The sequence below is a fragment of the Nilaparvata lugens genome, chromosome 11 (assembly GCF_014356525.2).
Source record: "Nilaparvata lugens isolate BPH chromosome 11, ASM1435652v1, whole genome shotgun sequence".
In the NCBI taxonomy this organism is placed as follows: domain Eukaryota; kingdom Metazoa; phylum Arthropoda; class Insecta; order Hemiptera; family Delphacidae; genus Nilaparvata; species Nilaparvata lugens.
In genome coordinates, this window is record NC_052514.1 from 25,170,874 (window position 1) to 25,459,231 (window position 288,358).

Sequence of the window (288,358 nt, forward strand, 5' to 3'; positions counted from 1 at the left end):
ACTGAAGTATTTCTACTACTTACATACTATTTGTTCCTTTCTCCTCTCTTACATTAGTTATTCTTTCAACTACAAATCTTCATTATCAGTTTTATGTTTAGATGTAAAATCACATCAAATTCTAACCTCATTTGAAACTGTAGCCGGATTTGAGAGTTTAATGGTTTACTGTTCATTGATTCTTCCTCTCTTAATCATTAAATTCACAAGAGCCTGCGAATTGATAAGTAGATGAACAACGGAAGAAAAATTAAACACAAGAAACATCAACAATAAAATCAGTCACAATTCAATTAGTCAATTTCTCTTTCAGAATAACAAATGCTACATTGAGATCGAAGACTTGTGATAATAGTTATTATAAAAGGTATCAAACAGAACCGACTCAGCTCGAATAATTGGCAATTTTAATTAGAACGCTCATAAAGAATTTGGAGCAGAATATGAGTGATATAATATAACAGAATAGCCTGGGTACATGTTTTTCATTATGGTGTGACACTTTTCAAACAAAATATCTATTCGAGGCTCAAGAAATCGAAGTTAGAATGCCAATTTAGTAGAAATAAATAAATGTAGGGATATTCATGAGATGTGGAAGGGGGGGAAGTGTGAGAGAGAAAGTGGATGTTGGAGATTGACTAAGGATGAGTAGCAGAGTGAGAGGGTGTGGCTGAAGAGAGCGAGATTGCCATGTGCAAAAGAATGTAAGGATGAATATTCCAAGGAAAGCCTCAATGAGGCAGAAAGGAGAAAGCATTTAGTGATGGGAGATTAAAGTGATACAGTAACAAAAGATGAGGAAATAGAGTATGAATATTAGAATAGAGTAGTCGTGAAAAATAATTACTAATAGCAGTGATGGAAATTAAAAAAATCAAAGTCCTCCTTTTAAAAACTCAATTTCATAACTCACGACATGTTTTGACATTTTAATGCCATTTTCAAGTCAAAATTCCACATGAATACGACTAGCCCTGACCGAAATAGTTAGAACTGTATGAAGAACAGTATAGTCTATTATGAAGTAGAGGAGGAAAGAGGCCAATGGAATGAGATGGAAACATAAAGATAAAGGAAAGTGTGATGAAGACATGGAGAGAAGAGATGAGATGAATGAGAGGATGGATTGAGGAAGAAAAATGAGAACAACTTGAGGATGAGAAAAGGTGCGTCAGAGAAGTCTAATAATGAGTAATTGATTACTGTTCCCAAAAACATTAGTAATATTCAATGAATTGACCGAAATTTGAAAAAGAGAAGATAAAGAAGAGTCTGGAGTGAGGAGATAGAGGTGAAGTAGTACTGCGATTGAAAATACTCACCGCTCAAATTGAGATATTCGATTTATTTTTTTAGTGCGATGATGAATATGATTTATTCTTGATAACGTTGCGGAGTTCGGGCAGCAATGTCCACTCAATCATGCCTATCACAGGTTCATGGAGTTTGAAGGAAGGAGGGAAATGGAAAAGAATAGTTAGGATAAATTAATATTATGATGGAAGAATATATCAGTTTGGAAACAATTGCAAAAGCAACAGGTAGTGGAACAATAGATTATAGAGTGTGAAGAGGGAGAAGAAGGGAGGTGTGAATGAATATAGAAGAGAGGAAATAGGAAGAGAATGAGACAAAAATTATTCCAGTAGTATAAAGACCTCTTACCTCGCCATACATAGTAATTCTCTCACTTTATACGCTACATTCAAAGCTGGCTAATAAATACTAAGGCTTCAAATAACTTGGTTTCAGAATGGTCCTATAGTAAAACTTTCAACAGGTTATCCCATTCATAAAAAAGATTCCATTCATAAATATTGTCCAGCAGTCGAATCAGTTGTTATATTTTTCAGGCGTCCGCTTTCAATTTGACTGTTACCAGCCAATAAAAATGTTTCGATTTGCATTGGAAGAAGTAGCAAAAAAACAAATAACATGATTTGGATGAGTAGAAGTAGAGAAGTGGATGATGATAGAATGGAAGAAGGAAGAGAAGAAATCAAAAGGGTAGAGAGGAAGATAATTTTTGCGGGAGGGCGAGGAAGAGGTGGAGTAAGAGAAGACGACGACGGAAAAGTGAGAGAGATCCTAATCATAAATAATGTTCGCGAATTTTCAGAAGGTTATTGTTGGAGGAGGGGGTTTAGTTATTTGAAATCCTCTAATGTGCATTGAATCTAGAGCATTCTATTGATATCCGGGTGATGAGCTATAAGTATGTTGTAAAACTGACCATGCAGGATCAACCTATAATAATTTTATAAGCTCAATAGCATTCAATCAAATACAATATAAAAATATTGGAATACAGGTATATCATTAGGATCAAACTGATAATTATGCAAACTTTACATTGATAGAATGGTATCAGTCGAAATATTTATGTTGTGTCAACAAAATCTCCATTGGAATACGATCAGAATAATTGGAGATGATCTGAGAAGAGTGATTGATTCAAATCAGTGGGACTAGAATTCATGATTGTTTTATTATAGAATTCTTGCTTCAAACAGGATTCATTGAAGCGATATTTGTTGAAAGTACTCCCAAATTCTCCCCTGCTCAATTCAAGAGTTATGTTCAATTTCATAATATTATTGTTTGATTTAGGTGTGTGTAGACTACTCTGATACCTACTTATCTTGAGGATTATATTTTTAATTATTCTCTCACCCTTTTTCCCATCCGCATGACACTCCTACCTCTGGATCCGCCATCTTAGAAAATTTACAACCTTGGAATAGCCAAGTCCAGTTCAATCGTTCCTTTCCAATCATCAAGAACCTCCAACTTCCAAAGCACTGTCTCTCCAACGTCTAACGGATAACCACTAAATACCATAGAAAAACGGTTGTCATTACTCGGCTGACCCTAATATATACAGGATACCTCGAAAAGCACTAAACATAACTGGAACCCATAAATACCTGCTGGATACAATGCCATTTCGATTCCTCTATTGAGTACTTAATTTCTCTGTGGTATTGGAACGATTTCACGGATATAATTGCGGGGAATTTATGAATATTCTTCTCCAACTGGAGGATAGTTCTTAACTGTTGGTGCATCTCTCATTTGCCGTGAAAGTTGTTCTGTTTTATGACCGCGGGGATCTTTCCATGTACGTATTGGGGCTCAGATATTCAGAACATAGTTTGAAGCATGTGCTTGCTGAAATGCTACTCATACTTTGTAGATCTGATATTATTAATAAATTAAATTCGTGAACTACAATGTGTTAAATTTTTGCATATGAACGATCTTGAAGTGAGAAGAGTTCCTTCGTTTCTTATGCAGAGGATTGTGATGAGCACTTTTCTCTGGTATAATTGGTAGAGAGGCAGTATTACAAAAACTTGATGGTCATATTCAGTTCTTGCAGTGGCGCTCAATAATATAATATATTGCATGTAACACGAGCCTTTTTAGAATACCGTTGAGTAAATTACGGAACAATGAAGGGTGCAAGTCCTACAAGAATTTATTATAACTAAAATTTTCACTTCTTTGCATATAAAATTTACTAAACCAAAACTATTGGCACATATTAATTTATAGTGGACAGATTCTCTCAATTTAGCAAATTGATTTATTCTTTGTATTTCAGTATTACTTTGTAATCAATTGAAGCTTTATGTTCTTTGTTATCAAAAATTATATTCTGGACAATCTACTCTGGTTCTGTTGTACCCACAACCAGACAAATTAGTATTATTATCATGAATTCTATTATATAATCATCTTAATAATATTTCAGGTAAAAAAATCACCATACATCAGTTTTGATGCATGATTTTCTTCTGTTATAAATTCACGGTAACGGTATATTCCGATATACATTATTTGTGGACATTTAAAGTCTCATTCAACGTTCATTGGTATGGAAATACAATTTTGATATTCAAATTGTACCTAGACTACATCAGATTATATTGATCATTATATATCGTCATATCTATTTATAACTCTCAATAAACCAAATTCTTAACTGCGTGAATTTACAACCAACATATTGTAAAATCACATTTCCAACTTCATACTCATTTTTGAACTCAAATCATCTGAAACTCGCGGAAATCAGTGGAAAATTCATGTAATTATTTTTAAAAGCGATTCGGATAGTCGGAGTTCACAACCCACTAATCTTAAAATTACATTTCCAACTTCATAGAAGCGTACGATACAGTTAGCTGAGAAGAAGTGCTGATTTTGTTTCTCTCGTCAGAGGTAGAGTGAAGGTTCTAATAATTGAAAAAGATAATCAAGAAGCCTCCTTTCTGTGGAGTACTCAGCAGGTGCTACCCACTATTGGTAGAATTTGGTATTACAAGCATTACAGCTTCTTGGCCAATCCGAAAGAGTGGGCGTAGTTGAGATATTATAGTCCATACAAAATTACTTTTTACTTGGAGGGATTTGCGCAGCAGAGAAAAGTAGGGATACAGCGGCGCGATGTTACCGATTTGAATCGGCCAGCGTTCTCTAATTTCTAGTGAGTGTTCAAGTGCTCATGATATGAAGTTTCTTCTCTGAAAGCACCGAGTCGACTGAGTCTAATCGATAAATTGGCAAGTGCGCTTCTACCTATGACTCTATTCATCACTATTATAGGCTTATCTCCCTATATTTCTCTGCTCCGCATATTCCTCCAAGGGTACAAACACACTGAAAGCGGAAAGGTAGCGTGGCGTTGAAGAGTGTCATGAATTCTATAACATTAAGCGAGCAATTAATGTATATCTGTATATATTTGGTTATTTATATTATTTTTTATATTTGGTTATTTATATTTATTTATGGTTATTAGTAGGTTTATGATATAAAAACTCGATTACACTAGGTCTCATACTTGGGAAAACTCGCTGAACGACATCAAAAGGATAATTCATCCTTGGAAAAACAGCTGAGACTTTCGTCGTCTGTGTATAGTAAAAGAGTGAGTGAGACGCACTCGGTCTGGAAAATTTTCAATTTCAATTTATTAAAACACACGAAACAAAATGACAAAGAATTACAAAACAAATTAAATACAATAAAATGTTACAAATATAAAAAAACCATGGGCTTTGTTGTTGGGTGTGTTGGAGAAGAGAAAAAAGAGAGGAAGATACCCAGCCAACTATGGTTTCCCATGTAATAGGCAGGCAAAGAAGAGAAGAGAGAAGTGATGAGCAGAAAAGGGAGGGGAGAAATGGGGGGAAGGAAGAGAAACAGAGGAATAGGTACGCAAAATAAAAGTAAGCGAGTCCACTGAAAAATGGGAAAAAAACTAATGAAAAAAAAATACTGGAGCAGAAATCTTGAGTCTTATCAAAATGGAAGAAGAAATTACAGTATGTCCAGTTTTTTATATCCAGTTTAACTTTTCCGTTGATCTTATTGTCCATGAGAAAGTGATTTGGAATAAGGTTTATTATTTTAGTACCTATGTAAATTAACTGCCTCCTTATGCATTCAATATTAGTGTTATAGGTTACATATTTGTTAGCAGTGGCCCTGCTAGGTGCTCTACCACGATACGCTCCCCTCTAGAACGCCACGCTACGCTCCGCTTTCAGTGTGTTTGTACCCCACGTCAAAAGTAATTTTGCATAGGCTATAGTGATCCAACAAGTGCTGCCTGTTCAAATTTGAACCTTCAATGGAATTCCTCGATATCATCAAGGTTTGTTGATTAATTAAGTTATGCCTTCATTAACAAATTCTTCTTATCAAGTCGTTAAATTATTATTCAACCGCCGTGAAAAGTCATTGTTCACACATAATCCTATTGGAAAGCATGACCTGAATTGAATCTGCCCTCCAAAGAACTATGAGAAATACCATATCCATATTATTTCAAACAACTTGTGATGTAGTAGAGTAGCAGAGCATCAAATTCCCAGACATCGGTTATCTGGATGACCGGTATACAGACATCTGTTGGGTAATCAAGGTGCATTGAAATACTTCAATAAATAAAATATTTGAGGTACTGCACCTGATAATTTCACCACACAACATAATGTGTATTTAAACTAGAACGTGAATAAAATACGAGTAGTGAATACGATTCACATAGAATTCAACACATACTACTAAAATAATACTCTAGGCCTGAAAGCAAAAAGTTGTAATTACCAAGAAATTAAAATCCAAGTACCTTTTCTTAATTTGAAAAAGGGTCCCTAGATTTAAATTACTTGATATTTTTAAAGTGGCCCTAACAAGAAAAGTGAATAAAAATGTACTGTAAATCCAATATTACGTCTACAGGTCATAACTAGGGTAAAATTGAGTTGAAATGGGTTATCCGAGCACCGTCATACATCAATAATATTATTTCAGTCCGGTTGATGGATGATGTACCCCTACTATTTGATTGTGCATTCTCAATTCGTTACCAGACTTAAAATATTTACAGCGTGTAAATTTTGATTGCAAGGAAATTGAAAATACTGAAGCGTATCTCACTGGAGCACGTACCGTAACGTACATTAATGAACCACATTTGAGCATGCATGAGCTCAGTCAGGAATCAGATTTGAATTGCAATTGGATTAGTGGATTATTCAAGTCAATAATTATTGATCAAGGTATACTGCAGCAGTTTCTGGAGAGGAGAACCGTGTATTCCAATGTTGCCCTTTCACATAATATCCAAGGATCATCTACAACTGTATAGGCTTATTCTAGCCATCAACTCTACTGTACATCATATATTACCAGCACAAGTCAAGAAAGTTAGAGTCCAGGGCTGGAAACATAATAAATAATCATGAATTTCTGAAATTCTCCATAAACAAGCTCTCAAATGCTCATAGAACATTAAACAAACCCTATGTATATTTTTCATGTACAACACTCCAAATGACTTCATATTGCACCGTTACTTCATTTAATCTGTATTTTACCACTAAAAAGTAATTCTAGTTCAAAAGATGTAAATCTTGGATTCAAAACTACAAATCAACTCATATCGCACCGTTTCTCTGGAATCCTCTATTATTTTCTCGAGTATCACTCAAAATAATAGTACTTCTTAACGACTAGTGATATGAGAGTGACAACAAAGTATTTCTAAATAATATGAAAATATCCATGTTTTACACCTTATACAGCATACTGTAGCTTCAAGTTCATATAAGGTACTACATCATCCAAAGGAAGCTGCATATTCAAACAAGTGTATGAGTTTTATGCGTTCAAGTACATAGATATAGCTTCATTACAGAGGATTACATAGTGAAGTCGATGAAAAGCGTGGATGTTGATAGTTTTATAGATTATCCTCAGGGTGAATACTGCAATGAGCAATGCTTCTCAAGGGTAGAACACAGGTTACTATGCTTGGCTCCTAGTTACTTCTGCTCCTAGCGGAACTCAACTACTCCTAGTTGCTTCAGTGAGCTCCAGTTGCTCTTAACTGCTTCTACTTGCTTCAAAAGAGATGATTGATAGTTGATTCATCGGAGCTCATCTTGTCAGCAGTGTGGTGTGTGCTAAAGGTCACTGCTGACCGGAGACTCTCAACAAACAAGCTGATGTGCTTGCTATCTTCTATACTTGCTGTCTTGCGTTGAATGGGATCAATTTTAATTCTGGTTCAGTATAATACTGGAAAATGATGATCAGCTGATTCAAAATAGCTGATCCCGGTTTTAAATGTAAACACTTATTGTTTGGTACATCATTTTGAAGGCCTTTTTAAAACAAGAAAGATGACATCAATAAAAATGTTCTATGATACTTTTATCCAAAATGGCGGCTGATTGAAGTTTTAGTTTCTAAATAAATAACGAAAATTTATTTATTTATTTATTCATGGAGATAACAGGTGAAAACCCTATTTTGCCTCCTTCACACTATACAATAATTTCCAACATAATACAATTTTCAATAAAAAGAGGATAGAAAATATGAGAAAATAATAAATTATAAAAATGGCTAATTATAAAATTATGAGAATGAAATAAAACGAAAAATAAGAGAAATATACAGTTATTTATATGTTAATTTTAGAAAGCAGGTAGGAATAATCGATTCTATTATTTAACAGATTGTATAGAAAAACAAGTAATTTAACATCAAGTCTTACTTTCAGTGATTTAATATTGAACATACTTCTGAGGGAGTTGGTTGGGTAATCATAGGGACATGCTTTTCATAATACATACATATCAAAAATTTGTTTTGCAAGCGTTCTAGGAGGTGAATCTGTTCATTATGATTAGGATTCCATACTTCGCATGCATACTCTGATAGACTCCTCACAATTGATTTGTATGAGTAGCAGAGGTACTACATCAGTAAAGGGCGAGCATGTCCTCAAAATGAAACCCATCTGTTGATTGGCTCTATGTAATCAATATGTGAATTGAAAGAAAGGTCAGGGCTGAATAATACTCCAAGGTCCTTGAACGACTCCACCTTTTCCAATGGAATGCGATTTATATAGTATACACCTGCATGAGTGGAGGAATGCCGAGTGAAACTCATGAATTTACATTTATTCACAATAATTTTTAGTCCATTTTCATCACACCATCCAGACAGACTATCAATATCCCTCTGCAAATCATAGCAATCTCCTTGATAGATGATTTCTTTATATAATTTTACGTCATCTGCATACAGAAGGCATGGAGATTCACCGATAGTAGATGGTAGATCATTAATAAACAAAAGAAATAGAAGTGGACCAAGGTTAGGGTTTTAGACCAAGTCTATGATTTATGGTGTCAAACGCCTTTGATAGATCTGTAAAGATACCGCAACATCTGTACGACCCCCATCATCCAAAATTTGTGAAAATTCACTACTGAAAACTATGAGATTGGACACAGTTGAGCGACCAGGCAGAAATCCATGTTGCTCAGATGCAATAATCCTCTGACCCTGCTTATAAATAATCGAATACAGGAGCTTCTCAAAAACTTTCGAAAAACAATTCAAAATGGATATTGGTCTGTAGTTTTTAATATCATTCCTATTTCCAGACTTGAAAACAGGAGTAACTCTTGCAATCTCCCATTTTGAAGGAAATCCACCCGACCTTATAGCCAAGTTGAAAATGAATTTTAATGGCTCTAAAAGGACTGCAGCATAGCCCTTGACAATAAAGGTTGGAATCGCATCAGGACCCTCGGAGCAGCCCAATCTCAGCCCATTGATAGCTGACAGAATATCATTGGAAGAAACCATTCCAACTCCCCCATCCAATAATGAGCACCCAGACATCTCCGGAATCCCCATTGGCACATCAGGTGTATCAGCCTCATACACAGATTGAAATTATTTAGAAAAACCATCAACTATATCATCCCCAGAGTAAGACTCTCTGTCCAGTGTCATGGTTGACTCCACAAAAGAAGTTTTTCTTTTTGAATTAACGTATTTCCAGAAATCTTTTACATTATGTCGTATTCCATTTTGAACTCCAATCAAATATGCCTCATAAGATAGTGTAATTCTATTTTCAGGGATGCGCATAAATTTTTAAATTTATTATCATGATAAGGCGAAGTTTTTCTCTTTCTTGAGCACTTACTTTTTATTTACAAATCTGATATGATATCAGATGTAAACCAAGGAGGATATTTACTATTTGATATATTCAACCTCCTTCTTGGAATAAATTCATCAAAATTTTTGTGAAGTACTTCATAAAAATTATCTACAGCAGAGTTAACATCACTGCAACAAAAACCAGAGTCCCAACTGCAATCGCGGAGTCCGCAATAGAGACCGAGATAGTCCCCCTTGGAATAGTCATACGAATATTCGGGTGAACGATTTAAGTCGAGCTCTGACACTTTCACCGCATATGAGGCTTCCACACATAATGCAGGGTGATAACAGTCTTGAGGAAGGAGTAGATCATCGCATCTCACTACATCAACTGGGAAGTTGCTCAAAACAATATCCAGTGTTCTACCGAGCTCATTTTGCACTGAATTATAAGAAATTAGATCATAGAATGACATTAAACGACAAAGAAATTTTGCTTTGCATGAGCCAGAAGAGAGATCATAAGTATGAAGGCTAATTTCGGGTAAATTGAAATCACCAATAATCATCAAATTTCCATTGAGTAAGCTATTCAAGGATTCAATGTATTCACAGTAACCAAGAAAAACATTTGAAGGAGTGGAAGGTGGCGTATTAACATAATTTATATGATAATCGGTTGAGTTTGATTTAAGTTTAACCACTACGGAATCATAACAATAATAATCATTTACAGATAGCTCACTACAGAGCTCCGATTGTAATGATCTTCTCACTGCGATAAGTACTCCACCCCCCCCCCCTGCGACTGTCATCACCCCCTCCTCTATCACTCCGATAGACAGAGTGCGGTCATCAAAAATTTTTCAACTGATTATGCCGTCGTGCAGCCAGGTCTCAGTCAATACTATCAAATCGTAATTTGCACTTAGAAGAGATTCATACAGATTTGAGGTTTTTGTACGTAATCCTCTAACATTTTGATAGTACACAGACAAAGAACAAATAAATGACATATATAAAGAAGAGAAAAAATGAAATAATATTATAAATACAAATAAATGACAAGAAGTGAAAAAAAGATGAACAAAATAAACTATAAGTCGATCATCTCAGCCCAACGGTAACAATCTGTTTCCAATATTGTAAAATATTAAAGACAGGAGAAAAAATTACTCTCCTTCGTTATTAAACTTATCTCAGCAAACTGTTTCCCATATTATGAGTTATTAGAGAAGAATAGAATTATTTAAAAAAAAATTACTCTCTTACGTTCAGGTTATCGTTCATATTACCTAAATCAGATTCTCATCCTTAATCAACAAATAACTTGTGTCATCATCACTATTCTCCCCCCATTTACATTTCAAGAATTATAATAATTAAAGGAAAAAATAAATTATAAATAGCAAAACCTTTAATGAATAAAATACTAGATATTTGGTTTTTAGTATGGATAACCACCTTAGTACTACCATAACTACTCAGAAAGAATCTATAATAATGAAAACATCCAGTGTAGAAAAAAACAGAGTGACTGCAATCTGCAATAAGATTAGAAGCAAGTACGAGAAATGTTATCTGAAGACCTAGAGATACTGTAGATAGGAATGAGATAAAAATATTCGATAGTTCTGTTGATATACCGTAGAATAAGTTACAGAAAGAAAAACATACAGTTAGAGCAGTTAGTGAATTGATAAGAGTATCCCACGCATTATTAAATAGTAAACGAATTTTAATATTTTTGTATTGATATGATATAGCCTTATAATCCATTACCAGGAACAACTAGAGCAATCCCTAGTACATTTATTTCGTTATTATTTGCTGTTCTATTGAAAGGTTCCTTACCAATTTCTTTAAGATTAAACATTCATTAAATTATAAATTGTTTATCAATTTCCGGAACTCCAGATAGGAGAAGCAGTTATTTTAAATCACAAAAGCAAGCCTCATAGAAAACATTCATTCGGTTGAGTTGATTATAACTATTTAGTTAAGTTAATAGCTGATAGAACAATGATAATAATGGATTAACAGTTGTATAATTCTGATTGATTATTGATTAATGAATAGAAACAGATACGTGAAATCGAATAATAATACACTCTAGATTTGACACAATTCATTCCCGAAAAACAATATATATTATATGAGACCTAAAATATAGGGGAAATGAAATTAAATCTTTAACAATTGACTGTAGTTGGTACAGCTTTCAAGTCCTTCTCACATTGTACGGTATAGATTCTACCGTTCTCAACAATTCTTATCTTTATTGTACCAGTCTTGTCCACCCAAACATATTTGAAGCCAAATTCCTTTTGAAGTTTACTAGCTTTGGAGAGAAGAATTTTTCGTAGAGCCGTTAAAGAAAAGTTATAAAGTTAAAGAAATAATTGATAAAGTTCAATCAGCCGTCATTTTGGATAAAAGTATTATAGAACATTTTTATTGATGTCACCTTTCCCGTTTTGAAAAGGTCTTTGAAATGATGTGTCGCAGAATGGGTGTTTACATTCAAAATATTTTAGTTACAACCCCTCATTTCTTTAAAAACTAAAACTTTAATCAGCCGCCATTTCGGATACAAGTTAGTATCATAGAACATTTTTATCGATGCCATCTTTCTTATTTTGAATAGGTCTTGAAATGATGCACCACACGATGGGTGTTTATATTTAAAGTATTCAAGTTACAACATCTAAGTCGCCCCCTTATTAGGGGTTGAAATTCAGTTGTACATCAAAAGGTAGAGTATTTGACCAATAACTTATCCTGAAAGTTACAGTATTATATCTACAACAGTCTCCAACTTATTGAAGGGCTCCCATACATATGACTCACTCTGTATAATCTTCTTTGATAATAGTTTTAGAGCAGAAGGATATTGAAGACGATGTTGGACGGTGTTCGTGAAAACTTCGAACTCTTTGTAAGTTTAGCATTATGGTCAGAATTTGAATAAGTCAATTGAACATTTAGCATTATGGTCAGAATTTGAATAAGTCAATTGAACATATTGTATGATACCACGGACAATTCAGATCACTAGAGATTAACAATAATTGTATGACTAGTGAAACTAGTATATCGATATATCTTATAAATTTGTGGTTGTGACAGCTTCGAATCTCATTCAATATGAACAGAAAGAGGAGGGTACTCTCTGTACTGAGAATACAGAGAATACTGAGAATACAGGGGGGAAAGAACTCTCAAAAATTTCGCTTCACTAAAAGTAATTTATGAATTGATAAACTGTATTTTAATCATTGATGAGCTTGGATTCAATAATACACTTTTGGGCCCAGCGCAAACGGTGTGTCTGTTTTACGACTACAGTTGCAAACCAGTTGCATGTGCAACAGTTTTGCAACCGTGGCAATGTATTCAAGTGGAGAGGCGCAGATGACGCAACTATTGTTTTTGACCAGTTTTTCATATTTTCTATATATTTTTTAAATATGTTTTTCATTTTCATATTTTGGTTATATTTTTCATAGTTTTTGACCAGTATATCAAAAACTACAACCACTGTGGGCCACTACATGCAACCGTGGGTCGTCGTTTCAGTTGCGTTGCAGAATTCAGTTGCAAGAGATCAAATAGAGGTTATTGAGGCAAATGATTCACAACCAGCATTTCACAAATTAAAACCCGTGTGCGGACTGCAGCTTTGTTTTAGTTGAAAATTGGCTCCAGATGCGACTGGTCCGCAGCTGTAGTCGCAAAACAGTTACCGTAAAACGTGTGCGCTGGGCCTGAGAAGCGACTTGGATGCCTTTGATATATGAGAAAGTATATGAAAATCAGATGTATCCGCAATAGTATTACTCTCTCCACAATAAACGATTGCATCAGAAACCGGATATTAAAAACCAGAAATCTTGCCACAGTACTACAAATCCTACTAATTATTCCAATTTATTTCTAATAATTTCTATCCTCGACGTCTATTTCGAAAGTCAATATTCATATTGTTGGGCTAATTTGGTGAAAAAGATTTTTCCCATGCTACGTTCAAACACCTGCAATACTCAAAATACGAATAAATTCGTTGGAAATTGAATACGATTATGGCTCATTTAACAACAAATTGCTGGTAACTGAGAGCCATCATTATCCATAAGAAACTTGTCGACCAATATTCTATTGAGGAAGTTTATGGACATATTGTGAGTGTCTCCAGTCATGTATGAAACGATTCTAAGCATAATAATTACTATCAAGTCATACACAACTTATCATAGTATAGGTACATCTACAACTCACAGTATGGGTTGGCATTGCAGTATACTGTCATTATCATAGTATATAGGCTGCTAGCTCACCGTATATAGAAGGATTATAGTACACTGTAAAAGGTATAGTATAGGCGATAGTTTCCTAGTAAGTGAACGGTATTTCTGTATTTCTTCCGTGGCAAAATGTATCTGTTTTAATTCTGAAAGTGGTCGACCAGAAAATTGTGAATGGGGATTATACCAGAGTCTAGTGTGTTGGGTTGAGTCGTAAATTTGATGGTAAGAAGTGGGATTCCGTTCTTTCAGTATCTGCGATTACAGTATTGCCAAGTAAGAACTGGTGTGCTCCTAAAAATATTTTCTAGGGTTTTCTGCATATTTCACTTGAATTTTATTGCTGAAAAGATCGATTTTTCTGGGTGTTCAATGTATTCAGGAGTGGAATGAGTGAATGAAGCGAAGTGTAGTGAATTCACTACCAACACATATCCGAATAAGATACTGAGGAGACATGAATCAGTTCTTTGTCTTTGTGACAACACAGTGGGTAAATCACAATCATTTGAAATATCGTATTAATATAGACAAAATAATCAAAGAATGTCAATGATTTGCTACTGAGATAAAGGTTCAATACCATGAGTGAACGGAAACAATACCATGAGAGAGATTACCTTTCCAGTAAATTCAGTAAGTAACTATAACATTCTGATAATTTTCATCAAATTTATACTCAAGTACAATAGAGGCATTACATTAAAATACATACATTGATATAAATGTAAGTTAATCAATTATTAATTTTCCGTGATGAATACTGTTCTTTACATTCTATCTCCCCATTGAGAAGAAATTGATTCCTTGATTAGGACATATTAATCCAAAAGTGTAGACAATAATTGTTTTACGACTGTTCTAGACCTGCAAATGAATTCAAGTTACTTAGAACATGTACATACTCTTCCCAACATGCCTTGAGCTTCTAATAAGACCCAATATAACATACGGTGCAATCAATTGAGCATTGAATAATTGCGTTATTTAATGAGATCCATAACTCTACACTCGAATAATTATTTGCGAATACATTAGTATAAAACTACTAATAAACTAATGAAACTACCCAAGAATATTAACTACTTCATTAAATACTTCATAAATGTAGCTTGCAATTAGTGTAAGAGTCCTTAAAAACAAGTGCTTAATACAGTGATTTATTCCTAGACCTCTGTTATAACTAGAATGGAAACATTACTTACTACATGTATAAAAAGTAATGTTGTAGGAAGTATCTAGTGGCTATGAAGATATAAAGAGTGGAATTGAAAAATCACCTGGAATGATGCCGAAAGAGAAGAGGAAAGGAATGGAAGAATAGTTAAAAAGAGAAAAGGAGGAGAGAAGAAAAGAAAATGTTCTTACGATTCGGGAAGAACGAAGAAGAGAGGTACATGTGAGGAAAGCTGCTGAGTAAATAGCAAACTGAAGTTCAAGGAGGTAGTAGAGGGGTTAAGCAAGCTAGAAATATTATGTAAGGTGAGAATTTGAATAGAATGAATACATGTAATTGTGAGGGAAGATAGATGTTTGATAACGAAGGGAAGGATTCGAATGAGAAAATCAGGAAAGAAGGGAGGAGAAAGTAGGGAAGAGGAAGGAGGGGGAAAAATACATGACAGAAAAAGAAAAGCTGTAAAAACAAAATAATGATAACAATAATTATCATTATAGGTGATAATTATTATCTGGCTGTAATGAAGATGAAGTTGAAGTTGTTGATAGAAAGCAATAAGAAGAAGAAGAAGTAGAAAAAGAAGAACCTAGTCAACTTTCTCTAGCCTAGTACCTAGATTTACTAGGTATTTCAAGTTATTTATTCCCTATCTAGTGGAATGCTATACCCCAATCAAGAGCAATCAAGACAATATAGGCCTAAGCATACTGTTGAACAAATTAATCGTATGTAACAAACTTATTCATGACTAGAGTTTTCTACATAATTTGAACACTACACTCTCTTGCAATTGGATTGCTCTTGGATTGCTAACATCCAACAATCTAGCTCTGAACGCCCTGCCCTTCCCCTCACCTAGATGCCACCCAAGTTTTTCTTAGATCGTTATAATTTGTCACAACCTTATTTGTAATCCGGTTTGGCTGTTTACATGATAAACCAATTAGAAAACAGTATTGTTTGTATCTTAATGTTATATTGTAATTAATGTCTTCAAAATTGAATGAATATTCATCACGTGTTTCGTTATTGTTAGGTCGTTACATGCTTCGCAAGCTACATATTTGGTTGAGTCAAAATTCGGTGAACAAGTATTCTGTTACAAGCCATAACTGGAGAAGTTATGCTTTTTAAGAATGAACTTGTACATTGATTTGATCTATTTAGATTATTTATTCCATTCTACTAGTGGAAAGTATGCTAGAGAAGTATGTGGTTCGAGAATATTCATTTGTCAAAAAATGTATGTTATACAATTGATATGACAATTCGTGTATTATTAAATGACGAAAATAATTTATGGCAGAAGATAAATGTCGAATCTAAGCAATTAACCAACGGTATTTGGACTACATGTTCTAAGCTCTATATAAATACGTCACTCATGCAAAGAATTTAGTATGAGTTACATACATTGGAAAACGTATAAAATTACTATAATTCTTAATGAATTAAACTATTTCGGAATCTAATAATAAATCACTCTATCTTACAAGCTCTCACACAAGCCAAAACTCGAACCAAATATTTTCTGTATGTATTATTTCATAGATAAATTTCAAAACAAACATGAAATAAATAGGAACGTTAATTATTATGTTCAATTTTACTAGTCTCAAAGCACATACCATTAGTATTGCTGACTTTCATCGCTATATACGTCCAGCAAGGCAATAAATATCCGCGAAATTGAGATATTCAGATTGAAACTCTTGATTAGAGAATTGAAGTATGGGTTTGTGATTCACTTAGCTGTTCAAATGAAATAATAATTCATGAACATCCTGTACATTTCAATTGATCTCAGGCAATAAATCATTTCCCATTCCCCTCCCGTGATAAAGGATAGGATCCGCCCAACTATTATAAATCATACAGCCTTGGTGTTGACTCACATATGCATAGATATATTATTTGAATATATTCAAACATATATTATTCCCATACATATATCTACTTTGAATACATACTATGATTTTAAAATATAATATTACAAGGATGTGAAGATGTTTCAAGAGAAGTAGTCATGAATCATATATTCGTAGAATTCCGGTAATGCAAATGTTCATATCCTAGTCTCATATTTTAAAATTCACCATGTAATTATTCTGTGATGAAGCTCAGATTTGAAGAGCTAATAGCAAGTTCCCAGAACTTTCGAGAGGAGAAACTACAAGATTTCTTTGAATAAATTCATATGAGGCATGATCGCACAATGAATATCATACACCTATGAGTTGATTATATCTATAAAAAATAATTGCGGATTCAAGACTATTGATCTCAATGAGTTGAGACTGAATCAATTCACAAAACGAATGTGTAAGTTTGGTATTTTCAAAATTCACTTTTGGTTATAAATATGCGGCTGGTGTGAGATATCAGAAAGGGATGTTTTGGGTTGTAGTTGTAGAGCGCCTAGGGCTTGTAAAACAATGAGTCCAGTGCCCTAGTACCTTCCCAGCTATTGGGAGTGAATGAGTGAGTTGAGTTTTTATTGTGATTCATTCTCCAGTAGTATTTGTAAACTGAATTTTAATTCTATGAGTTCTATATATTTGAAATTTCAATTTTTCATTAATATTTCATTTGATCAGTTTTCATTACTATATTCGTTAGGATGAACTATTCCTTAGTTTTATTTGAATCATATTGTTCATAATGTTGGTGAAAAAGATTTTACAAGTAACTGGATGCATGAGGTATGCATGTTCTGCGAACCACATTTCTACATAACCTTTACGACAAATTCCTTATTATTTAAACTATCCAATACCTTTGAAATAATTTATTTATGCTAAAATTGAATTTAATAATGATATTGTGTAAAGTGATCTGTATAGATTACCACGTGTAATATGTGATAATAAAAATAGGCACATGTATGGGTGAGTACAGACTTATACGCCACGAGCACGCGCATTTCGCTCTTCATCAGCTGATGCTATGCCTAATACATCTATATTCAATACAGATCAAATACAGTACTGTACAAATACAGTATGATAAGAATAGAATCAGCAGGTGTAAAGTGAAATACGCGTGTTCGTGGCGCATAAGTCTGCGTACGCACCCTTGATGGGTGAGGGTTGAATCGATTAAATATAATGCTATTGAATGCGTACCGAAATAAAAACTGACTCTTTGAAATTATTTATTATTGGTGAATAATATGACTGGATTATGTGACTGTATTCCGATAATATATCAATGATTGGAAATTAATCTATTGATAACATATATGCTCCAATTATATTATAATCTTTTTTTTCACATTATTCTTATATATCTTCTCTTCTCCCACCTTCTCATAATGCTTCAACTAACTCTGCTCCTTTTGTGAAAAGCAAAAGCAAAAAAAAAGGAAAATTTATTATTTTGTAGAAAGTTAGAAAAATCAAAGTGCACTTTTATTAACTATAATTTTATTACTCCAGTTCGATTCCATTTGAGTGATAAAATAAAGTTGAATATTACATGAATACGAGTAGCCCTTACCAAAATATTCAAAATGCATTCTAGTCTAATCCTCAATTCTGCAGTCCTCCATGGATGACTGTTTCTCCTCCTACATCTGCTACGCATTCTTCTCCTTTCTTCTAATCATCATCCTTCTCACACGATCTTCTCCTTCCACTTGTATCGCTTTCGTCATCTTATAATCCTCCTTCCTTCTCCTCCTCCTCCTACTCCTCCTCCCCCTCCTCCTCCTCCTCTTTTTTCTCTTCCTTCCTCTCGTATTTTCCTCTTAATCCACATTCTCCACTCCTTCATCTATTCCATCTTCCCAATCATTGTTATCTCTTGTAATCTCTTGAAACAATCCACACTCAACTTATTCAAGTAGAGTGCCGTACCGTTATAGCTTTCCTACCTTCATTCCTTCACAGCCATCAGAAGCTAGTCTGCTATAACCTTTAAATGTCAATATAAAAATCCTATGATATCGACTAACATCGTAGATGATACCTTGCCATATTTGTAGCAATTTAATTACTGATTGGGAATTGAACACTCAACGTACACATTCTACACATCCACACTCAGACTTCACATTAATAGAAATCTATCGAATTGATCCTATAATAATATTGATGGCGCTTTATTGGGAATCCAATAGGTTGCTGAATAATGTTCGTAAATGTTCTATATTTTTCTTTATTGATTGAGATTTTATTTTGTCCACTGGAGGGATTTTGCTAATTAACCAGTTAAAATTTCATTTAATTTGTGATACAATGTTAAAGGAAGATAAAAGCCCAATTAAATAGTTTTTCTATTTTGAATACAGTTGCTGATAATACTTCTAATATTAGCATGGAACTATAAAATTGAATTTAATCTATTTGTGCTTTCAACAGACCCTTGCGGAGCACGGGCTACCTGCTAGTATTCTCATAATTTCCCTTCTTTGTCTCAGAATAGCCTATTCAAGTTTGGATACAATGGAATCCATCAGGGAGCAGAATACAGATGAAAACGTCAAAGATTCCAGATATAATTTTTGATACCACACAGTGAACAGAACGTAATACCATCATCAAGTTATGAAAAAAAACTTAAATAATCAAGATGAAGATTATTTAAAGGTTACTACCTCAAATGGTACAAGTCACAGATTAACCATTACTCGCTTCTAAGAATGCGGATATTCATTAATGTAGCAACCAAACAACCATAAAAACACATTCATCGCAATTCAGTGATATTCACGTGAATCTGTCAGCATGGGTTGGATGGCAAGTATTGATGTTAGCCATTGGGGATGCTCACAATTCAAAGTGAATCTCACCAAAGGTTGGTAGCTGGCCGATTAAACCAGTCACTGGAATATTATCAGCATTTTATGACCGACAAACCATTAAAATTATTCTTAATCCTCTTAATGATTCCTGAATCGCTTAAGGTGATTCATGAAGTAATTCTAGTAGCAGTCACTTTATGACAACATTAAGTTTGTTGAAGTACTTTTACGAGACGTGAAAAAAGGGAAAAGGATTAAAACCAAAAAAGTATAGACCACAGGAATTTATTGAAGTAAGCAAAGCGATCATAAAGTTGTCTATCAGAAAATTGGTACAATTAATCGACAGGTTTCCATTCTAATAATTGCATTCTGTCTTTATTGATAATGAAAATGTTAGAACTCTAGCTCTATTTCATGCTATGAGTATCGTGAAATATTATACTAACTATTTCGTTTATTTTCAAATTTTAATGTCTGGAATCTGTGATGAAGAAAACCAAGTGAAGGATCACGAGTTTCATGTAGTACTAGCTTACCCGGCGAACCTCGTACCGCCAAAAAGTCAATGTATCTCATGTCACACTTGACTTTATTAGGTAAATCATTAAATTTATCTGACAATCAATATTTCCATTTACATCTCAATACGGACTTTTTTATGTGTTCCTATGTGCTTAGTCATGCAGCATTTATTATTCCGAAAACATATTCTTCTCATTCAATTGGTAGTAATATCTATCAGTAAAGTGTTGAATTAAAAAAAAGTATGTGCTTAGTCATGCAGCATTTATTATTCCGAAAACATAATTATTCTTCTCAATCAATTGGTGGTAATATCTATCATTAAAGTGTTGAATTAAAAAAAAATAGATAGGTTAAATCATTGTTTCGAAGATGAATTTAATGTTCTCATAGTTGTTGATTGTCAATATATGGTCCAGGAAATATGCTATGTACGATGAATTACACAGAATTCCAAATTCTTTCCATCTTTCATTTTAAGCCGCTCTCCTGGTGACAATCAATGATTTTGTCGGAGAAGGCTTAGTTGTTGAAATTGTGTTAGGCCCTGAGGCCTGCCGATTTGAATCTGGTCGATAATTTGATCCTAATTCTAGTCCTCTATTTGAGGGTCTTGGAAATAAGAACATAGATAAGCGGTTGACTGACTGCTCTTATAATAATGAAAATAATATCGAAAATATTACAAAACACATCTTTACATGAATAATCAAATAATGATAAATCTGTCTTTAAGAGACTAACACAACATGTCTTTAAGAGTCCAACACATGTCTTTAAGAGATCAAATTTACGGGGGCACTTCTGATATTGTAATGGGGGTATCAAGTACTTATATATGATCTATTGTCCTCGAGTCCGGTGTCCAAAGGATGAGGGTAAAGGGTGATGGCCTCCAGGTGGCTATGCCTCCAGGCATCGGGCTAGTGGCGTCAGATCGAAGATCGCCTTTCTAACCCCGCACGGCAAGGTCAGATATCCGATATCACCGGCCATCTCAGTCGGCGAATTCGTCAGTCCTCGTTCGACAGCTCAATTTTCGAATGAGTATTCGAGAATACACAAACACAAAACAAACCTGCAACACAAGTCACAACTACTTAGTAATGCTAGAATAAATATCTTACTTATTATTGTATTCAATAAATGATTTCTCATGAAATCATCTAATGAATACAATACTTACATACAATTTACATCAAAAATAAAAATGTCAGGATTTCAAAGTTTTCATATCAAATAATCTGATGAAATAAATAGTCAATGGTGTTTAATCATTGAACTTACAATATAGTTAAATAGGATTTACTTTTTTGAATGATGAACAATATAGAATCAATCTTGATGATACAATATAAAATTCGTTTTACAAAATTATTGATCAATCCATTAAACAATAAAAGAAAACTAAAAAATTGTTATCACATGATACAAACAAGTAAAATTATCAAAATGAAGACAATACAACAACACTTGTCACGTGGTAAATTAATTTTTGAAGTGTTGAGTTTAACGACGACGGATGACGGCGTGATGGATAAAGAGGTTTCCTCTGAAGAAATGTTTGAAAAATTATTGGATAGGATAAACTGTTATGCTGAATGGGATTTAGATACAAAAAACAGTGTCGTGAAGGTTTTCATTGAAAATAGAGATGTCTTCTCAGAACAGCCACGACTAGCTAAAGATTTTGAATGCCGACTCAAAGTCAAACCTCATGAAGCCTATTACCGAAAATCTTATCCAATACCATTACATACCGCCCGGCAGCTATAGCAGAGATAGACAGAATGTTAGAATTGGGGATTATTGAACCATCAAGCCCTCAATATAGCTTACCATTGTTTGTGTTGCTAAGAAAGACGGTACCGTGAGATTATGTCTGGACGCGCGAGCGCTTAACAGCATTTTGGAAGATGACCGTGAGAGCCCAGACCAGATAGAACAAGTACTTCAAACCTTTAGTGGGAAGAATGTATACTCTACAGTTGACCTAAGCGCCGGTTATTGGCAGATCCAGATAGCAGCAGAATCAAGAGATTACCTATCATTCTTATTCAACGGAAGAAATTACCGCTTCACTCGTCTAGCTTTTGGATTGAGGAACGCCATGGCCATATTTATTCGTTGCCTTCGTCAAGCCGTAGGAGAAGATGTCACGGATTTCTGTACACTCTACGTGGATGATGGAATTATTTCTTCAACAGATATTCAGGACCATTGTCAACACCTAGATATAGTATTTCGTCGCCTCATCAGATGTGGACTCAAATTGAAATTATCAAAATGCGAATTTTTTGCACAACAAGTCAAATATTTGGGACATATCATCACCCCGGATGGCATCTCCCAAGATAGCAGTAAATTAGAAGCCATCAGAAAATTCCCTTCACCAACCAACCGAAAGCAACTACAGAAATTCATTGGATTTCTTCAATTCTATAGACGTTTCAACAGCCGTATGTCACACTATACTGCCCAATTAAGTCACGTACTATCTACCAACAAAGCATGGAAGTGGACAGAAGCAGAAGAGAAGATATTTCGAGAATTAAAAGAAGCTTTCCTTGAAATAGTTGTACTAAGTCATCCCGATATGAGCCAGCCATTTTACATAAACGTAGACGCCTCAGATTACGCCATAGGAGCAGAAATATTTCAGAAAAGTGCCGAAGGAGACAAAGGAGTACTAGCTTTTTTCAGTAAAACACTAAATCCAGCACAAAGACGCTATTCGATTACAGAAAAAGAGTTATTAAGTATAGTAGAAGTCTGTAAAAAATACCGCACGCTACTGTTGGGAAATAAAATTTATATCAATACCGACCATAAAGCCCTCACATTTTTTAAAACAGCTAAATTAAACCACAACAGACTGTCACGATGGTTTCTCGCTCTTCAAGAGTTTGACCTCGATCTCACACACTTACCAGGAAAGCAAAATCAAACAGCCGATTTTCTATCCCGAGAATTAGATGCCACATACTGTAACGACACAAACCTGAAATGCTATGCAATGGAAATGGACGAAAGCATACCATATCCCGAAAATATCAAACCTCAAGTCTACAAGAATACACTAACACCCAGAAGGATTCAGAATGCGCAAAAAGAAGACCCCAAGCTATCCCAAATTTTAGAAATACTGGAGGAAGGACCATCTGAACTGCCCCACTACCTGCGACAGTACACGCGATACCGTGGATTCCTATTTCACCGCACCACACCACAAGATTATAACTGGAGAATCATAATAACTAAGGAAATAGCGGAAGAAGTGATTAAGGAAACACATGAGAGAATTGGCCACTTTGGAGTAAGAAAAACGATATGTACACTAAAAGAAGCCTGTTATCTGAAAGGTATGCACAAAAAGGTAGTCAAAGTGTTAAGAGCATGCGACCTATGTCAGAAAACAAAACATTTAAAATATCAAGTCAGGGGAGCAATGATACCTATATTGCCGACCGCCCCATTGGAGTTAGTATCAGCCGACATTTATGGTCCTCTACCCCTAGCACAACATGGGAAGAAATATATATTCGTATTAACATGCACATTCTCTAAATACACCATGTTCTTTCCCATCGGTAAGCTAACAGGAGAAGTCCTAGCAAATTGCATAGTGAATAAGTGGACTCCGCAAGTAGGAAAACCTAAGCGCATTCTATCGGATAATGCATCATATTTTTGTAGCAAACCATGGAAAAGAATACTTGACCTGGCTGATATAAAAATATCTCGAACTTCCACATATTCTCCTAGCTCGAACCCCGTGGAGCGCCGCATGGCAGAAATCTCACAATTCATGAGGGCATACTGCGCTGAAAAACATCAAAGTTGGGTTAGATATCTACCATTCCTAGAAGAATGTTTCAACAATTGTATCAATGAGAATACAGGGTATACACCAGTAGAGGTTATTTTCGGAGAAAGAAATAAAATGTTTATTGAAAAGTTAATAGATTTCCCACCGTCGAATGCTTTAACTCATCCTAACCTAGACATCTGTCACATTGTACAACAGAGATTAGAAAGGTCAGCGACCTCACGAAAACATTATCATGATAATAAATCCAAACAGTTTAAATACAGTGTCGGAGATGAAATACTTTTAAAAAGCCATAGGTTATCCAATGCGCTTGAAAAAACTACCAGAAAATTCTTTCATATTTATACTGGACCATACAAAATTGCAGCCGTAACTGAACGTAATACAGTTCAGTTGTATGAAGAAAACAAGCCAAATTTAACTTGGTGGGAAAATATTTCTAATCTCAAACCGTATTATCAAGACACTAAGTGATAAGGATATAAACAATAATATTTTGATGAAACGTCATTGGCCTACCTGACAAGATATACGTACCAGACGAACGCCAACAATATACTTAATTAGCAGACGAGTATCCACTTCGAATAACAACACCTGAAAATAAAGAAATAAAACATTTAGAAACCACCCTTTAATATCATCGTCACTAATGAAGCAAGAGAATAAATAACTTCTAATGTTAAAAGCCAACTTACCGTTGTATAGCAGGAAGAGACATCAAGATGGCGACAAGTGATGAACCGAAGCCAATGGAAACCAGCTGTCCACTACGAAAACCAGAGTAGTCAATGCCTATTGAATCATCCAAGCTGATACCCCGAATAAGAAGATCAAGTGTCATATAAATGTGAATTGCATGTAGAGATATTATAAAAATATTATATTATTATTATTTATGTATAAACTAATTAAGAAAATCACTAAAATTATCCGCCAAATGATCAAACCGCATAGTTACCACCAAAAGCATTAAGCCAAAGTCTCAATGTATTAGATGAATAAGAAGTTCTTGTTGATAAAACCTACCAAAGATTATCCTTTAAAATATCCATTATATGAAAGCAAAGCCCAAATTCTGCAAGAGAATGAAATGAAAATGTACAAGTCACTGTTCTATGTTGAGGGAGAAAAATATTATATTCTGCAAGTCAGAGAATTACCAGTTTGTTAGGTTGGCAATGATTTTGCACCAACGTTCAAATGTGCTTCTGGCCTGAGGGCGGAGCGTGGATTAGAAAAAAAGATCTATATTGTGTATGGAGGAGGAGATAGTTTTATTTGTGTATTGTGTGTAGAAGGAGATTGGCCAATGTAAGGCGTATGTATTTGAATTGAATTTATTTATTGTGTATATGTTGTTGAATTGTTAGGAGGTAGAATTCTCAGTAGATTTATTAACAGACTTTGTAACATGTATGATTTCTGATCCAAAACCAACTGGATCATAAAATTTATATTATATTCTCGAATTGTCGTTTTAAATCAGAAATCAGAGGGCGTATTGTGTCACGTGGTAAATTAATACCACCAAATATTTTAAAATGAACCAATGAAATATAATAGAACTATAAAATTGGAAAGAAGGTTAGACCTAGTCAAAGGATAAATCAACTCAAATCAAGTATTATTAGCGATTAGGAGTAATAGCATTATCAACAATGATAAGAAAACATGTATAATTGTGATTTAATAATTATGAGAACCCATTGGTAAGATCAAAAATTATAAAGCGGCTTACTTATTATTGGCGGATTATAAAAAATAAAATGCATGAACATTGAGGTTAGAGTTACTTGTTTACATTTTGAAAAGAATTAGTCGATCTTGGATAAATCGATAATTATTAGAATCAATACTGAGCGAATCAGCTGATTATTCGATCAACCCATATGACAGGTTGAATTATATAAAATTTACTCATAAAGGATACGTTATGCATACTAAAGGAAGTCGATGTGTAGAAATACAGACACCCATTATTTTTGTATAAATATTTATTATAATCTAAAAAAGCATGATAAATCAAGAGTATACAAAACTCATATAAAGACTGAATATATTAACATCGCATGTTAGGATTTATTTATGAAATCAATTTAAGATAAACACTCCATACATTTGTATAAGAATTCTTTTTTATTTAATTTTTTCTATTATAAAGCCGAGGAAGCCCTGATTCCCAAGGCAACCAATTGTATTGAGTCTATTAAATTGAAGGCTAATCAGAGAGTAGCTTACAGAATTATTCATGGAAGAGACAAATTTTTCTGAAAACCTCCTTCTTCTGGCTTAAGATCCCGACCTGAGAGGATGCACATGGAGTTTAGGGTTTTTTCTTCTTCCTTTTAAAAATTTTAATGAACTATTAAGCCAAATCCTTTTTTAAATGTAATGTATTTGTACTGAATGTTAATTATCTGTGAACTCAGTGCTGTCAAGGAGTTCGTAATTTGTAAAGATTCCCATAAAAATAGCTTTAATTCGAAAGAAACTTATAAAAATCTGGATCACGCGTTAGCCCAGCAGTGACGAAAAGGAGCCTACCTAATTAATTATTGGAAATAATTAATTCAATCCACGAGAACGTCTAGAACTTCAATTCAGTGAGTGATAATTCAACGAGCTCGTTTTTTCTACGTTCAGTGGGGTAATTAATAAAAAGCACTATTCCAATTAATTTGAATTAAAATAAAAAGTCACCACATGTTGAACAATATCACATAGTCCATAAGAACATTTATGAATTTATTTAATATATGTAGGAAGCTTACTTCCATGCACAGCCCGAATTCATATAAATCCCTGAGATCTCATGTTTGAATATTAATTTATTAATTATAATTTTGTTAATTGAACAAAGTACATCATATCAAACTTATAGACCGAACAGGTTTTTATTTGCAGAATTTTATATTGATTGGAAGTATAAGTACCAGTATTAAATATAATATATTTATGAATTGGAAACTCATTATTGGGAGTATTAGCAAAGCCTGTGATAATTATTCAGATTTTAGAAATAGATTATTTAAGTGATTTATAGATATATAGAATATTTTATGCATATCTTTTTTATGGGAATATATCTTGTGTTTTTAGTCAGCATACAAATCGTAGAAATTTATTTTATCCTAGTTCATCTCGTGATATACAGTTTGAGCTGTTTTAATATCAACAAATATTTAGCAACACTTAAAATTATTGAATCGAGTGATATTAATCTTATTCAGAGCACTCAATATTTATCATCCTTTGATGATATTCATCTCATATACCAGAATAAGTATATTAAGAAATTATATTAATAAGGTTCCAGTTATATCATATAAGGATCCAGAGAGCTTCCAGAACTGGCGTTGTAAGTTCTAAGGAATTTTGGAAGGGTATATTGGTGAATACTTGTATTCACGACGAGCGTTTTAAGAATCAACTAGAAACAACTATAGTTGGTCCTTATTATTCTCTAGTGGTACATGGTTACTGATAATCAGTCATCAAATATTCTTTTATTTTCCGTATTGGTATTCTTCAAGAACTTCATAGAAGCAGCGGTAAGAATTACCAATCACCGGTCACTGAACCTTATGGTGATTATTTGTATTTATAAAATTCATGTTTCTACCACTGAGCTAGAGCTGAGGTTTGAACCCAGTAACTTTGCGAGCCGGACGGCCTTAATTTTTTGTGAATTTATTCGCAAAAGAGGGAATTTAGAGACTGCTCTTATAAATATCAGAAACATCGTATTATCTGTGAAGGATTTACAATTAACAACTTCACACACTATAATTTTTCTAAATTCTCTTTTCAAGATATTTTTTGTAACCTCTCGTCCCATCTTTTTTGTAACTCCCGTCTTCATTCCTCCTCTCTCCTATTTCCCATTTTGTTATTTTCAATCTTCGCCCCCTGGAGATCAAATTGTGATGAAAGTAAATTTCACATACCTTTATCTCTGTATTTCCGTAATTTATGTTCCTCTCCTCCCATTTCTTTTCCTCGCATCTTTTCTCTTCATCCATTCTCTTTCCTCCACTTTTTCCTTCCTTCCATCTCCTTCGTTGTTTTTCCTCTTCCACCATTACTCTCTATTCCCACATCCAACTATCTCAATTACATTTTCTCTCTCCTGAGTTTTCTCCTCCTCACTCTCTCGCTCTCTCTCTTTCCCTCTCTTTCTTGCTCTTCGTCCTCATCACCCCTTCTCTTATCAAAATGAGAGTATGACAGTAGGTCATTGAGAAATCAGTGTGTTATAAGTTACTGTAGATTTTATTGCTCTTAAAACGATAGTTGATAGTAATCAAGTCCTGCCTTGTTAACCTGCCAACTGTACATGCTTAAACTTTCCCACACAGGAGAATAATAATATATAAATTCACTATATGCGTTACCATTACCAATAGAATTATTACTGTATACATTCCTCTATATATAGTAATAGTTATTATATTAAATGACAAATGAGGTGATGAATCTTATCCCCACATCCTTCATTACTACATATTCCAATATTATAGATATAGACGATAAAGTTCCAATAAGCACTAGATCTATAACTATATAGATACCTCATACAGTGATAGTACATTAGGTACTAGGTGGGCAATAAACGAGTTTTACTACATAGTGATAGTCTCTGAACACAATCATATATGAAGTAGAAAACGTATTGCTACAACCTTTGTTTATTCATTTTTATAACAATGTATCATAGAATTTCAGTAGAATTATTGTGGTGAGAGTATAGGTAGAGTGTGCGTCCAATGTTGATGAGCGAGCCTACATTATATGCAATAGAAGATAATTTTATAAATAATATGCCAAGTTGAATAACACGTGGTGGAGCTTATATCTAACTCATATCATCATGCATAGTATTTGTTCTATAGTGTTTATTATAGCTCACATGTGCAGTAGAATGAAACGTTATGAACTATATTGTTTCTATAAAAATTTGTATACATAATATATTAATACTCAGTATAGTACCTACACATTCCAACTATCATTGTGTATTAGTGTTCAACTTGTTTAATAGTTTTCCAAGTAGGTAAAGCAAGTAGGATGGATCTGTCTAGTGATGTCACATATATAATAGAGATATACATAGATATAAGAGTGAACAGGAAAAGGTTACTTAATCAAGCCTATCCTGACACCAGACTATCAATCAGTGTCATACTGCTCTGTGATTGGTGGAATTAATCTAAATTCCTAATAACTTGTTAAACTCTCCACAGTCCACTAAAGAGCATTCACTTCATATATCAAAATTTGTCTTGCAATCTAGTCGCGGACATCTGTTATGTTTTCTGCATTGTTTGGTAATTAATTCACAAGTTGTATAATTGCTAAAGTTGATAAATTTATTATTCCTCAAGAATTATTCCTATGATCGATTGGATATTTGAATACTATTAAATAACAATACTAAGAAATTGTCAAAAACTTATAAATAATTACAATAATGGCTCCAATGCACACTCCAATTATCATTTAATATTAATAATTACCACAATATCAACTTCTCAACTACACAAAAAGACAAAAAGTGATATTTGAATACTGTGATCCAAAATTTTTATTATTACAGGGAAATATTCTACGATAATAACTATTTGACTAAAATTAGTGAGAATGGGTCAAAAACTTTTCAATTTCAGATTTTAGTGGAAGGTCACTTCAAAATCTTGAGAAATACATAATCTGGTCCAGACAGAGATACTATACTGTATCAAAATATAAGATAATAGACTTTTATGTGATTCTAGAATTTTTATCAGGGTCCAAATCAGAAGCTTCACCGAACTTTGATATAGAGTTGTAATATTATCAGAGATCATTACAAATGACTCCAATTATCATCTAATATCCCCTGTAATATCATGTAAAATCAACAACTTCTTGTACTAATAGGCTACTCAACGGAAAGGACCATAAATAAACTGTAGATGAAGGCTTGAAGGGGAGTTATGAATGATAGTTTCCTGTGATCGTGAATTGCTTCCGGCTGAATTCCCAACAGCAACTCTTGGTACTCTGACGTGATAACATGCTTCAAATAAGGTGAAAGTAGAATGGAAGAAAGGAAGAGAATTAAAGGAAGAAGCAGGAATCAGATGAAATAATGATGAGAAACAATCAGATAAAGAGAAGAAATGCAGAAAATAGTGGTGGATAAGGAAGGGGAGAAACGTGCATGAAGAGAAAAATAACTACAAGAGGATGGAAAAGAGTGAAAAGTAGAGTGCGGAAAAGGAAAAAACCTAAAAGGAAATACGAATAAAATTAATTTTAGGGGAAAGGATGAGAGCAAAAATAGCAATGAAAATAAGTAAAACATTTTTGAAAAGAGAAACATGAGAATAGATTATCAGAATCGTGGATCTGTCTGATTTTTGGTTGTAAAAAATAAGAGTACAGTATTCTGTGTTATTCTCTACCATATTGGACCCTGATATCTGTATTTTTGCACATTCATCACTAGTCCACTATCATTCCAGTTCAGCATTAAATTTTGAGGGAAAAAAAGTTGGTTGAAGCTTATATGAATTGAGAGCAGTAGGTATTATAAGTAGGGCAAGCATGTTAAACTATTCATTTAAGGTAGTTATTAAACAAATGATCAATATAATGTACTATAATATCTTATTGTAACTTGAACAGTGTCAATAATTATAAATTGAAGTTTTGTGAGGTAATAAAACACCTAAATGTAGTTTTCACCTGTACTAGATTTAATGAACGATTATACAAAAATTGGAAAATGCAAATGAAAGAGTACCTACTCAACCAGAGTGATGCGCTGCATCTTATATTTCCGAATAGAATGTAGAGATTGAATATCTAAGATACCTTAATATAACACCCACATTGAAGATGGAAAGTAAAGAATACACAACGCCTGCCCTTACAAACTGGATACTAAGCGATTATGTTCAATTTGGCATTCAAAACCTGTCAGAAAATCTGCATAAATTGGCAATCATTCTCGCTCAGAAAATGTTTGATAGATTATCATTATTCCATTATTCTTTGGGCGATGTTTATTCAGATAGGAGGCGTTTGAAACAATAGCCGTGCAACTTGCAATTTCGATTTGAGATAATCAAATAATAATTGTACATGCTTCTCAATTCTCAAGACTGACCTTTACCAAAATGCCTGCAGCGTTTTATACTAACAATATGATACTGTATAACAGATGAGTGTGATAATTCATTATTGTTTTAAGGTTGTAGTTTGTGTTAGTAATAGGGACAGTAAACTCTATACTACGTATCGTACAACTTAGTGAATGGGAATGGATGAAGCTTCAGGGAAGCTCAGTTTCCTTAACTTGAATGGGTAGTAAGTAAAGTTTCAAAGCGATCGAACCAACGGTTGAGTCATATCTAATCACATGGAGATAAGATGAATGTCATGCTGTCTCAGTCTTCATGACTGTAATACAAGTTGTTGATAGTTAAAGATTTCTATTATCTGTACTGTAAAATACAGTGATCCCTTACTCCAGTGGGGAGGTTCTCTTTCATCATTATTCCTACTGATATCTTCTGATGAAAGAAGAACAATTTCGTTAATCTACAATGACACTATTCGTGAGGTCCAAAACTACTTCCTTTCATTATTCAAAATTCAAATTTTGAGTAAAACTTGTAATATGCAACTCTGGTTTGCGCACAGGCATTTTTGGCCTATGCAGACCATTTTCTAAAGATTTCTTTGGCTTACGGTTTTAATGAGGTTGTTTTTATTTTTTCTTGTTGTTTTGTATTGAAAATGAGCAAATTAGATTTTTACTTTGTAAATTGCATTTTTTTTATAAATATCTTTTGTCTGTCTGTCAAAAAAAATCAATTCGAAATTATCCTTTGGATTGTAAGCTTGGTGGCATTATCTTTAAAGAAAACTACTCTAAAAGAAAACAACATCCGATCTGTTTGTATTGTGGTCCAACATCCAGTTTCAGTTACAAAATCGAACCATGAATGGGGTTGTTGGAAGTCTATTCGGATGAGTTGGATTAATCAGAGATTCAAATTGAAGGTCCGACACCCGACTAATTCAATTGTTTTCCATTGACTAGACCAAAGTTGAAGAACAAGTCGGAGCGTAGTTGAAACGATCCGACCAGTAACCGAGTCCCACTAGTGGTCCAACAAGTTGGACAACGAATCGGATATGGAATGGCCTGCATCATTATATGAACAATTCAAAGCAAAGATTATCCCATTTTTCCAATTACTGGTTTTATAATCAATATGAATATTTTTAGTTGTACTCTTTGAAATCAAGCGTGAGGAAACTCAAAACATAATAAATTAGTATTGAATTGCCACCTCCGACTTGAGGATTATGTGGGCGCACTAATGTTCACAAATTGCAACTAAATTGAGAGTCTTGAAATTTATTCAGATTTTTCTCCTCAAGTGCGCTATGGTTCATTGTTCCATCAAAGAATGAGTCCGTGGGTGCGAATGAATCGCGGGAAAAGATGGTTGCTAAACAGTTCCGTTCAACAAAAGAGGACCAACAATCTTTTCTTCTTCTTCTTCTTCTTCTTCTTATCCTCGTTGTTGAACATCCGGCTTTAGGTCCTCACAAAGCAATGTCAAGATGGAGATGGAATTCCTAGAACGAGGTGTAATCAATTGAAAAAGCTAGAAAAAGAGATAAATGGAGGAGAAAAATGAAGAGAAGTAGAAGAGAATTTAAAGAAATAAAGACGAATGAATAGAGAGAAACAAAATATGTATAAAAACAGTGGAGAAGGATCTTCCAATGGTGAATAGAAAAGAACAAGAAAGAGAAAGTAGAAGAGAAGAATCATCAAATGAAAAAGACAAAAGAAAATAAAATTATAGTAATTACAGTAACTACATAAACAGATTATATAGTTATTGTAATATGAATAGGCATGGTTATCTAAAATGTTAAACCTTTATCGATCAATCACTGAACTCAGAAGTCTCTCAATTGTAATATCCCATTCAATACTATCAATTACTTTTCAATTCCAGCATATTATGTACTGCTGGAAAAAATTGAAAGTTTTCACCAAATTCCTTGCTAAGATTACATTTCTCATACTTTCTCACAGACTCCTCATGAGAATGTAGATATGTGGGTGAACAAGAAACAAATAGAAAACAATTATTTTGGTGGGTTGACGAATAATAGAAGTGTCACCAAATAAGAATCACAGAATAAGCCCCACTTCCCTCGACGTTTTGTTATTGAAATAAGATTTTCCACAGTGTTGTTGAATGAGTTTGTCTGTCATCCAGCCTCCTTTATGCACCATTTTTGGTGAGCCTAGTCTCTTTTTCAGTTGTTCATTCGTCATCTTCTCATCAAAATTCTGATGGAGTGTTTGAAATTAATTCGCCTTTTCGACAAAACAATGCTTCGTGCATTTTTTAATGACGGACTGGTTTGAACTTGAGGCTAGAATTCAGTGTATGACCCATTTATGGGTGAGCGGAGTATTACCACTTATCATATCCATTCACTCAAGACCCGTTGGTTCATCTTCTTGTTCTTATATATTCCTCTTTATCCTTCTTCTATCACTAGTTATCGTCTTTCTTCTACTATTCACTGTATCTTGCTCTTGTCACCCCTTGTTTATCACCAACTTTCTCCTTCTTTTCATTTTTCTGATATTACTTCTTCTCATGCGCACGAAGAATTTATTTTTGTCTTGATGATGGAATTCAATCTCCAAAATTTCATCAACAGTTTTCATTTTTATTTGTTTATTTTAACGATAGAAATATATATCCATATGAAAAGTAATTTCCCAAGTACAAATAGTTCATTTCTTGTATAACTATGGTTACCTAATATTTTTTTTCACTAATAAATTGGGACCATTTCAACTCTCTGAGTTGATTTCAAGACTCTCCTTGAAGTTTGAAGTCTTCAATGTAGAGATTACAAGTGAGATACAATGATCTTGATATATATATATATATATATATTATATATATATATATATATATATATATATATATATATATATATATATATACATTTCGTATTTATATTCCATGAATTATTCACTCAATATAAATATTGCAACATATTTGGAGTTGATTGTGGCTAATATCAATTACACTTGAAGAAACTACGTCGTATTCTTGAAATTTTCTGTTAAAAATATGTAGTTAGGGTTCAAGACCTCTACGCTAAGTGGCTGTTATTTTTCAAGGTTGTGTCATGATAACATTGGATAAAACAAGGATTTATAGCTGGAATGTCCTTCCATGTTACTTGTGAATGTTGGTCATGTACAGAAGTACAGAAACTATCTTGTCTGAAGTGAGTAATGCTTGCTTATGCAAGTACGGCATCAATGATGTTATTTTAGGATCCTCTTTGAAGCTTTAAAGAGGAAAAATATTCTAGGACGATCGGTGACAATATTCAATTCTGAATGAACTGGAAAATTTGAATAAGTTCGGTATAAAACTCATTGTAATGAATTTTCAAATTGATTCATTCTTATACAAATTATAATGTAACAATAATAGTCAACTATTAAATATCATCAGTCAATGTGACAGCAAAATGGAAAAATGATTTTCTCATAATATGATAAATATTGTAATTTTTCGCTCCATTTCCATCTATTCATAGAACTTTTCTCTTCATGAAATGCGATTCGCATGTTCTATGGGTTGATTAATTGATTGACTTTCATTAAAATATATCTCTTTACTGGAATCGATTATACTCCAGAGCTCTATAATGAGTTCTCTGATGGAACAGACCAAAACTTTTTCCAATATCAGATAAAATTCAAATTACCACATCCTTACTGAAAATTAATTCATGAGTTAATTATGAATTTCTATAAATATGATCTAATACAATGACATGAGATCATCTCATGAATATAATAGACAAACTTACGTAGCATGTACAGTTAATTTTCCAATGACTAGTAAACTGTTGAAATATTTCTTGGATTGGTAGTAATTTGAGAATAAATTGATGAGACTTTTAGAATATTGTTGTGAAGAATACTTCTCCATTCATTTACAAATTCTCTCTGTTGACTCACAATGAAAATCAATATATTTACATGAGGTTAATCATAGTCATTTCAAGAATTTATGGGAAGTTATTCAACATGGCATCGACAATATATTACAGAACACGATTTCCTGTATTCTGTGCAATATAGATGCACAACCGTTCAGTATTTATTGCTGTTTGAGTGTCTAGCATAGCTGAATATCAAAGGATTTCAGGTATTAGACAAGCTTAATCAGAGACTTGGATGGTAGTGAATGGAACACCCAGCATTAGGCCTACTAGCTATTCCAGCTGGTTTCGGTTTAGCAATTCATTATTGTTAGCTGCAGTTCTGTCTTCACTGAACAAAGCAAAAGAAGAGAGTGAAGGAGAATTATAAAATCGAGGTGGCGGAGGATTAGGAATGGAGGAGCAGCAGGAAGAGTAGTAGGAGGAGGAGTGGAAGTAGAAGAAGTGTGAAAAATTGGATGATAAAAGGAGAATAATGAGGTAGATAAAAGAAGAGTATGAGGAGGCTGAGAAGATGGGGTATTAGGATGTTGAGAAATAGATTAGAAGGAGTTAGGAGAGCTCGATTGGATTACGTTAAAGGAGAGAAATGATAATAGGATGGAAAGAGGAAAGGAGAATGACGAATAGAGGAAGATGGATTGAGAGAAAGAGAATGAGAAAAATGAATAGGAGTACATGCTCTTCTGAATCGATAGTGAAGGTTTCGGAATATTCATGTCATTTTAATCTAGCAAGACGGCGTTTCATTTGCTCCCAACTTGGAATTGTCATAAAATATTGTATTGCCATTACAGCAGTGCCTTTGGGTCTGAGACGGCTTTCAAGACACCTAACCTTCAAGTGAATGTTTCCATCTGTTTGATATCCTATCCATATTTGAAATGGTGTTCAAAACAAAATTGTGTACATCAATTATTGATATTTGTTTTGTTTGAAGTGAGTTTAGATGAACATGGCTAATTTGTTTTATTTATCCTACACTCTCAGTTCTCGTTTACATTATAATCATAGAAAAATGTTGTTCATATTATTAAATGAATGGAGCAATGGATTATTGAGATGCGGTTAATGAGTTGAATTTGACAGATGGGTTATGCAATCTATATTGATAATTCTTACAGTTATAAATTTGGAAATTTATAAACTGTTTGAAGACAGCTTTCAATGAATTCTTGTGATATGGAGTATCATAATTTTTCTAGTTCCAAATCGTAGTGTATTATAATAATTATCAGAATTGAAGATATTGGATTATATAGATAGATAGATAGAATGACTTCATTTTAACTCTGGAATTCAGAGAAAGGAAAGAGTGTCAGTAAAGTATACTGATTTGCCACTGCTTGTATTGGTCCGGCCTGAAAATGATATAAAGTATTATAAGTTTCAGCCAATAAGAGTGCGTTTTTCAAATTGAAGTTTGGTACAACAAAATGGCAGCTTGCAGCTTATACAGTGGTGTATATGACAGTCTCCATACGTATATAAGTATATATAATGGAGATGATTGTCATTAACCAGGGACAAATAAATTGATTGAGAAGATTTTGTTATTATCAGAAATTTTCAGTGTTAATCTTTGGTGTTAATTTCTGTACAGTCCAGTCGAGTGGTCTGGAGTGTTCATACTTTGAAATATATTATGTCTTCTATATCAGGGGTGTTTGAGTGAAGCATACCCTCATTGCACTATTTATATAGTTTCTCCATGATACAACTTATAATGCTCTCACTGAGCCTTTTTCTAGGCTCATTTATCTCTACCAGGGCATGATTTTATGTTCAATACATCATATTACACATACTAAGGAAAGGTTTCGAGGATCAATCCTTGAAATATTTTCAATTTTTGAGAAGTGAATTTTTCCTCTCTTGACTATTGCGTAGGGTGTTGTATTCAGACAGAAGCGGATAACGTTATTCCAGGTAACTTCCGAACCATATAAGATAGTATTTCCAGGAGCGGAAAGCTCTTTCAAAGTACCTGGCTAACAAGAAGAAAATCTACAAAATTCTTGAATGATCCTTTGTTAAACTTCTGAACCATACGATAGTATTTCCAGGAGCGAAAACTTCTTTCAAAGTGTTTGCCTAACAAGAAAAACAATCTAGAAAATTCCTGAGATGATCCCTTGTTAATAATGCTATGTGAAAGGTGACTATTGCACAGTGATGTGCCATTAAAGGTAATGGTACATCATAGAAGAAGCCAATAACTTATATCAGCGAATTCGAGTCTCGTTAAAAGCTTTACGATAGTGAGATCCTCAGATCCACCAACTGCCAGAATTCCTCATAAATAACTTCAATGCTCATCGCTTGATTAATGCTGGAAGTTTCCAGTGAATCTCATTGTAGGCGACAATGTTGAAACTACGAGTTTGAGGTTAAAGTGCGTCGGGTTAAAAAGGTTAACCTCACAGGCAACACGCAAATACTTCGCAACCGCAAGTGCTGTACATAATTGTTGGATTCACTTAAAACTGTCAGCATTACATATTGGGAATGTACCATGCATCTCATTCAATCAGTGCTGACAGTTAGAAGTGATGGGATACGTACTTCAAAAAGTCAGCATCACTTAGGAATAAAATCAATACATGCCGGCCAACCACTGCTGAAAGTAAGCAGTGAATCTCACTAGAAGTGGTCTTTGCGGTCACCAAGAATGAATTGCGTTGTGGGTGAAGACAGCACAGATGGAAAGAAGATAAATTTGTGAAAAGAACGTAAGAATGATTGGGTTTTTGTTACTAGGACTTGAAACCCACTCAGGCAAATGATGCGATCGCCTAGAATATGGCGATTCCCATGGGGTTGATGGGGGGAAGGTACTATGAGAATACAATAATTTTTGTTTCTATTACAATAAAATTGATTTTATCCATTGCTAATAAATTCAAGTGTACACACCAATTTGAGAAAAACGACTTGTGTACATAATGTATCTATGGCTCAATAAATTTAAAACACTTCGGTATGAATAAGTTCGAAGATCAATGTGAAAGATTAATGTACATTGTAATCGGAACTTGAAATTCTCTTTGGTCAACCGAATTATTGCATTTCTGCTGTATGGAGCTGACAACTGAGAATACTTAAAATTCTATAGCATGCTATCTCCAAAAACAGAGGCTTCTTTCTAGTATTTTTGTTTCCTATATTAGGGCATATGAGTGCGCTCTCTCTATGAAGTATCTCTTTCTACAATTCATAATGCTTGTGTAAACATATTATCAGAGGCAACTGATACAAGTAAAACTGGTATAAGTAAGTTAAACAGTATTTATTTATTCTTTGGTATTATTCCAAAATTTTTGTATTCATATTATTAGAAATGTAAGGACTTATACTTATATCATAGGTCTTTGATCTATGGTTTTACATCTACTGAACGTTTTCATTCTATTGATATCCATTACTGGCTCCGATGTCGGTTTTGGAGGAGTATGTAGAGTTACAAAAACTGTGCTCTCATGAATTTTCTTTGCTGAGCATCACTTTTCAACATGTATAATAATTATATCATGTAGTTTTTGGTTTCTCACGAACATACATGTGGAAAATTACATTTTCAAGTGTACTACCTATTTATATTGATCACTTTATTTTTTGCCGTTTATTTGATGAAATCTATTGAGTGGTTAATCAATTATTTATTGCAACTTTATCAATAATTTTCAGTATGAAAACACAAATTTAAATTTAAAAACACAACTGTAAGGCTAATTTGCAGTATGTATTCTATCCTAATGAGTGTATTTGACTGAAAATGAATGAATAGAAGAATAATGCATTTTATTGGTAAGTAAATTGATTGTAATACATGAAAATTTATTGTATATATGAAAATCAGAATGAGCTCTGTGTGCACGAGATTTTTCCATATGAGAAAAATAGAATTTGCAGCAGAAATTATGATAGTAGTCTACCAATGTTGTATACCATTTTCGTACTTTTCACTCCAATACTAATTACCGAAAGTATAGCGATATGATCATCAGGTACGTTACGAGTTCATACCGAGGAACTTTACTGGTTCTCACGGGTACTGTAGTATACTTTGTATACTGTACTCCACAACAAATACAGGTATACAGGTTGAGTAGTGGGAGATGATAGGCGGTGTGCTTATAGCCAGGTCCTAACCCCAATTATAAGACAGTAACCTCAATTATAAAGACGGAAGCCTGTCGGCGAGACATAAGGAGATGACGGTAAAAAGAGGAATTCAGAGAAGAACAGGTGAGGCAGAATAGGAAGAGATTGGACAAGGATGGCTGGGAGAGAGAGGATACGAGATAGTAGAAAATAAGAGGACAAAACACCTATTGCCGACAAACATACTGAAAAAATATAGAAATTCAAATGGAAGATGGAGAAGGAGAATATAAATAATGATGATACAAAGAATGAAATGAGAGAGAAGGTTGGAAAGGGGATGGAAGAAAGAAGAGATAAAAGAGAGCTTGAAAATGAGAATTGTGGAGAATGATTTGAGAAGGTTTGATGGATCATGCTAGGAAGGAGGAACTGAAACAAAAGCTGGTGATGACTATCAAACGATTTGATAATATTAAAATGATGAGGATCACATTAGAATGATAAGGATACAGGAAAAAAAGTTGAATATGAATGAAAAGAGCAGGACTGTAGAACAAGGACAGAAAAGGTACAAGAAACCAGAGGAGGGAGATTCATGCTGAGAAACGAGGCAAATTAAAGATGAAGAGACGAGATAATGTATAAAAGAGAGCAAAAGTGAGAATCAAAAAGGATTATTGTAAAAAAGTAGAGAAACATGTAGGAAAAGGGACCGAAGGAAAGATTTAAAGAAATTCGAACAAAATAAGAGGAGATTGATTGATTGATCCATTGAGTACTTTATTCATGTAGATTACAATATATACTGGCTTATACACTTATATACAATAGCTTACAATACAGCAAAATTATAGATGAATTTACATAATATAGACTAAGAAAATAATTATTGAACTGTATATGATATGAAAAAGCAATTTGTAATATAATAACTATAGATAATAATTATGTTGTTATGCATCTACATAAATTGGCGGAGCTTTGGACATATCAATGTCCATTCTTCGGAAAGAATATTAAAAATATCCTCCCCACTAACTCTCTACCAGAAAATGGGAGAATGGGATGAGTTGAGAAGGAGTTGAAGTAGATAGAGAATTCGGATAAGGATTACCAGAAAACGGATAATGAAGAAAGGCAAAAGTTGAGGGGTAAAGGATTAGAAGGACAAGAAAGAGAAGAATGATGGGAAGGAGGATGTCAGATCGGACATAAAAGAGATGGGTGAGCGAAAAAGGTGGCCTTTGGAGAAGGATGTTGAAGAAGTGGCAAGAGAAAACGAGACCAAAGAGGAAACAAGAAGAAAGATGAAGACTGAAGCAAACAAGGAGGAGATGCTGGAATCATGAAACAAATAGAATAGTACCTAAGAAACAATATTAAAACGGGAAAAGTAATTGAAGATTATGGAGAAATTGAAAAAGGAATAGGAGGAGAGGAGAATAAGGAAAAAAGAAAACAGTGCTTAAAAACATGTTGAAGATACAACTGAAGAAGTACAAGGATGAAGAGAGAGACGTAGACTGTAGACAGAAAAGTAAGAAAACAAAGAAGTGGCGGTATGTTAAAAGAAGAAGAGATGACGATCGTCAACTGTTTAGCGGATGTATTGGTGTGAGAAGCGATGGAGAGTGAAAAGGGAAGGAATGGTGTGGAAAGAATAAGAAAAGAGAAGAAAATGGAGGAAAGTAGATGAACGGGAAGGAAAGTATGGGGAAGGAGTGGAAAAGAGATGAAATGAGAGGAAAGGAGCGAACAGATTTAGAATAGTTAAGTAAAGGAAGGAGTGAAAAGGCTACGTGAGAAACGGTTGAGAGTCACGTGACAACTTTTGTACGGCGGCGTTGGCTATAGCTGGTAGGTGAGAGGTCAACGTTGACGCTCAATTAGCGCCGTGCGCCGTGCCGCGGCTGCTTGCAAGCTCACAAGAAAAATGAGTGGGTGGAGTATAGCTGCAAGCTGCAACCTGCAAGTGAAGGAAAGGAGTACAAGTACACAAAAAAGTAGAAAGAAAACCAGCATAAGTCGAAGAAAGAATAACAGACGGTGGTGTACTACATTATACAGGTGTACTAAGGTTCATCTGGGAATGGGCAAGATTCATCCATCCTCAAATTCCCCTTGATTGAACACTGTAATGGAAGATCAGATTCGTTCCGAAATTAACTAATTCTCTACTTATGATAACTTTTCTCTCTACTAATCGCTAATTCTCTCCACATGCTAGTATTATACTTCGATTAGTAGTTTTGTTCCATAGCATTACTTTGATGTCAACCATGAAAAGACTGTATAGTATATAATCTGTATACCATTACCTCTGTGTTTTGTAGATTGTAGTTATGGAAGGTCAGTTTTGTTCCGAATTAAATTAACATAACTTACAACACGTGCTAATTTGATTTGTAGTTTTGTTCCATACCATTACACTTCGATGTTAGCCATGGAACTTGCAAAATTTGAACTATGAGATCATTCAAGTAGTAGAATAAGACAAAATATTGTCAAGTATCAATTTATCCCATTCAGATGATAACCATAAACTTACAGAAAAGTACAACTGTATAACAAACATTATTCGTCTGTGTTCTTGTGTAGATTGACAGATATTTTTTGTATTGAAAATAAATCAAATAATTATACAGATTGTTTATTCTATGATCATAGATAGTGAATTGGATGCTATTTCATGAATATTGAACTTCACTTGGGATCTTGTTTCACTAAAATAATGAATGAAGTTTTTTCCTGTCAGTTGCAGGCTCGCTCTACTAACAGCCTTCAAAAATCACACAACAAAATAACTTCTTGGTGGTCTGGAGCTCACCTGAAACTATAAGTATTATTACATTTTTCTCCCATCACTATCTCATCCGTCAACGACAAACAAGCTCACAAGGTGGTTTGCTCTCACAGCCAGGTGGATCTAAGACCATGGTCTGCAAGAAAAATAAATGTTGAAAGATAATATTATCGTTTTTCCAGAAAAATGCAAACGCCTTCCTTTATTGATGGTGCTGAACCACTTGAACCATGGTCTAATAAAAACTCGAATCTCTTACTCAAATCGCAATGGAAACATCTGTCGATGCCTTCTAGATTCAAGTTTACTTGACATTTAACAATTGAGCAGCTGTATTAGTATGCATATCAAGTAATCAAAGCTCTGAAGCGCTCCTTCCAAGAAATTCTGCACGCCCGAGTCCATTGACCATTGCATCTGTTTCAAGCATTTTAAAAATTGATTAAATAGCTCCACAATGTTGCAATGCGGGCAACTTTGCTTTTTTATTTATTTTATGAATACGATTTATATTGGCGGTGCTTTCCAACATTTCCAAAACATGCACATTGCACATGCAATTGCACCTTGCAATTGTTGCATAATCGGCTACGAAAGTAAAAAAATCGTCTGCTGAATTGTTACATAATTATTGTGGAAGCAGTACTTCAATCTGTGAAATTATTCTGATTCACAAGCAGTTTCCACATTCAAAATCGCCCTATCGTGGAAAATTAGGTAAAAATTTCTTGAAAAATATTATATAGATCACAGTAGTGAGTTGATGGCATTTCCAAGATTTCGTAAATCAAATTCTCATACGCTGCTTATCAGAATAATAGCAAGTGCTCAGCTACCTAATCAAGTACCTTAAGATCTGAAGTTTATTAATTAATTAGTGGAATGAGAAAAGTCGAAAATCCTCCACCCAGTTGCTGCTGCCATCGGAATCGGATACAGTTTATAATATTGTTTAATCTATGCTCCAGATTGGCTGCTATGTTCGAGTTTGGTCCCATATTTTCTCTTCTACATCATTGCATAATATCATAAATTTATTGAGTCAATCGCTCTATCATCTATTCCACACTCATATATTACTTGCCTTCAGCTTCTTATTACAACCATTTATTCTCCTTTGACGTATGTTGTTCATACTCATCATAATTGAGCTTTAATTTAATAAGATTATCAATAATCACGCTTGTTCACCTCCAAATGGTGCACATTGGTCATCAAAACAATCTACTAGCAAATAAACAGACACTATACATCTCACAGGAATTGAAAATATACAGTGTATTGTAAGCATTTGAGACTCAGCTTCTTATTATGTGTTGTGTATCAACTATTTATTATGCTAATTGAATATCATAATGTTATTCAATCAATTTAGTCCTTCGAGCGACAATACATGGAGATCGGAATAGATTTTTTTAAATAGTCGAATTCCACTTATCAAACATATTAATAACTTACACACTGGATTTTCCTCGAAGTACTCGATTCAACGATTTATTCCATTCAATTTCAACCATTGATGAAGTCAATAAATATCGTTCAAGAATTATAAGAAATTGAGTTCATCCTCTTTTCATACCCATGTCCATTCATACTCTTATAAGAAATCACTGTATCCTTGGCATCTAATTTCTTAACACCGATGAATAGATTATAATAAATGAAACAAGGGATAGAAAATGTTTACATCAAAACCTCTTGACTAGTGAGATTCACTTGTTACTGTCAGTATTCCTTATTATTAACATCAATTCTCCTCATTGTACCAATGCTGACAGGCTAAATTAACACTCACTTGGATTGCAATTGGTTGTTTGTTGAGGGAAGGTTCGGGAGGATTCTTTGAAAGCTATTCTACGCCTGATAATTTATTGAGAAATACCTGTAAGGTCTTCAATGACTCAATTCTTTAAGATAGTGTATGGTCATTTGACATGGAACAATGTACTATTCTCACCTTTATAACACTATTCCAATTCTATATTCTCAGTTAAGCTAAGTTAGCTGAGTGATTAAATAGTGACATTAAAAAAATTGACATGATAACTGTGGTTAAGAGCAAGTATAACTTCATTTCTTCATCGAAACTACAACTAAATTTGAGAGGAAACTCTTCACTAGCTATTTATTTTTCCTTACGATTCGTAACGACAGTGTGAACAAAAACCATCCATAAATCATGTCACTGTTGATTGATATTGACCATTCAGGTTATAGAGTAGCTTCTTAGTATCTAATAGAAACATTCTGATATACTCACTTTGGAATGAATTTATTTTTCACTTTCTCACATTCCAGAGAATGAAATTCTTTCTTGGCATCAAATTTTTCCCGCCTCCAATTCCAGACTACTAGTTGATGAAGCTCGAATGATAAAAACCAGATCAGCGAGCCAAAACAGAGCCTGTTACGTATACGATTTTTGTCACATAATCTGCTTCACAACGATGCAAGGAAAAACAGGCGATAATTTATGCATCAACTGCCATATTTGGGACAAATTCAGCGTTGAAAGGAAAAGTTTTCGTCGATCACTGCTTTAGAGCATTGACAACACCTTCGAAATATCTATGGATATCTGGTAAATTTTCACAACTATATTCACTTGGTTATTGGTTGTGGATGTTTTTCATGAGCAGCGGATGCTCTCAGGCATAAAATAAACTTCAAAAAACATAAAATAGAGTAGTATGCTCTCAGACCCACAGGAAATGAGTTTGTTATGTAACAGGATAAGTTTGATAACCATAGATAGCAAAAATGTGACACCTGAAAACTCACGTTTTTATCAAGGTCATTGAGAATATTGTCACCAACGTAAATAGACAGAACAAATTAATTAAATTTAATTAATTTTCCTTATAACTATGAATAATAACTGGATCTTTCGAGCAAAATACGTTTTATTAAGAGCTGGATTCTAGGAAAAAGTTTTTCTAATTTGGTTCTGGTACACAACAGGAAACATAAATTTCGGGTTTATACTGTATTTCTGCTTGCTAATACAGCGAGCATATGTTTCACACTATTCAGTAGCCTACATACGAATCGATGTATGTGATACTTTAAAAAAATCAACCCCATACTGCAACACCTTGGTCAATTTGTTAGTTTTGACATTTCTGATATCTTACCTCTCGTTAATTGTATTGGTCCAATATTGTGTTGGTATTGAACCGTTTTCAGCCTCCAATGAAAAATTGAAGATTGTTCATCAAACTCGGCGGCTAATGTGACTTCATGTGTTGTATACATGAATACTTTATATTTTTGGTATTTCTGAGCATCATTATTCGTACTCGCATATTACCTCCCAAAAATAATAACCTATGAATAAAAAGAACGAGATAAAATTAAACAACATTTTGACATTCCAGTCCAAAGTTCAAATCAAGTCACTTAGTACCATGGTGAGATTCATTTTGAACTGTCAGCATCGATTGAATAGGAAGTAATAATGTTATTCATCAGAAATGCTGACAGAATCTCGCTAAATCTGCAACTGCAAGATTCAACTTGTCTGACAGTGCTCACTCAGCTCAGATCAGAGTTGACAGGCCAATACCAAATAGGAAGGCGCTGCTATTGTTGGAAACAATAAGCTACACAGCATTCTACAAACTTGAACAAGTTCAACTGAGAAACCAGTTCAAGTCCCTTGTGCTAGTGTGCCTAGTTTTACAGCCGGGACAAAGCCTACAACTAAGTGTAAAGAAACAATATTGTTATGTTTCTGCCAAAATTTCCAAGTTCTATTGGGGCGTTCTTACTATTGAGTTTTTCAAATGCTCCAAGGAGATTAGATAGAATCATCTTACTGAGATTCCTATCAGAGGAGCCCCCTTTAATTTTGTAAGCGACATCATTTTATTCTTAAATTTAAGAATCATGATTCCAGTCTATAAGTGTTTAATGGATATCATTTCAGAGTTACATTGATGTAAATATGAATGCTGGCTTTATTCCCATACACCAAAACATTCAACAAGAATATTTTGTTTGTGACTAATAAAAGCCTACATAAATAAATATTCCTAGAAAACACTTTTATATACTCGCATATCAAGAAACATTCTATTAGGCTATAGTATATTCTATCAATTCTTGTGTAAAGAAAATTTTTAACCTTGATATTCTATCAATTCTTGTGTAATGAAAAATTTTAACCTTCTTAGAGATCATTGGAACCTTTGATATACGGTATAACATGTTATTAAGAAACTCGCAACAAAATAAATCACGTCACTTCTATTCTAATCAATTGCCCAATACTGAAAAGTTGAGATGACGAAAACATTTGTGTGTTTTGAGGAGGTGTTGCGCAAATAAAAGCGGCCTCCAATGGAATTTTTATGCGTCAACTGTTACAGACAGTGGGTGCTGGATATGCAACTTGTTTTACAATCGAATGATACATAATAGAAGCCAATGATTGTCGAGAATCAGTCATGAATGACGTCGAGACGTCAAGACTGTGTGACGTCGAGTTGTGTGATAAGGAATAGCGCTCTGAGTTCTATGAAGGAAGTATTTTCTTTTAACTAGAATGAACAAGGAAAAATGTATTCTTCGAAAGACAATATCGTATTTCAAACTTCACAAATTGGAATGATTGAGTGGAAGAACTTGAAATTAGCACAAAAGAAAAAAAATTTTTTTATTCATTTATTGTATTAAACAATATAATCATAATACAATTATGACATTGGAGGAAAAACTAGGTTGAGCCTGTAATATCTCTCTCCAAAAATTTTGATAAAATGTTAAGTTGTCCAAAAGTTAAGGTTATGTAATCACACACTGCTTTGTCACTTGATTTTCGGTCCAGGAATTTTGATTTGAAAACTTTGAATTTTGAAGGTTGATGTTATACTCTGAATGAATCACAAAATAATATTAATACAAACATATATTTTTGATTCAATTTAATGTTTTCTTGTTACTCATTGGCTTAGTGCTGCCAAATGCCGAAACTGTCAATCGACTCATAAAAGTTGATCCCAGAGTTCAAATTTTGTATTAATGGAATGGTTACTATCTCCCTTTGACAAAAATCGAGTTTTTAGTTCCAATCCATGTTGTTTTCTGTTGCATGAATTCCGTGAATGAATGGATGAATAAATAACGAGAAACTAGTTTTGTTTGTTACTTCGTCATTAAAAATCTTCAAGAGATTGAAAGAGATTTCTAGTTGCCCACTGGAGATTGATATTTGAACTTATAGTAGGAGATTCAATAAATTATATTTCTTATTAACAACTGAATTTCAGACGATAGCTACAATATCAATCTCTTATAGTTTACTGGAAAACTCACTCCAGTCTATAACTACCGGTAACAGCATCATAAAGGCGTAATAAAAGAAACATGTTTGTCATTACCGACAATGTGGTTGTGAAAATTACAAGTATTTTCATATATGATATCAATATTACTCTCTACTATTAGTAATTCGGAGAATGTTATAAAATACATGCAATGTTATAGAATAGGAACACAGAAGAAGGATGTTTTATCTGATGGTAAATATAAAGTCGGCTCAATAAAAATCTTTGAGAGGTGAGCCATCGATACTTGCTTTAGATAGTCATTCATTCGTTTTTGCTAGCCTGTCAATCAAACTTAGACCTTCCTATTTCATTCAGTGCATTTCTCTATGGATCTCGCCTCAACTTCAATTCAGCTGACGTCAGACTTCTTACCGCCAATCAAATGCTAATCAACAATCATCATTCGTATTCAAGTGTTTGATAAAGATAAAAGTTGATGCCAATCAAGAGAACATGAATAGTATATTGACGTTTGGCATTTCCTTTGATACTGTAACCAAAGAGTTTGTATGTTTTATTCGAGTAGGCTCTTATATTCTGCACGTTTGATACTATTAGCAATATTTGACCGAACGTAGTGAGCAATCAACTCGATTTTCTTTTGTCTGTCTGTATGTAACGCGATTACGGCCAAACGCTTCGATAGAATTCGATGAAATTTGGCAGGAATATTCCTTTTTCAACTGCGCTTCGATGTGTAAACAAGGTTTTTTGAAATTTTGCATTTTAAGGATAATATGAAAAGAAAAGGAATTCCTCTATACTCTGATATCACTATATACATCATCTACAATTTTTAAAGATTCGTATCAATATTCTCACATTTGAAAAACAAATTCAATAGGTGATTGAAAATAAAATAAGAAATGATTAAATGAACTGAATAACGCAGAAGAAATTATAATATTCTTGATTGAAAAAAATTGAGAAATATTTTCATCACTAAACTTGATAAATCATCATTATGAGATACGAATTCAAACGAAATAACAGTTTTTAAGACTAAATTATGTTTCTACAACTGTGAATTGTGATTCAACTGAATCAACTAGAACAGGTGAAATCAGATACTTGTGGATGAGAAAACTGCGTAAGGTCTACTGTTCACAGAACTACTAGTCAGACCTGAAAAGAACTCAGGATTACGGATGATAAGAATGAGGTTTGTGCACGCAGAGAGAGGTTTAGCAATCTAGGTTCCAGCGGTATTAGAAGAGAATACATATTAATTAAATTAATTTCATAAAAGAAGCAGACAATTCAATAATAAAAAACATGTTTTTGCCAAAAACTTTTATTTTTTAAGTTGCCTCTAATAATAGTCCAAATATCTTATGTCCATATTATTTATTTTTCATCTTTGAAATTCTATATTATAAGGAGTGTAATATGGCAAATAAATATTCTGTACATGTAGGAGTCTAGGTACCCGTTCCTATGTTATAGAGTTCTGCTAGAAACTGGGTTTGCGGAACGGAACTGGGCTACAAGTGAAATCCCAGCTTCGCTCATCGAACTTCAGTCATGTTTGAGGAAATGATGTATTTTGTAGGGCTGATGTTACAAACAGCATAGAAGTTCATCAAATAATTAAAAGTGACATTATTGAGAATGATGATGACCACCATGCGTTCGCATCGCAGAGCTGTGAACGCAAATTCTGATAGCTCAGATATGGTTTCATTCAGGATCCCGATTGATGATAGACTAATGAAACATAGGTCCGAAAAGGACTGTGCTCTCCTTAGATCATACTTTCATCAAAATATAGTATGGTCATTAGAAGTATGATTAGGAGATTGGAAGAAGACTAGCAGGTGAAAAAGAATTTTTTTATATTTAAAATGAGTAAGGAGTGAGTAAACAATTTCATCCCATCCAAAATAGGGATTCCATCCCATCCCATCCTAACTAAAAGTTAATTATTCAATTTACTATCAATCACTGAATGAATGTGATTTGAATGTTTTGAATTTTCAGTCAATGGAAGTGGTGCGTGCATTCATTCCAAATAAGGCTTGTAAGAGAGACAGAAATAATCCTTGTGAAGTCTCAAGGACCTTGATCGTCATCATTACACCACTACCACGGCCGAAAAATATTAATTCAATCAGTTTCATTCCAACTCAATACACGTAAAAACAATTTCAATTCTATAAAAGAATCATTTACAGAGATCTAATCACTGAAGATCTTCTAAGTAATGAGATCTTCAAATTCCGCCAGGTGATTACGAATCAACGTCTGGAATGTAGATTACAAATTTATTCGTTTGAAGTCTGTGATTGTCACATAAAATGTCTGAAAACAGTGTTACAGCTCGTCTGTATTCACACTCTAAGTTGGCTGTGGGCTTTCAAAGCAGACTTCTTCGTTTTCTTAGCGCTTATCGCCCGGCTGAATCCATTAATTAGTGCTCAAGTTGCTCTTTTAAACATGTTTCAAGATTCTGCACGTTCTTCCACGCTGTGTTAATTGCTTTTCAAACTGTTTTTGGAGTTGGAATTGTGAGCCGTACCTATATGGCACAATATTATCGGAAAGTGAAAACAATGCTATTAGGTTCCTGATCATTTGCATTTGATTATGTTGTTACAGAATATAGTATCAAGGCCAAAATGTTCTTGGCTTGTCCTCCAGTGACTCGGAACCCACCTAGAACTCACTGCAGTTTGTTCTCATTCAGCTCAATTATGCGCTAAGTTTGTTATACAGTCCTATATAGCGAATAGGAAGCCAGCAATTTAATGACGTCACAATCTTCAATCATAGAGGTTTCTGAATTTCATTATGTTAAATGTTAGCATCGTCACCTGCTTATTGGATATTGAACAGTTGGCTATTGTTGATTAATCTGCTATTAGCTATTAAGATGTTATCTCTCGAATTCTCTGGAATCTGTTACATCTCGTCCTGCCAAGTTATGCTCTCTACAATGTATTCCATCTCAATCCAAGCTCTAGTGTTTTCTCGCCTACAAACAAAATGATTATTCATTAATTATTAGCATTTCAGTACCGGGTTCGATTCCCGGGCTGTCAGATATTTTTGGATAGTAGCTCTCATAGAAATTCCATCTAGCTGTTAACCCTGTTGTCAATATTGCAGTAGCAGAAGTCGTCAGGTGCTTTACAGCATTTAATTTGGATTTTCGTTTAATAATATTGTTACCGCCAACCAGTTGCGGTAAGTAACCGCTACGAGCGCTGCCGCGAGATCCTGCAGAGCTTTGTGAACTGTCGTTCACCAAGGAACCGTTCTTATGAAGGAGTCGTCCTCGAGTCATCGTTCACTCAGTAGTCAGTACAGTACCCAGGGTCGTTCCTACTTTCCCGCAACGTGTCGTTTCCCGCTCCAAGTTAGATGTGTGTTGATTTTCTACAAGATCCAAGTGTTTTACTCCTGTGTGATATCACTTCAACATGACTCTGAAGCTTTTGTTTGTCAGTTTGTATGATTCATAAAGACAGTATAGAACCAAGCAAGTTGTTCTCGCTTCCCAATGGTATTGAGACTCCCACCTTTGTATGAAAGACTAACTTATTTGTTTTCCACACCTGTTTTACACCGCCTTGTTGTATTGAACATGATTTGAGTGTTTAAATACTTAATTTGATCAACTAATAGTTGGTCTGGTCCTCCGATTATTAATAAAAGTGTATTTGCCTCAACTTGTGTTCACTCAGTCTAGCCTGGCTCAACCATTTACAATCTACCAAGTAATTTGTTATTGCGCTCACCTCAGTGGCCTTAACAATAATAATACAAAAATATAATGCGTACTATTTCCCCAAGTTAAATCTTCAAGCAACTTTCCCAAGCTGCTTTCATTTGCTTTAGATACAGATTGTACTAGAATTATATTGAAAAAGTTCTTTCATGATACATATCCCATAATCTGAACTTCATAATGTGTGTTGTAAACTATATTATGTCAAAGTACACATATCTGTGTATTATATCAAAGTGCGAATCTAGGGTATGCCTGAATGCATGCCTCTTTCTCAAGCATTGAACGATTGAAGAGTACTTGTTCCACTTGATACATTCTCATGTAGTATCATCACCACGTCCTCCACACGAAATAAACCAACATTAATTGAACAGAAACGCTGTTAATGATTTGAAGATAAAATTAATTACTAGTATTCAACTAAGCGCTTCAGATTTATAACTCACGCATTCTACCTTCAAGAACGTGCTATTTGAAACATACATTCCATTAACATTTTGGTAATCATATAGATAGATATGTTTCTGCTATTGAACTGTGTGTATCACGTGGGTATATTATATAGTTTTTATTGGTATATATGCTTTAAAGTACTATAAAGGTTCAAAATTGAGGCTAGATATGTCGTATGAGTATATATGAGTTAATCCATAGTATTATAACAGATGAAGTATTTGAGTCCTTTGAATGTGTTGGTTTTTATGATAATTGGATTGTTTGTTGTTCAATGATCCACTCAGAACTTTATACTTCTGGGATGAATATCCATCCATAATATTATATTTTCATAAACTTTTGTTCAATAATCTACTATACGACTATAAACTATTGGACTGAATCTCCTTTCATATGATTGTACATACTAGAGATGGGATCTAGTGACTTGAAACGTATCCGGGATTCATGAATCATCAAAGTAGGCCTTCTGTTCAAAATGTGAAAATATGTTACCAATATTATTTCAGTAAGATTGGAATAATGCAACAATGAACAGAATGATGAGTTTGTAAAATCAAGCAAAATAGGTGCATCTCAACATCTCAACACCTGACTGTTGACAAATATTTTAAAGTATTGAAGTATCAAGTTATTCTTACAGAGCAAAGAGTGATAGTATAATAAAATATGCATTTCTTTCAACTTTATAAACGCAGTATGCCAATGTATTACTTGGACAAGTTTACATTTAATATCCCTGCGGAAACTAGTCCCTCATGAGAAGTACTCATATACATGAAGATTGTATAAAAACCATGAGACTCCTTGAATTTAATTTAGTATTGATACAGCCATAGTTTCTCTCCAGCTAATAAGAAGGAACATATTATTCCTCTCGTTCCCCATGAGTGTGATAAACAGCATACAAGTTCTGAGCCTAATCTATCACGGAGCATCTTGAGTTTGTATGTTATATGACATGTTTACGAGCTAATAATCTATTGCCGAAATAAGTTGAGAACTATACCCACTTCAAACTCTCAGCATTAGTCAAACAGAGAAAATCGATGCTACTATGAAGGAATGCTGACAGTATGAAGTGAATCTCACTATGGCAGGTTAGTGAATTGGAACCTCCTCTTTTAAAAAGTGTTTCCAAATCAACAATCCCGTTCAAGTTGTAATGAGTTTCCATTCCGATCAGTGTTTCGATCTGACAACCTTCTAGAGTTCACTATCAGTTTTCATAAGCTCATTTCAATTGATTAATTTTGAATTGAGCGTTCTACATTAACTGTATCAATTTGTGATATTTAGTTCAATTAAAATATAATTTATGTAGGGGTTTAGAATTGGAGTAGCAGAAGAAAATGGTTTATTATTTCTGAATACCACTATTTCTCAATACTACAAGGTGCGGCAGAAAGGATGAACGGTTTTCAAAAAAGTAATATGTCGTTACCTATGCATAAAAAAAACATTTATTTACAGAACAATATTCACATTATTTTACAATTTTAGAAAATTAATGTTTGAAAACAATATCTGACAGGTGACGGCCGTTTTCAGCAATGCACTTTACAAGCCGCTCTCGGAAGTTGGATTGTACTCTTTCTAACATTGCCCTGCCAATTTGTTCGACTTCCTCACGAATTGTTCCCTTTAGTTCTTGAAGTGTACGTGATTTATGCTGGTAAACACGTGACTTCAGGAAACCCCACAAGAAGTAGTCGCACATGGACAGGTCTTGGAGAACGAGGAGGCCAATCAATGTCACCAAACCGAGAAATGATGCGACCACGAAAAACAGCCCGAATTGCTTCCATTGAATTTCTTGCTGTGTGAGCTGTCGCCCCGTCCTGCTGAAACCATACTTGCCGGATAGGAATACGTTTCCTTCTTAATTCAGGAAGGAAGAATTCAGTGAACATCTGTCTATAACGTTCTGAGGTTACAGTTACAGTGGTCCCGTTGTCGTCTACAAAAAAGTATGGACCAATAACAAATATACTGCTCACAGCACACCAAACTGTCACCTTGGGACTGTGTAATGGTCTCTCATGCATTAATTTTGGATTTTCATCTGACCAATAACGATAGTTCTGCTGATTAACGGTACCATTCAAATGAAAATGTGCTTCATCTGTCGTAAACAAAATGATGTTTTCATTTTGGTCAAATATGGCCTCCATTTCTCGAGCAAAATTCAGCCGCTTTACGTAATCGCCAGGATTCAATTGTTGAACCATGGCCAGTTTGTATAACTTGCATCTTTCCATTTGTGTTCAAAATGCCAAAATTCGTACGCGCTCTGTTTTTGATTCTAGAAGGGCTGACAATTCATCACTTTATGTGATGTTGCGAGATGTAGATTGGAGTGGTTTGTATCTGCTGAGCAATGTTGATGATGCTGTCAACTTTTTTATGGTGAGATATTCAGGTGTTTTGAGGCCACTATACCTAGGAAGACACTAACAAATGAAGCAACCAAATAACCCAGATGGTTTACTGCAGAGATTATTTAAAAGCTTAGAAGAAAGAACATCATGGACATTGCCTTCTGCACTGAAGTTTCATGGTAGCTGTGCGAGTGATGACTGTGACTGTGAGGTGGTTGGTCAAACTGACTCATTGAAATATTTGGGTGTGATTGTTGATGAAAAGCTCACTTGGTCTCATCATATTACTAATATAAAAAGCCATCTCCTGTTAATACTGAGGAAGTTCTACTTTTTGAATAAATTTCTCCCTATGAGTGTCCTGAGGCAGCTATATTTTGCACTTGTCGATTCAAAAATCAGCTACGGTATAAATTGTTGGGGCTCCACTTACATTAGTCACTTGAAGCCCTTAATAACTATACAAAAATCCATAGTTCGTGCCATCAAGAAGGAGGGTAGATATGAACATTCTTTTCCTATTTTTCAGAGTCTCAGATGCTTGCCTCTCAGATATATCTTTGTTTTCAAGGTATTGTATATGTTTTATGTTATGTCTGGAAACTGTGGTCATGCGTTTTTCAGGGATGTTACCAGTTATCAAACTAGGAGAGTGACATCTGATTTACTAAGACTTCCTAAATCGTATACCACTTGTTTCCAGAAATCGTTTGTATTTCTCGGCCCTAAGTTTTTCAACAATATTCCTCTTGAAATTAAGAGAACACAAAATCGACTTGTTTTTAAAACAAAAGTTCTTGGATGGCTTAGAGGTCTTATGCCTGACTATCTAGAGACCTTATTCAATGTGGTTTCTTAGTTGAAATACTCTGATAATGGTGGCTATGCATTGGCTAAATGAGCTGGAATTGGAGAGTGAGCATGGTTAGTGTGAATGTGTGAGTGATTGGTTGCTAATTTTTCTTTCTTTCTTCTTTTTATATTTTTCTACTTCTCTATAAATTCATAAATTATCAGATATTCATTCCTGCTCGCAGACGTAGAGTTTTGTACTCTCAGCAAGCAGTATTTTTCTATCCAAATTCACAAATTAGTCCTGGTTTAGCATGTTATACTAATGTTCGAAATCTTGTCTGATGTTATTGTTTAATAAATTAGACTTTTATGTATTTTATAAATTATCAACTTATTACTCTAATATTGTTAAGCTGTATTATTTTTTCTCATAATTTGTAAATATTGTGAATTGGATTGAATAAAATTTGAATTTGAATAAGTGCGCTTGAAAGAAGAATAATCACTCCAATTTCCATAATAATCAATAATTATGTCACCTGGCGTAGAGAACTAAAAATTTTAATTTCAACAGCTCACAAGAGTTATGTTGATAGAGTCCAGTCCATTTGTCCAGTCCATAATGTCAGTCAAGATTCCAAAGAATTCTGGAAATCTATTATTAATAATAAGCGAGGCCCGGGAGACTTTTGTGAGACCATGGTTTTCAAAGATGAAGAATTTACTGGATCGGAAATTCCTTCTGGTTTTGCAAAGTTTTTCAAGTCTTTCTATACCCCAATTACGGCTTGTTACAATATGGATGAGGACAATGGACTTTATGGTGAGGGCTCCAATAGTATCATAAATATTTCTTCAGTCTCTGAGACTGAAGCAATTCAAGCAATCAAGAACCTCAAGCCAAGAGTAGCTCCGGGTCCTGATGGAATACCAGCTTTCATTATCAAGGTTTGCAGCGAGCTCTTGATGCCCCTCCCCAACGCAAGTATCTGCTTGATCTGTTTCTTTGTAAGGGTGTTTTCCCCAGTAAATGGAAAATCTCCAAGACTATCACTATTTTCAAATCTGGGAAAAGAAATCTAATAGAGAATTATCGTCCGATCTGTTTAGCCATATATCTGCTGAATCAAATCATAATATTGGTACGGTATTTATTGGTATTCTCTACTTCCGTGATTCTTTACATACAAGTGAGCTTTGTTATAGCTATAGCTGGAGCTTTACTCCAAATATAGCATAGAATAAAGTAATCAAAGTAAAAAAATTGTAATGTGAAATTTTCAGTTCAATATTATCATCAAAATGTTATATATTTGTTTGCTTTTTACTTTTCTTGCCCTATTACCATAGGTAAGGAAAGTATTGCTTTCCGTAAAAAATTAAGGTACCCCAATTTCTAAACTTCTATACGTTTCAAGTTCCCCTGAGTACAAAAAAGTGGTTTTTGGGTATTGGTCTGTTTGTGTTTGAGTGTGTGTGTGTGTGTGTGTGTGTGTGTGTGTGTGTGTGTGTGTGTGTGTGTGTGTGTGTGTGTGTGTGGTGTGTGTGTGTGTGTGTGTGTGTGTGTGTGTGTGTGTGTATGAGTGTATGTGCGTCTGTGTACATGATATCTCATCTCCCAATTAACGAAATGACTTGAAATTTAGAACGTAAGGTCCTTACAATATAAGGATCCGACACGAACAATTTCGATCAAATGCGATTCAAGATGGCGGCTGAAATGGCGAAAATGTTGTCAAAAACAGGGTTTTCCGCGATTTTCTCGAAAACGGCTCCAACGATTTTGATTAAAGTTATACCTGAAATAGTCATCGATAGGCTCTATCAACTGCCACAAGTCCCATATCTGTAAAAATTTCAGGAGCCCCATTTATGCAAAGTTTGATTTTAGATTCTCAATTATCAGGCTTCAGAAACAATTTAAACAAAAAAATTTTAGTGGAATAGATTAAGCATGAGAATCTCTAAAATTGATGTTCAGTAACATTTTTACCGAAAATTAGAAATAAGCTCGAAATTTGAGAAAATGTGATTATCCAATTGCAAACTGTTGGCAACTGTTGATCTATTAAATGATTCACTATGAAGAGATAGCAGACCTCGTGTGTCTCCAGCGTTATTGCCCTGTCACCAGCTGGCTCAAATTTATGAATAGTAGACTTGAGATGCGAGGGAACACTAGCGTCAGGTGATCAATTTTCATAACGGCAAGGAAAGTTGTGTGAGAGGGCCACACCAGATTTTTAAATGTGAATTTGTGTTTGAAAATAGTTTTCTTGTTTTTAAACTTCACAAAATAAAAACTCAGGAAGTTAAAGTGCAATTTCTAGTGAGAAAACATGAAGAACCGAATACATAACCTATATTAACTTGATTGTTGATACGGCAAGGGTAATACGGCAAGGCAGAACATCCAAAAGGATCTCTCTGCCGATAAAAGCCATAGGAATGAATAAATAAATAAAATCAAAATATAAGTTCTCTCTGACTATAGCTAGCTGTAGCTTAGGAGAGACGCATCCAAAAATACAGTTGATTGAAGAATGCAGTTCATTCAACATATAATGGGATAGATAAGAATGGAAATAAAAATGGTTTCATTAAGAAAAAGATAATTATAATTCATAATTTTCGCATCTATTTGTGAAGTGATATAAAAAAATTACAAAAATGCCGGCAATATTCAAATAATATGCTATTCAATTTTTAGGATAGGCCGCGATTGAATTCGCCCCCAAAATAAATAGAAAATGATTATTTATAGAACTTTGTTCAAAATAATTTGACATGTATTATTTCAAATGTTAACTTGTTGAAGAGGCTCAATAATATAGTTCTTCAATTGGGTTCAACAAATTCACGTTCCTGATACATGGATTTCATTCAGTACATACGTTGGTTATGAAGGTTAGCTTCATACTTGAAATGTCTTATGTTAAAAAAAAGTTGTCAATATTTTACCGGTTTAGGAATTTGTCTGCAAAACAATATTGTATGTTGGATGATTGGATTTATCATTGTATTGATTTCATTTGACATAAAAAATTTTACATACTTTTATAACATAATATTTAACTCACGGCTCGTACCGGCGCCGGTAAAGTGTTGTATGGTAAGTTAAATGATTTTCAGTGTTTAATATCGTATTTAAGATGACAAAAACAATTTTTCGAAAATTTGAAAGATTGAGAATCAATAGGTTGTTAGTGAAAATAAGAGACCACTTACAATAATATAATATCACAATCGCTATAATTGCTACAGCAATATTATTATGCTGCTTTGGCCTGTGATCTGTATAATGTGTAGCAATATGTTCTGTAACTGTAACATCTTATCATTGTCATTGATACATGAGCTACCAGCATTTGAATAAAAACTCCTGTACCGAAACATGAGCTTCCTGTATCGAAACACATATTGCTACACATTGCCATAGAAAACTACCATGATGTGTATTCTGTATGCTGTATGCTGTATTCTGTAGCATTGCGTATACCAGCGTATCAATTTCTCTATAAGCTTCCTTCATACAAACACATTTTACAACCATGTATGCCGTATGACATTTCATGTTCCATGATTGATATTTGAACATTAATTCTGAAAAATCTAGAAGGAAAATTGAAATTTGGGCTTCGAGGTGCACCAGATTGATATTTTTAGAAACTATGTGCAAAATTTGGAGTTCTTAATCATTATTTTTTCCGGTATGCAATCCACAAGTTGACATGCTTTTATGCGAACAAACGAACAACACAACTCTACTCTCTCTTATTATATTATATGGATTATTTCCGATGAGCTATTTTTTTGTATTTCAAACACGTTTGTATATTAATTTCCCTCTAAGCCCCTTCTTCCCACTCAATATGTCCCAATCTACTCTAGATTTATCCTACAAAGATAGTAATTCAGATCTATTAAATCCACGAGCTGGTTGATCTGTACAATATATCACTGTCTCCAACAACTGTGATCTGAAAAAGCAGTCGTAATAATTATTAACAATCTCAAAGAAATATTTTAATTGAGCCACAGCTCAGAAGAGAAACCTTCTTCTTAGGCTAGGCGTCTGCTGGATTCTCAGGGAGAAGACTCATGCCAGTTAATAGAGCTAAATAATAACTAAACAGGGTATGAATTTGAAAAAATCGGTCGTCATTTTTGAGAAAATCTTGATAGAAATTTTACAAAATTCATTCTTTTCAAGAATATTACGGAGCTCCTGCAATTTTCCTAGAAATGAGACTCATGTCAGTTGATAGGGTTTATAAATATCAATCTAGGGTATTTATTTGACGAAAATCGTTAGAGCCGTTTTCGAGAAAACCGTGAAAAACATGAATTTTTAGCCATTATCCACCATTTTTTTCGTCATTTTGAATTGAATTTTATTGAGTCTCTTATTGTCGGATCCTCATGATCTAAGGACCTTGAGTTTAGAATTTCAAGTCAATCGGTAAATTAGGAATGGAGCTATCATGTTCACACACACACACACAGACCAACACCTTAAAATCATATTTTTGGACTCGGGGGACTTTGAAACGTATAGAAAACATTAAATTAGGGTACCTTAGATTGTTTTGGAAAGCAATACTTTCCTTACCTATAGTAATAGGGCAAGGGAAGTATAAAAAGGATGTAATGATGGTAATGTCAGCGATCTCTCTACACTAATTCTTGGTGCTGATCACTTCTGTATCTTGCAAAATACAGAGGATCTATATCTGATAAGCTAATTTATGATTGATTATTTGATAAGGATATGAGACAGACATTTACAAAGTAAATTTCTCAAAGATGGGGTGGACCCCCTGTGAGTTTCTCAGGGAGAAGACTCATGCCAGTTAATAGAGCTAAATAATAACTAAACAGGGTATGAATTTGAAAAAATCGGTCGTCATTTTTGAGAAAATCTTGATAGAAATTTTACAAAATTCATTCTTTTCAAGAATATTACGGAGCTCCTGCAATTTTCCCAGAAATGAGACTCATGTCAGTTGATAGGGCTTATAAATATCAATCTAGGGTATTTATTTGACGAAAATCGTTAGAGCCGTTTTCGAGAAAACCGTGAAAAACATGAATTTTTAGCCATTATCCACCATTTTTTTCGTCATTTTGAATTGAATTTTATTGAGTCTCTTATTGTCGGATCCTCATGATCTAAGGACCTTGAGTTTAGAATTTCAAGTCAATCGGTAAATTAGGAATGGAGCTATCATGTTCACACACACACACACAGACCAACACCTTAAAATCATATTTTTGGACTCGGGGGACTTTGAAACGTATAGAAAACATTAAATTAGGGTACCTTAGATTGTTTTGGAAAGCAATACTTTCCTTACCTATAGTAATAGGGCAAGGAAAGTATAAAAAGGATGTAATGATGGTAATGTCAGCGATCTCTCTACACTAATTCTTGGTGCTGATCACTTCTGTATCTTGCAAAATACAGAGGATCTATATCTGATAAGCTAATTTATGATTGATTATTTGATAAGGATATGAGACAGACATTTACAAAGTAAATTTCTCAAAGATGGGGTGGACCCCCTGTGAGTTTCTCAGGGAGAAGACTCATGCCAGTTAATAGAGCTAAATAATAACTAAACAGGGTATGAATTTGAAAAAATCGGTCGTCATTTTTGAGAAAATCTTGATAGAAATTTTACAAAATTCATTCTTTTCAAGAATATTACGGAGCTCCTGCAATTTTCCCAGAAATGAGACTCATGTCAGTTGATAGGGTTTATAAATATCAATCTAGGGTATTTATTTGACGAAAATCGTTAGAGCCGTTTTCGAGAAAACCGTGAAAAACATGAATTTTTAGCCATTATCCACCATTTTTTTCGTCATTTTGAATTGAATTTTATTGAGTCCTCATGATATAAGGACCTTGAGTTTAGAATTTCAAGTCAATCGGTAAATTAGGAATGGAGCTATCATGTTCACACACACACACACAGACCAACACCTTAAAATCATATTTTTGGACTCGGGGGACTTTGAAACGTATAGAAAACATTAAATTAGGGTACCTTAGATTGTTTTGGAAAGCAATACTTTCCTTACCTATAGTAATAGGGCAAGGAAAGTATAAAAAGGATGTAATGATGGTAATGTCAGCGATCTCTCTACACTAATTCTTGGTGCTGATCACTTCTGTATCTTGCAAAATACAGAGGATCTATATCTGATAAGCTAATTTATGATTGATTATTTGATAAGGATATGAGACAGACATTTACAAAGTAAATTTCTCAAAGATGGGGTGGACCCCCTGTGAGTTTCTCAGGGAGAAGACTCATGCCAGTTAATAGAGCTAAATAATAACTAAACAGGGTATGAATTTGGAAAAATCGGTCGTCATTTTTGAGAAAATCTTGATAGAAATTTTACAAAATTCATTCTTTTCAAGAATATTACGGAGCTCCTGCAATTTTCCTAGAAATGAGACTCATGTCAGTTGATAGGGCTTATAAATATCAATCTAGGGTATTTATTTGACGAAAATCGTTAGAGCCGTTTTCGAGAAAACCGTGAAAAACATGAATTTTTAGCCATTATCCACCATTTTTTTCGTCATTTTGAATTGAATTTTATTGAGTCTCTTATTGTCGGATCCTCATGATATAAGGACCTTGAGTTTAGAATTTCAAGTCAATCGGTAAATTAGGAATGGAGCTATCATGTTCACACACACACACACAGACCAACACCTTAAAATCATATTTTTGGACTCGGGGGACTTTGAAACGTATAGAAAACATTAAATTAGGGTACCTTAAATTGTTTTGGAAAGCAATACTTTCCTTACCTATGGTAATAGGGCAAGGAAAGTATAAAAAGGATGTAATGATGGTAATGTCAGCGATCTCTCTACACTAATTCTTGGTGCTGATCACTTCTGTATCTTGCAAAATACAGAGGATCTATATCTGATAAGCTAATATGATTGATTATTTGATAAGGATATGAGACAGACATTTACAAAGTAAATTTCTCAAAGATGGGGTGGACCCCCTGTGAGTTTCTCAGGGAGAAGACTCATGCCAGTTAATAGAGCTAAATAATAACTAAACAGGGTATGAATTTGGAAAAATCGGTCGTCATTTTTGAGAAAATCTTGATAGAAATTTTACAAAATTCATTCTTTTCAAGAATATTACGGAGCTCCTGCAATTTTCCCAGAAATGAGACTCATGTCAGTTGATAAGGCTTATAAATATCAATCTAGGGTATTTATTTGACGAAAATCGTTAGAGCCGTTTTCGAGAAAACCGTGAAAAACATGAATTTTTAGCCATTATCCACCATTTTTTTCGTCATTTTGAATTGAATTTTATTGAGTCCTCATGATATAAGGACCTTGAGTTTAGAATTTCAAGTCAATCGGTAAATTAGGAATGGAGCTATCATGTTCACAAACACACACACACACACACACACACACAGACCAACACCCAAAAATCATGTTTTTGGACTCAGGGGACTTTGAAACGTATAGAAAACATTAAATTAGGGTACCTTAAATTGTTTTGGAAAGCAATACTTTCCTTACCTATGGTAATAGGGCAAGGAAAGTATAAAAAGAATGTAATGATGGTATTGTCAGCGATCTCTCTACACTAATTCTTGGTGCTGATCACTTCTGTATCTTGCAAAATACAGAGGATCTATATCTGATAAGCTAATATGATTGATTATTTGATAAGGATATGAGACAGACATTTACCACATTCTAAATACCACAAACAAGTACAAATGCAACAAATTCATTCCAACGTTCAATTGTAATAATTTCTCAAAGATATTCTACTGAAATATATTTTTGGATTCAACATGATAATCACCTGCATTAAATGTCTTATCTTGACAGATAGTCGGCTAGAGCTAGAAGCGGTCCGATGGTCATATTACTGTCGAGGGGTACCAAGGAAATTAAGACAAGAATTTGGTTCATTGAAAGGAAGACGATATCAGTTTCTGGGATCTGGAGTTGAGTTATTACTGGGGTACAATCTTCCGCCATCTTGAATTACGGCTTTCCATTGAGAGATTCTCTGTAAACTTCCAACAATGGTCGAATTAGAAGCGTTGGTGTTATAAGGTATGCTGACAGTTGAGAATGAATCTCACTATATGAGTTGAAGATAAAGTCTCACACTCATTACTATTCGATGGCAGTAACGGTGTTACATTCTACATTGACTGTAAGCGAGTTTGAAATGTGGACTCTAATAATTATGCAACAGTCGTGTTACATTGGAACATGTACCGTGCTTACTTTTATTGCTTGTGAGTATCTAAGAACGTCCATTTTGCTTCGATTCCAGAACAAACACATTTAGAACACAGAACAATCTTCATTGCTTGTTCAGAAACTTCAATCTTCATTGCTAGTTCAGGCTTTGAAGTTTAATAGGTTTGAGGTTTCAAATAAGGCTACAAATGAGGCATAAGATAGAACCTGGCATACACATACAGTGATATGAGAATACTTCCAACGTAATTTGAGAGATGCGTTTCAACAATATCACAGATATGCCTTGTGATATTCATTCATTCAACACAGAGTGGGACTTGGACACAGACTGCGTCTTTGAAATTCTTGATGGGGCTAAAAATCAAATCAATTCCTAATTCGAGCTGATCATTTTCTGAATTTATTGGGCACCCCTTCTCTCATCAACAGAGCTACAAATCATGAAATAATAAAATGTATGACGGTGATGGGATGGGTAGAATTGAAGAAAAATTATGCAGTTAATTATCAAGAATATAAGGGCTGGTTTCCGAGCTCAGGATTTAGCTAAGTTCCAGACTTTAACCGGATTTAAACTCTGGAGTCAGAAAATTGGCTTTCCGAGTCAGGGCGTAAACGTAATCGAGGACTAAAATAGACCCTGGAGTTTAGAGATGACTTTAGACCCTGGAGTTTATAATTTCACTTTCTGAGTGAAGGTTTTATAAGACCAGGACTTGAAATCGATTCTTGCCTCTTTCCTAGTTAAGGATTTATCAAAAATTGTAGAGTCCAGAACTTAAAATAGCTGATTTTAAACTCTCGACTAGGGTAGGATTTAAAATTGAGTTTTAGACTTAACTAGGCAAACATATCTCAGTTATTGTTTTGGAGTACATGAATAGAGTCATGAGTACATGAAATAGATGTCATGGAATACCTAATTATTTGCATTAGTCAGCCTGAATTTATAATATTTTTATAGTTTGCAAGTTTATTTTGGAATAAAGTTCCATCAAACTCATGCGTGGAAAACAAAACTTATTCTACGACTTTGACATAGCCCAAAAATTTCCAAGAAAATAATACAAGGATTGCCATCGAATATCTCCCAATGTGAATGTTATTAATCAATGTCATCCTCAACATATTGATGATTAATAGTAGCATAACGTAAAATGAATAATGTTTATTTATTCATGTTCCAAAAGTTAAGGTTTTGCTTTGAATCTATAGACTTACACAATAGAAAGAAATCGAAACGTATTTTCACAAAATAATATTGTTACAAAATAGTTTGGAGAGCATGCTCATTCAAATTATCCCGCTGCAATCAGCTGTTTTGCTATAATGCCAACTATACAACAGCAAAATATTGAGATTTTCCCCGATTTCTTCATGTCCTGGACTCAAATTAGTCGAGGACTTGATAGATCCCGGAGTTTAGAAGAAAAACTCGTGACTCAGAAAGATGATTTAGACCGCTCATTTTAGTCCTGGACTCTGTGAGTCCAGATCATATAGAGCCAGAGCCCTCCAGATCCCGAGCTTCGAAACCGACCCGATTAATAATTATTTTGAATGGATGAAATTGTCACCTCTCCGTCATGCGAATCGCAGTCATGAACTTAATGTGTCAACACTGAACAAATGTTCGACAAACATGTTTGTAGAAAAAGTTTGGGCAAATTTTATTATGTTTGACAAACAATGTTTGCCCGTGGCAAGTGTGGACGCGTCACCAATGTTTGTACGTGGGAAGAACAGGTTTTATGTTTTACAGCTGTCAAAACTGAAAATTTTTGGGAAAACAGTAATTTTTAATTTGACAAACAATGATTGTCCAAACTTTTTAAAATGGTTGTCCCTGAGCTCCTCAACAAACATATTTGCCGAACATGTATGTCGAATATTTGTTCAGTGTGGACACGGTTTTAGAGACATTATTTGTAATCTCATCGAAAATAACAACTAATTATATCGAATCATTGATGATAATAAATAATAATGATTTGATGATGAGAAACAATTTTTCATCGCTCAAGCTGAGAAATGTGTTATACAAAGGCTTCATTAAGGCTTCATCATGTCTGTACCCAGACGATTCCACAACTATCATCTTATGTCTCATAAGAGACCGTATTCTACAAAGTTCAATGATAAAATGTGAATGAAAATTCATTCCAGTTCTTGATGCTACAATATTGACTGTAATGTTGGAAATTCGGTCTCACTATTATTATGATTATTATTATTATATGGATCCCATTGGCGGAGGAATCGTTTTGGAAGTTCTGGCTCGCCGTGATATTATAATACACAATCCACTTTCTTATTACCATTGCTTTCAAAATGTAATAAATAATATGTTAAATACAAACTAATAAGTGCATTCACTAGCTGTATAACCTAATCATATAATTTCAAACATCATTATATTTATAGAACAGAATCTCCAATCTGAAATAATATCGGTCTCACTTTTGATCTATAGCACGTTATACACATGCATGCAATACTTTCAAGTCATAACCATTCATCTGACCATTCAGATCTTAGGAAGATAACGTATTCTATTTTATATTCTTCTGAGCAGAAATTACGTCAATAGGATATCCTTTCTCTTTTACAAATCACAGATGCTCAAGCTACTACATTTAAATATTAACAGCAAGAGACTCTGATGTTCAATAAACGGTAGAGTTGAAATGTAGAGCAGAGGATTGAATAATATAGTTGAGTTACGAAGATTACTGCGATATTATAGTCTATGCAGATGTATATACATCAGTACTGAGCATACTATAGTCCTACAAACTGTAACATTCAAATGTCCAGTTTATCATAAAATATAGTTATATTGTGTACTCGATAAAAGCTTGCGTCCTCAATGCAGTATGGTGACGAAATTAACGACAGTAATATTTCAAGTAAAGTGAATGTGTATGACTTCAATGAATTCAATTAATAATAATTGAACAGTGTTGTGATTTAGGCAAGGTAATAACCGGATAGCACAGGTAGGTACCTGTTTTGCCAGATGAAAACGACATTCTCAATAACTTCAGTTGCCTAATATGATTGGGTAGTTGCTAAGATGATATTTTAGTAAACTTTTATTTACTCTTTGCACACACGAATCAGTTAATTTCGACTATTCTATGTTATTATATAGAGTAATTGATTTGTAACTTTTATGGTACTTTATTGCAAAGTGGTGGGCCTATCTCTGGAAATTTTTGAATTATCATTAAGAATGTGCTTACAATTTCATCGTTATTTGATAATGTTCTCAAATCTGAAGAAGAATTTAGATGAGATGAAATAACGTGATGAAGATTCAAGACTTTCAGGAGATTTGGGGATTTGATTGAAAACTATACTCTGTCCAATTTCGCATGAGCTCTGAAGGATTAGGCCGACCCTCGCTCCCCCACGCGCAGGCCTACCTGCGTCATTGATATACTATGTATACTAGTAGAAAAAAAATGAAACTAGCATGATATAAAATCTCTCAGATTGGTGATGTGTTCACGGTATTTCCGTTGTGTGAATGACTAATTAAGGCAGATTCCTACTGCCTGTCAGTATCAGAAACTATTTTTTTTAAATGAAAAAACTATTTTTTCTAAGAATGAAAAAAATACTAGAAACAAAATACAAAAAAGCTTCAGAAAAAAAACATTAGCTACTGCACTAAAACAAGATTACATACACGAAAATTCAGAAACTGCTGATTTATTCAATTAGAAATAATCACGAGAATAAATCTTTATTCATAATATTAGAGATAGTAGCTATTGAATTGAGACTTAATTATCCTACTAACAACTTAACTATTATAATATGATAGTAACGGTTATGATAGATCTATAAATCGTAATTTTACCTGCAAATATTTTTGGACACGAATTTGTAATGATAAGTGAAGAGTGAAATTTAGTTCTAAGGTGTTAATTTATTAGTATGAATTTAGCAAAGATGTTCGCATGTTTTTCCATCTCCCAACCATTTTGATAATTAATTCCTGCTGTGGAAATGGATAAATGAATGATTTTTTACATTTCAAGAATAGGGTTCTAATAGACAATATATATGGGGGAAAAGAATACGAGAAAATGAACGTACTAACTGATGAATCTCTTTTTTTTTATTTAGAATACACAGCACTTCTACAATCACAACATAAAGATAAGTTCTACACCTCACAGTGCATACATAGAAAAAAACTTTGAATGTTATGACGAAATTAATTGTTGGGAGACTTTTACGTACTTATTTGCGTAATTGATTTTCTGCATAAACTGGCTTACTCGAAATTCCGGGTTCCGTGTTGATGAGGTTCTTCTGTAGGCCTACCTTGTCATATTTATGCTCTTTCTAAACAACAGCATCCACAGTGACCACTGCATCCACTTAGACATTTGTTATCAATCCCCATGAATGAGTCTATATCATAAATGAGTCTCATTCAGTCATTGCTGGCAGATTGTAATGAATCTCATACTCTCACTTTAACACCATAGTTTTCGAGCTTTGCCACCAAATTTTAGGTCATTCATTCCTCCCTATCAACAAATCCTCTTTCTCATCATTCTATCTTCCTCTTTCACATTCTCGTTCCTTACTCACTCATTCTTTCTCTCTGTCTGCATTTTTTCATTCTCTCCGGCTATTCCACAAAAAATGCAGTGCTCACAAGTTAGTCACTCATAAACAATTCTCAAAATCTGATAGTTGACTAGACAGGCTCTAATTTTCGTCCGATCATGACGCATAATTTAAATCAATCTTACAGTTTTTACACTCCACTTCCTTCTACCTCTAACACTACTACCTGCTCTTCACCTCTTTCCGTTTTCTTATGTTTCTCCTTCTATCGCAAACAAGGTGCACAAAGGCAAAAAAATCATACGTGATGATACGAATGCCCACCACTTTTTCTACACGTTATTTAGCAGTTCATTATCCGGGCCTAATTATGCGCCACTCTTTTCCTGATCGACCCTAAAATTTACGAACAACTAGACAAGACAACAATAATAATTCGGATTCATTTTCCCGAAAACAAAATTGCCTGTTGCTTTAGTTAATCGGCCGCATACTTGCTTGCGGTGTGTGGCCGACCTCTCCAAAACCGGGGGTCATAAATTTGTTACTCCTCCTTCCTTCTTCTCGTTCCCATCATCTCCTTCCTCATCATCAACTCTTTCGTCTTCCGTCCTTCTCACCCCAAAGGGTTCCAATCAGCTTGTAATACAAGTGGGAGCACACAGCTCATAATATTAGCGTATCTGCTACTAGAACCCACAGCCCGTGAGGAATATTACCAGCTCGTGTGAATTGAGAAGGTATTCAACGCTGTACAACTCCAATATCTTATTAACTTAACAGGTTTCTGTATATAATATGATCGAGGAACATTCTAATCTACATCATCGTAATGTTATACAGAACCTGACAGACACTCCTAATAAATCCGTTTCAATTATTACATTGATATAGAATTGTATTGATTTGTACGACCTACAGCGATGTGGTACGTAGTCTACACTCAATTGAGGAAAACCGCACATCAAAATAATCACCCAGATTTACAATTTTTCTCTGATTTGTATATAATGACATTTCCTCTCAATTTTGTCGATCCAATAATGCAGTCAGCAAATTGGAGCGGATGAAGCTTAATAGAAAAAATAAACTAAAAGACATTGCTAAGTTCTAGGTATTAAGTCGCAGACATAATCAATCACGAATTAGACTGATTTATTGCAGTTCGTGTGGCAATTTAAAAGCACATCAACCTAATCAAAAATGGCTGGGATCGGATGGAAAATTATTATTCTGATCGGTAAGCAAGTAGTAATAAAGTAGATCAGGTTCATTCGGTTCTGAAAAGAGGGCAGAAATACATGTGTTATGATAGAACTTATTTTCAATATAATTTAAATTGGAAAAAATCTTGGGACTTGATGAGATTGTCCGAGAGAGCAGACCAGTTTCATTTCAATGCAGAATTTCAACCAACATATAAATTAGTGAGTAAATTACATTATTTTACAATACGATTGATTGAAGCTACTCTGTTGCATGTGACTGAGAAACTGGTATGGTTGCTGGTATCATTTTTTATAAGATTGCAACACGCGTGGGACTTCTATTCGATTAATTTGTTGGGGAAAAGAAATGTGTAAATCATATTAATACTAGTGAATTTTCTCGGTACAGATTATTTGCAGTCTACGGGGGAGGAAATCACACAAGGGAGTCTGTAAGTAATAAACACCCTCAACATCCGGTTTCGGAAGTTGATAACCTCTTATTAAAATGCATCACACTGCAAGCGTTTGTTGGAATGCAGAACAAATGTATGATATCTTGCACTTAATTTTATGCAGGTGTCATGGAGATTGATAGGTAGTTGAAACCAGATAACAAAGTAGCATCTGCAAATTTGAAAGGGGTCACTAATTTTAATTTCAAACTACTCATGTAAAAAGAAAATGTAAACTCATGAGTTGAAGTTTACACTATCATTTACATTATCATGAATTTATTTCTACTCCTCTCATATTCCAATTCGGTAGGAATTCAAGTTTTCCAATTTTGAAATTCCTTCAACTTTTGAGAATTTCTCACACTAAGCTGGACTATTTCTTATGATTTACAAGAAAAGCGTAAGAACCTTGTTTAGGTGCGAACGTCATTATTTGAACCGACTCATTTGTATTACTCATATTATCTAAATTTAATATGATTGAATCATGATATATTTCAATAAATATTATATCTTTTCAAAACTGATATAAGATAAGTTGAGGATAGAAAGGATTGCGTTAGATCGTTTAATATAATAATATCGGGGGACCGAGCTTTGCTCTGGAGTGTTAAAGCATAGAAAATGTGTAACGAAAGATTGAATTTATAGTTTATATTTATTTATTCATTCTCTCAGTCGTACATTTATTTTTACTGCTATATGAGGAGGCACAACAGGCTTATGCCCAAAACTGTCCCTCTTCAAATTTATACTACAGTCCAAATCAAAATCTAGGTAAAGCTGCTATCACTCATCAAAATAACAATTTATTCACACTTCAAAAAACAAACACATCATCAATTACAAATAGATATACTATGAATTCGATTTAGAATGATATACTATGTTTGCTACAATATTTGTTAATATACTATGTATCACTAACAGCATCCAGTTACTATTAATTTCCTAAAATTGTAAGATAATGTGAATATTGTTCTGTAAATAATTTTTTTTTATGCACAGGTAACGACATATTACTTTTTTGAAAACCGTTCATCCTTTCTGCCGCACTTTGTATAACAGTATTTTCTTCTTTCTCGTAAAATTCAATAAATCATACGCAAAATAATAATAATAATCATCATCATCATAATCTACATAATTCTCTTCATATCCTTCTTATTTCTCTTCTTCTCCTTCTCCTTCTTCTGCTTCTTCTTTTTCTCCTACTTCTTCATTTCCTACGTATGAAATGTTCAAAAGTTAAAAAAATCTAAGGTTAAAAATCAAAGCTCAAAACAGCCTTGAGTAAATTTGTTATTGATACCTGAAAATAGCTTTGTACGCTTTGCAATGTGCAAATGTCATATAACCTGTGGGTCACAAATGGCGATCAATGAGTATTATTCCAAGTGATTTCTTTCTTGTTCAATCTTATCGTGCGTGTTTCAACATCCAATTGCAATAAAATACCCATAAATCTCAAATAATTGGTAACAGCTAAGACAATCAAAGTGCTTCTTATAAAATTATAAGAAGAAGCGAAAAATCTACGAATAGAATGTTTCAACTTGATAAACTGATTGAATGAATAGTAAAATTGATGTAAGTTTGATATTCAAAAAAATGTGTATATTGAGTTATTCTCCCATCATAATCTTTAGATACTTTCTTGAAATGCCAAATAGTGGTCAAACCCTTTTCTAGAACTTGTTTCATCTATTCAAGTACTCAACTAGAAAAAGGGTTGATTAACTTCGCATCAGTGGAAACAAGATGCTCTCTTTATTTATAGAGGAGAAGATACTTCAACTCCTATTTTCCAATCTCTTTAGAAATTCACAATTTCCCTTTTTTATGTATCTCAAGCTCAAGAGATACATATATATAAAGCAAAGAGTATTTCTCTCATAACCCAGATTTAAGATACCGTATTGATTTATATATCATTGAATATGAATGAATAATAAATTGATAATAATCATATCACTTATTGTTGTTAAAATAGATCGCATGAATCTATAATTATTCAAACATATAGGGGTTAAAGTGCAACTTATATTTTTGGAAGCATAGTTTTTTCACACATTCTGACTTCACAAGAATGCACTACGGCTTTGTTTACGGAGGTAGTTTACGTGTCGCTTCTCACAGAATATATCCAACTCACCTTGAGTACTTATTGCTTAGGACTCTGCTCATTCTATAAATATATTGTTCGGGTATACTGTAATTGTATGACTTATTGATCCACATTCATCTGAATGATTGATTTGCGGTAAGCTGTAGTTAGATTGTTGACCTTGTTAGTCCTTGACGAATTATCGCTCCATGTAACCATAGTTTATAATATTACTATAGGCCTAGTGATATTCATTCTAAACGGTCAGCATCGGTTGAATAGGAAACATTGATGATACGTCGAGGAATACTGACTGTTTGGAGAGAATATGTTTGTGAAGTATCGCTTAACATGTTACCGAATGAAAGCGATATTACTTTAACTATTGATGTGATTTGTGAACTCAGCTAATATAACTTAATATTATACAGTATAGCGAACGCTATTGCAAGAAATATGAAGTAATGCCACAGTTAATTTCTATAACGTGTTTGCTGGTAAGAATGACAGACTCTATCAGTCATTATTGTAGTGTGTTATTGTGAGGCTGTGAGTGTGTCTCGCTGTTATTGAATATTATTAAACTATTGCTTTCAGTTTGAAGCGTAAGTGAATGCTGGCATTGAGGCTGGTTCTACTAAATCGGGCCATTCACTCAGCAGATTCTTGACCAACTTGAGGTCCAAGATTCAATGTTGCATGTTGGAGATTCGACTTCGGACCGTGTTGATGATGGGTCGAGTGTTGGATGTCTAGCTGGACGAGTTGGACCAACACATCCAACATTCTATAGTCAGAGACGATTGGTGAAAGATCCGACTAGGTAGTCCAAACAGTCATATAACTGGTCCAACATTGTTGACTAGCAGCCGGATAGGGAATGGCTTGCTTACCTGTAGTGAGCTTCATCTATTATACAGCATTCCTTCTAGATAGTTCCAATGCTTCCCTGAGCTGACAATTCAAAATGAATATAAGACTAGTTGAAATTTGAATAGTATTGTTTCAAGCTTATTTTTGTTTCAAGCTTGTCATGTGATGAATGAAATGATAATAATAATAATAATAATAATAATAATCATCATCATCATCATAATCTACATAATTCTCTTCATATTATCCTTCTTATTTCTCTTCTTCTCCTTCTTCTTTTTCTTCTACTTCTTCATTTCCTACGAATGAAATGTTCAAAAGTTAAAAAAAATCAAAAGTTAAAAACCAAAGTTCAAAACAGCCTTGAGTAAATTTGTTATTGATACCTGAAAATAGCCTTGTACGCTTTGCAATGTGCAAATGTCATAACCTGTGGGCCACAAATGGCGATCAATAGGTAATGTTCCAAGTGATTTCTTTCTTGCTCAATCTTATCGCGTTTCAACATCCAATTGCAATAAAATACCTATAAATCTCAATTAATTGGTAACAGCTAAGACAATCAAAGTGACTCTTATTGACCGAGCGAAGTGAGGTCTAAGATTCAAGTCGACGGTTTTGCATTTCTCTTAATGTTTAAATGTTTGAATGTTTATGTTTGTATGTTGCGCATTTACGGCGAAACGCGATAATAGATTTTCATGAAATTTGACAGGTATGTTCCTTTTTTAATTGCACGTCGACCTATATACTTGGTTTTTGGAAATTTTGCATTTCAAGGATAATAAAAGAGGGAAAAGGAGCCTCCTTCATACGCCAATATTAGAGTAAAAATCAGTCTATATAATTATTATTCATCATAAATCAGCTGACAAGTGATTACACAGATGTGTGGAGAAGCCAGTCTATTGCTGTATTTCCATAAGGTCTATAGTTTGCATCGGTAAAAAAAAGTAAATCGTATAGCTTTTTGTTGGTGGAGTCCCTTGTGGGAAGGTCCCACCGCCTCAATATATAATTTAAACCGTCAATGGGCCTTACGACTGTCATACTTCAGCCGGGACCGACAGTTTAACGTGCCATCCGATAACACGGGAGTGACCTGGTTAAAAAACTTTTGGTATTGAGAGGGCTTGAACCCGGGATCTCTATGCTGCTACGCAAGCACTCTATCCACTAGACCACGGATCACGCCTTTGAATCAGGTACTTGTGGATGAGAATATTGCGTGAGGTCTACTGTTCACAGAACTACTAGTAAAATTATAAGAAGCGAAAAATCTACGAATAGAATGTTTCAACTTGATGAAATTGATAAACTGATTGAATGAATAGTAAAATTGATGTAGGCTAAGTTTGATACTCAAAAAAATGTGTATATTGAGTTGTTCTCCCATCATAATCTTAAGATACTTTCTTGAAATGCCAAATAGTGGTCAAACCCTTTTTCCAGAACTTGTTTCATCTATTCAAGTTCTCAACTAGGAAAATCTGGTGTGGCGCACTCACAAGACTTCCCTTGCCGTTATGAAAATTGATCACTTGACGCTAGTGTTCCCGCGCATCTCAAGTCTACTATTCAAAGATTTGAGCCAGCTGGTGACAGGGCAATAACGCTGGAGACACACGAGGTCTGCTATCTCTTCATAGTGGATCATTCAATAGAATCCAGTTGCCAATAGTTTGCAATTGGATAATAACATTTTCTCGAATTTCGAGCTTATTTTTAATTTAAGATGAAAATGTTACTGAACATTAATTGTAGAGATTCTCATGCTCAATCTTTTCCAATCAAAATTTTTTGTTTAATTGTATCTGAAGCCTGATAATTGAGAATCTAAAATCAAACTTTGCATAGATGGGGCGGAGCTCTTGAAATTTTTACAGAATGAGACTTGTGGCAGTTGATAGAGCTTATCGATGACTATTTTAGGTATAACTTTAATCAAAATCGTTTGGAGCCGTTTCGAGGAAATCGCGAAAAGCCCTGTTTTTGACAACATTTTCGCCATTTTTGCCGCCATCTTGAATCGCATTTGATCGAAATTGTTCGTGTCGGATCCTTATATTGAAAGGATCTCACGTTCCAAATTTTAAGTCATGCTGGCAGATTGTAATGAATCTCATACTCTCACTTAACACCATAGTTTTCGAGCTTTGCCACCAATTTTAGGTCATTCATTCCTCCCTATCAACAAATCCTCTTTCTCATCATTCTATCTTCCTCTTTCACATTCTCGTTCCTTACTCATTCATTCTTTCTCTCTGTCTGCATTTTTTCATTCTCTCCGGCTATTCCACAAAAAATGCAGTGCTCACAAGTTAGTCACTCATAAACAATTCTCAAAATCTGATAGTTGACTAGACAGGCTCTAATTTTCGTCCGATCATGACGCATAATTTAAATCAATCTTACAGTTTTTACACTCCACTTCCTTCTACCTCTAACACTACTACCTGCTCTTCACCTCTTTCCGTTTTCTTATGTTTCTCCTTCTATCGCAAACAAGGTGCACAAAGGCAAAAAAATCATACGTGATGATACGAATGCCCACCACTTTTTCTACACGTTATTTAGCAGTTCATTATCCGGGCCTAATTATGCGCCACTCTTTTCCTGATCGACCCTAAAATTTACGAACAACTAGACAAGACAACAATAATAATTCGGATTCATTTTCCCGAAAACAAAATTGCCTGTTGCTTTAGTTAATCGGCCGCATACTTGCTTGCGGTGTGTGGCCGACCTCTCCAAAACCGGGGGTCATAAATTTGTTACTCCTCCTTCCTTCTTCTCGTTCCCATCATCTCCTTCCTCATCATCAACTCTTTCGTCTTCCGTCCTTCTCACCCCAAAGGGTTCCAATCAGCTTGTAATACAAGTGGGAGCACACAGCTCATAATATTAGCGTATCTGCTACTAGAACCCACAGCCCGTGAGGAATATTACCAGCTCGTGTGAATTGAGAAGGTATTCAACGCTGTACAACTCCAATATCTTATTAACTTAACAGGTTTCTGTATATAATATGATCGAGGAACATTCTAATCTACATCATCGTAATGTTATACAGAACCTGACAGACACTCCTAATAAATCCGTTTCAATTATTACATTGATATAGAATTGTATTGATTTGTACGACCTACAGCGATGTGGTACGTAGTCTACACTCAATTGAGGAAAACCGCACATCAAAATAATCACCCAGATTTACAATTTTTCTCTGATTTGTATATAATGACATTTCCTCTCAATTTTGTCGATCCAATAATGCAGTCAGCAAATTGGAGCGGATGAAGCTTAATAGAAAAAAATAAACTAAAAGACATTGCTAAGTTCTAGGTATTAAGTCGCAGACATAATCAATCACGAATTAGACTGATTTATTGCAGTTCGTGTGGCAATTTAAAAGCACATCAACCTAATCAAAAATGGCTGGGATCGGATGGAAAATTATTATTCTGATCGGTAAGCAAGTAGTAATAAAGTAGATCAGGTTCATTCGGTTCTGAAAAGAGGGCAGAAATACATGTGTTATGATAGAACTTATTTTCAATATAATTTAAATTGGAAAAAAATCTTGGGACTTGATGAGATTGTTCGAGAGAGCAGACCAGTTTCATTTCAATGCAGAATTTCAACCAACATATAAATTAGTGAGTAAATTACATTATTTTACAATACGATTGATTGAAGCTACTCTGTTGCATGTGACTGAGAAACTGGTATGGTTGCTGGTATTATTTTTTATAAGATTGCAACACGCGTGGGACTTCTATTCGATTAATTTGTTGGGGAAAAGAAATGTTTAAATCATATTAATACTAGTGAATTTTCTCGGTACAGATTATTTGCAGTCTACGGGGGAGGAAATCACACAAGGGAGTCTGTAAGTAATAAACACCCTCAACATCCGGTTTCGGAAGTTGATAACCTCTTATTAAAATGCATCACACTGCAAGCGTTTGTTGGAATGCAGAACAAATGTATGATATCTTGCACTTAATTTTATGCAGGTGTCATGGAGATTGATAGGTAGTTGAAACCAGATAACAAAGTAGCATCTGCAAATTTGAAAGGGGTCACTAATTTTAATTTCAAACTACTCATGTAAAAAGAAAATGCAAACTCATGAGTTGAAGTTTACACTATCATTTACATTATCATGAATTTATTTCTACTCCTCTCATATTCCAATTCGGTAGGAATTCAAGTTTTCCAATTTTGAAATTCCTTCAACTTTTGAGAATTTCTCACACTAAGCTGGACTATTTCTTATGATTTACAAGAAAAGCGTAAGAACCTTGTTTAGGTGCGAACGTCATTATTTGAACCGACTCATTTGTATTACTCATATTATCTAAATTTAATATGATTGAATCATGATATATTTCAATAAATATTATATCTTTTCAAAACTGATATAAGATAAGTTGAGGATAGAAAGGATTGCGTTAGATCGTTTAATATAATAATATCGGGGGACCGAGCTTTGCTCTGGAGTGTTAAAGCATAGAAAATGTGTAACGAAATATTGAATTTATAGTTTATATTTATTTATTCATTCTCTCAGTCGTACATTTATTTTCACTGCTATATGAGGAGGCACAACAGGCTTATGCCCAAAACTGTCCCTCTTCAAATTTATACTACAGTCCAAATCAAAATCTAGGTAAAGCTGCTATCACTCATCAAAATAACAATTTATTCACACTTCAAAAAACAAACACATCATTAATTACAAATAGATATACTATGAATTCGATTTAGAATGATATATTATGTTTGCTACAATATTTGTTAATATACTATGTATCACTAACAGCATCCAGTTACTATTAATTTCCTAAAATTGTAAGATAATGTGAATATTGTTCTGTAAATATTTTTTTTTTATGCACAGGTAACGACATATTACTTTTTTGAAAACCGTTCATCCTTTCTGCCGCACTTTGTATAACAGTATTTTCTTCTTTCTCGTAAAATTCAATAAATCATACGCAAAATAATAATAATAATCATCATCATCATAATCTACATAATTCTCTTCATATCCTTCTTATTTCTCTTCTTCTCCTTCTCCTTCTTCTGCTTCTTCTTTTTCTCCTACTTCTTCATTTCCTACGTATGAAATGTTCGAAAGTTAAAAAAATCTAAGGTTAAAAATCAAAGCTCAAAACAGCCTTGAGTAAATTTGTTATTGATACCTGAAAATAGATTTGTACGCTTTGCAATGTGCAAATGTCATATAACCTGTGGGTCACAAATGGCGATCAATGAGTATTATTCCAAGTGATTTCTTTCTTGTTCAATCTTATCGTGCGTGTTTCAACATCCAATTGCAATAAAATACCTATAAATCTCAAATAATTGGTAACAGCTAAGACAATCAAAGTGCTTCTCATAAAATTATAAGAAGAAGCGAAAAATCTACGAATAGAATGTTTTAACTTGATAAAATTGATGAACTGATTGAATGAATAGTAAAATTGATGTAAGTTTGATACTCAAACAAATTTTTATATTGAGTTATTCTCCCATCATAATCTTTAGATACTTTCTCAAAATGCCAAATAGTGGTCAAACCCTTTTTCTAGAACTTGTTTCATCTATTCAAGTTCTCAACTAGAAAAAGGGTTGATTAACTTCGCATCAGTGGAAACAAGATGCTCTCTTTATTTAGATACTTCAACTCCTATTTTCCAATCTCTTTAGAAAAACTCTATTTCTCTTTTTAAGGTATCTCAAGCTTAAGAGATACATATATATCAAGCAATGAGTATAACCCAGATTTAAGATACCGTATTGATTTATATATCATTGAATATGAATAATTGATAATAATCATATCACTTATTGTTGTTAAAATAGATCGCATGAATCTATAATTATTCAAACATATAGGGTTAAAGTGCAACTTATATTTTTGGAAGCATAGTTTTTTCACACATTCTGACTTCACAAGAATGCACTACGGCTTTGTTTACGGAGGTAGTTTACGTGTCGCTTCTCACAGAATATATCCAACTCACCTTGAGTACTTATTGCTTACGACTCTGCTCATTCTATAAATATATTGTTCGGGTATACTGTAATTGTATGACTTATTGATCCACATTCATCTGAATGATGATTTGCGGTAAGCTGTAGTTAGATTGTTGACCTTGTTAGTCCTTGACGAATTATCGCTCCATGTAACCATAGTTTATAATATTACTATAGGCCTAGTGATATTCATTCTAAACGGTCAGCATCGGTTGAATAGGATACGTCGAGGAATACTGACTGTTTGGAGAGAATATGTTTGTGAAGTATCGCTTAACATGTTACCGAATGAAAGCGATATTACTTTAACTATTGATGTGATTTGTGAACTCAGCTAATATAACTTAATATTATACAGTATAGCGAACGTTATTGCAAGAAATATGAAGTAATGCCACAGTTAATTTCTATAACGTGTTTGCTGGTAAGAATGACAGACTCTATCAGTCATTATTGTGAGGCTGTGAGTGTGTCTCGCTGTTATTGAATATGATTAAACTATTGCTTTCAGTTTGAAGCGTAAGTGAATGCTGGCATTGAGGCTGGTTCTACTAAATCGGGCCATTCACTCAGCAGATTCTTGACCAACTTGAGGTCCAAGATTCAATGTTGCATGTTGGAGATTCGACTTCGGACCGTGAATGGGGTTGTTGATGATGGGTCAAGTGTTGGATGTCTAGTTGGACGAGTTGGACCAACACATCCAACATTCTATAGTCAGAGACGATTGGTGAAAGATCCGACTAGGTAGTCCAAACAGTCAGGGCGAAAATGATGAAAGATCCGACTAGTGGTCTTACTATAACTGGTCCAACATTGTTGACTAGCAGCCGGATAGGGAATGGCTTGCTTACCTGTAGTGAACTTAATCTATTATACAGCATTCCACCTACATAATACCAATGCTTCCCTGAGCTGACAATTCAAAATGAATATAAGACTAGTTGAAATTTGAATAATATTGTTTCAAGCTTATTTTTTGTTTCAAGCTTCTCAATATTGAAGAACAATGATATATTATTTTGAACAAACGTAGATTTTTCAATAATGGATTTCCGAATAACGAAATTTAGTTTTTCATATGAATGTTTGAATGTTCTATTAGAAAGTTTATACTTAATTTATGCAAAAAATGTCTAGCCTGAAATGATTCTCATTATTGGTTCGAGTTATTTGATGCTGTTAACAATAGTTGACGATTTCTTATATTTGATGGCTCTCATGTGCTCAATAGCAGCCTTGTTGAAGATGAGTTCGAGTAAATCCAAGATGGAACAGTAGATTATATACTAAATATGCTATACAGTACTGACATGCAATTCTCATTTCAACAAAGATTTTTTTCTAAATGGTAGATCTTATTCATAGTTGTGAATTATGAAAGTATCATGACGAGATTTACATTATAAAGTCAGCACATGATTCACTTTCATCAAAATAATGTATTATTTTGTATTGAATAATGTATTAGACAAATCAGATGACTCATCTAGCCTCCTCTAGCTCCGCACTGTTGGTGAAATGTTTCATTTAGACAATGTAGGTTGTATAATATAATATAAATATATGATATAATAAAATATTATGAGCCAACAAAATATTCAATCTCAATCATGAAACTAATATTGAGTCATGGAGAATTTTATTTTCTTGACGAGTGACATAGAATTAATCATTATCAACAAGGATAAAGAATTTAATTCATATACGGGGGTGACTTGAATCATGCTATGTACTCTAGAAGGCGGTGGAAATATGATGATACTTGGCCACTCTTATTTCCACTGACTTTATAACGTGAATCTCACTATAGTTAACTGTCCTCGAAAATACATGGATCCTCGTATATACATGGAGCTATAGTGATAAAATGAAACCATTTTTGTGAACTTTAGTTTCATATTCACAGTAGCAGGAGCACGCCAATCTGGCCGTTACGCTGAATAATAAGATTGGCCTACTTGACCTTGAGAGCAAGAAGGATTGCCAGAGATTTTTATAATAATTCCAGTAACGCCGCTATACACGAAACATTACATCAAATACAATGTCACTGATGCTCTGGACCATCTAGGTATCATAATTTTATTTTTCTCTTTCTTCTTCTTCTTTTTCGTCTTCTTCTTCTTTTCATCTTCCCCACCATCAGTATCCTTATGCTGAACGCCTGCTAATTCTTCTAATGATTCTGTGGCTGGGGTTAGAACAAACGAACAAATGATGCTAAATTCTGAACAATAATATTAATAGAAATCTGGATAAAGCCAGTTTGAAAGCTCTAAAACTATGAAGAACTAACATTGAATTCATATTCTTCTGGATACATAATTCATCATGCTTCACATTTATGTTGAGTATAGTTTCTATGTGTTTTATGCTCCAGAATTCATGCTCTAGCTCTATGCACGTTTGGTCTAACCCTAGCCTAATGCTAATTGCTTGCAGTATTCTATTTTTACGATTTCCTTCTGTTCTTTTGGTCTATTTTTGTTGACCGATTCCAATTTAATTCCTCATATTCCATCATGTTTACTATGATAATCCTTATTTACGCTTGTTGAGTTATATTTATTCTTGTTCAAATGGTGAGCGACAGAATAATACTGGCGACCAACGGGAAGGAGAATGAGGGAAAGAAGAAATAAGAATAAGAAGATGAGAAATGACAAGAACAAAACAATGAAATTATATTTCTGTAGCCTCCAGTAGGCTGCATTTTGTAAATCAAACTAGTGAATTCGGTAGCCTGACACAAATAATGTTTTATCACTTGGAAGTTTATCAGCGCAAATTAAAAAAATAAGCCTCATACCATACAGAACAGCATGGAACATAAATTTAAATAAGCCTTATCAGTGTTGTCTTATCTTACTAAGGCGGCATAGCCAATCGAAAAATGCTTTAGACTTCCAGTTAGATTCATTTCATACTTTCAGCATTCCTCATATCATGAGATCAATGCTTTCCAGTCAGTAAACCAATGCTGTCAGTATGGAGCGAATCCCACTCTAGACCTTTACATTGGATAACATTTTATATCCCGATAGTTTGACTATGAACAGCATAGTCCATTGAAATTATATTTTGTCTGCAACATCAAGCCCAATTGAAAAAAAAATTAGGAACATTTTTATTTGAATTTGGCATAAATTTTCCCATTGATGGGAATTGAACCAAAAATGAATGTCCTTACTACATATATCTGGCTTCTCCATTTCTATCATTTATTCCAGAATAATTGATTCACAAAAATGATTAACATGCTGGGAAGTTCAGTTTTGAATTTTGCGAATCGAAGTGTCATGGTTGGAAAATTCTTTCTGAATCCAGAATTCAAAAAAGAAATAATTGATTTGGGAAATTAAATAAGAATTTCGAAAGGTTGTTCCATTTCATATTGAATCGCATCCACAACCACCACAACAATGAGAAGTCTATCTTGAGGCGATATTTGGTCATAACCTGATTCTGATTATAGTTTGTCCAATGAGATATTCATGATTGGCCATATACAGATGGAATACATTGCCTGGATTATCAAATCTTTGCTAGATTCCTTTCAACTCCTATTTTAATAGTCTATTATGGATAACTGTTTTCCTCGGTGAACGTTTTTCTGTTACATGCACCTATTTGGAGCAGGAGTAATGGCTTAAATAATCACCTTCCATTTAGACGACTATTGTAGAGATTTTTCAAAGTAAGATTCATTTCATACTGTTGACGTTAGTTTGATGAAGACTTCGATTTTCAGCATTCCTTACAAATTACACCGATGCTTCCCATTAAAGCAATGCTGACAGTATGTAATGAATTATATCCAGACACAACTGGATGTTTTCTCTCTACCTGTAGTAGTAGTATAATCAATTTTGCAATAGAGGGTTCTATCATATAAACAACATTATTCAATCAAAAAAGATATATTTATGGTCGATAAACCTCTTTAAAATACAAATAACTGAACTCAGTAACAATAAACAAAACATTTTTACAAACAATAACTTACAGCTATCACACTTACTACACCTTAGTTTTCTATTTGAATATTCAATGATCTCGTAAAATGAAATGTAACTGAGCTGTTATATTCTTCAATCTAGATAATAATTAACATTTGAGCTCCGGTAGCATAAATATTGTTCATGGAAAACTGATGAATTTTGTGTATCAGATGTCTAGCTTGGATCCAAATTCTTGGAAAATTCCACCGTGAAATTGCCAAAAATATGATCGAAACGAATGTTAAAAAAATGTTCATAATTAAATTTTACAAAATGAGTGTTTCATGGCAGATTTCATGAGTAGTCATGTCAGTGGAGCAGTAGGTATTCAACTGACTATTCCTATCACAAAAGACTTTGATATTAATAATTTGAATAACTTATTATGTCAATTTGGAAAATGTTTCATTCTCAAGAAGCATATGTTATGATATATTGAACACTTAAAAGTTGTCGTCACAGATCTATATAAAGTCATGATTTTGATTGTCTTGGAATTCATGAAAGTATGTTTTAAATACAAATAGGTACTATACAAATTTATATTTTCAAATTTTATGATTACAAGTATCTGGGCCAATTTTGATTCCAGGCAACAACTTAATCAATACGATAACAAGTCCATTATCATAATATACAAGAGAATTCTCTCTGCATAGCTAAACTTATTTCAACAAGTAATCTTCGAGCAATCCGAGTACAAGCATAAAATTAACTTAAAAATAATAACAGATAATCAATAGAATAAAAATAACAATACTGAACAGAAAAAGCAATCTACAAAAGCTACTGAAAATAAACATTATTATTGTACATATTGTACATAAGTATCATATTATTTGTGAGCATGAATAATCAATAACCTATAAGATATTCCATTTCCCTTATTATAAATTATCTTTTGACTGATTTATCCAGGAGTTTTTCTTCATGAGATAAATTTTTAGAGTATTCCAATTGGAGAGAATGACTCCCAACTTTAGAATACTCTACATATTTCTGATGAATGTTGACTCATTGTGAATTAACTTAAAACTACATAACAATGCAATCTTACACAAAGCATCTTATTTTTCTCAAAGTAGCTCCTAACCATATTGCTCTAGAGTCTAGACTATAAAAAAATAAGCACCATTTATTGTCATGTTTCCTCTCATTTTGAAAGAAAATTCTAGAAGCGCTCTCATTCTCTAAAACTTATTTTGATTGTTCTTTTGTACTTTTCTTATTGATAGTTTTTATGAAAAATGAAATAATTGATCCTTTATAAGGCACAGCACGCAATAGTATACTCATTAAAAATATGGCAAGAATATTTATCTTGTTTTTAAATAGATCAATATAAAATAACAATTCAACTAACAAGAATAAACAGTTCCAACATTGGACTTATCACAGATGAAAATTGATCACTTACTAAATTTTTACAGCAAATTGATAGCTCGATAATATTATCTTAACTCTTCTGTTATTGAAAATTAAGAGAACACTACGTTATTTTGATATTTGGGCTACACTTATCTTGAAAACTTATCCACTGAACTAATCCTACTCTAAAACTTATCAATGAATCTGCACAATATTTTTGTATAAAATATTCAAACACTAATTGTTGAATAATAGGGCAGATAATAATACTCCGTCCATTTTACGAGGAACCTATTGAAAGCTTCTTTGAATTTTTTTCACTAATAGCATTTATTAGAGGTTTTCGATGATCATTGACTACGATTATGATCAAAGCTCATGTTGACTACTGTATGTCATCCAGTAGTAAATAACATATTTTTGTGTTTTGTTCAACTTCTCTTGTTAATGATGATAATAGTGATTCTTACGTTTTTTAGTGATACTATCATTCAAGCTGTCAATGAAATTCAATAAAAATACAACTTGACTCCTGAATTCATTTGATCAACTTATAAAACCTCTGCCTACTTATATTACTCAATACGATAATTCATATTGTTTGAATGGATCCAATAATCTAATTGGTCTCTTATCGAAATTTTATTTTTCCTTGATAAAACAAAACAGCTTGACAGTAATATAACCAACATTCAATATTAACAAACTAAGCGATCTATATTTTGTCAATGAAACTAGTGTACCTTATAATCATTTGACATTAGAATCGATGACCACATTTGCTCCAATCTTGACCACATCATTTTTCACGACACTTGCCGGCACTGCCACTAAAGGATTCGCGATGCATTCACCACTCCCTGATGCACCTGCTGCAGTTGCATTCTGTTGCACCGGCCCCGTCGAAGTGCATTTCTTGAAATGAGTCCTCATATTGCTCGACTGACTGAACCTCAGGCCACACTTGGAACACGCGTAGGGTTTAACACCAGTGTGGTAGTTCATGTGGGTTTTCAGGTGGTGTTTTTTGGTGAACGATTTAGAACAGACACTACATGTGTAGGGTTTGACCCCTGAGTGCAGTCGCATGTGTAGAGTCATGTTGGAGCGGTCTGCGAACGCTTTCTGGCAGACTACACAGGTGAACGGTTTCTCACCGGTATGGATGCGGAGGTGTTGCTTGAGCAGCATTTTCCGCGAAAACGATTTGGAACAGTGCGGACACACGTGCGGCTTGACACCGGTGTGGATGCGGACATGCATGTTGTAGGCCACTCTTTGATTGAAGCTTTTGCCGCAGTACTCGCAGCCGTATTCCTTGCGGTTGCGGTGAATTTTCATGTGCGAGCTGAGGTAGCCGCGGTCGTTGAAGTATTTGCCGCACTCGGGGCAGGTTGCGGCGAACTCTTTGGTGCCCTCGTGCACGGAGCGGTGGTATTTGTAGTTGCGCAGTTGGCTGAACTGCTTGCCGCACTCCGTGCAGTGGAACGGTTTCTCACCCGTGTGCGTGCGTAGGTGCACCTGAAACAATACAAAAACATACCAAGAATTACTAGAAAAAAGTCCATTGGAAATTAAAATGTATTTTAAACCACCTGAAATTGAAGTTGAATTTGAAGTTAAGTCTATTATTATTGGAGTTGAAATTATTAGGTTTGGAATTTTAAAGTTTGATATTGGGCTTTGGAATTACACTTTTTGAGAGAAAAGTGTTGGAATCTGAGTAAAAAAGTATTATTTATGGTTCAAGAGGAAAGTGTTGGAATCTGAGTAGTCTGGAGAACAGGACTTGATAAATCAAATCAAATCAAAAGTTCTTCATTGGTTCTTCAAAACAGAAAAAAAACCATTCAGCAAAAATATAAGAAACCAAAACACCCGCAAGGAAAGTCCTGTGCGCAGGTGATAGTTGCTAATACAATTCAATACGAGTCATTAACAACTCACAAAAGATGAAATAAGAAATTATAAAATATAATAAGAGGGAAAGGTTTCTATTGAATGTGAAGAGATTACAATTTCCGAAGGAGAGAAGGAACGGGAACGATTAAAATGAAATTGAAATAGAATTGTTTAATGAGACGTATAGAAGGATGTACTAGTATGTGATCGAGAAGAGAGAATATTGAATTTTAACTGTCAAGATTAATTTTATAAAAGAAAATAAGATTTAATTCAGAAATTTCTCTTGACTTTTCTTTGTACGAGTAGGAACTCGTGAGCAGGAGCTTATTATGTTTGTAGAATAAATCAAATGTCATGAACCCAGAATTCTCTCAACCACAATAATTATTCATCTCATCAAATTCATGTCTTCTGTGATGAATTAATTCTCCACTTCACGAGTTCTCTATTGAATGTATGAATATTCTGAGTAGATTTTTTCCCACACCGTCCTCTAACAGAATTTCCAGTGTCACTCTGGGCCGGCTAGACTCAGTCGGCGTCTGGGGTGGGCCGCAGCAGGGGACGGGATGCTTGGTGTGGTGTCCGTCAACCACCCTCGCTCGAGTCGAGGGTTGAAACAGAGCCTTGAGTGTCTTGTTGAGTTGATTCCCTCTTTTAGGAAAAAGGGGCCGTGCTTTCGCACTGCCTAACAGGGTTGGGCATGGAGAGACGGGAGTAGGAACAGTCTGGCAGCCTCTGGGAATACGATCTCCGGGTCGGGAAAAGCGTTCCCAATCTCTAATGAAGGTCCTCTTGCTATTCCACTTGGAATCAGCAAGATAGAAGGGCCCTGGTACCGGGCGTTACTAGTGGTCACCGGATCCAACACCTCGGTCACCGGCTGTTTCTGGCTCTCAGGATCGTGATCTCTGGGACGGGAAAGGTGTTCCCGATCCCTACTGGAGGTCCTCTTGCTGTTCCACTTGAAGCAGCAATATAGAAGGGCCCTGGAACCGGGCGTCACTGGAAGTCACCGAGTCCAACACCTCGGTCACCGGCTGTTTCTGGCTCTTAGGAACACGATCTCCGGGACGGGAAAAGCGTTACCAATCTCTACTGGAGGTCCTCTTGCTATTCCGATCCTCTTCGGAATATTTCTGGGTCCTGTTAGATTTTGGTTCAGAATCAAACTTGTAGTCGCAGGTCGAAATAGGCTGTATGACTGTCACGAATTGCGAATGTCGTCGTTCGAGACTCGCCTTCTCGCCGATGCCGTATCTCGATGCCTCACACGTCCTTCCATAGCTCCACCGAAGGGAAGACGTAGCTCGGAGTTGTATAGAGGTATAGTTGTAAGAAGTATAGAGGATGTCCGTGTCACGAGTTGCGCTCACTCTGGCCGTGTCCTGCTCCGTCCAACAGCTCTAGACCAACTGACCAAACTGGCTCTCTTCTGTTCGGCGAGCCTCCCTTGGCAGCCGAGTGAGATAAAACAAGGATGCGCGGCTTACCTGAGCAGTAGCCCAGTGCCTGAGCCGCTCGTTGGACAACGAGAACTTGTACAAAGATAACCGAGCATCGACAAAACTAGCTCTAAAAACAATTTCCCTCATTAGTCACGAAATACATGGTGACAATATGATGATTTAATATTGAGAAACTTGGCTATTAAATAACAAAAGCAGAAAATATCACAATTGGTATAGCCTAATTGTAATAGAGTTATAGTTTAAGATCTATTCTTTCTCAATCCAACGATATAAATCTTGCTTACAAAAAATCTAAAATGTCACTCTGGGAGGGGGAAATAGCAACGCGCTACACTTTTACGCTACGAGCTACGCGGTCCCCTCACATCAAGCTCGCACAAGCCATGCGTCTATTTGAAAAACGAGAGATTCTCAGTTATATTTTATTCTTCAATACTCATAGTTCAGATTGATAGAATAGTTTTTATGTTCAATAGAAAGTAGCTTGTTTTTGTGGCTTTAAGTTCATAAAATTAAATTGTTAGATTTTAAGAGAACCATTGTGACTAGATGTTGTATAGAATGCATAATATGGATATTTTTGAAGATACAAATGCAGAGTGAGGCTCATAGCATAACTATATAACATATAACTATATTATATACAAAAGACTAAGTATTTTGTATGCTACATTTTGACAATACAGTGGTGAGCTGGGCCCATAGAAATAGATGACATCTATTATTATGGCTGGGCCGGGCAGTAGGGGTGCGGCGCTAACGTTGCTCCTCTCAATATTGTTTTTGTTGCTAAATAAAGAAAAGAAACTCGTTCTTTGCATTCTCGTATGAGTGGCATTCTCATCCCTCATGTCAGTTTCAAAGGGAAGTTTGCCAAGTTCGGACGTGCGTGGTAGACTTTTCGTAGTGAAGCACGTGGTAGATTTTTCGTAATTTTTCGTTGTGAAGCACGTGGTAGATTTTTCGTAGTGAAGCACGTGGTAGATTTTTCGTATTTTTTTCGTAGTGAAACACGTGGTAGATTTTTCGTATTTTTCGTAGTGAAGCACATGGTAGATTTTTCGTATTTTTCATAGTGAAACACGTGGTAGATTTTTCGTAATTTTTCATAGTGAAACACGTGGTAGATTTTTCGTAGTTAGTGCATTGATGGTGACAATTTTTTCACACAGTTCGATTATGAATTTATTTATTTGTGATCCCTTCTGAGTGATTACACACCAAAATATAGTTTTGTAGAATATCAGTTCGGCATGATGTGCTCCTGTTACTCCAAACAAGTTTGAAACAATTAGTGATGGATGAATCGGACTTAAATTGTTTAATTTGTGGTAACAAACTAGATGACAATATTGTAGTTGTAAGAATGGAATCAATGCTATTTCTGAAGCCAGCAAAAAAGAAGAGACAGTTTACATGAAAAACTACGAGGAAAGAGTACTATTAAATTACACAAGTTATGTAGGCAACAATACACAAGACCTTCGAGTATTCAAGCAGCTATAAAGACACTAGATGAACAAAATGAACCCAGTACATCAACCACTGGAGTTACTCGTAGAACCCATCAGACAATTTGATTTTAGTTGTGTTGTTTTTATTTGTGGAAAATCAGCAAATTGCAGCTCTAAAATTCCAACTCATATAGAAAACCATTTCACGAAGTAACGACGATCGAGTTCAAAGAAAGTTTTTTACAAAAGTGCAACGTTAGGAGTGACATATGGGGTGAAAATGTTCTTGGAGACTAACATTAACAAATGTTTCTGGTAAAAAGAATGTTTTCTGCCTTACTGACAATGTGCATAAAATTGTGGACAATTGGTATAGAAACAGGGCTCTTGATCTAGAAGAAGAGAAGAAGAGGATTGTTTCAGCTGCTGCCTCAATAATAAGAGAAGACATACAAAGGAAAACCTATGACTTCAATTCGTATCCAGATTTGGAAACAATTAAATCAGGTGGAAAAAATCTCATCCCCGAGACTCTTGAAATGTTCATGTCACAGGTTACAAAGAAGAGGAATTCAATTGAATCACAAAAAGTCAATAAGAAATGTATTATAAGTCATGCTATAATATCTGCTGTGAGACCAAGATCATTCCTTTCACCTATACAGACAAGCCTAGCTTTGACTTTACATCGACTGTATGGTTCTAAACATTTAATAAACATGTTGTCTTCAATGGGAGTGTGTGCATCATACAACGAAGCTTTGACTTACATAACGTCACTAATCAGTGCTGGCTCCCCAATTATTGAACCTGATGGATTTCTTCAACACGTTTTTGACAATGCCGACGTAAATATTCGAACCTTAGATGGACTAGGAACTTTTCATTCCATGGGAGGCATTCAGTGCATCACACCAGGTTCTTGTGTCCAAACTCAAACTACTGTGAAGAGGATTTCAAGTGGATCATTTCAAAACATTGAAAGTATTCGTGAGTATGTGTATCCATGAAGAAAGAAATGCTGGTCTGTCTAACATGATCATTGAAGACTTTCCAAAGATAATAGATAGGTGAAAAATACAAGGAAGCGTTTACTGTTTGCTTATGCAATAACAGGCTGTGATACAACTTCTTCTTTTTTTCGGCCTTGGAAAATAAAATCTTTAGAAATTGTTCAAAAATCAGAATAAGCTCAAAGACAGCATCAGTGTTCATTTGTGAAAATTCATCTAAAGAGAACTGAAAAGAAATGGTGACGATTTTATTCTGAATCTGTATGGCCAGAAAAAGCACACAAGCCTCAATGAAGCACGTTACTTCATGTTTACAAAACTAGCAAGAAAATCAAAACTCAGATCTAATTTTGATCTAGCTAAGCTTCCTCCAACGTCTGAAGCTGCACATCAACATATATTTAGAGTGTATTTGCAAGTGCAGACATGGCTTGGAAATAGAATGGATGCTACAGATTGGGGCTGGAAGATTGTAATGGTGAAGAAAAATGGTGATCACAAGAAAAGTTTAAAACCGTACAAAGCACCAACCCTTTGCACCTGATGACCTTCTGCACCTTGTGTCTTGTAGCTGTAAGACATCATGTCTTAAATATTGTGGGTGTCGGAAAGTGGGACTTGATTGCTCTGCCATGTGTGAGCACTGTGATGGTCTTTCTTGCGAAAATAGTCCTAATATTGATGAATTATTGATCACGAGATTGAATTGGATTGTCAAGAACAGTAAAAGAAGGAAGAGAAGAAGAAAAAGAAGAAGAAGAAGAAGAAGAAGAAGAAAACGAAATGAGGAGGAGGAGGAAGAAGAGAAGAGGAAGAAGAGAGGAGGGGAGGAGAAGAGAAAGAGAGGAGGAGGGGAGGAGAAGGAAAAAGAGGGAGAGTGATTTTGAGAGAATGACTATTGTATATAGTGTGAATATTAATTTAAGTGGTGGGTGGGCGGTCCGTGATGGTGTTTGACACCTGCCGGTTTGAGCCAGTCCGGGACACGGCGGGTCCATAGGTGGTGGATGATGGAACAACCCTAAATGAGGGTTAGGAATAATCCCCCGAACCAAAACTGGCTCTCTTTATATGCTTTTGAAATGCTTCTACTGCCAAACACTGAGATCTAATTTTGGGGTTGAGGGACCCCCTCTACCCCCCTTCTTCGTGGTTTAATGAGCTTGGTAGTATCAAATTTGAGCTAAGCGCCCAAAAATACATATAAAACAACTGAAGAAAGATTTTCCGTCCGAGTGAATGTGTTAATCATATAACATGCAATAATAATGATGATAATGAAGGGTCGCGTCAAAGCGTAGCGCGTTGCTATTCCCCCTCCTAACGCAATATTTCTTATCGTTGGTATGCTAAATTATACATCGTTGGATTGAGACAGAATAGATCTATAACCTTTGTTGGAGGCTTTTCTCGATAAAATGGCATACAAGAGAGTTAATTGAGAAATAATAAAAAATTTAGTTGTAAAAATGCAATTTTTTTAGATATATTTATTTTTATCAGGATAACTGTTGGGTTTATCGTGAAAGTGAATAGAATCATTATTTTAGACTATTATATTACCAACCATTTGAAAAAAAAATCAACTCTATCCGATGATTGGTACCTGAGATATCGCGTTTGTAGTAACTACCTGTTTTTTTCCAACTTCAAGGGGGGTGGGGGGTGAAGCAAGAGGGGGAACTTTGGGGACTTTTGTGTACAAACTTCTCTTATACCAATATAACATTGGGTAAAGTTTCAGCTTTTCACTAATTAGTTCCGACACAAAACCTTTATTGACTGGGCTATTAGCTGAGCTGTAGCCCAGTGCCTGAGCCGCTCGTTGACAACAAGAGCTTGTACAAAGATAACCGAGCGTCGACAAAACTAGCTCTAAAAGCAATTTCCCTCATTAGTCACGAAATACATGGTGACAATATAATGATTTAATATTGAGAAACTTGGCTATTAAATAACAAAAGCACAAAATATCACAATTGGTATAGCCTAATTGTAATAGAGTTATATTTTATCAGATTCTATTTCAGAAGATATTCCAAGCCTTTCACTGTATCTCTCAAGCTCAAACCTCTCAGAAAGTCTCTTCAAGATTCAGCGAATTCTTCTGTTGCCTTCTCGAGAATTTTAACCATTTCCATACGACACAAGACGAAGACATTGATCAGGATCAGAGATAAAAAAATCAACAACATTGTGAACTCTGCCTCATTCCATTCAATTCATCAATGTCTTCCCAATGTATCTCTTCCATACTAACTAGATATTATATCTGTATTCTTGTCTTAAATTTCTTCCGATATTGTTCCCTTATTTCCGTGTCCCTGTTCCCAAATTCATTCTTCCTCTACTTCTTCAAACCCTTCTCTGTTCTACTATGTTCATTTCCTCAAAACCAATTCAACTGAGAGATTTCCGCCATTACAAAAATATTCCCAAGAGAAAAAAAGCAGAAAACAACTCAGTTGCCAATAAATAACACGGACAACATCAGATAACCAATCAGGAATAATTCTCAGACTGATGAACTGGATAGAATGGAACTGTGCCAAAACGTGATGTATTTTTTATCAATCAGGAAGTGTCGGCTTGAAAGAAAATGTGATATCTCAATTTGAGAAGAGCAACATCAACAACATCATCGTCATCATTCAAACACAAGTCATCATCATCAACATCATTATCATAATCTTCAACTACTACATTTCAATCATAATAAAATACAAGTCATCATCGAACACGAATATTATATATAGAGAGTATCTTAAATTTCTTCAATCAGAAGTTATAGAAACGTGATTGAGAAAGAAATATTCCTATCGCTGTATAAAGGTTCAGATATCCTAAAACGTGAGTCATTTTGACAAAACCCCATAAATCTCCGCCCTAAAATAACTATAAAAAAGAACTATCAGTGAATGTTGGCTCGAAAATGTCTCAATTCTGTTGTTCTTATCTATTCAGCAACCTACAGGTGGAACACTTTTTTTGCTAATAGCGGTAAATTGTTATGAGAACATCATTCGATAACAAGTACAGGATTTCCAATCTAATTTTTATCGATGGTTTGTTAAAGATGTCTCACCTTTTCCATCAGAATAAAATGTGGATTGTGAAATAAATTTTGTTACATTCTCGTTCATTTATCAAGAGTTCAAATAATTTATTCTGTTCTCCTTTTTTAATAATTTATTAGACTTATTATGGATAAATCTAATAAATAGACACGTTCGGTTTTTGTGTTCAATTCAATAATTCTCATCCATTCTATATTACAATGAGTTTAGCCGCGTAAGTAATTCATTCAGCTTCTTTTTCAATTGAGAAGCACCACATGGGGTGAGAATGATTGAGGAAGAGAGAAATACATGAAAAAAGGTCTGAGGAGACAGCAGGAGAATGTGGAGGAGAATTGGATGATGTGGTTGTGGAGGAGAAAGAAGGAGTGAGTGGTGGAAGAGGAGGAGCTGAAGAAGAAGAAGAAGAAGAAGAAGAAGAGAAGAAGAAGAAGAAGAAGAAGAAGAAGAAGAAGAAAAGAGGAAGTAAAAGAAAAAGAAGAAGAAGCCGAAGAAGAGTGAGAGTTGAAAGTGTCGGAGAAGTACAGAGGCCTGATTTACAACGGTTACTTGAGCGACATTGTGACTTACAGTGATAACCTAGCCAGGTGGTCTTGATGGCTCATTATTTTTGACTTACAGTCACTTGACTCAGTCACAGTCGGCTCCATTCATTTGCATATCAGATTGACCTTTTACTGGAGCACTGAATGGATATACTGTCCATGGATACTGTATTCCGTTCAGTAGTGCTAGCTACTGGGTTAGCAGTAATCAATGGTGAAAAGAGTGGAACATTTAGAAATATTTTGGCCTACTGTTTAGAATTTGCACGGTAGTAACATGAGAATTCACTCTGATTTTCATTCAGGTTGTTGAAACATTATTTAACGTCTATAGAAATTGAAATGGAACAATAATAAAACATGACCCCCTTTCCTTATTTCATACCCCTTGATTTTTGCCTCCCCCCTTACAGTTTAGTGAAATAGCACACTGCAGATTTCATAAACACGCTTATGAAAAGCCATAAAATTGATTAGGTCTGATAGATTCACGCTTAATCATTATCGTTGCATTGCACTTCACTATTAGAATAGTATAGACAAGCACACTGCACCATATAATATATACATACATGTTTTGTATACGAGGAGTTTGATTTACATTCACAACTGGTCTAGTGGGGTGGTTGTAGTTTGATTGAATGCAGCGATACTCTGACATTGAGTCTTGAAGATTGACATAGACTATGTGCAAGATTGACAGGATGGTGTGCAAGTACACTTTTTTGGGATATCTATATACCATTAGAAATCTTTCTGTGCACTGAAGGAAGAAATACCTTTACAAGGCTAACTAGTGCTCTCAGTTGATCTATGTACATTTATTATACTGTACGATTTATCCAGTACGTTGAAAATTTACATTAGACTAGTTTCAAATTGGAATCATTGACGTAGGTCACTTTGCAAAAAAATTTATTGACTGCATTTCTGTTTCTGATTTTCTGGGATGAGACATCTTTTGGTGCAATTTCATGGTAATTGGAATCACATCCATCCAAGATATTCCCATGTTTCAATAGTTAAATGTTGTTTGAGTATGTCTTGCATTGATTGACTGATTGAGTGATTGTTTAATTCATCAATTTATCTAATCATTCATTGGTAATTGATGCTATTCAGGTCACTTGAATTGATGGTATATTGAATTTGAACGAACACTTCCCTTCAAACATTTAATCAGTAGTTAATTATGGCTTAGAACAGAAACATAATGAATTCACCAATTCACCCTTTCAGATTCTATATTAGATCCAGTGAACTAGTGAATAACAAGTAAATCAATTTCTCTTGAATCTAGACTCAATAATCGGCTTCGAAGTGTGAGGTTGGGGAGGTGAGGTGTTTGCGGTAAGAAAAGGGTGTCAAGTGAGTACTCCATATACAACTGTAATTCAAAAATTTAGTCACTAGAAGAATTTATTTAAGTAAGACCACTTCTGAGTGCAGAGTATTATTCTTCATTCTTTTATTCCATGACTCAACGTTCAACAGATATTGTGATAGATATATACACATCTCTGGCGCTTGAAGTTCGGGCAGATATCATCCCCGCTAACATCGCTTATTATTATAATCTTAAGCTTCAAAATGAAGGTGGGCTACAGTGATAGAATGATTATTTAACTAGCAATAATTAATATCTGAGTTGAAACATGTGTTTGTAGAAATGACAATATTATCCTGGTATAACCAATGAATGAAATTTAATGTGAATTGATGAAAAGTAATGTGTGAATGTACCGTAACATCACATATTCACCAAATTCATAAATGTACTTTCTATGAATTTCAATGAAATAGATAACACTATAGAACTGAAATCTGTTGTATATCTAAACTTATTACAATACACATATACAGGGTCTGTATAATGAGTAACCAGACTGACCTCAGGAAATTTTTTATTTGCAGAATATGAACAATTTTTCTTCAGAAATCTTTAAAGTGGTCCCCATTGGAGTCGATAACACGCTGATACCGGATTTTTCAATCCCTGAACGCTCCCTGGAAGTCGGCAACCTCTATTCTGTCTTGAGCCCTTGTCGTAGCACGTTGAACGTTTTCCAGAGTCCCGAACCGCGTCCCCTTAATTTGTCTCTTGATTTTGAGGAACAAAGAGAAGTCCGGTGGTGCCATATCCGGGCTATAAGGAGGATGTCGCAACGTTACCCTCGACTGTTTGGCCAACTGCTCGGTGACGAGCAGGCAGGTGTGCGACGGAGCATTGTCGTGGTGGAGGATCCTCGAATCGGCAATCCCCGGACGGTCTCGATGAACCCGGGCGGTTAGTCGACGGAGCACCTCTCTGTAGTACTGGCCGTTTACTGGCCGTTTACAGTTTGGCCGGGTGGCACAAACTCATTGTGAACGGCCAGTACTATAGAGAGGATTGAAAAATCCGGTATCAGCGTGTTATCGACTCCAATGGGGACCACTTTGAAGATTTCTAAAGGAAAATTGTGCATATTTTGCAAATTAAAATTTCCTTAGGTCAGTCCGGTTACTTATTATATAGACACAGAGGCACAGAGACACAGAGACATAGATACAGAGGCCCTGTATTATCATGAATCCACTTACATTTCAAGCTTTTTTGTATTGTATGTGCTTACTACATTCTTTTAGCTTGCGATACGCAATATCTCAACAGATTTTGGAATACAATAAATCTTGGAGAATTGATGGTGTCGCAGTGGTTGGGGCAACAAAAGTCAAGAGTAAAAAGAATAGAGCCTACCAATTTGGATTTGTTTTTGACAATTATTCTAATTGACTAATTCAATTGAGTAATATTGTATTAATTTTGACTGATTTAAGTGAAATAGACTTAAAATTCTAATTCACTTATTTTTTCCTGACAACTTTGTCACTTGTATATTCTTGTATTTTTTCTATTTGATATTTTATCACTTACTAGCAAGAACCCGTGCTTCGCAAGGATCTATTTAAAACCTTGACAAAATGAAAACTTGACGTAATGAAATTTTGGAGAATTGAGAATAGGCCTATAACCATCCTTGGTTATTTAAGAATCTATAAGCAAAATTTCAAGTTAATTAGTCCAGTAGTTCAGACGTGATGATGCGTCAAACATAATTTTCCTATCCCGTACGTGCATAAGCCAGCTCTTTACTTTGTATAATTATAAAAAGACATAGTTAACGACTGCAAGAGATAGGACTGTGGAACAGAATAGTGGTGAAACTATGATAGCGCCAGAAGTGTCTCAAACACAATAGTAGGTACTACATGAACGTTTTGAAAGTGATTTGAAAAAATGTTAAACAACAGAACTGAATCCTTATCATTCTACCTTCATTTAGAGAGGCTTTTGTTTGAGCCGAATGGAAATCTATTTATAAAAAAATGAATGTCTGTTTGTTTGTTCCCTGTAGACTTGAAAACTACTTGACATAACGGCATGAAACTTTGGGAATATGTTGTGGGATGGTTTCTGAACAGAAATTTTAATAGGGGGGCTAATAATAATTATTTATTAATCCATTTTACAGACATATGTTTTCGAAATTTTCGGCCGAGCGGCTACTGAAGAACGAAAAGATGATCATGATTCAAGATCATTATTGTGATAATATGATTTAGCATCTAAAGTTATCAGCTGTAATAAACATATCACCCTATGATAAATTATTGTGTAACGGTAGTTTGAAGTTGAAGTGTAGTGGATTGGTACCAGCTGTTGATAATGGTTCCTTAGAAGACCTATACAGATAATTATCACTCCCCTATCATTGAGAAACTGGAAAATTTTGAAAAAGATTATCACATAATGAAAGAGAGTATATATATATATTGTATAGTATATATGTATAGTATTCATATTGTATTCATTAATTACAGAAGAATGAAAGAATAATTTACAATTTTTTGAATTTAGCTTAGCTTATATTCATCCTAAAATGGAAAGAATATGGAATTCTGTGTGATTCATCGTACATCGCATATTTCCTGGACCATATATCGACAATCTACAGCTATAAAAACATTGAATATTTTTCTTTGAAACACTGATATAACCTTTTTTTTTTTTAATTAAAAACTTTACTGATAGATATTACTACCAATTGATTGAGAAGAATAATATGTTTTCGGAATAATGAATGCTGCATGACTAAGCACATAGGAAGTCCGTATTGAGATGAACATGTTGATTGTCAGATAAATTTCATGATTCACCAAATAAAGTCAAGTGTAACATGATATACATTGGCGGTGCGAAGTTCGCTGGGTAAGCTAGTTGTAAATTAAGCTTTATTATTAATAGACAACGCTGAAAAAGACAGGCTCAATCACCAGGAATACTATAAATCTGTAGAACGTTTACCACGTAAAACACGTGGTAAGCTCGCGCTCTCAATCAACGCAAAATCAATTCGATCAGCTAATTGATGAAATTGTTTTAAGCTTTCCAATGATTACAACATATGTTAGAATATCATGTGTCAATTGTCTCAGTTCCATATGGAGTTCACCTTACCATAAGCTTACTTAATAGATCCTTTTTCATCCTTTGAAACCCTTAGAGGCAAAATATCTCAAAATCCGTTCTTAGTGTGCGTCTAGCATGTTTGAAGAATATTTGTGCAAAGTTTTAAGCCTGTAGGCCAATTAGTTTGAGCTGTAGTGTGATTTTACATAAAAATTTTCGAAAAGTGCCCTCTCCTGAACCCCCCTGTGCTCCTGATTGGAATTTTTCTGCATAGATCTGATTTTTTTCGTACCTGAACGAAAAAGTTCCTCATGACTTTGCTGTGCAATGAACGGTTAAAAAGTACAACATTTTGGGGGGCCCAGCTCCCTCAGGGGGGGGGGGCAGATTTCTGAAAATCCTTTTGTAGTGGATGTTTTGAGGCTACAATAAATAATTGTGCGAAATTTCAAGTTTTTAGGCTTAGTAGTTTGGGCTGTGGTGTGATTTCAGTTTGTCGGGGCTTAGCCTTTTAGATATAGGTAGAAGAAGAAGAAGAAGAAGAAGAAGAAGAAGAGAAGAAGAAGAAGAAGAAGAAGAAGAAGAAGAAGAAGAAAAGAAGAAGAAGAAGAAGAGAAGAAGAAGAAGAAGAAGAAGAAGAAGAAGAAGAAGAAGAAGAGAAGAAGAAGAAGAAGAAGAAGAAGAAGAAGAAGAAGAAGAAGAAGAAGAAAAGAAGAAGAAGAAGAAGAAGAAGAGAAGAAGAAGAAGAAGAAGAAGAAGAAGAAGAAGAGAAGAAGAAGAAGAAGAAGAAGAAGAGAAGAAGAAGAAGAAGAAGAAGAAGAGAAGAAGAAGAAGAAGAAGAAGAAGAAGAAGAAGAAGAAGAAGAAGAAGAAGAAGAAGAAGAAGAAGAGAAGAAGAGAAGAAGAAGAAGAAGAAGAAGAAGAAGAAGAAGAAGAAGAAGAAGAAGAAGAAGAAGAAGAAGAAGAAGAAGAAGAAGAAGAAGAAGAAGAGAAGAAGAAGAAGAAGAAGAAGAAGAAGAAGAAGAGAAGAAGAAGAAGAAGAAGAAGAAGAAGAAGAAGAAGAAGAAGAAGAAGAAGAAGAAGAAGAAGAAGAAGAAGAAGAAGAAGAAGAAGAAGAAGAAGAAGAAGAAGAAGAAGAAGAAGAAGAAGAAGAAGGTAGATTATTATGTTGCTTTGGCCTGTGATCTGTATAAATGTCCTGTAACAACTAAAGGTGCGTCCACACATGCCGAACCGAACCTCGAACCGCGCAGCAAACCGTGCATTCCTCCGAACATCTTGCCTTTCAACGAACATGAGCATATGTTTCATAATGTTAAAAATCAGCTGTTAATCATTCGCCGTACCATACTCCCAACCATTCGCCGTGCCGCTTGTTCTAACTGCTCGCCTCACCTCACTCCGAACGCTGAACTTTTCAGCCAATCAGAGCCCTCGATTACAATTCGCCGTGCAGCTCGCTCCACAATATTTTGGCTATCCATCACAAGTGGAAAACATGCGAACATGAATACAGTATGGGCAATTTTTATTTGATTAAATTCATGTTTTGAAGAATTCATTGTTACGAATGATAAATTGATAGGAGCTTATAAATATTTCTAATTCAAATGAAATAACTTCTGAAAAAAATAATGATTGGATAAATACCAATATTGAATTATTGTTGACCAAGAACTCAGTACATCGACAATTCATTCAACTAATTCTGTATTGATGAAATTATAATCATTCTCTCTATTGATAATCAATTTCATCAACTAACTGAAAAAGTACTTCAATTTCCATGAATCTATTAATAGATCTATATAAATCTAAAGTGTAGGTCATATCTAAATTCACAAAGAGTTCGATTCTTGTTGGCAAGATAGATGTTATTCAATGCAGAAATCATTGTTATTTTACTAAAAGATAGGACAAAATGAATAGTTCTCTTCCAGGGGGAGTTTTGACAACCAAGAAAACTCATTTTTCATTTGAAGAAATGATATCAAAAAGGTGCATAGGACCTTACTTTTTTGTTCAGCTTGCCAAAATACCCCTCATTTCAATATTAAAATTTTCGACTGACTGTACAGTGAGTCAATCATTCTATCAAGGCTTGAATAATTTTGAAATTTTAATTAAATAAAAATGGTAGAGAATAATTATCATGTAGATATCAACACCTTTATTTAAAGACATATTAACTGCATGCGTTTTCATATTGCCGATACAGCATTGATGAAACTGTAGACGTTTATTTAGCAGTCTCAAAAAACTGTTCTAGCTGAAAAATTAATAATACATGCCACGTGTAGGCTTATACATTCCATCAGGAAAACGAAGTTCAAAACTATGGTTCTCCTAAACATATGTTTTTGAGATAATTTCTTTGATGCAGCTGTTTCACATTCACCATTACAAATTATACAGAGTTTGTGAAAATAAAAATATTTATTGATTACCAAAACAATACTATCATTATATCAATGATAATAATTAATTACTAAAACAATACTTTTATTATATCAATAATAATAATATTATTAAACATATTTATCAATTATCAGAACATATTATTGAGGTTGAGTGGAATCAGGTAGAAAGCAATAATAGAACAGATGTTCTTTTTTGAATTTCTATCATATTATTTTGTTATTTCCAATGATTACAACATATGTTAGAATATCACATGTCAATAAATAAATATTATCTCATTTCCATATGGCACTCACCTTACCATGTTCATAACCTTACTTTATAGGATCCTTTTTCATCCTTTGAAACCCTTAGAGGCAAAATATCTCAAAATCCGTTCTTAGTGCGCGTCTAGCATGTTTGAAGAATATTTTTGCAAAGTTTCAAGTCTGTAGGACAATTAGTTTGAGCTGTGGTGTGATTTTACATCAAATTTTTCGAAAAATGCCCTCTCCTGGACCCCCCTGTGCTCCTGATCGAAATTTTTCTGCATAGATCTAATGTTTTTTCGTAGCTGAACAAAAAAGTTCCTCATGACTTTGCTGTGCAATGAGCGGTTAAAAAGTACAAAATTTTGTGGGGGCCCCAGCTCCCTCAGGGGGGCAAATTTCTGAAAATCCTTTCTTAGTGGATGTTTTCAGGCTACCATAAACAATCGTGCAAAATCTCAAGTTTTTAGGCTCAGTAGTTTGAGCTGTGGTGTGATTTCAGTCTGTAGGGGCTTAGCCTTTTATAAGTATAGAGAGAGATGAAAAAAGATTCCAAACTCACCTTCAAAGAGGCTCTTGTCAGAAACACCTTCCCACAATGACTGCAGCTATGCTCCGCGCTTCTCGACTCCTGGTGGAGTTTCTGATGTGAGTTGAAATGTCCTTTCTGAGCAAACGTTTTGTTGCACACCTTGCAGATGAATGGAGGTCCTTCTATCTTCAGAACAGCCGCTGGATGTATCATCTTCAAATGTTCCGACACTTCCTGCATGGATCCCAAGACAAGATTGCATTCCTGACAAGGAAATTTTGTCTCAGTTATGCTTGGGTTGTTGTTGGAGTCATTGATTGATGGTTGGGGATTATCTGATCTGTCCAGGAAAGGTTTTGGACCGTCTTGGTGGACATCTTCCAAGATACTTGTCATGGTTTTGAGTCCATTTAGAGGTGGGGTCGAGGGGTTTGGAGATCTGCTACCCTGATCATCATCAACCTTCAGAATTCTGCTGATGTGGTGTAAGTCTTTCGCCCCATTACTCCCCACCTCCCCAGAATCACCTTGGAAGCCTCTATTTCTGCACAGATTCCCTGGTATATTCCTTGATGATTCCAGTGATGGTTTCAGGGGTGTCAAAGGAATCGTTGTTTTTCCAGTTACAAACGCTGAATTATCGGGTTTTTCTGTTTGGCCGTTTAGTTGTTGATCCCTGTAGAAGTCTTGCAGTCTTCTCTCTTTAAGCTTGCAAAGTCTTGTGACGTCATTACTGTAGAAGGTGGTACTTTCGTCGGGGTCAGGGTGGGGGAGAGTGTCCATTTTGGGTGTAGTTTCCAATGGTTTCGTGAGATTTGGTGGGTATTGTGGGTGGATACGGTCTTCCTGAAACAAAAGAGATATATAAATATATATTAATAGACCATCAGAATATTTGGAAAGAATACAAAAATTATGATTTTTTGAAATACAAAATAAATCACCATTCCTCACTTAACTTTAGACCTATGATGTAGCATCATCTACAGAGTTCAATCACGAGAGATTTTATAGGTCATACACAACAATAAACTCTTTTCTTCACAGAAATTTTCTTTTAAAAATATTCTCCATTTCCATTCATTAATACAATTCAAGTAATCTGAAAGGCTGGGCTGAATATTTTTCATTTCAAGAAACTTAACATCAGAATTCGAAACTAACTTCAATTCAAACAAATCTGTAAATTATTCCCAAGAAATTAATATTCCTAAGACACTTCAGAACCCATTAATAGTTGAACTCATAATAATTGTTCGTGAAGCCCACACTTATCCGTTGTTAAGTGGTAGAGTGGTCATTCCTGTGCAAACTTCGCCACGTCATGAAATGGAAGAATCATTCTATTTTAATCAGCCCGTTTCCCTTGCATGCATATCAGAGTTTATTATGCGATACTTGAGCATCCTCTCTTAGCAAGCAAGCCACTTAAAAAATAGCTTCCTGGATATTTTCAACTAGTCTTCCAGAAAATAAAGTATGCTGCATATTTTCATTTATTTGCTGACCGCTATAATCCTAGGCAAGATTTATGATCTCAAAGCTCCAACAATACACAGATTATTGTTGATAGAATAGAATTAATTCAAAAGATCTTTCTTATCTCGGGATAATAAATTTTACTAGGAGAAATTCGTCCGTGAAAATAAGAAGCGAATTGAAAAGTTAGAGATGATTATTTATGACAGTAATAGAATAACAGCCTACACTTCAGGCCTCTCTTATGGTGCGACTCACTTCAAACTGTTAGCATTACAAATGCTTCCAATTCATTCAATGCTGACAGTTTGAAGTGAATCTCACTAAACCTCTAAACAGTTTGTTGGGAATAACAACAGATGAAAACCGATTAGTTTTGAGTGGATGCACAAGAAAGAATAAAATGAAAAATTGGTAAGAATTAAATATTTTTATTCACAAAACACTTTGCCTTGTTGCATTCTTGTCGAGGATTTAAGCGACAAGTCCTGTATTCATCTTTCAAATTCAGGAGCCGTGAAAAACACGCACTATTCTCCAAAATTTCACCACACAAGCACGAATCTCGCTGATCAACCATTTGTCATCCAGGCTTTATTTCGACTAATCAAACTCTTTGATGGCAAAATTACCATAAGAATGTCTCCTTTATCAGCTGATTCTAGCTTCTGTGGAATTTTGCCGATTAATATCTGTCAAGATCATTTTAGCTCCTCATTTGAATAATTCTCTACTCAGGAGAAGCACACATTGCATGCCGAGATCTTTTATCATGGTTTCAAATGCGCGATATGCAGAGAAAGCTAGTAGCTTTTATTATCATCAAAGTTATTAATAATTGTTGGCTATTTAACTATTCTTATCTCGTATCTGGATATTTTGTAAGGCTCAAGCTATTCAACTATCCTCCTTACCTAACTTGTAGAGCTACCAAACAAACTAGAAACTAGTTTTATGAGAGGTTTGCACCCTGAATACTTCACAATACTTATCTCTGTTTTGTGTGACTAGCAGCTACTGCAATTTTAAATAGAGTATTGCTACTTAGAGTGACCTTGAATTCAATGAAGATTTCAACCAAATAATTGAGAAATCAATGTTATTTAAATCACAAGAATAATGAAAGAAAACAAATACAATAAACGACATACACATGCACTCAAATTATTCAGTGATGTATATCTCATGAATAGAACTAATGGTAAAGAACAATGCATTAATGAACTGGTTGAATGAAGATGGAATAATAAGAATGGGAAAAATAAGAGGAATATATACTTAAGAGAAGAATCTTATGTGTTGATAAGGATTCAAAGCACATAATTCAGATGCCACTGTCCTATGTAATAGTAGTTCTATAGTGAGATTCAGTTCAATCTGTCTGCATTGTTTGGATAAGAAGGATTGATGTTATTCATGTGGAATGCTGACAATTAATAGTTGATCTCACTATAGTGGATTTGAACGAGATGCACAATGATGCCAGTTGAGATTCACCCACTCGAATACCTAATCATGTTGTGACGATTACCAACTCTATTTCAGGAGATTACCGGTGACATGAGAGATAAGCTGGATATTTCCCACGCTGATCACAAGACATGTGAATCAGTCATACTAAAAATTCCAAGAATTGAGAGACTACACTTTTCTTCTTATGTGGTGGGGATTTCCAATTTTATTACTGAGAGAATGTGGAACAGAAATTGCATCTCATAACAGTCTTGCAGACTTTAGAGCATCTAACGAATTGGATTTAACTGAGTTTATTTCGTCAAAATTATAAATGATTGTAACATTTGAAACAGGGCAAAATAATGCTTGTAGCACAAACATAACAGCAGTGTAAATAAAACGATTTGAATATTATGTTATTGTATAGTTGAATAGTTGAATCGCTGAACATCTGAATTAGAACAACGAAAGAGTATTGTGAAGGGATAACAGATGATACGCCCTACAAAATTAAAAAATCCAACATTCTGATGTATTAAAAATATAGATTGTTCACTGAGATTATTTAGAGAGTTTGTATCGGTTTCATTCATGGGTCATGTGATACTCCCACACTCCTAAAATAAACTATAGTCCATTTGAAACAGAAAGGAAATAATATTTGTCTTTCTCTGATTTAAAACAACCTCCGATTTGGGAGGATACGCAGAACAAAGAAAAGTAGAGATACAGTGGCGGCGATGTGCCGTACTAAGCGGACAGCGTTCTATAGTATTATTTCAACCAGTACAACAAACACTGTTGAAAACAGCAATAATAATTGGTAAAATATGACATGGAAAGTATAACATATACATGTTGTACATGAATGAGACCTGGAAAATGATAAGTCTCTATTCATTTCACACTCTGAACCGATCCATTTTCTATGAGAAGAGACGTTTATTGAAATAGAAACATATAAAAGTGCAACTCAACAATTCCCCTGCTATTTGTTTGAATAAAACCATTCTCAATAATCATGTGAATATTTTTCTTCCTTTACTATCCGCTGGTTGAGCTTCTCCATTTCGTTTTCATTCGCAATCATCGAGCAATTGGAATAAATTTGAGAAGCATTATTATGAATGAACAGATGGTTCAGAAAACAAGAAGATCAATGAATGATGGAGAAGAAAAATGAGGAGTAGGAGGTGGAGGATGAGGAGAAAGAGGAAAAGATAGATAGATAGATAGATAGATTTTATTTTACAATTGTTACTAGGCTGAAAGAAGGTTGATGAAGAGGAGTAGGAGGAGGAGGAAGAGAAGGAGTTGGTGGGAGAAATCTTGACCTTAGCTGCTGTTGTGGTAATGCAAATGCAGTGAACTGAAAATGATACGAAGTTTGATTATGAGTTGGATAGTGATCCACGACTTTTGTGGTGAAGCAAGTCCATGTTATTCCAGGTGCAGTCTATAATCATCAAGCAGCTCAATACATTCTAGCAAATCACCCTTACTGCTCCACTACTCATCATGGCTGTATATTATACGATTCATAAATATTTTTCATTCATCTTGTCTCACGATATGTCTTCAACATCTTTACTTTTTCACCTCATTTTTCTATCAATCCATTATCCTTAGTTACATCTTCTCCTCTCATCTATCAGAAATCACAATCAGTTACCTTATAAGTATAATTTATGAGTTTAAAGTTGTCTTTCTTTACTTTTCATATTAACCTGATGATGCTATTGATCCTGGATCATTTATTCTGTTTGTTATAACCAGTCTTTATTGTGTTGATGTTACAAATTGTGCTTCTGTGATTAACATTTTTTCCCTGATGATGCTATTAATCCTAGATCATTTATTCTGTTTGTTATACCCAGTCTTTATTGTGTTGATGTTACAAATTGTGCTTCTGTGATTAACAATTTTTCGTTGATGATGCTATTGATCCTAGATCATTTATTCTGTTTGTTATACCCAGTCTTAATTGTGTTGATGTTACAAATTGTGCTTCTGTGATTAACAATTTTTTGTTGATGATGCTATTGATCCTAGATCATTTATTCTGTTTGTTATACCCAGTCTTTATTGTGTTGATGTTACAAATTGTGCTTCTGTGATTATCAATTTTTCCTTCTAGTCTGCTCTGTTTTTGATATTTTTGTAATTTATCTATTTATTATTGATGTTCGTGTGCAACTCTTTGTATGGGGCATGGCCCTTATGACAAATAAAGATTTCTATTTCTATTTCTACTTTCCATATTTATTCATTTATCAATACAACTACAAATCGCACAGCTATTACCAGGTGCAAGGAACAGACAAATCATCTATGAATAGTTATTTGATCACCTTTTCGTATAAAATAATTTCCTGGTTGTTTTTTATTGTATTTTCTTATATCGTTTCTGTAATAATAATTCGTTTTACAAATCTGATTTTCTTGGGACTTAAACTTCAAAACTATTACCTTGATCCTCTCCTAGCTATTCCAGATTTTGAGAATCGTTGATTGTTAGTTGATTTGATTGCACAATATGCTAATATCAATCAGCAATCTTAAATATCAATTATAAAGTACTCAACGATTTTTTTCATGACCATAATGTTTCAGATACTCTCTACTATTTCTAATAATATAAATCTTCGCTCTGTGTACTCACCCAATCAACAATATTTTCCGATATATCATGTTATATTCTACTAAAATTCAATACTTTATCACTTTAATATTTGCTTTAAAATTATTTCAATCTCTTGTCACTTTTTACTTCTCTTCGCATCTTCTCTACCCTTTTGAATTAAATTTCTATTTCGTCTCTAGTAAACCTTTTCATAACATTCTACACTTCTGTATTTTTTCGCCACCTATTTTTCGTCGACATGTTGCTCTCCCATTTTCCTTTCCATTCATATTCTTTTTTCTTTTCATTCTGTTCTTCTAGTACGTGATGAGCTGCCGTCACGTTCCAAGCCTGACCTTTGCCAGGGACATACATAGCAGCAGCAGCAGCAGCAGCAGCAGCAGCAGCATCATTGCTTGAGCCAATTATGCCATCATCCATCCTACCCACTCATCTGTGTGTGCTCTACTGCCTACAATCTTCTTCTTCTTCTTCTTCTTCTTCTTCTTTTTCTTCTTCTTTTTCTTCTTCTTTTTCTTCTTCTTCTTCCTTTTCTTCTTCTTCTTCTTTTCTTTTTGTTCTCCTATTCCTTATCCTCCTACTTCTCCAGCTCCTTATCATCCTCCTCCTCCGTCTATTTTTCCTCCTCTTCCTTCTCCTCCTTGTTTTCCTTTTCCAAATCCTCCTCCTTCACCATTTCACTCGCCTTCTCTTTCTTCTCTTGTTCCGGTTGCGTCTTGTTCCGATAGACTATTTTTTCTTATTTCTGTGCTAATGCGTTCTAGAATTGTATTGCAATTATTAGTATATTATTACTATATTGTAACCACAGTTATTTACAATGTATTTTACTCCTTTGAGAGATACTTTGCATCCCTTCAAATTCATGATCTTGAACTGATCACATGATCTTCAAAGATATACTATGCAATACTTTTCAACTAGATACTTTTTAAGGATGATAATACATTCAGATTTGATACTAATTAACAATAGTAATAATTATTACTAATATTAATACTTTATTAATATACTAAATAAATTACTTTATTACTAATACCAATACTAACACTGATTATTGACTTAACAACAAAATCAGACATTTTCAGTCAATTATCAGTGTTAGTACCAAATCTGAATGTATCTATCAATAAAAACAATATTCCATTGTGCTTAAAAATTGTTACAGTGATATAATAACAACAGCTATTACATTGTAGTCCATTATCGTCGTTTGTGATGATTATTATGTGATTGCAATGACTTGAATCTACCAGACAAATCCACAAACTTCTAGCTACTACTATCACAGATGGCTTTCCAGATCGAATTCTTGCTTTCCAAACTTGTTTAGAGATAGTCAAGATAGTATTCTTCCATATCTCCCCATCACAATCGACTTTTATCATTAAAAACAGCACAAAACAGACAGGTAGTATAATTGCACAGGTTTCAATTGTCCGTTCAGATGTACCTATCAATCAATAGGGCACCATATCAAGAAGCCTACCGACTATCCTTTCTTGCCTTCCATCTCTTTCATTCTTGTCCTTCCATCTCTTTCATTATTGTCCTTCCATCTTCTTCAAGTTCAAGAATAAAGACACAGCCGCCGCTCTACCGAACGTGAGATACAACTTGATGAACATGAAACAAAACTAAAATAGAAATGAAATTGCTTGAAATTCTGAATTAGGATTGAGACACGTTACCATCATATACTAGAACAGACCAATTGCTTGGTCGTTACAATCAACTCAAAAAGGACTTTTTCCAAAGATCTGAACATTAATTGTTATGATATCGATTGTTTTCTTATACGATATTGATGGCTTCTGAAGTATACACTATACAGGATTCTTATACCACTTCTTCTATGTGATATTGTTATAGATGAAATTGTGGAATGACCAAGGAAGTCAACCATTCCCTGTGAAAACGAAACATTTTCTAGCGTTGCTGAGTGCCTTGAATTCCTCCACAAATACGTGAAGGCTCTCTCAACTGAGAGAATGAATGTTATTGTTAAGTTCATCAGCTTGATAACATCATCAAGAGATTCTTAACCAGCATTTAGTTGTTAGGAATGCTTTAATGAATTTACCTTATGAGAAGGCTTAGTGGAATCAACAATGTAGCACCTCAATTGAAGTCTACCTATGTATTTTCCGATAAAATATAAGTGCAAAGTGAATCCCGATCATAATTAGACCGTAGTCTAATGCAATCGAACTTGAATTTTACTATATAATTGTATATTCTTCGATAGCAATACACATTCACTCCCACTTCTATAGTAGATGAAGTTGTTTCTTCTACAGACAACATCTATTTATATTTTATACTTCTATTAATGTCTATTGGATAATATTGTGAATTGAAATAATTTCATCCATGGAGTTTCCTACTTCTTTTTTAAGATGTAAATAATTGTAACAATATTAGTAGTAATTATTATTACAACTTTCTTCTACTTTTAAGATGTTAAAAAATATAAAATTGGCACTCCATAGAATTGTTTGCTTTATTCAATTATAGAGGTAATTGTTCATTCACTTTGATATTATTTACTTTTCATATTAAGACAAATAATTTCTGTTTCAATATGAAAAGTAAATAATATCAAAGTGAATGAAGAATTATTCAAATTTTGAAGAATTATTCTTCAAAAATCTGTCAAAATAGAGTGCCGGTGGGCCTAGAGTTCAATAACTCTACAAAAACGGGACCTGACACTAGAAATCCACTGACATAACAGCTCGCCTCCAACTTGGCCCATAAAAAGCTTGGACAATAAACGTCACTCATAATTCTCACATTTTTCTCTCAGTGACACAACAAGGAAAAATATTTGTATAATAATTCACACTCTCTGCCTTCAATTCTATTGTTTATAGACATTAAACATGACATTGTAGACACGTGCTGTTGGAAAAAATCTCTTAAACTTTTCTTGACAGACAAATTGGAAATATACATGCAACAAGATATAAATATACGTGGAAATCGAATATATATTCATGAAATCTGTTGGTGGTCCACAGTTTTGATCGTTTTTGGCTGGAGCGTCATCATATCTGTCGAGGAAGTTTCAGAAACAGGAGATTTGAATATAATTAGATTCAGAGGAGGGGATCTGTCTGTGATGTTTCAATCCCTATTTCAGTTTGATTGTCGTTTAGATAATGTTTAGAGATCTTGATAAAGCTGATCTTATCATTGGACATAATTTTGGAGTGTTTAGACCATATGGAGAAGTCGTTGCGATCCATTTATGGGATTCTAACTTTTCAAAGTAGAAATATTGTTTCATTGATGAGCATTCTGTTCCAGTTCAACATACAGAATCTTTTCAGTTCTATCTATAGAATCTTTTCAAGTCAGCTCAGGTAAATAGGCCTACTGTATTTTCATTCTCCTTTTTCAGTTCTGAGACTCAATCTGTATATCTTTCGTCATATTTAAACCACATTTCTCTGAATGCAGTATATTCTCAGCTTTCTATAACTATGAAACTGTGATACAATAATAATGATACAGTATACACTATTCCCTTCTTCTTCTTGAGACTATTGTGAAATATTCTGCTACAAATAAATGCTCCCTCCCTTTCCAATATTTCAATTTCTGTCAATCATTTTCAGCTATTTCTATTTTTCAAAGAAATTTATCATCATTTCCATATTTTTCTCATTATTCCGTTTTGAGTAAACTTCACTCCCCTGCCATTAACAGAGATTCGCCAATTCAATTCAACTAGCTTATGAGCTTCTATCTGGAAATGATCATCATCAACATGAAATTTTTGAACTATCTCGAAATGATAGATCATGAGTTCTATACGCCATAGCCTACAAATTCAATATTGAAGGCGGGTTTCTTCTTAATGTTGCACTGTTTTGCACAACTGAATCTATGAATAAATTAATATGAAAAGAGAGACATTACTTACATCTCTACTAGGCCTAGCAACTCACACTGAATCGGGGAATTATTCTCCCACCCAGGTTCTGAAGTAACCGAGCAGCAATCGACAGTCATCAATACGTCAATAATAATGAAGGAATGTTTGAATAAAAACCAGAGATGAATCACAATAATGAGGAATGTATTCAGAGTGTGGGATTGTTTGAACATTTCCTCAGCTTCGTGTATTCATTACATTACGTACCTTATTCTACATCTATATTGGTATCATTCAACAGACAGATTCACGTATACTTTAAGTGTACCGTATATACATGTATATTAATACAACACAACATATGTTGGTGTATCACTTAACGTGCGACGTAGTAAAAAACCGGTTCCAGTCAATACTCAGACAAATAATTCCACTCAGTAAACAAAGTGCCAGTTGAGTTACAGCAGCATAAAATTTTAGAAGACTGTAATTAGTGTTTTGCGAGGAGGCTCGAAATATGTAATTGTCGGTGGATGTTTTACAGGAAAAATGGGAGATTAAATGTTTGACAAACGACTAAGTGAGTTTTACAACTTGTCGAATGTTAACTGGGGAGTTTGGGAAACTACTGGGCAAAACATGTAATTGGAATAATGTAGCAGGCTCAGGTGGGCAATAGATGGAGCAGGTTGATGGGGTGATGATCTTTTTTTAATTGGTTTGTATGTGTAGATGGTGATGGTTGAAGAGTGAGAAATTAAACCTGGATTAAAATTACTATCATTCAATTATGTTGTATCGTTATATTTAATACTCACATAATAATAATACTTATATTATGTTTTGGAATGAGAGAAATAATGAGATTTCTTGTTCTAAGGAATATTTTAGAAGTTTAAAAACTATAAAATGGGGAAGTTTGTGATATGAGAGTTTGTGTAACCTAGAAACTAATTTTGACTACATATTTGATATAAGGCTAGCCGCACATTGAGACGCGACGCGACTTGTCATGATCTGACTCGAGTGAGCTAGATGAGTTGATACACAACCTCCGTAAACAAAGCCATAGTGCATTCTTGTGACGTCAGCACAGGTAGGGCTCCTACACCAATAAAAACACTAGCTGATATAGATCAGCTGAAATCAACAAATTTTATTGGTGTAGGAGCCCTACCTGTGCTGACGTCACCAGAATGCACTATGGCTTTGTTTACGGAGGTAGTGGTTGATATCATTTATTTTTATTTGATCATAATATAGTAATGTTCACACTTGCTAGCTTCGTCTTACTGTGAAAATCATAATTTATTATATAATCATAATAAGATATTAACTGATCTAGCAGACTTGGGTCACGTTTTGTCACGTCACGTTGCGTCTCAATATGCAACAAGCCTCAAATTCAAAATTAAAAAAAAAAATTTTTTTCAATTCGAAAAAATTATTTGCACTTCAGCTAAATAAATTCTCCTATCACCAACTTCTCCATTTTATAGCTTTAAAACTTTTAAAATAGTTATTGTCATCAAGTATTTTATTTAAATTTTGTAGGATGTTGACTGCTTTCATTCTCGGAATCTTCATTTCCAAAATTTTAAATGGTATTAGAATTAATTAATGAGAAAACAAATGTGTTATCGTGTGCATTTAGAAGGTCAAAAGGGAAAATCGACACTGAAAAACTATGAGCAATCTAGTTTTCTGTAGATAAGGCTTCGGAAAACGTTTCAATGATGCAGTCCTTGGATAACATTTTTGTCTATAGACTCTATAAAGTAATCAGTTAGTGGTAGCCGTTACGATTAATTCAAATTTAGTTCAACATTATAGATATTGTGAATTATACATTGAAAAGATACATCATTACATCATTTTTATGATTTTCATAACTGAGTGATATTCCAGTAAGCTATTTCAGACTATTACAGATTTCCATATTTCCATGAGTTCCATGATATATGTTCCACGAAACATAAGCCTTCAGAACAGGTCTATTAAGTTTTGCAGAATCTACAATATTCGAAATGGAATTTCATTACAAGCACGGGCATTTAATTTTGAATTTGAGTCAAAAATCACATCTGGAAGTGGAACCAGTGAATCAAACATTTCATAGTCAGTAATAGTTTCTACCTAAGCTTATCTATAACTATGTCGTTAAATTATTATTATTATCATATATTATTTTTCTAAATCTCATTTTCTCACTAAGCATAACCTTATACAACGATTATATACCTTAATAACTCTTGGACTTTTCGTTTATATGTGGTTATACATCATCCAAATATCTATATAATATATTATATTCACATACATATTTAATTGGGTAATTCTATACTCTATCTGGTAAATTATTTTTGCTTCGAGTGGATATGATTACATTTCATCAAATATAATTATTGTTTTTATATAGTACTGTATATTAATAAACTTGATGAATTACATAAAAACTAAATCTCATTAGTCATTAATGAACAGTGGCATCCCAATTTACATAAATAGGTTCCTACACAACACTTACACTGGACAATATTATTACCTTCGCAATACTACAGAAATGCACGATGTAAAGAGTGAAAGGGTATTCAGGACGAAGAATACGAAGATGATGATGATGATGATGATGTTGGTGATTTCTGGTATTTATATGATGTGGCGATCAAGATGACTTTTATGGTAATCCAGGAGACCAGAATGGTACTTGATGTAGTCTACACTCCACCAGAGCAGTTCATGCCTCATAATAAATATTGACTTTTCGTGTAGAATCCTCTTCTTGTGGTATTTAGAACTGGTGACCCTGTCTGGAAAAAGATTGATGACTGACAGCTGATATCAGATTTATTGTCATTGACATACTTCAGCTGGTTTTGCGTAATTTTGCAGAAAACAAACTGTGTGAGTTACGTTTTATTGGTCTTCAAGAGTCGAAAGATAAGAAACTTGAATCTTCAGTCTCATTTGTGTACAAATTCAAATACAGTAATACCTATCAAGCAAAAAACCAACAAAGCTACTTTCAATTTCTTTATTTCTCCTCCCTATCACTTTCAAAGTTTTCATTTTCATTAAAATCAATTAATTTCTAGATCCTCGTAATTCTTGTGATTTGAGCTCATAGGCTACTGAGAGTATAAATCAAGATATGCAACACTTAAAACCTGTACATACTGAATAATGAATGGGAATGTACTACAATATTTGCATCCTTGGGATATTATGCAACACTAACTCCATAGCGACCCGTTTTGTGTTTGTAAAATTTGATAAAAATCTTGGTTGACGAAACTGTAATAAACTTATCCTTGAAAGAAGCCTGGAGCCGACAGTCTCACTCACCAACTGCGGCAAACACCAAGTAAGATTTTCGTGATTATTTCATGCACTATGAATCGCTTGAAACCATCTTAGAATTAAAATTGCGAGCATTTTGAGGCCTGAAACAACACGCATTGACCGGAACTATCATTTAAATCGGCCAAAGACAACTCAACTTGAGAATTACGTTGAGATTTGCTACAGAACTCGAAAGATTGCTTCATTTCACTTTAAAATGCGAGCATTCCTAATAGATAACTATTCCTATTCAACCGTTACTGATAGTTGAAAGTGAATCAATCACTAAAGAGAACTCGAATACGTCACTGAAAAATAAAGAACGAAAATGTTCAGAGCTTGCGAACTGCCTTGAATCGGTTCTGGAAGAGGAAACAATGCTAAAGACAAATAGTTCAGAGATCGTTTGTCAAAGATGTGTGCTAGCGTGTTATTTATTATTTTTGTTGTTTGAATTGCTTCAAAGTAAAAGGGACAGGTGATAAGTTGAAATACTCTAGTTAATTTGAAAACATTGAACAGGTTCGGTAGCTCATAATAATGCATTATAAATTTTATATATAAATTTCATAATAATACATTTTTATACATCAATTTTCCTGATTTTTGGGTTTTCCGATAACTTTCCATTAAATTTTTTGTGCATAGTATAAACAGCCTATACTGAATAAATGTTCTGGATTTTACAGTTTTCAAGATTTCCAAATAATTGGAAATGTGTTATCCCAGTAGTTAAAACCACTTTCAGTTGGGCAAATTGAATTTGATAAGCATCCGTATCAATTCGATTCCTCCGTTGAAAATCTTCCCAACCACTTTACAAGCAACTACCCGCTTGTTTTTCCTTTGTTACCCCCTTGTTTTAAGGCCAGCTCCACTATTCAATCACTTCGCTGATGGTTTTTATGAAACTTAAAACTGCCCCCCACAAATTTTCCATCATTTAGGGTTCATCGAGAATCATATTACATTATACATATATATGTATATCCTGTATGTATATCCTTTTCCAAGAAAACAATTATTTATTCAAATTCCGCTGATTCATGTTGTTATTACTACAAAAGTATAATAATATCATAATTCAAATTGAACTCATCTTCAATTTTATCGTAAATGTTTCATACTTTGTCAAATTTAGTGAATACCAAGCTTCATTGAGCTTATTGCGGATGAGTGCTTGAGGCAGCTTACGAATAGCCTACCTATATTGCAAATTATTCTTATTGGAATCAACATAATACATAAATAAATATTATCTAATGTGATCATACTATCCATTAACCACTTTTAGGTCTTCATCGTACAAGCAAGTATCATTACAAAAACATAAGAGAACTTGATATCTTTAAAGTATAGTTTTATACTTTTTGAATGCAATATTACAGATTGTTCCTACATAATATTATCTCCATTCATATGTTTTAATTTTGCCTAGTACAGTATTGTAAATACTGGAATTTATGTTTGTGAAACAAATTCTTATTGGAAATTTTCTCTGTTCCAGATGTTGGAAAAGCTTTACTTACTTGTGGAATAACGCTTGGTTGAGGCTTGGCGTCCACGACTTCCATATTGGCCTGTTTGACGACATCCTCATGAACCGATACGGGTGGTCTCCTGGGTGCACCGACAGGTGGCCTGCCGCTCTGCGACCAGGGCGAGGAGGAGGCGGTGATGGGCATGAGGGAGGGAAGAGGACGTACCCATTGGTGATAGTCGGGACTGCGAGACAGCCGAAGGAGGTCGTCTTTCTCCGAATGGCAACAGAACCTGCAATTGGAGATGTCATTTCAAGCATTTCGACTATAGTTTATTTATTTATCTCAGATTGTATAATTATGACTTTTGAAATGGCCCAACAGGCTCGTGCCCAAACTTGATCTCATTTCAATTTATACAATTCATTCATGACATTAACAAAGAAACTGAAGAATCTAAGGAGATATCGACAATGATAGGTTGTTGTATGTTAGCTAGAATTGTTAGTGAAGTGAGATTCACTCCAAACTATTGGCATTTCTTGTAAATAATATCCATTCAATCAAAGCTGATAGTTTGAAGTGTATCTTACTAGTTTTAGGAGCCTTTATAATCATGGAGAATTTTGAGATAGAACATTGTGAATCAGTCCTCATCCCCGAAAAGAGAATTATGTCACTGCAAAAATAAACGAGTTATATCTTCTTATTGTAGACTGTCAAGAGAGAATAGATTTTCTCATTGATTGACATGAGAAAATAGAACATTTCAACTGGGAATTCTCCAAAAAAAATATTTGTATATTGTATTCATTCTTGCTTACGATTTAATAGGGCATCGTCTTTAAAAAAAAATCTAAAATATATAGATCTTGATGTACAGTCCTGGACATTTAAAACCCCGATGAAAACTAGATTGGTTATGATGTCATGAAGATTATTTTGAACTTTTAACATTGGAAATAGCTTATACGTATTTTAAATGAAAAGTTTATCAGAGATTGATACCTCAGTTTATCAGAGATTGACAATGTTACACCATGGTCTAACAACCGAAACCGGTCTCTGTAACTATCAATGAATCTGTGGTCTTTGACAATTTCTTTTTATTTTATATGGATAAATACTCATAAAAATATAAAATAATTCAATAAAAAAAACTACCACAATATCAACTTCTCTACTACACAAAGAGTTATAACTATTTGGGAGATATCGCTATCTTCTGTGATACTATCAAACAATAAGACCTGATTGAAATTGTTGCAGTTAAGACTGAATAATTGATTGATAAATCGAATAGATGCAACAGCAAAAATGGCCTAGTTTTTTATTTAGATAGAATATAGAACTGTCTTCAAAATGAGTTGGATGTGAGTGAATTTGTAAGACTCACCTCAAATCCTCCTGTTTGGTCTTCACATCTCTGGCGCTGTTATCATATGAGGGTGAGTTCAAAACTTCGAGACCCGAATCAATCGACCTCCTGTGACTGTCCTCTGAAGAGTCACTGAAACTGGAACACCGACTCGAATCCATTGGCATCACCAGTTTCCCCTCGAAAAACGGAGGTTTTGTGTCGTCTGGTACCCCAACCCTCGGCGTGAAATCGGTTTGGAGAGGTGTGAATTTCGTGTCGGGATGGTTGCGGAAGTCGTGGAATTTCACATCCTGGAACCGCTGGAAGGCAAGGGGGTTCCGTGAATCATGGTCCACTTTGATAAGAGGTGGGAGCGGTTTGTAGGACATTGACCAGCTGTCAGCTGGAATCAGCTGGCTGTCAGCTGGGATCAGCTGATAAAGGTGTTTGTCGGTGAGGACGGTGATATGGAGGGCCTCAGCAGCTGATAGGAAGTTTGGGAGACGCGATTCGGGGAGGGTGACTCCTCCAGTGTAGATGAAGTCCAGTAGAGCACGCATGTCCTCGAAGGAGACATCATGGAGGATTATGGTTACGTGCTCGTTGGAGGGTTGTGAGAGGAGAAGGTCCTGCAACAGAGAGAAAAATATGGAAATCAATGATGGGTTAAACATACAATATTCTTGATGCACAACAACATGAGTCTTTTGTACTATATTGGAAATTATCTGGGTGGAAAGATAAATAATGGAACTTTTATGAATGAATATGAAAGTGCTTGTGTAGAACTAATAGGTTCGAATGATCAAAGTGCCTGGAAAAGTACAATTTTAGATTCACTGGAAAGAGAGAAGAGAACAATTTTTAACTCAACACAACTTCTTTATTGTAATATAGAGAATATGGATGATAATACAATTGAACGAGCATTAGCGAGTTCTCACTTTTGACTTAGTGAAGGCTAGTCATTGTCCGTCTGTTTGTATGTTCTACAATAAGTTTTTGATGAATCAGCTTTAAATTTTGAACATGTATTTTTTGAACCTTTTTACAGGTCAAGTTTGTTGGACAAAAAAATGACTCACTCCGACCTCTTTCTGGATTTAAAAATAACATTGAAAGTGCATGACATTTTTTTTTTGATTTATCATTTAAACAGCTGTAATTTTCTGCTGTTATTTCTGTAATTTTTCAATTCATTTAAAAAAGCTGATGCTATTTGGGAGTTATCACACAGACTATCCTTTAAGCGCCGACAAATGATTTAAGCTGAATAATAAACAACCTATTCAATTTATTATTTTTATATTAACTCGCTTCAGTTATGTGTCTGCCTGTCTATTGTCTGTCTGACAGACAATACACAGATTCTGATACACAGAATTGATAATACTACTTGTGATAGCAGTTGCTATGACGTTGACAAATTTGCAATGACATTATTTTTGTTCAAAGTGTTGAATTTGTGAGTAGAAACTGTCATTAGTGTTCACTAACACTTGATTATTCAATATAGATAATTACATATTTGATTTTTGTATCATTTATTAGTATTTTTGAATGTTAAGATCATTTAAACGGTTTGAGATATCGATGTGCGGGTTTCGCCATTAATTTTCTTTTGAAATTCTGTATCAGAATCATGTATCACATAGCCACATTCCCATTTGAAATAATAAAGTTTGATTAAAAATGAAGCTGGATTCGAAATTAAGTTGGATCCATATGATGGATCCAATATGGCGGACAAAGTTTTGAAGCGACAGAAAGTAGTTTTTTTCAATTGGAATAGGATTCCTGTAGAACCTACAGTCATAATATATTTTTTAAAGAAATATTTAGCTGTTAGCTGTTAGCATAATAATTATTCTCACTAGTCCTGTATAATAGCCCTGCACAGGACAGAGAGGAATGGAGAAGGAGGAATCATGTATGGATCTGCTTAAGGGCAGAATACTGATGATGAGCCTTGTATAATAAAAAGTTGCTGATTAAAGAGAGCAATACAACAGTGTTCATGAGCGAGTATTCAACCCAGGGATCACTAGTATAGATGATTGGAATATTACAAAACATCATCAATGATGATGTTTCTTCCTATTCTTCGTTCAAAACTTTTCATGAATGTTTGTGGGAAATGCATTTCAGTATATCATCTAAATAGAAAGATGCAATGTCGGAGCTAGTCTGGATGGCAATTTAATCAATAACTGATCTAGCATTTTATTCATCAGAATATTCATGTCATGTCATGACAAAATCAAGTCATGTCAAAGATTGATAGAAACTAATGAGTAAATAATTAATAAAATAATATTAAAATTAGGTTTCAAATTTGTATCTAGTCTTTTATTACAGCATTTTCATCAATAAAATAGACTTCTTCTCTTGTCTTGTAAACTCAAAGTTCTTTGCAGCGTCAAGAAATTATAATTGTATAATGATAATTATTACGTATATCTTACAAATAATGAATAGATCATGGAATTATTGGAGTTTATATGAAGATAGACGACTCATTATTTGACATGCAATAATTCAGGCCCTGAAGAATCTGATTGAGCATTTCACACCGAGTCAAAGACGAAGTAAACTAATAACTCAACCCAAGAATAACATGAGTTGTTGGTTGACACTCTGGTCGGCCCAAAGGCAAGGATTGATCTCTAGACTTCTTAAGCACACAGCTCTGGTCCAGATTCAAGTTGGAATAATTTATTTACACGTTGGTCTGACAAATAATGGTGGCTGGCGCTGATAATGTCACCACAGACTGGCATTCACGATTTACGCAGATGCAAAGGTGACTCGAATAGTGGTCATTGAGAAAACACCGATCCTGTTATTTATTAACTTTTCCTTCTCCTCTTGCTTCTTCTCCTTCTTCATCCTTCTTGTCCTTCTTCATCTCCTTGTCTTCGTCCTTCTCTTCCTCCTCTTCCTACCCGTCCTCCTCCTACTCCTACACTACCTCCTCCTCATCCTTCTCCTTCTACCCTTCCTTCAATCACTCCTTCTTCAGCACTTCTTTGTATCATCATCTCCTTCTTCTTCATCTTTTCTCCACTCTAGATCGCAAAGCATGTGTTGCTAAACATCGACTGAGTCTCAACAGATGGACAAACAAAATTTGTAGCTCACACCAGTAACATTTCAAATATCCTCCGTCTGCTCAAATAACTTTCCTTCGTGTTTGCTTCGCGATGAATTAGTTTAGCATAGGAATAGTTTGATAATTTTGATCTCGTTCCTAATATTCTTGAATGAAGTTTTGGAAGTTGGCCTATTTCGTTGATAAAATTCGGTCACTCACAAAGAAAAAATACGCTTAGGTGTGAAATATTATGTTCAGTGACCATCAATTACACTGAATCACTATCAATTAGACAAAAGCAATCGAGTATGCAAATGTTTTAGTGGACTTGAATAGGTGTGCACACATTATGCTGCGTTGTTCTCATTTTGAGTCTAATTGGAAATTTGCCAGTTTATTTGAAAAAACGAACTCTCGTTTAAAAAATTTTCAAATTTCTCAAGTGGATCTCTGAGATTGACTGGATTCAACTGATTATTCATTTTTTGCTTTCAACGAGATAATACACCTTCAGCTAAAGTTCAGTGGAATGAGAAGACAATGTGAAAACTCTTTGGGATTATTATTTATTCAAAGTGATACAATTTTTATTTCGACTTTAAACTCTACAAGTTATTAAGACTCAATTCAACCTTACAAGCATTACAGACACTATACAATGTTTGTTGACATTGGAGTACAATATTACGATTATCATTTTCAATTCTTTTGAGATTTCAAAATATTTTTAACATTATTCCATAATATTCTCATTCGAACCTGAAGCATCTTCATGAATTTCTGGAACAAACAACAGGAAGTATCACTTCCTGAGATCCGTCAATATTTTTCAGAATAACCCTCAAAGTATTGTGCAATTTGTTTTCATTTAATCTCAGTAGAAAATACAAGAAAAAAACAATTGAAATTTGACACCAAATTCATCAAAATTAAGTCGAATAAAAAGGTTCCACCTGACATGGAAACGAAAATTAAGATTTGACATTTAAATATTCTGAATAACCTGAAAAACAAATATATATTCGAGAGAAATGAAAAGATTGAATTACAGTACCAGTTGAGAAAACTTAGTATTATCAACAATAAATAAATTTTTATTTAAGGAAAATGTATTCGGAGGGCAACAAGTTCCACTTTAGTGATGTACTGATGAATTCCAGCTAAGTCACTTCCCTATTCATAAAAGTCAAGGTGGATAAAAAACGAAATCTTTTAGATCATCAAATAAATATCAATTTACATTGTCTCAATTTTAAAATATTATTATGCTCTTACAAAATGTGATTTAATCGATAATTCAGTTGTCAATTAAATGTTTAATGGAGTATTGAAATGATCCACGCATTCAGCATTATAATGGATAATTTAAAGTGCACTTTCAAATCTGTACCAAAAATTGTCAAAGTATCTTAAACTTGTCAAACTTTTCAAAATACTTGTTTCTCTAATAGCCTTCTTCTTTTTAGGCTGTCTTCTTGCATTACTATATAATTTTATTCCTTCACTCATTTCTGGTTATTGTTCACATAAATTGATTTTTTTTGAGTAGGCCCATGATATAATACATACAAAATAGAATGGGAGTCGAACTCATGACCTGGAGTTGTAACGCACTAGATTTCAAGTAATCCACTGAACTGGAAACTGTCATTTTAGTTTTTATGTTCAGATACGCATAGTTTGAATTTTAGTTTAGTTAATTTCCTCTATGAACTAGAAGAATTGTGAACTATGAAGTATAAACTGTGAAGTATGTGTACTGTATATGTTAATCATTAGTGTATAAATATTTCTTCAGTGCTTCTCCATCATATAAAATAATATTAGGAATAGTTTTTATTAATGGAGACAACAAGAGACAATATACTGTCACATCATGCATTTCATCTATCGTGAGTAGATAAATATACTCATGTTCATTCTCCTACCCATTCATAGATTTTTAATCTTGTTGTTTCTTGAATTTGGCATCGATTCTAAATAAGCTTATCCGATGATAAGCTTGACAAGCCGACAACAAGCCAATATATTTATGGCACGTGCGACAGACTCTGGCTGCAGATTTTATTTATGTTACAAAAGTCTTATATATATTAATGTTATGTTGTGAGTTGCACAATCCAAATTCACGTTTTTTACGACCGTATCGGGCCTATAAATCCACAACACACACATTTTTTATATTGACTTATTTTTCTTCTTCTTCATCTTCTTTTTCTTCTGCTTCTGCTTCTCTTCTCTTCCACCCTTCTCCTCTGCCCGTTCTCTCATTCAGAATACACTTTCGAGACACCGTTGTGGTGTAGTAAAATGATAAAACACCAAATAAATGTCTTCTGACATCCTTGACCGTGTTTCTATGAAAGAGAAAGAGAGAGAATGTATGTGAGTGTGTGAGAGAGTAAGAAAGCGTCAGTGAATAATACGGTGTTGTTTTTCATATTATTTCAGAGTGCACATAAATTAAAATCAGATAAATCTTCGCCAGATTAGAAATACCTCTTCAATAGGTATCCTTTACAGAGTACCTATACAAAGGTAACCTCTGTGCTCTGTGCCTCCGGGGTTAGAAACTTTGCAATTAAATAGTATTTCACCCACGCTAACCAAAGTAATGTTTCATCTTGAGAATCCTTCACCCTGATGACACGTTTGTACGTGAACCACAAAGAATTATCATAATATTTCTTCAACAATCTGTTATTATATTATTCATGAAGACATAATTTTATGAGTAGGCTTTTGTAATTCAATTGAATGAGAATGGGTCATAGTCTCTTTCAGAGATGAATCCACATTTCGCGTCATGCACTATATCTATTGGAGATTTCCGTTCAAACTTATGTATAAAGAACTCTGTATAATATGAACTTGAATGACAGTTAATTTACTTGGAGAATATATTAATTCATCTTCCCACCTTTAATACAATACAATGATTCGAATTCACGTCAATAAGAAGACATAACAGATTGTCTTATAAACGGCACAGTCTGCTCATTTCTACTAACTAATCGTATTCTGTCCACTGGTTTATTCTGATATCCTACATACTAGTATACAGTACTCTTCTATCTGTGACATTATTGATCAGCTGTATGCGATTCCCATTGAAATAATTTACCTGCTTATAATAATGACATTTACCAATAAACCAATGACCGAATCTGACGTCAATGCATCAACGTCATCCGAACGGTAACGTTAAAATTGATAACGAAAATTATGTCATAATGGTGATTGCATTCAATTGGATTTTCATGCAACTGACCAAATATCTTGTATCTTAGTATCATCACGTATACCTTTGCTGTGAAGCATTAATTTAGTAGATGGATAACTTCGAGTATAATTTGGCCACCGAGCAGATGTCAGCGGCCTTTAACGAGCATTAAATTATCTAAATCATAATTTGAATCCTTATTATTTGGCCAAAAATCTTCCCGTTTTTCATACAAAACAGTTTCTACTGTTATATTAATCGTACTATTATGAAATACTAATAAATCTAAACTTATAAATTGAGATCACAACAGAAATTAATTTAATATGCATTCATTAATCTGTACCGCCAATATGACAGAATTAATAAAAGTCAAGATTCTCCTTCAGAGTATTATGAAACAACTATCCTCCAATATTCATGACGAAAACCACAGTCTGATAAGTTTCTTCAGATTAATAACTATCCTCAATTTCTAGACCCTCATTCATCAACCCTGCATACATTCGGCTATAAATTATCCACGATTGACTTAGCACACGTTTCGTTCTGCTATTGAGTCTATTCTTCATCCCTAACAGTTTTCAGTTCATCTCCATACTCCATCTTCCTTCAACTCTCATTCTTCTATCTTAATCTATCTCATTCTATTCTTATACCGAACCCACTATCATGATACATCAATGTATCACTCCGTGCTTTCTTACAATAATGATCACGAGTATAATGCATGATCATGTATCACACAACGTTCGCACACTAGATCATTATTGTATCTGTGGGCTAAAAAGCTGTTACAATTAATCAAGTTTCAGTTAAGGGCCACCTAGAATATTTATGGTACAATGTTGCGTGCGGTACTGCATTGCATGCTACATATGTTGCATGCAACCTGTTATTCACACCACAATCGTTTCCATTCATTCACAACGATTGAATAATCTATCAATTGACATATTCCGATTCAGCGATGATACAAATGTATAACCTATGAAGTTCTAGAGAGTTGTCAAAATTAACCTTATACTGAATACAATTTGTTTTCAAATGATCGTTATAATTTTAAACTTGTGATAAATGAAATATATACAGTGATCCATCATACCGTCGAACTGTCAATAGATTCATGCACTGTTCAATGTTTCTCAACATACTTCTTTCACATATAGAACATTCTTTGACCACCAGATACATTATATATCTGAGATAAGACTTTATTATGGTTTATCTCAGCTTATCTAGTATTTGAATTCCAAGTGAATCTCTGAGTAGGCATTATAAATCCATAGCATTTTTTTATTTGGGTGAATCCTCGAAAGAGTTCCTCGACAGCCAATCTTCACGATCATGTTTCGCAAATTTGAAACAGCTTGAAGTCTCATGGTAACAAAGCAAGTCGTAAACCTTCAATCATAAATTATCGCACCTGGCATACAACCTTGCAATTTTCTTGAAAAAATTATTTCTCACAATTCAGTACTAACAACATACATCCCTTACTAAATTATTGCTTACACTAATCTCACAACCTCGTTCACATTTAAATTAATATATTTCACAATAGTGTTTGTATGGTAAGCCTATTATATCCAAAAATACTGGATGACTTGCACACTTTTATAGCAATCAACTTAGAGTAACGGCAATGATTTCTGGTCTAGAAGGCTCCTTGGGTCTCCAACTGTGGAATGATTCCTTATAGGGTGCTCAACACGGCGAGGTTTGTCTTCGAGAGTCATCGTTTGTCTTCGCGGGTCGCAACAAGGCTCTCCTGTCTTTTTAAATCATGCGCGGTGCCTTATGGATCCAAGGAAGTCACATGCAGTTCATGTCACCCACTCACACTGTCTTAAATCTTTGGGTCTGTTGGAATCGAGTTTCTTTCTCTATTTTCCTCCTTTCTATTTGTCTCTCTTGTTGCAAACAAATTTATTTGTCTATTTTTAGTCAGCCATCTAGTAGATGTTCATAATTTTGAATTAGTTCATAACTTTATATTATAATGAATACTAAGAAATTTATTTATAATAGAGGTATAGAAAAAAGTGTTGTGATTGAAAATGGAGGGAGTAGCCATGAAGATGTTAGTAACTATTCCTCATAAATATAAAATAAAAAGTCATTCCAAGAAATATTTTGAGATAGGGAGAAATTGAAGGAATACATTTTGTTATTATGATAACAATATTATTAATGGCAGTTGACTGGTAAAAATATATGTAACTAGTCACAAGCTAAAAAATGAGAGAGTGGTGATTCCGTTTGAAGTTAGTAGGAGATAATAAGTAGAAGTGCATTGAAACTTTAGTTTATTAGAAGTTAGTGGGAGTGCATTGAAACTTCAATTTGGGTCAAATAAATTATGTGGAACTGATAATATCTTTCTGATTTCACCGTAAGGGAAACAAAGCCTATCACGCCTGTCTCTAAATGCTATCGTCGATAACAGAACTACTATCAGAACTTATTGGTTAGTTTATGATTGGTTGCAACCAAGTTTCAATGCACTTGAGGCATCATCATCAGTGATCTTTCTTGGTTAGACTCTTCTATTTCACCTTGATATGCAGAAATTCCACATCACTATTCCTAGTGTAAACCTCGTTTTCTTTCTTTGACATGAGATACAGACTATCCTTGTAAATATCTGCTCAAGGAGGGATGTTGATGCGATTTCAATAAGCTTACAGTTCAATATGGGTATGGAATTTGAAGCTAATAACTGACATAGTTATTATCAGTGTCTGATTTTCCTATGTCGACGATTTTCGATCGTTCCTTAGAACTCGTTCTTTCTTCTTCCTCCTTCTCTTCGTTCTAATTCCCTCTTATTCCTTTTCTTCGTTTGTTCTTCCTTCTTTCTTCTAAAGAAAAGTGAATTATTGGCATAGTTGTCAGTCGGCTTGTTTACATGGAAATTGAATAGCTTGTTTCCATGTACATGAATCGGACTGTCGGCTAATTCCTCACCTTTGACCCAAGTGACAATTGCCGCTTCGAACATTCGAACAAAATAGAAGAAATGCTTCACCTCCTCGGAATTCTCACGTGAATTTGGTCAAATAAGATAGGGAAAAAATAGTTTCATAGAAGTTTGAGGATAATGATATGCTGTGAACTCTTCTTCTAATTCTAACTTTGTTATTTTTGTTATTGTTTTTCCTCTTTCATTTTTTTGATTTGTTCTCATAATTCCTTACTGGTTTATCATCTCACTGTTGAGGGGAAGAGATCTACTAATATTTGAAAAGCGACATAGAATTTTCATTACTATCTATCTAGAGAGAAATTACTACGAGTGACTAGTATCGGTAGCTTTGTCATATGCTGAACCATAGCCCAATCATAATGATATACTAATTTCATAATTTTTATGAGGTCATGAGACATGAAAGTTATGTTGAACATTTTCCAGATGAATAAAACTTCTTGTATCCAGGTTACAAAGTCATAAAGGTTATTGCATCATATATCCTTCATAAATGTAATTATTGCAACCAAGGTCAAAGCGACATGGATGACATGTGAGCGAAATGAGGATGCTATTACATCCACTATAATTGACATGCATTCCTGTGCAATATGCAATTCATGTACCGTTTCAATGCACCAACCAAAACCGCTCATTTCAAATCTCAATCATTCCAGTCATAATCATCATCTTCTCCCTTCAAATGAGTATTTTTGATGAAAACGTTTCAGAGGAAGTTATTCATCATTATGTATTATTTTCAATTGATTTTAAATTGGAGATAAATATCCAATTATATATGTTTTGATGAAAATAAAGAATACATTCTACACATTCTACGTTTATTAATCCGGTCAACAAAAATAGATTTGCAATGGATGTCATTTAAGTTCAAAGCTTTCAGAAGCTCATAAAAGTATCCTCCTTTTTTCATATCTTGTGACCTGATTGACTTCAAATCCTTCCGCATTATCTAACCCACCTCGACAATAAATAATCATTCTTATCACTTTTTATCCACGGTCATGACAATAATTCATCTATCCTAACCAATGATACATCATCCACTTAAATACGTCAAATTGATTCAGAAAAAGTGGATAACAACACTGATTATAGAGAGATTCGCTTTAAACTGTCAGCATTCTTCATGAATGCTCTCCATTCAACTAATTCTGACAGTGAATCTCAAAGTAGTTTCAAAGGAATTGGAGCAATCTCACTAAATGGTCATAAACATGATTAATACAAGGATTTACCGCCATAAAATACACACTATCTTATCAGAGTAATCGGAGAAAATCACTAGCTCAATATTTTCATTTTCCAACATGCGTTTCAGTTTATTATTTATTGCGTTCAGAAGACCTTAAATAACAACATTTTAAATTGCAGTTAGCGATTTCTGACGTGTTGACCATTTATGGAAAATGCTTTAAACCTCATTCTATTAAGCCACGTACCTCTTATATCCAGGTGACTGATTGTGTATGGTAATTGCTCTATGGTGTTTTCTACGATGCAAACAATAATATTTCATTGTCGGTGAGCATAGAACAAGTTTCCAAGATGTATTCAGAGGCATAAAAAATGTCACTTAGGAAATTATATCTGGCTCACTACGTTCGGTAATAAATAAAACTGTTTTAAAACATTCCATCTGATTATGTTAATTGTAACAATTAATCTTGTCCGAGTTAAGTTGCGCGCTGTAAGTCACAACAGTGGAAGGGTGTACGAATATTTGAACAATGGTGCGGAAAAATGTCTCAGTGACATTGAAGTTCCTGAATGTTGATCGCAATGACATTTGAAAACAATCAACATTCACTTAGTAGGTTCAGTTTATTGAGATTGTTGACAATTGAAAATCAAAGTCAATAATTGATTTAATTTACAATTTTCTGTCAGGGTGAAGTATCAATTATTGTTACCAATAATTACAATCATTATTATCAATCATTATAATCCAACATTGAACAATAATTGGTCAATGATATTCAACTTCATGATTTTTCAACTCTCAAGTGTCATAAATTTATTGTGATATCTCACAAAGACTGCAAATTTCAATAGGCTTTCTCATGAATAAAAGAATGACGATTCTGAGTCGAATGATAAAATATTTCTTATTTGATCTGTGTTCCCTGATAGATGAAATTGAAATTATCATGAACAAGTCTTTTCAACTTGACATGTCAATTTTTCTTCTTAATAGAATGAGTCCCAAACTACACAGCTGTTTATGATTAATAAAAGGAAAAAGGAATTCAATACTTTCAAATACAATAAAAGAACTAAGCAGAACCAATGAATCAATCATGAAAGAGAATGCTCGCATATTTTCCCAAATGTCAATATTTATTTATTTATATCACATAAACGAAAATATTCATAGTGTAAAAAATATCTAGCCTAATAAATTAATGTTGAGAGTTCAACTGATACTCTCTTCTAGATGAGTTCCGAAACACCATGAAGTGATCTCAGAGCAATTTCTGTACAGGATTCTATGACAATATAACAAAATTGTTGAACATTTCGCACTGTTACTGAACTAGGAAAATTGTCATGGAATTTCTCTTTAAAATTTCATTTTTTCCTAGCCGACCACAAAATTAGCAAGCATCCAGTAACCGTACTGAACAAGGAAAACGTATCTTTCACATTTCTCTTGAATATTTTACTTAAGAATAATTTTTTACTCCATCGATTCAAAATTTACCAAGTTTTGATAACGATACCAAACAAAGAAAATCCACCATTGCTTCTGTCTCAAACATTTTATTCTGGAATAATCTTTTTCTTCTCAGATTGAAAATTTCTCGCGCTGTGCTATATTGAATAAGGAAAATTCAGCAAGAAATTGCTTCGAAAATCAGCCGATAATCTTACAGCAGCCAGTATGCGTTCCAGTAACCAGCAACCTCAGAATAATTTCTTCACATTATATTGAAATCAAACACACTGGATACTTGAAACTGCCAGCATTGATTGAATGGAAAGCATCCCTGTTTTATACATGGAGAGCTGACAATTTAAAGTGAATCTCAATATTACAAGCAATAGTATTCATAAATAAAACATTGCAAGCACTAATAATCATATCCACCTGTTCCTACCACAAAGTCGAGTACTACTCGAAGCATCACCCAAATGTGTGTCTTGTAATAGCCATTTTATGGGATCGAGACTTAAGATAGCACCAGGGCCCCTGAGCAGTTTTCTGACTATCTTGAAAACCGATACATCAGATCTCACCGTGCTTGAAAAAATCCACGCAGGTTATTTAATATTTACTCTTGGCCGGTAGTATTAGACGATGTATACGACATTATAATAACGTGGTAGAAATGTGTACACACATGGTTTATGAAGTGTTACACACGCCATATAGATAACAGGTTACAACTAAATAACAGGTGGATGTGAGGAAATATAGGTATTTAGATAACAAGCAACTCGTGCGTAAAAATATAAGAAGTAGATGTATGGAAATATAGGTATTTAGATGACGTTCAACTTGTGTATGAAGGTATGAATATATGGAGAAGATGTATGGAAATATAGGTATTCGGATAACAAGTAGCAGATGTGTAATGTTACCTCAGTTCAGCACTGAATCGCCCTTCGGTGTTTTGAGCACGAAAACCGCGAATTACATCGTTTTAAAATGGATCAAAGCGGTTTTTTATCCAGTTTCCAATCGTAGTAAGGGATCTGTGCAGTATAGTTACATGTTTTAGTGTTGGGAAATATTGGTGCATGCGCAATAATGTTGGGTTCAGATTTGTTGGGGTTTTCAGATATGGAGTAAATTATTAGTGTAATGTGTGGATGCAGTGTACTGAAAAAGTGATAGTAGGCTATGTAGTGTAGTTTGTAGAATTTAGTGGAAAGAGTATCATATCTGCAGACTGTAGAGTTGGAAGTATAGTCAGTGGGAAATGGAAATGAAAATTGTAACTAACTTGGAATAATCGGAGGACAAGGGAATGAAAAAAGTATCACACTTTTTACGCTATCACACCATATACGATCTGGAATAGTGAATTATTATTCTTCATGGAAATCAAATTTTCATTTTTAAAACTTTCAATTTCGTGCCTATGCAATTTCTGGTGTGTTGATTCAAAAAGTTTACTTTGAATATCATAATAATCTGATGATAATTCACCTAATTATTCTCATATCTCTCATCATCATCGATCCATTAGAACAGCACAATCCTAGCTGAACAGAGCATCCATCACCATCACCAAGAATAGTTGACTTATTTATTATTATTGCAGATTGATATGAAAACTTCACTAAATACAACTTTAAGTTATTAGCTTAACATTCAGCCAATCCCATGTATAATAATTCATATTTATGGTAGGATTCACTTTTATTAAAACTTGTTTGCATTGCCTGAATGGGAAGTATTTGTGTTATATTTATAGAGAATACTGGAAGGTTCTAGTAGATCTCACTTGAAATTTTACTTGTAATATATTTTTCAAAATAGTAGTCTATTTGTTAAGTTAAGACTGAAAGCCTACCAGAACCATTTACAGTACGATGTACACTCAAGTATTATATAGAAAAAGTACTTATATGAACGTACTTACAACAAATACAATTCCTTAGACATACGATATTTGTTGCTAAATACAGTATTCCACTTCCATACACAATTTATACACGTGATAATTCTCACTAAAAACAGTACAAGTCTTCCATAAATCCATTCAAACTGGGCACACTTATCACCTTCCACTAATTGGTTGTGACAGCTTACGATCTCCCAAGCTCTTTTCGAACTGATCAGGAGTTGTTTTAATTACAGTTTCTGCAGGTTGACTGTATTTGTTGATTATAGATAGATATATTGCGGTGGATAATTTCTAAAATCGTGTACGGCTGTACAACCAGTGTCATTTGATCAGATATGGACTGAAGTGATAAGTCTTATGTACGTGTATGTGTGTTGTGTGTTGTGCTTGGAGGCAAAGGAGAGTTATTGAAATCACACATTTTAAGATGACAAACACGTACAAGAAACATACTTTTAGCTTCTCCTGCTGTTTCTTTATATTTATCTTCCTCTTATTCTCTCCACCTCTTCTACTACTTCTTGCTTTCTTTGCTGCTTTTATTTCCTTCAATTCTCTCATATTCGACTTTCCCCTTTTTATTCATATGCTATTAATTCTTTCTTCTGTTCCTTCAAACCATCCTTTAGTGTAGATCCAAAATTCATATTCTTCTATTTTTCCCCACCCTTTCAACCTGTTCCACTCTTTTAACATGAGGAAAATACTTCCTTCTTATTCTCCCAACTCCATCCGACGTATCCTTTTCTTCTTAGCTTTTTTCTCTTTTACCTCTTTTACGTGACACCACATCATATTCCTCTCATGTTTACATTTTCTGCTCCTTACTACTTGCTCATCTACCTTTTCCCAACCTTTCACAATATATTTAGGCTTTATTTGTCCTTTACATCATCATTCTCTCATATTCTTTCCTTTGTCTCTTTCCTTGATTTTCTTTCTCTCATTCTCCATATCCTCAAACATCTACTCACTCGTTCTTCTTTTTTGCGATTAGCTTCAGCTGGTAATTTTTAGCTCTTATTTCTCCTTTCTCTTCTTCTCTCCCTCCTTTTCGCTCTATTTTTTACTCATTCTACAATCCTAATGTTTATTCTCTCTTCTCCGACTTCTTCTTTTCTTCTTCTTCTTTTTTTTCTTCTTCCTCTCCTTCCAATTTCTCCTTTGGTCTTTCATTTTCTTTTGAATTTCTCCATTATCTCAGTTTTCTCCTCGTTCCCTCTCTCCTCCTCTTCCTCATCTCCATCAGAACCTCTCCTTTCTCTACGTCTTCTTCTGTTCCTTCTGTTAATTCCTGGTGGTCGAGTTCACCGGTTAATTTAATCAGCTGTTAATTAACTCTGCATTTAACTGACGTTCACTTGTCCATAGCAGTATGAAAATCAGTAGAAGATGCATCACTTGACGTCTAATTAGTGGCTTCTATACTGACTGATGATCTTATGTGAGTGAGAGGAAGAGGTCAGTCTCCTTTTCAATCGAGTATTGTCTACAGAGTGGTTGATAGGTTTGGTTTTTGCTGTGATATACGATCTGTGAACAAGATCTCTCCAACAGTCTCTGTGATTATGTAATTGTGGAGTAGAGTATTTGTTACTGCACTCTCACATTTTTATGATAGAAAATACTGGAAAAATCATTTTCCATTTCCTTTTTTTCTACCCATCCTATACAATGAGACATCCATAGTTTAGAAATTCGCCTGTTGCTGCACATCAGGTCATGGGCCCGTTCCCTATTCCGTAAGGCGATCATTTTATACAATATCTTTCCCCATAATAAATGCATTCAAGAATTAATCATCATCTTTAGAAGAATTTATTGCTTTGAACCTGAACAGGTTAAGAAAAATTGAAAATCTCAAATTTATACCTCATTTGAATAAATAAATAGATTTCAACTCGCATCGTTATCAAACCAATCACCAAGAACAAACAACTGAAAACAAAAATCAGCAAGCAAACAATTAAATAACCACAAAAAAAAGTTGAGAACAATTAAAAATACGTTACACTTCACACGAGATGAAGACTTGAAGATGAGCAGATCGAAAATCTAAAATGACTTTGCTAATTGTTTGGGACGGCATGCATAATCTTACTTTAACAACCTGCCATAAACTAGCTGAGAAACGCTGCATCATCATCTATTTCCACCACCTCCTCCTTTCCTCCTCCTCCTTTCCTCCTCCTCTTTCTCATCCTTCTTCTTCTTCTTCTTCTTCTTCTTCTTCTTCTTCTTCTCTTCTTCTTCTTCTTCTTCTTCTTCTTCTCTTCTTCTTCTTCTTCTTCTTCTCCTTCTCCTTCTTATTGGTATTTTTTCCTCTCCTTATTTTTCCATCACTATTCCTTTTTCTTCTCCTACAACACCACAGTCATGATAATAATCACTATTTGGAAGGAGTCTGTTCGTTTTCAAATTTCAATTAGTTACGTTGTTAGTTGCTACTCTTTGCATCATTGCATGGCAGTATCATTTTCGTATATGGCCGTCCTAATGGATGAGCCGAGTAATTTTTAATAACACCAGTTTCGGTTTATTGTTATTTTTCAATTAACTGGCTTTCGTCTCACTGGTTTCGCCAATTCAACACTATTCTATAAAGATAATACTTCACTCATCACAGGTGGGTCTTCTATGTATAACTGTTTTCGTGTATATCATAAAATAGATGAGGATGAGAAAGGCCGAATTTAAAGTTGATGATACCTCTTTGACATTTATTATGCTGTGTTATAGCTTTTTTATACCTTGAAAATGGCCTGAACAATAATAATTCACCTCTTTCCTGTATTGACAATGAATATTCTATGTACATAACTACATAGTACATATTATATAACTATGTACACATTACATAGTATATAATTATGTACACCTTAATATATTTGGGTATCATATACCACATAAGGTTAAAGAATATCATATGTTAAAACTAGCTAATAGTTTAGTTAGTAGTCTTTCAGATCAGTTTTTATAACGCTATAACTAAAATGTGGCCTGAGCTGTAATATAATTTTTATCACAGTTTGAATTGCTTCAATAACAATACTTGCGTTTATTTCCAGTGCGAACATCGAGCAAGCTGATAGTGTGTGCAGCAAGCTAATAGTGTATTTGCTTAGTGTGTACTATGAGGGGGGGGGCTAGTAGAAAATCCTTTTTCTTTTTCCCAATTTATCAGGGGGAATTGCGTCCTGGCTTGAGGGGCACTCTTCAATGAAATATTATAGTATTGGACTGATGAGAAGATCTCTGTATTGTTCAGTGTGGGGGGAGGGAGATTGGAGGAAGCCAACTTACAAAAATGCAGACCATTTTCTAAAACGTTATTCAGCTTAGTGTATTCACGCTATTGTTTTTATTTTTTGTTGTTGTTGGTATCATAAACTTTAAATTATTGTATTAAAACTGTGTTTGAGAATTTTTATTGCCTATTTTAAAATAAATATATTTCTGTCTGTCTGTTCCGTCTGCATCATTGCATGCCTGACTGCTGTATTCCTAATAAATTATGACATGCTTGTTGATAACAAGTGTTCTGTTCGTACTCCAATGAATTAATACCACTTCTTTCGCCATATGTTGAGGAGAAAGAAATATACTTGAAGATACTTGGAACCACAACTTTGAGATAGGAGAAATAGTACTAGGAAAGTATCTAGTACTAGGTGGAAGGTCTTTCTGAATATGAATATGTTCATCCATTGAAGATTATGAATTTGGGAAGGCTCCGAAACACCAAAACATGAGACAACTGAACGATTTGCAGTACTTTATACGGTTTATTACCTGTTTTTCTACTGTTGTATTTGTCTGTTACACACACGAGCTCCAAACCTGTGCTTGGGTTATCACAAGTATGATGATGAGATATGAAGGAGTCCACAGCTTCAGGTACACATACCATCCTATTACTGTATTATAGTAATTATATTACTATACATCATACGGTCGACAACCAATCACTTAGCAAACACGGAAAATCAATACCGATCATAGCAGCTATTATGTGTAGCATGCCTCTTTATGCAAGTTAGCATACATGAACGGCGCGGCCTGAGGCGATTTTAGTGGCGATCTCTTTAGCATTGTCCGGCTTTAATTGACTGGCGATTTGTCTTCTCAGTGACCGGTCATTTGCATAACTCGACCCCGATTGCAAGAACAAGAAGAAGAAGGAGGCTGAGGAGGAGGATTGGGTTGCTGAAGACCTGTCAAAAACCAGGCAATGTTGTTAGAGTAAGCACACTGTGTCTATTTAGCGGCATTTCAATTGCTAATTAACATTAACAGCGACTGCTTATCACGTGGTCAGTGTGAAGCTTTCCAATAGGATTCTATGACAATCATAGTGTCAATCACACTCAATTTCTGTTTCAATTCAATGAATAAGGAGGTGAGTGAAATCAATTTTTTTAAAGAGAAGAAAGTTTTTCAAAATAGAGTCTGGGATTTCAAAAGTTAATCTGGATCAGCTCCAGCAATGGCATTTATCATTGAAATCAGGAAAGCTTACAGCAATCCTTGATTACGTGATACAGTGCATGGAATTTGATTATTTTTGTAGCGAGATCTTGAGTTCAATTCAGCTGGATGTAGAATTTATTAAAAAATAATTTGTTGGAGAATCTCCAGAGACTTTGGAGCGAAACTCGTATATAATCAATTTCCCAGTATCACTGACTACATCATCTCATTGGATGATTCATTGCTAAACTTTAAAATTTCTATTATGAGAATATAAATTCAACTCATATTGTTTTATATATTATTTTATCAATAAAACTGATTTAGAGTTGAGTGTTATCTCTTCAATTGAGAGAGCACATCAAGTCAATTCAGAGCCTGATAATTCAGTCACAACTGCTATTAGCTCTATTCAACCATTTCAGATATGAAGAACCCATATTGATTCACCTCTTCAACAGATCCCAATCAATCACCCACAACAAACTTATAAACTTTTCTCCAGTCCCCAGCTTGAGATAGACTCGCCAACAACTCAATTAAGCGACAAACTGATTAAGAATTCAGCTGCACCTGACCACAGCTCTGAATCTTGTTAAATAATGTGCTCAACACTTTATAAGATCAGTGATATGGGTTGGATCAGATAAACCTGCTTGCTCACCGAATGCGTTAACAGAGACTTTAGCCAGGATTAGTAATTGAGTTTGATAAAGTGTGTATGATAGCTAAGGGTATTTTTCAAAACCGTCACCTTCTTAGATGATTTTATTGCAGGTTTTTAGAAATCTCACACCTGCTATTTTCCGAATAGATTGAATTTATAATATTTCACATTAGTTCGATTTCAACTCCTCATGATATGAGGTTGATAGGCCTACTTCAATGATTGAGTTTTATTCCAAAATGAGAATTGTTTAATGATTAGAAACTTCACACCAGTTCGAGTCACTCACTGACTGACTGACTGACTCACTCACTCGCAGAACTAAAAATCTACCGGACCAAAAACGTTCAAATTTGGTAGGTATGTTCAGTTGGCCCTTTAGAGGCGCACTAAGAAATCTTTTGGCGATATTTTAACTCCAAGGGTGGTTTTTAAGGGTTTAAAGTTCGTCTTTTAGAATGTATATTCTTCTTATTCCAATATCTTAAAATTATAATTGAAAAAAATGTCCATACCATATGTTAATATAGAACTATAATCTAGAGAGAGTACCTCTTCGAAACAGTTGTTCTGGTAACTAAATTAAAAATTTTGTCAGGTTGGCATTAAGTTGAGTTGACTTTGTTAAGTTGGCACCAAGTTGAAGATTGAAATGCATTTATCCAGGACCTCTTAAATACCAATTTATCCAGTACCTCCTAAATACCTATTAAGGAGGTCCTGATTTATCGCGGAAAAATTGATTGGGTACTGCTACTTCTATCGGAGCTATTCCTGGGAATATTATATTACTAGCCGTCAGGCTCGCTTCGCTCGCCATATCCGTTTAGCCAGACGTTTATTCTGTACCCCCGACTGGATCGTCCTAACATATGATAAAAATATGACATAACATTTCAAATTTGGTTGGCCCTTCAGAAGCGCAATAAAAACGGATTTGGAAAAATTTCCAAAGATACGCCCAAAATCTGCGTTTTTTAGCGTTTTCTCAGCTTTATCGAGAACAAATAAACAGAAAATGTTTAAATTTACTACAGAAGCTCAGCTGGGGTGCAATAATGTTGTGTTAGAAGGAATTTGAAATAACGCCGAAGATACGCCCAAAATTAGCGTTTTCTCAGCTTTTCTGCGTTTCCTCACCTTTTTCAATAATTGATGGAAATATATTTAAAAAAATTCAGTACACAGGTTTAGCTGAGGTGGAAGAATTTTGTTCGCCAAAGATACGCCGATATAGTAACAAGTGTTTTTCGAGATCAAATTGACATAATACGTTCTAATTCGGTACAGAGGTTCCGCTGAGGTCTACATGCAGGTGAGCGAAGCGAGCCCGCTGATCTCATTTTTGGACAATCCAGTCGGGGGTCCAGAATTCGGTACAGAGGTTCCGCTGAGGTCTACATGCAGGCGAGCGAAGCGAGCCCGCTGATCTCATTTTTGGACAATCCAGTCGGGGGTCCAGAATTCGGTACAGAGGTTCCGCTGAGGTCTACATGCAGGCGAGCGAAGCGAGCCCGCTGATCTCATTTTTGGACAGCCCAGTCGGGGTTCCAGGGGGCGGAGCCCCCTGGCTAGACGGATATGGCGAGCGAAGCGAGCCTGACGGCTAGTATCAATATATTATTATAATCTTTAATATTTAATCACCACATTAATGTAAGATTTAATTATAGTTCCTATTATTTAACCGTTGTATTAACTACACTTTTTTAATACACATTTGCATAATAATAATAATAATAAAGTTTATTCCTTTAAGTATACAGAATATACAATTGGAAACGTCAGCCATAAATTAAATTAAGATCTAAACAATAATCACGTCAATTCCTCAAATTCTATGTACTATAATACAATAATATTACTTTAAAGTATAATGTCAATAGGAAATATAAACATATGTTCAGAAATAATTGTTAAATATCCCTTCATCCATATTAAAATACTCAGCTAGTGAATAAAGAGGATTTTCCGTTAAAAGCATTTTTAATCTATTTTTAAAGGCATTTATTGTCATAGCTCTCACACTGATGGGTAGCTTGTTGAATATTTTTAAAGAAACCAACTTTGAACTTCTCTGAACTCTATTAAGTCTGGTATAGGGCACATCAATGTGTTGCCTATTTCTTGTATAATGGTGGTGAATATTTTCCCTACATATAACTCATTCATATTTTTCTTTACATTCACGGCCAACATGAGAACAAACAAGCTATAAACAGTCATTATCCCTGATGATGAACAATGGCTTGCAGTGCTCCAAGTAGTCAGCATTGGAAATAGTTCTTATTGCCTTCTTTTGAAGCAGTAGAATTTTATGAGTATCAGGAGAACACCCCCATAGAGAGAGACCATACGAAAAAGTACTTTGAAAGAAAGCAAAGTATGTCATCCTAAGGTAATCTTTAGGAACACATTCCTTCAATCTTCTTAGGAGATACAAAACTCAGATAAGAAACCATTTCAATTCAAAATGGGATTGACTAATTGTCATTCATATGATTTTGTGAATACTAATAAAATATTTATAATATCTTAGAAAATGGGATGGAGCTACTCGCTAAATCCAGATAATTGGGAATCTTATTGATTTTGAATAAAAATTCTATTACTTAGGTGAATAAGTGACAGGGATCAGAGAAGTCGATAGCTGATTTCATGAGGAATTTACGAGTGTCTTCCACATTCATTTTCTGTTTATACTTACTAATTCATGATACTTCCACTTGTGTAGATAATAACCAATTATTGAAGAATAAAGTACTCACAGAGAGAGACCACTCAAAAATATATCCCATTTTATCGTTCAAAATCATTTATGATTATCAATGACAAACTCCTTATGAAAATACTCTTGTATAACTAGCAAAAATTTATTGACTGAGCTATTATAATGTTATCCATGAATATGAATGAAAATAATGCTGAAATTTATCACATCATCGCTAAGCAACGTCAATTTATATTCCAAGAAAAATATTATGACAAACATTGAAATTTATTCAAATTATCAGATTCCTGTATCATTCCCCACTTATCTCATTTTAAACATCCATTCCTTATTTACTGAGAAATTTATGAGAAAATATTGAAGTCATTTTAAATTACTGCATTCATCTTTCATGTTTATCTTACATCATAGTTCTAATCCGTGCCTTTTCTCTTATTAAATTATGGCATATTCATTGAGGTTCTCTGAAATTATTAGATTCATCCAACATTATCACATTTTTCCTTACATAAAAGTGATGTATACATATAGGCTACAATAGCTTATTCCATGTAGTTTAACATTCACTGGAGGTAACGCTGGAATTATCACATTTCCTTCTATCTCTATTAATACCATGTTAGAATAATGTATCTTCATTCATTTCCCTCACAAATGGAAGGACACATTTAGAAGTGACCACGTCATTCATTCACGATCGATCTTCTTTCATGTGAGTATAACTATAATTAGAATAATGATATGATTATAATCATATAAAATATACTATCTAGTAAGCTCTATATTATATTGATAGTTGGATATTACGCATGGGAGAACATGACATTAATGAATCCTATGACCTTCTCAATAGAGTACAAGCTACGTAGGTTACAAATAAGTGCCTTGTAAATGGATACTCACGTAAATCATGCGTTTTCCTTGATTTCATTAGGCCTACATTATCACAATGGATATTGGCATTCAAAATCATATTTCTCACACGATAGTTAGTTGCCATTGTTTTTTTATTCTGATAATAACTTTGTAATCTAAGGAAAATGATCCTATTATAATCACCATATTATTCCATGCAGCCTTTTTACTAGTTCATGTATCATCTATGTAAAGGATAAGTAGGTTCGAAACCAAAGAGTAATTCCTCCATTCTCTTCTTCCACCTTCTACTTGCTCTATTCCACTTCCACTTTCTCCTTCTTCTTCTTACTTTTTTCTTCTTCTATCATCCTCTTTCACAATCTCTTCTGCTACTATTTTTCACCTTCTACTGTTAAATTCCACTTTAAATTCTGCTTCTTCTCCTATCCACTTATTCTTTTTTTAATAATTTTCCCCCTACTTGTAATCCAGTCCTTTTCATACTTTTCCCACCCTCTCCACCCTGCTGCTTCTTGCAAATATTTATCTGAAATTTTCAATCTTACCCCTATATCTTTATCCGGTTTTTTCATCTTTCTATGCTCCTTTATCCGCAATTATTCCCAATTAAATACAATTATTCTTCATAATCACTTCATCAAATCTTCTTATTTCACAAACTCCACTCCGTTCTTCCTCTTATCTTCTGCTTTTAGTTCTTTAGATTCCAAATGAGGATCTGATTTTTTTCTTCTACTACTCTTTTATACTTCTCCTTCACATTCTCCTCCCCCTTCCACTTCTTTTCATCTCCTTCAACTATCCAAACACCTTCCTCTTGCTCCTCTCCTCATTCCTTCCTTTTCCCTTTTCTTATTTCTTCCTCTACTCTACATTGAAGCTATTCTCTAATCTGGATAATCATTATTATTATAAAACAAGTGGACCTCAACAATGGGGTAATTGCGTAAAATTGTAGGTCGTGGTTAATATGAAGGTACCAACATAACAATGGAAAAATTATTATTCATTGTTGGATGGAAGATGGTGTGCTGTACTTGAAAGTTGTATGAATTTACAGCCTACGTGTGTACTGAGGAAAATTGCTAATTTATTTCAAATCATATTATCAGATCTGTAGCCTAGTTCTCTCTAAACCATCACATTTCATTTTGAAAAGCATCGATGCTCCCCATCTAACTGATACTGACAGTTTGAAGGGTATCGCAATATATATACTTTGTTTCAAACGCTATTTACTAGGATGGGATAAACGTTGGGACGATGCACAGTGTTGAAAGGTCATCTTGTTCAGTTTTGTTATCTACTCTACTAGGTGGTTCACCGGTCCATATTCTCTGATCAATCTTGTATGTTCACATCTTCACTTGCTGCTTCTTCTCAGTTTTCCTTGAGAGTTTCTTCTTTTTCGACTCCTTCCCCTTCTTATTCTGCTATTATTTCCCAACTCTACCAATCCTTTTCCCACTCTTCCCACTTCAATCTATTGTTTTGTTCTTCTTTCTCGTCTACAACATTTTTCTTATTCACCTGATTATCCTACAATTCTCAATTTTCGTTCCGTGACTTTATTGTAGATGTTATTTCCATTATTCTCATCTACTTCTCCACTATCCTTCTCACTATAGCTGCTATTCCAATTTCACATTATTCACGCTTTTCTTTCCATTCTCCTCATTTTTCTTAGCCGTAACCGGAGACAAAATAATATATTTTTCAATAATGAATGAGTATTATTTTCTCTATGCTTCGACCCTAACATTGAGTTGTCTTGTTCCTTCTTCTCGTTGTAGTTCATTTCTAACTGCAATAATTCATTACTCATGGAATTTTCGTCTTGTTTGTTATCTTGAATTAACTTTCATTATTTCATCTACAATCATCTTAATTACCATCTTCAATCTTAACTTTATCACTTTATCTTATCTCCTCCTTTCAGTTAATTCTGGCAAAGTAAAAAAAATACCAGGAAACTTCTCCAGTTTATCATCATCTCATCTGCCATCATCATTCGTCTCATTAGCCTATCGATCCTGAAGCCTCATTTACAAGCTTGGAGTTGGCTGTAGTACACCCTTCACGAAAAGAAACACAACTCACCCAAGAATTTTGCTTACAAACACCCTTTGATCATGGGACACAAAATTGTTTTGCGATTCCTACACAAACTGTGGATCCATCAGAGCTACTTGATAAGCTGTAGAAATATTCTTGTCACACTTCGTATGCATTTCCAGGATTAATACATTCTGAACAACATCTGTGCCAAGCTAGATTACTTCTTGTATTGTGGTAGCCTACTAGAATGTAGTAACCAGATATCAAGGTGAGAACCATCCTCTACATTTCTTGAACTTGACGAGTGCCTGTCAATCACTCTTTTTCTTCTTTCTTTTCTTCTTCTTCATTTTCTTTTGTATCTTCGATTTCTTTTCCTACCTTCACACAGCTGTCACAGACATTAACCGCTACAGCTGATAAATAATTGATAAATCGTCTAGCAAAGGGTAGAGGCAATTAGCTAGTTCTCAGCCGAACAATAGTCACGATCCTTCCACAACACTGTATGTAACTTGAGAACACAGTCTTCTCATTTCCTCACTTGTGTTTTCTTCTTCCCTCTTCCTCATTCTTCCTTCCTTTTTCTCCACTTCCTTTTTGTATCATTTCCTGCTCCTCCTTCATTCATTCATCAGAACTTCATTGTCCATTCTATATTCAGAACAAAAGGATAGACAATGGAAAGATACAATAACAAATTTTCAAAATTCAAAATTAGATCCTGCTGATCAAATTATTAGTCAAAACTAAGGAGAAAAGCTCATTACTCGAAGAATCAATCAATTCAAAAATCATCTGAAAGAATAATCATTCATTTGTCTTGAGTCTTCACTATGAAGTGTTATAATTCTCTCCCCGCACTTACCAAAGTGAAGTACTGTTTTGTACTGGCCTTCTCCATTCCTAACCAATCTCTTTCACTCTCTCTTCTCGATTTGCCAAGTCTCTCACTCTCTTTCCAACAACCTTATCACTCACATTTTTATCCTCCAGTATTATCTCTTCTTCCACACTGATATCCTTCGTTATTCACCTGAAGATATGATTCTTTCTCTATCTATTCATCCTTCTTCTACAATCCTCTCCCGAATTCATAAGTATCATTCTTTGCGAGCAACAGCAAAAAAAGAACTGGCATATTTCACCATATGCCATGAGTTGACACATTCCCGAGTCAGTCTAATAGAACTAATTTTCGACAACGAACGAAGTATTTTCATAAGGAAAAGGGTGTGTGATGTGAGTATTGTAGAGTACTAGTGTGAGAGGCGACGAAAGATTGGATAGAAAGAGACAAGATGTAAGAGAAGGTAGGAACGTACTCTGTATTGTTGAAAACTGGTTTAACTTAAAGACAAAACCGCTATCGTGCTTTATGCCGACAAAGGCAGAACCATATTTACTTCGCAATATATAGGTGTATAGAATTCATACATGTGTTTAGGCTCATTATATTTGGGTGAATATATAGATATAGGTATCTAGTTCATTGAAAGGATTGAAGCTTATTCACCTAATAACATTGGAGTGGTTGTGTTGCTATATTTCGGGCTAGATGCTAGAGTATTTTCTTTCAGGTACAATTATTTGCAAGTGCAGAGAGTTAGATCACCAGGAATGTGAGGGAGAAGGAGAAGTTGAAAGAGAAGATTACGAGGAGGATGAAAGACTGATGAGAAAATGAAAAATCAAGACAAGGAAAAATGAAGGAGTGAGATAGGAGAGAGTGATAAGTAACACCAGAAAGATGGATAAATTAAAAGAGGATGGTAGAGAAGAAGAAGAAGAAAAAAAAGAATAAGAGTAACTCACTGGAAGAAAAAATAAGATGATTGAAATTCATAGATAAAGTGTGGAAGGAGAATAATAATTTAAAATTGAGAAGATATCAATGATAATTATGTCTCGTCTATCTTGGAATTATGTTGATTGAGGGAACTTAGCTCTCTAGCAACCCTCCTAACCTATTTTTGTCAAAATCTCATTTGATATTCTGGATAAGTGAATACAATGTTAACCATAAAATCACTACACATCCACTACAATACTCAATACTGTGGAACATCATCTTATGACAAGTTTTTATTGGATATTGGTCTACCGAGTAGACAAATTGAATTGAACAGGACAGGTAATTGTCCAATTAATTCCGATAATTGCCGTTTATGCTACACCCGTACATCAGCGTTGATAAGTCGCCATTTTCTTTATACTCCCTACTGAATAATTTTTTGCACATCTACTGGATTATGAACAGGAATATATAGATATACTGGTGTGATTGGTACAAGTTTCTCACTTTAATTCGTACTGTTGTCAGTTTATCTTGTCAAGTTTTTCATCCCGTTGATTCTAGAAAAAACTTGATTGGACGTTCATGTATATCGAGTTTACTTAGGCCTACATGATTATTTATTTCCATTCGCATTTTTTCTCAGTATTATCCATTTTCTTCCTCTCGTTAATACAGCTGATTGATAGATAAATTCCCGTCATCGTGTGGATAAAATATATATTTTGCGATATCATTAAATAAACAGGCAATTAATGTAATTGATAATTATTTCGTGTTCTTATCGGGAAGGGGATTCTTGAAACTGGTTTTTGCATGATGGAGTTTTGTTGGATAACTTATGGGCAGTACATTCTAGTCTTCTAGACTATTTATATATGTTACTGGAGCTAAAAAATAAGAGATACTGTACCCAGAGATCAATAATAAAATTGAGGTGGCTTCTGCATATAACCCGCTTTCTCTGTAATTGTTTCAAATTGAATCCTTACTACCCTTGCAAGTATAGAAATGTCAAACAAAATATGATTGTATGAAAACACTATATTCATCCTATAAGTGATCCCTATAAATTTATTGTTGGTAAAAAATTCCAAACCAGCAAGTTGAAGTCACTGGGGAAATTTAAACGGTAGTAAAGAACGAATGCTTTCAATGAAGAACGTTAAAGCCTCCAGTAGACTTCAATGCTATTCATACTTTCTCGCTCTTCATCACTTTGAAAAAAAAATTATTCCAAGTATCATATTATTGGCTCACATCTAATAACTCAGTGGTGTAACAGCCGGGTCCGCAGGGCCCGCAATGCGTGAGGGGAGAGTCAGGGAGGCCCGCGAACCGGTGAGCTGAAAATGATAAGAGGAAACTAACGAGAATTGGGCCTGCAAGACAAGTGGCAGGTCTAGGATTGTTCTAGGATTGTTCAATTGGGTATTATCACGGAGTAGAGAACTTTTATTGTTATGTATTCTGTGGTATTACTCTATTGCTTGCATTGTCCCAGATGTATTCACTGTGCATTTTCGGGGGCACGAAAAAACTTTTACACCACTGTGTACACTCCATGTCGATCTGATGTTTCTCTGTGTCCTCATATTATTTGTCCTCGACCTTGAAAGTGAAAATTATTATCTAGTATTATTCACTTTACCACCTACTTTGGAGTTCAAACTTTTACCATTTTAACCAAGAATGAACAAATCAGTGTCTAAATGGAAATCAAATTCTCTCTTCAATAATCTCTTGCTTTGAACTTGAGGATACGAGCATGAGATTCACGTGTCCTTCACACATTCATGGAAGCTTCTATTTTCCTGAATTTAGTGTAACAGAATAACTACAATATTAACCTCTTAGTTAGAGCCTTTGTTTTCACAGGACCCTTATTCATGTGTAAGTAACGCAACAGGGTTGCGTAGTAGTTTAAAATAAGTATTCTCAACTGAAGATGAAACAAAATAGACAAACCTAATTAGCTCCACAACAGTACATTCGACCATGACTTACGACAGCTGTTGAAATTAGCTCTCCTGGAAGAAGTGAAGACCTTGAACGTGATATTATTCAATGTTAGATGGTGTAGATAGCCGGGTTAGGCTGGCTGCCTTGTTACATCACTTCCTTTTGACCACAGTGCTGGTAACACGTAATGGCAGTTCTGATTATTTTTATTCAATCATCCGCTCTCAGCTCTAACTGTGTGAAGCTGTATTTTAGACTACTGTCATACACCAACTAGATGGTACAGTCAGAGACAAGAATAATATAGTTATCCTTACTTATCCTTCATCTATGGTATAGTGTAATAGCTCACTAGTAATGTCAATTCAGGCAAAAGTTAGTGGTTTTTTCCACTTATTTATTTAGTTTGACTGGCCACTATTAAATTTTTCAGTTGAGACTTTTTTGTACTCATAATTATTGGCATGAAGCATAGAAAAAATTTCAAAGAAGCCAAAAAAGTATAACTAAGTACCTTCATATATTTTTCTATCTCCTATTTTACCATCAAGTAAATTTCCCTTATTCTTCTGATTGAGTAAAAGTTTTCTCAGGTTGTCAATAGAAGTAAAATTGAGAAAAAGCATTGACTGAAATGAGTTTGCAACTGGAGTGCTTATAGGGTTATCTCACAAAATACGCTGAAAAACGTGATTCTTCCATGTTTGGACAGGTGTAGCTCGATTATTTAAGCAATAGATCTGAATTTCAGTGATGGAGTTTATGAAGAATCTTATTTTTAAATCATTGCTTTAATCCTGAAGAACGCTTCTTATTTTAAAAGCATGAAGTATGTCAGTCTTGAATTATATTTTCGTAATCAAAATTTGATTACAGAATACCGATAAAAATAGAATAGAAATTGATATAATTATAATCCTATTTGTTGCCTTGATCTACTTGAAACTCAAGTTTAGTGAATCCAAAACTTCAAGTATTACAAGTCAATGTTCCAGGCGACAAAATTCATTGTATTTACTATATATTATAATGGAAAATAAGCACAAAATTTCGAGAAGAAACAAAACTATAATGCAGCCTTGTTCAATACTACTTTTCAATTATTCTCCTTTATTGAAAAACACTATGTTTTTCAGTACCACTTCAGTTACAAACTTGCAGAGCTGCAGTTTCGTGTTGAAACAACGCATCTTAAGTTGTATTAGGATGTTTTATCATTGGAAGTTTCACAGTATCAATTAGGCAGTTTCTTAAGAGTTCTCCTATTGTTTTAAATTTCGGGAGCATTAAAATGACACATCATATTCCCAAGTAAGATTATGATGTTTTATAGACAATATTAAGGTCTTCAATATGAGTAGTTTAAGCCTCTCTTTCATATTGAGTATAATTCTTGATTATAATACAAATTACTATATAGGCGTGAATATGTGACCATAGTTCTATAAGTGACGTTCATTCAAGAAAAGCCTATTCTAAAAAATAGCAACAGGCATTCAATGAAAAGTCTATTAGAATAAGTAGTAACAGGCATTCAATTTTAAGTACTTAGTATATAGTACTGCGGTCCTTGAAGTTTCCCAATAATTCATACAAGCTGAATAATTTCGACAACAGTTTATAGTGCAATTGCCCTTAACTGACCGTAAAAGTAATTGTTATTACCGTCCCTGCAGTAAGTTTCACTATGTTTGGTCAGAATTCCTCATAGATAACACCAACGCTCACCATTCAATCAATGCTGACAGTTGAGAGTGGATATCTCCAGCTAACGGATAATAAACACAGTCATTACTTATGGCTGAATTTGGTTCTAATCTGTTTACTTTATTATGTTGTGCGCCGAAGCCGAACATAATTCAAGACGTGAAATACCAAGCACCTGCGGGTTTTTTTGGTACGGTGAAAGGTCGTTCTCGGTGTGTACTTCTATTTTTTGAAAAAGATGAGGTCGGATTTAATTGTTTGTAATTACTGTTTGAAACTATGCAAATACCTGCTTTGACCAGTTAGTAAGGGGTTACTGTGTTTATCTACCTGTTTTATGGTCTATTTGTTAGAAATTGCCATGTTGATGGAGTAAGGTGAAATGTAACTGGAAAGCTTTCAACCATTTTTCATTCGGTCCTCATTCCAATTTCCATTTTCATCAATTAAAAGCTCTATGGAAGATTGAAAGCTCAATTGTCGTTTTTGAAAACAAAATACAGATAGTACTTGAACAATTACAATTCAATTACAACTTGTACTTCAATTATCGTAGTTATTCAGCGTTGAAATAGCTTTAGCTTCAGCGTTGTAGAAGTAAAGTGATATAGATTCGTAGAGTGGTGTATCTATATATTTTTGTTAGCTGAGAATTTAAGAATTTGGTTGTAGCTGGAACTAAAGATTCGGAAAGGTAAGAGAATGACTGACACTGGTGACAATTTTAGCTCAGCCAATCGTAGAGCAGCTCGAGAAAGTTCCAGAATCATTCAACTAGTCAGCAAATCACAAACCAGAATCATTGTGACGTATTCATATGACAGTTCATTACGTACTGACAAGAGCATGAGCTTCCTCGTGTACAAAGATAATTACTAACGATACTGTGATATTGTAGAGTTATATTGATTATATTGCATGAAATTTATAGAAAAGTGATAACTGGAGAAGAAGAAGAAGATGAAGAGGAGGAAAGAGTAGAAGTGGGATAAGAAGAATGAGGAGAGGAAGAAAAACGATAAGAACACAAACAACAATTATTTTAAGAAGACAAGTGACTGTTGAGAGCAATAAAATAGAGAAACATGAGAGGTGAGAGTAGAAAAGTAAGAAGAAGAGAGGAGAGGGAAAACCATGGAAAAGTTAAGAGAACATTAGAATAATAAGAATGGAAGGTAAGATAAGGTCGATAAGGTCAGAAAAAAATATTCAGAGGATAGTGATATGATACAAGAAAATAGAGAATAGATATGAGATAAAAAGGGAACGTGTTACCTGAAGCAAAACAAAGGAGTGTGAAGGAATAGAGGAGGAAGATAATAATAATAAGTAGAAAAAGAAATTGAAAGAGAATCAAAGATTATAGAAAATAGTGTGGAAATGAATGACAGAGAGAATCAGACGAATGAGAGATGGTGACTGGACAAAAGGAAGGATCAATGTGAGAAGAAAACCAGGAAAAGAAAAATGAGGAAGAGTAGAAGAAGGAGATGGAAGAGATGCTGGTGGATGACAAGTGGGGAAGAGGAGAGAAGAAGGAGGAGAATAAGGGGAAAAAGAATAAGATTGATAGAGAAACAGGAGAAGAAGGACCATCCTACCAAGTATTCCGTGCTATCCTATCCACCTATTCATTGTAATCTCAGTGCCTACAGCCAAACACTCCAAAGCCAACAGGTGATGAAGTTAGTCACTCCTTTTTCCTGAGTGGATTCCTTTTTCCACATGGAATTGCAGCAATAAAATTATAATTCTGACGGAAATCACTGGCTGTTGGACGCTGAGGCAAGTGATAGGCCTCCAAAGCAACCGACATCAACTCAAGGATTGATATAATTAGATGAACTCACACACTACAAAAATCGCACCTATTATTGTATAATTTCACAGTTAGTTAACAGCTCTGTAATTTTCACTTGTATAATACAACCCAACAATATGTACAACATTAGTCTACCAACTCTACTTGCTTTCTTATTATACGTTATGATTATTACTATAGATTCAAATAGTGAGAGTTCTGCAGAAGTATACAGTCTTCAATGTTGATATATATATTTTGAGGCTTGATACTTATGCTATCTAGTCAATATACTCCAGATATATAGCTGATAGTGATCATTTTTTTTATCAAGTTGACAAATTTTTTTATCAAACATTATACAGGTTGTGCAATTTCAGCATAGCCTAATATCTAAACTAATAGATTCCATACATACTTGATAACCATAACGTATATAAGGTGATGGATAACTGTTACAGAAGTATTTCGGACTTTAATACAAACTACATTTTACAGTAAATTTCCATATACTTATGAACTTACAGCATGTGTGATATCTGCGTCGATTGACAGCTTCTAGAATAGAGAAACTTCGCGTATAGTATCTCATGTCAGTGTCGATTGAATATACAGCTCAGGTTATATTACATAGGTACTATGTTTTCTTATAACGTATTTCATACATAGGCCAACTATTTATGAAATTTGGAGTTTGGAAAGAGATACGTGGTGAAGCCTACATATCTAGCCCTCAGTGCAGCTGCAGAGGTGATCCATTTGTTTCATTCAGATTAGTATCGTGTTCAGTTATAGATATACACAGGCTGAAATGTATAATACCCACTGGTTATAGTCAATGAATATAGGTATAATATACACGCTTCTACGTTCTCGAAAATGACACCGTTCTTGGTTTCAGGCGATAATAAAGGCCGATTTCAAAATGCAACCGGAGGAGTCGTCCCTGCAATAATCTCGATTTTTATCGTTTTATTAGTTCAGTATAATTGGTAGCCAAAAAACGCGAGCGATCCTAATTTTAGCGCGCGTAATTGGGGTCGAAGGAATTCTTATTTTGTAGCTCAATCAGTGCACAAATCAGTGTTCTTCACAAAATTGGTGCTAAGTGACGGGGTTTTTAGAATGTTTCGAGGCTAGAGAGTTCAGAATGTGAGAAAATTGAGGATTTATACAGCTTGTGCCATAGGTGATAATTGGGTTGTGTTGCTCAAAATAAGAGTGTTTGTTGTCACGAATCCATTCTCATTGTTTGTTAAAGTATTGAATACAGCACCTATTTGCTTTTGAATAATATGGAAAAATGTATTTGAATCTGTCTTGAATATTCTAAATTGGCAATAAAAATGAATTGAAATTGAAAAAAAATTTGATTTCAAATCATATGAAATATATACGCAGAAATTCAAATCAAAGCGAGTTTATGATCATTAAAGTAATTCTCAAACTTCAAATTATCAAGGGGAACTGACTTCAATTGATATTTATTTTTCAAATCATAGGTAGGTCGAGTTCTTCACAAATTTCAGAAAAAAGTTAAACTTATCGAGAGATCCACATTAAAGAAGTCTTGATTTATCAAAATTCCGCAGTGATTTGATTCTCTCTTCAAACATTGCTGCTTCTATCTCAATCATTTCAATGATTAGTTATTGATTGATGAATGAATAGATAGTTGATAATTTATTCAAAATAATCCTATTACAGGTTCAGAACAAGCAGTAATGTATTTTGGAAAGAAGAATAAAATAATCCTTCTATCGAATCAATTGACAACAATGGTAAATGGTAATAGATAATGGACGAAGCAAAGCACGATAATATGTCCACGGATGTATCCCAAAAGATTCATACCATCAAACATATTTTAATAAAGAGTTTATAAAGCATTTGGTAACGCTTAGTAACTATTTTATTTTCATTTTTATGCTTGATCCCTGATTCACGTCTGTAGACTGTACGGATGTTTAGTGCCTAGAAATAATTATCACTTTCATATTCACGAATGAACTTTTGTGTAGCTATTATATTTTACAGTATGTGTTCCATGTTACGCACATGATGATATATGCGCCTCTACGGATCATAAGTGAATGAACAGTTCTTTAGTGTGCGTGGATCTATTAGCAGAAAAGTGATGCAAGTTTCATACCTGTAGATAAGGGCTGGACGCCGATAGCAGGACACGATGAGCCTTGAGTCGCCTGCCCTGACAGCAAAGTGTGACGTCGACAAACAGTTCTGTGACGAGCATGTGACGCAGATGTGACAGAAGGCCCAGTTGGTGGTGACGCCATCGCACGTGCATCTGTTGGTCACTGTTCACCGCCATCTAGAGGCTGGCTCATCGAGAGTGCTGCAACAGAAAAACAGAAGAGTATGATAGGAGATTTTGTGAAATGGGGTTTGAACCAGATCATTATCATGATGTGATGAGAGGATATTCCCCGGAATTATCATGATGTGATGAGAGGATATACCCTGGAAAGCGTGATGGGCGATGCAGGAAAAATACAGGAAAACAGGATGCAGGGAGAGCGATCCAGAATAATACAGAGATGACTATTATAGAAGGGGAAAACAATGGAGCTAACTAATGATAGTTCACAAATAGTTGTTCAGCCTATTGAGTTTGTAATTAGATCAATCACAGGGAAGGTCTATCAAAATACACTCAAAACGAATACATTATATGGAATATATTGGTGATGATGATGACAGAAATCAATGAAGAGAATACGGACAATGTTGAAAGTACGAGAATCGAGTATTTAAAAGAGTTCAAATAGTAGATATATTTGGTTTTAATAGAATTTGATCAATTTATTTTCTTGAAGATTATTGCTTGGAGCAGCAGATTAGTAATGCAAGAAATCAACAAAAAGCAACACTAAACCTGAATTATGAATGAAGGGGAACTTCAATCGAAAACAAACTAATAGAAGTTCAAGAGAAGCAAGTCGTTAAAGCATTAAAGTTTTATAGTTTCCGATCAATTTATTGTCATATAAGCTGCTTACAGACAGAGCGCCACGAACACGCGCATTTCAGTCTTCATCAGCTGTATTTTTACAGAAAAAGTAAGGTACAGATACAGAAGTGAAAATGCACGTGCTAGTGACGCTCAAGTCTGTACGCAGCTTTATAGAACTGTTATTTTATATTTTAATCTGAATTCATGTTTGCTCTGATGTAAGAAAATGGAAAATCTGAACCCCTGTTCGACTTGACAAATTTTGAAATAATTTTAACAGAGTTCCATTACAATGCCGAATAAATACAAACTCTTATTTAATTTCTCTCTTGAAGCATAAATTTGCTTCGAGAATGCTATGAGAGAAAATAGTTACTCTTTTTACATTCATGGATTTATGATTGCAGTCATAATCGTAGTTACAGGCTTGCCAGCCTGAAGGTTCTTCACGCATTAACAACCTGCAATTCAGTACGGTATATCACCTTCTGGTATATACCGTCTCAAATGTCTATTCTAGGCACATATATTTGTTAAATCTTAATTTATAATATTCTCGTATATATCTTGTAACACATCTCCTTGTGATGTATTACATCGGAAATATGAATAGCCTACCACCATCCAAATATACAGGAATCATTCCAAATATATAGATACACAAGCATCAATACCTGAAAGTATAATATTATCATGAGTATATCACCTTGACATTACTCGTCACGGCTCATTACCATCATGATACCAATAAACCAACAAGGCCTGAAGTCTCGACATTAAATTATCTGCTCATTTGAATCGACCACAACTTGCACTTTTCGATTACGATGTGCGCTCATTAGACGGTGATTATTCGTGGGCAATGATTGTTGGGGTGACTAACGTTTCGCCGGATAACTCATTCGCCGATTGTACAGTTGTCCGAATCATGTCAGAAGTTCATCATTATGGAATGAACAATTAATTTCTTGTTTTAAAGATCATGCCTTGAGGTATGAATATGGTCCAAAGTTTGACGAGATTAATATGACATTTTCAATAAGATTCATTTTTCTTGATTATATTCATTTTGAAAAAAATTATTTCATTAAGTGAGAGCTTAATGCGTTCACTGGAATCAAATCAAATTAAACTCAATACAAATATTTCACAGTATTATGATTATGGGAGAGCAATATTTTTCTCAGTATTGTAAGGCTAGCTACACACACATCGAGTCTTGGACGTAAAATTTTTTGCCGTCCTTATAAATGCTATTAGATTGTACAGATATGTAAAACAGATGATTCTTGTCAAGTTCCGTTTAATCTGGTCATAAGGATGGCGTGTGTAACTGGCTCAAGATGTTCGGCTCAGAATTAATGATTTATCCAATTGATTCAATTTTAACATACTCTAAATAATTCCTATGCAAATTTCATGTTGTAGTAATAATATATTTTTGTGAATGGGAGGAATATAGTATGATAACAAGCCTGAACTCGGGTAACGAGCACTATCGATGAACCGTTCCTTTGGTCATTCAGTTATCGGCCAACTACTTAGCCCCCTGATTACTGCTTAGTTTTCCATTTCGCGCTCGATCATTCTTGCAAATCATGGCGAATCGAGCAGATGGTGTATGCAATAATTACAGCTAGTGAATGTGTTCATTTCACTTTCAACGGAGTTGGAATCGAAAGTTGTATTACTGATTTATGATCACTGAAAGCGAGAGGTGGTTTACTGATAAGATTGTAGAATATTATAATAACTTATTGTCGTCTGATAGAATGTATAACTATTATAGAATAAAATGATTTGAATTTATGAGGAAAATTATCATGTTAATCAACAGATTAGCTGCACAGTCACAAATTTTAAATAGTTTCCTTGCAAATATTGGCTCTCAAAAAGAATTCAAATAAAATTCCATGCAAATTGGCCATTTTATCAGGTTTGAAGAAATATGGAGATCATTTCAATCAACCTTGAGGTGAACGCTATTTCTGAAGTAACCTCATTGTATTGCACATGGAAATGTAATCGATTATTCCTATTGAAGTAGACTGAAAATTTTGACATTTCTCAAAATGTACTCGACTTTGATTCGCGTATCGTGATACCCCTCTTTATTCTGCTTAAAGCATATATAACTGAATTCTAAAAGATTATTTCCCTCCAGATGTGTTTGATGATTAGATCATATTTTTTCAAACGGTATCAATATACTTTACGATATTCTATACACTAGATCATCTTCCAAAAAAGAAATTCCTCATTTATTAAATATACCTTTTCATCAGTAACCTATTATTGAAATAACCTCCTAATTCCAGTAATTATCAATAATCATAGCAAGTATGATAGGAACAAAGTCTCGTGATGACAATTGGTACCAATTTTCACATCAACCTGACGTCCATAGTCGCTCTCCCTGTTCTGTTTATAAGCAAGGGGGCGGAGTTGTTCGAATGTTTAAATACAACATGTTTTCGAGTTGACACTCTGATTGGCTACCCTATTGTTGAATTGATATGGAGGATGATTCAGATGAGATTTCCTGGTGTAGAATACAAACATGAAAATTATTTCTAACAAGCAGAAATAACATGGGAGAACAAGATGTCTCATTTATTTAAAAAATAATCTGAATGGGAATATATTTTGAAAAATGGCACTACAATTTATCATAATAGGTTGTACCGTATGTACAATGAATAATGCTCAAGAATTCACTCAATAAACTTGAAGAACATATTTACTAATCAAACTGAGGACCGTTTGCGCCACATAGGATTAAACGGAGATAGATAGATAAACTATTGGTTTAAACCCGGAGTTAAAAACGTGACATTGAAAGTGACCATGCCTATATGAGAATGTATCAGCATTAATTCTTGAAAGGTGCATATGGCCCCAAGATTTCAACTTGTTCCATTAATATTATCTAGACTAGACAAATCTCCGGAATTCAATTGTTGTGAGGTAGGTCGACCTAATGTGTTCCACTATTAGGGTGGGAATCATTTCAATTAATTTGTTAGCGTTCCCGTTAAATAGCATCAGTGCTTCCCATTCAAACAATGCTGACAGTTTAAAGTGAATCTGACTAGGCGCTATCCGTTATTTATGTAGTGCCACAATAATTTATGATATTATTCAAAGTTGTTGTAAGCTTACGCTATCAAGAAACGGACAGTGAGAATGGAACCTGTACTACATACACAAAAAACAGGACAAACCAGAATTATTTATCTCCACTCTTCTCACTATTTTCCCCTTTCTCCCACTAATTTTCCCTCTTGTCTCCTCTCCCCAGTCCACCATGTTAATCGATTAAGTCAATCATGTTGTGTGTGTTCTGCTCTCAGATTCTCGTCAACTGACTCGGGTCCTCATAATTGTATTTTTATGGCTTGGTTTTTGAATAGTTGATAACAATTTTACACATCCGAAATTAAATAATTTTCAATGACGCGGCTTCAAATTACTGGCTATTAACGGTCGTAAATCTCATAGAGGCTACTACTCTAAACTGCCAGCATTGTTTGAATGTAAAGCTTCGACGCTACGTATATAAGAAAAGCTGACAGACAAGAGTGAATCCCACTGTAGAACATATACATTTATAATGTATACATGTATATACATAACCAGAATAATGGGAGCTACCGACGAAATTGATTCTGGGTGTTTTTCGAATCTTCTTCGATATCACGCGCTGCTCCTCTAATAGTCATTAATATTAATAAAAGCGGCCACCATTCTCACGTAATATAATCCGGTCGCTCAGAGTTTAACGGTTTCATTTCGGTAGCAATCAAAGGATGTGAGCTACATATTGAGATTCTTGGTGGGACGTCTGTTTTTTGTCTATTTTAAGTACAGTTCCTTACAACACCTCTAATGTAGACCTCAATAGCTTGTTTTTGAACTATTTTCAACGACACTACAGTCTATTTTCTTAATATTAGTTATTAAAACTAGTACTCACATGTGAAGCGCTTTCGGATTTTTAAAATCCATTTTCAACACTGACATCGTTGAAAATAGTTCAAAAACGGATAATTAACTTGCAGTTCGTCATTGATAGTGAAATGATTGAGCTCAATAGTTTGTTGGGCTTAGTAGGGCTTAGGCTAGTGAATTGGTTGCTTTTTTGAAAAAGATCACATCGGTTGGTTGTAAAACCAGCAGCTAACACTTTTGAATAGAATACTCCAGTAGTAAAAGAGATATAATATAAATTTTCTCTACTTTCCTTGCCCCACTACCGTAGGTAAGGGAAGTATTGCTTTCCCAAAACTATAAAGTTAACCAAATTTCATGATTTCTCTACGTTTAGAGGTCCCCTGTGTTTTTTAATGAAAACATTCTGTCACATTTTGTGATAACTATCATTGGTTTAATTTTAAGGACATTTCGTGAATATGCTGTACTTGTCAGTTTAAACATATATGTCCGTATGTTTTCACGTCATGAAGACTCGATTGATGAAGTATAAGAGGAATAATTGATTCCAGGTAGCCAATAGGTTTGAATTTTTACAGTTGACAGAAAAATTCTATCATTTTTGTACTATACTAATAATAAGTTTAGCCACAACAACATTGAACAGACCTACCAATCTACCACACTCATATGGATTTAATCGTATTCTACAAACAAAAATCATTCGAATCACGAGTAGAACACACTGCACAGGAATATGAGGAGAAATTAAGTAGGTTTTCTTCAATATTTAGATTAGAATTTTCCGCAATTCCTGGTTCTCTGGAATATTCATATTGGAACATTATAGTTATGAACCTGTGACTGAGTGATCAGTGGGATATCCGGTTTCTGTTCAAAATCCGTGAAGACCTGAATTTTGCAAAAATCGTATACAGTGAACTCTCCGCCCAAAATAAGTTGTTGAAGCCTCTCGAAGGCTTGTAGGCGATGTGATGGAGGAGGTATGAACATAGTAATTATTATGATGCTGCATTATATTAATACGTGATGGATAACAAACAATGACTTTAAGTCGCCAACAGTTCTATTGTATTTGCAACAATGAAATTGTGGGTGTCGAGAGAGTTTGGAACTATATGGTGGCAATGAAGGAAGAGAGAAAGAAGATATAAAAACTGAGAAATAAACAAGAAAAAGTATTAGTAAAATGATAATAAAAAGAAGGAGAATGGTAAGAACAAAACAGAGAATGAGGAAATAGTGAAGACGAACAAGAATTAGAACGTGAAAATAATCGAGAACAACAACACGATAAAGTATATATGAAGACTAGTTACGTAGAAGGAGAAGGTGGAAGAAATGGAGCTGGAGGTGGAAGAAATGGAGCAGATTGAAGATGTTTAGCAGTTGGCGAACTAGTTGAAAAAGTAGGAGTAAGCCTAGAATGAGTCAGAGTAGGCCTATTGGGTAGAGGAAGTTCAGGACAAAAAGGAATTGGACGACAACGGGCAAATGTATGAAAGGAACATGGGAGGAGTGATATACTATACAAAGATGGAAGAGAATCAGTAGTAGTATTGTGGTAACATCATGTTTGAAATTAGTGTTTTTAAGAAAATCCAAGAGAATACAAAGGAGAATCAGAAGGTGTAGAAGAGGGTGAAAGTTGGAGGATGGAGCATGAATAGGAAAGAGGAGATGGAGAAAGACAAAATTCGATTGAAAACAAAGCCTCGAACCCGTTGAGATGTTAGGAAGAGGGTGGTTGGAAGATGTGGCCCATATTCAAATTTCCGTTGATCGGTCAGTTTTTTGAGAATAATTTCAAAGTGCTTGGGGCTCAATCTGACCTGGATGCCCTGTTAGATTAGTGATGCTTTACCGTATTATATACTTCGACTGTTGTATGTATCTGTAAGATATCTACAGATATAAATAATATTCCAAACTAGATGGACCCTCTATAGTGAGATTCACTTCAAACTGTCAAGTTTCCCAATGCTTCCTATTCTACAAATGCTGACAGATTAATGTGAATCTGACTACTAATGTACACCCACATTCTGTTGATACCATACTGCTCTTAATCGAGTTAGGAACCAGCAACCAAACCAGTTATGGATGAATCGAGTTTTTGAGTGTGAGAAGACCTGGAATTGATTTGAAAGTCGGTTTATTTTGTTGTTGAAAGTCTTTTATTTCAACTTGAAAGTTGGTATTGACGTAGGTTGTAGATAAGCTTCATAGTGCGACTTGATTGAAGGTAATAAAACAAAGACAAATAATGCAAGATGAAATAGAAACAGATTATATTTTCATTTCACACAACATGTTGTCTTTTATGAAATCAAAACTGGATTATCACAATGAGAAACATAGTTAACTCTACACTTATTTGTAGAGTCGAATATACACGACAGGGTACTTCATTTCACTCTTCCCAAAGTGAGTCATTGACTTCTAAATATAAATTTATGTTTTGCTCTCTCTACCGAGAGAGTATGTTTAAAACCAAGGATACGTATATGAGAAATAGGACAATTTACGAGTTAATAATTGAGGTAAATAGGAACTTTTTTTTCAGTAGGCTATTTATAATCCTTGATTGATAAATATCAACGATCAATAGACGATTGAACTTGAAAATCAAACATACTGTACGAAGCTCGACGAAATATAATGAGACAAACTCACATGAAATCGAAATTTGTCACGATTTCCAGTACGTGAAGTGCAACCTTCTAATGAGCACCTTCAAAATGCACCAACATTGCTCTATGATGTAATCGGTCTTTTTCCTTCAAACGTTTTTGTCTAGAAATTTTTCTCAGAGTCAAGATCGTAGCGTCATGTACTTAATTGAGATTTATACGCTAGACCCTGAGAGATAAACATCAATGAATGCGTTACCGGCGTGTACTTGTACATGTTTATCACAGTTTGTTGCTTCATAAAGAACAACTAAAGTTTTCTACTGGAATTTGCTTAGTTTCAGGATTGCTTGGCCTCGAGAACCATTTTTCGAGAAAATAGAAGAAATATGACAAATGCAATTATCATTTGTCTGTCATGATTTCCTGATTTAAGTAGGCTATAACGCAGAGCTAAACTCTTCAAATTTACTTTTTCTAATTATTCAGTTATTTTTTCGTAAAACTCCTGTTAATACTTGTAATAATTAGCAACGAGAGAATTATCTTTACTGTCAAAAAGTGAAATTGACAGCCTTCGACTCTTGCAAATCATATCAATCTTGACTGTACTTAATATTATAATTGAATGAAAAATAGTAACCTGGAAAATATTATAATATCTGTGCCTTTGATTCAATGATTCTTTCAATATCAAGAATAGCAAATGAAAAAACAATTTTGGTATTAAGAAAACGTGATAAAAATGTTTAGATTCATTCTTTTGAAGTCAAGTAGCGCGATTGGCTGAGAGGTGAGACGGTAAACATTCTATATTTCGACCAATCAGATGCTAGCAGTTCAAAGCGTCACGTTGATAAAACCGCTCACGAGCCAATCGTACAGCTCCTAGAGTTAGGAGGCATATACTATACTCCGTACAAAATTACTTCTTGGAGGAATATGCGGCGCAGAGAAATGGAGGGAGATCGGCCAATTACAGTGATGGATAGTCATAGGTAGAAGTGCAGTTGCCAATTTGTCGATTAGAGTCAGTCGACTGAATGCTTCCAGTGAGGAAACTCCGCAAGTTTAACATGAGCGCCTGAATACTAACTAGAAATTAGACAATGCTGGCCGGTTCAGAACGGTGACTTCGCCGCCGTTGAATCCCTATCTCTGTATGCCTTCTCTGCTGCGCATGTCCCTCCCAAGTCCAAAGTAATTTTGTACAGAGTATAGGTTTCCTCCCCTTCTCTCAGAATGAATTAACTGTACTTCAATTCCTCTTTAAAATTCTTCTTTCAATAAGCTTTTCCTAAAATTTCTCATAATTCTTTAATCCAATATCACTGAAGCCAAATTCTGCTCAATAACACAACACACATTCAATTCTAATTTACAATCACTATATAGGCAACTTGAGTTGCATTGTTGGGAACAACTTTAACTGATAGTGATGAACATAAGGAATTTACTATTGATTGTGTAACAAAGCTTTTAAACCTCTTCTTCTTCTCTTCAATCTTTTCTCTTCTTCTTTGAAGGGGAAAGAGGGGAAAGTTGAAAAAAACAAATTTCGATATATATGGTAACTGAATTTTATCAATTATTACTAAGACTACTTGTAATAAGGAAATCCAATCATCATGCGAATACAGTATACATTCCGTAACGTATAGCCTACCCAATTATTTCAAAATCAATTGAACATTTTCCTATTATACGAAAATATACTTACCACTCCATTGTTTTCTTCTCATGTAATTCTCCACACTAAGCACATACTATTAGCGACCAACCATAATTCAATGATCATTATTTTAATTAAATTCTTGTTAGGTAATTATAATTTGAATAGCTCCAATGTGGATGCAATAAATATTTATCCAACAATTTATCGATAGTAAAAGTAACACTGCTATTAAGCTATCTGATCAAAGTGGAGAACGAAAATAAATTCTCAAACTTGCATGAGAATGCTGTGTGCCGTCGTATTCTTGTACTTGAATAGGAATGGATACTATATTCTACATACAGAGGAAATATTAATGAATAGGTAGTTGTAGAAATGATTGTCGTATGCCATCTATTTGTAGCCTTACACGAGTAGCATGTTACATTTGGTTACTGATACTTACACATCATTTTTTGAATGAAGGGAAAAGAAGTTGAAGAAGAAGAAAGTAAAAAGATGAAGTGAGAAGAGAAGAATAGTAATAAAAGTTTATTTTGCAAAAAATCTTGAAAAGCAATAATTAGACAACAAAATATAAAATATTGAAGTAGTGATTAGGAGAAGAAAGAAATAATGCGAGTGATTCAAATGGAGACGAATTCAATAAGAAATACGTGAAAGAGTATAAAAGATGAAAATGGAATAATGAGAATAGAAAACATACAAGAGACTGATTTGGAATCTCGAACTCAACCTGGCCTTAAAAGATTTGAGTAAACATTGTAACATAGTATACTATAATATTGGGCATTCACAAAAAGAAAATGGAGATCATAATTTGGGAATAAAACAGCCAAACAATAATGGAAGAATTTGAGAAGAAGAAAGAAGAGGTGACGAAGATGATAGCGTAAGGAAACCGCTGCAAACTACACAATCACATGTGGCTATGAATAGGTGTTTGCAGATAGTGTATAAGTATACATTGATAGTATTACTAGGAGTGTTAGTAGGCAACATAAAGCTTGTTTCATCTTTCCAATCTTATTAGAATACCACAGAGCGGGAATATTATTACCGTATCTACTAAATCTTAATGGGGTTCTTGAATTAACTACTGGACTTGGTGTGCTGTAGAACAGGATCTCTAAACGTTCTACGGTCTTTTCTCGCTGCTATAGAACGGAGAAGGTAAAGGTAGAGGTAGAGCAGGAGGTTAAGAGGTGGAAAAGAAGGTAGAGGTAGAGCAGGAGGTTAAGAGGTGGAAAAGGTGGAGGAGAGGTGAAATAAGCCTCCTTTTTCACTTATTTCTGCAGTTTAATCCTAATGGAGATAATGAGGAATGTTTATTCAGAATGTAACATTCTACATATCATGAGAACCCGGTTTTTTAATAGCAAGTATCACTCGTATCACTGTCATTAAGTCATTAGTCAATCTGTCAGATTGCAGCCGCGATGATTTTATATCAATAATCTTGTTTCTCAGCCCCATGACTAGCAATTTTCTCAATGGAAAATTTACGATCAGATTTTTTCTCCCCACCGTTTATGTATTTTATCTATCCCATACTACTGTATGGTGAGATTCACTTTAAACTGTCAGCATTCCTTATAGATAGACTCAATGGTCCCCATCAAACCAATGCTGGCAGTCCAACGATAATCTCTCTATAGTTGTTCTTGTGGCAGGTACATAATCTTCACTGTTTTGCTTTATAATAGAATACGACTATAGTAATTTCCGCCAATTATCGACTAATTGTTTATTTATGGGATTTTTTAGGTGTCTGTCCATTTTTTAATTTCATAGACTCCACCCTCTGAGTGGAAGAACAGGATGATTATTGATCTTATCAATACGTTATTCGTCGGTTTTCCTTCTTCTTACTTCAACAAAATTCTTTTCAGTTCTCATATTCGCTCCAAGGTTCTATTCTATCGAAATTGTTGTGGTTGATTGGGGAAGCTTATTGATTATCATCGATAATTATATCAATTCCTTGGGTTTCCTTGAAGCAGGATTCAGATTAAATACTTCTTAGCTTCAGTATCTTTTTTGGTCCGAACAAAATACTGAAGCTTGAGATGATATTGGTATGTGAATTAATTTCCCTTTTCCAAGCTTCTGGAAGTTGAAATTTACTAATTATTACTAAAAATGGAGTTTTCCCAGACGTGAGTTCAATTTCAAAAATGTTACTTTTGAAATTTCAATTCTATTTTATATTTTATCTTCTCTGTACAACAGTTGATTCGTTCGTTTTGTTGACTGTCTTGTTTGATTCAAACAAAATACTGAGGCATGAGATGGTATTGGGATATGTATTCTTTCTTTGTATGCATTCATAATTTTCGTTGAAGATTTACGGCGATGTAAATTTCAATTTCAACTTTTATAGTTCTAATTCTTTTTCAAACAAGTCGATTAAATATTATTATCAGAATGCTCTTGAATAAGGAAAATGCAAGGAAAATGACTGTATAGAATGTGCATGGATATATTGTGGAATATTTTTCACATATAAATTTCAAAAATTTTTGTGATGTACCGTATCTATTTTTTCCAATAATTGTTATGATTTGTAAATAATTGCATGATTGGATAAATAAATTATAGTTACGAATTGAATTTTATGTTCCCATTGATATCGCTATACTATATTGACAACTAAAGAAGTAACAGAGCTATTTAGATTCAAATTATTAAGATTCCGATTTGATTTGATAATAATGCTGAAATGAAGTTGTCAATTACACTTGTTACTGATAACCTTAATCCAATTTGAATCACTGAGTGACCCCACACTAATAATGTTTGAAGTTAACAAATTCAATCAAATTGCAGTTGAATCTCAGCCCATTCAGGACTCTTCAAAGTATCTAGTTTGAATGACGTCAAAAGTAACCTTCGCTCCTAATCAGATTGTGAAAAGTTTCATTGCAAGAGAGAGAAAAAGAGAGACAGTAGATGTGAGAGAGATGAACATGCATGATAGTTGAGTGACGAACAATTGTTGCTTACGTGAGCATGATATGTTAATGTTGTAATTATGTTCGACCTTCCTGTCCAAGTCCATCCAAACTAGAGACGTACATTATTAATATATGTTGAAGAAGAATGGCTCACTTCTCATCATCAAAATTGTTTGGTTAATGTTTCAACGAACGGCTTGTCACAAAATCATTTATCACCGAAACAATTTTGCCTCACTGCTTTTCAGCCAGCCTTTCCTTGTAGTTAGTGCCGAGTCATGCTATAAATTACGCGTAGATCTTACCAGTAACCTTTGTTTTGTTTGAGATACAAGAAACAAAAATAGTTGGATTTTCCAAACTTATGTGCTAGTTTGCCTAGTAGGCCTACATGTATGATAAAATAGCTTAGACATGCTTAGTATTTTATTCGTAAAGGTTCGTGAATTAGGAGAAATTATCGTAATTATTGCATAAAAGATGAAAGTAGTAGGCCTAGATAATAGGAATAGTGTATAGTGATTGATAAAACCAATCAATAATTCCATTGGATTCCATTTTTCAAGTAGTAACATGCAATGGGGAGAAGTAATCCTATTGTAAAGCTTTACAAATAATATCATTCGTTTCAGGTTGCAACGCAATGTGAGAAATGATTTGGGAATTTGAGGTAAACAAAAATATTGATCCTGGACTTTTCAATCAACCTCTGTGAATTCATAGGTACTTGATGGATTGATAGGTGACTTGAAGAGATTTATTGGATTTGTTTCTTAAACACTGAAACCTGGAACAATGTTATTCAGATAGTACCTCAGAACTATAACAGTGCACAACACTATAACCTCTAGGAAAAATTCCAATCTTCACTATTTCAAACTATAAATCACCGGTGCACTAAAAAGCTTCCACAACAAGTTAACGAAAGATGTTATCTAGAAACGACCCTGACTGGAACAACAGAAAATAATGTGCGAGAATTGCAAGACCGTGAACCATTGTTCGAGTTATTGGAGTTGGAACATCAACCAATACAGCTTCTTGCAATAGTAGGTACAACAATTATTACTATTAACCTAACCGGCAGTGCACGTAACTACTCCCTGTAATTATTGTAATAATAATCAAACGGCTTGGTATGGTAGCCCAGTAATGGTAATGGTCGATGTGAATGGAGGAAGAGGAGTTGAAAGAAGAAGATGGTCAATTGGAAGTGGAAAATATATATTGCAGAGGAAAAGGTAGATGGTGAATAGGTTGAAGAGGAAGTATATGAGGTTGAAGAAGAGCGAATGAAGTACAGTATCAGTAGTATTGGAAAACGCATCGAGGGAGGTGAAGAGAAAGAAAAAGATGTTTCACAAAAGAATGGATGATCTAAAATTCATTTACATTTCCAATTACCACAGATTAACTAAATTGACTATCTAGTTACTCTATTTATGGCTGTAGTACCACATAGATTGAGAAGAGTGGAGAAGATCAGTTTGAGAAGATGATTGGGAGAGAAAGTTGAAGAAAAAAATAATATAAATAACCTAAAAAAGAAAGAGCGGATTACGAGGTGGAAGGAAATATGGAGAGTATGATAAAGATATGAAGAACAGGAATACTTACTGAAATAGCATCACTGAAGTTGAAAGACTCACAAGAAAAGATAAAAAAATGCAAGGAGAAGTCAAGATGAGGTAGGAGGAATGAAGAATACACTCAACGGTTTGCAAAAAAAGAGAATAATTATTAGTAAGTTTAAACAGTAGTTGCAAGAAGAAAGACGGAAAAGGAGTAGGAGGAAGTGGGAAGAATGCAGAATAGAAGAAGTCAATATGGAGGAAGATTAGGAAGGAAACTCAAAGAATTGATCATTCTTCACAAGAGAAAAATAGAAAATAATATTAGAAAGGGAAATATGATCAGAGGAATCAAGGGTGAGTGGATAGGACACCCTCATCTCAAATCACTCAATAGTGGAGTATTAGGATGGAGGAGGAAGAGGCGGTGAAGAAGATTGAAAGAGTAGATCTGAAGAAGGAAAAGATAGAAGAACAAAGGAGTGTTAACTGAAAGAAAAAGTAAAGAGGGGAGAAGAGATCCGGAAGAAGAGAAGCAACAAAAGATAATGAGAAAGAAGAGGAAAATGTTGGAGAGAAGCTGCTTGGAAAAGCTATTAAGAGAATAAAGAGGTAAGTATCAAGAAAGAGAGAAAATAGTGAAAAATGAGAAACAGTGGAAGAATAAAAAAGGAGTAAAATAGAGTTCCCTGCCAATACTTTAATAGTCTAGTAGCCTTTTAGCCGACTCACGATCTCGTAAGTTATGGCGGCATATCGGGGTTGTGTCTTATTTAGGCGGCTGGTGGCTGGTGGCTGTCTCTGCCTTATTTGGATGTATTGTGCAAAATGGACGATACATTATGCGGGTGTTTACCGACTTATTTATTTGTCTCCGAACAATGCCACACCTGGTTACAAGAAAATGGCTGCAACATTGAATAAAAACAGAGATAATAGAGTCAATTTCCAAGTTTAGCATTGCGAACTTAATTCGTGTTGGAGTGTTATGTATTTGGGTTTGGACTGAATAAATTCAGAAGGATTATGCTGAGAAACTAGATTTTCTGAGTTTGAAGGTGTTCAATCTGAACACAAGGAACTATTTATCTGAGTAGGCCTACTGTAATTGAATGAGTCCGGAACTATGCTATCTTTCCTCTGTGGCGCTTGTACGTCTTCCTTGGTACGTTTTGTCTTCTTGACTCAATCCAAAGCTCATTTGTATTACCGTAGGTCCGTAAGTATTCGTATGAATATTGAACGTCTTCTCAATATATCTCATAGAATGTCTATTCTTCAAGCTAATCTCTCATTATTCAACTCATCATGTTATTAACATTCAAAAAGCTGTATGAACATGGAAAATAACATTTCAAGCATATTGTGTGAATTATCAAAGAAGCTCTTCAATTTTTTCATGGTTAAATAGTCAATCTTACAATCAACGAGGGAATTGTAAATTCATAACTTACTGAATTCATCGATGAATAGAATAGAATGACTTATTCATTTGTTCCCTTGTTTATGAATTGAACAACAGCTAACTTGGATAAAAAATAGTGAATTAAATGGGAGTGAAGTTACCACTTTTCTCCAATACACTTTTCGTTAGCTCTAGCTTATAGGATAATGCGTCGGTCTGATAGCACTTGCTCTTGTGATACTTCAAACAATAACTGTGATCATGAAGTATGTTCATGTATAGTGATCCAGGATTGAATTCCAAACCGATTTGATAAGTTCTATTCAATGTGAATTCTCGAATCCAACACTGACCACCTGTACCAACAATTGGCACCTCAGCTCAGGTAAGACGTGACCTTCCAATCAAGAAGCAATTCAGCGCCACTCTCCAACGCACAGGCACATTCAACACTCGTGACAATAAAGAATCAAGAATCAGTGCTCGCGCCCATTCTTATTGTTGTACTCTCCTGAATAGAGAGACACCTATTTACTGTGACCATGACCTTCTTCGCCAATATAGTCCAACCGATATAGATATAGATTTGCACGTTTGACAGCATTTAGTGTTTGTATAAATAGGTATAAAACGGCTGTAGATCGCGAATGTTATAACTCAACCGATATATAGATAGAGATTTGCTAGCTTTATAGCGCTTATAAGTCATATAAATAGGTATAGATGATGTTGAAGACTGTACAACCAGTGGACAAGCCCCCTGCTACACGAATTCCATGCAGCCACTTCATTCACGTCACAAAACATTCCAATAACCACAAACATACTTCATCCATTACCGATTCCCTATAGGTATAGTCTGTTGGGGAAAACTGTATTGAGATCATGAGCTAAAGATATGTGTTTGTTCATACTTTACTTATCTTAATGATTTTTTCTATCGGATGTCATTATAGTAAGGGAGCTGTATTACTTTCTGTATCAAATAACTGCCCATTTTTTTAATTTTATAGTCATTGATTATTGAGTTGGATGTTTCATTCAACTTCAGTTCCTCCACCATTAGGTTCAAAAGTTTTCCAGTTTCTCCCAGTTTATGAACTGAGTTTATGATTCATAGATTGTCAACAATTTTTAAAAACTCAAAAATTGATTGATTCTGTTATTGAAAAATGTTCAATAATTATTATAAATATTGATTTTTGCTCTACTCGAATTTATTCGTTCACTCACTTACATACGTCAAATATTCAGAGAGATATAGGATAAACTTTGCGATATTTGTTATCAAGACGTATAAACTCTGAGCTTAAGCGTGATTTCTCAAACTTTCCAGTTCCTATATCATAGATATTCTGTAGAGACTCACATGATTATTTTATTTGGGAGTGTTGGCAGTACAGCAAGTACCCAGTGTATAGTGGGAGGAAGCAGTTAAAATCATCGGTAACTGTGAAAATCACCGGTTACATTTGGCTGATTAACGACACCGATTGGCGATGCTTGTGATTATCGGCGATAATCAGCGGTTAGCTGAGCGGTGATTGAGCGACTTAACCCGTCCTGAATAACTGCCGGCGCGAGATTCGGCTAATAGCCCTTCTCACTTCGAGAAACCAAGAAACCAGTCGGAGAGAAATTTCAATGTAACGAATTTCAATAGTTCGAGTTTCAGAGAGTTTGAAGCTGAAAGAGTTTTACTAAATCATCAATTTTTAATCATTATTTATTGCTGTGTATAGTAACATCCTCTCCAGACTGTCATCATTGGTTGAGTACGAAGCATTGCTGTTTTTTATATTACAAGGCATGTTGAGGTTTTAAGTACATGCAAGAAATGAACATGCTATAGAACCATGAATCTTATAGAACCTTAAAAGGAGTAACTGTATTTGCATACAGTGAAAGACCACAATCTTTCAATAACAGTCTAGTTAATTTTCAATGAACTGTTCACTTTCCTCAACAAAATGTAGAAATGATTGTTCAATATTCACATAATTTGAACTTTTTCTCAATAATATCATTCGTGAGATGGAGAATATTTATTCCAGCTTATTGAGAATTGGTTTTAGATAAGATGGTTATTTTCAAGACTAGGAATATAGATGGTCGATTTTCATGATCAAAATCCTCAAGATTATCATTTCATGGAAATGATTGTAATGACTTATGAGATATGACTGGAGAATCTGAAATCACTATCCATTGAAATCCATTATATAGGCCTATATCTTGATACCGTCCTATCCACACAAAATCTTATTATGAAATAATATGGTCGAATACTTAATTTAAACTATATCGGTTATAGGCCTGTAGTGCATAATAAAATTGAAACAAAATCTTTATCGTATCAAGAAACGAGATAACCGTATCACTTTTACCGTATCCATGCAAATACAATCGGATATTGTTTCAGGCCTACCCATTATCAAAAATAAAACTCCACGCTCATTTTGAAAAACCGGATCCCAAAATACACTTCCTGACGTTTTTCAGAAATTCGACCCGGGAAATTAGGATAATAAAACGTGCAGCTTATTTCGCCTGCAGCCAGAATCAGTTCAGATCGTGTCTTTTGGCCGTTTTTCGGTTCCAAATCGTGTTTTTGAATTCGGTTTTCCTGGTCAAGGTTTGAAGAAAGCATGTGATTAGCGCTGACTGAGTGTGGTTGATTGGTTGTGGCTTTCATGATAGTTTCAAATTTGGACTCGAATTATTGGTGGAACATGTTATACTGCAAAATGTGGAGGATTCCATACGTATTTATTCTCTCGAAGATATATTACGTGCCTCACATTCCTACTTCTTTTTATCCGCAATTTCTCCAACATCTATTCATCTCTCTTTTTCATCACTTCGAATTCTTATTATCCATGACTTCTTTTCTACTTCTTCTCCCTTTTATTCAGCATTGTACCTCGCAATAAAACAACATCCTTTTTAATTTTTTTCAAACACTGTTGTCGGTTTCCTCCAATTATAGAGTTCAAATCGACAATCATCAACAAAAATATTCATGCTTTTCCTTATCGACATCTTCTTGTTCTGAGTTTTCCCTATCATTCTTATATTTTCTTGTACTATCTTGTTTTTCATTTTTTTGTTCTTTATTCTGTTAAATTCCCAATCATACGTATTACTCTCTCCCATCTCTTCCTCACACATTTTGAATTCAAATCATGTTTATTATTTAATGAATACAAAGAACAAAGTAGATCATTATATGAGTAGACTCTCCGCTTGGATGATTTGTCAGTGTGAGTGACATGTTTTATCTCAAATTCAACTTTTCCAACTGTGATATTTTTTCTCTCTCCTCACATTTATCAACTCCTTTGTCATTCTCTCTTATTTCTTGATCGTACCATTCTTTGTAACTCAACCGATCTTGATCTTCTACATTTTACATTTGACTATAAATTAAATTTTGATTTTGAAGCTTGTTTCAGTTGTGGGCTACTGATCATTATTGCTCTCAAGCTCATCTTTCATTTTCCTTCTCATTTCTCATATCATATTCCTCTTCCCTTTTTCTCCAGTCTCCTCTTTCTTTTTGAGTTGTTTATATCTACTCAGCATGGGCCATGGATTAATGCCTTCTTTTCCGGCAAGTCACGCTTTCCTGTGGAATTAGCATAGTGAAGACGAGAGCCGCCCATTCATTCATTTGTTGTTCCAAATGATCTTCAGAAATTGATGATAGCTGGTTCCAATTCAACGGTAAAGCTACATTCAAATTCTCTCAAGAAAAGTAACAGTTGATAATAATATTGGTCTTCTATACTAAGGATTTTCATTCATAGGATACAGTCTCACGTTATTATTATTTACTGAAATTAATTATAATAGTAGATGTTGTAATTGATTATTATATAATTAATATTGATACATAATCAATTATTCAATAGCAGAAGTGAATAGAAATGAGGGATTGCGCTTGCATGCAATTGTTTGTAGATCCGAGTTATTCCCGATATGCTTATCCCAAATTGAGAAATCAATCATGAAACTAACTTCATGATAACCTTCTCCTATACTTCGATCAGCAGTCTGATCGAATTAAAAATGTAGAAAATGTTTATTGTAAATGCATATACACTAAGTATATTAAAATTCCAATATTATGTGAACTATGATGTCATAATCACCATGAATATTTCAAGATCCTAAAATGAACTTGAAACTTTTTTAGAAAAGATGCTACAAAGTTGTTTCGTGTTAAGGTGCGTACAGATATACGCGCCTCCAACACGCTCCGCACTCGCTCCGATCATGAACGTTACGGGAGATGTTAACTCTGCTCGCGTTCCAATCTTGCTCCACCTTCGATCATAAATCGATCTGCTCGAGTGACGTTCGATTGCGGTGCAGATCGAAAGTCTGTACGCTCCTTTAGAATGAACACATACATTATCATGTTCTGCAGAGCTACAAAGCTCTGATATAAAGCAACAGTGGAGTGTACAGAGCATGAAGCTACTATAATGCTTTGTTTCTGATAAATAATTGTTCATATTATAAATGTAGACGAACACTTTTCATTTACTTTAGAAGTTTTTGAAAAACGTCGCTTGGATGCATTGCTCGCTAAATAAAATTACACAGTGCATTTTCCCAAAGCTAATGTTTCCAGTACCAAGCAATACCCTATATAAGTCATACCGATACTTTATTAATACTAAGAAACCATGCATGCTATATCAAAATCATGCAAGCCTTAATCATCATATTGAAATATTGGAAAGCGAGAACATAATTATCCATTGGAAATCCTGCTAGTATTTGACTGGATCCATCAAACATGATGATGTACGATACTACCGTACCGCACTTTGAATTAATCGGCATAAGCTATTCAGCAGAACTGGTAGTGAGCTGCTGGTATGTTGATATGGTCATCTACTGGTTTCGCAGTAACTATTGTAACTCTGTGTGTAGGTGGTAGGCTGGTAGGTTGGACCGGTTATCTGGCCAAGTAATTGCTTGGAGCTGAGAAGGGGGGTTTTATAGTTTGTGTATTTTTCCTCCTCTCATCTCGTTTTCATTTTATTTTTCTTCATCATTTACTTCTCTTCCTCATTATTATAGAATTACTCCAGCCAAAATGACTCGTAGTTTCATACATAATCGTAGTATGTTGAGATAGAAGAGTAGAGTTTCATACTCATAGAATATTTAAAAAATATAATATCTCATCATCTCCCATAATATCTCGCATATGACTATAGGAGCTTGCAGGCATCATAATAACTTCATCTATATAAGAATGAATGTTTGTGTGTTTGTTTGTCTGTTCCCCATAGACTTGAAAACTACTTGGCAGAACGGCATGAAACTTTGGGAATATGCTGTGTGAATATTGGGGATGGTTTCTGTCCAGAAATTTTAATAGGGGGGCTAAAAATAATAATTTATTAATCCATTTTACAGACCTATGTTTTCGTACTTGCCGGCCAAGCGGCTAACGTAGAACGGGAAGATGATCATGATACAAGATCATGCTGTGATAATAATGATTCAGCATCTAAAGTTACCAGCTGTAATTAACAGGTCACCCGTGCTTATTACCAAGGCACCTAGAACACCTGTATTCAAGGTACATTGCTTAATACTGTAGTTTGGAGTTGAAGTGTTGTTGATTGGTACCAGCTGTAGATACAAAATTATCAGTCCCCTATCATTGAGAAACTGGAAAATGTTGGAAAAATGATTCACCTCATGAAAGAGAGTTGTTCATATTGCATAATCAATTATTGAAGAATTACAGAATAATTTACAATTCTTTTTGAATTTAGCTTAGCTGATATTCATCCTAAAATGGGAGATGGGAAGAATAAGGAATTCTGTGTGATTCATCGTATATCGCATATTCCCTTGACCATCTATTGGCAATCAACAACTATGAAGAAATGAAATTCATCTTTGAAACACTGACTTAACCCATACACAGTATATGGTTTTCAATTTAACAGTTTACTGATAGATTTATTGTCTACCAATAATTAAATAAAAACACAAATATGTTGTCAAATTCTACACTGTTTTATTTAGTACACGACCAAGGTTTCGTGACCACACCGGTCACATTTTGAAGTTGACTGAAAGTGTGTGGAACGGTTCTACAATATTGACAATGACTCAGTCGAATTGTCTACCAATAGATTGAGAAGAATGTGTTTTCGGAATAAAAAATGCTACATGACTAAGTACATAGGAAGTCCGTATTTAGATGTAAATGGAAATATTATCAGATAAATTCCATGATTCACCAAATAAAGTCAAGTATGACATGAGATACATTGACTTTTTGGCGGTACGAAGTTCGCCGGGCCAGCTAGTGTACAATACTATACAAGAATTCCTACATATTTTTTAGATCTCTTCCCCTTAAACCAAGTTCCATTTCTGAGTGTGCTCCTCCTTATTTAGATCATTCGTCATCTTTTTTCCTCTTCTTTCTTCAATTCCTTTTCCCATCTTCTCTTGCTTGATCAACCGTCTTTCATTGTCACAAAAATTTCCGATACTACTGCATTTCTCGAGTTTTTCAGATATACATATACAGAGTGATTCATAATTATGGTAAAATAATTTAATACGTGATAGTAGAGGTAAAAATAAGAAAAAAAGTTCTCATAAACATATATCCATACAAGCTTCATTAGCGAGCTATACAGAGTGAAAGATTTCGCCCGGAATTCAGTTCCTCTGGTAAAATACACCGATGCTGAATTGTTTGGGGACTAGTTTTTGAAAAACTTATGCTGGATTCATATGGAAAAATATCTGAAAAACTGAATAAAACTAGTCTGGAACTGTAGTGTGAGTAGTTTTTGAGAAAAAAGTTGAAATATGCAAAAAATTCAAGTAGAAAAACACAGACTTCTAGGTTTGATGCCCAATAACTTTTTTTAATGACCAGTGAACAAATAATTTTTCGCAATAAAAATTGTAGGAAATTTAATTCTGAAAAGAATGATGTAAGCTGTATAAACTAAATTTGAATAAAAGTTGGATAAAATGTATTCTTATGTAGTACATTACACCACAAGAATTTGCTGTTTTATGAGGAGAGAACTAATAACTCATAAGTTGTAGCCTACCTGATAGCAAATAAAATATTCGGTTTTTTATGAAAAGTTTTTTTTATATGAAAGTAGCATATCTGAATGACATTAAACTTATACCAAAAGACTAGTAGATTATGCCATTAAGCCTGGGAGGAAGCTCGAACAGAAGTAGATGATCTCCTATGATTCCTGCCCAAATGTCTACTGAAAACTGATGTTATGGAAGATTGGGATTGATGGCATGAGGATCCTCAGCTGCCCAAATATGTTAGTTGTGGACGTTAACGATAGCTGTTCTTGTAAAGTGTGTCTCGTCGGTAAATAAAACGGTTGTTAAAAAGTAAGGGTAAACAAGTTTTACTAAAAACCATCGGCAAATTCCAGCACGGGGAATACAGTCTCGTGGCAATAGAGTATGAACTTTCTGGAGGTGGTATGGATGTAATTGTTGCTCTTTTAGTATCCTCCAAATAATAGATTGATTGACATTAAACTACACTGACAATTCTCTTGTGTTCTTCTCGGGATGTTCATAAATTTCTTTAAGAACTTGTTCTTCTAACTCAACAGTCTTAGTAGATCGGGGTCTGCCTGCATAAATGTACTCTTTGTATATCAAGGAATCTGTCTCAGACAGACGTTGATGAATAGTGGAAAAAAACCTTGAACTTGGACATTCTCGGTTAGGAAAGTTCTCTTGATACAAACGTCTTGCTTCAGTACTATTACAGTAGTGTCCCATTCCATAAATTAAATGCATGTCAGCTAATTCGGAGTATGAATAATGTCTAAAATCACCTGCCATTTTTTAAAAAGTTAACACTTAACACAAAAGCAAAGTGAAATGGTTACAAATAACTGGTTAATAGGTTAAACAAAAAACACAGCGCGCCTACAGTAGGCCTAACTTACAGTTTGTTTTTTTGTTCAACAGTGAGCTAAAATATTTCTGAAAATAGTTTTCAGCTGATAATTTCTTTTGAATATTTTATTATTTAAAACAAAATAAATCAGCTGTTTTGGAACAGCTGTTCTTAAAATCAATGTTCCATTTGCAATAAGCTACAAGCTATGAGTTATTAGTTCTCTCCTCATAAAACAGCAAATTTTGTGGTGTAATGTACTACATAAGAATACATTTTATCCAACTTTTATTTAAATTTAGTTTACACAGCTTACATAATTTTTTCAGTATTAAATTATTTTACCATAATTATGATTCACCCTGTATATTTTCTTGTTAACAAGATATTTCCCCATCAATCATTTCTACCCGTCTTGCTCCTTGGCATCCTTTATACATTATTTTCTCGCCTACAATCTACCTCTCATTTTTTTATCTCTCATTCATTTTCATATCAACTATCAACTCTCATTCATTCATTGTTTTCCTATCATCCCTCTCATTGTCTTGAGGAATTCAAATTCCATTCTTCGCTCTTCTAATACTTCTTCCCTCTCCACTTGCAATTCAATCTCGGCAAATACTTATTACTACTCTGATTCAAAACCCCAGAATCCACACACGACTAACTCCACAACAAAACAAAACCTCGACATGCAGTTAATACAGGAATGACATAGCACTTGCTCAGAGCGGTGTATACAGCACATTGGAACCCAACACTATTGAAAGTGAACAAGTCGATGTTACATCGATATACGATAGTCGATGTTTAATCGATATCTTGAGGCGTAAGTGCCACCAATAATCATAATAAAGAGCAAAGAACACCGCCGCTACTTAATCCGTGACTTGGACTGGACTGGAAGCTGTTTAATATGGTATACCTGCACCCACACATATCAAATACAAACATAATATATATACTTGTAGAGTATATACATATAGCTCCACTCTTGGATAGGTTATAATTTTGTGCTTCTAAATACAGATATATATGCCTAAAGGTAGCGTACATATTTATTAATGCCATATATATGCAAGTACCACTGAATTCATATACGTGATTAATAATACAGATATTCGTATGGGTGAATGTGTTTTTATGTACAGCATATGAATAAAAACTTGAGTATTTCTATATGTAGTCAGTCATAAGGCAGAAAACTATAACTTTAAGGCTAATGATTATTATGTAGTCATTGTAGAGGGAGCTGCCTAAGATAATATTCTATCAAGCTATACCTACAACAACACAAGCTGTCGATTGAAGTTTCTTGCTTTTACAGAAATCTTCTCTCTGCAAATAATAGATTGAATGAGATGAACTAAATTATTCTATCAATATGGGAAATTTGTACAGGAGGGGGAGGGGGAAATGTATAGGGCGAAGAAAGAGGAAGTTGGATTATGGGGGAACATGACGTAAAAGATGGAACAAATGATGCTTAGGGAATTTAGGAGAAAGAAGAGGCTGAAGAATAGAATGGAGGAGAAGAGAACGAATTAAGGAAAAAAGGAATATGAAACAGGCGGTGACATAGACCTAATGATAGCCTCCATCAATAAAAGGCCCAAGAAAGAAGCCTAGGAAAGTGAGGATTAGTGACAGAATCAATGATATTACGATTAGTAGTACTCACGATCAGAATATAGTGTGAAGAGAAGAAGATGAAACCTAGATTATCCATCGTGTAATCCATTGACTTTTGGGAACTGTTGGAAATATTATAAAATTATGGATCAGTAGGTCTATACTGAAAATTTTAATGTCAATAATTGCACTAGAAGACACACCAAGAATGAAAAGTCATCCTTCATACATATCTTATATGAATTGTAACAACACTTATATAACATTAAAAGAGAAAAACATTTTGCAGCCTACTCATCTGTTGTATTTGGAAACAGAAGATTGTTTTTATCTTTGGCTCAAGTGAGTGATAATTATACTTGACTTCAGACAACTAGGACAAAACAAATACATCCAATAAGTATTTGAAAACTAACTATCAGTCCATCGACTGACACCAGAACGATGTAATTATTTTGTAAGAAGACGAACTCACTACAACGAAAAGTGTGTACGGATTTGACGTGAAGGTCAAGTTGAAGGTCTCTGGATAACACAACTGTTCACTGTACGACTCGATTGAAAAAAGACTGAATACTTCACTCTTCAAATCACACGATAGAGCCTCTGAATAATTGGGAATACTAGTCGAAGAAGAAGATTCAACAATGAATGAGATGTGAGGTGGCAAAGGTTTTATAGATTGAGGTGGTTAAGTCAATGATGGAGTAGGTGAAGGGTGAGGAGGAGGAGGAGAAGAAGGAGCAGGAGACGAAGAGATATATTAAATTATTAAATAAGAGGAAGAATGAAAAGAGAAGTGGAATTAGAACAAGGAGAATAACAAGAGGAAGAATGAGGAGATTTGAGTTGAAGGAGAAACTCTAGAAGCATTACAAGAAGAAAATTAACGTGAGATGAATAAAAAATAGAAGGGTAAGAAAAATAAGCAAACCGTAGGAAACGTAGAACACACATTGAAGAGAGATGAGAAACAAAAAGGTGAACAGGAGAGGTAACTGAATATTCGAAGAGTATTTAGAAAGAGAATAAAGGAATTCAAAGTGGAGTTGGAGGACGAAAATAATAAAGAAACAAGGTACAAACTCCGATCAATCAACGGAGAAGATACAAAACATAGACGAGGAGAGCGACAAATAAAAGTGAAAGAGCTGGAGAAGAGAATAATTGTATGGATGAGGAGGAAATGACAAAATGAAGAAATTAATATGACAGAAAATAAATGAGATTCGATTTCTCTATTCTCACAGATTACAATAAGAAAAGAATATGAGAATGAGAAGAGGTAAGATGAGTCAAAAATGAAAAATAAAAAAAGAAGGAAAAACACATGAATTTTCATACTAAAGATAAATGACACAACGTGGAGGAGAAGAGGAACAAATTGGAATCCACCAAAGTTTTAATAAGAGAGCTTGTTGACCAATGGCCTTGTGAGGTAGCTTACCGGTACCTGTTTCGGTAACTATTCGGGCAAGTTCATGGAGATTTTCGTAGTACTAGTTACTAGTTAAAAAAAGACAATACAGAACACGGTACAAGGAACGACTATTTTCCTCATAGTCTGTTGTTGCACAACACATGCTGAATTTCTACAGAGCGGTCGCTGATAAATTGAAAAAGATACAATTAACTTGTCAAATAACAAGTTAAGGTAGCTATTTATGGTATTGAACGGCTTTATTTAAATGCTTCAGCAAACTCTATCGAATCAACTGTAGTATTTGAGGATTTTTCAGTTTGTTTTTTTTTTCTCAATAATATATTTCAATTATTTTCACAAGTCTAGAATTTTGCTAGTCACAATGTAACCTAAACAACATGAGCCTTAACAATTTAGAAGAATGAAAATCACAATATTGACGTCATTGGCCTCACTTTGTAGTTTATCTGATTATCTGATACTTCTTTAATCCTACGACTGAGAAAAATATTGTTAGCAGAAAGATCGTTCTTCACCATTGTTCTACCTTGTCCGGTTTCGTTTGGAGCCTGGTTGATTGAGATTAGTTTCTGATCTCATGGAAAGGTTGGAAACCAATTCATAACTTCGAATCAGAAATAAAATTATGATCAGTAAACTACAGAATGAATTTATTATCCAGAGGTGAAGACTTTCATCCGGAGAGAAGACTTATCAACTTTTCGAAAATACATAGGATGTCTTGTATGCACCAAGGGACTAAAGTGAGACTAACTTATTTTATTACGATGGAATCCGATTGAATGGACTTGTCTTAGACCTGTGGAGAGAAGCTATTACGCCTTCTTTAGTTTTCTGCTTTAGTGAATGGATGACTACCAACTAGTCATGATTGTAGGTGGAAAATTTTATATTTTTGTCTCGAAACTTAGTTTATTTTTGGTCCCAACGTCATCAAATCAACACCATAAACAATACACGTCATTGGTGGCACTGATGGCTAACATATTCAAGAGCTGCTGCATAATTTCGTATGCAAAATAGAGGCAATTCACGGCTTTATTCCACGATTGGAGAGTACTGCACTGAACAACTATTATAGAGCCTCTATAAAGTGAACCTTGTTAGCGAAGTGGACGTACAACAATTCACTGCTCACGATTTTGGATAAAATTTGTTTTAGTTTTCGTTTTCTAGTCGACGACGGTTGGAACTAGTTGAGGAAGAGAACACAAAGAGGATGAGAGAGAGAAAGAGAGAATAAGATGAAAGAAGAAATTTATAAAAGGAGGAAGACGGAGGAGAAAAATATAAAAGAAGGAAGTCTTCCACATGAGAAATAAATTATTAGTTCATCAAGGAGAGGAGATTGGTAATGTAGAAGAGTGAATAATATAAATTATAATACAAACTAACAGAATAATATGATATGATAATATCTGAATTCTTCAGATAACAAAATGGAAAAAAATTGACTGATATATTTATAACCGATCCTATTTTTACACTGGAATCCTACAATGGAAGAGAAAGAGAATTCATGCTTGATTACTAGGAATAAAGATTATTTATTTTTGAAGAGAAAAATTGAGAGATGAAAAAGTTTTAATGTCTGCAAATGTTTGCATGCGATTTTCTCACTGTAGTAGCCGAGGATATTTTCTCACATGAAGGAAAGCTAATCCATAGATTGGTTACTCTATGCCTCCATTTTAATGTGACTTGACTATAAAATGGCATATAATACATACATTCATCAAACAAAAGTTGAATGAAAACTATAGAAGGATAGAAGCTGTAAAGGATAAAACCCACAAAAGAACTTAAACGTTCGTATTATATTTGACTATTATTATCATTATTCTCACTGAAACCGTGTAAGTAAATGTTCCCAAATCGCTTACTTTTCAGACATTGCGTTTGCGTGTTTATGGGTAATTAACTTGCCAAGGAAGAAAAAATGACTGAAACGTTTTTACAACTCTATCTTCGTACCAGTGTGTTCTACAGTCATTATTACAGTAAGTGAGTAGCTTGTTCCAGTACTGACGATGGTTATTATCAGTTATCAATGATACAACATTAGCTGTGACATTGACATTCGAGATTCGAAATATACAGTGTTTCGTAATATAAAACCGTATAATATGGATGTTGGTATTGGCGTAAATTTATAGCAGGTATCTAGTACACAATTACGTGGATGAGTTGAGTGATATAATTGAAAATTTTGTATGGATTCAATCCAGACAGGGATGGAAAAAACTAGTACATTATCATCAACAGGTTTGAATTTTAATTTCAAGTACTGACATTGTCTTCAATTTGATCACGTTCACTATCATATCAATCCAATCCACCCAAGTCTTTATAGGTAGAAGTTCGCTGAATTAGAAAGAAGAGTAGAAATCGAAAAAGGAATTGAAAACTGAAGAGTGAAAATAAGACTTTTATTATTATAAAAACACTATGAGAATGAAGGGAAATAGTTTTTAAATGTATTGTTGGTGTTGACTATTTTGGAACTAGGAGAGCTACGAAGAACAGACAAATTTTGAAAGAGGAGCAGAATAAATGAGACATGAGAGAAAAGGTTGATGATGGAAAAGACTAGAGAAAAATAAGTTGTAAAGATAAATAGTTTAGGGGAAAAAACGAGATGACTGATCAGAAAAGTAGTAACAGAGATGATGAGCTCAAGTTTCTAAAATATTGATAAATAGAAGAAAAGTTGTAAGAAAACGAAATCAATCTATGAATAACTAAATAAATAAAAATTCATAATCATGGTGAATCTTGAGAACTAAGTAGCCTGTGAATTGAACACAATGAATACCTGACTGGATCTTTCCAGATCTAGCAATTTCAAGCTTTATGACAGAAATATCAAATTAAAAGTCAACCGGAAATTGTGAAAATCACCTAAACATCCAAGCCAAATTGAAATTCACGAGTTAGATATAACATCTTTACTTTCTCATATTCTTATCTATTGAAGTTCATACTTGGCACATCACATTAGTATAGGTTTTTTCATGGCCTTGAATATTATGATATCGAAGACATTGAAATCATCCAGCTCTTATCTAGTGTGATGTCTCCTCGATCCTTCTTTGCTGGAAAATTCAGTTCAAGTACTTCTTCCAGTCAGCTGCTTCCATTTCGTAACTTCTCAATTCTTATGGAAGGAATACCATTATAAATTTGACTGGGACTGTGATTTGGCAATTGAGTTGGTATGCATACATCTTCAATTCTCTATTCTTATTTTCCTATTCACATTAATTTCACCAATCCATTTTCACTATTAATTCCATCGCCCACTTACTCATGCCCTCTCTATCCATAAATATAGCAGGAAGGGAACAAATACATCAAAAGAGGACACTCGGTGTCTAAAGGAGTGAAGTGGTGTCTTAGGAGAGGAGATGAAGACAATAAATCTATACACCGTTGCTTGGGAAAATCCGCACTTGCTTCCAGTAATAACATTTTAGCGTTCTTCCACTGAATAAACGTCTTCGTTTATTACCATCAACTCCTGTGAAGCGAATACCGTCCGCGTGCAAAAACTGAGGAATTACAATTTTCTAGAAGAAAGTAGTTCCACAATTTTCAGGCGGAGCGCAATCATAAACATAAATCGACTCGTTAAAGTACAGCATAAGCGTTCTTATATAGATTGAAAAACGTGGCTCAATATCTTATGCCATTATTGTGCGTTCTAGTACTCAGGTACAAGATAATATTGGAATGGCCTTCAATTGTTCAAAACTAATATTAGAATTTTTCTAGGCAAAAATATGAGGATTGAATTTGAAAAAGATTTCATCATTTTTCAAAATTGCACCTGCATACTACAGTAACTATAAAGTTGCTGCACTGTATACTATTACAAATATTGTGATAATAACAGCTATTATTACATTTTGTAATAGTATACAGATGATTAACACTGTGATTTTTCACAGTAATTTACTGTGAATTGAGCATCATTAATATTAATTGATAAAAGTTATGTGTAGATCATAAAAATGTTAACGGAAATGGATGGATTGGAGATCTTGGACTTTTCAAACATCGATCTTAGATGGAGAATCTTGAAGCTCTTCAATACTAGGTATTGATTATAATAATAATTATTATTATTATTGAATCATCTGTCGACCACCTTTAAAAGGGGTATGTAGATTCGTCAATAAGTCTAAACGCTTCAATCTAAATCTATCGGCTCGTAATTAGCCGTAAATTTCGCAGTTTGAATATGCGGAGACATTCAATAACTCTTTTTTTTGTGTTTGAAATACCGTTCATTTCCTTGAGATGCGCAGGTAGAACATTGAACTATCTTATAACAGCGCTTTTCACACCCCGCTGATAAAGAGTTGTGTGATGAGCCTCGTTTCTCAAGTTTTGCCTGTACCGAGTTTCGTTATTGTGAAATACTCTCCGGTATTGAACTGATGTTGGTGTTTCTTTATAAAACAAAGTGTCACTAAAATATAAAGACTAGGCGGAAGGTTTTTTAATTCTTTAAAAATCGGCCGACAACTGGTACTTCTTGCTCCTCCTGTCATTTACACTCAATGCCAATTTCTGTAGTCTGAAAAACTCCATTAAACCACTCGAATTCCCCCAGAAAACAATACCAATTGTCAAGAGGGAATGAAATATTGAAAAATATATCTGTCTGAGCGTTTCTTTCTTTAGCAGTAATTTCAAATGTCTAATAGCAAAAATCGTAAAACTGAGTCTTCCTCTCAAATATTACAAATGTGGCTCCCAAGAAATCTCCGAATCAAGTAATATACTCAGTACTTTTATGTCTTTGACAGATTCAATGCTGCTGTTTTCAACACGCTGTTGATATTGCGGTACGGATATTTATCCATACGTATAGAGTTTGGAATCCTTAATTCTATAATATAGGACTCCTAAAAATGCATGGTATAATATGTATTTGGTCTAATTAGCAAGTGTTGTACTGTTGAGAAAATTTTTTCTAACAAAGAAACATGAAGAGTACCTAACTTTAAAGATGGACTTGTAGATTAACAAGCATTCCAACTATGTTGATGAGAGAGAATTTAGAAGTTATTGGCTTCATCCAACACTTGGAACTTGATAGTTTTTCAATTTGTGAAATATCCTGAATCAGATTTTCGATTTAAAATAAATAGTGAGACAATGATAATTCATAAGTTGAAACGTTCCTGTGGAGTATTCAAGGTTCAACAAGATTTCATTTCAATTTCAAAACATTCGATTATCATTATTCATAGATGAGAATATCCAAAGAATGAGTATACACATAGCCAGAAAATGAAAAGATCGATCAACTCATTTGCTTGAACTGATGTTTATCGGTAGCTTGTTAAGGAATTTAATAAGCGATTGACAGAGAATTTTAACGAACGAGGTGATTGGTGGAGCTGTGATCCAGTTAAACGAGTTCGTTTTTGTGTCTTATTCATTTTATTAACTCGTTTGTAGTTGTTTTGCAACTTGTATTTGTTGTAATCTAATTCTGGGAACTATGATCGATCACTATGGTGAGATTCACTTATAACTGTCAGCATTGGTTGCATGAGAAACACCGTTGTTAATTTTATAAGAAATGGTGGCAATGAACTGCTGCTACTGAGATGGATGTAGAGCTAGTTCCATTTTGGTTACATATATTTTTTCGTTCTCTAATTTACTTTTATCTCCTGAGTTTATTCTTCCTCTAATGTTTTTCTATCCTTCTTCCTCTTCAGCTCATTTCAATGCTTCTCTCATTCTTCCAATGAAACTACTCTCTCGCACAGATTACTATTCTGATTCTGAATCTCATAGAAACTTTGGTCGAATTAAAAAAAGCATAATTAAATTAATAGTCTCTGGAACGAATGAAACACTACACAAAGGTAAATTCGGTTTACCCACTTGAATGTATTTCCAATAAATTTAAACAGAGTTGCAGAAACAGCTTAATATTTCTGTTACAAGGATAATTTTTCAACAATATGTTTGATTGACAATATTCTATTTGAATGAGAAATCCACTTTTCTGTCGCTTCAGAATTTTGGTCCGCCATCTTGGATCCGTCATTTCGAATTCAATCTTCTTTCGAATTCAATCTCATTTCGAATTCAATTTCTCTTTTCAATGGGAAGGTGGTCATATATTATGATGCATTATTTCAATACAAAATTTCAATAGAATGAATAGCAAACACTGCACATAGATTTCTAAAACCATTTCGAAAGATATTTCCATTGTTAAATTGAAATTGAAATTGAAATTTATTCACAACACTGACATATTTTACAAATATTTTTACAATTCAATTAATATAAAGAAACAGTATCATGATGGAAAAAAAAGAAAAGAACTTCAGTAGCTTAACAGCTGTGGTTGTAGTTCTACACTATTGTTATTGTACATAATAATATGAACGAGACAGTCACTTGATTTTGGTAACTAAAATAAAAAAAAGTCTTTTTGCAATTTCACACAAACAGAATTAGAGAAATAGTAAAAAACAAAAAAAAATAATAATAAAACCTGAAAAAAAACAAATAAAATATGATTTCCTGAAGTACCTAAACATCTATACAATAAATATATAACATAAAAAAATAAATGAATATATACTAATAAAATAAATCACACAAAAATGGAATAAAGGAGCTGATTAAACATTTTTCAGATCTAACTTTCCTGTCATTGTTACTCACATTCAAAAAACTAAAATTTGATAACTAAGATTTTTTCAGATTTTCAGTAAAGGCTACATTTATTTCAATTTGTATGATTTACTAGTATCTTTGAATGTGAGAATCTTCGAGATGGATCGAGATATCGATGTGTGGTTCTCGCTATTCATTTTATCTTCAAATTCTGTATCGAGATCAAGTATCACATAACCACCATTCCATAAAAAAAATTGAGTTGGGTTCAAAATTGAGTTGAGTCCAAGATGGTGGACCAAAATTATGAAGCTATAAAATAGTAGTTGAATCAAATAAGATCCCCAATCATAAACATATTGTCAAATTATACTTTTAACAGGAATAATATCAAGCTGTTCCCTTAATTACCACAGACTTTGAATATCAGTGGGAAATCCAATCAAAACAATCAGTAAAAACTCAAATGATGAGAATGAGACACTAATCACCATCAAACATAATCTTCAGACAATTCCCTTGTCTTTTAAGATAAATGGAGTTTGTTTTGACTTCGAGCTGTAAACATCTTTAAGTTGTGATATTCCCTTGTACTGTACTGTATTTCAAATTGATTACTAATTTGAATAAAAAAAAGTTATTTCAAAAAGTGAGGAATTCCCAGCAGGTGTCTCGATGACGATTAGATGGATCAATTGTAATTTAGAATATGTACTGAACGGTTCATTTGATAGAAGCATGATCATAAATCTGGGTTCATAGTTCACTAGGGTGATATTTAAATATGCATAGTTCACATTGTTCACTGGGTTCATGAATGTGGTTCACTAGGATAGTACAATACAAGCACTGTAGATTGAGCCAAGTTTCTTGTTCTGCCCTTGACTCACTAAGTCAGTAACTCAAAACAGCAGCTTTACTTAAAACTACCCTCCTGTGAATCAAGCTCAAAAATAATATTTCATTGAGTACTCTTGGGCTAGATGTATTTTTCTAAATTACTCAAGATTACATAAGATTTCCATATAATGATAGGTTTCTTCACTTAACGATTAACCACAATAGTTTTTTGATAATTTTTCTCATAATTTCGCAAGTATTATTCCACCAAAATATAACAGTTCAATTGAGTCAATAGACGAGAATTCTGATTTATTGATCTCAAATTCCCTGTAATCTTTTTGAACAGAATAAAAAATAATCTACTGACCCCACCCAGGTTTTGTTGTTTAGTTTGGCTATTATCAAATCACTATGCTGTCTGTTGACTATATAATATGATATACTGATATACAGCTATCTGTTGACTTGTAGACTATAAATGAAACCATATATTCTACTAGAGCATACTATACCTATTTATAATACAGGTAGAGCATTATTTGACGTGTGATGATTTATTACTGTGTTGATAATGCTACTGAGGCGGCTTCTTTAAAATATGTATATTTTAGATTAAAAAACTTGATTCATTGGCGATGAAACTAGTATTTCTTCACAGTGTGATGTTCTTGTAACTTGCTTAATTATATAGATATACGGTGTGTGACTTTGATATGCGATATCAGGGGTGGTCATCGGATATTAGGTATCCGAAAGATAACTCAATTAGAAATTTGTTCTGAAATATAATAGAATGGGTTTTGTTCCAATTTTCAATCAGTTTTGAAATGTTGTCAATCAGGTTTGGGAAAATCACCAAAACCCAAAGTCATCAATATACAAGATTAATGATATTACAATATCATAAATCGTAATTTGTGAAACTGGGCGTATTTGGCTGGAGATATAGGTTTCTCACCATAGCTGTTCATTTCAATACTTTGTCAAGAGAAATGAATTGTTTACTAGGAATAATTAATTTATTTTATCAGTAAATGGAAACAGTAAAGGAAGTAGAAATTGAAGGTTCTTAGGCACTGATATTAAAGCAATTTCGTAAAAGAGAGGGAAGGAATTATTCCCTCAACAATAAACATATTATTGTTAATTCGCTTGGAAATTTCAACTTATTTTGTATTCTGATTGGATATCTCTCGAATTTTGTTACAAAATTATCCCGTTGAGTGCTTGTATTGGTGCTGGGAGGTTTTTAGATTTCACCAGGAAAATTGTTTCACGTGATTTCATGTATCGAAATAAATTGCAGCAAGTGTGGTTGAGCACTGTGTGCGGAAACCGAACTCAGTCCAGATTGCAAACATGTTATCTTAGACTCTAAAGGTGGTCTTTATATCAATCTTTCTCACACTATAGTAAGGGATATTGATCCCTTACTACAAGGAGTAAGATTAAATTTACAACGTTGTGTCAATTACTATTGAACACTGCACGACCAGTAAAGGCAGCTCAACTTGTTATTGTCTTTCTCAAAACGCGAAATGAATACTTTATTCCGAATGTTCTAGAAAATTCATCCTCAGGACCATTCACAATATACTCTAACCGTCTGCAAATATTAACAAAGAATAAGAAACATAGCGAAAGATGCGGCTAATAGATAAACATTATTCCTACATTTCAAATAAAATTTACAACTTTATTGTCAGCAAGCAATTGTTTCTTCGCGAAATGACTATCAATACTTGAACGCATCATGAATATTTGAATTGGCAAAATGAATTCGCAAGGGACCACACTCGTAGTTGAAGAGACTCGGGAGGTATCGGAGACATAATTTTGTTTGGAGTTGAATCAGAATGGGAATAAAAAACAACGGATTTTTTAACTTATGTGCCACTAATTTATGAAAATTTCAAAGATTGTTTGTAGGCATTCTTTCACTTCAGTGAATAATGATAACTTCAAACGAGGAAAATTACTATTCACTATGGAAATATGACCTGAAACTGTTCAACCATCACCATTAAATGGTTTATATATTTATTATTTGAGTGGATTGGAATATTTCCCAAAACATGAATTTCCAATTTTTACAGAAGAAAATGTTTCATTCTACTGCATTTTCTTGGATCTCCATAACTAAACAGTAGAGTAGCAATCAGGAGTAGTGAATCATAGGTGAATCAATAAGTGTATCGATATAACAGATTGAATTGGATAATGTTGGTACTATAATTTCAAAGGAATTTCTACATTATTTTATGTACACATGTCTGTCCGTCCTTCATAGCGACTTACATTTAACATACAAAATTCACCTTAATTACATCGATCTATGAAAAATTGAATAAAAAACATAATTTTAGAATTGTTTTTAAAATATTGATCGAGAATTAATTAGGCTACAGCCTCAAACACATTGAGAATAAATTCTCTATGAATAAATAAATGTCCAAAGTAGGATTCAATAATTCACAACATCGAAATTAACACAACTCCAAAATAGCTCAACCAATCAAAACACGACTCTCGAAATAGCTTCAAAAATAAATCGAAAGCTATCATATAGGCTTAACAAGGAATCAACCTTATCTATAAAAATCGTTGGTTGTCACATATATCATCAATTTTTTTTAGATATTCAGGCCTATGAAACGTGAAACCTTAGCAAACACTCATTTTTTTCTCCACCGTTATTTCCTTATAAAATATGCTAACAATCAGTCATAACAAGCTGGAAATTTGTCCCCAAATGTCTCCTTATATTTCTTTCCATTGAAGATTGATCATAACAACATAACAGACATGGGCTGCTGGATTTCAGCTGAGGACCACCAAGAGAAAATGAAAAAAGTTTTTTCTCTCTCTAAAGAGTGGCATTCATTTAATTTGCATGACTATCAAGAGTGCGTTCAGGTGTGACTTCGGATCGAAACTCAGGAATATCAAGCGGAGATTAATTTGTACGTTTGTGGTGTGTTTTGAATACATAAGCGAATAAATTGATGAGATGTAAGAGAATACATGAATGTGAATTTAATCTAAGCTCGCTTGTGAAGATCGGTGCATGTGGTAGTGTTAGTAGCGGATATTTCATAGAAACCACAAAATTCTATCAAGAGTTACAAGATTCTTTAGAGAATTCACAAATTTTCTAAGATAAACGGCCAATCTTGACAAAAGATTACAACAATATGTCAGAAATGAAATGACGTCTGCAGAAATATTTTTATACTTTTCAGAAACAAAAGCAAGATTTTTTAGAAATTTAAGTCAAGACTTTTTTGATGAATCTAAACACTTTGAAGAATCAGGAATGAAAAATCAATGAAATGTTTAAGAATAATGCAACCTTTCGTCGAACTTTACAAGAATTATAATTCTGTAGATTTCCACATTCTAACGAGAGAATCGCTTTTGAACTTATTGTAGCATAAACTAGGAGTTCATATTGATGATTTGAAATGGCAGGCTCAAAATTATATTATGAATCACAAAATGGTGGACAGCGAATTCTAGCCAATGACGTCAAGGCTCGTTCAATGGCAGCATATCTAGAAGAATGTTGGAGGAGGCAGCTTAGGAAGTAGGAATATTGCTTGATTAAAAATGTCGGCCAATTGTATGGATTGTAGAGCAGCACAAAAAAGCTGTAGAATCATTTGGAAGGGAACATTCTATGTCACTACTGTTAGCCAATAGAAAAACAATATTAAATTCACTTATTTGAGAATGGCATGAGCTTGGTTGATACTTGAATTAATATTGAACTTGATAAATGATGTATGCTGTTCAAATGACATCGATAATAAAGTCCTAATCTTCCAAATAACGCAGAATATAGCTTAGGATAACATTATTGGAAACCAGCATCCTAAATTGAGGTGAATAAAGCAAAACGATTATGTTTGATTCTTTTCCCAAATAAAATAGGTACTGTTATAAATTCTATTTTCATTTCTCATTATAAAGGAGCTTGCATTAATCTGGTATTCTCTGAAACATTTCCTGGATATTTTTATGTTTCATTCTCTTGGAAACAATAACCGAGTTATTAAAACTTCAAGATTTATCATTTTCGAACTGGACAGTATTGTCATACATGATAGTTTTTGTTAGTTCATAGATACACTGATTACTAAATAAGAAAAAAGGTGATGATTATGATGGTAAACACGTGAACTAAAATAATAATATACACTTTTATTTTATTTAATTATTAATTGATTCTTACGAGAAGAAAGGATGATGATAATTATTGATAGAGAGGAAGTGAAGGAGAGTGAGAAAGAGGAGAATGATGAGAAGGATTAGCTAGAGGATGAGGATGATGAGGAGGAACAAGAAGAAGAGACGAGAGCTGCAGTGTTGCAGTAAAGTCAATAACATCCCAGAAGCTAGTACAGCTTAGAAATCACACACATTTACAACGTATGTATACATTATTCGAGAGGTAGATACACTAGATACATGTAATATACACAGCGGCAGCAGAAGTAGCCAGTAGTCAATAAAAGCAGATGGACATGTCATGCAGTCCTGAAGCTATTGGCCTGTCCTAAAGCGGCAATATTGTCGTCAAACGTCAACCGACAATCCACAATCGACAGTCACAACTATCGACAATCGTAATCGGATTTCAATTGCTCTTGTTTCCCTCAAGTACTTTTCCAAAGACGACACAATGTTAAGTGTTCCATTTTCGCTATCCGTTTCTGCCATCTCTGGAAAGTCTTTTCTAATTGTTATTACTGTGATAGCCTTTGGCGGTGAGCTTTACTTTTAAACTTTGTGTTCACTTCTTTTTATTTGGATTTTTCTTCTTGTACTTACCTCTTCTTCCTGTTTTACAGCATCTTCTACGTTCTATTCTTCTCTTCTTCTTCTTCTTCTTCTTCTTCTTCTTCTTCTTCTTCTTCTTCTTCTTCTTCTTCTTCTTCTTCTTCTTCTTATTCTTGTATTCCCACTTTATCCTCTCACCCCTCCTTCAACTACTTCTTTATGTTCTAGCTATGTTTTCTGCCTCGTCAATGTACATTTCTTCAAATAAACTTTATGCTTTCTTCCGTAGCCAGTCTCTACTTTTTTCTCATAAGCTATTCTATTTTTATTACCTCCATTTTTTCCACAGTTTCCAGTGGTGTGCGATTTGTAAAGCATCTGATTGAATAGAGTTCAGCACTGGAGCTGTTTCAGATAAATCGAGAGCGATTATCTGGTTATGTTATGTACCGCTTGTACGCGAAAATTGTTCAAAGCAGGATAGTGATTTCTCTTCCGCTAAATATTCATCGGTTTTCTGTGTGCTGTTGTCAATCAACAATTTTTTTTCCAATAAAACTATACTATGTTCATTTCTCAAGACCATTAAAACTCTCTTTGTGTCGTCAATATATTTTTTCTTTGTTATTAGAATTCATGACACCACATAATATCACATCTCCACCTAAAGCAAAGTACGTGAAATTCACTTAGGACTATTAGCATTTGTTGCTAGGGAATCATTGATGTTGGTTGAAGAGATGTAAGGATACAACCGCACTGAAAGCGGAGCGGAGCGGAGCGTGGCGTGGCGTCAATGAGCCTCATGAACAATATCATGAACTAAATGAGCTAAAACACACTGGAAGCGTCTACTCGCAGAGCGGAGCGTGGCGTCAAACTTTGGAACAAGCTGGTTTGTTTTTTGGAGCGTCATAGCGTCAAAGTGCGAGTGCCCTACTAATTTACATACTAGTGGTCTACTCTTGTACATAATAATGCACTTGTTCTACTACATTTCCCCACCATCTAGTACACTAGTATATTAATTTAATGTTCGCCCAAATTCCCCTGTAATATGTATTATTTGATTATTCAAAAAAAGAACATTCATCTATTGCACTTTGAAATCAAAAGTAAAGCTATTCTAATCCATTTCATTCTATTCTAATCCATTTCATTCTATTCTAATCCATTTCATTGAAATTTGGTTACCTTGGTGTTATTTATTTATTTACAATGAAAATGACACTTATTTAATAACATTGGTGGATAAAATAATAAGGTAGTGATTGTGCTATTTTTCTTCCAAATTTATCTGTGACAAAGTCCAAGATAAGGTTTGAATATCACGTATACAATTTTTATAAAAATTTTAATCCAAAATAACCATGAAAACTATAAATTTGAATTAAGATGGCTTGAATTAATAAATTTATTGGAAATATTCTACTCAATAAATATTACCATTTGTTACAAAATAATATTGAGTTATTTAAAAAAATCTGGAACCATTGAAGAAACACAAACTTTCAAACTTTGTAATTAATTTTTAGTTACAAGTTTTTCTTCAGCAGATATTGGATTTCTCCAATTAATAACTTGTTTTTCCAAATCAGGCTTCACTCTCGTCAAAATATAATAAAAGGTTGAAGTTGACATTCGCATGTAGGCTACTCACAAAATCGGGACTCATGCTTTCTTAAACTTAACATATGATGATATCCAACAAATAGTCGACGATTAATAGTATATTTCGCACCTAGGGCCGAATATGAGACTTTTCCGGCTCGAAATCGGTTTTCAAGTCCGAGGCCGTAGGCCGAGGACTAGAAAAGATTGAGAGCTGGAAACACATTTTTGCCCGAGGTGCGAACGCTATTTTTCGCCACACAGAAAAATAAAACAATATATAAATATATGAGAATAATTGTTTAAGTTATCAGGCACTTCCGAAAGCAAAACTGGAAGGTCATATCTCTAGCAAATCTGAGGTAATCTGAATATCAGGAAATTGTCCAAGTATTTTTATTTTTTATTCTGATTTGTCTAAATAACCTAAAAGATTATGTTCAAATATGTTTTAATGTAGGAGGTTGAGTTCATACTTTTTTATTCTTTCAAATGACAATAAGATGATATTATCATGAATGTTTTTATTCTTGAATAATGAAAAGTTTTTTGATCAGCTGTTTGAGCACACTTGAAATTTGGCCAATCTGAATGTCAACGTCAACAATGCTTGTTGTCGTCGACTGCGTAAGTTTAGGTTAGAAGTTCTATCCTACTCTGAAAATCGAATTTGAATAGTTTATAATATATCTTATCTGTATTTTATTCATCCAAATAAAATAATAGTATATTATTGTAGAATACTTTAATCAATTCTAGAAGCATAAACTGATTCCGTTTCATAAACTATTTTGTAAACACGTTCACATCAAATCAGAATCAGCTGACTTCAAGGTTATTTTACAGCCCGGCCGTGAAAATTTTACCGGCCTGGTCAGAAAACAATCATTTTCGGCCTCCATATGACGCACGAAAACAAGCTCATTACATCCAAGTGGGGTGAAATAGTATATTTCGCACCTAGAGCAGAAAATGAGATTTTTCCAGCTCGAAATCGGTTTTCAAGTCCGAGGCCGTAGGCCGAGGACTAGAAAAGATTGAGAGCTGGAAAAACATTTTTGCCCGTGGTGCGAACGATATTTTTCGCCACACTACAGGTATTGCTGACAAAATAAATAAAGAATACAAAATAAAGAATACGGTACTCGTTAAGCTATCGTACCTCTTGATTTTAGTGGTAGAAGATTTGCAGTCAGGATTTCAGATTCTTTTAAAATTCCACTTAGAATACCACAGTCATCTTCAAGCATTTTTGAAAATTCGGAATGCACTAATCAACAATAAATAATTGAATAAAACTGGTTGCGAAGCGAATTAGTTTGATTCGAAACTGGAACTGAAATCATGGCGACTTCAGTTGATGATGAAAGTGGACACTCGCCCGATCTAGCGGATGACTTATTAACTACTTCCATGAGCGGCTGGAAAGAGACAACTTTCTGGCCTAGACCGGAAAAGAAACCCTTTTCTGACGTCGTCTGCAAACAAGGTCTTTCAGATCTACGTAGGGACTGGAAAACAGCTGCTTTCTGTGCAGTGTGGCGAAAAGTTAATTTCATTAACCCACTCTGTCCTAGCAGGCTTAGCTAATATTCAATACTCTAAGTGATTAATCTCACAAAGTAATGTCCGTGCAAACTAGACAACTCCATTTTCTAGGCCCTTGACGCTAGACGCTCAAACGCTTCCTGTGTGTATCATGGACGCTCGGACCACGCCACGCCACGCTTCGCTCTAGAACACCACGCCATGCTCCGCTCCGCTCCGCTTTCAGTGTGGTTGTACCCCAATGGTGATAAGACACCAGGACGGACACGACAACAAACGACACAATTGGACAAAAAAGTGCACTGCTAATATGCAAAATGTCCAAATGCATCTGGTGGTGTCACTCCAATGCTGAAGTCACTAGGTCAGAGCGCTCATTTTGACTGTTCGCTTCCGGTTAGGTGTGGCGTCACCCTAACTCACTGTTTGGAGCCAAACTGATAGTGAACAACTACAATAAATTTCTCATTATCTTTTCACAACTATTTGCAAGTTGTTAACAAATTAATAGCGTTGAAATGACTAAACATGAACAACTGGAACATGCAACAAACTAAAATTTATTCAACTCTCGTACACAGAGTATCGTTATGACTGAGAGGACAGTTGTTGAGAAATACAAAAAAATGTAAAGTAGGATCAACGATGACGTAGAATTTCTAATTTTCATCAACTCGGCAGCATGAAGAGGATATAGATAAACGTGCCACAGTGAGATTCACCTCATCATCATTCCTTATGAATAACATCAATACTTCCAATGCAACTAATGCTGTCCGTGTAACGTGAATTTGAAACAGGTTGTCACGAAGTTATTGGAAAACTATCAAAGCTTGATGTGTCCAACAAATTGTTCGTCATCCTTTGACTTTTTGGTAGCCTACAGAATAGTATTATAGTGTCACTTTATGCTAATAATCTAGTAACTACAAGTATAACTGCTTAATAGTGTACGTATACTATCAAGATACTCTAGAAATGTTGATCATTTTACGTTTCTATGGAAGTGTAGTATTTTTATACCACTGGTTTCAACTAAAGTACGTGAGTAGTATAGTGTACAAGTATGTAACAGTATAGAGTACAGTATGTTTATATGATAGTGATTTATAATACAATATTTAAATACGAGTGTATTCTCGTTGAATATTCTGACGCATAAGTATATGATTGAAATATTCATGTTCAAAGTAGGCCTCCACGATACAGTGAAAAATATACAGTATATGTTCAATAATTTCACGTTTCATATTCTCACACAGAAAACTTGCATAGCAACGAACTCTTCAACTTCAACTTGCAAGAGTGTGTCTTATATTTTGAAAGGAGTTATGATGCTTCTAATGGCTGTGGATAGGCCTGAGTCAGAGTTTACAGCCGGAGTTTGTTCTTCAGCCAATGACTCTTCATGTTTTTATTCATATGGCCCGTTTTGGGCAAATCATTATTTACGACAAAGCTCGTTGTAACTCTCTGTTCCATGTATGACTGAATGCTTTGTCATAATCGGCAAGGTCATGACCCCGTCTTGCCAACAACCCCCCCCCTTCTACCCTATATTATTAATCATTGTACTCTCCTTTATATTTTTCTCCTATTTATTCTCATATACATCTACTTTCTTATTCTCTCAAGCCTTCTTCTTCCTTCTACATCTCTCTTGGTAGACTTAAAATATACATTTTCTTTTCCTCTACTATTATTAAATCTCTCGGCGCAAAGATAATCCATTCCACAGTTATTGTACTCCTACAACTTTGAAACGTTTCTTTCTCCTTCAAACTTTTCTCTCTCCCTCTAGTCTTCTCATTTTATTTAGGTTGTAGGCTCCCGAGATGTTCCACCAATCCTTCTACGTTCTCTGCAGTTTAGTCTAGTATTTCCTCTTTATTTTTTTGAGTTTCCTCTATCTTAATCTAATGCTCTCTTGATTCCACATCATTCTTTCTCCCAAATGCTAGGGTTGTTGTCTACTTAAGTATTGTCTACCCGATTTTTCCGCAGCATTTTCACTAATTATTGTTCTCTTACTCCCAAGGAGTGCAAGTAAAATCAAATTTATTTTCTTGCTAAGAGCAATGGCAATTCCATACCTGGGCATAGAGAATGAGAAATATTGTAATAAGAAATGAATATATCTGAAATTTGAGATGAGCCATGGAATATTTGGAATTGCTTGATTCAGTAGTTTTCCTACCAATTGATATATTCAACTTCTTTTGAATCAAGATTGAAAATTTCAATCTGATACGAATAGGTCGACTAGATCGCTCTCCAATACTGATATTTTTTCTGGAAAATGATGCCCGCAGATAATTTAAGCTCATGTGGCATCATCCGCGATAAAAAAAATTAATAAGTCTAAGATTTGCTTGTTAATAAAAATAGAGTTGATTGGTATTTGGATAACATTACTCATCAAAATTCAAGTAACAAATAAATATCAACTAAATTATTATCGCCAATACAAATAGGAAGACCAAATATGAAATTCCAATGCAGATACGAAGCTAGTAGGAAACGTCCAATACTCAACGGATACTGAATGATATGCTCTTTCCTATTCAAATTGGACTGATCAATCACAATAATTGTTATTCAAACACACACATCCCAACCTGAAATTATTCTGTACTCAATACATCTCAATCATTGAGCGCCTGGCTTGCATCCAGCAAATCAAAATAATTGATTGGATCTGCAATTAAGAACACTAGATCCGGTGATCATTCACTTTCCAATATAGCAGGTGGAGAGGAGAACTTAAACTTGTAATTAATAACTTTGATTTGAAGTTGAACTTTACAGCAGTGGGAGGAGCGGATTAATATTCACCAATCATGAGCTTGATCCGTAGTACTTGCATTTCATATTATACTCTCTTCAAGTCTATACGATTGTATAGATGCTTCTCTATGCAGTCTAGTCATTAATTGATATTACAGTCTATTCACTTGTATGTTAATACACTCAAGTTCCTCCTCTGTACACTTGAGGTGAGCGTGCAGTGCACTAGGTCGGTGGGGCGGCGCGCAGGAGAGCTGAAAATTGGAGGTCCGTGTACTACGAGCGCGGCGCGACGTGGCGCCGATTTTGACTAGCTGTTCGTGACGTAGGCTTGTCAATTGCGATTTGAGGTTAGACATAGACGGAAACAGCCAAGCTCGTGAACATGTGGTTAGCCATAGAGCTCTGAAATAACCGAGCAATAAAAAAATAAAATAAATATATTAATTATATTTATTCTATAGCCGAGCACTCACGACGTTACCCGAGCGCGGAAAAACCCGACCTACCCTCCGTGCACTAGGTTGGTAGAGCGGTGCATCGCCGACCCCGAGAAGTACAGACTTTTCGAAATCCGCGCCACGCCGCGCCACTCACCCGACCCAATGCTCGAAGGTACACTTGATCAAATGTATTTAATTCCAGGTCGAAAATTCCTATGAATGTTGTTACCTGATATGAATACACTTCAGGAGTTACTGTGACGCGTGAAAATGTGTAGGCCTATTATTCATTCAAAATCGAGTGTTCAATGTCAAGGTTAGAATGTGTACAATTGATTTGAATAGGAGCGTTCACTGTCAGGGTGAAAATGTGTGCCATTGATTTAAATACGAGCATTCCTAGCAGGGGAAGAGTGTCGGTAGACATGTTTATTTATAAGCTATGATTGTAGGTTTCAGACATGTAGTTATAGATTCGTGACGGTTGGAAATATTTAGATCTGTAGTGGAGATCTTTGGGTTATATTCTCTTTAAACTGTCAGCTTTCCTTACAAGTAACATTAATGATTTCCATTCGACCTCTGCTGACAGTTGGACAGTGAGTTTCACTATATCAGACCGTGAAGGATGAACGAGACGTTTATTAATTATTCGAAATGTTTGAAAAAACTGGAATAGTCCTCGCACGTGGTACAATGAGTCGATGTAAACTTGATTCATGTAGTTCCTGGACTGCTCATTCAGGAAATTATTGGTCAATTGAACAATGAGCAAATGAAAACAATATTAATTGAAGAATGTGAAGAGCATGAATTGATCGAAAAAGTTGGACTGGAACAAAAATATGAATTCGTTAATGTTTAATTAATGTTCGAATCTGTTAATCAATTTCAATCTATTTCTTAATAATTTATGTTTATGTTGTTGAATAGTGTTCAGAATCACGGTTGGATTGAGACAATATTTGACATGTGCCTGTATTTCATTTTTATTTATTTATTTTTTGTACGGAGTTTTCAATTATAATCAATTTATTGCAAAAGTGAATAAACTCAATCAAGGATTCCCATTTCATAAAGTCAGGTACTATTTCCAAGTTTCACTGTATTACTTTGAGTTATTATGTATTTCATTTTGATGGAGCTTGACATGAGCAGAGATTGTACTCGTATTGGGGTAGTTAGTCCTTGAGATAATGATCGATAGCCTCTAGATCATTCAATTATAGTATTATATTAGCTTGGAATTTAGAAGTGAATATTGACGAATTCGAATTCAGCTGTAGCTCAATACCTATTTTGATTTAATCTTAAAATCTGAACCTTCCTTTTTTCTTACTCATTCTATTTCCTTTCCAATCTCGCCATTTTCTCTTTTATTCATCAACTTCCAATTTTTTTCTTCTCATTTACCCCTTTCCACTTCAACTTCTCCTTCTTCCACATACTCTTTTTCAATTCTGATTCTTTTTCACTCATTCACCATGTTTATCCTCATCTCGATCCTCTTCTACGGTTTATTCTCGTTCAACAACTGCTCAATTTTTTCCTTTTTTCTTCTCACCTGTATCACAAAATGTCCTACAGCTCATGCCACTTGATTACCGAACCGACGGTGTGGCTCTCTAAACATCGCCAGCATTGAAATTATACAATCAAAACGAATGACTTGCGCAATCAATCCTGTCCCAATAATTATAAATTAATTATTATAGAAGACCACCACATCTATCTTAGAACTTGACCTTGGTTCATTCGATGTGTATTCTTCTCACTCATTAATTCTATCTCACTCATTCACTCAATCCTTCTTCATTAGTCACTGTTTCTGTCTTTCTCTCACAATCAGTCCATCATTCTCACTCATGCTCTGTCTCAAATACTGTAACTTTTTTTATTTCCTTATCTAAGAGCTCGTTAAAATATTATGAACACCAAAGAATGATGCTGACGAATGACTTGATCATTCTAATTGACATTGCACCTTTATTAGTGGGAATTTCTCGGAATCATTCAGGTAGAGAGTTATTGATTATTTGAAATTTTAATCACCATTGTGCTAGTCAGAAGCTTGCTCATTAGGATTAGAATGGATTTACTGGTGAAGTATTAGGTTTTAATGTTTTATCTGAGTTGAACTGTATTACTGAATTAGTTGAGACTTTCATGTACTTCAGTACTTATATATTTCATTGTTTAGTAGAACGTACAGTATTTTGCGCAGATAAGATTATTGGATAGAAGGTAAAGGAAAAACATTTTGAACAAGAAAAAAGTGATTAACTGAATACTTTTTCTTTTGGATCAATAATTGAGAAGTTTTCTCCATCATGTATATTACTTATAATATTTTCAACTCACCTCTGGTTATTCCAAGTCAATCAACGTTGCTCCTGGAACAAAATAATATTTTTATTGAATTTGTTCAAACTTATGGGAGTTTCATTCACTATATGATTCGATATCAACAATAACTCATTACTAGTTAATTTATATAATGATAATAGAAATAGTAACCACCTTTAAGCCCACTCACTAATATTCGACAATATTCTGTCGAGAAATTTTTCCACTACAAACTAATGATGATCCATGACTTTCTCAAGATAGAATTGTGTGAAAATCGTTCACAGATCCATTATCACGCGTGTTAATAATAGCTCACAGAAATGATCTACAACCCAAATCAAATTGCAGTCTGAAGATCAAGTACATAATTACTGCAATTGCAAAACACATGTAACACCCCAGCATTAACTGCTACACCCGGTAGCCGGAACATAAATCTGATAATCCTACAATTATTAAATGATTTGGTAGCTCCAAACTACATTTTATAAACTAGGCGCAAATGATTATTATCACTCGCCTGCTGTGCGAAAATAATAAAAGACTGCTTCTCAGCGTCATAGAAATCATCATAAAGGGCATAAAATGCTCTTGACAAGGTCATAAAATTCCTGTGCTGAGATTCACTTTGAACGGTCAGAAGTGTTTTAATGGGTAGCATTGATGTTGCTTATAAGGAATGCTGACCGTAAATCTCACTATTAACAATACCGGACTGAAATGACCCTAGGCTGTACCAGATGATGAGATGTACTGGATTTCGAGATCTGTTATTTCAGTTGCCTGTTATAATACTTCAATGTTTTAGTTCGTCTTCTTCCTCATTATGCTCATCTTCTTCATCAATTTCATCCACGTTATCTCTTTAGTTTCCAGCTTATATACTTCTGTACCTATCTTTCTTCTTCCTTCTCTTATTATCCTCATCTTCTCCGCTTCATATTTTTTCGTTATTTCTCATCACCTAGATAGTTGTTCTTCTGAATTTCCTCATCTCCACATTTCAACTTGAGAACGTAACAAAATTGAAACCTTAATTTATTCTTCTTCTTTGAACTATGTTCCTCTCGAATCTATATCATCCATTTCCTTCCAATCATCTTTATCGTAATGCTTTTCCTTTGAATCATCAGTCACTTCTTGTCTACTTCCTGTTTGTCCTTGACTTATATCCAGAATGTATTAAAATTTCCTTCTTTCTCATCTTGTACTTTTCCGTCATTGTATTCTTGTATCTAATTTTTTTCTCTCGTTTCTCTAATAGTGAGATTTTATCTTCAATCGGCTTATTGTGATTTTAAAGTATCTGAATTCCTACACTAAAAATTATTCGTTCATTCTGATTATTCCTTATTCTCAATTTGCCTCTTTTTTATCATAGCCTCCTCTTACTCTGTACTAGTTTCCCTCATACCCTTATCCATTTCTTCAAAATCTGCTTCTTTCCACCAATTACCTCCTAAGGTCAAACTTCTATTAGATCCTTTTTTACTCTCTCTCTCTCTTAAAATACTCACGAAAATAGTTGTCAAACTGCAATGACTATGAACTCTGTTCAACATTACACTCATTCAACAAGTTGTTAGTCATAAACAGAATGTTGCATCTTCATTCTTGAAATTCCTCATCGCGCTTAGTTCAAACCACAAATTGTAAGTGGAGGTTGAAGAAGTTGCAGATTTGTTGAAAAGGAAAATGCAAGTTGATAAGAAGCTGCACATGAGCAAGATGATTCGCCATTGGAGACCTTGAATTGCAGTTTAATGTGATGCTACTTTAAACGACAACCGTACAATCGAAGTTTTTGAGAAGGAAAAGGCAAGTTGATAACAAGTTGCACATTAGTTGAAACACAAGAATCGTTGCCAGTCCTCGAATCTCAATGCCAGACCACAACACTGTGTAGCCTCTTGCCCTTCAGAGGACATTCATCATTCGACAGTAGGCTTGTTTCGAACTGAAATTCTGCTGACTCATCAAATCGTTGCAGTCAGGTATCATTTCTAGGATAATTACTTTTTCTATTCTCGTTATACTGCTGCTGAGGACTGTGTTGATTGAAAAGGTCACTGTCTATCACTAATCACACGTACTGTGTTGAGTTTGTTATTAGTGGACCAGCGACCTATATGAAACTGGGTTCATGTTTTACTACGGCTCTGATTGAGCTTCGGGCTATCAACTCACTGCTAGAAAGCTGTGTGAGATATTGGTTTAGAGAGAAAATAATTTATTGTATTCTGTTGTATATATTGGACAGTATTGAGTTCACATATATTTTTGTGATTCATGCAAATATGATGAAAAATCAACATAAGTACGGTTCAATGAAGTGCGCTTAGATTAGGACCACCAGTGATCACATCAATTCAATTTATTCTCCGAGAAAAATTTGATACTTCAATCTGAGCCATCTCTAGTTGGCTTCTACAGAACTAGAGAAGACTGTGGTAGCAATAAATAGAATGTGAGGCTATAGAATAAAGGATAGTTAAAAACGAAAGGACTGAATAGATAGATTCATTTTCTCTGATTTATTGGACCTCCTATGGATTATTATGTCTATTATGGAATACATGTCTTTTATGTAGCATACTGACATTCAATTACGTTTCTCATACTAAATTCATATTCAAAAAATTATTATGAAAGAAAAAAAATAATAAAGTTTCAAGTTTCTAAATAAAGGTTTTGTTTGATCTAATTTGATTTGAAAACCAGAATTGGATTCAAAATTCCAATTTATTCCGATCCGAAGCTTCAAAAATCATTTGATCAAGTGTACTGTCATTTGATAAGTGTATTTCTGTGTGAAAATATTCTATATTATGGAAAACGAAATAGATTGCAACATTTAATCAAATTTTGTATTGTGTATTTTGTATCAATTATTCCATTTATGCGTTTGGAATACAGTAAAGAATTTAAAAATTGACCAAATTGGATTGGTTTAATAATTTTTTGCTTTTCTACATTGTATGCCTATAAAAATCTAGTCAAATCCGGATGATTCTGGATGCTGTGGAGGCTCGGAGATGAACTCAATTGTACAGTTCCAGTAGATTCGAAACAAATTCCTGAAAACAACTATGCTTCTAGAAACTACAAAACAACCGAAAGTGGCGAGTTTATTAGTTGTTCTCTAATTTGTCACCTTATAGCAGCAGGCCACACAGCTCCAATTAACGAGCTGTGAATTGTTCGGTTCTATGAATGGAACTGAAAAAACCACTAGCCAATTAGGTTGCCGCTGAGGAATTCAAAGCGCTGTTCCTATGATGTTTACTACTCTTAGAACAGCGCTGTCTGGTGTCAGAACGGTGAACCAAACACGGCGGCTACCTCACAACATGTTGGTGTAATGAGATTAACTATAATCTGACAGCATTCTATGTAATCAGTAGCAATGCTCACCATTAAAACTATGCTGACTGTTCGAAGTGAATCTTGGTGTAGAAGTACTAGGTGAGCAGGAATTAACTACTGTTCAAATGCCAGCTTTTAGTTGGTAGATACAACATGTTGGGAACATGTTTGCTTCAGAATGGGAAGAAGAATTTATGGAAGTGAGGGTGAGAATTAAGGAGACTTAAGGAGAATGCTTCGGAGATGGAGGTGAAGGAGAGAGGTGTAAGAAATGAAGGAGGAATGTGAAGGTAGAAAACTGAGAATTGGAAGAAGGAAAAGAAGAAACGAGAGAGGAAAGAAGATGTGAAGTAGAGAGAAGAATAGTTACAGGAGAAGTATGGAATAAGAAGAGGAGAGATGAAGACCAAGAAGGAGGAAAATAAATAGGAAATGATTGTGGGTACAAAGGCAAGGAAGATGATGAGGAATTTGATAGAGATTTTGGGAATGAGATATAGCTTAGAGTAAGGTTTTTAAGCGAAAATAGATGTAGAATTTCAAATAGGGGCTTGGTTAAAAAATTACAGTAGGGGTTTTCAGTGTTTAAAATTTAAGAAATTTGGTGAAGAGAAGAAATAATAGGCCTAATAGTATGAGGAGTAGAGAGAAGAAGAAATGGAAATCATGAGACGAGGGTGAAAGAATGGAAGTAAAACTTGGAGGATTAGGGAGGAAGACATAGGAGGAGAGGTGCTTGGAGAAGGATTATCATTGAGAGAAGGAAGAAGAGTGTGATATTGATCTCCAAAGAGGGGTGGAGTAAGAAGAATATTCTCACTACGAAAAAAGGATTTCAAGGAAGACAAAGAGTAGAACGATAAGAAGAAACGGTGGAACGAGGAATGCATCTCTGGAAAAACAGAGAATCTTTAATCTCAAAGTGAGCCGGATCATGCAATCCATGTGGTGTCTAAACCTGAAACCTCGGCACTACTGCACATGCTGTATAATTATACTGCATTCTATTCACTTCATGCAGTATACTGCACATTTCACACCTTCCTGACAAAACATTATCAGCTGCGGTTTTTGCTGTCGGTATTTAAACATCAAATTGCAAAATTGCTTACTTACACTTTCACCAATTACCTTCGGTAAAGTGTCTAAATTATCGCGATAGCACTTGCTTTAAAAGGTTCAAAAGCCGTCTCTGATTGTATGGGCGGGTGTTTTGAAGAGATTGGAGATTTCAGAACGGGTGCTTGCTGCAGTGAGATTTACTTCAAACTTTCAGCATTGTTTAAATGGGAAAAAAGAATGTTTTCATGCGGGATACTGATATATTGAAGCGAATCTAACAATTCTGAATTTTCATGTGTGCTAAGGTTCTATTATTATTTGGTTCTTGTAGAAAGTTGATGTTTTGGATCAAGCTTGCAGTTCTTGCTTATTAGTCTGTCATCAAGGTCTTCAATTCTCAATTTTTGGTTTTACATCAGTAAACAAAATTTTAGCAAGGACCCAATCTTAATTTTTGATAATCAGTTATCAGGCTCCTAACATTCCAATTCCTAATATTATCAGGAAGCGTACATGAATAACTAATAATATAAACTTTAAATAATAATAATCCCATAATACCCTTTTTCAAGAAAATTAAAAAAAAAATACAATGACTTTGAAAAAATGATACTGTGGGATTATTTTTCGACTGAAAAAAATCAAGTAGCCCTAATGAAATAAGTTATAATAAAATATGATTTTTTTTAATCAATATTATAAGCTTTGACCACTTGAATAGGTTTCACGTCTAATCATTTTTTATGCTTCATGTTAACGGAGAACTAGCCAGTCACAGATTCAGTGAAGTTTATCCTCATAGTAGAGGATTACAACATGCTGTTGTAGTAATACTATCCCAGTAGTTTCATAACATTGATAAGGATATTTCATTTTTTACCACTTCCTCACTCTATATCCATTACTAAATAGCTCAACAACTAAATTATACTATATAATATGGCTTGTTATACAATTTTTCAATAACATTTTGTCACTCGTGTTCCTTATAAGAAAACATACCTTATCCTTCTTGGAATAATCTGGTTATATGGAATGATTTGTAAGCAGTGGATCACATTTATTATGAATTCATGAACTTTAATAATAAGATCTCTAATGATTTCGCTATGGCCACTTTCCTATTTTGCTTACACTTCTTAGAATATACAATATAGAAAGATTCCATCAAAACAGAAATCACAATGACCTAAAACATTATCATCAAAATACTATACTTACGATACTGGAATAACCATTGTGATAAACTTACTGTACATTCTACAAAATACTACAGTAGCAAGTACTTGAACGAATATTTCCTGTCATGAAACTCCTGTAATATATAATAAAATCTATGCAGTATCCTATTATGATAAAAAAATTCATAGAAAAATTATTACACTACTGAATTCAATACTCTTTATAACTAATGGAAATTTTTCCACAAGTTGAAACTCAATGTTTCAAACATACAATTATATGATATCCTGGGTTGAAATGAACTTAGCTTATTTCCGTTATTTCTAATCATAGGCTACTTACTACCTGTCCACCAGTAGATCATTTGAAATCTCCGCTTTATCGTCAATAAAATGCCAGTATTTTCCTTGCAGTGGGTTAGCTTTCACTTTTTATACAGTTGATATACGTTTCTGAACAATTTTGTTAGTTTTTGAATAAAGTTAGTACTAGCCGAGGATCAACAATAGTATACTGTCTATTGTGAGATTCACTTCAAACTGTCAGCTTCCATGATATTCAACATCAATGATTCCTATTCTACCACTGCTGTCAGTTCGAAGTAGGAAATAGTTCGACTTCCTCCATCTTGGTTTACGATGTCTTTGTCTGGGTTTATACTTTGGAAAGTTCGTAGTTTGTGAGGAATATTGACCGTTTTGTTGCAAATAAAAGTGAAGCTGGAACAAGTAGTTGCCTAGAATTACAACCGGATGCTATATGATGCATTGTTGAAATTGAGTTGATTTGTTCAGGTTGTTTGAAACTTGTCCAAGAACATCAAATCAAATCTAAGTTGCCTGTTCGTTGAAATCTGTACTCATGGTTATTTCACAATGATATTCTTTGAAATCTCTAATCACAACTTAATATTAATCGAAATTGATTATTTAGGTAAGTCACAGAGAACCAATTCAAGTTTAAACTAGAAGAGTAAGTTCTATTCCAGTTACACTAAGGACAAACTGAGAATAAAGGGTAACATGAGGGTATACCCTGTGTAACACCTGTAAATCAAAAGGACTATAGATTGCTCATCCATACCTCCGAATTATTTTATAGCAATAACTCCAATAAACAAAATTTGACAATGAAACTATACATGCATATAGGTTCGCGTAGTCACTGACTTCTGTTTTAGTCCATGGTACGCTTGCATTGAAATTGAAATTTATTCATTGCAAAATTCAAAATGTTACAAACTTTATGAATAATCTTACTAATTCTATGAACAATACAACAAATAATTCATAGTTAACCATAATGCAGTATGGAGAACTCTACAATATTTCGAATGAATATAAATTTTTGAAATGATCTATGATTGAATAATTAATTAAACTTCATGATTACAATAATAATGCACCGCAAACATATTTCCTTTTTGCAGCAAACGAAACCACTGAATGCTGGTCGAGTGCATTGCTTGTATTGAATAGAATAGTTGAAATTGTAACGAACATAATGGGAGTGAGATCACAAAAAAGTAATCTTATCAATTCGTATTTGTTAAGTTGCGTACGGATATACGCGCCGCGAACATGAGCAATTCACTTTTAATCAGCTGATTATATCTGTATTTTTACAGAAACGGTAAGATACAGATATAAAAAGCTTGGCATCAAATCAAATCAAATCATTTAATTGCCATACAATAAATACATATTCAAAACATAATAAAAGAAAATACTTAATTTTATAATCAAAAGTATAAAATAATTAAAATAAAAATTAAGCATAAATAATACCAAAATCATAATTAGATACTTCTCAATGGTAATCCGGCATCACCAGCAAAAGGAATCAAGCCTTGTCCGCTGGTGAGAGTTGCAATCAGCTAGTTACATTGGTTGTTTCCTAGTTTTATACAATAATAGAGAAAAAAAATAATCCACGCTTAAAAATATGTTTTTAAAAAATTAGATAATGCTTTCAATTGAAAAGAAATAGTTTTCTCTTATCCAATTTTTTAGTATTTTGTATTTAGTATTTTGCGTAAATCTGTACGCACCTTTTCAGTACTGTAACCTACCATAACACCACACCCACTACTCAGAAATATAGTTATGTTTAGAGACCTTTCACAAAAATTATCCAATCTAATATTAAGTTCAAGTCTGAAGATTATTGTCATGAATGATTCAATGATGATATTGTAAGCATGACAATTTAAAATTCTTGTAACAATATTGTTCGTTACAACTCAAAAATAAAATTTCCTTCGATAAACATTTTGAATAATTAGTGTAACTCTGATAATAGCTTTTTTATGAAGAGCATAGTAGTGAAGGTAGAGTGAATAGGCTACTGTCCCTTTCGGACTATTGCACCAAAGACCTTGATGATGAGAGCAGAGGTGAAGGTCATAGGAATGACCTTGAACTTGACCTTGACCTTGACTGACCACCAGCTGTTGGTGCTCATTTCCATTACGATAGCAATACTATACATTACTTGTCACCCATATCAATGGCGCCTCATATCCATTCAGGAGAGAGAAGAGAATGGAATCGCTTCGGTATCTCTTATCGTGATCAGTTCTTTCCTGAAAATCTCCTTGCTTTTTACTCACACCGTTCATTCTCCGATAATCTTCTTTTATTTTATCTCTTCTTCTGTACGAGCTATCTAATTTCCTCATCTTCCTTCCACTGAATCTCTCTTCTTCCAATTCTGCTCTTAATAACAATCTCTCAACCTTTTTCCAAACTAGTTTATCTAATCTTTTCTCCACTCTCTTATCTCATCCATACTTTGGAAATTATCTCTTACTTCTCCCAATTTTATTTAAAATGGATTTCCATTCTAATCAATTTCTAATTGGATTTCTTTCCAATTCTTTCTCATATGTTTTCTTTCCTTCTGTCTTGTTCTCTTATCTACCTTTTATTTTTGATGTCCCCTAACAGAGATCTAATTTTTCAGATATTTTCTAAACTGCTCACACATCTTTCTCTCATTTTTTTATCTTCCTTGGCACTCCTCTTTTGTTTTTACTAGTCTTTCTCCGTCTGATTTTCACCTCAGCATAAACTCTTATCCAAGCGCATATTTTATGAGTTCTTTCTTCATCTTCATTCAATACGGATGCTCATATTTCGATATCGTCACCATTCACTTCACCATTTCTTCTCTATTTATGACTCTTTAAGATAATCTGCTCTCTCTCTCTTCAAGCGAAATAATATCTCCTTCTTGTTCACTCACTTCCATCGTTCCTCATCCTCGTCATTAATTTTATATAATTTATCTCCTTATTATATTACTCATTTGGATAACCGTTTCTTTATATTCCTTTCATGAATGAATCAATCAGGACTTATTATTCATTTTCCTTCTCCTTGTACCTCTTTTTCCACTCTCACTTGTCGAATCTACTCACTTAAAGTTCTTTTATTTGTCCCTTGTTTTACTCCTTCAATCAACACCTGGTTCAATTTTTTCACATGATAAACAAATCTTCATTGTCACTAAAGTAGATGCATTACCCGATGTTCAAATTCATGAAGATTTTGAAACGTTATTTGCAATTCAAGAAACGTAGTCTGATAAATTCTTAGTGATATTGTTCAGACACATTTCTCAATCTGATAAACAAGAATTTAGTAAAAAATGTACTAAATAGCACATTTTTGCAAATCTCGATCTTCTTTGAGATAGCCTAACATACTGTTATCTATTCATACTATAGCAGGTCTATCATACTCTATATGATACAATAAACACTATTCAAGATTATTGAATACAAGCAAAATATTGCAACATAATAGTACTATAAAACCTCGACTGAAAAATACTTATGTGGGATGCATTAACACTAGTTGCCAAGGAGGAACTGGCAACTTTGGTGCAGAATTGCAATGTAAATATTTCTTCATTACAATTTACAGTTACGTTTTCGCACATTTGAGAAAAAAAATTAAAAAATTGGAAAAACTTCTTGTATTCTCCTTTTTACGTTACTACGCGTCTTCCCCTGGTCTTCGTCACCCTTCTCCCACGAACACTCGACCACTGTCTCCTGTACTTCTCCACACTTCTCATCATCACCTCTTCTTCCTCTTCTTCTTCTTATTCATCCTCCTCCTCTTCTTCCTATTCCCCCACCTCCTCCTTCATCACTCCCTTCTCGTCCCACTTCTCCTCTTCCTTCTTACCACCACCTCCTCTTCTTCATCATCGTCTCCTTGAATGATGTACCTTGGAAAGAGATGAACGCGGTATTATTTACAAAGCTTGATTTCAAGCCTGACTTGTACCGGTGTTAATTGATTTTTAAGTGTGGTTCACACAAGATACACAATCTCCTGTGTTTGCCAACAATCTTGCACATTTCCTGAAAGTTTACGATATCCATTTTTCGTGACATTGCATTTCTGCGTACCTTATTCTCGGTATATTTACATTTTATTAAACGTCACTGGTTACATTGTACCTGTCAGAACAAAGGACTCTATTTTTCCAATATTTTTTGAACCCATTCTTTAATTTTATCTTTTGTCTCTCCACGTTTACATAATTTTCAAGTTGATCTTGAGGATCTTGTCATCATCTTATTATTATATATGAGAAGCTCAATTGAAACCTCAAGTATATCGGGATTCGAAAAAAAATTAAAGTTCAACTTCCCAGTTTAATTGAAACTTAATAGGACAATAATAAACAAAACTAGATTATCACGGCCAATTAGATTTAGACCAGCTTCTAGATGTATTGAAAATTTTACTGAAAAAAACCTCAAAATGAGAACAAATTTCAAATACCTATTGATTGAAACTTAATAGGAAAATAATAAAAAAACTAGATTATAACGGCCAATTAGATTTTGATCAGCTTCTAAATGGATTGTGAAAATTTACTAAAGAAATTTTACAGCAAAATGAGAACAAATTTCAAATACATATTTCAGTATGATAGTCCTTGGAAACTGTATGTTTACATCACAAGTCCTTGATACCTACGGCTTCGATGCTAAATCATGAGAGATGTTACCACTGCACTCATAAGAGTAATTGAAAACTCATCTGGCAAATTAATTTGAAAATTTCAAATAGCTTACATTATTTCCGTTTTGGATTAACAAATTATTACATTTTTTCAGATTTTCAAAACACTGTCCACTTAAAATTATTATATCATGAATGATCTTTAAACAAGAAAATCTGGTGTGGCGCACTCACACAACTTTCCTTGCCGTTATGAAAATTGATCAACTGACGCTAGTGTTCCCGCGCAACTCAAGTCTACTATTTGAAGATAGACAGATCAATCTTCCGTTTTCAGGACTTCAATATAATTGGAATTTCCGAATCATTTTTGAAGCCTAGTATTTTATCAAATTTTGTTACATTACCTGGATATAATCTTTTCCGGAATGATAGATTAAATAAAGCTTGTGGGGGTGTAGCAATTTATGTGAAAGATGGTATCAAAACAAAAGTTTTAATCACATCTAAACAAGAGTATTGTTCCAGACCAGAGTTTATGCTACTTGAATTATCATTATCTAGTACTGATAAATTACTCGTTGGTATCTGTTATCGCCCACCAAAAATAGGTCATTTTACAGATTTCGAAAATGCCTTGCTTTCTCTTATGCCTTGTTATAGCCGTATACTAGTTATGGGGGATATGAACACCGACTTGAACATGACAAATCGTAACTTTGACTACTTTCAACTGACTACTATTTTCCAATGCCTAAACATGACTATTTTACCTCTCGATCCAACTCATCATACTAATGTATCTGACACACTCATTGACCTTCTCATTGTTAGTGATCCTAACGAGGTTGTTCAAGCAGGCCAAATCCCAGTCCCAGCTATTCCTGGACATGATTTGATCTACTGTGTACTTTCCCATAAGATACCTAAGCCAGAACAGAAAATTATCACTTATAGAGACTTCAAAAACTTTGATGAAGCCGCCTTCCTGACTGATGTGGCTCAGACTCCGTGGCATCAAATTGAAGCGTTACCCTCAGTTGATGACATGGTCAAGACTTTCGAGAATTGGACTTTGACTTTGTATGACAAACATGCACCTTATGTGACAAGGAGGATTAATAGAAAACGACGAGTACCGTGGATGACTGAAGACATACTTAAGATGATGGGACGTAGAGACAAAGCACATAGAAAATTTAAAAAGACATTCGACTTGGACAGTTTGATAGAGTATAGGAGCCTTAGAAATAGAGTTAAACAGGAATTACGGAACTCAAAGATTAGGTACTTGAATTCGTTTATGACAAACAATAGACAAGACTCTAAATCACTTTGGCAGGGAATAAAAGAATTCGGGCTTGCCAAACAAAAATCGAATCCACAAATTGACTTACCATTGAACAATATAAATGACCATTTCGTTTCACACTCTAACCAACGCGACGAAGTTGTCATTGCTAATCATATCGATGATCTTGAAGAGCAGGTTACAAACTTAGATTTACCAATTACTGATCAATTTCATTTCCATCCAATCTCAGAAGAAGACACTTTCAGAGCAATTCAACGTATTCATAGTAATGCTACGGGTGTAGACAAAATTCCTATTAAATTTATCAAGAAGATGTTATTTGCTGTTTTACCAACCATTACATACATTTTCAACAAGTCACTTGAAGAGGGCATTTTCCCTGAAAACTGGAAGTTTGCTCTGGTTCGCCCTCTGAATAAAGTTCCATCACCCAATAAAGTTGAGGATTTTAGACCAATCAGTATTTTACCTGCATTGTCCAAAGTGCTGGAAAGACTCATTCATGCTCAAGTTGTAAAATTTCTAGACAACAATAGTAAGCTTCATAACTTTCAATCAGGCTTTAGAAAATTCCATTCAACTGAGACAGCTCTGCTTCGTGTCACTGATGATATAAGGTTAGCTATGGACCAAGGAAAATGCACCATCCTCACCCTATTTGATTTTTCTAAAGCATTCGATACTGTTGATCATACAGTCCTTCTGAATAAGTTAGCTATTCTTGGTTTCAGTCACAACTTGTTAGTTTGGTTTAAATCCTATCTAATAGGTAGGAAACAATGTGTATCTGTCGGTGACAAAAAGTCTACTTGGAAAAACGTTATGCATGGAGTACCACAAGGTTCAATTTTAGGCCCTCTCCTCTTCACTTTGTATGCTAATAACCTTTCTTCCGTTATCAAATTCTCCAGTTTCCATACTTATGCAGACGACCTTCAAATCTATTTAAGCTGTCCCATAACAAAAATTAATGAAACAGTTGGAATAATGAATCAGGATATCAATTCGATAGTGGAATGGACAAAGAAAAATGGCCTCAAGCTTAATCCCATCAAAACACAACCCATTATAATTGGATATTCTCGTCTTATAAAAAATATTGACCTTGAATCGATTCACAAAATTAGTGTAGACGGTAATGACATTCCTTACTGTAGCTCAGTTAAAAAATTTAGGCATCAATATGAATAATACTCTTGACTGGTCAGAACAAGTGAACAAAACTTGTAAAAAGGTGATCTCAGCCATGCATGCATTAAAGAAAATGCACGATATTCTCCCTAGAAACATTAAATTATTATTGGTTCAATCTCTCATCTTTCCACATTTAATGTATTGTAATTCTGTTCTTAACGATATGCAAGTCACTCTGAATGATAAACTACAGCGGTGCCAAAATTATTGTCTACGTTTCGTCTACTCTCTCCAACGCCATGATCATATCACCCCAGCCCACATTGCTAGTTCAACATTAAAGCTTCCCGATCAAAGGCTTTTCCGAATAGTCAAGCTTGTTAGAGATATCTTGGAATACGGTAATACGAACTATTTTAAAGATGATTTCAAATTTGTCTCTGAAGGTAGGAGGATAGATGCTTCACATACTAGAACCGGAGAAAGTACTTTAAGGATACCCAATCATCGAACTACTATTTTCACAAAATCCTTCTTAGTCAGTGCCTGTCGTGCATGGAATGCACTTCCTGTTTCTATCAGGTCCATCGAGAGCCGAGCGAGCTTCATCCTGACTTTAAAAAAACATCTTTTGGAACAAATGACTGAAACTGTCTGGCCCTAGAACGATCACATGACAACCATCCCCCACCCATCCCACAAATACAAACCTTTAAACCTGTTATAGAATGAATTGTATATATATTATATAAACTCATGTTATTTTAATTATCCACTGCTACTGCTGTATATTACTTAAAGTTGATTACCCTGATCTACTTTCAGCCTACTTCATTTTATTAATCAATAATTTGATCTTATCTACCTATATAATTATTTTACTCTATCAATTTTCTGTTTTTTTCTCTTAAATATTTATATTAATTGAAACTTTTACAATATTTCCATTAATAAATAAATCCTTAGTTCAATTAATTAAATTAACGTTTTGGTAGAGAGTTAGTGGGGAGGATATTTTTAATATTCTTTCCGAAGAATGGACATTGATATGTCCAAAGCTCCGCCAATTTATGTAGATGCATAACAATATAATATCTATAGTTATTATATTACAAATTACTTTTTCATATCATATACAGTTAAATAATTATTTTCTTAGTCTATATTATGTAAATTCATCTATAATTTTGCTGTATTGTAAGCTATTGTATATAAGTGTATAAGCCAGTATATTGTAATCTACATAAATAAAGTACTCAATCAATCAATCAATCAATCAATCTGAAGCCTGATAATTGGGAATATGAAATCAAATTTTGCATAGATGGGACGCAGCTCCTGAAATTTTTACAGATATGGGACTAGTGGTAGTTGATAGAGCTTATCAATGACTATATTAGGTATGAATTTGATCAAAATCGTTGGAGCCGTTTTCGAGAAAATCGCGAAAATCCCTGTTTTTGACAACATTTTCGCCATTTTAGCCGCCATCTTGAATTGCATTTGATCGAAATTGTTCGAAAGTAAAAAATAAGTCGAAAAAGATGAAACTGGAAGGGTTCTACAATTTATTATATAATTCATGTAATTCCAACAAACACACATCTGATTTCACTTAGACTATTGTGACATTGTCATTGCGACTCCTTCACTATTGTAACTAGTACTTTCATACTTGTTTACGTTCTGCACTCTTCTATCAATAATTCTCCCTAGCTCACGAGTACTGTTATTATGAGTGTCATATAGTAAGAAAATCATAAATATTGAGAAGAATAGGATTAACCAAGTAAATCTGAATGGTCACATTGACCTGAAGAAACCCCGATTGTTCCGAGTATATGAACTGTGACTGTTGTCGCTAGTATCGCAACAGTTCTCTCCTTATTAGTTTTCTCCTTATTCCCCCTTCCCTCCCAGTATTCTGCCATCTTCTTTTTCTCCCTTCTTTCTCAAAATGTTCTTGTTCTCTTTCGCTGAGATATTAACCGTTCCCCCATTTGAATTCAAAAAACACTGGTTGATCTTTCAAAATTTCTCGAACACACGTTATTTCTTGCAAAGAAAACGAACCAAGCAGAAAGAAAACGTAATCCATGTGGAACTACCGGAGAACGGATAAAAATTGAAAATAATGGAATGAGTAAAGTTCTAGTCCAGTTTCATGTTTGGTATGAGTACTATTGTTGCCAGTCATGCATTACCAGTATGTCTAAGACTATGGACTCATCTAAGTACCTTTCTAAGTTGTTAATAGCTTCAAATACATGTAAAAGGCTCACTACTTGGGCAGGTTATATACCTACTCGATTCATGTGAAACTATAAGTGACACTTAGAATGTCATATGAGAAATTTCACAAAAACTTGATCAGTTAGGTGAGAGGTGCTGATTCTAATTGAATTTTATTATATTATTGTAAGGATCAAACTCTTACCCGCTTCTAAAGCACTGGATTCATCTGACGACTAAATAGGTTATAGAGTAAGTAACGTAGTATCTTCATAATCTCACAATCATTTCCGAATTGACTGTTATGATTATTCCAGTCAAAGGCCAGCGGTGTTTAAAATGAAACTGACGACCCGTGTTTGTGGTGGTGGGCTGGTACTGAATTCAGGAATTTCATGGAGAGGGGTGCATAATTGTGCTTTGTGTGAGAATTCGATTTTCAAATGATTTTGACTAAGGATACTTCGTATAGAATAAATAAGCAGGCTATTCCATATATCTACCATCTTTCATGATCGAGATAAAAGAAGTCAATCTCTCAGATTTCTACCGGCTAAACGATCATCTTACTGATTGAGCTCTTTCAAACGAAGCTTAACTCACAGCACGTGTTTCTCTGCTCAATTTAACGACATTGAAGAAATCTCAGCTTCGTTTCACTAACGATTGAATAGACTATTAAACTGGCGGGGAATAGGATACTCGTTGATCGTGACTTGCATTCGTTATTAGTATTTCGCGGTTTACTGCCTTGGTTCTGATGTTTCATGAAATTCAAGTGCCTTCCTAACTAACTTTTTAATAGCTTTTAGCCGAGTGTTCACAATAGGTTGAGGTGCAATAATCGAATCCGAATTTTAAGTAGGAGGAAAATCGGTGGAGGAATCGGTGCGATTATGTCATAGTTGGGAGATGAAATACCAAGAGGTTATTTTTTCTCAATACTAGTTGCGTTTCAGATAGATTGGAAGATAAATCATTTGTACTGGCGGGGTATTGTCAGTTACAGGCAGAATTCCCGTATTTTTGTGAAATAGTTAGTTTGAATCCAGTTTTTGAACGTAAAATCCTGCTTTGGTTGAATATACCGACGCCTCGTTGAATACCAAGCAGGAATTCTGGAGTTCCACTATATAATTTAACTTTTTTATTCAATCAGCACCATTTTATCGAAATAGGAGTGAATTCTGTACATCATTTATGTAACCGATAGGCTAATCTCTTTTCTTTTCTGTACAAACTACATTTCAAGTACTTGAATATTATGTAAGGATTATTTATCATACTTTATCAGGTACGGTACGTGAAATTATAGAATAGCTGTTCAATATTTATCGAATGAATATAATTTGAATAATAACTTATGCTTCATTTACTCCGAAGCACTGCTTTATGCCTCCTCATACCGGTATGCCCATATATTATTGTTGACGAAAAAGCAGTCATACCCATGCAAGGAACTTTATGTAATCCAGATTGGAAGGTCACTTCACATGTTGACAGCAGACCAATATACATGAGAATAACCCTGACACTGAGATTCTTTCCAAGAACATGCTAATATTAGTTCGTAAACCAGTTTTTCTCTCAAAAATTGCGGCAGTTTTTCTTTTTAGTTTGACTTTTTCGACAGTGTTCCTATGATTCGTGCCAGTAATTGATATTTCGTGCTACAGTTGTTTGCGTTTAATTTGGCGAGGATTCACTTAGTACAACAACCAGTTTTTAATGAACAGATGTCTGAAAATAATTCATTCTTCTATTCATTTTTCGTTCCTGGTCGATTACAAGTTTTTTGAACAGCGTGAATAATAATTTTCGGCCAGAAACGAACTGTTGACATGTGAACCACTAATTTAATCAGTTTTGATAGTCGACGAAATTGAATGCGTTTTTTGACTTCATGACACTACTACCTATCTCATATAAGATGTTTGGATGTTTTTGAAACTAATTCACGGATTTGAAAAGTTGTTAAACTATTTGAGGTGGAGAGTTAACAGAAACTATCAGGTCGTATCATTTCGATGAGTTAATTTCATTTGTTGAGCTAAATTTGGTTGGCTTAATAACATCTTTCCTCACTCATATATAATTTTCATTATGTTTCTTTATAATAGCCTACACTCTTCACTTTTCATGTTTTGATAAACTTTAGCATAGATAAGACACGATGCTAATACAAAAAAGTTGAGCTGAATTTGGTTGACTTGATAACATCTTTCCTCACTCATATATACTTTTCATTATGTTTCTCTTTAATAGCCTACACTCTTCACTTTTCATGTTTTGATAAACTTTAGCATAGATAAGACACGACGCTAATACAAGAATCATAGCTAGTCCATAACTTGTGAATTTGAGAATTTGCTAGACCAGAATTTGTAAATTACATTTAAACATCAATCAATATCATGGATAAACATCACCAAGCATTAAAGCACAGGACAGGATTGTGTTAAAGATAACACAATTCAGTTGAGTATACTTCACCATCACCATCCATTTAACATCAACATGCATTGAAGATTCGATGTTTCATAACTATATCGTGGCTCTATTGGATTACAATTATCAAGTACCTATTTCCAATTCTGTTCAATGGCGGAATACTTATACATTCTGGTTCTCGAGGTATGCACTATACTGGATATTGTGTACCATTTTATATAATCAACGTAAACTACACTATGCTGCCTTGTTATCTCCTTTCAGTATGCGTGTTTATGATACTGGTATTATGGGTTATGGTTGGGATTATAGTTTGACCACGATGTAGAATCAAAGAGGTCCACTACATTCGCTTTTAACTGCGTGTACAGTATGTACAATCAATAATTTTCTGTACACTATACGAATGTATATATACGACTCCCATAAATATCTTTAGTAAATGCATATTTTTGAATGTGAGTCTTCGAATGGACCAGTAGCATCCTTCTATGATTAGAGGTGATAGTCTCTCCCTATTTGTTGATCTCTCTCAAGTGAATATAATAATAATTTGAGATAGTGAAGTTGAGCGTTACCCAGCGTAGCGAGTTTCGCATGTGAAGTGATCGTTGGAATCGGAAGTGGTGCTTTAAAAGTTGAACAGCTTATTGGAATTGGTCTGATAAGCTTGTACAAGATTATCGGTTGCTTGTATTGATGTATTATAAAAAAATAGTTTTAGTAATCGACTTTGGAATTTTTTGCGGAAATGAGGCATGCATGATTTCTTATTTGAAAAATTGGATGTCAGAGAAAATATTGATATCTTGAATATTTAGTAAACAATATAAAATTCTGGAATAATACGACACAATTTAGTTGGGATAATTCCGCTAAGAGTATCACTAACGCCTCCAAATTCAAGGAGTTCTCCTATTGGTCAGTGGGCGGTTCCAATGACAATCATAGCTCCTCTATGATTGGTTGAAATCGTTGAACGGTGACTGTTCATTCCGTAGGCCACGGTGGTCAGCTTGATGAAAAATCAACCATTCTGAACCATTAGATTGAATTTTCACTTTTTAATACTGTAGATAGGTTATAAGAGACTAGTGTTTTAAAGTATTGAATGTGTAGTTATGGGGAGTGTATTATACTGTAATAGTATAGTGTTGATTGTTTGAAGACGAATTGTACCGATAAAGATATACTGTTCAGCAGATAGTAAATTTTCATGTAGCTTTCATCATACTATTTCAGTGGATTGTAGCATTTCTGGAAGCTTTGCTTCAGCGGATTCTTCGACTGTTACCAATGCTCTACTCCTGATAACATTGACTGTGGAGATGTCATGATGACAGATCAGTACAGCCTGTCAGCTGCAATCACATATTCGGAGCACGCTACTGCATCAAAACTACTAGAGTTCATGGCGGTGGCCTGGGAATAAAGCGATTCTGTTCATCGCTGTACCTCGGCAATTACTGCTACTACATCAAGCAGCCGGGTGACATGTTGGGGCACAGCCCCTGTGTCTACACTTGCTCGTCGGACGCTTGTTACGGCAGCACCGCAATCTCATATATATTTTTGGACGAAAATCGGACTTGAACTTTCAACAATAGAAGCATAACCTATTCTTTTGAAAAATTTACTCAATATGAAAATTTGGGAGTAGGATAGTTTTGGGCCAAGCCTGTTGTTCTATCCCTATCATAATCATATGATCTGTAATTATTGCATAAACAATGAAATCTTCATTGCGGGATTAAACATGATTCTGTTCAGTCGCAAATACTTAATTTGATACTTACTTAAATATACTTGATACTTATTGTAAAAACATTACAATAGTCAAGATTTTCCTTATTTTATCACTCTGTAAGATTCTGTACTCTCCCATTACATTATTGTGTATTAATATTTCTAGGTGTACCTGAATGCTTTATCAATTGAAGAGTTTCATCGCTATGCTTGCTGTGAACGATTTTAGAAATAACATTACTTTTTACAAAAATATCCATCTACTTCCTAATTATGAAATTTATTTGACATAATATAACTTTTGATTACCTGTTATTTTTTTAATATATTGCATTCTATTGTTTTAGAGATTATTCGAGATGATTTCTAAACCAGATCTCAAGTATCCAGCTGAAAACCGAGATTGAATATATATACAGTTTCCATTTAATCCACGAAATCTCTGAGGGAACTCTAATCAATTTGTAATCTAAGATGGCCTATTATTATTGCAATTGAGAATTTCAATAATAAAATCTTTAATAACAGATGAATGAAAATAATTTATAAATATACCAAGAAATACCGTAATTCCGAGACTACATCGATCGTGTGCAATGAGATACTAGATTAAATATATAAAAGTGATATATTCAAATATATTATTTATACTCAAATTAGTGAATCTTGAGTGATGGAGCTTCACAAGTGATGTTTCATATTCTCTGCTACTGTACAATAAACTAGTTTCATTAATTCGAGAATAATTTCTAACATGATATACCATAATACTCGTAATTGGGATTGATATGATTGTCTGATTTTGGCTGCTTCTCATTATTCCATGTAATAGTATTTCCGAGAGGGCTTCCATTGAAGTTCATGACGTTTGAGCTATAAAATGACAGGTAAATTGAAAATTATTATGCCTATGAGTTATGATCAGTTCTGCTTATAAACTAATAAGAGTCCGCAATCATTAGAGATATGAAAGCTTGCCTAGGGAAATCCCTGGGTGTAACGAATGATCAAACTTAGATGAATACATAGTTCAGAATGGAATTTTCTACTTGGAGATAACATGCTTAAATCAATAACCTTCGGTAATTCCTATTGCAGATTATTTCGTGGAAAAACTCGATATTCTTGACTTCACATCATTATTGATGTCAGTAGATGTTCCAAATATCTACAAGACTCACTTTAACGAAATGTCTAGAGTGTAGGCAATTTTAATGTTATCCTCTACCTGATAAATTACTCTGATCTCTTGTTCCCAACTAAAATTATACTATCGTTCCTCATTTCTTTCATTCGTACCACGCAAGCTAAACTCTCAACTATCAAATGTTCGAATAGGATTGCATTTTCCTCAGCAAGAATACGTACGGTAGTTTCGATTGTTAGATGTTTAGTGAAAATTCGTCAAAATATCGAATTATACTTATTTCATAGCCAGAAATAGAAACAATTTGTGTTGATCTTTATTGAGTTTAAGGAAATAACCAAATTGATATAAGAATGAAAATAAACGTGATTTTGCTAATCATCATCTAAAGAATTGAAGACAATAGACGTAAGAGCAACATAGTTTGGTTGATGGTGAATGAGCACTTTGATTTTGAAAACAATAGCTTATTCGAGAATCAATCAAAAGGTTCCATCAAAAATATCAACATTGCAGCTCAGTTCATAGACGCGGAATGCGAGTTGATCTGACAATATAATCTGAAGAAAAATATAATGATGATTATCCCTGACAAGAGGCATGTTAAATCCTATTCCAATACCAGTATATTCGATGCCAATATGAAGAATATTGAGAGAGATACAATACCGAAAATGTTGAAGATATTAGATACTAAATACAAATATTTCAGTGTCAAAGACTCTTGTAGGTTGGCCTATTATTATCAAATGCAGGAAACAATATTCCAGAGAGTATCGTTTAAAAATTATGTTCAGTTCCACTTATTCGTCATTCATAACTATAACAAATTCCAGCATGCTTGAGGAAAACAACATAGCTCAAAAATGTACTGGAATGATTACGGAGAAATCTTCAGAGCAGCCGTCTTGCAGTTCCGAGCAGTTCAGACTTCAGATTGCCTTAATGAATGCGAATTTTATTTAGTTCGAATACGACAAGAAGTAGAAGAAGACTGATATTAAAATCATATTGTGTTGGCAATTGAGAATCTTGTATTGAAAAAAGTGTACTTACATTGTTCTCGAACTGTCAATTATCGTTCAGCATCCAGCTATGATAAGAAGTCATTGGCTGATGAAACACTATCACTTCCTTACCGGTCACTTGCTGGTAACAAAGTCAACAGTGCCCGAAATCTTTTGAATATTCAACAAATAATAAATAGTCCGCGTGATAATCAGCTCCGAAATTTTCCGGGAAACAATGATTTTCTGGGGTAGTGTTCAATAATTTCGTTGCTATTCGTGTTTATGAACGCTAAGATCTTCACTTTTTCTGATTCTTGTACGCATCAATAAATATGCAGTTTTGCGGTTCACCGGGTTTTATATACAGCTTTTTTAGTATTTAATCTTCGATTTGATTAGATTTTCAACCTTCTTTGTCAATTTTTTCGCGTAGTTTTCCACTTTCTTCTTCGATTATAAGTTTATAACCGAACTTCACCCTAATACTCCCCAGACTCTCCAGGCACTTTATATTTAACTTTCATATTAGTTCATTCGAAAAAAGTGATAGATAAACTTGATCAGAACGTCTTCATATCGTATAATAAACTTCTATTTTTCAAGCTTTTTTCTCACCAAGATTTTTTATAGAACAATAAAAAATCACCGCAAAAATACAGATTTATTCTCAGATAGAATTTACAAATGTTCAACTACAACTTTTCTCCACAAATTCTCATAATTTCCAATTTCCCAAAATTGAATGTTCGAGAAAACGAATAAAAACGCGCCAAAACCAACTCAATTCTCCCTCAATTTCCCCAACATTTTATAGCGCGCCAAGTCCCCGAAAACACGCGGCAAAACTCAGAATTTCAGAAAAATTTAGTGTTGGGAAACGTACGTTCAAATCGGTTCATGCGTGTTCGTGCGACTCGTAAGCAGCCGGTTGGCAACTGGAAGGCAACTCGCGTCTCCGACCGCTTCGATCGACGCTCGACGGTCGACTGAACTTGTTGAGAAGCACACCGTGCGGCTCGGACTTAGCTTCGATGACCGGTTTCTGGAAATTCGTTCTCCTTCTCTCCTCTTCTTCTATTCCTCCTCCTTTATCTTCACCGACTCCTCTTTGTTCTTCTCCTTCTACACCCCTTTCTCATATTCTCCTTCTACTCTTTTTCTTCTTCTTCTTCTTCTTCTTCTTCTTCTTCTTCTTCTTCTCCTTATTCTTCTTCTTCCTCCTCTTTCCTTCCACTCCGTGGAGTAGGAAGGAGGAGGAGCTTGCTCCCCACGAGAGGTGATCTGCTTGAGAGGTGGAGTACTGAGCGTAATCTGTCAGTGTGTCACTAGGCTAGCATGCTCTAGCACGCAGCACAACTGTGCCAGCAGTAGTCTCGGTGCAATTGTTTGCACTGTGTCCAATTTTTCTCAGAGTGCAAGAATTTGCACATTAGATGAATGGAAGTTAGTTGATGATTTGGTGCAACTTGGTTTATTGCACTTGTACTTCCAAATATGTCAATTTATTTTTCCACATTGCATTACAAGATGTAAAATTACATGAATTCAATTATCAATACAATACATTATTTTAAATAGACTATGATATATTATTACAATAATGTCTGTCTACAGATGGCGTGGAATTCCCCCAAGAAGACAACAAACTGTGGATGGGGGAGGATTCTTGCATGATTTTGGTCGTGGGAAAACTAATCGACTATAATGCATTTGAATCAACATGCAAATAACTCATGATTTTTCGCTGCTCCGCAATAGCTCAATTATTGTTCTCGTATTTTCGATAACATCAAACACATCCTATACATTCCATCAAAATCAATCTTCAACTCCAGCCAAGATCAAAACAATAGTGAACCGATCTGAGAATAATTATATTGTCAGGATTCAAAGATTAAACATGGTAGGCCAATAGTATTCTCTTCGAATGTGGTTATAGCTTTCATTAATTCCACGATGAAACGTTTTTCCTACATCATAATTGGTTACTTCTTTTAGTTCTTCTGAATCAGTTATATCCAAATTCAGTTTCTTGGTATTCTCATTTTTCCTTATATTCCTTATGTTCATGTAAGATTCATTATGCAATTGGGTGGTTCGGAACCTACCTAAACCTGTACTTATATTTCATCATCACCCGCCTTATTTTCCACGCACAAGCCTAGCTCATGGTTGGGCATCAACCTCAGCAAAAAAATGTATTTCATAACTTTAAAGAAGTTGTGACGATCACAATATACACATTCACACACATTATTGTAGTGAGACAATAATGTCCAACAATCCTCACATTACATCAGATGACAACTCCATCAACATATTCTCTTCCTACACCAAATTACAATAAACAAACAATGTCCATCACACGTGCTATATACCAAGGTCGAACAAGAACATCCTCTGCATAATATTATAGCATTATTTGGTGCAGACATTGTCATGAGTGCTACTGTGAATCACGTTATATGAAAATGATGAACATCTATATATCATGTTTTCCATCTCAATATACATATAGATATGTTTACTAATGATGGACACGGTACTTAGTGACCGGAAGTGAGTGCTATTATCATGTGGACAAGCTGAACTCCCACGATATCATCTTCACTTCACATATAAATACATATTCGCTTCATATATACACATAGTCACTTCATATAAATGATGCGGTCATATAATATGCATTCGCCAAGGACGATGGTCTTCAAATAATGTGTAATTTCGCTTTCAATGACGATGTCGTATTACGCAACGTGGTGGATTCGAGTTTCAATCGGTCAGGAAAACTGGGGGTACAGTTTGGGGGGTTTCTTCAAGTTCAATTTGTTTATTATTCCTTGGTTTCCTTTCACGAAAGTAAGGAGTATGGAAATAACTCGTCACACGTTTACCTGAATAGGATTAATCCAGGACGATTGAATTTACGATACGATACATATCACACTGATGTAATAGCATTGGTAGATGAAATAATAAGGCAAATTGTTGGGAAAATACTCATTTTCCTTGAATTTCCTCGTTTTGTGTCATTTTCTTTTATGAAGAGGTGGCGTCTTTATCTTTGCTAGTTTCTTTCAATGTATCAAATCGGTTTAATTCAAATATTTGACTTGTGAAATTTTCCGAAAAAAGAATATAACACTTCGATTGTAAAGTTTGATCCATGTTTAAAGAGGATTAACTTCATGATTTTCGTATGATTGTACGATATTTTCTATTTTCACAGATTATGAAGAGCTTATGTGGAATGTTTATCAACTTGATAGCTGTTATCAGTTCAAACTTGAAAACTTGAAATTTGGCATATCATGCCAATCAAAACAAACTCATTTCACGACATACGCCAAGTTTTGTGTTTTACAAAATCCTGATTTTGCCAAAACTTATTAGTATTGTCTACTATTGATTAAAGTATAAAGCATCTCTTTGAGATTCTCTGGAAACTCATAGTATTCTACGCTAATCTATTTACTATTCACTTCAATAAATCAAATAATAAAACTCAGTAGATCTATCCATTATTGCTCAATCGGACAAGATTCTACATGTAAGGTGTATTCAAAAAGGTCGGTCTAGAGTAGGCCTAACTTTATGGGCGGTTTTTATGTCACCCAAGACCTGACCATAACGAGTTGCAAGCAACCGTAAACCATGCAATACTTAGCATAAATTCATCAGCTTCGTTAGTTTTGCAAATAAAGTCGGACTATTAAGTGCGTATTTACGACGGTTAATGCGACAGCAATGGAAGCTCATTGATGTCAAATACTAGTTAACATTGAGAATTGTTGCTAAGTTGAATCGGAGAGCATTCGTGCAGAACAAATTCAATAATTCAAGGTGGTACCATGTACCTCCTCCACAGGAATCAGAGCCATCTTGCGGTAATTGTTGAAACTAAACCACCACCCACGGTTCATATTCATAATCTTGTTATGTAAATAGTAAGTTATTGGACGTGTCTGTGTTACTTGAATTGAATTTTCTTTTAATGGAACTCTTTCGGATGGGAGTCTATGGAATTTCCAGATATTTTTCTCATGAAGCCCTCACTTCACTCTACTTCAGTTCCATCACTAAGGAGTTTACATGATGATTTGTTCAGATCTTCATTTAATTCATATTTGACGTTTCCAATTCTACGTTATGAATACTTGGAGGAAAAGAACTTTATTCCATTCTAATTTCCGAATGTAGTTTAGTTTTTCATTTGCAATGAAATTAGAAATGAATGGATCACGTCTAGTACACTTTTTCAATTGACAAGACATGCTCCGATGTGAATATCATTCTACTCTCTGTGATTTTTCAATATTATTAATTCAAAGTGATTTGTTTATTTCTCTCCTAAATATAACCTGGAACTACTGAGATGAAAAATGCAATTGATTCTTCCATCCCTACATTAATTTTGTTGATTTTCTACGCTTTGACAATTGACACAATGTTCAACCTAGAGTTGAAACCGCCTCCGTATTTCATTTGAGCCCAGTTAAATGTTACATCTAGCTTGAAGTAAGAATCAAGTCTTCATTGAATTATTTATGTGAGAATCACATAAACATAAGCACTGTAATATTTCCCCCTTGTATTTTGACTATTCCTCATTATCGACCCTTGAATATATATTTTCAAATAAACGTTAAAGCTGCATCTATTTAAACGTTTGGGTAACCATTGTTTTGTCACAAACGAATCAAAATTCAGCTTCTAATTGAGGATTTCCTCGCTGTGATTATAGTTCCACAAGATTCTATAAGCTGTTTTTTTAACTATAAGGATTCTTATAATACTGAATATATTATGAGAATTTCACTTGAGCCCAGTGAAAATTTCAATGTATCTTGGAGCAAGGTTCCAGAGTTTCGTGAGAATCACATAGAACTGTGAAATTTTCCATCCGAGGTCGGTGTATTCAAATAGAAATATCTCTCATTGACTGCTTGGAGTCAGGTCTAATGAAACTGGATATACCAGCGGAGAAATGTCATAATTCTAGTATTGCTTTTGACAAATGGCGTTACCACCCGTAAAGCAAGCGAAAATTAATTTACATAGGCACCAAACTGAACAGAGAGGTCGTAAAGCACAACTACGTGACAAAGTAAGTGATAGGGAATGAGAGAAATAAGTTAGTTATTGCGTATGCAAGAGATGGAATAGCTATTGTGAGATTCGCTTCAAAATTTCAGCATTGTTTGAATGGGAAGTATTGATGTAATATGAAGGAGATGATGACAGTTTGAAGTGAATTTCACGATAGTCATTTTATTGAAAAACGTTTTTCAAAAAGAGTTTTCACATTATTTTGCCGCCTCATGCTGAAAATAAGTTACTGATTTCCTTTGCCAAGTCGATAAAGTATTCCTAGACATGAGAATAGGGCATAGTAGAGGTATGCCGTCATTCAATATTGATGTATGGTACATGATTAAAAATCATTTGCTCTTTCCCAGGTTTCGTGGTAGTCCATACAATTGGCAATCAATACAAACTTTTCTATGAGGTAATTCTTCGATGGTCTCTCATTTCTTATTCATATATAATACTAAATATTATTTCTCCTATTCTAGTCTTCAAAGTAATCTTACAAGGCTACTTCGTATTCTGTACTCCTAATAAGCCTTATAAAAATATAATTCTAATAATCTTCTTCCTTTCTTGTATCGAAACTTCTGAACCCATTCATGCTTTTTTGATCCATGTTTACACATATTACTCCAATGACTATTTGGACATGGATAACAGACTGTAGTCTCAAATACAGTAACTATATAACCATGGTTATATAGTTACTGTAGTCTCAAACTTCTGATTCTACAGGAGAGCTTAAATAATATTGATCCACTCCCAGTCTAAAAGAGCTTTGATTAATGCTGATAGGTGTGTAGGTCTCCTACGCTCTTCCAGTTCTGGCTTTCTTGAAAACTATCCCAATATGAAACACTTATTATTATTAATTGTTATATTGAATCTGTTGAGTTCAAAATACTGAATAAGATCCACAAGAACCATAATGTACAACAATGGACCTACGGGTGGCATGCCAATTGACCGAATCCCAAACGACCGAAAAGCTATATTTTTTTCCAAACAGTCGGAAACTACTTTTTCCCATTCGACAGAATTAATGAAATATTGAAACTGGAACTTTCTCACTCAGCCGAGTCCCAAATGACCGAAAACATTTAAGAATTTTCTCAATCGACATAATAATTTTAGTATGTTGATCATTCACCTATTTAATAAGAAACTACTCACCATAAATACTATAAATATTCTATTGAAAAAGGAGATCATAATTTTCTAAAACTGTTGAATGAGACGAGAGTCTTAGGCAATGTTCACATTGGATGCACGCTTGCGCAAGTAATTGGGTGGCGCACGCCATTACTGAATAGAATTTTGAATTAAAAATTTGTAATAGAATTTTACAGTATTAAATTTATAGTGATTAGTTTTTAATTGAATAGGTGAATGAACAACACACTAAAATTATTCCTCAAATGCCTCTCATTTACTTCTCATTTCTGGAGAAGAATGAAAAAATAGTGAAAAAAATGCACACTTTTCACACTTGAGACTACAAAAAAAAACGCCACGGAATAATTCATATTAATAATAATAATAATTATTATTATTATTATTATTATTATTATTATTATTATTATTATTATTGTTAGTGTTCACATTACAAGACAGAAATGGTACTTGATTAACGTTCACTGTTTTAAAAACGAAATTTCCAGTAGCTTATTCAGCCACTCACGAGCCAAACTGGAATAGTATTAGATGCGGCGTTAAAAGATGATGCCATTACTGGTTTTTTGCTAAAATTCCAACCAAAGTCAGTCTGGCGAATGTTGATTTTGTGGTGAAAAAACTGAGAAAAGTTGTTCTCTAGACGTCTAGATGCTTGAATACAACCGGATTCCATATTAAACTGATACACTTATTGATGCATGCTAATCTGTAGAATATTCATGAGCTTGGAATCATCTAGACGTAGAAGTTTCAACTTTTTTCATAATTGGATTCAGACGTTTTTTGAATATTACTAACTTATTCTACTCTGATGAATGGAAAATGCAGTTTGAATTCGTAAAAGATTCAGAATCATGTTCCATTTAAGTTCTCCAACTCACATTTTCAACTCGAAAAAATGATCAAATTTTTTAAATAAGAACTTAAATTCACAACAAAAAATATCAATAAAATCATTGAAATGTTTCACTATGAATATTATATGTCATTATTCATCGTTCAAGCTCTATTCACTGAACATTTTATAATGGAATACTATCTTATATTTCAAATCTGAAGATAGTTACAATAAGCCCTTCAAGTGGAGGTTTCATTTGTATTAGAAAAATACATTTATTGTTCGGTCAGATCGGCAGTCACCTCCATCTAGACTGTTGCCACAGTAAAACATCTAGACTGTGCTATCTGCGACATGGTTCCAACTTCCAGAGCCCTTCTCCCATCACCCTTCTTCTTCTTATTTTGCTCTGGAACTCTCTCATATCTAGAATAGCTTCTTCTATTGACTGAGCTTTTTGCTATTCTCTATTCCCTTACTTTCTCTGTCTGGTCTTCCTTGACTAATCTTTTTCTTTTTTCTTTTCTAATTTATTGGGTAGACAAGACTCATTAGCTGAGGAGGAAGCAACTTGTCTAAGGAAGTAAACCTCATACAAATCCTGTGAGTTCAGATGCAGCAAGGTGGCGGCCCCACCATTGAACTTAACCTGCGCAACGCTCGTAACGCGGCCGGGGATCTTCGACTTACCGGTGAACTTCAAACAGCCTCGGATAGGACCGGAAAAACGGATGAAGAAAACGGACTGCCAAAGAAAAAACGATTTGGAATAACGGAAACATTTATTTTTGCAACCTGGAATGTGAGAGGTGTAAATAAGAAGGAGGGCGAGCTGATGAAAGAGCTGAAACACCGTAAAGTGAACGTAGCAGTGATCACCGAGACCAAGAAAAAGCTAAAAGGCACCAAGGATTGGGGAGATTACGTGGAGGTTTGGAGTGGTGTTGAACAAAATAGGAGAGCTTGTGCTGGAGTGATGGTTTTGGTTGACCGGAAATGGAAAAATAGAATAGAGAGCTATGCCTTTGTCGATGAAAGAGCTATAAGAATCAGATTTAAAGTAGGCAGAGGCTTCTTGACATTGATTGGTGTGTATGCTCCAAAGGAAGGAAGAAAGGCAGAAACTATAGAGTTTTATGACATTTTACAGCAACAGCTGAAATCTTGTAAGAAATCAGACTATGTCATTGTTGCTGGCGATTTGAATGCTCATGTTGGAAATCATCCAATTCCACAGGTGGTAGGAACTTTTGGAGAATGTCATTTGAATGAGAATGGGAGACATTTACGTGATTTCTGTACATTCAATGATCTAAAAATCACAAATACTTTCTTCAAAAAAAGGACATTCACAAATACACTTGGGCAGCAAGAGGCTACAGATCGTTGATTGACTATGTTATAGTTAATAAGAAAATGTCAAGTCAAGTTCAAGATACTAGAGTATACAGAGGAAGTGACATCTCAAGTGACCACTATTTAGTAGCTTCGAAAATACAGATGTGAACCAAGTGGAGGAAAAGAAAGAAACTCACACAAAAAGAAGAAAACGAAGCTTATAAGGTCCACCTCTTACAAACCGAGAGTGTCAGGAATTTATATCAGACCAGACTAACACAAAAGCTCTCTATGCGGCCAACTGCATCATCGGTGGAGGAAGAATGGAACATTTTAAGAAATACGCTAAAAGATGTAGCCTACGAAACGCTTGGCACGCAAAAATAAAAAAAATAAAAAAAAAATTATAATGAAAAAAAAATTAAAAAAAAAATTTAAAAAATTAAAACACATAAAATCGGAAATAAATGGGAAAAAATAGAAAAAGGGAAAAAAAATTCCCTCCCGATCCTGAACTGGGGTATAAAAGGAGTTGTTCTGCAAGGAGTGGGACATGTGTCTTGGGCAGTCGTGCCGTCGTATGTGTGTACCACCAGTAATGTGTGTGTGTGATTTTAGTATATTGGTTTTGGATCACTTTCATCTTTATCAACACCAAGAGTAAGTACCAGTGCATTTTATAGTTCTATATATATATTTATATATATTCATGATTCAAAATTAAGTTCAAAAGAGTAGAATTTTGAAGTAGATAGTTGAGACTGACAATTAATTCTAAAATGACTTAAATTCGAAAATGACAAGTTTAATATGAATTAGGTTCCAATACATAGAGTACATGACATAGTCAAAATGACTAGTGTAATTATGAATTAGGTTCCAATACATACAAGTTATGAGTTTAATTATGAATTAGGTTCTTCAAGTTGGTGGTTGTAATCCATCCTAACCTAAAAAACGTATAATTACAAAGTAGATCCTAGACCCCCATTCACATTCTCCCATACAGCTCCGGACCATTATCCTTAGAACATAAACACCATAGAGTAATGACATAGTCAAAAATGACAAGTTTAATATGAATTAGGTTCCAATACATAGAGTAAATGACATAGTCAAAAGACTAGTGTAATTATGAATTAGGTTCCAATACATACAAGTTATGAGTTTAATTATGAATTGGGTTCTTCGAGTTGGTGGTTGTAATCCATCCTAACCTAAAAAACGTATAATTACAAAGTAGATCCTAGACCCCCATTCACATTCCCCCATACAGCTCCGGACCATTATCCTTAGAACATAAACACCATAGAGTAAATGACATAGTCAAAAATGACAAGTTCAATTATGAATTAGGTTCCAATACATAGAGTAATGACATAGTCAAAATGACTAGTGTAATTATGAATTAGGTTCCATACATACAAGTTATGAGTTTAATTATGAATTAGGTTCTTCGAGTTGGTGGTTGTAATCCATCCTAACCTAAAAAACATATAATTACAAAGTAGATACTAGACCCCCATTCACATTCCCCCATACAGCTCCGGACCATTATCCTTAGAACATAAACACCTATGAACCTCCATCCCCGACCCACGATCCAAGATACCGATTCACCACCTTCATCCCCCACATCCGTTGATAGTGATTTATATATAGAGTTGAATACTGCATACCATACTAATACTGATCATCATCACCTAGGCTTAAATACTTCTAGGAAGTCGCCTTTGTAGAATAATAAATAATAAATAAATAAAATAAATAAATAATATTGTTCTGCATTGTTCCAGTTCTCATCACTCTGCATTCAACATGCATGCTACCAACATTCAAGTCATGCTCTTCCTCATGCTGGCTCTTGGAGCCTATTCACTGGATCCAAAGTATAGGAGTGAAGACTTTCTAGCATCCAGGGAGCATGGACTGGATAAATACAACATTTTCCACATCAGGCAATGTCTGATGTCATCCAGCAAGTTCAACCATGACCTTGCAACAATGTACAATGATGTCAGCAACTGGTACTTAAAAATCGCAGGAGAGCATGAAGTGGGGAAGGAACTGTGCCACAAAATCCACTGCGCATATGATCTGCATAACTGTCTCCACCCATCATTCACATCGCTGGATTTCCTTGAAGCAGTTATTACAAAGTCAGTCGAGGTGTGCTCATTCTACTGTCAACATGGGCTGTCAACAACATCTACATCCAGTACTTCAATCAGCAATGGCACCAGCAGACCCTGAATCACCATGTCCTTGCGGTGATTGCATTTTTGTTATGAGTGCAAGGTGGAGTGTTGAGCCACTCACTATTGCCACCAGTCATCCCACTATCGCCACCAGTCGTCCCACTATCGCCACCAGTCGTCCCACCATCACCACCAGTCGTCCCACTATCGCCGCCAGTCGTCCCACTATCGTCACCAGTCGTCCCACTATCGTCACCAGTCGCCCCACTATCACCACCAGTCGCCCCACTATCGCCACCAGTCGCCCCACTATTGCTGCCAGTCAACCCACCACCGCCACCAATCATCCCACCAGCTGAGGCCAAGACGGTTTCAATTTTGCAGTAGCCCTCATCACACCAATCAGTTAATATCGAATGTATTACCATTTGTAATATGATAATAAAGAAATAAACCCTCATTGGCTGATCCACTGTCTAAAACTAACTCTCATGTATGAAATAAACCTCATTTTATGTGTTAACCATTGATTGAGAGTTTCATTAATTCAATGTTCAACTTACTCTTGGTGTTGATAAAGATGAAAGTGATCCAAAACCAATATACTAAAATCACACACACACGTACTGGTGGTACACACACGTACTGATGGCACGACTGCCCAAGACACAATGTCCCACTCCTTGCAGAACAACTCCTTTTATACCCCAGTTCAGGATCCGGAGGGAATTTTTTTTCCCCCATTTTATGTGTTTTTAAATTTTTTTTTTTTAATTTTTTTTTTTTAATTTTTTTTTTTTAATTTTTTTTTTTTAATTTTTTTTTTAATTTTTTTTTTTTTTGGTGACCTTGAGGTTAGGGTGGTTGACCTGGATGACCTTGAGGTTAAGGTGGTTAACCTGGATGACCTTGAGGTGGGTGTGGTTGACCTGGATGACCTTGAGGTGGGTGTGGTTGACCTGGATGACCTTGAGGTTGGGTGGTTGACCTGGATGACCTTGAGGTTAAGTTGATTGACCTGGATGAACGCTCTTATATGGCTCTGAACCTTGGATACCTGGGAAGAAAGAATGGAGTAGGTTACAGGCTGCCGAAATGAGGTTTTTAAGAGCAGTAAAAGGGTGCACAAGGGAAGATAGGCTTCATAATGTTGATATAAGAAGCGAGCTCAACATAATTTCCATATGGCAGAAGATTGAAGAAAATCGGCAAAACTGGAAAGAGCATGTTGAAAGGATGGAGAGCGACAGGATTCCCAGGGCAGTCATGTTGTATAACCCGGTTGGAAGGAGAAGTGTGGGCAGACCCCGTAAAAGATGGATGTGATGGTGAGTTTGAAGTCGGAACAGGCAAATTGCCTAATCCTTGTAGGAAGACGACGATGACATTGATTGTTGATTGGGTTGCAAATGGAAATGGATAATGTTAGTGCATGGTGATAAGACCTCTTGAATTCCTGGCAGAGCTGTTCAAGTATTATGAGAAGTACATGAATTACCCAATCACCCTAATGATTATTATAGTAGGAAATTTGAGAAAATGAGGTTGGTATCCGCGCTGTGATTATAAATTTAATTATATTCATGTTTCCTATCTAATACCATGTAAGTGATAAATGATTGAATTGATTCTGATTCAAAATATTATTATTTTGTTCACTCATGAGTTAGCATATTCTCACCTTCAAGTGGTGGGCGGTACAAGGCTCAATAGCCAGACAGAAAATTATACCATAATGAAAATCAAGTTCCGTTCGAGCTGGTAACTTGACTATTTTTATATCAAGTTTCATTCGAGTTGAGAATTATTGAGTTGACGTATTGAAGGCAAGTTAAGCATAATCAGATACAATTTCATGGATTACCTTAGCGTAAGTAATGTCATGGAAGATCAAGTCCTCGAAGAGGGGTAATCAATGCAGTCTGTAGAGAGGTTCGAAAGAGGAAGTTTGAAAAACTTAAACTTCAAGTTCAGTCATTCAAATAAGAGTCTCTAGAATAACCTACACAGAATTCTAATCAGTAGCATCGGCTTATTATAATACAGAACTGATTTCTTGATCAGTTTCGAACTGATCTAGTTACTTGATCTCCTCTAATCTGTGTCTACCTAAATCCTTACGGTAGAATTTGCTATTTCAAAATGACAGTTCCAGGTTTTTCATTCAACTCTTCTTGAATAAGACTACGTTTTTCCTTCACAGGCGGGGGTTTCAGACTTACATAATTATCTTCCCTTGAATCAGTCATGATAAATTTTTCCAAATCTTACAACTTCTCTCTAAGAGAGGAGGTAAAAATAGTCTTCTCTCTTACACAGACACATACTATCAATAATATTCATTTCCGCTCACGTTTCATCCTTTTCTTCTCTAACTATATATTTTGTTTATGTATGTACTAAATTTGTGGATAAATCTTCATTCGATTTAAGTGAACTCATCTTTTTTTCCCTCTCAATCACCATAAAATAATTTGTTGCTCATAATCTTAACTGCGTCACAGTATAAAGTGAACTGATACATCTCAAATTTTCTCCCTTTCAAACATATCCCTTTATTATATTTTTTATTCTTTTTCGCAATGAAGCACAAATCGGGAGGAAAAACCAAGAATACCTTGTACTATACCTTGAGTAAGTTCAATAAATAATGTTCTTTTTCTTGTTTTGAAGTTTCCACCAGTCAGATTATATCTATTTTGAGATTATTGTTATTCGAACAAATATTTGCAGTTCGCCACTGTAGAACGTTGAACAAGGGACTTCACTGGCATATTCAAATCAATTAATATTGAATTCAGTTCACATTCAAGAAAACATCACTCCACATTTTGTGTTTTCAATATATTGAAGGTCACCAGTATCCTGTTAACTAATAGCATGAAAATCTGTAACTATTTATGATAATTTACACTCTAAACGTTGATTTATTTCAACGTTAGTCAGTATTATGGCGCCGCTTATACCGGTTAAGCATTAAATAATCCGGTTAATCATTCCTCATAAATATAACAACATTATTCAACCTATACTGACAATTAAATGCGAATCTCACTATATGCAAAAACTCTATTCTATATATATTTTTCAAAGCAATAACGTGACATGCATGATATACATATTAGCAAAACTTTTATTTTATGTTCCTTGTAAATAGCAATAATAAATAATATGCTTCTCAATTTTATACTGTAGTATATATTGCTCGATGCATATTATTTTAGGCTGCAACTTGTTACACGTATTATGGAAATAGCTTATTCATAAAATATTATGAACCAATAAATTGTGAGGATTACACAGTAATTAGAATAATCCAGGCTGTAAGCTGTGAGCTGAGATGTCAGTACCAGATTTTTATAGGTTTCGATAAAATATCCTCATAAATAAACGTTAAATGGAGTACGGTAATTGTTTTACTACGTATTTGAAGACTATAATAGTTAATTCCTATTCGGAAAACGGTTGTAAATAAAGATCTAAATAAATTTTACTAGTTAAGGTAGAACTTGTTAGTATCTTGTTATTGATTATTACTTTATCTTGCCTCAAGAAGCGCAAATAAGATCTCATTGAACTATTACGATTGACATGCAATAAAGAAGTTTTCAAGTAAATAAGCAATTGACGGATAGAAATGTATTGGGTTAAAATGTGGCCCTTCATATCCTCCAATCCTAAAAAGCAGGCAATTTGATATTTCATTATTTTAAAACGCATTGCTCTCATAATTTCCTCGTTATATTGTATTATAGGCTACTCATTATTTCCTGTTGCTTCTTATTTGTTGGTTTATTCCAATGTAGACTACTGTATTTTATATTTGTAATGTTAAATTTGTGACGTTAAAAATGACTTTATTATTTTCAAGTGTGTAGCAGGTTTATTAGTTCATTTTACAGTTTAAAGGTTACGTATACCTATTTGATTGAACAAATAATACGAGAATTCTTCTCCTTCCATTGGAGTTTTCCCTGATATCATTCCTTTGTTTACAGCTGATTTTCCTTGATCAATGAACTATACATACTATTTTCAAGAAACAGACCAAAGTCATTAATTGTTGTCACTAAATTTAGTAGGTAGGTACTCTTTCAAATAATATTGGAATATTATCAAAATCTCATTTGTATTTAAAGTAAAATTATAAGTTCCAACACTGTTTCTCGGAAACTTACCTATGCTACTGACCTTAGATTAGCATGTTTTGTACAACAATTCCTTACTCAAGGATCTCAATCATAAGCTTGGGAATATACTGCTATAAGTATATTCAGCTTTGAATATATTGCAGTAGAATATCTCCACCGGTAACATCCCCACAATTCAAGCAGCTAAGCACCCTTCCCAGCAACAATACGTGTAACTCAAGCCACATTAACCTCTAATAGCATTCTTACACCGTTAGCATCAGACATAGTTCACCTTGGAAACATTATGATTGCTGATCATAATGAGTATTATTGTGTTTATGGAAGTATAACCCTTCTGAGTTATCACCCCGTGCATACTGAATTATAGACGTTTAAACCTGCTGGAGAACACAGGATCAGACATAATTTTCTTCACAGTTTATATCCCGGATGATTATTAGAGGCCTGTATTGAAACATTGCTAGAATAACCGTGATATTTTGAAACGTTGGGTTATGTTCCGGTTGATGAGTCGTGTTAAATTGTTATGATTATTGTACTGCAGTTGTGCGTTGCTTGATAACACCTTTAAATCACAGTTAAACATGTCAAAAACGTTCCTCACCTGGAAAGTAGCCGCCTAGTAACAGTTCCAGGCGTTTGTACCACCTGCAAAATTTATGCAGTAACGGTAACGGTTAATTTTTATCACAGGTGTACTGATTCTATGCGTGAACATGAACCACGCATGTTACTTACCATGTAACGTTCACGGTATTCTGTTTGTATTTCACATCTATTTTGTTGGTACTTCAATATTATTATGTCTTGTGTTATTTTGCTGAGAAATACTTGAAGTGACGAATTCCTGAGGAGAATGATAATTATTGTCGGTGTATTGATATTTTAAGGAATTTAAGAATTATTAGAAAATATAATAAATATGTTTATCTTATCCTGTTTCCATAGACATATATCATCTCATATTTTCTTGGAACACAATCGAACTCATATTCTCAAATACTCATAAACTCAGATACTCTGTACCCAATCAAATGTTTTTTTTCTTTTCAGTAAAATTGAAACAAATGAATTTTGATTCAGATTGATATTGACTGATTCTATGGAATATGCAATTGAAATTTTTGACAGATATAACACATTATTGACTGTACTATAACTTCAATAGTTACCTGAAGTTTTTGATGAGTCTCTGGGTGCAGCCAGATCTCCAAAGAAGAATTGCTTTGAAAATATTATTAGAAGTACTGTTAATTGAAGTTTTGTATCTTTTTATTGCACCAAGTTTGACGATTCTTCCATCAATTTATGAAATTCGAGAGATTTTCAAGTAATTTTATTATCTTTGTTGATTCTTGTTGAATAGAAAAATAAATTTCTTTCTTTGTTGCTATTTTCTATTCTGATACATTCTTATAACTTCTAAATTGAGTGACAATAACGGTTGTGAGTGACAATAATGAGGTTTTTTTCAAAAATGCGTACTTTATAAGGTTTTATGAAATCTCACAGCATCCTTAAATAATCAGTTTCGTAGCAATTCTCAGTCGAATAGAAAAAATCGGAAAAATGTTTTTGGTTGGAAACTGACATCTATGATTGACATCGCAACTAACTCTAGAAACAACAGGTGTTGAAGCGATTTCTAAGAATAGAACACTCTATCATTGTTAATCAGTGCCAAATACTTTTGGAGAGTTTAGCACCCTCATGAAAAAAGCAACCAATTAGCTTCAAACGCAACCGAATTACAATTCCAACAAACAGAAACATTGTTCCGAACGAATGCACCACCCTTTTGTAACAAAATAATTATTTCTGAAGACGATTTCACTTCCTTTCCCAATCAGCAATGAAATGCTGCATTTGATTGTTTATTACCCATTATATTTCTGTTGTACGAAAAATAAATTCGGGGAGTTGGAAACAGAAGAGAAATTCAGATGATTGAACATAAATCCAATTAGATGTCGATGTTGTTCAACAATGAATCCTACAAGTTTGCTTTCCTCCACAGTTAGTTATGCGTGCATAGGAATAAGTTGTCCGTCGCAAGGATCTAATTCCGTCTTATTTTTTCTTCGCATCGCATTTTTTGTCTTTGTTTCTTCGGATGCGTTTTAGGGCACACACGAAAAAAATCCTCGTTATTTTTCGATCGTCATTCCATTATTTGTTCTGCGAAAAGAAAGAGAGAAAGAAGTACCGATCGCAAATAAACTTGTGTAATACAAATCTACTTTATCTTTCAATCTTGTATTCCGCTCCATGGAATGACAGAGGACCCTTTTTTAGATTCGCGACGATGAGAATGGAGAGGGGTGCGACGTGAAATATACAGTCCAGCAGTGATTTCTAATCAAGTTGTTGATGGGCAAATACTGATCTGTCAAGTAGAAAGCAGAATCAACAATACTTCAATAATAAGCGTATATAAAATGTAACACATAATATATGTTCAACAATCCAACATTTTTCGGCAAACAGGATTAACAGGTGGACTTGGTTTTCGACAATACTGTGATAAATATTATATTCATATGTATGAATAATACATCAAGGTATAGACTGCAGAAATTATGAAGAATGATGCGAATTATGAAGATTCCAGCAAACCGGTGGAATTGAATGTTGTTAAGTTATGCCAAACTTATTCGCAGTTGGAAAATCTCTTTCAAATTTAGCAGTTGTAGTAGGAATATTATAATATTATTAGTAGAGTTCACAGGTAGATCTATGAGAAATTCTTTGAGTATCTTCTGTTGAATGAATTCAATAGCCTTCAAACTGAGCTACATGCAGTACTCAATAAGGATCTATATGTTTTTCACGGTAGGCTGCTACTCATGTACTGTATATGACTTTTTATATTACTGTACCTTCACAGGCCTTGCTATGGATATTTTTATAGTACTATTTACGGAGTGCTGAGTGCTTCATGGTAAAACTACCTGTGCAAGGTATAAAACACAAGTACAGGCAATGAACGTGAATGAAAGTTTTACGAGTTTTGGTACATTGCTTGCTGTAGTTCATAAGAACTGCAGCTGTTTCACGGCAATTTTTTGTACTAGAAATAAATTCTAGAGCAGTTTCAACGTAGGCACGTGCTAAGAATGACGTGAAGGAGAAGGAGGAAAGAAGTAGAATAGAGGAATTTTGTGTGAGAAGAATGATGGCTAGGAGAAATAGTAGACGGAACTTCATGACAGTAGAAATTATTGAAAAGGAAGAAGAAGAAACGTGAAGGAGAAAGAAGAAGGTGGAACAGGAAGGAGAAGTACTAGTGAGGAATGCTATGTAACAGGGGTTTTCAATTGAGATAGATGAAACAATTATTATCAAAAAGAGTGTATAAAAAACTTAATTGTGGATTGAATTTGGAAATAATGGTTCAGAAAACTTCTTGATGTCTAAGAAACTGTTTTGTTTCATGAATCATCCAGTATGTGATGGGGAGTGTCTAATACTGTGTTTACCCTGAAAAATTATTGCAGACTGGAGAAACATGAAAGCGTTGATTGAGCAATTGTGTATGTATAGGTACGTACAGACTTATGCGCCACGAACACACGACCAAGTAGTCTCATAAGGGCAAGCTAAACGAAGCATTCTTTCATTTTTTTTCATACGAGTCGGCAGCAGTGAGTATAGAATGTAATACAATGTAATGCATTGTCAAATAATGCATACTGATCGGCAGGACAGGAAGCTCTCCGATTGGCTGTTAGCTGATTCACGAACGTCAGACAATCAGAGATTGGAGTCTGCCCTGCTGACTCGTCTGAAAAAACGCTTCGTGTGGCTTGGTTCTAAGGAGCATGTCCCATTACGCTTCCAAAATTGCAAACAGTCAGTCCACCACTATCATATTCGTGATCTATTATAGTTGAAATAATTGTTCATTATCCATGATGATGCCGGCAAACTCCGCTTGGCGGCAGTTTTGGTGGCAATGTAGGTGAAGTGTTCTGAATATTCTGCCACCATCTCGAGGAGCGTCCATGATGGCCGAGTGTGTCGTAGTACAACATGATATGTACTACATACCATACTACTACATGTAGGCCGGTAATACTGATTGATCTGAAAATTTATTCGTATTAGTGCAACGCATATAATGTAAATCAATCCTGATTAGATACAGTAGGTAATTGGAAGTATTATAGCCCATGTACTTTATAGTGTCGAAATTGTTGATTGATTTCTATGAATGTTGATTTAATTTTGTTAATGAAAAAGTAGAATCGAGACAGAAGCAAGAAGAAGAAGAGGAAGAAAAAGAAAACGATGATGATGATGAAAGAGGGAAAAATAATAAGAAGCAGTAAATGCACATGTAGTAGAGTTGAACGCATTATCGTGCTGGAGTTATGGGTATATATGTTGTCCAGTCTTTTATACTAGAGTATATCTATTTATTCCTCACCTACACAACGATACATATCGTTATTTTGGTCACTACTCTATACAATAGTAGTACACATACTGATCCATACAAAGCCCACAGGATACCGTATATCTTTCAGCATTGCATCTATATTCCGCTTTTCCGCTCACTGTATACAGTATTCATACAGTCAGTATAACCATTCAGACTTATCTTACGTATATAATATATAGCACGTACTGTACCATATAGGACACTACCTTCCAGAACAGGAGGCATTATAGGTACAGTCCACTACAGAAGTACAGCTTAATTCCTATACAGGTTGAAGGACGTGAACTTCACGCGTCTAAAATCGTGAATAATTCAACAGCTACTAGAGTGAGATTTTAACTTCAAACTTTCAGTATTGGTTGAATGGGAAATATTGATACTATACATTGGGAATGCTGACAGTTCCACGTGAATCTCACTATAGAAGCTGTTGAAAAAATGTTCACTCAGCTGTCAGCATTCCTTATGTATAGCATTCATGCTTTCCATTAAGTCAATGCTGACAGAGTGAAGTGAATCTCACTATATTATAATGTGCTCTGGTGTATGTTTTTGTTAGGAATGTGAAACAAGTCCAATTCTAGATGCAGTTTTTGCATTTGTTACGGAGTCGAGATAGCTTGTCTAATTATTTAAGTGTGAGTTGTGCAGTGGGTGTAATTGAAGTTACACACTTCATGCATAGCATGACATGATTGAAATTTAATCTGAAATTGCCGTTAAATTTTACAGTAGTTCTAGAGCTCTTGCATATCGTGGCTGGAGCTATCATAGTGTTACTTGATCGTGTATAACGTGAATCGCTAGTGAATCAGAATGCTATGGTGAGTTTCATTTTCAACTGTCAGCATTAGTTAAACGTGGAGCTTCGGAGCGAATTATAAGGGATGATGTCATAGAGTGAATCTCACCTAATGTTCTTGAAAATATTGCACTGGTAGTTATAGATTATTATAACATATAACATACACTGTACGTTATTGATTTATTAATTCATGAATATCCCATAAATACGTATATTCTTGTGGATATATATCGAGTAATCAAAATATAGGTATCATTCTTCATTAATAATTGATTATCAATCAATCTTTGAGTTTGATCATCTTCCTCAATGCTTCTGATCCAAATAAAATAATGATCCTAATCGATTAGTTTACATGCCTTGATATAAATGTTGAGTCATAAACATTTTATTGGCTCAGCCTATTAGTTTATTCCACTATTGCATTTGAAAGGATTTATCCTTACAAAACCCAGGGTTTCTATGTTCAATGCATGTTGAGTTGAAAGTTGACAAAAACACTATTATTACTATTGTTCATTCAGCCTTTGTGTTCTTATTTAATTAAAGAAAGTTAGGAACATCTCTGATCACAAGGTCCAACTTCTTGGAGTATCATTTCTTCTAACTAATGTGTTAATCTCTCCCTTATCACTCAGTTCACTTCAGTTCACTCCAGTTCATTCCAGACAATAAAAGTTATCTCTGCTCCTGATATTAATCTCTCCATCCTATAAATGTCTCATTTCCTATCTCTCATTTCCTTTGCTGTATTTCATCTCATGTAAAATGGAACTGATACTCTCAATAATACTGACGAAAAATTGAACTGTTTCTATTCATTACATTCTATCCATAGAATCTTTTAAGCATGGTGTGTTTCCTGACATTTTAAAATACAGCAATGTGTTACTCTTTCTTAAAAAAGGAGATCCCAATGATCTTAGTAATTATAGACTAGTTGCAATACTGTCTGTATTCTCAAATATATATTAAATGGTGGTTCTTGGTTGACTGCTCATTTTGAGAATGATGGATTATTGGTTGAATACCAGTTTGGGTTTCGTAGAAAGAAGGACATTTCTGGAGCAATCTATGATTTTGTCAAATATATATGTCACTTGCAACTGATCGATCGCAGCATGCTGCTGGCATATTCTGCGATCTTTTAAAAGATTTTGACTGTGTAAATCATGAAATCCTGCTAGAAAAACTGAGCTTTCATGGAATAGCAGGCACAGCTCTAAGATGGCCCCGCTCCTATTTTTCCAACAGGAAGCAATGTGTGAGAGATCCATCTTCTGCAAAATGTTCTTCATTTACCAGGATCTAAATAGAGTACCATGAGGATCTGTCCTTGGACCTCCGCTCTTCATGGTGTACATTAATGATTTACCTAAGGCAACAACCAATTCAAATTAATTATGTTTGCGGATGACACAACTTGAATAGCATCAAACGCGGATCACATCACATTGGTAACTCAATTAAAGAATACACTTATAGCAATCAACGAGTGATTTGAAGTGAATGGACTTCATTGAATTGCAGTGAAACACACCTTATACAATTTCGTTCCATACGCAATCAAACGAGGATAGACGAGACTCACCTTTCAACCATTAGAAATAGCTTAATACTCCTCCTCAACTAAATTCTTGGGACTTGTAATCGACCAGAATTTTTCCTGGAAGGAGCACATTAAGAACTTGATGAAAAAATTGAACCAAGCCTATTTTGTTGTTATTTTCAACTCTTTTCACTCACTCTACAGAAACACATTATTGACCGTCTATTATGCATATGTTTACTCCTAATTGAGCTATGGCACAATATTTTGGGGTAATTCTGTAGACAGCCGTATAATTTTCATCATGCAGAAAAAGGTATTGAGAGTCATCCGTAGACTGAGATCAAGGGACTCATGTAAAGTATTTTTCAAAGACCTTAACATACTCACACTTCCTTCCATTTACATTTACCAGCTAGTAGTTTTTGTTAAAGTAAATATCAATAAGTTCCAATTTTGTACAGATACCGTAATCATAAATATAATACACGAAATAGAAATATTATCGTATTTCCAATTCATAGAAATGTAGCTTTTGAAAAAAACTCCATTTTATTCAGGAATGAGACTCTATAATAGGCTGCCAACAGATATTCGAGAATTCGAAACATTGAATCAGTCATTCTCTTCAAACAGGCAGTCAAAAAAATGTTATTAGAGAAAAGCATATACTCAATCACACAGTTTTATTCACAGGGAAATTGATTTTTATATATAATATAATTATATCATTACCATCCTTAATGATCCTTGACTCTTCCTGAATAATGAATGAAAGGGTAAGTGGATAAAGGTTATAAGTAGCATTTGGAAAGTTTGGAGATAAATGGCTTCAGAGTTTTTCCATTTATGGACTTGAATTTAAAAAATATTGTAAAATAGATATACTGAATATGTTTCTCCTAGCAATACTTAGATTAAGAAGAAATTTATTTTAATTACTGTTTCAATTAATTGTTTTCACTTACCTCCTTTATCTACCAAAAAAAATTCAAACTTGTATGGATAAAAGTGATAAGTGATTCACTTTTTCCCTGAAAATAATTTCACAGGTAGTTAGAGAGGGAGAGGAAACTTTAAGAAAAAACTATGATATTAATGAAGAAAAAATAATACTAATTTATTAAATAATTTCTTGCAGAACAAAGATAATTTTATAACACATCATTAGTTTGTTTAAAAAGAGTTTAACAATAACTCCCATCTGAGCAGCCATCAAAATTTTTCTGAATCTATAATAATAAATCGAACATATTATTAATATTACAAAATGGACATAATATTATATTTTCCTCACACACACTATAACAATATTTTTTATATTAGCCTATTGAAGTGTGGGATGACGCATTTAGGACGCAGTGACATTGGATGCAAGTTGGGACATATATGAGTAAAAGAATATTAATTTTAATTTTATAAAAACTTATTAGGCTAGAGCTGCATCCAAGAACATGCATGCAGCCTTATAGGTTTTATAGATATTAAAACCCAAGATGGCCTTAAGAAAAGTACTATAGCATTTTTATTTGATATTGTGAGATTTCGTAAAGATTTTTCCCCAAAAATGCTACTTACCACCTTTTATCCACATACCCCTTCTAATATTTTTTTTATTTTTTTGATTGTATGTATTAGAGTATTAGTACTGACAAGTTACCTGTCAAATGAGATTATTCCCAATACATTGATGTGATGTAATGATTATTAATGAATAAATAAATACAGATGTGAAGTGAAGCTGTTTCTCTTCTTAATGCAGCTGTTAATGCTACCTAAAATCAGTATCTGCCTAGAGCCTATTTGACATATTCATGAACTATTTGAATAGAGCCTATTTGAATATTAATGAACATATTCATTCACAATACAGCAGCGGGATTCCTTGTACGTGATCTCCACTTGTTGAGAATAATAAAATATATCAAATCACGATGATTATTTCAGGAATGACTCAATCATTATGAATGGATAAAGTTTAACAAGAATATTTCCAACGTTGCTGTCTGAAATGACATATTTCATCAACTTTAAAATCGAGATATTTTGTAAGAAGAAAAAAACTAAAAATCTTGTAATTTTTGAAAATCCTTACTTATAATTATTAGCGAACCCACAGGCATCATGTCTCTTGACTTCGAATGTGCTCCATAAATAACTTACTAAACAAGTTTCAAACTTCAAATAGTGGCCTTGGAACTAATAAAGATGTCATGAGTTGATTTGCTCATGACAGGTTCATAAATCGCCTATGATCTCCCTGGTTAGTATACATAATTAGGGTCCAATTTGAAATATTTATTATGGCAGTTGACGGTTTTTTTTTCTAGAGTTCAAAAAGTTTCAAGTGGCTAGTTTTGGATTTGGCGCAAGTTTGACTAGAAACTTATAGTAAGCTGCCGGTCTGTATTTTGGACGTGTGGTGTACTTTGGAAGGCATTTCTATGTTAATGATACCGTAATCAGCGAGAGGTAGAAGTTAAGTGTGCTATGATATTCGAAATTGTATAGTTTATGGGACATGAATATTAATGATGCGCTTAAAATATGCAACAGAAGAAGAGGAGGTTGAATAAAAGAATGAGAGGGCGCAGATAAGAAACAAAAAGGAAGAATGTGAGGAATATCAGAATCTAGTATGGAGGGAAAATGAATGGAGGATGCTGCTATGGAACAGACAAAGAAGGGATGAACAGTGGAAATTAACAAACATTGATCAGACAGAGGGCAATAAAAAGTGTAATAAGGATCAGATGAAATGGAGGAGAAATCGCGAAAGAAGGAGGCAGAATAGATGAGGAATGAGGAGCCATAAACCATGTAGGAATGAGTAGAGAAGGAAGAGGAGAAGAAGAAGGAAAGAAGAAGTAGGAAAGAAGGGGAAATAATGAAAGAGATGGAAGAGGGTAAAAGAGGGTTACAGTACAAGAGAAATAGAGCGAGAAATGGAACTAGTGTGGAAAGAGGAAATAAGAAAGAAATACGAGTATAAAAGAGAAATAACAAATGAAGCAGATTGAATTGAACGCAAAACGATTAGACGGACATGAGAAATCTGGTGAATCAATAGAGAATGAAAAATAGGGAATATAGAACAGATATGTGAAAGAATAAAACGCGAAAAATGAAAAAGTTATCATTGAAATGAGGAAATCGAAGAATGAAGGAGTGGAAGGCGGAAAAGAAGTCTAAACGAGGAGGAAGAAGAGTGAGAAATTCAAATAAGTCAAGAGCAATATTGTGAATCACAGTGAGTAGTAGAATGAGAAGGAAAATAAAACTTATCTATAGTAATATTGAATAGAGAGAGAAGGAGGGATTAAAATGACGTAGAAGAAGAGAAAATTGAAGGAGCTGATTATAAGTGAGATGGAGCATCAGTAAAGTACCAGCTTTAGATATCCGTTGAAATTTGTGTGATGGGAGATAGCAATAGCAGCAAAACAGCATAATTAGAGGACGATTAGTGAATATGTGAGCATCGATGCCACAAGTTACGATGATATGTGCTACTACACCTGCTACCTCCAAAATTATCATAATTTATGTCTAAGGATTAGAAGGCTTCAAGGTTTTTGTTTCTCTTGTCTCAGTGGTGATTTATTTTGAGTAGCTTGAAACTTATATCAGAGAGAACTTCTATACTAGATTGTTTATTCTATAGTTATGCTTTGATTGATTATTCTAGATTGTTTATGCAATGCTGATATAAACTAGAGTGAGATCCACCATGAGATCTCCATAAATAACGTCAGTACTTCCCATTTTTCGCTGGTTTAGTTGCTGGCAGTTTGAAGTGTAGCTCACTCTCTTATTTGAAAAACGCAATCTCAGCAATGACATGAACCAATTCCGATCCAACAAATGCTGACAATCCGAAATGAATCACATTAAAAATTGCTAGTTTCATTTAGGCCTAACTATAGTACAACACAATAATTATTTTATTAGTTGTTCTCTTCTCAGGTATTCCCTAGTTATGGTATTCCTACATTCTCAGCCCTAATTGAAATACAAAGTTCTCATTTCACTGGAACTACAGTATTTAATAGATTCACCCCACATCCCACTGCTAACTATCCATCTTATCCTGCAATGTTAGTTGCTATGTAACACAATACCACTATCCATCAAAGCTTACATTCAGAAATTCGCCGAGCCCAACCCAGGTCTAACTGTACCCGTAGCTGGTTAGTTAGCATTTTAATCATGAATAATAATATAATCGTGATTTATCTCGCGAGCACATTAGGGTGTACCATGTACAGAAGAAGGTTAGGTTAGGTTTTAACTGTGGCTTCAAATATAAATTTATAAGTCCTAGAACAAAAACCACAGCCAAACTTTACGGTATCAAAAATATCTTTTCAGCGGGAGGTCATACATAGAATACTAAAGTATATATGTTTATTGAATTAGTATATACATTTATATCTATTATTTCTGGAGTCATCGTGTGCTTTTTATCTTGTTATCTCGTGCCTCCATTCATTTTTGTTCGTTCTTTCTCTCATATTATTCAATTCTTCATCCCGTATAATCAATTCATTGCTGTTTCTTATCTAAGATCTTCCACTTGTTTTTCATTTGCACATAATATTTTTCATAAGACTTTGTGATTTTTTCTCAAATTCTCTAGGAAATGTGACTTTTATTACTTTATACTTTACTTTACTTTTCTTGTTCGTCACAATTATTAAACTGCATTAGGAAGCAACGATCCCGCAGTATCTGACAGTCAAAGTTTAATCTATAATATCTACCATCCCTCATATTTCAACACAACAGATCCCACATTGGGGTTTTGAATTTGATACCTCTTTTGCCGAGTTTTTTCTCAGATAACCACCAGACTTGACTTGTGTGTGGGCTGATGGATAATGCTAATGAAGTTGTGTATACTCATAGCTTTCTTCGGGTGGGTTCCGAATCACTAGGAAGCGATTTCTAATAGGGAATTATTAAACAGAGTTAACTTCAGGGGCTATCATCTCTCATCACCAAGCAGATGCATAACAATATCATCTTCTATAGTTCTTCCAAATTGCGTTTTTCTTCATATCATATACAATCCAATAAATATTTTTTTTATGTTATATTGTGTAAATTAATCTAAAACTTTGCTGTATTGATGCTACTGTATATGTGTTTAAGCCAGTATTATATTGTAATCTACATAGATAAAGTACTCAATCGCATCATTATCAGTAAGAAGAATTATTCTCCACCATGTATACCTTATTTTTTTTTAACTTCAGTCTATTCCTTCCTATCTACATTTAAATACATTTCTAATATTACAGCTACATGATTTTTCTATCCTTTTCTACTTTTTTCTTCTAGTTCATCATCATCATATTCTTCTTCTCCTTCTTCTTCTTCTTCTTCTTCTTCTTCTTCTTCTTCTTCTTCTTCTTCTTCTTCTTCTTCTTCTTCTTCTTCTTCTTCTTCTTCTTCTTCTTCTTCTTTCTTATTCGTTTCCTCCTGATTTCTTATTTCTCGTGTTTTTAAAGACAATAATTCAGCACTATCGTTTCTATTGCTACACCACACCCATATCATACAACAAACGAACACACGAAAACATTGTATAACATTATTTCAGTCCCACCCACAAAAAATAGAAACCTGTGTTGTAGTCATTCGCATTATCCTAATTCCACTAATTGCATTCGTAGAGATGACACTCCTTGCTTGTTAGTATTGAAGCTTACATTCAAATATTACAGCTATAAATAAGTCCAAAAACAATAAGTTATAGCCTCCCAAATAATTTGTGAACTCTCAGAACATAACTAGCTATGAAGTGTGTTGAATCATGAAGAAAATTTAATGTTGTTATTTTCAAAGTATGTTTTTTTTAATGGTCTCTATGTTATCTGTGCTTGGATTTGGGCGATGAGCTCAAATTATTGTCAAGTGGTATATTTATTATCGTTATTAATAGAAGTTGTCGTTTTTTAATGAGTTTTCCGCATAGTGAGTCCCATTTTTTGTCAGGGGTGCCCACAGTTGGGCGCAGACTGCGATCTTGAAATTCTGCATTTTTTTAAAATGCAACTGAACTTTTCTAAATTTGGGGGGTTTATAATTGAGCTTTGGGGAGGCTTCATGTTTGTGATAATATTGGAAGGATTTGAGTAGTAAGGTTAGAGTTGAAAAAGTGTTTGAACTGATAGATGATAGAACTCGAATCTATTTTCAGTTCCCAACCACTTAGATGATTTGAAAAATACAATCCATTCATCGATGATTATGACCTATCCGTATCAGAATAGATTGTGTATAATACTGTATTATAATAATAAAATAATTGTATACTGTTATTCTGTGTGAATTCCGGTATAAAATTATGTGTATAGAGAACATGAGCTATAGCATATCTTCTTGATAACAGGGTTACATTCGATCTGAAGTTTGATTTTAAGTCAAGACTTAAAAGTCACTTAAGTAAAGAAGTAAAGTAAAAGTCACTTAAGTCACTTGACTTAAAATAAACCTTCAGATCGAATGTAACCCTGTTATCAAGAAGATATGCTATAGATCATGTTCTCTATACACATAATTTTATACCGGAATTTACACAGAATAACAGTATTCAATTATATTATTATTATAATACAGTATTATACACAATCTATTCTGATACGGATAGGTCATAATCATCGATGAATGGATTTCATTTTTGAAATCATCTAAGTGGTTGGGAACTGAAGATAGATTCACCTTAGAAACGATTTATCATTACCTCCATTATCCATGTTCAATAAGATTTCAAATTGCAATTCAATTCACATTTCAAGATATTGAATTGTTTTCATGTAAAATTTCTTGGAAAATGAGATAGAATTCGAATAGTATTGCCATAGAGTGCCATAGTATAATGTAATCATGGCTATCACCCTCGAAAAATAAAATAATACGAATGGTACTCATGTGGATTATGATGATAAAGATTGAAGAATTGAAGCTGTCGCTCATGTTAAATTCTTTTAACTTATCGATAAAAAATGATTCAGTGAAAGGAACAATCAAGTATTTGTGAGTGGGTTTTCAGTCTGCTACTTGTTATACAACCCGGCAAAATTCCAAGGTCATCTGCTACTCAAACCATCTTTCCTTTTTCAGTTTTCCTGCTCGTGTTCAATCACCGTGCATTTCGTCAATATTGTATAAAAATATAAAACGTTAACCATCTCTTGTTCTAGCTGCTTGCCATACTTGAAAAACTCGATTAATTGATTGGACCAGAACGTGCCAATTAAATTAGTTCGAATAAAAACATTTCGATAGTCTACTCTGGTTCTGAGTCTGATTTGAAAAGATTCAGCCAATGACTCAATTATCTGAACCATATCACCGGAAAGTACCTTGATATGAATAGACTTCTATGATAAAAAACAAAATTCTTAAACAAAAATTCAATTTAACTCATATTATCCTGTTAATTGTGAGTTCATTCAAACACTAATAATTCATAATAATCTGAGTTAATTCGTTGTTTATTTGACGTCTGACCCATCATAAATCGATAAATCAAACATTTTCCTAGCAATTCTCAAGTACTAGGCTCTAACTATTATTAAATGAAGTGGACTTATGTTTACAAATGTTTTATAATTTTAGTTTATTAAACATCAGTTCTATTCCAGCATTAGTATTGGAGTATTGGTAAAAACGAATGATATATTGAAATTGAAGATTTGGTTGGCTTCCATTCTCCATGGATATTAAATCCAAGATAATACAATTTTGTAGAAGATTCTGTTTTCAACGTGAAGCGTAACTTACTATCCTCTTAACATTGTATATTGTTATGATTAATGAAATTTCTACATCAAAACCTATCCTGAAATGAGCTAATCTATTCAAAATAAATTACGTTTTCTCCTATCTCTACATTGGGGGTTTCCTTGCTCTTTCTTCTTTCATTTCTGTTCATTTCTCGCTTCATCTCGGTCCCGATATCTCACACAATTCCTTATGAATCTCTTCCTACAACGGTTGTCCAAACTCGCGAAATAAAACACATTATACGAGTATAAATCCATTCATCTCATCCTATATACACTGGAATACATAAATACTCTATTCATTGGAATACATATATTCTTTTAACATAATATTACGGTGCGATACCTTCCTTATTAGGGCGACCGGGCAGATTCCTATCTTAGGTGCAATTCGTTGAAAAACTCGATGAAATATACACGGCTGACCTTTCAACTGCTGCCAAAAACTCGGAAAACACAAGGCCACTTCGACAGGAACATCCCGAAAGAATACTGTTGAAAGGAACCTCTCCTGACAGGAACCATGGAGGGTAGACATTGTTCAATCGCCAAAAATGTCCACTAAATTCTAGAGATCCGATCGCTGATTTTAAATCTTGTGTGTTGTGTGTCTCTGGTTCTGTGATCTATCACCGGGAAGCAATTTCCATATCATTGTGTTCTTCATTTCATTTCAAGTCTATGTTGGTGATGTTATGATGGATCATATTCAATAAATGCTATAAATTTACAAGTCTTCTTATCCATCATAAAGATTCCATACTCGTTTCGTTGCTAACTACGTTGTGCATGAAAATGATTTTTCCTTGTGATTTACAATGTTTTTTTTTATGTTATCAAAGATATTTGAAAATTATTACTCTCAGTAGATGAGATTAACTACGTTCTCAGAGGGCACCTACAACTCTGAGTTTTTGACATTTTATGTAGTGAAATATTTTAAAATATAAAATTGAATACTTTCCAATTAGAATTCGACGTTATGAAAGCAGAGAATGACACAATAATTAATTATGAAAGGAAGATGATAGCTGATGATCGACTAATTTTCTGAAACAAAATTGAATAGCCTAGTTTGAATTGAGTACAAAGTTCTCAAATTCAATGAAGCTCGGTTACACAGCTGAAAAAGCTTTATACTTAGATTCATTCCTTCCTTATCTCTTATTCAGATTCATTTCTCCATTTCCTATTTATTCTTTTGATGCTTATCAGTTCTTCGCTTTCCAAACTTTTCCTTCTCTTTAAAACCTCTCCACTTATTTAAGCATCATTTTCCTTCCCTTCTACTCATTTATGTCTGATTATGTTTGTCTCATATTTGTCTCATCTTATGACTTTCTCACATTTTTCCACCCTTTCCTCCACCTCCTTCCCCCTCACCACCTAATCCTTTCTCTTCGCCTTTTTTCTTTTCCTCATTCATCTCAATTTCCTACACTTCTCCATCTTCTGACATCTTTAACACATGTCACTTTCCCTTCTCCTTTCTCCTTCATCTCATCTTACTTTTTCTATTTCTTCCTTTCCCTCCACCTCCTCATCCTTCTCATTTCACTCCTCACTATCCTACCTCTCTTCCTCCTTCACTTCCACCTCCTTATCCTCCCCAACTTCATTCTGCTCATCCACCTCTTCCTGTTTCTTTCCCTCTTCCTCCTTTCCCACCTATTTATCCTCACCTTCATTTCCACCACTTTACAGAAACATATCTCGTTTTTCACGGCCCATCTCGTATTCCCGATTCATCTTCTTCACTTTTCTACTAGTCTCTACTCTCTATACTTTGTCGATCTCCTTTCTTCTTTCGCCGATTGTCCTCTTCTTCCCTGTATACCCCTTGTCAACCCTCTCCTCCTCCTCATCCTACTCCTTCTCCTACTCCTCCAACTTCTACTCCTTCACTACTCCTCAACTCGTACTCCTCCTTCTCCTCCTACTTCTACTCCTCCTCCACCTTCTCCTCCTCCGCCACCTCTTCCTAATCCTTCTCCTCCGCCCACTCCTACTCCTCCTCCTCCTCCACCAACTTCTCCTCCTACTCCACCTACTCCTCCCTCTCCTCCTGCTCCTCCTCGTTCTCCTCCTTCCCCTTTCTACTCCTTATTCGCCTTCTCCTACTCCTTATTCTCCTCCCCCTACTCCTTCCCCTCCTCCATCTCCTCCTCCTCCGATTTGGTCGGTATTTCGGTAGCCAAGCCATTAATCAGACAATGCCGCCTTTTCCTCCTATTTGCTTGCCTGCACTCAACATGCTCACATCTCACAGCTCACTTCATTCATATTGTTTCATATTCGCCGGTTATGAGTTCCATTCTAGACTCATTCCAAACTGTCATCATTGGTGTAATGGGAAGCATCGATGTCATTTATGAGCGATGCTGACAGTTCAAAGTGAATCTTACAGTGGAGATTCATTTAAGATTCAGTCCGAATTGTCAGCATTGGTTGAATTGAGAGCGAGTTCGTTATTGATGATGAATTCTGACAGTTAAATGGAATGCCACTCTAGAGTTCGGACTTCTAGTTTAGTGAGGCTGAGTGAATAGCGAGTGAATAACAGGACAGGTCCCTACACTAACTCCCACTCACACCATTTATTATTGTATAATTTAATAAAGTGCAGTCATGCGTTTTGAAGGAAATATTTTTGTAGGAGGAAAAGATGAAGCTGAAGATTTATTTTTCAGAATCTAGTTGTAGACGGGATGAGGGAAGAGGAGGAGGAGCTGAGACGATGGGAAGAGGGATTGAGAGAGAGGAGGGGCTGGAACGGAAAGAAAGAGAAGGACGATAGGGAGAAGGGAAGAGAAAGAGGAGGAACTGGGACGGAAAAAAGAGGATGACGATAGGAAGAGGAAAAGAGAAAGAGGAGGAGAGCTGGAATGGAAAGAAAGAGGAGGAAGAAGGAGACGTCTAATAAGAAGGCAAATCAATGAATTAAGAGTATGAGGAAACCCAAAAATGTTTCAGCATATAGAATGAGAAAGAAATACAAGTAGAAACGAAAAGAACTGTATTGGAAGAGAGTGAATAATATGAAAGAGAAAATGGAAAGCAAGTGTTCATAGTGTATTTATAAGAAGAAGGAGAACGCTTGAGATAAATGTAGTTTGAAATGTCGAATTTGGCCATATGACTGAATATTTTTGCTTAATATTTTGATCTCTCTACAATAGTTTATCAACTTTGTTGTCACCAAGACCTATCTACGAAAGATTCTGGTGTTAAAAATCTGAAGGCCTTCGAATATAAATAGCTTGATAAATGTTGTAGGTTCTCATTCAAGAGTACATAACTCATTTCTCTCTATTAAAACCAGTCATATACCAACATTTTTGAATTCCGATATCAATTAAGAAAATATTGTAGCAATATTCAATAGAAATTACGCTATTTTATCGAGCATTTAAATTACACCATTAATTTAAAGTTGATGTGAATAAGGAATCTATCATTTTGAATAAGGGTGCCTTATTTGTATGGGGTGGGGGCTAGTACCAGAATTGGGGATATCCAGAGGGGTGCAACTTTGGGCTTGGGGGAACATTCCTGGCTATAAGCTCTTTTAGTAAGCTCTACTGGCAACAAACTATTCTATAGTATAAGAATCTAAATTAAGAGTGGCGTAATAATATATTTCCGTAAATATGAAGCCATTCATCTTAAATGACAGCATTGGAACAAATTCAAGAGGAGTTTCTGAAAGTTGTTGAGTAGCCTATTGATGTAGTAACAAATTTAAATTTTGAGGACAACTGTAATAATTTTAATACTCACATTAAATTTATCGAAGTAATAAATAGTTTGTTTCCCAACATCCCACATCTAATCAACTCTCTCCATTTTAATGTTTACAGGTACTACATGAAACAGTTCAAGAAGTAAGCAAACATTATTCGTCATGTAACTTGATACTTCTCCTGGTGAGTACTTCTGCGACTTACAATTTGCCTAACTCACAAAATATACAACTCTCATAATTCCTTAACTTTCACTCCTGTTTGAAACCATAGATTTATACTGAACATATATTCATCCATGAAATTGTCCTCCTCTGGTAGCTTACAGATTTTATTATCGTGCAACATACTTATTACATCCCATTAAAACCACCAATGAATGTTTTTGAAAGACTGCTTTTTACGAAACCCAATCCTCGAGCATTTTGTGTCTCTTTTCATCGCTTGCTTTTTTCTCGCTCTTAATTCTTGCTGAGCGGATTACAGTATTTCCGAATTTTTATCGTTCACATTTGTAACCGTTTATGATGTGTCACGGAAACGCTAATTGATTACCGTTTGAGAAGGAACTATGTATCATCTTTAGAGTGTTATTTTTTGTTCTTGCTAGATGCTGATTCTAACTGATTTTCGGTTGAAATTTTTTGAACAATTGGAATATTTTTGCCGTCATCAGTATGTAAGCTTTGGCTGGTGTACACGTGCTCCAACTTGACTTCTTGTTTGCCAAATTATAATATTTTATGCAAGCAATAATAATTCTGCGGAATACCAGTTATCCTGCTTCTTCGAGTAATCTTCCATAGAGTAATTTCAAGTAAGTTTTTTTGGTAAATGGAATGTATAGCATTCCTAGTTTTGTGAAAATCAGTTTCCAGTGATCTGGATGCCACTTTGAAACTTTATATCCATTCTTCTTCTGCCAACATTCCATTTTTGATTCCTCAAATCTTTATCTACATCATAATGATAAACATGACAGAACAAGGATTCTTAAATATTAAGGTAATTAGTGGGCTTCACCTAATTTTCTATTCAGACCATTCTAGATCAGGTAAGGAGTGATAGAAAATTTTACAAGTTGAAAATTTAACTACATTCAAGTAATTTAATAATTCTTTCAGAGTAGTTTTCAAAATAATATATTCTCAATGTTTCATTTAATAGTTCCTTCTCAGTATATTCTCCGTTGGAATTTCAATAACAATTTTCAATAACTTTTTTTGATAATCATATTATTCAGAGAATTTGTAACTACGATTGCTTTGGAAGAATTTACTGTAGCATTCATAATCGATCACAGTATCAAGGCATCAGATGTTCAAGTAAAATATCTGCCTCAAATGCAGATTACAATAGTTCAGTCATAAAACAGTTTCCGTTGTATCGTGGGTTACCAACGGTAAAATGGTATGCGTGGTTGTCGATATTATCCATCGATATAAATCCATCTCGATATCATGTATCGACAAATTCCTCAGCAAGGAGACTCGAACAATGCCACAAATACTCAACAACAGGTCCTACTTCCTACGCTTTAGATCTGTCTTTATGTTGATGCCATTGTTGATCTTGATGCTGATGTTATTCTCCATGTTGATAATGATGTCAATGTTCATGTTGTGTATCTATGTCGATTTTATTTGCTGCACCTCCAAAACTGGTTCTTTTCTAGTCTGACATTCTCTGTGTGTACTGTACTTAACATTTGCACTAAGGCGCTGGAAAATGTGAATGTATTTCGTTTACTTTTTGAAATAAGGGTCTTTATAACAAACTGAGAAATCCCTGTGATTCGGTAGTAGGATTGTAGACTGACTCCTCACATCAGCATTAAGCTTAAATTTTTTGCATTGCAACCCGTGCTCGTTCGTGGAAAATTTCTCAGTTCAGGAGAGCTCCATTACAATGGGAATAATTCAATAATTAGTACGTGATTGATTGATGTTCTGTATAATAATCCAAAAACCGTTTTGTATGCTGTGCATTAATTTATTGAGAAGCATTCATTTAGATGCATTATCCTCAATAGAAAATCAAAACATGTAAAATGTAAGCATTACTTTCGTTACCTTCGGTATTATTGTTTAAATTTGATTGTGGTTAAATACAGCGTTCATCTTCTAAGAAGCTAAAGGTCTCGTTGTCGTTACAATAGGAAATATGGCTGTACAATTCCTTTCTTTGGGAATATGGATAAGTATTTCACTAGGCTACTTAGGGAATATAAAATGTGTATTACTTTGAACTTGCGAATGTTCTACTTCTCTCTCCACTCAAATCTATATCTAACTTAATAAATCTGTTGCTGAGTAGGGCGTTGCCTCTTCCATTCATATTTGTGTTGTTCGCAGTATGATATATATTTTTTCTAAGCCGCAGTGATCTTTGCACAATGGGACCGGTTGAGTTGAATATTAGGGTGTGTGTCAAGTATGCGACAGACTCTCTGCAGACACTATGAAAATGACAGACTCTCTGCAGGCACTATGAAAATTGCTGTATCCGAAATGTTAGGTTTCTTCAAGAAAAGTAATGCATATTTGATTTGTTGGGATGTTGAAGATGAGCTAGCTTCATTGTCGAATCTGTAAGTTTTTATGTTCTTATGTTAAACTTTTATACATGTTTTTGTGAAGAAGACAATGTTCTGTTATGTTCGGTCTGCGGACAGTCTGTGTTTTTTGCTCCTTAAGATGTAGTTGTTTTGTTGGATGTTTCCTTCTGGTGTGTGCCGTTGTTATTTATGAATGTGGTCGGCATTCTGTGGAGGTCACTGTCCACGAAAAAAGAATAGATATGTGGAGCGATTTGTTGTCCCAAGGAAGATTTGATAAATGAATTTTAAAATTTTTCGGATAGATGGATTAGTGGTCTTGGGCTCTTGTGGTATAGCATGATTTGGATTCAACCATGGGTAGGAAAGACTATGTAGTGAATGAACTCTCAACTATTGATTTCAACTCCTAACTACAATATTCATCAAACGTCAACAACTATGTTTGTAAACTGTCAACAAGAAATCAACTCTATCTTAATCTTCAACTATCAACTTCTCCAGTTTCATGGATGGTTCTATGATTCTCATTTCTAAAAAGAGGAGCAACAGTTGAAACATGAATCAGCCCAACAATAGGTTTTGGAATAAATCATGTGTTTCATTGTTTATCGAAGAGATTATAGTTGTTTCTATAACTGCTTCCAAATTGAATTAATATTTATTCGTACAGCAAGCATCCACCACTTTTAGTTTTGACAATATACATAGTAGAAAACGTAGGACTATGGATCACATGGTTGTAGTAAACGCTGCAACATTTCTTTGTATTTCACTCTAATCTAGCTTTTCAGTTCCGTACCAATTCTATAGAGCTCGTCAATAAATTTATTGTAATTTTTGTAGGCTAAGAAGAGGCTAAAAAGGGAGTTCAACAGGACTTTGTATTTTCTCCTCAGTAATAATTTGTGATTGGTGAAAAGTGCACAAAGTAGCCCAAGGATTATTTGTAAGGCTGCCTGACAAGTATACAATCCGCGCAACGCAACTGTATGACTAGTTGCATACTTCCTAATACTGGTGTACTGATGGAGTCGACTCCAAAATGCTTTGGTAGAATTTGATGATTAAAACGTTGCCAGAACATAATATAAGAGACAAATAAAGCAATTTTAATCTTAAACAACATCTTTTCTGTATGATCATATTATATGGATACCTAGACTACCATTGTAGTCCGGGCGCCAATGTCATTCCGTGGTTATTTTTGAGTAACAGCCGTGGAAGATGTTTCAATTTCTTCGTTAGGTCTAGCATAATAAGGATCGTGATGATGATAAGTCGAAATCACAGGCAAACACCTAGAAAAAAAGATGGCCGCCAAAGTTTTCAGGGTTTTGCTATATCGCTTGTATTTCAATAACCGTTCAAGATATTGAACCGTTTTTTCAGACTAAAATATTTTAAAACTCTTCCTCTACAATTTTTGTTTCATAGAATTTTCCTCTAGAACGCCTCTGTTTTTTTAGTTATAACCTTCAAAAGCCCAAAAAACCGATTTTTCTACTGTTTTTCAAATTTTATTCCATTATAACTTTTTTTGTGCGAGAGATACAGAGAAATTTTAAATCTATGAAATTTAGAGCGTTTTTTCAACTTTGGAACGATATATCTTTATGCGCTGTAAGTCGAAAAATGAGTTCTCCAGCGCCCTCCAAAGAAAAACCTGCATGATTTCTGGTGCGTTTTTCCATACGCATGAGGTAACAAGCTAGAACTATAAAATCGAATAAGAATATGGATGATGGATACAACGAAAATATTCGACATCATTCAACTACTTTTACTATGGTGAATATAACTCCAAACTCTTGAAATTAGATTTTTTGGGCACAAAATTTTATTTTTCTCCCTCTAAATGTATTCAGAGTAAACAAACACCAATATTATTGGCACAGTGTTGTAGAATATTATAAAAGCTTCAAAATGACATCTAGTTGAAGGCTGTAAGTCCATCTTCTACGGCTGGAGCTTCATTGGAAAAAGAGAAAACACTACTGTTAGCAGCTGAAAACACTCTTTTTTCACCATATGCCAAACCTGAACAATTAGAAAACCATGTAACTCATGAAACCTTGAAGGTAAAGACCTGAAAATGGTATCAATCTCTTCGTAAAGATGTGTGGAAATAGATTATCCATGATGGCAATCTCAAAAATGTTTGTCATCATAGAAAAATCCAATATGGCGGCCAAAAATCTGATTTCAAGAGTTTGAAGTTATATTCACCACAGTAAAAGTTGGTGGAATCGGATAAATCTTTCGGATATCGTAGTATGATTATTTTGGAGCTTCCAGATGGCTGAATTGATCCGATATCCTCGATATTATTAGAATTACAGACGATTTTTTGAAAATCGATATACTTTTTCCGCCATCTTTTTTTCATGATGAAAAACATTTTTGAGATTGCCATCATGGATATTCTCTTTCTACATATCATTACAAAGAGATTGATACCATTCTCAAGTATGTACCTACAAGGAGTCATGAGTTACACGGTTTTCTAATAATTATTGGGATTGGCATTTGGTGGAAAAAGCGCGTTTTCCGCTGCAAACGGTACATTTTACTCTTTTTCCGATGACGCTCCAGCCGTGAAATATGGACTTACAGCCTCCAACCAGATGCCATTTTGAATCTTTGGAAATAGTCTACAACACTGTGCCAATAATGCTAGTGTTTGTCCACAGCGAATACATATTATACAGGATGGAAAGTAAAATATTATCCCCGAAAAATGTATGTTCCAAGCTTTTGAAGTTGAATAAATAATGGAAAGAGTTGTCGAAAAAAGATGATTCTGTCGGTTGTAAAAGCAATCCGATATCTCTTACAATAACTGAATAACTAGCAATATAAAAATGTCATTTATTTTTCAATGATGTCGAATATTTTCGTTGTTTCCAACATCTATATTCTTATTCGTCTTGTTGAAACGAAGAGATTGAGACCATTTGCAAGTGTCTATCTTAAATAAGTCATGAAAAAATCGATTTTATAGTTCTAGCTTGTTACCTCATGCGTATGAAAAAACGCACCAGAAATCATGCAGGTTTTTCTTTGGAGGGCGCTGGAGAACTCATTTTTTGACGTACAGCGCATGAAGATATATCGTTCCTCTTTTTGTGTAGTTGAGAAGTTGATATTGTGGTAATTATTCATATTGAATGAAAAAGACTAAGAAATTGTCAAAAAAAACCACTGATTTATAGAAACTAGTTTCTAATTATCAATAAATCAGTGGTTTTTGACAATTTCTTAGTCTTTTTCATTCAATATATATCGTTCCAAATTTCAAAACACGCTCTAAATTTCATAGATTTAAAATTTCTCTGTATCTCTCGCACGAAAAAAGTTATAATGGAATGAAATTTGAAATAATTTAGAAAAAACGTTTTTTGGGCTTTTGAAGGTTATAACTAAAAACATATGCGTTTAAAGGAAAATTTTATAGAACAAAACTTGTAGAGGAAGAGTTTTGAAATATTTTAGTCTGAAAAAACGGTTCAATATCTTGAACGGTTATTGAAATACAAGCTATATAGCAAAACCCTGAAAATTTTGGTGGCCATCTTGTTTCCAAGGTGTTTGCCTGTGATTTCGACTTATCACCATCACGATCCTTATTATGCTAGACCTAACGAAGAAATTGAGACATCTTCCACGGCTGTTACTCAAAAATGACCACGGAGTGCCTTATTCATGACATTTGCGCCCGGACTATTGTGGAAAATCCATTTTTCATTTATTAATGAATCACAGATTGCATTTTCATATTGTTTGTTACTACACTTGGATAGCCTACTATACTGAATTTGAAAATATGTTTAGCTACTGACTATGGCTTTGATAAAATCTGACTATAGAATGCATTTATATCGCTCTGATATCTTTGCCAACAATTTTTTTCATCTCTTCAAGTTCTATTCCAATTTTCAAATAAAGGACGTGGAAACCTTTTTTTAAACTTCGGATTAGCTTTTATCGAAAGAGCTACACAACATGTCCATTGCTTAAGATTCAAATCAAGTCACGATTTGGAATTCTCTATAACTTGCTGCACCTAATCTTTAGTTTCCTCCTCCTACTCCTACTCCTCCTCCTCTTCCTCCACCACCACCACCACCTCCTTCACCACTTCCTCTTCCTCATCCCTATCCCCCTTCTTTCCCCACATCTCCTCCAACTATTCAAACCACCTTGTTTCCCTTTCCATAACCTATCTCACCCCACAGCTCTAAAAACGTGTTATAGGTATAACAAGATCAGAAAAACAAACCTATCAGATTGTATAAATACAAATTTATCAATTATATGAATCGTTTGAGTATGGCAGCATTGAACGCTTGTCTTACAATACACCATTGGCTACAGTATTCCGATATGGGAGTATATCTTAATGCCATCTCAATACTGTTGGCAGAGCTCTCATTGTCTTCTTAGATCGTGATATTTTACACCTACGTTACGTTTTATTGTATTTTAAAAGCGAGATTTCCTCAGTTAATGTTGGAATTGGTGCTGTATTTTGTTGGTCAAATGGATGATTATCTTTGATCGGCGTTATTTTTTTACAGCCCTTCTGGCGATCAAACAATGGGAGATTCTAGAGATGTATTTGAGTGATTAGACTTGGCAGTTATGGAGCAGGTTCGATAGTTGGGATTTTTGAAGAAATATGAGATCTCATTCGGATAGTCTTTCTGAAACGAGTGGATTGTCGGTTGAGATAATAATTTATTGTAAAACTGTCTCATTTGTTTCTGATTTGGTGTGTTTTCTACAGGAATTAATGAAACTCCACTGATTGTGACTGACGTGCACCCTATAATTACAACTCAGCGTTCTATGTATGCTCGGTGTGTACTCGTACTGCTTCAGTATAGCTCCTATTTTCATTCAAAATGAATTTCGAATATCCGTTCATTTATTCAGAAGTTCAGTGCCAATACTCATGTCAATGATTGGGAGAGGATCGTAAGGATTACCCTAAAACTGTTTCTCTCCCGAATTTTAATAGTTAATGAAGTTCAAACCAGGTAATGTATCTGGTTTTTATAAATTATATTTGCAAATATATATAAAGGTAATGTATCTGGTTTTTATAAATTATATTCATCACGAAAAGCTATGTGAGGAATATAAGTCTTGTAAGTATACAATACAAGCGTAAATATGCTAAAATAGAATATCATATTCTAGGTAAATCATAGTGCTTGTCTCTGCGTGTAGCCTACATCTCGAATGGATAAATATTTGTTTCAACGAGAGCAATATTGATTTCCACTATCAAAGTACTCTTGATACTTTCAAAGCATAGGGAACAATACATAAAGTAGCTGGTTCAACATCCGTAACATAACTTACTTGAAATATAGAAATTCTTTACTCACGCAATATTTATTAGTATATAAACAAATTGCGTGGTAATTTGTGTATTCGCAAAACATGGAAACATATTCCTATGCATGCTTTAACATACATGCTTTAACAGATATATACTGCACATACACAATGTATGTTTCTGGTGGAAACATGCGTTTTGAGAAGTTTGAATATGTTAGGGTTGTTGTATTTGAAATACAGGTTCGAGTTTTATGTACTTGAGCACGTGACTGCTGTATTATTTTTTATCCAATGAAAACTAGAATAACTCGATGAAATCATGTATTTGAAGATGAACATGAGATCGTTGTTGTGCCTATATGATATTAGTAGAAGACTTTCTAGTAGACTAGCTAGTAGGCTCTCTAGTTTATGTATCAGGCGTGGTACACTTTTCAGTTGGTTTTGTACCTTATAAATCATTGTTTTAACATATAAACTGTGGTACCGCAGAAACCCGTGATGTGTATGGAATTTATTATTTTACTAGCCGGTAACCCGTGCTCCGCAAGGGTCCAATTAAAAAGTTGACAATAAGAATGCTTGACCTCCTGAAATATTGATGAATTTTAAATAGGCCTATAACCATTCTTGGAAAATTAAGAATCTATAAGCAAAATTTCAAGTTAACCAGTCCGGTAGTTCAGAGGTTATGATGAGTCACTCGTCAATGCGTCATTTCCTAACTCGTACAATACGCCAATAAGCCAATTCTCTTCTTTATTGAATACGAGATTGATATTTTTCAAAATTTGGAGATCTAAATCATTCCGTTTTTTTCGGTATGCAATCCACAAGTTGACATGTTTTGATGCGAACAAACACCATCCTACTCTCTCTTATCATATAGATTATCCTATTCTAACTTTTGCCTTTTATTATTACAAATAGTATGTAATAGTTTGTTATTTGTATTTAAGTTTGGAAATGGACTATATGATATTCAGCTTATTAAACAATATAGCAGGGCTAAATATTATAAACTGATAAAAATATGTCCCAGAATATTGGATTTTTTTAAACTGAAGCTCCATAGATAACAAAAATTGTATAATTCAAAAACAGAGATTATAGAGCCTCTTAATGAAATCTTGTAGATTGACCTCAAATTTCATCAAATGATCTATTTCATTGATTTATTCTGAAATGGAGGCATCCAGTGCAACTTTTTGAAAATTGGACAGTTTTCTCTCCATAAATCTCATATTTAGGAAAGTTGAATTTGACTGCTTAATAACTCTAATCTGATTCTCAGTAAAGAATATTGAGGACTTTCAACTTACTCTCTCTTCAATAATGTCCATATTCAATAAGAATCATAGCTTAATTGAATGACTATATTCAAGATAGAAAATATTTCTATATAAGAATATAGAAAATATTGAACAATAAATTTGTCAGCTCTGCGTTCGTTTTGCGAGAGAAAAGAATGTAAACTTCAAAGTGTGTCTTTTCGTCTCAGATAGAAATACAGCATGCCAAAGACCATCTGACATTACACTCCACTACAATAAACCATTCGTACAGGTCTGATAAGATCGTAAGGTAATGAGATCCCCAGCTCACTCTCCTGTGATATGCACTTGTTTATTTGTTTGAGCCATTCAAATTTATTTTTTCGCATTTTCATCTTCTTCTACTACTTTTTTTTGTATCTTACCATTGTTGCTATCTTCCTTCTCCTTCAATATCTTCCTATCCTCCACGAATATCATTCAATTTTCTTTTGTAATTATTATTCTCCCATTTCTTTCTGGTTCAATCTTTCCTCCAGCCGCTTTCATCCTTTTATCCCTCTTATCCATTGATCTCATTTCTTCTCATTTATCTCGATTTTCCATTCTCTTCTGTCTTCTTTAGCTTTATTTCCTTTCCTTGTGCCCTCTTCTACGCGCACTTTTTATCATCCACCCATTTCATTCTTCCTCATTCTCTTCATCCTCATCGTTCGTATTTCTTGACCTTTTTTCTATTGACGTTTTCCTCCATCTCACCTATCTCCATACATTCTGTTGTTTCCATCTCTTCTCTCACAGCACTCTGCATTTGGTCCTTTTCCATTACTCTCTGATTATTCTCTACATCATAATTTCCCACTGGCTCCAATACTCCCTTTCTCGATTCGACACTTTCTCACCTTCTTCTTCCACCGGTTTATTCTCTACCTATCATTCTCGATGAAATTAACTCTTTCATTTCACCCTAGAAATATTTTATTTCCTCATCATTCTTTCTCTTCTCTTAGACTTTCACCCGTTCCTCCCTTCTCAACTCTCACTCATCACTCTAGCCTGAAATTCTCCTACTTTATCATACTATTTTCTTGAATTCTTACTAACCCTCCACTTTCCTCAATTTTCATTTTCTCACACATCCCTCTGTTCTCAAACTTTTACTGACTCCTCTTTTCTTGAATTCGTATCCATTCCTCGTTTATTAATTATTCCTCATAGTCTCTCTTCACTCATATTACTTGTTATAATTTCTGTTTCCTTTATTTATATTTTGTTCGTTTCTGTTACCTTTATTTCTGATGCAATTTCACATGTTTATGGGAAGTGCTTGTTTGTTTGTTGGAGACGGAAGAGGGGAAGGAGAAAGAGAAGGAGGAGGTGAGTAGGAGTTGACGGAGTTGTTGGAAGGGGGTGAAGGGGCACATGCCAAATTCGTTTTGGCGTACCAAAGTAAGGACAGCAGACACCGAGCCAATAAAGTAGAACTGTCGACGGGACAGTAACAGTATTTAGAGGTTGAGATAAGCTGGTTTATGGTGGCAGGACTGTCTGCAAGTCTTATCAGTATTTTTCGGCTTTGTCCTTCTGCTGCAACTTTGTCTGATCCGCAAAACACCGAAATGTGGGCTATGCCACGAATTGGCGAAAATATTGCAACGCTCTCACAGAAACGAAAAATATAGATTGAGCTGAAAGAGACGGACAGAATGAGAGAGAGTGTGTGAGAGTACGGGAAAAGAGTCAGTTCTCTAAGAATCGAGAGAGAAAGAGTGATTGAGTGAGGAGTGAATTTGACAATGCAAGTCTGATAAACGTTGGCATATGCTTGGGTAAGGTTTCAAGACCTGAATTTATAAAGGACTTCTTGCTTCAGTTATCTTAAAATCATTTGTTTATTAAGGTTAAGGTTTATGTTGTTATTGATTGAAAAATTGTAAGTAAGGTTCTACAGAAACCAAGTATCAATTTCAAGGAAATGTCGTTCGAGTCTGAAATATTGCTGGAGACTGTATCAACTCCAATAATTGCATTTTTGTTTCTTATGATAACATACTGAGTACAGTATGATGATTCCATCCAAAGTATTCGATTATTATCAATCATGAGGCTGGTTCGCCCTTCAATTATTAGCAGAGACGAGTTTAGTCTGTTCTCCGACTTCATTGTGATAAATAAATTAGATCCAGGAAAAAAGTTACAAAATAGAACTTCATTCGATATCATTATATATGGAATAAAATAGCACAAAACTTCAAGTGACCCAGTATAGTTACTGCCGTAAACACGCAGTGCTCAGAAGTTTATTTGTACATTTTCGACCTAGCAGAAGAGAGTAGGCGGGGCTTCGCAGTAGCATAGAGAAAAGATAGCCTTATGTATCCTTATGAAGTAACTTTTGTCAATGCAATTATTTTGTTTGTGACAATAAAACATTCTTGATTCTTGATTGATAGCATAAGAAGATATCCAATGGTATAGGTCGTTTACTTCCAAATTTTAAGCCGATTTTGTTAACTCGAGCCAATTACTGTCAACTACTATCTATTATTACAGTTTTGGCCGGGTGAGAGTGTAAGAATGGCACAGTAAGAGACCACCAGCGTTACTTAGCTCCACGAAGCCTACTAGGACTATCGGCTTGAGTTGACAATAATTGAAATTTTGAACATAAACGCCCTATACCATGGAAGAATATCTCCTCAAATGCTATCTTTTCTTTGTAGTAGTAAGTTTATATTCGGCGCTACATTTGGAATCCATTGTTCTCAATTCATCACAATTAAGCACATTTTAGCTCAATCATGATAATTATTGTGATTAGAACATCGTTATCATACTTTTCAAAATTCTAGCAAGGTATCTGTTGTGTTGTGTTTGAGTGCTGTGGAAAGCGGTTCTTTTGTGCGAAATCACTTCATGTCATAAATGTCCTCCAAATTCAATATCAAATGAAATTTGTATTACGACAAAATACAAAACACCAGCAAATTAAGTGCATTCTCTTCTTTCAATAATTAAAGTGATGGATTATGAAATCACTATCGCTCTACTTGGTCGATTCTTTCACTCAATAACTCATATTATATTCACCCTCAATTTTATTGGGTCAAACTAGTATGCTCATGAATCTTATTCAAGTGAAATTAAATTCATACATTATATTTGAGTTTTTGAACCACTTCTTATGAAATTGTGGAGGTTCTAAATATGATTTCAATAAGAATCCTAATTGAAATACTATTCATCATGGAAATCATGTATTTCCTGTCTTGTATTGGGTATCAGAGCAATCCTTAAGGGAGTAAGGAGAAAGGAATTGCCAAAATTATTTATGTTTCTATATCTTTCACATTATCTTATTATACTCATTTACCTGTACTGTTTCAAACGAATTTTCACGCCAATATGAGTGAGATGAGAGAGGTATCAACAGAAATCTCACTTGAAATAAAATTCAGCAGCCGATATGTTTTATGTGGCAAAAGAGAGAGTACAACCAAATGTTTTTTTGTACAAGTAGTATTGCATTTCACCATTATGATGCCTTACATGGATTATAATGAACTCAACACAAATTATCACACGCTATCTTTGTCAAATTAATGGTTTTCGAATCTCATTCCAGTTGAGATTCTAATTGAAACACAGTTTATTAGCATTCATGTATCATCTGTAATGTATGTGAAATTGAGAATACTAGCAGATTTTTTACACCCGTATGTTTTCACTGCTTGATACACTTTACACGAATCTTCACGCCGTCATGTGTCAAATTAGCGGATTTTCGAATGTTGTTGCACTTCATTGGCAATTCTCCACACTTATGTGTTAAAAACTCGTCATGGTTCAGACCACCAATCCTCATCAGACGCCCAAAAATGGTCAGCATAACACTTTCGGCCGCCTCATAAAACCGCTGTCAAAGTGTACTACTTTGAAAAGTAATTCATCACAGCAAAATCAAATCTGTTGAAGCTTTCAGGTTGATTGGTTGATGAGGTGACGGTTGCGCCCATCTTTTCCTTATAAGATTTCTTACTTTTCTCTTTTCTTCACACGTTTTTCTTGTTCTTCTTCCTCTTGTGATTTATGTTGTTCTTCTTCTAGCATGCATCCCCTTTTCTTCACCTCTTCATACATCAAATTGTACGACTTCATAAAATGACTTTTCATGCGTTTACTGTAACTTTACTGTAATATGTAGTTTTATGTGAAAATTGTGAAACTAACTTACTACTACCTAATAGAACTTACTATAACAACTGACTCTCCCAGTTGTCTTTTTTTCTTCTTCATAATATCATAGAGAAACAATAGCGTAAGTAGATATCCCATGGTATAGGACGTTTATGTCGCAACTTTTACTGTTATCTCAAGCCGATAGTCCACGTAGTTCTTTCCCGTGAAGCTGTGTGACACTGGTAGTCTCTCATACTGTGCCGTTCATACACTCTCACCCCAACAAAACAGTAAAAATCGACAATAATCGACAGTAATCGGCTTGAGATAACAGTAAAAGTTGCAACATAAACGCCCTATACCATGGGATATCTACTTACGCTATTGTTTATCTATGATGATATCCATTTTTCTTATTTTCTCCGACACAATTACTCCTCCATCTTCTGAGTATGATATTTTTTGGTTTACTCACCATTTTCGTCTCTTCTTCCTTCTGCTTAATTCGTCTTTTGACTATTCCCAACCTTACATTTTGTTTGTCTTCGCGGTATTCATTCGCTTCCTTCAATCCCATTCTCTCTATTTTTGTCGATGTATTTTTTTCTAGATACTCATCAACCATGGTTTTTCAAATTTATATGTTGTATTATTACTCTTCAAACCAAATTATTTCTTTTATTCAATCTTCAACTCCTCCTCCATTTTAATTATTTTCGCATGATTGCTTTCTTTCTCATTCCTCTCATTAGTCTTCCAGATTGATTTTTTATGCTTTTACTCCTTTGCCTTGTACTCCCTTCATCCCTACTTATTTATCTCCTCCTGCTTCTTTTCATCAAATTCCTACTCATCTGACCGACCATTGATTCTCATTTTCATCCGTCTCTTCCATCTTCTTTCTTTCTTCATTCTTGTCAATCTCTTCCACTTTTCCTGTGTCATTATTTTTTCGCCACACTGCACAGAAAGCATCTGTTTTCCAGACCCTACGTAGATCTGGAGGACCTTGTTTGCAGACGACTCTCGTCTCATGTAAGAAACAGGTTTCTTTCCGGCCTAGGCCGGAAAGAGTACTTTTTCCAGCCGCTAACATGGAAGTCCGTAGTTGATAAGTCATCTGCTAGATCGGGCGAGTGCCAACTTTCTTCATCTTAAGTCGCCATTATTCCAGTTCGAATTTCGAATCAGACTAATTCAGCATTCACTTCGCAACCATTTTTTTCAATTATTTATTGTTGATTAGTGCATTCCGAATTTTCAAAAATGCTTGAAGATGACGATGCCCGTGATATTCCAAGTGAAATTTTAAAAGAATCTGAAATCCTGACTGCAAATCTTCTACCACTAAAATCAAGAGATAGGTACGATAACAAGTATTCTTTATTTTGTATTCTTTATTTATTTTGTCAGCGATACCTGTAGTGTGGCGGAAAATATCATTCACACCATGGGTAAAAATGGTTTTCCAGCTCTCAATCTTTGAAAACCGATTTCGAGCCGGAAAAATCTCATTTTCTGCTCTAGGTGCGAAATATACTATTTCTTAGCTCCCTTCATCCACGAATATTTTATTCTCTTGAGAACTGTGTCCTCCTCCAACCTCTCCCTTCTCTATTCGTCCAAATTCGGTGTCGGTGATGAAAGCATCGAAGCGCCACCTCAAACATCCAACAAATGCCAACATTGATGAAAAGAGAAAGGCAGCTGCATCAAATGGAATCGAAGTGAAGTCATGTCGCTACCAATTAATCTTCCAACCATAAAGATCAGACTCCAGCTAAGCAAGTAAGCAAGTGTGTAGGGTCATGAGGTCATTGAGGTGCTTGCTGCTTCACTAACAGTCAGTCATACTTATCACACGTTCTTTCCCTTTCCTTCTTCTTCTTTTTCTTCTTCTTCTTCTTCTTCTCCTTCTTCTTCGTCATATCAAATCCTGTTCTCTTTTGTTTTCTCCTCTTTCTCGTCTCCTCTTCTCTCAATATTAATATTCTGTACTTCACCAGTCCCTCTCATTCTCTCAATTCATGTTTCTCGCATGTTTACTTTCCAGTTATATGAATGTGGCTTTCTTCTTCCGATTTACTCAACTCTCTTGCGTTCCTCCTGATCTTCCTGTTCTTGGTCATCCTATTTTTCTGCTCTTTTTCCTTCTTCTCCTGTCTTTTTCTTATCTCATGTCTACTTTTGTAACTCGTCTTCTTTTGTTCTCTTCTCTCGATTTCTTCTATCGATTTGCTATTTTCTTCTGCTCATGCTCCTTCTTCCACTGTCTTTTTAGCTTGTATCCTTTTCATCATCCATTCTCTTTTATGTCATGTATTATTCTCTTTTTTCCCACCTTGTACCCTGGTGCTTATTTTCCTTCTTCTGAAACTTCACATTGTGCTTCACCTTCGTCTTTTTCTTATTCCTATTCTCCTTCTTCTCTACTCAATCTCATTCCCTCTCCTTTATCTCCTTCTTCATCATCAACACCAGTTTTTCTTTCTTCTTCATTCCTGCTTCTCCTCCTGCTACTTCTCACCTGACAACTGCCGCGTGAAATTCGATACCTCGATCAACAACTTCGCAATGATTGATAGGAATGACTAGAAGGCAGTAGAACATCCAGCAACAGAGAGCTGAATAAAGTTAGCAACAGAGAAGGTAAGATGAATTGATTAATTACTTTATTTGTGTGAAAGGAATCACTACTAGAGTAAAAGAGAACTGAATATTGTTTCAAATTGACGAAACAGAGAGGGAAATATGTATCGATTGATAAATTACTTTATTTGTGAGAAACACCGCATGTAATTTGTTGGTTAAGGATCGAGTTTCACGTGTATAATTCTAATGAAGAAGGTGCTTATTAGTTTTATTATTTTTGCCAGCTTTGGTAACTGGTAATTCATCAATCAGAACACATCTCACAACTTTGAAGAACTACTTTGGGTTGATGACGCTCCCTCATTTGGTTCGTGAAAGATTGCTCGACGAAAGAGATATAGGGTGTAATCAATCCTAATCTATACATTAATCGTATCTTGTGAATACACAATAAGCAATAAAAGAAATACATGGATGCGTTCATACAGGACTACTTCAATAAATTTGAACTATTTGAACAATACTAAGTACAAAAATTATTGTACTGGATGGTACCAAAATTTAATAAATCAGATTTAAAAATTAAATTTAATTTGCTGTCCAATTTTATTCATTTTCACACAGAAATAGCGAACGTGGATGGATTGTTTATTATAATATAGAGAGGTTAATGAAACAGAGGGTAAAATTCAAAGTTTGACAAATAAATAGTATTTTAATGCTTCGAATCCTATATTACGGTATCATGGTGATCACAGGATCACAATCTATGTGACTAACAATAACTTTCTTGAAGTTCTTGAAAAGCTTATCCTGCAACAAGAAATATATAGAGTCAATCAACAATATTCAGCTTTCATTTCCACGTATCTATTTATTAATTCAATACAAATACAAACCATATAGTGTTATGATCAGTGTTATTATACCAACATTGTTGTTTTGTTTTGTTGTTGGTACTTGAAGCTTGGACCTAAATTTAAATACCTATATAAGATTTTAATCTCGCTGAATTTTGAACCTCGAACCTGAAGCTTGAACCTAAATTTAAATACCTATTGTGGTGTTGCAAATAGCTCCACGTATAACGAATCTTGTACTGAGTCACCAGTATTGAGGTTAGAAATTTGAAAATGCGTGCGTGGACGCTAAGTGAACACCAGACTGATTGAGTCACTACAAGATTCAATACAATCGTCTAAATCGCGGGAGGCATAAACACTCGCTCACCCTTGATTCTTCTTATGACTGATTGTATAATGATAAAACTTTCAGAGGTAGTGTAGCGTTCGCTAAACACTGGATACGGATATCTTAAAACTATTACCTGTGATGAAACAGCATATAAAATCATACAGGTCGAGCAGGAATCCCGATGTAGATAATCTACGGGACTGCGTCTCCAATAAGTTCCGAAGGATTAAGATAGGGTACTAAGGACCAGAGATCGTTCGGAATATACTTCGAGAACAGAGTCTTGTCGGGCTTTATGCTCTATTGTAGGAAATTATATTATCAAGCCGAAGTTGGTAACAGATAAAAGCTGATATATGAGCAGGTAAGGACATAGAATAGGTAATCTCGATCTGACCCCACACACTACATCCACTTAGATCTGTTCCAATATCCAGGTTGAATCAATTATTTCAATGATCGTACTTGATCGGTTCTTGATAATATAGAACGTGTCGGACACAATAATTGACAGGCTTAAGAAATAATCGAACTCAGAAGACAAATTGATAAAGTGGAAATATAATATAATAAAATAGATAGTTTGACAGTGCAGATTTAAAGCTTGGATTACAGATTGAGAATAGTTTAACATTAACAAAATAATTAGAAATTTGCTTGTGTTCGCATGATACCATGCATGATCCAACAGAATTTATAATTAATAAATTTAACAGTTTTTGAAATATAGTGAAAACAAATTATAAAAGATTTTTAAAATTACTCAGGTCGTGGTTCTGGCAGCGGAGGATAGTTAATCAACTACAAGTTCTTATAAATTCTATATCAGATAAAATCTAGGATGATAATGGTTATAAGCGCTTGTCGGCGTGGCCATTACTTTAACGAAGAAAATTTTATATTTTCTGCAATGTATTTTCTTTCGAAGCGTAGATTGGGGCCCCAAATATATAAAACTCACGTGAATCCTCTTGGCGGTCGTGGTTCCTTTAGATCAAATTTTGTATGATCGGTGACTGGTCCAGGCTTCGGTCTTAGCACGTATGGAATTTTAATTAAATATCTCCTTCACCAAATAAACTAGGGGATAATTAAATTGGAATTTCTAGAGTAATCAATTGATGAATAAACTGACAAAATAATAGATAAATTAGCCTAAGATATTGGCTCACAGATAAAAAATACAAAAATCGAACGAAATTTCACTAATAGGTCTTCGGTAACTTTTCAACAAGGTCTTAGCGGTGAGGATTTTAAAAGGGAAGTCTTGCCTTCCTCCAAGCCTTTGGCTAGAACCTTTTTCTGAGAATCTCTGTGTAATTAATTTGCATGAAAATTTGCCATTGGTAGAATGATTATGACGTAGGCATGACGTCAGTGGCAAGCAGTAAAATATAATTCCTTTGATTACAATAATAATTTAATTTGTAAAATTTTTTAAAATACTTAATTCTCTAGATACAGTTCCCCTATACAGTGTACATGCACTAGCATAATATGATAAGGCAGGTTTGCTTGCTGATAACAGATTAACATATGTTGCTTTCAAACGATCATCTCTTTTGGTGCTATTTCTATGACATATGATTGGCTTAGACTTGCCAAAGAGATTCATTCACCATGTGACTCAGTTGAATCAATAATTTATAATTTAATATTTCTATACAATTCTTATTATATTCGAAACTGTTATAATTAATTTTTGCTGCTCTTATCAGTGATACAATATTCATGCTATGACCTAGTTCGTTATAACAACATTGGACATTATAATGTAATTTCGTGAGTAATAAATAATTTTAACAATAATACATACATTTTATTTTTCTATTTGAAATTCTTTATCCTTTTTTAGTAGTTCTTAATTTTAGAAATAATATTATAGCTTGCATGAAAACCTGGCATGACATTTATAATATATTGAGTCAGTCAGCTGTGTCTGAGCTGCTACAAAACATCTGATCAATTGTAAACAAAAGTGAAACCTCCAAAAGTTCAATGAGCAATTCATAAATGATTTGTACTTAATTTGCAAAATAATCATAATTTTATAAACTAATTCTTTGAAAAAATGTGTAGTACAAAACGGTACTCTTACCTTATACTCAGCTGTTGATAAGGAAGCCTTATCGCTCGGGTGCTAACTGTTCGTTTGGCAAACCTTTGATTTTATAAGGGTAATTATAATTTTTCTAGTTAATTCTCTTCTTTCATGAGATTTACTCAAAAGATTCATCCCACTATATAAGATTTTAATCTCTATAATAATAGTATTTTTACTCTTAGTGGTATAGTTTAAGGTTTTATTTAATGTGGACTCAGTTTATACCAACATGCTCCATGCTGCTGAAATATGATAAATCTCTACTTTTAACGGTTGATAGTGCTCTCGAAATTGTCTAACGTTTGTCTTAACTTGGAAGTCACCTCTCCGAAAGCTTACAATCTATATCTATATCAATATGTATCTACATAATATCCTTATGCATCTGTGAAGCATGAATTATATCATATATAATGTATTATAGTGTCCATATTATTGATAGCATTGAAAGAGGAACCAAAAACGGAATACGGAATTTTCGGAACGCATTTTTCTAATTCGGAACAACACATTGTCCCGGAAATGAAAAAGCGGAATCGATATTTTGTGGCCAGCACAACCGAACAACAAATGCTGTCACTGAATGTTGTTGTTGTTTTGTTTTGTTGTCGGCTGTTGTTGTTGAGGACCCCTTGCTGCGATAAATGGCTTCACCTCAGTAAGAAGCAAGAAGCAACTAAGTAACGTAGAGGTTTGGTGGTATCAATACAGCAATGACGGTATACGATATAATGTGCAGGTGGTTTGGCATATTATGGACTGGAATTCATGGAATCGAATCCATCCATCATTTATTGAGATTTCTGAAAAGAGTATTTTTAAAATAAGTTGAGAGTACATCCCAACTTGAGTTTAATCCCAACTCGAGTCTACGCACAGGCCACAGTGCCCATAGCCCATGTAGGCTCATTCCGTAATCTATGATATGAAACCCTAATTTAAGTACATGATAATTTGTATTTTATATTTTTCATCATTTTCGTACTGTATTGATGAAGAGAGTTGTGGATCAGGTGGATTATTCAGAGGTAAATTAAAAAGATTTATTGATTGTTTAGAACTCATATGTGAGCATCATCCTTAACATAGAAATAATAGAATCTTTATATCTATTACGGTAACTCTAGTATTATATTTGTAATAGATCAATATTTATTCATCAATACAATAAACACTAACAGATCATATTGTAGCCATGACTGGGAGAGAGCCGCAGACTCAGTCCAAAACTGCTCTTCTCCCAAATTCTATAAACAAATCATTTTTATGAACACAATACATTAACGATGGAGCATGACACATTGGAATAGAATGTAGAGTGCTCATATCCCTTTATTTCATACGGAAACTATCATCACAATACATTGGATCTCTTCACAAAGACTATACTAATGATCTTAACGAGCACCTCGTGACTACAAAAGCACGTACATCTTCAAAATTCTATCTAATACTCTCAGCTACTAGAGCATGTACGTTTTTTCTAAATCAAATCTCACATTCTCCGGAACGCGAGTACGTTTTTGCTGTGGATAGAGCTTTTTCTTCCCACATACTGTGACTCATTTGTTCAATAATTGAGACCAGCATTGCTCAAAGAATTTTAAACATTTTTCCACTTGCCGCCCGTGATCAGTGGTTATATTTATATTTATGGTCGAAAGTTTATATATTTATGAGTGGTTGAAAGGCAGATGCTTGCATAGTGGATTCACAAAGTGTCAGTATTCCTTATTAATAGCATCGATGCTTCCTATTCAACCGTTCCTGACAGCTTGATGTGAATCTCACTAGATAACATGCAATACTTTCATCAGGAACCACTCTTGGAATCCGAAATGGAAGCTCCACTTGAAACTACAGACCATTACAGCACAATTCCAATAATTGTTTGAGAGTTGAGAGGTAAGATAGAGATTGTGTAAAAGAGGGAGAGTGAGAGAATGAGCAGGAGTTGAAAAGAGATGGAGGGAGAAAGAAAGAGTAACGAGAGTACTTGAGCTGCCGTAAATGGGGAAAAGCATTACAGCTTGTAGAATTTCATAGCAGGGATAAATCGGTGGAATCCGACACAAGCTATGGCTTTTTTAGGGAGATGAGTCGAGTCCGTTTCGAGTCTTGAGTTTATCCATCTGGATTTTAGAGTCTTTCCAGTCTGAGTGGCGACGAAGAAAACACAAAAAGATATCGGAAATGGATCTGGGTAACTCAATAATTGCTTATATTTTTCAGAATCGGAGTGTTTCGATTAATTTTGATCAACTATCTAAATTTTAGATTCCTTTCTGGTTCTTGATTAGTCTGGGCTGCACGGATTGAAGTATCTACTCATGTTTTCCTATGCATTCCTGTTTTCAAATTTATTCAGCATTTCAGGAGAAGGATCCTTAACGACTTATCTCTTAATTACCAATTTTTCAGTAATATCTCACATTTCACATAGCACCATATTCTTTGAGAATATTGGCTACTCATAATATGAGTAGTTACTAGTTACATTAATACAGAGAATTACAGAAGACCATTGATTTTGAATGACTGAAGGAAGTCTCGAGTATGACTCTCTGGAAGACTCGCCAAACCATCCGAGTCGTTCCACAACTCATCAAATAATAGTAAAAAGCAGAGCAATTCTCATCTTCAGGCTGATTATCGTAAGTGAAGAGCACGTTGTAGAAAAACGCTGTACAATGGAAAGATCCGAATCATCTCTCAAACAACCGGTAGTAATGATCACAAAAAATCTGTTCCAACTTTCTGAAAACCATCGTCCCGCGCTTCCATCTACTCTAGAATCACTTTGAACAGTCAGCATCCCTCATGATATTAATACAGACTCCACCTATTCAATCATTGCTGACAGTCTAAAGTGAGTGATTCTCACTTCAGTTGGTGTTTTCATGAGCGCAGCACTAACAAAATAATGAAAATGTTCTACAAATTTCTAAGTAATTACGCACCGCTCGGACAGTGTGATTAGACAGTAGGTAAAAAGTAGTGAACAGTACAAATGAAAAACGTATCATCTTCTGTTTTAAAGAGATCTTAGGGATGTACTATAAGAGTATCTTCATAGTTATGTTGAACAGTAGTAGGTCAGTACTTATAAAAAATGTAACTGTAGTGCGATCACTACAATAGTGATCACCATCTTTTCCTTTATTCTTTGAAGCCATAAACTTTTCAATACGTTGAAATTTCTAGATTTTCTCAATGTTTCAACGAGAACTCTTTGTATACTTCAATGTATTGCGATGTAGCCGGCATCGGTATTCTACTAGAATTCATAAAATATGGTATAGTGTGTTCAAAAACATTCTGTTCATGGAACAAACATCAGAATCATTTGAGATAAACTTTTGTTCAAGAGATCATAGAACAATGGAGTTGATGTTGATGATGTCCACTGATGAACATAGATAAACTCGAACCTTTAATGCTAGTAGAATAGAGAGTATCTACCTATATCTAGTTACTATTAGACTCTGAGTTTACATGTTTGTAATAGGGATGATTATGAAAAAATGAGTTTAATAATAGTTTCAGGTGAATTCTAGGTGGATTCAGAGTTATATTCTGAAATATCACTATTGAAAGACAGAAAATGATGTGATCTCAGATAATAATGTTGAAGCTCAATCTATTATAGATGATTGACAAACAGATCAATTACAAACATATGAAACTAAATTAGCCTAACATATATTGGTAAAAATTGACCAAAGTTCAAAGATTTTAGTCCTACATTTGTTTGAGGTTCTTCAACAATCTGACAAGCGTTCATCAGATGGACTCTCAAACGTTTCGGGTTAGTATGATTTTATTCAGTACATTCTGCATTGTTCCTCCGAAACCGGCGTGTAATAATGCTCTCATTAAAGTTCGTTAGATTCAAAATATCGGTCATTCCTCTCAACTGTATTTCCTAATCTTTTTCAATTTAGAATCTCGGCCCTTCTTCTCAATTGTATTCTTTCACTTCTCACGTACACTCTTCCGTTTCATTTCAATTCAAAATTTTGGTCATTCTGTCCTGGCATTGTCTTTCTGGCACTCATTTTCTTTTGAATATCCTGCGCTTAGTAAGTGAACTTGGTACATTGTTAGGGACACATTTGGAGCAGCAATAAATGTTTATGTCACTTCCAGAATGCTCAGTTTATGAACAAAACAAGAGTTTTCGGACGAAATTCGAAGGTTCTACCGCTCTCGACCGATTCTAATTGGATTTATTGAGTCGCATTTACAAATAATACGACTGCAGTTACGGAAAGTACACCTTGTTACGGTGGCAATTTACGGCGGCTCGCACTTTTACGCTCATTGTAAAAAAACAATCTTCAAAAGCGTTCGTGATTCTTCTGTGTTTGGTGAGATTTCGATGCCTCTCTGACATCGTTGTATCGACTCTATACTATTAATTCCAAAAAAACTTGAACTTAGGTGTTCCTTGTACGATTTAACAATCTCAACATGCGTTTACTTCTTCAATTGAAATAAGAAGATTGGAAAACAACTTTTGGTCAATTGAGATGATATAGGAATGAGGATATCAAAACTGAAAAATGTTATTCCAGAAGTCAGATAGTTTTCAATCAGAAACCATGAATTATTGTTTTTATGATTGAAGAAAAAAAACATGTAAAGTAGCTTTCTAGAGCTGAGTATAAAGTTTCAAAAACTTTTGTCAGAAGTGTACTTTAATAAGCGTTGAGAATTGTAATAGCAAGTGATTATAGTTTATAAATTGATTTTGCTTGTCTACTAGCTTTACCAATATTAATATTTTTAAAGTATTTTGGTATTGAATCCAATTGATCAAATCCGTACGATTCAGCAAAATTAGTTTTGTTATGAACTTGTGTGAGATAAAATTCAGATGAAGTATCAGGTATCAGATTATCAAACAAATAGTGAATTAATAGATAAATGAGTATGTATCTACTGAAACATCACCTTCTCTATAAAGCATCAGTTTATTTATACAATAATACAACAATATCATTCTCAACTATGAATGATTGGGAAAGGAACAACATGCTTATCAATTATTATATTATGGATTAACGAAGAAAAATAAAAGAAAAAATTAAAATGAGAAATTAAAGATGAGACTAGTTGTGCTCCATTGATAATAGGACAAATCAATGATAATAGGTTTCTGCCACAATGTCCGCTTTCTATAAAGTAGGTCAAATACGTTAAGAGATAAAATTTCATTAGAAATTCATTGTAACAAAGCCAGCGGCACAGGTGGTCTCGTTAAGTTTTTGTGCGGCACTGAAACAGATGGGACTGATTACATACATCACGGCACAGACAATATCGCCAGGCGTTTTTATTCCTTCTCAGTCACCAAATACACCACCAAAGTAGAACGATCACGAGAGCACAGAAAAACAAGAAAACTGTTATTTTGCTTTGCCTTGTGTCGCTCTTTCATTAGACAATGCCGAGCAGTAGATGAAGAAATAATAGGAGAGTAGAAATAATCAACGTAGAATACAAGATTAATAGAGAATCACCGACACACAACCTAGGAAAAAATCACGTGACTACGGTGAAACTGAATCACGTGAAACTGTCATCATTGGTTGAGCGCGAAACGTTGGTGTTATCTACAAGGAATGCTGACAGTTCGAAGTATATAGAGAAGACGTGGTTGAATTAATTTTGTGACTCCAGTGAAGATCGTAGAATCACAACTGCCGGTTTCGTGAAATTATTTTGGAGTTGAGAATCACGAATGATAGTGGCATGACGTGGAATAGGTTCCTTGTAGTTTATCCAGGTTCTCCTAGGTCTGTTTTGCTTTGGAGTCTTCAGAAGTTACTGTAAGCCTATCTGTACTTTCTGAATAGACAAATATCCATTTCTCAAAATTGTCTATGTTATTCTACTTTAATTCATTTCTTCAAATTCAATTTCTTAGATTCTCACCTCAAATCACCGAACTTGCAGTCAATATCAATTATTGGAAATCGAGAATACGCTCATATTAACCAAGTAAATCCATTAGTTTTAGTATTGTTATAGTATTTTCGAAGACATTGAAGGCCTATTATATCAATTCATTCATTAAATGGATATTTATTGGCTACTGTTACACACACTTGGAAGGTGTGCATTGGAATTTGAATTGAATGAAAATTATAAAAAAGAAGTTGTTTCTCCCAATTACCAATACCATCTAGGACTAGGATAAGGGAAGCAAAATTGGGAGAGAGGGAAATTTCATTACTTTATTCAGCTACTTCTTCAATTTGCAGGCAAAATTCCAAAGTTTTCTCCAAACTCATCACTGACTAATCAGGAGAGAGTGGCAGAGTTTTCTGCCAGCTATAATGAGTGGGAAGAGAAGTTTCAGTATCTATCTGTAGAATTCAGATGTAAAAACTCACAACTGACCAATCAGAAGAAGGTAGGCGGAGCAACACACCGGCTGTAAGCTCCAGTTTGAATGTTGCTCGTGATTGGTTCATCGTTTGCATTCTTTGCTACGATTAATAGTTACAATCATCTTTATTCCATCTATATTTCTTGTGTTGATCTTCGTTTTGTTCTATATTTGATAAATGTTAATGATATACTATTACTAAGACTCACATTAACTTGTATTATCAGTTGTTTCTTAGTTATTTATTATTACAGATACAAGCCTGTCTTCTTGTTTATGGTATCATGTTATCACTACATGTACAAACCATTCACTTGGGTCGTCTAGTTCTAGGAAATATAATTACGTCGATATTTTCAGGAAAAGTGAGACTTAACTTTTCTCAACATTTCTTCAGTTCCTCTAAAACAAAAGATTCATACATAAACAATAATAGAGGTTCTTGATTTGGTTTTGTAGATGCAAGGCTCTAATCAGTGCTCAAATTTCAACTATAGCCTACAAATGTGCAAATATTTCACACGGACACTCGACATTTTTACTCAAAGATCGTATGCTTTATTTCACAATTGTTCTCAGTTTCTTCAAATTCAGGATACATTTAATCCACAAATTGATTGAAAATTCTAGTGCTGACCAGCTCATAGAACTCACAAAAATGATATTTTGAAACGTTATGCCATTCGTTATGTTATTCACACAGATTAATTGAATCAAAACAATTGGATTTCTTGCATTGTATTACAATAGTGTATGCTTTCTCAGTGATTCCACTGATCCAGCCAATCACAATAAATCGTCGTGATATCGGCAAAATGAGAAATTTATTTTTCTCCTCTTATTAGTTTTGATTTTGATTCTCACTCAAATTTTATCTTCTCTCCGACTCCACCTGCTGCATGTTAATTATCAGCACCGCATGTGTTTCGAACCCAACACATGTGTTTATGTTTCTTGGCACGCAGCATGCAAATCGAAAACACATTAAACTGTGTTTTACGAGAGTAGGCCGTTAATGCATTTTAAATTGCATGAGGGTCGCGCCCTCTCTGGAATTGATTGCCAAAAATAGGCTCACATAAAATTTAGAAGAATAGTAAAATAATAGCGATAGAATAGCATAAAAATAGATATCACGATGGCACTACAGTGAGATTTAGTTGGAACACTGTCAGCATTCTTTATAAATCACATTAATGCAGCCCCCTACAACTAATACTGACCGTTTTGAGTGGATTTCACGATTGAGAGGATGAATTAAAGTTGATGGACTAGTGTTGATAAACCTGAACACTGTTGAGAGGGTGATTAATGGGGGAGGGAGGCGTGATGTGGGAAATGTATCCAGGTAACTGGTCAGAATTCATTGATAGAAGCAGGAAGTGTAATAAAAGATGGTCTTTTATTGCTTTACTATCAGTTGGAAGATTGTGATAGACACACCTTGACTATTCGCGTGGTATCGCACCAATGCTGACAATGTATTTAGATGTATATTGTAGAGCTAAGTTTGGTCATGGGTTTAGTTTTAGATAACGGCTCTATTCTAAGTGAATGTGGGTGGAGATATGCATTGCTGGAATTATTGTTTTACAACACTGTTATTGCTTTTCTCGAAATATTTGTTCAAATCTTTCAGTTATATTTATTGATTTCTTTTTCTTTAGAAAGCTAGACTTGCAGTGTTCTAGTAGCCTGATTATTGTAAAGTTTAAACAAAACAAAAAGTTGTAAACTTTTAGTTTTAAACTAAAAGTTTAGTTTTACAACTAAGTTTAGAAGCCTACCAGCCCAGACATTGGATTTTGGATTTTAAGGAACTTCCAATATTGATAATCTCACTTCGGTTATTGATTAGTGTATCATCCTATTAGCTATCATAAGTGTATCGATGATTAGTTATCATTAGTGTATCATTAGTGATTATTGTGATAACTTTGCTCAAATACGTCTACTTCTGAGCTCTTCATAGTCGGAGCAAATAATAATCCTCTATAGTGAACTCATGTTAAACTGTCAGCATTTCTTATTGGAAACATTAATGTTTCTCACTCAATCAATACTGGGAATTTGATGTGAATCTCACTATAGCCCTACAAAAAAGTATATTAGCGACACTAAAAACTGTTCTACTCTTTACGAAGCTAATCAGTGATCACAAATAATATACCTTTTACTCTATAGGCTACAGTAGGCCTTTATTCTCTACGAATAATAATAATAGTTCGTTCTTCATCTCCTCAATTTGTCTTCACTCTTTAACTAATCCTATTTTGCATCTTTTTTGCCTTGCAGACTGGGGGAGCAAAGCAAGGAAAACAAGTATGATGTCCTTCTTTTTCCTTTGCTGTATACTAAAACTACATCAGATTGCAATTGAAGTTGGATTTATGATGTTGTTTTTCGAATCAATTTGCATCAATAAAACTATGATTGATTGGATACTTTCTTTTCCCAAGGTTTTTGTGGTTGCACTCCTGTTTCGGAATCGCTGCTAATTGTCGAGAATAGGTGTAATCCTATCCTATCCAAGGTGATGGCGCTTATCTCAACATCCTATAAATTATACACTATCAACTTGTAAACATAATCTTTCAAATTAAGTCCGTCTATTTTTCTTTTAATTTGACATGAATGTTCATGTAATTTGATAATCATGTTTATATCATGAGTCCCATTTATAGAAATATGGACATCTCTACTAATTTTCCATGAACTATGTTCAGGAGGAGAATGATTATTCATGTTTACAATACGCGAAGAGTATGTACTACCCATTATCTTATCAAAATTCTATACGGACTTCATTTAGCTCAATATTCTGTCTGATGGTGATTAACATTATGGGTTTTAGGCCTGTGCGTGCATAGTAGGAGATATTATGATGAAATATGAATGAAATAACGATTTTTTTACGTCGATTCCAAGAGGAAGAAATTTGAAGCACTCAATTGTCAGTGCCCAAACCTATATTTTTCCAAAGGATCATGTATCAGTGTATTAAATATGTTTTCAAAAGCATCTCATTCAGCATAACAATTAACATGTTGCTATATGTGATGTTTTAACCATTTCCAATCAATACATAGATGCACCGTATTCGTATACTATGGAACGTCTTTCTTCTATCATCGAATCAACTTGTAAGAGAACTTTAAATACAGTAACATCAATTTTGTAAAGTGAATTTGTGAATACAATGGAATAGTAAACCCGTTTATTGAATCGATAAACTGATAGTGATAGAATCAATAAACATTTAGTGAAATGAATAAACCAATGATTAAGGAATTCAACATCAATATTAAGAATTTTTTATTCCCTTGCTGTTCGTACATCTGTTATATTTCAACATCTATTTTTTTATTTAACAGCTTCTCCTTCAAAGTTAAAACGAACTTCACTCTTTTTCGTAAAACGTTCATTTTCCTGGCACCTAGATTTTATAATGCTTTGCCGCTTGAGGTCAAGAATGCCATTGCTGCATGTAATTGTGGAAATAAGATTAAGAGATTAATTAAACTTTTGTCACTCACTCCCGAAGCTCTAGAGTTTTTGTTCATAATTATTGTTTAATCCGTCTATTTTTCTTTCCATTCTGTTAACTTTGCATTCTGTTATCTTGCTTTTCTTTTTATTTTTTCTCCTCTTTATTTTTTTTTGTATTTTCCCTGCTCTTCTTACCGTTTTTTTTTTGCAACATAAATCAATAAATTAATCTTTTCACACAAATTGAATCTCTATTTTTAATGATTTTCTTTTGCTTTCTCTAATTAGCATCATCTCTTTAATAATTAAATACTAATATCCTATTTTGATTACAGCCCATAAATGTTTTTTTTTATCTCTCTTTTTTCTTTTTTTTCAGTCCATTTTATTGCTTTAGTAAATAGTGTGTTAGACTCCCTCCAGCGGTCCGTAAGTTGCATCTTACGTGCTGGATTGTATTTTTCTCAATAAGTAATATTAAATTTGGTTTGATTCGTTACTATGCAGTTATGTATATTATAAACTTGTTTATTTGTTTTTTTTATATGCATGTATTTTACATTTTCTTGTATTGAGCTTATTGAGAATAATAAAACTTTACTTTACTTTACTTTACTTCTGGATCGAATAATCTCTCATTAACTTATTGGCCCATACGAATAAAACCAGAGCAAATGCTCATGAGCAAGAGCATGGAGCATAAGGTTTTGCTCATGAGCAAAAGATAGAAGCAAAAGCATTTGCTCATTTTTATATGAATAATCTTTACCTTATACTCTTACCTTATGCTCCTGAACTCCGGAGCAAATGCTCACGTATTTTAAAGATTTTTCATCAGCTGATTCGCTTTTGTAACCTTACTTTGTTTTTATAGCTCACGGAAGCGCTAAATATGCAAGTAGGGGGCACCGCTTGTGTTTGCGTCGTCTGCTCTGTTTTCTATTTATGAATAGAGTTATAGGTTAGTTAAGTTTAGAATTTTGATATAATAGCGTGGAAAAATGTCATCTCTATAATAATCTTCAGCATATTCTTAAAATATCAATAGCCAGCCTTCTTATAATCGTCTACACTCTCATCTTCTTAAATGCCCATTTCTTTTGTATTTATTCTTTTGTAGGGATAATGGTGATATATATCATGGTTGAATCTAGAAAGAGTTTTATAGTTCTCAACTATTGGTTGTGATCGTATCTGGTTTAGTTTCCTCTTCCTCATACTTCCTCATATTAGTTGAGCCATTTTACTATGAGCAAAAGGTGATAAGCTGCTCTAGACTAGACTCGCCTTTTTTAAAGCATTTGCTTCGAAAGTTGAGCAAATGCTCTAGTTTATTCATACAGTTTTGAGTATAAGCTCTTACTCTTGAGCAAATGCTCAAACTATTTTTTTGATGAGCATGAGCAAAAGGTTTTGCTCACGTTTATTCATAGAAAATGAAGCAAATGCTCCATATTTTATAAGTATAAGCAAATGCTCAACTTTATTCATATGGCCCATTGATTGTGATTTCACATCAATTTTACTGTTGTCAATATGTTTGTCATAATCATAACAGATGTCCCCAGACTAATATTAAACCAATTGATAAAGAATTCCTCATATCCGCATTCGCCATATTATGTGAAACAGAATTAAAATATTCTCTACAGAAATCATTGTTACGCAGAGATCATCACAAATTGCATAATAAAGTTGACAGATAGAAACAAAGTTGATACACTTATCAGATGGATCAGTCATGTAGGTCGTAGGGTATCAGTTAAAGTGTATCAGATGGATAAGAAATTACCTTACAATATTTTGTTGTACCTTAAATAATTTCATCGATTACTATTTTATGTTTGAAAATCATCACATCAGTTGCCCCAAGTGCCTCAGTGGGATATCAACCAAGATCCTCAGAAATTGCACCTAACCGACAATAAATTTATGAGTGCTAAGCACTCCCATCTCGAATAATTCACGCTGGTTTTTGGGACATCCAAGTCCGGACTTTTTTATCGCCTCAGTATTTCATCAGCGTAACTGAACCAGCGATCCTGTCAGGCACACATCTGCATCCTCCTTCTTTATCATCCATATCCTTAAGGATAACCATTGTGATAATACCTTTGGTTGGCGATAATTCTTGCAGCCAACAACACCCGGCGTGTAACTTACTCCAGGCGAGTTATAGGCTACGTTTAGGATCACATCAACAGCTATTAAACTGTTCTTTTAAAGGCCTATACTTTTCTGATCTTTTATTTGGTTGTTGTTGTTGTTCTTCTTCTTCTTCTTCATCATCTTCTTAGTCTTCTTCTTCGTCGTCGTCATATCAAATCCTGTTCTCTTTTGTTTTCTACTCTTTCACGTCGTCATCTTTTTTAATATCCAATTTCTGTACTTTCCCAGTTCCTCTAATTCTCTTCATTCATGTTTCCCTCATGTTTACACAGCACACCAATTACCAGTCTAGACGGCGCAATATTTGCAATAGTGCTGATGGCATTTTCTTGAAATGCATTCCAAACTTTGAAAAGCCTTCAGAAATCAGAAATAAAAAAGCACTAACGATTCACTCTCTCTCTAATTATTCCTCACCTCTTCTCTTTCTCTATCATAAGTAGAATATCTAGTTGAAGTAAATATTATAGTTGACTCTAGTCTTACAAAAAGTATTCTATTTTATTATTAATATTGTTAATTCAAGTGATATTAATTCACTTTACAGTATTTGACGTAATTAAAGTGTGTGCTCTATCCCGTCCTGATGTAGGATAGAAATGTTTTTGTTCTACTTAAAAAAGGCTCTGATGAGTTATCTTGCTTTCCTCAGTTCTCACTATCATCTAGGATACAGCAAATTTAAGGTTGGACATGAAAGAAAAACAGTTAGGTACTCCTAATCTTGAAAACATTTATAGAAATAGAATGTTTAATATATTTTAATATTATTCCCAAGTATTTTTTTTTTCATTTTAATAATAGCCTCTCCCTCTTTAATGGGCACTTTTTCATCTCCACACACTGTTACTGAACATTTAATTGAGGAGGAACAATTGGTTAAAAATGCATTAAACTGATTTTTGCCAATCCCGGGATCAGTCCCGGGATCCCGGGATTGATATTGGATAATCCCGAAATACCGGGATTGGAAATCAGTCCCGGGATTGACATCCCTACCCAAGTGCCTCAGTGGGATATCAACCAAGATCCTCAGAAATTGCACCTAACCGACAATAAATTTATGAGAGCTAAACACTCCCATCTCGAATAATTCACGCTGGTTTTTGGGACATCCAAGTCCGGACTTTTTTATCGCCTCAGTATTTCATCAGCGTAACTGAACCAGCGATCCTGTCAGGCACACATCTGCATCCTCCTTCTTTATCATCAATATCCTTAAGGATAACCATTGTGGTAATACCTTTGGTTGGCGATAATTCTTGCAGCCAAAAACACCCGGCGTGTAACTTACTCCAGGCGAGTTATAGGCTACGTTTAGGATCACATCAACAGCTATTAAACTGTTCTTTTAAAGGCCTATACTTTTCTGATCTTTTATTTGGTTGTTGTTGTTGTTGTTCTTCTTCTTCTTCATCATCTTCTTAGTCTTCTCCTTCGTCGTCGTCATATCAAATCCTGTTCTCTTTTGTTTTCTACTCTTTCCTGTCGTCATCTTTTTCAATATCCAATTTCTGTACTTTCCCAGTTCCTCTAATTCTCTTCATTCATGTTTCCCTCATGTTTTCCCAGTTTTCTCATATTTTTTTCTCATTCCCAGTATTCTCAAAGTGGCTTTCTTCTTCCGATTTACGAAATTTTCTTGCGTTTCGTAATCATTTGTATGTTCTCGGTCATATTTTTTCTGCTCTTCTCCATAACATTGTGGGTTAAGTGAAAGAAGGTATTATCATTGCCTCAACTTCGCCCACAACACTTGTAATATTTTAAAGTTCAAAAATAATGCCATTTATCCATGAATCTATTACTTCTCAAACCATTATAGTTATTCTCATTATTTATAGTTATTAGTTCCACCTCAACTTCTTCTCATCCTTTCTTTGTGTTACAACTTTATCATTTGATATTTTTGAACGTTCATATGTATCCTGATCTCTTTCTCTTTTCACCTGTTACTTCCTCTCCTATTCATCTCATCTCACGCTTTTTCCTTCTCTCGACACCCTTTCTGCTTTATCCTCTCTCTTACTCTTCCACTTTTCATTCTCCTCTGTCAGTATCTTAACCTCCATCCCTTCCTCTTCTTTGTCACTTCCCTTTTTCCACATCTCAGACCTTTCTCTACCCTTTTTACTTCCTACTACTTCTACTTTTCCATCTTCGTTTTATTTTCCTACACCCTCTCTCTGTCTAATTCACTTCCTCTCTATAAACCTCTTCACCCTCTGTGTGTCTGATTCACTTGTTCTCTATGAACATCTTTAGTTTTCTCTTCCTTCTTGCATGAAATCTTCATACCTTCCACTTTCAGCTTCTCTTTTCTTTCCTTCCTCATCTTCATCCGCCTACATCTTTTCTCTTTCTTTCTCTTTTATTCTCTTCCATACGGTAGGTGGTCCCCGGAATATATACTTCACGCACATCATCATGTCCCCACTTTTTCTCCCCTCTCCTATCATTCTCATCCTATTTAAGATTCGGTAATATTTACAGCAAGCATGCCTGACTTAATGTCCCGTTTCTACAGCCTACAGAAACAATGTCCTTTTGTGTTTTCCGTCTGACTTTAATGTGCAGAAAACATTACAATTTGAAAATGTCCTATAAATCTGTGTCACATTTTGTGGCCTCCGTGTATTAGTGCAATGTTAATTCTTATATCATTTGAATTGCAATCGAGACAAGTTATTACATTTCAGAGCATTGTATTGTTACATTTTACTACATATTCATTACATTTCAACATTGTTTCATTACATTTATCACATATTCATAAGGTCTTGGATGATTCCAAGTTGATGACTTTTTAACATGATGATCGCACTTTAATATGATTTAGTGTTATGAGTGCTATGAGTATTCTCTGAGAAACAATAATACAGTTAACGTTCATTTTACCAAACAATGTAGTGTTAATGTTGATGTTGTGGAACTTTTCCATAATTGAATAGACTTAGAACGTTGTCAAAAATCCACTTTAATTAAATAAAAATTAAAAATTAATATTTTACAGGAGCATGCTTTCGTGTGTGCTCACACATCATCAGCTGTAAGTTACAGTAAAGTTACAGGAAGTAGAAAGATTCCAACTTAACAAAAACAAAAGCAAGAGCTACTTGATCATTCTGACTAATTATCATTCCTATTTTTAATTTATGATTTTAATTTTAATTCTAACAAAATTATTAGAAATTATATGATTTCGGCCTACTTTTTATGAAAAACTTTTTACTTATTATAAAACTAACACAAAGAAAAGCAAGAGCCACTTGATCATTGTAATTGATTGTTAATTCTAATTTTCTTAATTCCAACAAGTTATTTGAAATTACATGAATATTTCATATGAAAAAAATTATAATAAAATAAATAGGTGTAAGACAGTAAAATAGGTTATCTAAGTTAAAACGATTTCAGAGTGGAAATTTGTAATAAAATGAAGAAATTGTGAAATATCATCATCACTGTTGGGAATACTTATCAAGAATCCTAGAAAACTACTGAAATTGGATTAACAACCTAGTCTATTTTTTTTTCCTTGAATGTTCAATAAACTAATTTTTTTTCTCCCAACATGTTTAGATTTGGTTTGGTTTATTCTAGATGGTCTTGAACTAACCTACTTATATTACAGGGGAATATGTTAATATGATCATTAAGGCTTGTTATTATTGAACTGTCTTTTTCTATTTTTTGAATTTCTACTGTTTCTAAAATATTCAATAGCCTGCTTTTAGGACAAAAGTGCTGTATGTCGGTATTGTTTTTTGGGTTAAAACTGTGTCCATTCTCTAATAGATGGTCTGCAAAATTTGAATTAATATTACCCGTTTTCCAGGCTGTGGTATGCTCTGCAATTCTTGTGTTGAAGGATCTACCAGTCTGGCCCACATAACAGGCATTACATTCAGCACAGTTCAGTTTGTATACTCCACTTTTTTCCTGATCTGCTATGGGGTCCTTGGAGGAGTTCATCAATTGATTAAGAACTGGAGTTGACTTGAAGGCAACTTGCAGTCCTTCTCTCTTGATTGCATTCCCCACTTGTTGGGAAATTCTTCCAATGTAGGGTAGGGTGATCCAGCTGCCTGTCTGATTCCTGTCCTCTTGAGAATACACTAATCTGGTGGCTTCCTTCTGTTTTATCCTGTTGAGAATGTTCCAAATAACTTCTGATTTGTAGCCGTTGTTCCTTGCAATTTCTAAGATGGTTCCAAGTTCTTTGTTGTAGTTTTCTGTAGACATTGGGATTCTGATCAGTCTGTTGAGAAGAGAGTGGAATGCAGCTAACTTATGTTGATGTGGATGTGAAGAGTTCATGGGTATTATGGAGTCTGTGGTTGTAGGTTTCCTATAGATGTTGAAGTGGTGTTTTCGATCTTGTGTGATTATGGTGAGGTCAAGATAATTCAACCGATGATTTTCTTCTACCTCTTTTGTGAATTTTAAGTTCTCATGTAGATTATTGAGCTCCTTGAAGAAAGTATCCAGTTGTCTAGTTGAGCCTTCCCAAAGGCAAAGAATATCATCAACATATCTGTACCAATATTTGATGTTTTCTGGAATTTAGCTGTTTCCATGAGTTTTTTTTTCAAAATTGTCCATGAATATTTTTATTGATATTTTGGACAATTTTGAACAATAATCTACATGAGAACTTAAAATTCACAAAAGAGGTAGAAGAAAATCATC

The 288,358-nt window shown here is 34.4% G+C and overlaps 2 protein-coding genes across 3 annotated transcripts; one reads left to right on the forward strand and one right to left on the reverse strand.

Moving 5' to 3' along the window:
- Nucleotides 1–82,219: 82,219 nt before the first annotated feature.
- LOC111047803 lies at nt 82,220–220,231 on the reverse strand. 2 transcript variants are annotated; one of them, XM_039437976.1, is made up of 7 exons: nt 219,280–220,231; nt 197,616–197,647; nt 150,552–150,755; nt 116,480–117,072; nt 115,132–115,375; nt 100,830–101,645; nt 82,220–85,201 (listed from the first exon to the last, which is right to left on the reverse strand). In XM_039437976.1, exons 3-7 carry the CDS (start codon nt 150,729–150,731, stop codon nt 84,431–84,433), a joined length of 2,604 nt encoding a protein of 867 aa, XP_039293910.1. In that variant the 5' UTR covers nt 150,732–150,755; nt 197,616–197,647; nt 219,280–220,231; the 3' UTR covers nt 82,220–84,430. The 2 variants fall into 2 exon arrangements, with proteins under 2 accessions (XP_039293910.1, XP_039293911.1); XM_039437977.1 differs by lacking the exon at nt 197,616–197,647.
- Nucleotides 192,342–216,923, forward strand: LOC120353474. Its single transcript, XM_039437257.1, has 2 exons — nt 192,342–192,388; nt 216,659–216,923. The coding sequence occupies exons 1-2, from the start codon at nt 192,342–192,344 to the stop codon at nt 216,921–216,923; spliced, it is 312 nt and encodes a 103-aa protein (XP_039293191.1).
- Nucleotides 220,232–288,358: the final 68,127 nt, after the last annotated feature.

What these genes read in the sequence shown, in the direction of transcription:
- LOC111047803 (XM_039437977.1), bottom strand. Translation starts at nt 150,731, where the DNA reads ATGGCGGTGAACAGTGACCAACAGATGCACGTGCGATGGCGTCACCAC. An exon ending in AACCAAGCGTTATTCCACAA is followed by an intron (nt 101,646 to 115,131) that starts GTAAGTAAAGCT and finishes CTTTTGTTTCAG; the next exon opens with GAAGACCGTATCCACCCACA. An exon ending in TGACAAGAGCCTCTTTGAAG is followed by an intron (nt 85,202 to 100,829) that starts GTGAGTTTGGAA and finishes GTATTGTTTCAG; the next exon opens with GTGCACCTACGCACGCACAC.
- LOC120353474 (XM_039437257.1), top strand. Translation starts at nt 192,342, where the DNA reads ATGTCCAAATGCATCTGGTGGTGTCACTCCAATGCTGAAGTCACTAG. An exon ending in TCCAATGCTGAAGTCACTAG is followed by an intron (nt 192,389 to 216,658) that starts GTCAGAGCGCTC and finishes TTGACTGTGGAG; the next exon opens with ATGTCATGATGACAGATCAG.